The following is a 288358-nucleotide window of genomic DNA, read 5'->3' on the forward strand; positions in this document are numbered from 1 at the left end:
CTTGTTTATTTAAATGATGACTATGGTCCTCAGAAAAACAGCATCTGTTGAGAGGAAAAACTACATTTGTTGAGTCTGATAGCTTGATCTATTATTTATGTTTAGCCCTTGTGCATGAAGCTCAAGACTCTTTGAGCCTTGGAGGTAACCTGTGAGGTTCTGTGGGCAGCCTCCTGATCCTGGCAAGCTCTTCCCTTGCCATATCCAGAGTGCATGGTAATCACGTCTCTGCTTGAACACAGTCAATGGCAGGATTCTTATTATTTTTAAAGCAACCCTGATGCTTATCTAAGTTTAGTTTGATTGCTAGGCACTTCTTCATTACAGTGAACTCCAATCTGTCCTATCCCTGTTTTCGGGAACAAAATAAAATAGAGCTGTTTAACTCTGATATATAAATGGTCCTAAATAGTATGAGAATCTGTTCCTGAGGGCAGAAAAGCTTGTATAAACCTCCCAGCCCTGCTGAGGTAGAAGACACTTGGAATATGGTTTTCCCCACTTCAGTTCCTTTGGTAAGACCATAACAACCATAACACAATTTGGGGGGAATTTCTTATATCCTGTGCACTGTTGGATTCTCTAATACTTTATTTTCTGTCTCTCATTCCAACTCTGTACTGTATGCATTTCCTTCAAGATCTAGACACCAAAACTGAGAATCTGAGGGCTTACTAGCCTCCTGAGATAATAGGGCAATAAGCAATGGAGGTGGAAGATGCTGAAGTTCTGTCTAAATTGGAGCACAGACTTTTTTTTTTTTTTTTTTTTTTACTACATCTTGGTTCCTCTCCAAGGTCTTGCACTACAACTAATATTTGCTTCTAGAAGAATTATATTCCTCATGATACAATTTCTAGAGTTTCATCTTGTTGGTCATCTCTTCTCCCCACACTCATCCAAAACTTATTCCAATTGTCAGTATCTCAAATAAAATGTGAAAGGTAGATTAAAGCATAATCTGTGCATATGTGAGATGACTGGTGCCTCTCACATCCCCCTCAAATTATATTAGAGTCAAATTATTAAAATACTGAAAAGAAATGTGTGAGGGCTGTATATGTAAATGCTTATATTTCTTTGCTGAAATTTTATTAATAAGATCGAGTGATGTGTTCAATAATTATCTTTATTCTGAAGTAGTGAGTCAATATATCATTTTGAGATATATACAAATGCCATAATGTAATAAGGAAATATATGTGATTATTATTTTTGACAAAGGTATGGGTATTGCTAGTACCAATATGGTACTTCATTCACAATGGAAAGAAACTCTAAACTTCTGTCAAAGTTTAGTGAAAGTAGTAATGTATTTCACATCCCCCCACTTCAAGTTTTGCATGTCTACAGACCACTTGGACCATTGTGAATCAACTAGCTCAGATTTAGACTTCAGGTAACTAAATTTACTAGGACTTTATAAAAGTGATATCCTTGTACAATTGATTTATTAGCCTATAAGCAAAATTTAATACTTATCCTTTTAAATTTTGAGTTTTTAAATTAGGATTAGATTTTTGATCTATTAAGATAATTTTGTACCTTTATGTACTGTTAATTCTCTTGACTTTGGAACATTCCTTCTATCTTTAGTCAACTTATCCAATTTAAATACAATAGGACTTGGCTGTGGGATAAGATATTAAAAAACTTGTGGTTGATAAAAACTTATTGATAATCACTTTGGTGATATGTATTGAAGCAGCTATGAGTGTATATAATTATACAAACAATCAAGAATGTCATGAGGCCGTATCAAATATCTTTTGAAGTTTAAGCTGACTATACTGGGAGCATCCCTATGAAATGACAATTTAGTAATTCAATAAAAAAAATAAACTGAAGGTTAATTTATTGTAATTTTTCCTGAGTTGATCCTACAGGCACCTAGTGTTCACTATACTATTTTCTAAATGTAGTAAAGTTTTGTAGAGAATGACTAGGAATCAACTTTCGTGTTATTAGTTCAGGGTTATTTGTTTTATAAATTTCAAATGTATCTTATTAACTTTTCTGAGAATCAGGGCAATTTTCGTTGTTTGACTATAATGTGCTTGATTCACATTAATGTAAATTATTCATTTAAAATAATAAAATATACAATTATGTCTCATTAGTTTCTCCTTGTCCAACCTCTTTTCCTCCCTTCCTTCTTCCCTCCCTCTTACATTTCCTCTCTCCCTTTCATCCTTCTTTCTCTTTTTCAACGTTTATTTAATGTGGGATATTATCAGCTACTGCGGCTATACAGATAAGCAAGACCTGCCCCTTGAATCAAATAGCTCACATCTGCCTTCCATGAAAACATTGACCTCTTTGGACTTGGTGTTTCAACACCTGGTTCATGTTGGCGGGATCAATCTTTTAGGAAGGATCATATTTTTTCCCCATTGGATGCATCCTGCTTAGTTTTTATCTTACCTTTTATTCCTCCCAGCATGAAACTTCTATCACACTTGAAAGCTATGTGTGAGTTCTTTTTGATAGTCACTTATTAACATTAAACTACTTTTTTTTTTCAAGCAATCTATTCTCATTCTTTATGTGTTAGCATTTTTAGGAAACTTCAATTAAATTTAGCCTTTCTTTTTTCAACTTTCCAAACTAAACTTTCCTGGTTGCCTATCATTCATCTTCTATTTCTGGTGCACATTCATTTTATATATGAGTAAATTTCATAGTTTCCAGTATAGTCATTCAGTAATTTTCCACTAGTTTTGCTATTGAAGATGAGTTTGATAATTAATATGCTAAGAATCTTGTAATAAATTCAGTATACTCAACAATTTGTATTATGTAGACATTTGGTCATTATTTTGGAAAAATTTTAATATGTTATCTTTTTATCACTGAAACATAATGCCTGAGAAAACACAACTTAAAGGAGGAAAGATTTATGTTGACTCTCAGTTTCAGAGGTTTCATCCCATGGTCAGCCAATTCCATTGCTTTGGGCCTGAGGTGAGACAGAACATTCTGGCAGAACAACGTGGGAGAGGAAGGCTGCTTTCTTCATGGCAGGCAGGAAGCATAGAGGGGTCCTCAGAGCATGTCTCCAAGAACCAATCGCTTCCACCAGTTCCCACCTTCCACAGCCTCCACCATCTCCCAGTAGACCATTCGGTTACTGATTAATCCACTGATGCCGTCGGAGCCCTGATGAGTATATCACTTCACAAAAGCCCCATGTCTGAACACTGACGCTTTGGGGACAAAGCTCTCAACACATGAGCCTTTGGGTGACAATCCAGATCCAAACCATAACATATATTTTATTTTTAACTGACACATAGCAATTGTAGATACTTAGGGTGTACAGTGTGACATTTAAATACAAAGTGTAATGATCAAATCAGCATAATTGGCATAACCATCACCTCCTACCTATTTCTCTGTGTTGTGAACATTCAAAATCCTCTCTACTAGCTATTTTGAGATATTCTATGAACTGTTGTCAACCATAGTTGTCCTACTGTACTATAAACATTAGGAGTTGTTCCTCCTATCTAACTGCACCTCTGCACCCATTCTCTCTCCATTGCTTTCTTCCTCATAACCTTTGCAGTCTTTGGTAATGCATTAACTCTGCATTATTATAATGAAGGACTAGAGATAGGCTATATGAAGTAAAGAGAGGTTTATTTTGGCTCACGTTTCTGGAATTTCAAAAAGTATTGAGCCTGCATTGGCTCATTTCTGGTGAGGGTGGCAGACAGCAATGGTAAGGAATGTGAGTTGGAGCTATTACTCACATCTTGAACCACAGCAGAGAGAAAAAGGATTGGTCAGGTCCCATAATCCCTTTCAGAAGCATGGCTGCAATGACCTAACAACGTCCTGCAAGACCCCACTTGTTAAAGTTTCTACCACCTTCTATAATAGTCATCTTGGAAACCTACCCTTTAATGTATGGACTTTTAGGGGACATTCAGCATCCAAACTACAGTGAGTAACCACTCTATGCTTCCTTAAGATCATCATTTTCTTCTATATTCAAGTGAAAACACATGGCATTCTTGTTTCTCTGCCTGACTTATTTCACTTAAAACAATGTCCTCCTCTGGTTCTATCCATTTTGCTGCCAATGACAGAATTTCATTTTTTATGGATGAATAATATTCCTCTGTGTGTATGCACACACACACGTGTGTGTGTGACATCTTCTTTATTTATTCATCACATGATGGACACCTACTAGGTTTATATCTTGGCTACTCTGAATAGTGTTACAAAACATACATATGCTATATGTAAGTGCAGTTATCTCTTCAACTTACTGATTTAAATTCCTCTGGATACATACCCAGATGTGGGATTGCTGGATCATATGGCTGTTCTATTTCTGTGTTTTTGAGGAACCTCTGTACTGTTTTCCATAACAGCTGTACTAATTTACACTCCCATTAACACTATATGAGACTTTCCCATTCTTCATGTTCTCACGAACATTTGTTATTTTCTGTCTTTATGATAATAGCCATTCCAACTGGGGTGCGATGATATCTCATTGTAGTTTTGATTTGCTTTTCCTTGGTGATTAGTAATGTTGAACATTTTTTTTTCATATTATTGTTGGTCATTTGTATACTCATTTTTCAGAAATGTCTATTTGGTTCATTTGCCAATTTTTTTTCTATGAGCCTTTGGGCAACAATTATTTGGGTTTTTACTGTTGAGATTTTTGAGTTCTTAAAATTAGTCCTTTATAAATGAACAATTGTAACCCTTTTCCCCCTTTCTGTGGGTTGTATCTTTACTCCATTGGTTGCTTCCTGTGCTGTATAGGTTTTTAGGCTGATGTAATATTATCTGTAAAATTTTGTTTTTATTCTCTGTGCTTTTGGAGACATATCCAAAAAAACTTGTCTAGATTAGCATCCTGAAACATTCCCCCTGTATTCTCTTCAAGTAATATCATAGTTTCACATTTTACATTTAAGTCTTTGTATTATTGTATATGGTGAAAAACAGAGGTCTAGTTTCTTTCTTCTACATCTGAATATCTGGTTTTCCCAGCATCATTTATTGAATATACACTTTTCCCAATGTGTATTCTTCCTGCCTTTGTCAAAAATAAGTTTTCTCTGAATATGTGGATTTATTTCTGCATCCTGTCTTTGGTTCTCTCCTTTCCTTCTCCCTCCCTCTTCTTTTCTTTCTTCTTTCATCTTTTTTGTCCAGGTACGAAAAACCTTTAATAATACATATCAGTTTAAATAAAATACTTAGTAATTGAATAAAACTGGTAATTTCAGCTTTATTATTACTCCTCTTTTTACATTTTGCAAGAATTTTTGGTATAGCAATATGCTCCATCAAGCATGCTTTTGTGTGTGTGTGTGTGTGTGTGTGTGTGTGTGTGTGTTACTGATTGAACCCAGAGCCTCACACATGATAGACAAGGGCTCTACTACTGAGCTACATCTCCATCCCTCAAGCATGACCTACTATTATTTATTTTTCTTGTTTATCTATTTTGAGTTTATAAATATTGATTACTTGGATATATAATCATGGTTTTATAGAATCTATCATAAATGCAGTGTGAGAATATTTCCAAATGTGATGATATAATGGTAAATTGATCCCTTTTTTCCCTCTCCTATTCAGTAAAAAAAGTAATGTAATGACGTAATATCAAGAAAAAGAATTTATTCACAAAGCCAACTTAAAGAAGTGGGTATACTTGCCATTTCCATTTCAGATCTTTTTTTTCTTTATCTTGGGTACTTTAATATCTTTGAAGTTTGAAAATAAAATGCTAGATTTTGTAAACACACAAAACAAAGAAGTACTTCTGTTTGTCTTCCAGCGATCCTACCCTTTGCTGTGTGTGTGTATAAGTTAGTATATCCTATGGCCTAAGAACTCCTCTTTGGCAAAATACAGAATTTCTAATGAGAGGGAGCACTCATTGAGATGGCCACCTTAAACTGACCAATTTTGGGTTCCACAGGAAGCCCAGTGATTTCAGATGTCATAGCCACGTCACTCTCACATTTGTGTGTGTGTGTGTGTGTGTGTGTCACAGGCAAATATTTATGCTCATTCATGTAAATGCACTTGGTTCTCCTCAATGAACTTCAAACATTTTCTTTGTTTTTATATTTTTGTTCTCTTTTGTTATAAGTGGTCCCTAGGGAATTGTCAGGGCAGAACAATTAAAACCTAGATACAGTACATTAAACTTCTCTAAAAGTACTTGTGGTGTTGATACAGCATGACCACCCTGGAGGGAATTTTTACCAACTGTCTCAAATCACAGTCCACTAAGTGTTCCCTTGTTGTGTCCATGAGATTAAATGAAGTGTTAACACTTATAGGATCAATTTAAAAATACTTGATTTTAACTTTCAAGTAATTTGTCTTCTTTTGTTCAAATTGTAGAAACCATTGTAGGTGTAAGAGCTGAATTTTCTAAATCATCATTTCTTTACCTTCTAAAGTTATTTGCGTATCTCACTAGGTTTTGGACCATAATTTAAATTTTCATCAAAACAATTTCTTGGTAAATTATTTGCCTTGGTAGTCAGAAGAACAGGGGATAACATTCTGCCTTCTTTCCTAGGTGAATTTCACATTGTGGGGCTACATAAGCAGTTCTCTATTTACATTCCTGGTAAAGGATTATTAAAGGATGATATTTTTGGTTATCTCCATAAAGTATTTGAGCGTTTCCAAGAAAACTATTCTACACGTTCAACAGCCTTTGGTAATGCCCTAGATCTCATTATTAGTGAGTTTAAACCTTCTGTAAATTCTTGCACAGGATACATTAAGTTATAAATTACCTAATGGGAATTCATTTTATCACACTAGATTATTTTCTCTGAAGCAGAAATGTTAGATCAGAAATTATGTCTTGGGTCTTTGGGTAGTGAAGGCACTCTGGGTGGGAGATTATAATAAAAAAAAAGGCAGGAATGAAAAACAAAGATAATTTTGAACTGTGTAATGATTTCAACATCTGGTGACATTTTACCTAATTCCTGTAAGTCATTGTTAGTGATTCTTCAAAGAAGAAGTAACCCTTGATGGAGATTGTGGAGGTGAAGCCCCAGGGCATATTAGAATAGCCAGTTTTATAAGCGAATGCAATAAGACAAGAATATATATATTCTTGGTCAAGGATGCAAATATATATATTCTTGTCTTATTGCAATATATATATAATTGTATATGGTGAAAAATAGAGGTCTGGTTTCTTTCTTCTACATCTGAATGTCTGGTTTTCCCAGCATCATTTATTGAATATACATTTTTCCAATGTATATTCTTCCTGCCTTTGTCAAGGAATATGTGGGTTTATTTCTGCATTTATAATTCGAACATATCTGCAATTGTATTTTAGAAAAAAATTGTATTCTAGAAAAAAAGATAACATGCCTGTGGTTATTTTACCTTCCAGACGATGCTAGTGGGGCTTGCCAGGAGAATGCTGGAGCAGGCAAATCACATAGTACAATTTTTCTCGAAGTTCACTGGAGTACTTATTTAGCATCCTCTGCATATAAAGTCCAAGTAAAGTTCATTTAGCCTTTGCATTTGCCACTCTGTCATTAAGTCTCTCCTTTGGGTCACATTTTTCTCTCAGATTTACAGTCACTGCTTCTCTTGACCTCCATAAGCAGGAAATATCTGTGGGCTGCTGAATTTTCAGAATCTTTGCTGCCCACAGCAGCCGAATGAGGTGATTGCCTCAGCCTTAAGCGTTGGTCTCAGAAAGAGCAGACTTTGAAATGGAGTGGGGTCGGGGAGCAAAAATCCAGCCATGTGAGGGATCGATTTCTCATGAGACAAATGTAAGAAAGAATTCTGACTTTAAAAGCGTAATCTTCTGGCAAAATGTCTGTACTTTTGAGGAGACCCTGTCCTTTGGTGTACTTGGAATTACGTCCCTAGCAAATTCAAAGTTTTACACACTGGTAGTCAAGGATGCAAATTAAAATTGCACTAAATTTCTTCAAAATAGCTTGCCATTGTTTTGGAGGGTGGTGTTTTAAAAATAATCTTATAATTTTAGGGCACTTTCCAACACCTAAAGGGCAACACAGCACTTGAGTGTTCATTATTTTCTCTGTGCGAAGGCTCTCGGCAAAATTTTAATAGTGCAGATTGGAAATCCTCCTGGCCCTCAGATATTGTGTCTGCTGCTTATAAAGTGTAGTTCAATTTCTTCTTGTCTCGTGGATTGGATTGGGCTTAGTAGCTAACTTGGAAAATGGGCCTTCCCAAGCATGTCTTTACGTGGCTGCTCTGATGAGCTTGTCCATGCATTATCAGTCCTCAGAGGTCACCTGGGCTACATTGACAGATTTCAGGGAAGAATTGTCAACATCATATTGTCCTTGTATGTTTCAGCTAATTCTGAGTTTTTCCAACTAAAACAGGATGTTGAATCTTGTCCTTTTGCTGATTGAAATGGTCAACCTTAAAATGAACAGAGATCTATTGATCTGATTTGGAAGATCTCTGGTCATCCCAGAAGAAGCTGGCTAAGTGTTGGGGACACAGAGCATTCATTCCTTAACCAAGTTTGCTAGATAACTGTTCTTTGCCGTGCTATTTCCTTTCTCCTTTCTGGTAAAATGCAAAAGGTGCTTTTCTTCACACCATTGGATAAGTTACCTCAGGATAAATTGAGCCCTGCTTACAGTCCAGTGGCTTTATGTAATCAAAAATTTTAAGCCTGAGTTTCAAACTGGAGCACTTCAATAATGTAAAAAAAAAAATCTGAGTAGTTCTAAGAGTCCTCCTTCTCCCCAGTTGTATGGATAAAGAGCCCCGTAACTGGAATCCTAAGTTTTGGTCCAACCTCAGGCTCTGCCTTCTCCTACAAAGCAGGCTTGAATAAGTCACTTCTCTCTCAGTGTCAGTGCCCTCGTGGTGTTTTGTTTGTTTAGCGAAAGTCAAGTGACAAAATGTGAAGGCTCTCGGCAAAATTTTAAATGTTAATAAATCGAGTTCTAACTTTGGAGATTCTTATTCTGATCCCCATAAAATGGTCAACAGTCTCACAGTGACCATTCCTCTCTGTAAGCTTTATTGTATCGGCAGTAGCTGAATGATGGGAAAAGGAGGACAAAGAGGGGCTGTCAAATGAGACAAAGGGAACAGTGAGGGCACAGGAAGAAAGACTGACATATGGCGTGAGGGGGATGGGCAAGGCACAGAAGACATTGGTCGGTGGAAGGAAGGCACACACACTGCTTCTTCAGAAGCAGCTCTTGCATGTAAAAAGGTGAACAAACAGTAGGGGTGAGATATCTCTGATCTTTTCTTGCCAAATCTTTCCATATAAAACCAATTATCCATTTCCAATTGACAGTTACCTTCATGACTGTTTAAAGAAATATCACCTCAGTCTCATTCTGGGGGTGAAAAGAAGCCTTTAAATGCTATCTTCTCCATTTGTTCTTAGGCCTTGATGGGAACGATCTGTTAAACAGGTGGGCCCATATGCCTCAAAGGCAAGGTTAAGGTGGTGTTCCCGCATGCTGGGTCTGCCAGCAGTTTTGGAAACGCCCTCCAGGGGGCATTGTCAATAAAATGTTTAAGCCGCTCTAAGAGGGTTCTAGGAATATTTGAGGCTCTGGTAAAAATGCAGATTCCTGGAACTCACTTTCAATGGGCTAGAATAATGTCAGTTTGAGTTGAGCCTGGGAATCTGTGCTGAACAATTTCTAAGCGACCGCTACCCACAGACCACGGTGAGAAGCCCTGATCTGGTCAAGGTGGTCACCAATTTTACAGGGTCCTGCAGGAGCTCCAGGCTGGCTGGGAGACTCAGGGCTCCTGGGCAGTTGGCTGAGGACCTTTCCCTTGAGGGAAAGGGAAAGAGAAAAAGGAAAGGTCCTCAGCCCCTCATTTCCCCACAGGCCCTTCCCAATGAGCAGCTTGGAGGTGCTCCCCAGCAGAGCAGTTTCTTCTCTGTTTCTTGGCCTTTTATTTTTAATCTTCAATGTCACTCAAACCTTTCTGTTTCAGTTTGCTGTTTCGGTTTTGGTTGAGGTTGGTGAGTCACAGAAAACACGAGGCATTTTTTATCTGCAACTTCTGGTGTTCTCTAGGACTATTATCTGTGCACTTGGGCTAAAGGAGTGCCTTTTCATGAGTTGGGGGAAATACTGAAGAGAAAGAAAACTTGATATTTAGGGCAGGGGCTACTGTCATGCATCAATCTACATCAAAGCTCAGAGGCTTCCTGCGGCCCTCCTCCGCTCACTGTCTGAAGCCTTCACAAGCCTCAGACCAAGCCCAGCCAAAGGAAATGTGCGGAAGTGTAATTTTTACAGGAATTAACTCTTATAGCCAAACAAGCACACCAGGTTGCCTCAGAAATGGTCATTTTATGCTTTTTTTTTTTCCTTTCTTTGTTTCTCTTTCGGTCTACACTGGTGTTCTGTTTTATTCTAAGTCTGCAAATTCAATGAATATTTTGCAAGTAAGGCTGGGGGTTGGGGGGCTGGGAACCCATGGAATCTCTATTGCTTTATTAAAAACAATCTGTAAAGGAAGAAAGAATGTGACTGCATTTTTATTTATGGTCAATAAGCCCAGATGAATATGTGGTAAACGTTGCTGAGATTGTCGCAAAGCAAATCACCATGTCACAAGAAATATTATTAAATTCTATAATTTCCTTTTCTGAAAGTAGTTTCTCTGTGTGGAGTTGGAGAAAGAAAATTACATTCAATATTCACCTTAACTGAAAAGCAGCTGAGTGTGGTGGCTGATATCCTATAAATAGCAGATCTGTGACCTCATTCCTGTTCTCTCCCTGCCTAGCTGTTTCCAGTTTCAAGTTGAATAGAAAATTGTCAATCATCTGACGAATCTGGGCATATAGGCCAGCTTATTTGGATAGCTCTGGCCCACTCCTTGTTTTTCTTTAGCGATTCAGGCACTGTACCTCCATTTAAGCAAAACCAGTCTGCGGTCTGTCTGTTGCTGTTTGCCTCCATTGCCCAGGTAATTGCAGTTGTGTGGAATTGGCCTAATGTGACCTTGAAAAACTGCTTAACCTTTCGGAGCCTCAGGTTATCCATCTGTAAAGCGAATATTGTAGCTGCCTCTCCCTCTTTTCAATGGAATGCTTTGAGAATTGATTAGATAGTGTGCGCAAAGCAAGCTGACCTCCTCCAGAAGGAATACAATGTATGATTTGATTTCTGGTCTCAAAGCTCTTCGACCAGGCCTCTTCAGTACAACGTGGTCATTCTCTGTGCTTTTGGACGGCTTGGAGAGGAAATTCACACCATTCAGGGCAAAACAATCCACTCGAGTTTCTAAATGGTAGGGATTGTCTATCTATGGAGAACAGATTCAACAGATGGTTGCCAACCTTCCACTTGATTTTTGTGGCTCTTTAAACTGTGTTCATTAAAACTTCAACTTGCAGACAACTTTGTAGACACTTGGGGCGGTGGGTGGGTGGGGGGATGTGTGAATGACAGTTTGTGATGTAAAGGATTCAGCCCATTAGAAGACGCCAGTGTCTCCTGTCTCTGATTCTTAGAAGCCCTTGTTAGATTAGCAAGTAAAATAACAAGCAGGATTACTCACTGTCATCAGAAGTGCTTAAGTTGTTCCCCATGTGTTTGTGAATATGCTACTACCATCAACAACTTGGAACTTCGCTAGTAAGTAGGTTTTGCAGGATTTGAGTACAACCGTGTTTCATGTTGAATTTTCAAGTTCCCTTTTTTCAGAAGGCGGAACACAAGCCTGAACCAAGGTTTTGGGGAAACGGAGACCGAATCTGTTTCTGTTTTTATTTTACAGTCTTAACAGAGATGTATTATGGCATAGCACTTTTTAAATTTAAGCCTGGCATAACTTGTTTATTGTTTCTTTCCCCCTTTCTTCTGTGGGCAGGCATGCATGTATTCATTATTCAGCTTGTGGAGTTTTCATTTATTTAGCAAATGCCTTGCTTTGCTGAACATTTTGGCTATTTCTTTGGACCATTTTGTTGCAAGAAATAAATGTAGTTCTCTAAATGATTTCTTTCTTTTTCTGTCAACTTGGGAACCAAAATAAAATTGACATTCTCTGAAAACAAAGGTGCTGTAGAACTCAAAATCATTTACTCCAAAATAAAAATTTTTGTTTACTTAGAGCTCAGTTTATGTTGAGAAATAAACATCAGAGACCCTTAGAAAAAGAAGTGAAGCCCCCTGCTGACACATTCTCTCATTGATTGATGATGTTGTCTTGGCGAAGCAGCTTCAGAAATGGGGATCAGGGAGCAAACAACTGGGGGGGGGAGGTGTCTCTTTAAAAAGAGAAAAGAAACCTTAACATTCACAGAATTGCATGTAAAACTGTTGAAGCCTACTCGTGTTCATTCATTATTTGAAAAAAAAATAATAAAGAAAATGGAATTGTACTTTGGTTTTACTCCTGACACCCATCTGATTTGAAGGACACCTAGGCCACACTCTCAGGTGTGACATTGTATATTAAGAGCCACACATAAATGAGAGCATGGCTTCTCTCTTTCCTGCTCCATAGACCTCTCCTAAGTCCCACAAGGTGAGCATCAGCCTGAGCTGAGAACTGTAACACTTAAGTTCCATTGTGCTGGACATGAGAGGAGCATAGATGAAGTGCAGGAAACCTTCCTAGCAGATCAGGCATATGAACTCAGTTTATCTTCACGTTGACCATTCGTCACTGTCTTCATTATATACATGAGGAAGCGGTACAGAGAGGTTAAGTCATGAGCCAAAAATCACACAGCTAGGGAAGAGCAGAGCAGGGATTTAAACCTACATATTCTGAGTTCCAGAGTTCATTTCTTGGCTAATACTGATACTTCCTCTCTTATTAAAACCATAAATAAATAAATAAGGCTTTAGTACTTTGAAAATGTTTGGTGTAAACATAATTGCTAAATTGTAGCCTCATTTCTATACTCCACTTTCTGGCATTCTTTAACTTTCTGTTTCTCACTTCTCCATTTGGTTCAATTATTTCATTATAATATCTTTGAACTTAGATAACATAGAATTTAACTTAGTTCATATTTTTTTCTCTCTTTCTTGCCTTGTTGTTGCTGTAGGAGTCTGTAGAATTACTTTAAGCATGTATAAATCTGTCTTCCATTTAGTGTTAACTTGTTTGCATCATGAATTAAAAAAAAAGTCTTAAATCCTGTTTTCAAAATACAACTTTAATGATACTCTGTGTTTTCCTCCCTTGTGTAGCATTTCTCCTGATTTGGGTGGGGGGAGTATGGTACTCTTGTGCTCTTTAAGGGTGGATGTCTCTTCTTCACTACTTGCTTCCATTTGGGGAGATTATGTTTATTTATTTTTTACTTCTCCATTCATACCTTCCAGGATTGTTTGTGATATTAAGTAACTTAACCTCCTAACATTTGTAAAACATTAGAATTCGAACTTTTATATTTAAAAGAGTCAGTGTTTGAAGATGAAGTTTATGAAGACATTTGCTTTTGGACCTAACAGGATTTTAATGGGAGCATCATGCTCTTGCCCTGTTCTTAGAACAGATTAGGGAATTTGACTCTACTCTCAAAATATTCTTAATATTAAGTGCTGAAAAAAATATCTGGCACAATGATAACTTCGTGGAACAGGTGGCAAAAACTAAAGGTCAATGAGGTCTGAAGTTTCTGTTTCATTGCCAACATTTTCCTATTATCTCACTCCATTAGTCAGCTTGGGCTGTTACAGTAAAATACCATAGACATGGGGTTAAGCAACAGGAATTTATTTCTCAGGGTTCTGGAGGCTAGAAGTCCAAGACCAATGTGTCAGGTAGATCTGGCTCTCCAATGAGAGCAGATGGTTGTCATATTGCTGTATCCTCAGATGGTAGAGTGAAATAGGAAGGAAGCTCTCTAGTGCTAATCCTATCCTGAGTGGCCCAGTCTTGTACTCGTTTCTAAAGCTAATGAACTGCCATAGGTTTCACCCTCAAATATCACGTAGGGGTTAGGACCTCAACATATGAATGTGGAGCATACACAATTCAGTCCATAGCCCTAGCTTATAGTCTTTCTGGTTGTCATGCTGTGAATGTGGAATTTTCTCTTAAATTCTGCTAGAACTATCTAAACAAAGCATTTGATTTGCCCTTGCAAAATTGTGTTGACTTTAGTAGTCTCAGTAGTTTCATAAAGAAGGTCTATTTGAAAAACCAAACAACGAAAAAATCAAAAGCTTTATGGAATATGATAATACAGTTGAGTTGCCTAGGTCCCTTCATTTAAAACCCAGCAAGTTCACCCACTGGGTAGAGAACTTTCCTAATGTGATTAAGGGTCTGTGTGTGTGTGTGTATGAGCGTGCGCATCCCCCCAAACAACTGTGCTATAGATTACTTCCCTTTCCGGGAGTGAAATCTCTTAGCAGTAATGGCACAAAGTAACTGAAAACTGAATTATATTTGAAGTTCTGATAAAGATTCAGAAAGTAAAAGATGTAAAAAGAAGTCATACCATGAACCAAAATGGCTGAACAGGGAGTACTCAAAAGGATTCTCTCCATACAGTGCAGGACATTTAAAAGCCCACCATTAGCAAGAGATACTATTATTGGAACTTGCTAGTAAAGCCAGAATAAAATAAGAAAATATGATAAATATCTCAGTAAGAACTTCTGGCAACTTGACTCTTCTATAGATAGTTTTTAAGTTTTCTAATGACCTTACCTCTTTATGATGGTAATGCTTCATGATAAAATTGTTTAAAAATACTTTTTTAGTGCCTGGTTTTTTAATCTCTCGGTTGATAAGTTTCGATTGTCTTGGGCACTTCTGCTTACAGACAGTAAGTGTAGATTTTTCTTGGAAGATGTTTGGTAGGAGAAGAAGGAAAAGGGGTAGTGGCTGAAAATAACACTATGGTCAAGGGAAGTTCTGAGTTAAAACTAAGTTTAAACCAGCAGATCCCGATTTTCTTCCTTCCTCTATGTTAATACAAAAATTAGTTCCTGTGATCAAATGTGGTTGACTGTCTTCTACTTGTCAAGCACTATGCTTGACCCTTGGGATATAAAATATAATACACACACATGCATACATATAACACATATGTATCATACATGCATATACACATATATAACACATGTGTATTATATTTTGCATTCCTCTATATTTTCTACATACACGCATACATATATGTATATATCATAGAAATGATATTTTTAAAAATTCAGGTTTAAATTTCTAGTCTGTCCAAATTCTCAAAGAACAAAAGCACAAATGATCTAGAATCATTTGCTGAAGATATTTGACATTTGTGTGTGTGTGTGTATGTGTGTGTGTCTGCACACGCACACACACATGCAATTTGCTTCATTGCACAAATGACTGGAGATAAGAGGAATGAAAACTACCTTTAAGCTGCCTTCTAATGGATCGAAGACCACCAGGGGATGGACTCAGCTACAGTGAGGTGACAACACAATATGAGCAAGTACTGTTACAAAGTGGGGAGGGGGAGGGGTGCACAGTGGGTGTAGGAACTATTAATCTATTAATTTAGAGTTACTTCTTTCATTGATTTCTTAAAATTTATATGATTCTAATACTTGAACCAAGAGAATCTTAGGCTCTTGGACTAAGCAGAAATTTGGAGTAAATACTGCACATAGCATAGCTAGAGAGGAGTCCTGATACATTTTCTCAATTCAGGGGCAGTTTCTTGTCTGTGCCGGACAAAAGCACAGATGATCCAGAAATCAGTCTCTGAAGACTATGCACTTATATGTAACTGTTGACGATGCCCAGAATTCCTGGGTGTTTAAGCAGTAGTTCTTCTAAGACCCTGCTATTGGCAGGGGAGTATATTTATTTTGAAACTTTTCAGTTCCAATGGTGATATTTATGTGTTTGCTTTTTTTACAGAAACAGAGAAAAGGGGTGTGGGAGATAGGGGTGTGAGGAGCACAAATATTCCTTTGTAGTTTGTGCTCTGTCTGCACAGGGCTTTATTTTCCCTATTCTGGATTCATTATATATAGTTATATGTGTTTGAGACCAGAAGGTAAGTCCAAGTAGAAACATAGGTAATTATCTGATTTCCTTTCCTAACTCTGTCCCTGGCAAATGAATATGTTTGCTTGAAGATGATTGTGAACAACTTAACACAAATAGAAGTCAAATTTTGTAGTCTCAGGCAAGTATATTTTGTATTGTTCTAGTAACATTAAAAATTATAATTCAGTACATCTCATAGTACAGCTTCTCCTACATCTTTCTTTAAAAGTAAATTCATGCGGAGTCTCAGCAAACTTGGTATCTTTTTTTATTCCTGTAAGAGGAGAAATGATATAAAGATGTACAACAGAGAATCCAGAGGATTTTCCCTCTTCCCTTCTTAAGGGATCCACCAGCAAATCCATGTATTTATTGGAGTAATACAAAGGTCAATATCTCTCAGCCTCCTGCTCTCACTCCTCTTAGAAAGTGTTAATCACAAGTATTTTCTGGATGAAGTGATGACAGATGTTACCAAAATGTCCCTATTTGTTATAAATTAGTTCTTCTCAACACACACACACACACACACACACACACACGAAAGACAACAGAAATGCACTTCTTGTTTAAGAACTCAAGGTGGCTGAAATTCAGCAAGGATCTCAGTGCCAGCTAAGAATTAGGCAGCATTTTTCAAATTCCAGAAGGAATCACGGAGCACAGGAGACTAGAGAACCAGCAAGGGGATGAGAATTGTGTCTTGGGGGAGGGGAAGAGAATGGACAGCTCTTTATACCCTTCTTTTATTGGAAAAAAGAGCAGCCAGCAGAAAGGAGATGAGGATCAACATGGGGTGAGGGTGGAGGGGCCAGCAACTGCTGAGACAGTCAATAGGCAGATTGTTCATCGCACATTGCCAGAAGATTAGCTGAGCAAATGCACAGACAATGCTGATTAGTGACTTGAAATGCATCAGTTCTTACTGGGGAGAACAAAGAGGTCCAGATCACTGCCCTTCAGCCTAAGTGCAATAATGGAACCCAGCTACGCTCAACATAATGTTTAGAGCTGAGAAATGTGGGCACCCAGTCTGTTTTTAATCACCAAATTTCTCTCGTTTCTGGAATGGCCTCAAGAGATACATATCTTATTTCTACCAGGTTCTCCAGGGACAGCAGTCTTATAATCACACCCCACATGTTTCAGCCCCTTGTGAGTTGTGGATTGCTTTCCATTTAATCTGAGAAAGCAGATATCACTGAAATTGTCACAACTTGGCTTCCTTTTTTACACTGACCTTTGCAAATGCTGGCGATCACATTGGGGGGAAAATTTTAAATTCCTTTCAAATTGCATTATTTACTTACATAAAGAGCTGTTACTAACAGTTATAAATATATTTGAATATTTTAAAGTTACGAAATAAAGTGGAAAATAGTTGCCTTTTATCCTTTCTGTGAATATTTTTTCAGGCAAAGCCTGTGTATTATTTGTTTTGTCTTGACCTCCTTTCTTATTATGAGTCCACTCTCCTTTGGAGTTTTGGAGCTTGGGTTTAGGTACCTAATAAATAGAATTTGACCTTGGGTTGGCACTATTTCTAGTAGAGAAGAAATTTTCAAAGAAACTTTTTTTTTTTATGAAATAATACTGTACCCATCAAATGCAGTCTTTCCATTTAATTGATATTATAATTCAACCTAATAATAGTACCACCCTTTACATTTTCTTTACATATGTAAAAGTCATCTTAGTGTTATTTATAGACTTGTGTTCTTTATTAGAATCCTTTTCTCTTCCCTAGATAAAGAGCTTTACTTTAGTCACAGTGCTCTTAACAGGATTCACTCACAGAAAGTACTGTAGGGCTGAAGTGTCTCAGTTCTCATTGACATCTTGTACCTTTTGGGGCTTGAGGTTCACTGTTTTGCCTTGGTTCTTTCTTTTTGTTTGCTATATGCCCACTCCCTTCTTAAATGACTTTATTTATTATTGTCTTTTTTCACTTACCAACACCTGGTAATTTAGGGAACTCTCCCTTAAATTAGGAAAACAATACAAAAAAAATACTTTAGGCTATTTCATAGGAATACAGTTTTCCTTTTATTTCTTGTCATGAATCATTCTATTGTTAAAATATGAAAAAGTTTTGAGGGAATTATTTGCATCATAGTTAAGAGACAACAGATTGTCAACCATACTATATAAACAATTCCCTCAAATAAATCTTTTAAAGAAAGACATGCAAAAAAAAAAAGTTCAATGACAAGAGCAGGCAAAAGCTATCAGTAAACAACTCAGAGGTGAAATGTAATTGCCAAACAAAGCATCAACAGAGCTCGCTCTTACGGGTAAATTATATTAAATGCAGATTGAAAATAAATCCTCATGAAATTGACAAAAACCATAAAAGATGTATGATATCTAGTTTTGGTAAAGATATAGAGAAAAATGTAGTAGTGTGATTTGATAATGCTTTATTTTTTGTCAATTCACAAATAGCCATCAAAATCTAAAATTGTCTACTGTTTCATCTACTAATACTATCTTTAGGAATTCGTTCTATAGCAAATTTAGATGTGAGCACAATACTGTTTCTCCCCTCTTTCAAGAATGTCGACAGAGAAAAAGTTAACTCAAGGAACTATGTTGCATTCATACCATGGAATACTGAATAATAGTGAGAATAATGTACTAACAAAGAATACCTATGCAACATGCTGAATCTCAGAATGAAAAAGGTGAGTCTCGGAAACATGAGCATTGAATATCTCAGATAGAAAGAGAAGGAAAAAAAGTCTATACTTCTGTTGAAAACTACAGCAAATATCTGGAAAGATGATGGTAAAGTGCCACATAGTTAACTCTTGGTAGAGAAAGAGGATTGCAAGAAGGAAAGATGAGGAAGGAGTTTGGGTATTATTCTGAGTTTTTACAGTTATGTTTTATTTTTGTAACATAAACAAATAAGAATGTACTTTCAAGTGCATAGATTAATTCAAATTAAGCTAAAGGGAATGTTAACTTATAGTGGCCTGGAGGAAACAAAAAAAAAAAAAAAAAAACTTGAATGAATGAAAAAATAGCAACATTGTGTTATTTGTGAATAGATCATCACATAAAGTTAGTTCTGCCATAATGTTTATCTTGAAAATGTGTGTTTTCCCCAATTAGATTGATATATTAGGGAATAAGTTAAGCATAATACAAATGTGCTACATGTGATTTCATCAATGAGAAAAATGAGGTAAATGTAGACAATTACATCCAGCTCATTTGAGTCATGAAGAAAATGCAAAATAAACGCACAGACACACACACACACACACACACACACACACACGACAAATATCTACCACATGGACCATGAGTCACACCATTCTACATCTGTTGTTATAACTTTCTGATTTCAGAAAACCCTCCTTTTACCACTTCACAAAAGCTCAAAACTGAAACTCTTGACATTCATTTCCACAAGCCAACTTCAAGGGTTATTTTTCCCCCCTCCAGGAAGAAGTGCCATACTTAATGTAATATCTCTCTATAGTTGATTATTCAATATGTGTAAAATGATGCTACTCTTTATTAGTTTTCTATATTATTTTAAGTTATTATTGACAGATTCTTTGAATATTTTTCCTATAAGTTTTATTACATAACTTGACATCAGATGGTATTTTTGAGGAAAACAGATGTTGCACTATTGTAAAATTGGTTTTACTCAATATTTGTCAGACCAAGAAACCTTGCAGAGTGTGCTCTGTTTTGATAGGAATCAGTGAGTGAGTGGCATTTGTTTGGAGACAGTGATCCAAAAATCTCAAATTTCCGCTCATCTTCTGAGACAAAGCACAAAGTGTGTTTGTTTCAAACTGCTTTTTCAAGGATATTTATATAGAAAATAGCCTTGGAAATTAGAGATGGTTTTCCCCTCTGGATCAAAGGGCAGGTTTGCTTACAGCCTTGTAAGATAGAGAATGTCTTTCTCTTCCAGAGCAATGGACAGCTTTGCTTACTGCTCAGTATAAAAGATTTGGTTTCCTAAACTCAGGTTTTCTTTCCTTCAGTGCAATCTATTCTGTGTTCAGATGTCATGGTGACCATCTTTGTGCTGTCTGGTGGGTAGTAAGGATTGGGGAATTGGTGCCAAAATAATAATTCTTGTGCATTGCTAGTACAGTGAATAATAAACTTTCCTTTGTTTTTGACTTGTGAGTTTCAAGTCTCTTATTAGCATCCATGAAGCTGAGGCAGGGCAATAGGTCCACTTGCAAACAGGGTAGAATCTCCAGCTTTCCACCTTGTCTTTTTTATTTTATTTTTTCCCCATAAGGATGATGTATGTATCTAATAAAAGATAACAAAAAAAAAGTGTGTGGAGGATTTACACTAAGTAACATTTTCAGGGGTCAAATGTAGGATGAAGAATATTGCTAGTTTCCATTTTATTGTATTGAATGAACAACTGTGTAAAATGAGGATTGTTTAGGCTAATTAGTTTCTATATGTAATTGGTCATATTTTAAATTCTTGGCAATAACATTCATAGAAGCTTTAATAATTCTACTATAGTTTCACTGATTTGATCAGATAACATAAAATTTATTCAACATAAAATTTGTATCCTTTACAAAGCACTCTGGGTGGGGGGGTAGAAAAGGAATAAGGACTGTTTATGCTTTCAAAGTATATGCTGCAACAGGGAGATAAAACAGAAGGAAACACAAACACCATGCAGGTGGGAAGTGTTAGCTACAGCTTGATAGGATTATAGATGTGCTGAGAGAAGGTGGACTGATTAGGAAGGAGAGCAGCATTAAGGGTGGGAAGTGTGTGTGGAGGCAGGAAAGTGAATGGGATACAGGAAAAGAGAAAAGCCTAGAAAGAGGGTCTGGGACCCAATTCCCAGACATAGGGGATCATAGAGGATCATGAATGGTTAAGGATATTTGTTTAATTGGCATTTAAAAATGGAAACATCCCTCTAGTGTATTAAATAATCTATGATGTTTTGTAATCCCTGGCATGTTACAACTGCTCTAAGTCAGATGGCAGCCATTACACAGTTGTACAAAAATCTTTTTCTTTTTTTTACACTTTCTGATAAGATCAGGAAAAGTCCAGAAAGAATCTACTTTAGATTAATGTGACTATATTAATATGATTTTAGGGTTGAAACATAAAGCCTGGAGAATGACCTTTAAAATTTTTTAGACAACTCTTGGCTGATATACTTTTTAGAAAGACCATACTATTTGCCAAGTATGAATGACTCCTCTTTGCCAGGCTTGTACTTAGAATTCAACCCCTCACCATATTAGCTCCCCCCAAATTCCTGAGACAGGGATCATCTCCATTTTATGGATAAGGAAAAAAGAGGTCACACAAAGTTTTGTAAGTAGTGCCAGCTTACACTGCTAGTCACTAAAACTTGATTCTAGGTAGTTTTGAGAGTTCAATCCAGTTCTTGACTACTCTCAGAACTATTCTGTAATCCTGTAATTCTTTCTACAGTACATCTTTGCTTAACCACATCCAGTGTGGTTGGCGAGCTCTTTTAGACTATTAGAGCAGTGTATTCCCTTAACATGGGCTGGTAAGGAAAGCTTCCCTGAGAAAATAACTCTTAAATTTAAGATTTATCAACTATTCCTTATTAAGATGATAAATATTTATTATTATTATTATTATTGTTATTATTATTATTATTATTATTATATATTGTGGTGCTGGGAATTGAACCCATAGCTTTGTACATTCTAAAGAAGTACTCTATCATGAACTATATCCTCAGACCAACATTTATCTTTTTAAAAATTGTTATTAATGTTATTATACATTTATTTGAAACTTGCTAAACGATGAAGAGACATGTTGTAAAGGTATCATTCAGTTAGTCTGTTGAAAACTGGACTGTCACATCAAATTTCCAATTTTTTTTTCCACTTTGGTTAATATTAGCTATTTATTTTAAAATCTAGAACAGGTACTTTTATGATTACTTTATTTTCTGGATTATGTTTAGTTAATACATAAAAATGGACAGGACCCAGAGAGGCTGAGGGATTTGCACAAAGTTACACAGGAAGGGAGTGCAGCATACAAGTTTTTAAATACTTGAATATACAATGCCAGCTAATTTGAAGCCCTTCATCACTCACATTGCAAAGGTTGGCCATCCGTTGATAGATTTAATCACTGAATTTTGAGTGAAATTCTAAGAAAGATTTACTTGTCCTTGTTGCAAACCAAAAATGTTCTAGCCCTTGAATTTCTTTTTTCATTCCCTCTAGTGTTTAAAATATGCTGTGAATTTGCTTTTTTATCATAAAATTAATTTGAATGTGAAATGAGACAATTTATCTTAGGTTTATCAAAGGAAAAGGACTTATCAAAAGCCAATGGGATAGGGCTGGGACCATAGCTCAGAGGTAGAACAATTGCCTCCCACATGACAGAACTAATTCTTCATCTTCAGTACCACATAAAAATAAATACATAAAAAGATATTGTGCAATGTTCAACTAAAAAAAAAGCCAATGGGATAAAGATTTTCTCCCATTATTGATTGCTTCCTTTGCTGACAAGAAGATTTTTAGTTTGAACCCATCCCATTTATTGATATGTAATTTTACTTCTTGTGCTTTCAGATCCTTGTTAAGGAAGTCAGATCCTAAGTTGACATGGTGACGATTTGTGCCTACTTTTTCTTTTATTAGACACAGGGTCTCTGATCTAGTGCCTAAGTCTTTGATCTACATTGAGTTGAGTTTATGCAGGATGAGAGATAGGGGTTTAATTTCATTTTGTTGCATGTGGATTTCCAATTTTCCCAACACCATTTATTGGGTAGGCTATTTTTTTTCTCCAGTGAATATTCTTGGCACCTTTGTCTAGCATGAGATAACTGTGTTTATGTGGGTTTGTCTCTGTCTCTTCTATTCTGTACCATTGGGCTATGTGTCTGTTTTGGTGCCAATACCATGCCATTTTTGTTACTATGGCTTTTTAGTATAGTTTAAGGTCTGGTATTGGGATGCCTTCTGCTTCACTTTTCTTGCTAAGGATTGCTTGGGCTATTCTGGGTCTTTAATTTTTACAAATGAATTTCATGATTGCTTTTTCTATTTCTGTGGAGAATGTCGTTGGGATTTTAATTGGGGTTGCATTAAGTCTGTATAACACTTTTGGTAGTATGGCCATTTTGACAATATTAATTCTGCCTATCCAAGAACATGGGAGGTCTTTCCATCTTCTAAGGTCTTTTTCAGTATCTTTCTTTAGTGTCTTGTAGTTTTCATTGTAGAGGTCTCTTACCTCTTTTGTTAGATCAATTCTCAACTACTTTAAACATTTTTTGAGGCTATTGTGGTACAGCCACATCAATGTTTATAGAAGCTCAACTCAATAGCTGAACTATGGACCCAACCTAGGTGCCCTTTAACAGATGAATGGATTTAAAAAATGTGTGTGTGTATACACACATATACACATATACATACGTGTACACATATGTATACATACATATATGTACACATATATGTATATATACACATATATACATATACACATATATACACACATATATATATATACACACACATACATATATGATCAAATATTACTTAGCTTTAAAGAAGAATGAAATTATGGCATTTGCTGGTAAATGGATGGAGCTGGAGAATATCATGCTAAGGGATGATAAGCCAATCCCCCAAAAGCAAATTTCAGATGTTTTCTCTGATATGCAAATGTTAATTCACAATAAAGTGGGGGGGGACTAGGGAAGAATAAAGTTACTTTAGATTAGAGAGAGGAGAGTGAGGGTATGGGAGGAATTATGGGGGTAGGAAGAATAGTAGAATGAAACAGCCTTTATTACCTTATGTACATATATGACTGCATGACCAATGTGATTCTACAGTGTATATAATCTGAAAAATGAGAAATTATACTCCATTTATATATGATATATCAAAGTGCACCAATGTATTCTACTATCATGTTTAACTAAATTAGAACAACAACAATAACAAAACCGATGTGATAAACTCAAATTGGAATCTGAGTCAAGATGTTGGATTAGAATATTTTTGCCTGGGTGAAACAGCTAAAACAAGACAATGGGTTAGAGAGTCTCAAGGTGATAAGTACTTGGAATTTTATTTGTTAAAATATTCTTTTGAGATGAGGGCTCTTTTAATTTTTGTACTCAAATAATAGAACCTTGAGATCGTGATCTTCATATTGAAAAAATCAGATTGTTAAGGCTGCTTTTCTATTTTTTCTTTTCTCTGAATTTGACTTAATTTACTGTGCTGAATTATGAATTGTATAAAAAGGATTGGTTCAAGTGGTTATGGACATTCCACAGTTCACCCTGGGCTTAAATCATGTTATTTTTTAAATAATCTGCAAATTATGTGATAAGTTATGGTGTTCAGTTAGGGCTTTATAACATGAATAAACTAAGCCAATTTTATATTTTGGAGGAATTAAGTTCTGGATTATTTGAATGATAATCATCATTGTTAGAATTAGTCATGATAAAACCCATGATCTGAGGGGGAAAACATACAGTATGACAGCTGACTGATTCATAATAACAGGCCCACGGATTCTCAGTAAAATTGATAAAATGATGAATTTGATATTGACATTGCAGTAGAACTGATATAATATCATAATTATAGCAGTTATATATAACTTTTTCATAGGAACTAAAAATATGGGGAAGTATTTTAGTAAAATCAGGTTGTTCTTGGGAAGTTGAATTGATCTGCATGTTTTAGTTGTGAATCTTTGAGAATTAATAGAGACGATTCCTCATGTTCAGCACAACTTTTTCAGTTTTGTCACCTAATGAATGTAGAAACTAAGTTTTAAATACTATGTGCACATTTAAATAGATACAAACGAAATATAGTACATATGGTGTATTGTATGATACTATTATTTTAAACTAACATCCTTTCACAATAACCTTTTTGCCTCTTGGGGAACCTAATTTTTAGTTCCTGTGGAGTGCTGGCATGCTCAGAATGACTGACACATAAATACTAGGAGAGGATTATAATAATTGTTTGTAGTAAATTTCTAAGCCAGGAACCGGGAGTTCCCAAATCAAAAGAACAGATTCCATTTCTGACCCAAAGACTGCAAAAAACCAGGTAAAGGATGTTAGTCAAATTATCTTATTTCAAAATTTGTTTCTAGTGCTTATTAGTAATAAACCTCATAAATTAATGGGGATCCGAATGCAACATTTTCTTTCTATGTTCTTTCCTTGATAGCCCAGTGTTTAAAGTGACTATATTTTAGACTGAACTTTGTACAATTTTCAGGAGCCTACTGAATTTTGTGGTAGCAAGAATAATGGTACCCAATGATGTTCAGTTCTTTATTTTTGGATCCTATGAATATGCTATGTTACATGGCAATGGGGAATTAAGGTTAGAAATGGAATTAAGGTTGCTAATCTTCTGACTTTGAGGTGAGGTTTTCTTGGTCATCCAGAGGTTCCCCCCCCAGTGTAGTCACAAATGTCCTTCTAAGTGAAATATGGAGGCAGGAGAGTTAGAGCCAGAAGAGTATTATGTTTTGGATATGAAATATCCCATCAAAAATTCACATGTTGGAAACATAATCCCCAGTATAGCAATGTTCAAAGAGGAAAGACTGTGGATTATGAGAGCTGTAACCTCATCAGTGGATTAATTCATTTGATGGATTAATACTTTGAAGAGACTACTGGGTGGTAGCATTAGGCAGGTTGAATGTGGCTAGAGAAAGTAGGTCATGGAGGGTGAGTTCTCAGGATTATATCTTGTCCCCTAGTCTCCCTCTCTATTGGCTTCCTGCTGGCCTTGGGCTTGAGGCAGCATTCCCCCAGTACATCCTCCTGCCTGACCTCAGGCTGGGATCAGTGGGGTCCAGCTGGCCATGGACTGAACCTCTGAAACCATAAGCCCAAATAAATTTCTTCTTGTACCAGAAAGCCACACAATGATGTGTTGTCTATCAAAATGTGGTTTTCAAATACCTTTATCATATTTTTTGGGCCACTCAGTCAAGTATGATTGTACAACAGGTAATGAAAATTGTAGCAGAGATATTACGTAGTGGCAAACCCAAAGGGGCTGGAGCCAGCCTGAGTGGCGTGCCTTCTCTGCAAAGTCTGTGGAAGTGAGATGGCTTCAAATATGCATGGTCTGTTCCAGCTCTCCAGAGACTCTTGCTCCTCTGAAAGTTCTGTAAGGGTTGCCTTTGTGGCACTTTCACATTTTAGGTTTGACATGATACAGAATCTTAGATTTCTGTCTTATCTGGTCAGGCGTATTGTTCTCAATCTAAATAGTTGCTTATTGTATTAGCCCAACAACTAAAGAAATCAATAGGTTTATTAAAAACTACTATAAAAGGAAGCCCAGTGGCTACTGGGAAAGTGAGCACAAACCCAACTTGTCATTTTGATGGCAGTTTTTGCCAAATCATAAGTAAACTGCAGCCAGGCATTGAATTTCCACTAAATGTGACTAAGGATGCCAGAGGCAAAATCACAGAGAGGAACCTTACAAATATCAAAGTTAAGAGATAACAAGTATCAAACATTAAAACAGCCAAGAGGAAAGATAATGACTGAGAAAATAAGACCAGAGTGTGACAGTCCACGGCTCTTGTCTGTAGGTCTTATACATAGTCATCTTTACCCAAAAGTTTTGAGTGGAAGCTCTCTCTTCCCAAAGGTCATCTGTATTTGGAGGGTTTTTAAGAATGTTTCTGATTGGAACATGATTCAAAGATGATGTTTGAGTTTTCAATTAAGAAAGATGGATCTCTAAAGCAACACCTTAGACTTTTACTATTGTGTTAGCTGACGGTATTATATGTCCTTAACAGATAAATATTATTTTCCTACTATGGATATTTTCCACTTACAGTATGCTATTAAAGTTGTCAATTATTTATGAAGCTTAACATCTTTTATGTAGACTATATTTATTATATTTATATAATATTACATATTATGAATAGATCTTCTTATGCAATATATAAATACCTAGGAGATATTTATATAATGTAAATAGATATTCATATACTTTTGTGTATTTTTGTATATACACACACATACATATAAACATATATGCAAAGAGAAGATAAAGTTGATTCTTTTAATCTTATCTATTAAATCTAATTAATCACTTCTACATAATTCATATGTACATATTATTTTGACATTCCTATTTCAAAAAAGTAGAAAATTTTCTTTAAAAATGGGCCAATTATATTTATTATTTTGTATATAGATTTCTGTTTCTCTGTTATCATTTATATTAATTATAATTTATAATTAAAGGAGCCAACTCTTGTTTTTATGGACAATATAAAAACTAGTACACTCTATACCAAGAATTACTTAGATCCTTTTTTCCATGCACACATGTTATGTACAGGTTTAACACATTTTAAGATGATAGGATAAACATGAGCATGATATAAGGTAAAGGGATTTATACAGCTTGTTGAATATTTACCTATCCCATATCTAAAAAAATCAGGAAAAGAGCTATTTAAAACAATGTTAGTGACCTATGTTTTCAGTATATTTTCTTATTTATAACTTGTCTGTCTATCCAAAAGTAATTTGTTAATTCTTTCAATTTAATATTAAGCTAAGTTGAGTACAAATCTGGAACTATGAGTAAAGCTGATGCATTAAAACTTTGTGATTTATAACACTCGCAAGAATATATAGTATAATGAAAATACCTATTCAATTCTACTTAGCCAAACACATTGTAAGGTATAATTGTAATCTAATTTATTTGTGGAAATATGATAATCTAATGGACCCACAAAAATTGTAGGAAAATTTAAAAGTTGAAAACTTGAGAAATTAACATATATCTTGTCTTAAATTAAATTTTGTCCTCTACTTTTTCTAGGAATGATATTAGTAAGATGTTCAAAATTGCTTTTATGTTAAAACTGATCGTTAATGTTTCTAAGTCATCATCTAATTATAGTGCATAAACTTTAAACATATCAAATAACTTTTGTATTTATCTATCAGAAAGATCAACTCAGATTTGTACATTCATGTCAAAGGCTCTACTTGCCTAACTTTTCTGTCAAGACAATCATCCAAACTCAGAAATAAATGTTTCCCTCTTCTTTTTCTTTGTTTTATTAGTTCATTTTAGCGATACATAATATTAGAGTTCATTCTGACATAATTATATAAGTATGGAATATAATTTAATTTTGACAAGAAAAAAAATAGAGTAACTTATTTTGGAATATTTCTGATGATTTATCTGGTTAGATATTCCTAGAGTATGTACACAGTGACAAAACACTTGTTTTTAATTCAGTTAATTTCTTACATTATCCAAGAAACAACAACAGAAAGAGAGTAGGAGAGGAAGTGAGAAGAAGCAGGTTTCAGCCAGATATTGAATTATCACTGCAGATGGAATGTTACCTTGTTAAGTACAGAAAGAAAAGCCTATATTCAGGAAAACTCCCTCCCTCCCCCCCACCCCTCTCTCTCACACACACACAAACACACACACATACACACAATACCCATATACAAACAATAGAGAAAGAGAGAAACTGAGAGTCATGATAGCTGATTTAAATAGTAACTCACATTAGATTGGATAGAGAGAAAGGATGGGAGAGGAGGGGAGGAGTAGGGGGGATAGGAAGGGCAGCAGAATAGAATAGACAATATGATTGATGTATGTACATTCCATGTATGTATTATATGTCAAAATACATTCTACTGTCATGTATGACTAAAAAAAATAAATCGTATGGTAAAAATAAATAAATAGTAACTCAGGTTTATAATCCCATCAAGCTTTTAAGTTGAATATCCATCTTTGAAGTATGTGGATGAGAGAGGGAGGGCTGCCCACACTGAAAAGAGAGATCTCTTTGAGACAGACCAGTGAGGCATTCACACTTTTTTTTTTTAATGTCTCTTTCATGTAAGCATTCTTCTTAATGTCAATAGTTTCCCAAAGTGGTCACTGGAACTTCAGGTTGTCTTGGGAGGAATTATTTTAGAGAGAGATGCACATGAGTTACCATGTGAAAGGAGACCCTGTGTAAAAAGTGCAAATCAAGAAAGAAGTGGTTCTGCTATATGCTTCTAGAACCCGGCCAAAGATGAACCATCAACAGCTAGAGGTCCAAAGGCTGATGGCACCAAGACAAGTCTCAGGAAAGCCCTTGAATGTTTATTTTAATTCAACTGCAGTAAAGTATAGTTTATGACCATGAATGACATCTACTGGAGCATATAGATAAAAGTTTGTATCCAAAAGATGCCAGTCTGACATGATCTTCTGATCTTGTCAATCCTTGGGATGGATTTGCTTGGCCTATGTAGCTCCTTTCCCTATAGATTCTCCCTTGCAGACTCATGACTGAGATGGACAAAAGTGTTAGAAAAGGGCAAATTAAAATTTCAATTTAATGATCAAAGAATTCTTTAACATGTTTATTTATCCTTCACCAAGAAAATAAACTTAACATGTACGAGTTGATAAAATAAAATTGAAACATAGACCCAATTAGGTTATCCCTACTTCTTGGGAGAGAACCCCTCCCCAGGCCCAGCTTAGGAGACCAAGGAGATTTGGAGTATGTATATCTCTAGGTCTTGTACAGAGCATGAAGGTATCTTAATTGGGTTTTGTTCGGACCTGTAGGTTTGTCAGTTGTTGACTCCTTGAAAGTTCACCAAAAATACCTGTTGATCAAGGAGCACTAAGTTTATTGTTCAAGAGAGAAAACCACTGTGACATATCTGAGTAGTGTTTCTGAAGGTGGAAGTCAGGGGATAATATCATATTGGCTTTGGGGACCTAAGGTATTACAAAACCAAACCGAGCAAGATAGAGGTCTGATTGGGATTGGAAAGAATTTATTGCACAAAAGATTTGGATTAATGGACAGAGAGAATCCAAAGTTTTTAAACTATTCCTGACGAACAGTTTATTGGTTTTTGGTAAGTAATCAGTTTAGTTGGTTCAGTTTTACCCTAAGGAACAAATACTTCTGAAGCAAGTAGTGAAGTCAAATTTTCTTTGTTCTCAGTATTATTTCACATAAGGACAGAAACTTACGTTGGTTTCAGTTTTCACTCTCATTTCCTCCCTATCTCCCCAAGGAACTTATTTCAGGTTTCCAGAGAGTAAGGACTGCTAGAACAGGCCAAAATAGTGCTGCTTTTGTAAGGACTTGGATCTCAAAGCTACCATTTTGGGAGGCCAATAACTGGCCTTATCCCAGTGATTTCCAATTAAATTAGCCCTTTTGAATGTGTTTATTGGTTGACACACCTACATAATATGATGGGCTATTCTCCATTTAGTAATGATTTTCATGTACATTTGTGTATTATAAACACATTAACCGCATGCCCAAATAGTAAGTTGTCTTGAATTAATTCTGTAGGTTTCTTCCCACTGACAAGTGTGCTGGCTGGGATCTATTATAGCAGGCTATTCAGAAAAGAAAATCTGCACTGAGGTGGCGATGATGGTGGCAATGATCTTGGCTTCACACACTGCAAAAGGAGCCCACGTCATCAGAAGCCACAGAGAGGCAGTAAGGAGACAGACCCCTGCCAATGCTGAGAATATCTAGAAGCTCCTCAATTCAGAACTTCCTTGCTAAGACCCTAAGGAAATACAATAAACTTCTATGACAGTGGCTCTACAAGAGGAAAAAATTAATGATCACAAATTAAAATCTAAGGTACCCTGAGACCATATTAGCAGAAGTGAAAAACATGGGTTACGTGAGCAAACCAGGAGTTCCAGTAATGACACTTACATTGTCTCAGAACTAGATACTATTATTGTCACCCATATTTCCTTGACTGAGTTCTCTGGTGCCAGGTGGGTAAGATCTAGAGAGACAAGGGTCACATTCTCCAAAGGAGCAAAAAAAAAAAAAAAAAAAAAGAATTGGACTGTTCTGTTCTAACTCTAAGAGCATGTCAAGTACATTATGATCACAATGCATTAAGAATAGACTTGGGTGATCCATGAACAAGAACCATGAGAAAATCTGGGAGCTATTTTAAGAAGACCTTGAGCTCTGGGAATAAGTCAAAATTTGTAAAGAAAATACCATTTCCATGGACTCGTTTAAAAAAATGAATATCTAATTTTAATTTGGGTGTCGGCCTTAAAATTTCTGTCCCAATTTATAAAATCACAAAAGTGATGGCACTTTAAATGACTGACTTCTCATGTCTCTCTGTTATATAATAGAAATCACCAGCCCTTGAGATTTCAAGACTAGGTGTGCCTGGGGCAGGTGGCTCTGTAGTTTCCACAGACCTGTACTTGTGCAAACCTTGAAGGCTAATCAGTGTGGGGCTATTTTGCTTGAATGGAAGAGACCAAGTGGCCTTCTAGGAGGGTGCTTTCTCAGGAGCTGGGAGTGCTTCTGCCCAGGACGCCAAGTCTTGAGTATCCATGTTCTGAGGCACCGAATCTTTAATGCTTCTTTGTTGAAATCCTCTCAGACTTCATTTGTTATGAGGAAATTTGTGGCAGTTCCTCACTGGGGGAGAACAACTTTTGAATATCTTTCTTGAACCTGTTACTTTATTCCCTGGGGCTTCAGTGAATTCTAGGAAAAACACTCCCCTGCAGACATTCAGCCCAGGGCTCTAAAGTTGTCAGATCTCATAAGCTCGGCACAGTGTTTGGGTCTGGCCAGGACTTGGAGAGGAGAACTCAAAAGAAAGAATGAAAAAAAAAAAAGTTGGTGGAACACACATCTGTTGTGCACCAGATGGCAGTTGTTATTTCATCTTCTGGGGAACTTTTCCCCATAATTCTTGTTACATTTCTTCTACTGCAGTACGTCTAGGTTTTCAGGGCAAAAACAGCAAAATATTTTGGGGAAAAAAAATGAGGTGAACGTAACATTAAAACCCAGGCTTTAATTGTTCCCAAACTCAGGATTTGCAGAGTTAAGTTTCCCACAGCAACCCTCCAACTGTGCAGGGTGTATTACAATAGGAACCCTCATTACATAATCACCAAACCCCGGCTAATGTTACATAGTGTTCAGCTGATAAAGGGCACCAAATAATGGAAAGGAACTGCACTTTTTCTCTAATCTTAGATGTACAGAGCATATTATGTTACTGCATAAATATTACATGATCATGTAACAAAATATACTAATGAAATACACAGATGCAAGGCAAGGGTGCAAGGGTTGAAGTTGCATTGGGAACACTGCAATTGATTTTCCTATTCTTTGCTAATTCAAATTCAAACTTAATTTAGCATTTGTGTCATTTTATGAGAATATAATATGTCATGGGAGACCTGACAGTTTTTAATGGGCATATAAAATGGCACTTAGAGTCATCTGCAACAATAATATAGACATCCAACACTCTGGCTGTCTTCTATGTCTTAAGCTTCTATTCCTGACTAAGTCATAAGCATTTGGTTGTTGACCTAGAGGCTAATTTCAACACAATGATTTCTTCCACCTTGCAAGTACAGCACATTTATTCCTTATATTAAGAAAACAGATGTTGCTTGTTGGGTTTGGTGGGTTTCTGCTTATGTTTATCAGTGGCTTAATATTTGTGTGCAAATTTGTCAGTGTATTTCTACAGACACCCTCTGCCAATTGATTAAACACACATTTACATAGCACCTACTATATAAGGACCTCTGTTATAGATTCTGATGTGACAGAGAGAAATCGTCATGGTCTTGCTTTTTAAGAAATTAAGACCTTCAATAATGATGACAGTGCTAATTATATTCACTTTGAGTCAGATTGCGTTGTGCGTCCCAAACAGCTTTGACAGCACTGGCAAAGTACATCTCATTACATTTTTTTTTCCTTCCATTTTACAAAAGCTCTATTATATGCAAACATCCTCTGTATTCCTGCTACTGCTGTCTGGTTTTCACAAAAATTATCATGTTAGTGGTTCTTTGTGTGAGGTTATTCTCAACCTTGTTATTGGCATACTACTAATATCAATACTTTGGCAAGCTAAACAACCCTTATAGGATCACCAAGTATCAGAACTGGAAAAGAAGCTAAAAAGTATCTCGTTGATTTGGAAGATTAGGAAACTGAGGCACAGAGAGGTCAAAAATTTGCTCAGAATTACAGATGTATTTGTGGTGAATCTTCCCTGCACACACCACTATAGAATCGGTAATGCCACTTGTATGATCACAGAATAAATGTGCTTTCCATGACATTGAGCTCTGAAAGAGGCAAAAAACAAAAGGCTTGAATGGGAACCTATAGATGAAAATATAGACACAAGAACAATGTTTATCAAAGCATCAAGTGAAAATTCCATTTATGTTATAACATTGTAATCTAACCATTAAGTTTTTTGTTTGTTTGTTTGAAGAATACAACTTAGATTTAATTTCATTTTTTAAAACTGTAATGGAATTACAGCTTGCTATAGATAATTGCTGTCTTTATTCTATATCCTGTGAGGTTAATTTTGTAATTCAATTGTCAAATAACATACACTTAGTAATAGCTATTTTTTCTAATTACTTCAAGTACCATAAAAACATGTGTTGTATTAATAATGATCTAAATACACAACTCTGATAAACTGAATACTTTTAAAGCAAGAGAAACTGTATCTTAGGAAAAACTTTGCATTTTTTTTTGTGTGTGTGTTTGTGTGACAATCTATCACATTCTTAGCAAGGAAACAGAAATAAATGGAGTAACTGAAGAAAAAGGAAAACAAAAGTTGAAATAAAATTTACTGCCTTTGTTTACAATGGAATCAATTATGAAACAACAAACAGAAACTATTAATATTTATATATTAAATGTGTAATAATAAGGCAGACAGTAACAAAGTAGCATTGTACTTGTGAAGATACATACAAAAATTTGAGTTAATATATCATCATGGAGAACTGGAAAATTGTGAACCAAATAGTGAAAAATAGTTTAAGAACTTGTAATTTTGTTAAATATTCTTATACTGATTTCCTACTTATTATTAATTCATTCTGATATTAACATTCTGTTTATACTCTTACCATTTCAAACCAATATAAATCTGAAAACCTGCTGAGAAAGTTTTATTTAAGTCTACTGTAATAGAAAAGAGACTTAGAATGGATTGGTCCAAGTAAGCAAGACTTTTTTTTTTTTTTTTTTAATCAGAGAAACCTTCATTTCTATTATTTTACTTCCTTCTATATAAGGTACAATGGAACATACCAGAGATGTTGACAGTTTTGCCTGTAATTTTTAGTTGTTAACACATTTACACTGATTTTTTAAAGTTGGTCCCAACCATAGTTTATTTTTATAGCCATAATTACTGTGTCTGCAAAGCTGGGTTCAAACTTGTACCCAGTTTGGCTGATTTTTGCCTTCTGTTAGGATCCATCTCTACTGGTTAAGTCTGATGTATATTGTTGGGGACTTTTTTGAAGCAACCATCTCTATGGAATTTCAAAATGATTTAGTCACTGAGAAGCTTCTAGTTTTTATATATTTCCCAGAAAAATCCATAATAAGACAGGAATAGGCTTGTTTATTCAACTAACTTCAGATTTTAATTTTAAAGACTGTAAACAACACCTTCTATGAATTGATCTATCATTTTGAAAATGTTTCCACAGGATGTTCCCAGAGCAGTGTTCCCACAGTAGGTGTATTAATAACTAAGCAAAACCCTCATTTGGTCTTAAATTTCCATTTGAAAGTTGTTCTCCTTACAGAGTATTTAAGTTTTAGCTAAAACTTTGAATTAGAAAAATTTAATTCTTAGAATAATTTTCTTTATGTTTGACATTTGTATAGAAAAAGCCTCTTAAGTAGTTCCTCAGCCTTGTTACTCTTCAAAGTCATTGCTCAGTTTCCAAACCCTGCTGGACTATTTCATTCTAAACAGCCTCCTCTTCCTCTGCTTCTTTATGTGGACAGATTAAGACAAACTACGATGTGGTTGCAGGAGCTCTGATTCATCAGCTGCCAATCAGAAGGTCGATGAAACATTTGAAGAGAGACAGAAGTATTTGGAAAACAACAGGATTCTACAGAAATATTCTTCAGAATGGCAATGCCACTCATCTGTAAATTCTGATGAGTTCCTTCCCCAAATACCTATTCCTAAGATTCAATGAATTCACCTTATTGTTCTTGTCCAGTGGATTGAACAACTCTACTTATTTACAGGTGATCTTTCATCTTTTGTGAGCCTACGAGCTGGAACAACTCACACAGATATCCCTACATTTTTACTATGTTGTTATGAATTCTTCTAAGATTCCGTCATAAATACTTGCTATTATGTGCTAGATGCATTAGTAGGAAAGACCTTTCTGTAAGTACCACCATTGTTTGCTATCTTCTTTAATATATTCAATGATCTCAGAATGCCACACCTACCAAGGTATTTTTCTAATTGCTGAAGTGATTTAAAATTGAATGAAAACTTTTCCCTATAGACTAATAATCGATAGTACATGGAAAAATAAAAAAAAATATTTATTGGGACAACAGAAATGCTATTATTTACCAAAATGCAGGATTTTTTCTTTGTAATATTTTAATTTTGAATAGTGTGTTTTTGTTTTTTTTCCCGGAAAAAGTAAAAACCCACCATTTTGATTCCTACCTGATATAAACTGGTTGTGGTAGAATTCTCTGTGATTGCTTGTTTTTATTTCATATATTGCACTCTGCACTTTCCTTTTGAAGTTCCTTCTTTTGCCCGGTTTCAGTTGTTTGGGGTTTGTATTACAGTCAGGTCCACAAGTTTGAGCACAACTGAAAAGAGAATCAAAAGTGACCCTCACTCAACAAAACAAAACAAAATCTAAACAATAAGCAAAAACAAGCAACCAGGGCAGGCATTTTTGTAACCTTTTCAAATATGAAAAACTAGGTAGCTGTTTTCCTGGATACAAGATGTTTGTGATCTGGAACACGACCTCATTTATCCAGCAATGATAATCACCAGATAAATGTAGATATTCATTGGTTTCAGATGATTTGGGTCAGTAAATTTCTTTTCATTTTTATTTTAAACCTCCCTTTTTTCAAATGGATATCTAAATATACAAAATTATGGCAGATACGAGTAGAAATAAAATTGTTGAAAATTGTTCCATCTAATGAGTTTCTCCCTTTCTTAAGGGTACTGACATCAACACTTCCCACCCCAAACATTCATGTAGAGAGTTCTCAGTCCAGACTCCCTAACTGCCTTCCCCCACACTCCCTGTCTAGAAACCCAATAATTGCTAGGAACAACTACCTGATTTATTAGAAGATCAAGGGAGGACTTTGTGTCTGGAAAACAGCTATAAACAATAGGAAAGAGATTAGAATTAATCAGACACAACTTTCCTATGTTCATATATGAATACCAACCAGTGTAACTCCACATCATGTCAACCACACGAATGGGAAGTATACTCCATGTATGTATAATATGTGCCAATACACTCTACTGTCACATATATCTAAAAAGAACAAAATTTTAAAAATTAAGTAAACAGAGGGCATGACTATGCTCCAATAAAACTTTGTAATTAAAAAAGCAGGCAGATGACCTGAAGGCCATAGTTTGATGAACACATCACTAGACCATTCCTGTACAAGTCTTCAAAGTTCTGTGACTCTGCTTTCATATCACAAATCAACACTTCATATATTAATATAGAAACTAAACTGGAAGAGGCTTGGGATAATTTTTATCTTTTTTTTTGATTGTACAAAAGATTTTTGCTTTCAGAAAATACATTATCAGTATTGATGCTTTTTCTTAGGGAGAACAATGTTGAAAACACTTCTTTCCTTTTAAAACTTTGATTTAACACTTATTAGAATTAGTAATTCAAAATAGTGATACTTCAATTTATTTGAAGATCAAGAGAGGAAAATCAAGTAAGATGTTTTTCCTTCAAGAGTCTAGAACCTTCTAAGTTTCACTGTTAATTTTAATACTTAGTAAGGGTAATACTGTGTGTATCTATCTCATAGTATTTCCTGGGCTTAGTAGAATAGGTGTACTTAAACCTTTGGCATTAGTAATTTTTTTTCCTCCTTTAAACATTGCACACATGGTGGACATGTGTACCACCATTGTTTGCTATCTTTCCTGTGGAACATAGGTTTTTGACATAAAGAATGAGAACATGATGATTTCCATGTATAAGTTTGTTGCATGAAAAGAATTGGCTTTTCATGAAGTTGTGATGTTGTGAAGCAGTAAATGAAACAATGAAAAAATTGCTCTATTTCAAGAATATGAGTTTTTTTTCCTTGTTCCATTATGTATTTTAATGTATACGATACATTAGTTTAGAAGTTTTTTTTTTTTTTTTTTTGACTTATTTATGTGGTAGGAGAAAACATGCTGAGCCCTTGAAGAGAGCAGATTTGCAGGGGGATTCTGTTTGGGAATCCTGGAGAAGAACTGGGAGATGGGGAGTCAAGGATCTTAGACATTTTGTGGGTTTCTACTCTGTTTGATGTCTTCTGTGGGACCAGAAGCACTGAGGCTGAGGGAGGGGATAAAATAGAATAGTTACAAAGTTGAACAAAATATTGAACCTGTCTTCCAGGATGCTGAATTTTAATGAACAGGTCAGAAACATACGAGTTAAAATACACTTACTTTGCGATTTTACCAAGAGCTTGATCTTTGCTGGGCTTTCGGTGTTTCTTAGAAGAGTGTACCTTGATAAGACTAATTTCTATTATTCTATCATTCTGGAAGCAGGCAGCAGGACAGATACCTGTTGAGAAAATATGCCCCTGATACTGTGCCCACCAGACCTGTGTTCACAGACCTGGATGTGTACCCAGGGCAGTTCCAGGATATTCTCTCTTTATGAAAGAAGCAAAAGGATTCTTTAAAACTGAACTTTAAAAAGTCACCAGAAACATTTACATAATTCTAAATAAAATTCACAAATACATACTCCAAAAGTTGTGAAGTCAAATAGAGAATCATAGGTGAAATAAGTGAGTTGAGCAAAAAGATTAACTTGAAACACAGTAACTTTACTAATTCAAAGAGTTATTTCTAAAAAAAGTGGAAGTGTACATACCTTGCCCCACACGATATTGGTTAGACCTCAAAACTGTTTATGTGTAAAGCTTTAAAAAAGGAGACCATCAAAAGACAAGCCCTAAAACATGGGTAACTAAGCATCTATAAGGAAAAGTAAAACCATTAAATGTTCAATGTGGGGGCCAAAAAGAGTGGAAGAATTGAGGGACTATGAAAGGAACATCCAGAAGAGGACATAGATTAATTACTCTAATAAATAAGGAGTAGCTTTAATTGCAAAGTGAAATATCTTTGCAAGTTATTACTTAAAGCATAATAAACATTAATTAGAAAAATCAAGAAATTTAGTAAGTTGTCAGGATATGACTTTTAGAGGATATGAGAACCTAATTACTCCAACCCTGCTATTGTGTATATGGCTAGAATAGGTGCAGGTGTGGAATGCCTAGTACATCTCCCTGCAAGTTATCTTCTCATCTCATCTGATAGCCTGTTTCATCCAACTTTTTAATTTGGTGTAGAGAGAGAAGAGTCCATTGGAAATAGAGATAGAGCTTATGCTTAACCATCTCCCTTAACTTCATAAATGTTACAGTCTTCAGACATCCTAATGTAAGAGACAAAACAATCAACTGTTTGGTTTTCCTGAATTTTCTCTTTATAGGGTGACCATTTCCAAATGTGTTTAAGACCTATTCTGTATACCCATATTAGAGGTGTTTTTCAATGTCTGCAATTCAGAATTTAATTGTTAGACATGGCGTATGGATGGGAAAAGAGACAAATCATCATATCCAAGACCAAAGAGGGAAAGAAGAAAAGAAAAAGAGAAACCATCTGAGAAACAGTGAGGTATAAAACCTGTTGGCTCGTATCTCTCTCCACAGGCCTTTTATTTATTAGGGCTGAGCCTTATGAACTTTTGCTCAATCAGGAAAACATCCGTCCCAATCATGTCAAACCCCACTCTTCCCTATTTTCTTCCCAGCCCCCAGCTCACACCTCTCATCTCCTGGAAAGACATTTCACGTTCATGGGTGGATGAAGGAGGCATCTCACAATGTTCATCACCATGATGTTTTGATTGTGTGTCTGTAGCACCCAGACTTTGTCTCATCTTTGGTGCACAGACATTGAAATGAAGTGGTATGTTGGGAAATACAGGTTGCCTTTATAACAAAGAGCATGTTGCCTCTTTAGGGAACAATGGAACACAATGAATAGCTATTCAGTTTTTTGTAGTACTTCCAACACTGGAGAAAGCAAAAATCTGGCCCAACATTGAGAGTGGCCATCTCTTTTGTAGCCAGTACCGGAATGGTTAATGACAACAATGAGGGAGCTCCAGCCACTGCATCACAACCTAAAACAAAACTGACAGATCGCACTCCCCAGCTGAAACAGATGGTTGCTTATGGGGCTGACAAAGCGAATGTAAACTGTAGGGGCTTTCATTCTCTGCTGCAGCAAAGAGGTGAAAAGAACACCTTCCTTTTAGAAGGACACACACGCACACACACACATACACACACATCATACCACAAAAGCTACATTCTAGCATGCTGTCGATTCTATAAACTATTGCAAAAATCTTGAGCCATGCAAGACTGCATTCAGAGGGGATTGAAATGTGGCTGGGTGCTTCTCCACAAACATGGAGAATAACAGACGTTTAATATATTGGAGTGGGCAGGGTAGAGGAAAAAAAATGCTTCTTCCAACCTGCTTCTTCAAACTATTCATTTTCAGAAACTAGGAAGGCAGAAAATATATTAATATGCTGGAAAGTCACAAAACAAGGAGAAAGGTATTTTTATAATTTCCAAAAGCAGATTTCTTAATAAGAATTAAAAACCCAGATATGTGCCCTTTGGCTCAGATATGGTTAAACACACACTATGGCAACTGGTAATGTGCCTTTTCAAGACATTAAGAAGGTGGAAGGCAGGGACATATCCAGGAATACTCTCATCTCCAGGAAGACGAGATGGGGAATGAAAGGAAGAAAAGAATATAAACAAAAATAATTTAAACTGAAAGTCATGGAAACTAACTCTACTACAATGGCTATTCTCTTGTGAAAAACTCATCTCTGTGCCTTCAGATACTTTAAACAATAGCAAAGAGAACTTGCTGATAATCACGGAGCACTGACCCCAAGGTCAGAATGGAAAGATGTTTTACTGGCTTTCAGAACCACCTGAAGCTTGAAGTGTGTTCTGGCTCCTCTTGTGACTGGGTTGATCCTGTCCTAGCAGCTCAGGGGTAGAAAAACACAAGAAAAATTCTGGTGGCCTGAAGTGGTAGGCATAAAGGGGAGCAGACTTCAAAATTGGTCTTGGTAACATTTACTAAAATTTTTGGTAGTTTGTGGATGGGGATAATCGAATTGTCTCCAGTTTGCAGTTTTGTGAACTGCATTATGTTCTGTGTTGAATCCCTTCTCATCCATTTCCTATTTTATTTCTCAGGTTTTTTTTTCTTCCTCTTTCTACTAAAATGTAATACTTCCTCTTTCTAAGCCACTGTATAATCCGATTCTTATTTTTATGACTTTAGCATTTCTTTCAGCGCAGGTCCCATCTTTCCCCTTTCTCATTTGGCCTTCATCTGCTATTTTACCTGGGGATCCTATTAACTCAGGGGGCTCAGCCACCACCTGCTGCGCATGTTAATGACCGCTCTTAGCTTCACCCTATTGCAGGGTTCTGTTTTCCTCCGGACACTTCTCTGCTTCTCAGATGAGGCCACCTGCACACCAAATGAGGTCAATATGCTCTGGAGCATGGGAGTGCTCTACGGAACAGTTTGCTCTTGATATTTCTTCCCAAAGCCTCCCTTCCCAGCCACTTCTTTTTCTGTTCAGATGGCCAGTGACTCTGTTTATTCCCACATCTCACTGAGCGTTTGGGAGAGCATTTCACTTCCGCTCCTTGTTTATACAAACCCTTGGCAAATGCTTTTTGCTGTTTTTTTTCCCCTTTTCCATTGACCAACTTCACAATTCATGTCTTCCTCTCGAATGTTCTCTCATGACCCAATATATTTATCACATCCTTTCCATAATATCCTCTTGGACCTTATCTGCATTTCTTCTGGTGTTCAGCCCCACAGAACTGTGTTATCATGGCATTGTTTTTGTGGGGGATACAGCAGACAGACGTTCTCCTCCTTACTGTTAGCTGCTGCAGGGACCAGGCAAAGGGGTGTTAAAGGGCGGCTCTGCCCCTTTCGCCTCATCTCCGTGTGCCCATCCTTTCACTGCTCGCTCAGTTCTCTTGAACTCCAGGTTTTCCCAGAAGCTCTCTGTCATTTTTAGTGAAATGTTCATCATGGAAACATGTTTCCGCCTGTGTAACTGTGCATATCCTTTTTGTCTTTTTCGTGTTCATGCCAGGAAAATCAAGCTCTCTGTGTTTGAAATGTAAACATTGTTTCCTGGTGTTCCAAATCATCAATTATCATGCCTCTAGTTATACATAAAATTTTGATTTCTCCATTTAGACTCTTTAACTTGAATGCTTTAGATTCACTGATGTCTATTTCTGGCAACTGATATAGCTGTCATTCTGTGGGATGCTCTGCCCTGGAGGAACTGACCTGCAGAGTTTTATTTTTCTGGGATGTGCCCACACATCAGCTCTGCTGTGGTTCTTTCCAAACAGCAGGGTGTGTTGAAGGGCAGAGGAGAACTCCGTCCACCGCCAGGCTCCAGGGCATCTACCTTAATGATGGATAAAAGTTCTGAGCAAAGAGCTTCTGATATCCTCGGCTCTCAAAAAAGTCTTTGTAAATATTTACTCCAATTCTCTAGTGGCCATCTTTTACAAAGCCAGGCTCTACATTAGAGAAAAAAACTCTTCTATAAGAAGTGAGACTCTGAAACTGACTCTCCCAATACTTTATAATGTGTCAACATACATAACTGGAAATTTTATCCCTACTTATGGAAGTGCAAGGCTTTCCGCCATGGTGGCTTATCAATAATAAATTGTACTCTGCTTATGTGAGCGTATGTCCATGGCCCACTATTCTTACCATAGTTGTTGGCTCATGTTGGATTTAGCCAGGATGTTCTAGATGCAGTAATACTTCACCCCAAGTCAGGAGCATGAAACTTGGACTATTAGCTTTGAAGGGAAGTTGATGGTGATGCTGACATGGAGATGCGTGGGTGCCCAGAATGTCCACGATTGGCTCTGCTGAAATATCACTCATGGCAGGATCACAATTCAAACTCGGGGATTGTCACTTCTGTTCACTGTTCTGCTTTGAAAACATACCAGATAATTTAGTTACTGCATTGTTTTGGAGGACTGTCGTGTGTGAATGGCTTTGGAGTGCTTGGCTCTTTCCCTGCCACTTAAAGCTCATTTGAAAACTAACAATGAGCAATATTTTTATTTTAAAATTATATGTCCTGCCCTGTGCCTTTTGCCATCTTGATACTCAATAGTATCCCAGTACAATGAGCGGCTATTTTTACCTGTGAAAATTATTGAAGAAAAATGGTTCTGTATTATAAAGACACACACACACACACACACACGCACACTCAAACACAAACTCCTATGATAAGTGTGAAGTAACTATTATACTGACTGGCATAACGGAGGAAAATGGACTTTAAGAGTGACTTGATACAGCCAGTGAAATTTAGATGAAATGGTTCCGTTAATCTTTGTTGTCTAAATGCCTAGGTAATACATTCATTAAGCATTTGGATGTTAGAGTAGATGGAGTTTGTATCCTCCCTCTATGATGGCTAATTGTGTGTTAACTTGACTAAGCCAAGGTACCAACTTTTAATCAAACACCATCCTGCATATTGCTGTGAATACATTTTAGATGAGATTAATATTTAAATCAGTAGACGTTGATTAAAGCAGGTTACCTGTGCAGGGTGGATAGGTCTTATCCAATCAATTGAAGACCTCTACTGGCCTCCTCTGAGAAATAGGGAATTCTGACAGCAGACTTTGGACTTGAACTGCAATATCACTTCTTTCCTGGATCTCCATCTTACTTGATTCTGATTTCAGACTTTTCTGCCCCCACAATCCTGTGAGCCATTTCCTTAAATTGACTTATATGTATGTCCCTTTGGTTCTGTTTCTCTGGAGAAACTGACTAATGCAATTTCTAGCACTTGATAGCTGTGTGACTTTGAGTAAGTTATTTAACTTTCTGTGCCGGAGTACCTTCCTTTCTAAGATATAGGTCATAATAGTAACTACATCACTGGGTGTCATGAGGATTAATGGATTAACATAAATATGATTTTTATTGTGCTACCTGACACATGACCATGTGCTGTTAGTCTTAGGTATTATTAGTGTTTTTATGGTCACATATAATGCATACAAAAATATATTATTATTATGGGGCTGGAGTTGTGGCTTAGTGGTAGAGCACTTGCCTAGCATGTATGAGGCACTGGGTTTGATTCGCAGCACCACATATAAGTAAATGAATAAAATAAAGGTTCATCAATGTCTAAATTTAAAAAAAAATTATTATTAGCATCACATTAGCAATATGCTAATTAACTTACATTTTCTTTTATTTCATTTAAGTATTTTATTTTATTTTTGGTACTAGGGATTGAACCCAGGGGCACACTACTATTAAACTATATCACTGGTCCTTTTAAAAAGTTTTATTTTCATATAGCAACTCACTAAATTTCTGAGGTTGTCCTTGAACTTGTGCTCCTCCTACCTTGGCCTCTGGAGTTGCTAGGATTACAGGCATGCACCACCGTGTCCAGCTTACTTCCTTTATAAAATTTGACTATTTTGGTGTCTAAGTATCAGTCCCTCAATCTAGCCTTATTATGTTTGACCATTTTCTTACTTACTGAAATCTAGGAAAGACTTTGAGGATGGTTGGTGTGTATTAATTCAAACACAAGTTTTTATTGAGCACTTACTCTGTGCCAGGCTCCTGGCTGGGAACTAAGTATAAAAAAAATGGTGAACATACAAATCTTTGCTAAAAGGTATCTTTCCATGTAGTGAGAAAGACTAACATTAACCAACCAATAATAAAATAAATAATTACAAATTTTATTACCTAAGATGCAAGATAACCTGTGAGACTGGAAGATTGATGTGATTTAGCTAGGAGGAAAAGTCAAGGCAAGCCAAATCAATAGAAGAACACTAAGTATAGTCCTGAAGCAGAAATGAGTTTAGAAAATTCAGGGGGAAGAGAGGGAAAAATGTTGGAGGTAGGAAAGAGGTTGCAGTTGGATGAACTTCAATATCAAATTTGTAAAAACCTTAAGCCAATCAAGCATTGGAAAAAGTCTATACCTAATCCCATCCTAAAATCTGTTATTCTGAAATATATTGTTGTTCTAAAAATCTCTTATTGCCATTTTTTTTGTTTTCTTTAATTGTTGTACTACTTACTTTTTTATCTTATCCCTTATTACCAGATTATGTCTTGACACCTATGAGGTTTTTTACCGCTTTACTTTTTTTTAATTTCTCTATAGTTTTGTAAATTTGAATACCTATTTCTTCACTGTGAAGCCTGAGATTTGGCTTCATATTCACAGCTAACTGGGAGTTCAAGTTCCTTTTGATTATCATTCTTTTGGAGGGGAGATCCTTGAACGTTTTCCCAATGAACTTGTCCTTAAATCACTCTTGACTGAATATATCACTAATACCTCCCCCACACAATAGATAACTTGAGCCTGAGAGGAAAATAAAGGTTTTTTTTTGTTGTTGTTGTTCTTATTTGTGTCTTTGATGCAGGACAGTGTTAAATGTCTTTTAAACTAACCACTCTGAATAGGGCTGCTGCTTGGTTGTTTGAACTATGGCACAAACAAATCCAAGGTCACATATTTGATTAACTATGTGGAAAGCTCAGGAAAAAAGGCAGTGGGGCTTTAGAATTTATCTGTCTGGTGTACTCCAGAAAATGACATCTGGAGTATTACATAGCTTTTCCAAAATCGTAACTAATTAATGGTAGGAAAAAAAAATGTATTTTTTTTTTTCTTTTAACTTAAAATGCTCTAACAGACCACACTGAAAAGACCATATCTGGAAGACACAGTTTAAAGGAAAAGTCCAATCCAGAGGTTTCATCCTTATGGTTTAGATGTGATGTTTCCCAAAAACTCACATGCAAGATTATGCAAGAAGATATGAAGGAGAAATGATTGGGTTATAACCTTAACCTAACCAGTCAATTAATCCCTAATGGGATTAACTGGGTGGTAATTGGAGGCAGGTGGGTGTAGCTGGAGGCAGTGGTTCATTGGGGGGCGTGGCTAAGGGGTCTATATTTTGTATCTGGAGCATGGTGTCTCTCTCTCTCTGCTTTCTGATCAACATGTGCGCCACACTTTTCCGCCACGATGTTCTGCCTCACCTTTAGCCCCGAGGAATGAGAAGAATGAAACCAGCCTTCAATGGACTAAGACCTCTGAAATTGTGAGCCCCCAAATAAACCTTTCCTCCTCTACAATTGTTCTGGTTGGGTGTTATAGTCATAGCAGTGAAAAAGCTGACTGAAACACAGCCCATGTGGAGAGGCCCACATGTGGACGACTTACCAATACCAACTTGCCTACCATGTGAGCCGCAATGAGAATGGTTTCTCCATTTCCATTTTTTTTTTTTTTTTTAAGTAACTGCAGCCTAAGCTGACCTGACTCCAACCTCACTTTGATTCAGGGCTGGGGTTGAGATGTGGCTCAGTGTGAGTGCCCCTGAATTCAATCCCGGTACCCAAAATAAAATAAAATAAAATAAAAAGAATCCACTTTGTAATGAGATTTTATTTTGTCACAAAACTAGTATCTAAGGATTTTAAAAGCTGTAGAGTTTGAATGCAAAATGCCTGAGACTTTTGACTATGACAGTGTAGTTTGATTCACTGTGTATTTGGGATTGAATTTTAGCTATTATTTAAAAAGACGTGTTTGGCTGAAATTGACTGAAAACTCGTAAACCTGGTCTTCCCAGGCCACCCGTGAGAACCCTCACCCTTCAATGCTTCCTCGATCTGGATAGGATCAGGCTGCCTTGCCATCTCTGCCTGCCTCAGAAGAGCCAACGCCACCCAGTACTATGGGACCTGTGTAGCTGGGAGATCACTCAGGCTCTGTCTCTTGGATGGTCTGAGGCTGCAGGACACACATTGGGATTGACATGCTGTGCGTTTCTTCCGGGGATTCCTTGAGAGTAGTTATTTCTCTGCCTGTGAGAAAAGTTTCTACGGGTAAGTGGCCATCAAGATACACCTCAGTCCTCCTTTTCCACTGGTGTTTCAGTGCCTGGAGCAGTAAAGACAGGTAACCCTTAATATCCCTCCCTCACTGAAATTCCTCCCTTTCCTTATCTATTCAATGTTGGAGGGAAAAGATGGCATTCAAGCTTGTTTGAACTTCATTCATACTGTGAAATTCTCTATATAGTGGGACATTCATGTAAAAGGAAAAGGAAAAATTCTTTTATTTCCACTAAAATAGAAAGAGTTGACTTTATAAAAGGACATAATGTGCTAATAGGAGACATTAGGTATCTTGGTTTCAAATACAGATAGACACACATGCACAACACACATACTTGAAATTGGCAAAATTACATGATAAAATTGTAAAGTGTTATTGTCTTAGTATTTTCTTGGCTTTCTATGATGTTTCTTTACATTTTTCAATATTCATTTACAGTTTGAAGCTCCACCTGTTAGTGGCAGAAAGAGAGTTAATAGTGTCAAGCAGTCTAGTAAGCACCATCAGCAAATAAATGGATTTCACCCATGGCAGCAGCCCCTGGATCAATTGATTTACCAGGTTTTATTTTAAATAAAAATAACTCCTAATATTTTTTTTTCAAAAATTATCATAAAAAATATAAACAAAGTTTCTTTTCAGGAAATTGCTCTAGATCATCTTCATAAAATTTGCTTATCCAAATCAATCTGGAAAAAAATCTGCTGGTCCTATATAGTTTATGAATAGAATAAAACAAATTATTTATATGGTTCACATATAGGCCAAAGAGAAGTTTGTTTGCAATCTAAGATACTTAATTTCTCCTCTTATTATTATATTATGTTTTACATAATTTTTTCGCATTAAGAGACCACAAATCCTTTGGCAAACAGTGTGTGTAATGAGATGAAATCCCTGATTCTCTGAAAAGAAAGGAGGACTCAATTCTGAAGTTGAAATTGTAATATTCAAATATGTAACAGCTATGGCTTATTGATTGATTGGTTGATTGAATATTGTGTCTGCTGTGTTGCTTTCAGGCCTTCTGTGTATTCCCTATGACCTCTCATCCTTCAGACAGCTTTCAAAGCTAACAAAGATTAAGGCATTCACCTAATGTTTGTCAGAGAATAATCCCGAGTCTAACTACACAGTTCTCACAATGTCCAGTTACATTTATTATAAAGGACACTTTCAAATATCAAGCTAATAGCTTCTTTTTTAACTGATAGGCAATTAACTCACCTCTATAGGCTGCACATCCAACACTTTTCTTTCTTCTAAGCAAATTATAGATGTTTGAAACACAATTCTAATGTTTTAATCTCTCTAACCAGTAAAGCAAGGGTTTAAGCGTCCCCACAAGTTACACACATAGCCTGGTACAATGCTTTATAGAACTGAACTTGCATGTCTCTACCCAGCACTTATTCAGATCACAGAGCTGTTTTTTTTTTTTTTTTTTGAGAAACACAAAACAACACAAAATGAATCCAGTCTAGAGACTACATTATGTGTATGTAATTTGGCTGATATTTCAAATACATAATAATTTAAGTTGCATAATAATATACCATCTTTGTTATCTATGAATCTTACAGCATGACTACAACTTAGTACACTTAAGTGATTTGCCAAAAAACTTTCCCCAGAAGCTCAAAGAGACACCAATATTTGAGCAATATATTATAAGAAAATATTAATTTTTCAATTTTCATTTTTTAAAAACTCAAACTTGTATTAGGCCCTGTTGCTGAAATAAATCTTCCTCTCTGCCCACTTTCCTTTTCTTACCCCAGCTTTACTTCCCACACTGCCTTTATAGGACTTTAATACAACTTCTAACATGCACTTTGCTTCAGTGTCAGAGCAATATAAGGAATAGCCATGTGGAACATATCTATATTGCTTGTAAAATTGCTATGGGGGACATTATGGAGCTCACTGTCCCTTAAATAAAGATTGTTTTGACAAATTCATCTTTGAACTCGGGGATAGGAAAGTTTGTCTCTGGTGATGAACTGGTGTGCTTTCTGTAGAGAATGATAGGTGTGTAATCCATCATGTTGTCTCTGCTTTGGCTGTTAGGAAATGATGAACTTGGCCCAATAACAGCAGTGTTCCTCAAGTAGACTTTTGTGCATACATTCATTCACTGGATTCTCCTTAAGCATTTTAAAAAATTGGTTATTATTTTGTTGTAAAAGTTTTGCACTTGTCATAGTCATGCATTTTTAAAACAATATGTCACCATTTAATCTTTTTTGGGTTGAGGTTAGGATGCACATGAGTTAACAGAATTATGTCTTTGCAGGTGTGTGTGTGTGTGTGTGTGTGTGTGTGTGTGTGTTGTGTATCTCTGTGTGTGTTGAGGGGGGAGATGAAGAGAGGCAGGAGAAGGGAGAGATTTTGCTAAGATTCATAAACTCTATTTGATTGCTTTTCACCATGTAATCATCATAAAATTATTCAGGCTCCAGGGTGAGCATAACCATGTGCTAAATATATACAGAAGAAAATATGACAAAACTATGAATTTGTGATATGGAGGGCCATGAGAATACAATTACTCTTTTTTTTCTTCCTTCCTTCCTTCCTTCCTTCCTTCCTTCCTTCCTTCCTTCCTTCCTTTCTTTCTTAAATCTTTTTAGATCTACATGACAGTAGAGTATATTTTGACATAGCATATATACATGGAGTATAACTTATTCTAATTTGGATCCTATTCTTACTCTCGAAACTGTACAAATTCTGCTTAACAAGTTTCAGGGCCTTTTACTAGTTATATAAGAAAGCAATTGAAGAGGTCTGTCAGAATATTCCTTTAATACACAGATTCCGTTTTTTTCTGGGTGTAGTTTCAATTAAATTTTGGAAAGCAAGGTTTGTTTATTTTTATTCCTCTTTGTTTCAAAAAGGATTTGGGGCAGTTACAGTAATATGAATTAAACATATGTAATTAAATAATAATAAAGCTAATATGGATAGAGCTAAAAAATTCAATGGATCTTTAACCTGTTGGTGTTATAACTTCTAAGGTTAGCATGAACTTTTAAGACAGGAAACCACCTCTGCTGATGGATAATTTAATGCAAACATTTGCTTAAACATGTTTCTTATTATTGCAGTTTAGAACAATTTATTTTGTAAATATAGTGTATGTTTTTTGCTAAGTACCTCCACAATACAATCTCTTAAAGTGTTGCCTAAGAATCTGAAATGGTTTCTAAATGTGTGTGGGGAGTGATGGGGTAATTCAAAAGAGTCAACAGGGTCAGGTAGGGTAAGGCTAGAACTTACAAGGTGTGGTTAGGAGAGCCAGGCTCTTGGTTTATGCTATTTTATGATTAACTGAGGGTCAACTCTGTTTGCTGTGAAGTCAAGTACTGCAAGGGGCTGGCATTTGAAGAATGCATTTTCACATGTGCATAATTTAACAGAACACAGTGAAGTTTCAGCAGCGAAGTCTGCCTTTCCCTTCTTCTTCACCATACACCCCTCTTCTTACCTCTGGTTTAATTGTAGATGGATTGCCTCAGTCTCTCTCACTACCTTTAACTTTGCAGCTGGCTATGAATGGATGGGCACTAACTATAGCAGTGGGTACAGATTTAAAGGATTACTTTTGGGGAATATTCACAATTGAATAGGAAAATCCAGAAGATGGAAACCCTACAAGAGTCAATGGAATGGTCTCTCATGGCCAATATTGAGTCTACATGATAGGCCAAAAGAGGATATTGAAGTGGGCAGTTTCTATGATGGATTTATCAAAATCACATGATAGAAGTATTCAGACCTGTGCTCAGTTTATTATTCTGGAAATAAAAGTGTTATTTTTTAAAATAAATTTTTAGTAACAGGAAATCATTAATGTTGGAGGGCAACATATTTTGAAAAACAAAAGGTGATGAAAATATATAACTTAAGTTTAAACAAAACACTGTGCACTTTTCTTTTTTTAAGAAAGTATTTCTGTAACTAGGGTCAACAAAGCCAAGATTTCCAAAGTTGTATATTGCCTGTCCTGTTTTATTTGGAAATCATATACCATCTTTCTAATTTTCACCAAATTGACAAGTATATTTTTTCCTCCTGGAGTTGAAATAAAGTACTAAAAGCATTTTTAAATTCATCCATCAATTATACCTCTTTTCTTTAGAAAACTATTAGCTTTTTTTTTTTTTTTTCATTGATTTTACTGCCTCACAGTCAAATCAACTTACCTGTACTTGTTTTTCATGGTTCACTGTGCAGGAATGAGCAATGATTTCCTTCATCAACCATCCACCTAAAAATTGTTTTGCTTATTAGTCAGTATAAATTGTTTGCCTACCAAAACATAACATATCGGCATAGAAGGATTTATTGCTCAATTACACTCTACTGGTTTTTCCCTTGTCCAATGCAGGAGCACAAAAATACGGGTGTCTGATATACAGGAGAATAAAAACAGACTGTGTTACTATAGAGTTCCAAATTCTTTCCAGTTTGGCAATGTTCTTCTTTTGTGGCAATATTTCCTATTTGCTCCCAACATGAGTCATTCCCTGTAGCTCATTTGGACCACTTCCTTAAGATGCTCCTTAAGTCTGGATTTCCTTTCATAAACATACTTCTTTAATTAATATCCCCTAAATACTCTCCTCAATATATTTCTGAGGAGTAAAAGTTTTTCTGAGTATTCTCTTACAAACTTTAGTCTGAACCATTTTATAGAACTCCCATTACTTAAAACTTGATGGCTGGTTTTTGCATATTTGTTTACTCATCTTATGTTCCTAAATATACTACTCATCTATTAACCACTGTTATGATTTGGATCTAAAAATCTTCCCCAAAGAGTTCTTGTGTTAGGCAATGCAGGAATGCTCAGAGGTGAAATCATTAGATTGTGAGAGCTGAAACCTCATGAGTGAATTGGTCCATTTGATGGATTAATAATTTGAATGGACTTCTGGGTGGTAACGGTAGGTGGTGCATGACTGGAAGAAGGAGGTCACTGGGGTGTGTGCTTGATGATGCCTGTCTCCACTTACTCCCCACCCCCACTTTCTTGCTGCCATGAGCTGAGAAGTTTTCTTCTGCCCTCCCCTTCTATCATGATGTTCTGCCTCACTTTAGGTCTAGAGTAAAGGAGTCCACCAACCCTGTACTGAAACCTCTGAAACCAGAAACCCAAAATCAACTCTTCTCCTCTAAATGCTCTTGTCAGGTAATTTGGGCCCAGAAAAGAAAAGCTGACTAGCACAACCACAAATACTGAGTATTCACATATGTCCTATACTATATTATAAATGGAATCTATTGAGGAGAGTGAGGCAAAATCCTGCCTTTAATGTTTAAGAGGTAGTAACACATTTAAGTAAATGATTAGTGTACAATGTTATCAAAACAATGAGATATTCTCTCTCTCTCTCCTTTTTTTTTTTTTTTTGGTACCCAGAATTAAACCCAGCAGTATTTAACCACTCAGCCCAGCCCCAACTCTTTTTAATTTTAATTAATTTTTTTTTTAGTTGTGGATGTACAAAATACCTTGGTTTTATTTTTATTCATTTTTATGTGGTGCTGAGAATTGAATCCATTGCCTTATACATGCCAGTCATGCGATCTACCACTGAGGTACAACCCCAGTCTTTAACTTTTATTTCAAAACAGGGTCTCGCTTAGTTCCTTAGGGGCTCACTAAATTGCTGAGACTGGCCTTGAACTTGCAATCCTGTCTTAGCCTCCTGAGTTGCCTGGATTAGAGGCATGTGCCACCAAGCCCAGCTTGAGATTGTCAAAGTATTCGTGAGACCCAGAAAAGTATCATGGTTGTTAGAGATAATCTATCAAAATGATGATATCTGAGCTCCGCCATGAAGGATGAATTGTTTGGAAGGGGCAAGAGTATTAGTAAGAGAGGAATTATTAACAGAGGGTGACACAGACCAACAATCCTTAATTCACAATTCCAAAATGCATAGACTTGTGACAATTAAAAGTTCTTTCTTAACTCCTTCCATATTGATTCTGATCTGACCTCATCACAGTTGTCAAAAAAACTTCACTGGAACTGATAGGAGATGAATAATTTTATTGTAGCTGTATTGATGTGTTTAATATGGTACTACTCAAACTTGTGATAAATACTCTAAAGTTGAGCACCAAATTATCTTTCAAAAGTCTAAAAATTCTGAATTCTGAAATATACGTCTCTACCACTGCTAGACAAGATATTATGGGAATGTGGGAAGAAATTATAATGGGTGTTAAGGTGGAGGTAAAAATATTATTTGGGCTAGAACATGTAGAATATTTTATTTCATGTCTAGTCAGATTGGACTTGAACCTATAAATAGAGGAAAAATACACACGAAAGGCTGGGATTAACATGAGTTTCAAGTCCTGTGTCTTAGATTTGTATCTTAGACTTGAGTAAGAGTATCATCCCTTCTGGGATTTCTGCTGCCTTCCTAGGTAGGACTGATCAGTTGCTATGTCCACATGGCTTTATTCAGAGAGTCATTTTAATGCTGCACATTAATGTCCACAACTTGTATGGTTTGTTTTTCCATTTAATTAGAACTTCATCAAGAGAACATTCATTACAATTCATCCAGCTGCTCTTCTTTCTTTCTTTCTTTATATACCTATATTCATTTATAATATTTTATTTATTAGCTTGGTTATAATTCTCCTTGTTCCAAAAGGATTTATGATAGCTAGAAACATCTCTCAAGAATTTTGTATTGAATTCATTATTTAAAAAGAAATACTTGGGCTGGGGATGTGGCTCAAGCGGTAGCGCACTCGCCTGGCATGTGTGCGGCCCGGGTTCCACCCTTAGCACCACATACAAACAAAGATGTTAAGTCCGCCGAAAACTAAAAAATAAATATTAATAAATTCTCTCTCTCTCTCTAAAAAAAAAAAAAAGAAAAAAAAACCAAAGAAATACTAAATGCCAGGTTCTGTTGTAAATGCTTCACAAAATCATAAAAAATTTAATCCTCATTTAATCCTCACAGGGATTATTTGCAACTGGTAAGTATTATGATGCCCATTTGTAAGTTGAGGAAACTAATGCTCAGAGAGGTCAATTAGGCTTAAAACCATAGGGCTGGTAGCCATTATGGCCATATTATTGCACCTTCACCACTAAGATACATTGCTTCCTGACAAAAAGTCTACATTCCATGCACTGCAGAGCAAAGTGCCCTACGTATAATATGTTATCAAGATATATTTTCTGATAGACTAGAGGAACCCAATTTGTTATTTTAAAATAAAAATTTGCTTGAATTTGCAAAAGTGTCCATCTTCTTTCAGGGACTTCATGATATCCAATTCTACCATTTGAAAATGGTAAGAGCAGGATATGTAAGTATATTTTCTTTTGTATATTATACATATTATATTTATATGTACCTATATTATATATATTATATCAATATGTTACATATATAATATATATTTTTGTATAATAAGTATTATATAATATATACATAAATGAACTCAACTACTTTTAATGTGTAAATAAAACATACAAATAGAGAAAAAAATGCAAGTCTCCCTAATTTTCTACCATGCTTTTATTCCCTAGAGTCATTTGACCACTCTGAGCAGTTGGTACGTCTGCTCTGACATATGGCTTTGACATGTACATTGATTCACATATGCACATTCAAAATGGTTTTACACATTTGCACATAAAGCTGTTGATATAAGTGTCTATAGTCATTTTAGTCCAGTTGATTTAATAAAATTTGGTCAGATATTAAAATTATGTCTGCCATAGGTGTTACACATTTTAGATGGTTTCTAGCAAGAAGCATTCTGGGTTCTTCCCATCGGCAAAAATGAAATATCCATAAAACCCCTGCATTTTTAAAAGCATCATTGTTGATTTTGCTGTTTCTTGAGTTAAAATGCGTAACATGACAAGACATTGTGGACTTTTGGAGGGGTTTGTCATTGTTTAATTTAGAATAGTTTTTTTTTTGTGTGTGTGTGTTGTTGAGCTGAGGGACATATTCAGGGACTGCTTGGCAAGTGCTGTACAACTCAGCTACACCCCCAACCCAGTCCCTGATTTAGATACCTTTAGTCATCCAAAGAAAGGATGAAAAAAGCAGTTAGTTAAATTTACCGATGATGCTAAATTTGGAAGTGTTAAGAACATCCGTGAGGACAGATATTTAAAGAATTTAGAAATATGTGAAAGAAGTAGAGAAACAATAGTTAGATTGCAAAAATTTAATTGAATGTGTTAAAGGCATAATAATCAGTGCGCCAATTATTCACAGGAAGTGGAAAAATGAGTAATGACTTCTGCTTTTATAATGTTGCCTGACTGCAAAACCAAAATCACACCAAAACCAAATAGTCTTTGTTTAGATATATGCTGATGTGCCTTGGGAGTCTCTTGGAATAATTAATTTCATAAGTTATCTACTGCTCTTTTTAGGTCACACTACATTGTTTTATTCTGAAGAGAAAGCTGGAAAAAAACTACTGCTTACTCTAAACCTAGTATCAATTAGCATTTTATTTATGAGGATTATCTCATATAATTCTCATAACTGCAGAAAGAAGCTTTACCGTTTATATTTTTATTTGTTCATTTTTGTTTCAGTTTCTGAGTTTGACAATTCATTTTCCCATATAACATTTCCCCCTAAAATCTGAATTGTGTGTGAATTCATATTAAAAATCTATGTATTTAAATAAATATGAAACTGAACAAATTTTTATTTTAATTAAGCATTAAAAATTAAAATGCAATTTTAATTACCACTCATAAACAAGAGAGTGATTCCTAAATGAGTCCAGTCATGCAGATAGAACCTAGAGAGATGTGCTGATGAAATACAGTAATAATGACATGTGTCCATAGTTTGTTGTTGTGTCCATGGCAGGCATCTGTGAAATATTTATTCATCAAGCAATAGTTAGTGAGAATGTGTATAGTCATTATAACAAGGTATATGCAAATGAGCTTCCCATGAGACTTTGCAAAAAAACATTTAATTAGCTTTATAAAGAAACAGTTAAACATACAAACATTACAGAAAATTGGCTAGTGTGTATTATTAATTTTGTGCACATAATTCCTAAATAGCACCATTTAACAGCATATGTCTTTATCATATGCCTATTAATAGAAATGTGTAATTTTACTTTTGTAATTAATTTTGTTGCACTTTATGTATCTTTCCTTTTTAAATATAAAATCGTCAATATATTGAGTAAAATAATTTGGTTATTTTTAACATTACATTTGTAAATAAGGATAGTAAAATATCAAAACTGAAATAGGCATTTATTCAGTTGCTTTATTTCTGTAGAAAGTAGAAATTCAAACAGTAGTTTATATTAGGGAAATAGGTGGAAAACATCACTTATTTATCATTTGTTACAAAGAATAATACTTATCTTTTTTAAAAAAAATCATGATATTTATTCAACTTGTGTTAAACTTTCTGTTTTTATTTTCCCCTACTATAGACCCACATTTCTTTTCTTAAAATCGAAACTCACTAGTGACAATTATAGGTTGAACTCCTACATGTGAAGAAAATACTTCTGCACATCTGGGTCTTTGAAAAATTCTTACTTTGTATTTTTTGCTTTAAATTATAAAGACATTATTTAGGAACAAATTCAAATTAATGTTGAAATTTTCTTTTGTTTAATCATCACACATTTTTAAATAAAAAGAAAAAATTCATATTTTTTGAATTCTGTTTGTTGTTCCTGAATGGAAGGGTTAACAACATTATTGTGTATCTCTTAATATGATAAGACATAAAAACACATTCAGAAGAGTCTTTTCTTGAGGATTTAGGACTAATCACAAGTTATAAAAAGGACAGTAGCTCACAATTTCAAGCTAGCCTTCTGGTTTTGAGCATTAACTCCTAGCTCAGTGTGATTTAGAAATACCTAAGTTTGTATTTTTTAAAACATTTAAACAAGAGTCATTTTATTTTAGATAATCAGGAGTAGTTTCTAGGTGTAGCAGCTGACCAGCCAGCCTTCCCAGCACCATTTGCATCTCTGAAGCCCCCAAGGACAGAAAAGAGTCTTTTAATTGGTGATTCAACTTTAGTGGAAACATGCATTTAGGAAATGAGGCCTACACTGTTGTCTTCACACCAGGCAAACCCGCTCTTGTTGTCATGGTGATCTTCTATAGCATGCTGGAGCCAGTGATGTGGAAAACAAGATGGCTTCCTCGTTTATTTAGCCTTAAAGAAAGTTGCAGATATTAGCACATGATTGTTGAATTAAAAAATATGTTTTTGATCCCAATACTAATGGATGTAAAAAATATTCTGGGTAAAATTTAAGTGTCTTAAAAACTTCTTAAAATTATGGTTTTCCCAAGGTAAAAATATATATATTATTTCCTTTCTTTTTAATGTAAATATCTTAAAATGCACTGCCTTCCCATTGAGCTATGCTTCAAGGAGCAGGTCAGATTTCAGTTCATGTATGATTTCTATTTATTTTGGATTAGCATGAGGGTTATAGAATGACACATGTTATATGTAGGCTTTATTGTGTAAGAATAAGCTGCTTCAGCAATTTCAATGCTTGTAAAGCAGCTCTACATCTGAAAGAGATCCTGAGTTTTCAGATTGGAGGCCAATAATGTAGAAGAATGCAAAAAGGAGTGATTCTAGCCATCTGAGACGAGAAAAAGAAGCTCCTTGTATTCATAAATGAATTTTCAACCTCCAGTTTAAAAATGGTACAGGGAATAATCTGAGTGGCTTCTCAATAAATATTTGAACACAAAACAATCTTTCCATTTTGGTCCATTCTACTTATCCACTCATCTTTTAATAAAATTGAACCCAGAAAAATCTAAAATATTTTGTAAGCATTAGGAGAGACAGATGGAAGGATTAAGATAGAATTCTGTACAATTAGTTAATTAATTGTTAATACAACATTTTATGAAATCAAGCACATGGAAAGACAGGTAAGATATCCCCCTAAAGGACAATATTTCTAAAATTGATTAGAACTTTAAGAATCTCATATTTAAGTTGGAGAATACAAATGAACAATAAGAACTGGTTGCTTGTTTATTAAACTTTCAGGAAAGCTATGATTAAATTGGGCTTTTATATTTAGTTCTTCCTTATGTCAATTCCCCATTTTGATGAATAGCAATAGTATTCAATAAAGATATTGCTATCCATAACTAGTAAACATCAAACACGGCACTTTCCAAACAATTCTTTGGAACACTTCTGTTTCAAGGAATGTTAGTATGCTTCCTATAATCAAAGAGTTTTACAGTCCAATTAGTTTGGGAAACTTGTGTTTTTATCATCCTTTTGGTGATTCAAAATAGGCTTACATGTTAAAGACACAAAGAAGTACTAGAGTAAAGAGTTCTGTTTCCCCCGAGTGTTTCCAAAACCTTTTGATATGGACTCCTCTCTCTCCCCCCAAAATATTTAATTACATCTTGTGGCACACTAGTAGTTTTTGCAAATACAATTGGGGAGCATGGTTTTAACTGGGATTTTGATGTTGTCCATGCTCTAATTTTCTTTTCCTCATGACTATGGTAATCTTTATTTGTTTAAATTTAGCACATAGCCTTAACATGTACAACCCTGACCACAGTTACTACTAGATACTACCTACACTGTGCATCTGAATTAAGGCTCTGCGCACTGAGGCTGCACCCTGGTCTGGAGACCTGTGCTCTCATTTTCACCTGTTTACCATCTTTTCTTTACAAATTCCTTGGCAGAGATGGTGATAGTACTTTGTTTAAAAAAAAAAAGTTTAAAAAAGCTTAGGAATATTTTGGCCAAACATAATTTTTATTTTAGCATATCTAGCTATAATAATTACTGTATTGCTCCTGGGCAAAGTAAACTAAATGGAGTATATGGTTCTGTTAGGGGGACAAGGCTATGGAAAATTCTATTAAACAGAATTTGAGCAATAATTAGTAATAAATACATATTATGACAATGTTGTAATAATCTAATGACTTACAATATTAAAGTTGTAAATATTTTGTATGAAGATTATTAGCATGTAATATCCTAAAAGGAAATATGAACATTTAGAATTGCAAAGTAATGTTAAATTTTATTGAGAAGAAAATAGCTGTGTTTTGAAATCATCCTATGAAGGTTTTGGTGGTTGTATCCTGTGTGTTATTGATTACAGGATTTATGTGAGATGATGATGTTCTTTTAGACTAAATGATCTAAGGTATCCAACTTTTTTAAAAAGAAAAAGACAAATTGACAGTTAACTTTCTTTTGGCCCGTCCTGATATGTGCATTTTTTGAAGTCGCGCTTTTAACCTTTATTTTTTCGGAATTTATGACAAAGTTGGTATCTTCAGACACAGCTACTTTGAGACACTCTTGCTGATTTGGGAGGCTTGTTAACACTTTGAAGATATCTGATGATGTCAAGGGAGTACAGCCTGGGTCATGTGGGCAGAGAGGATCAGAGATATAAAATTAGATTACTTGGTAAGTCCAAGGCTCTCTTTTTCTTGCATGACTTGTGAACACGAAAACATTTATTGAGCATAAGGGACATAAAGAAGATGGAAAACCTAAGATGGTGAGATACATCCACAGACAAGAAAGAGTCTCAGGGAAGGAAGAGAAATGTCAAAGTGAACTCAGCAATCCTGTGAGTGACAGGGCAGGGAATGAGATAGAGAGATAGGGAGGAATAATGGTTCACAGATTGAAAGATAAGTGTTCACAGACACAAATATGGACTTACATGTGTGTGGGACTTCCATGGTTCTCCTGGGAAGTCTCTCTCTTTCTCTCTCTGACTTTAGCAGAGGCCTGTCACAAAAGTGTCAATTTCTTGTGCGTGGGCCAATGTAACTTTCTGGCTTTGCTCTGGTATGGGACATCTTCTCTGTGAGAGTTGTCAGCATGGGTTCATTTCCTATTTAATATCTTAATTATCATGATTTTTATCTATGGCTCATTTTAAGGTCCTGCAACTACAATGTGGAAACCAGGAAAGAATTTTTCAAAACCTGAGCAGAACCTATGTGCCCAGATGCAAATGTTACCCAAGCAATATCTTATGTACTGTTGGATACTGTTTACAAAAGTTTCTTTTTCTCCAATTGCAACTTCAAGTTCTCCATCTTCTGCAGAATTACTGTCTTGGTCAGATTCTGAATTTTTATAACTCTCCAACATTTTTTTTCTCCCAAATGCCTGAATGAATAAAGCAGTCTTCTGAAGTTATTCTTACTATCACAAGTGACTAAGTATCCCCTTTACTGTGACATGAAAGGAGAGTAAAGGAGAAAGAAAACTGTAAAACTTCCCTCATTTTCCTTTAACATAAGAATGTGCAGCAAGACTGAGTGTTGCGTTTTTTAAAAGGCATTTCCCCCTCCCCCCAAGCAACTCATGTTTCTCCAGCAGTGAGGAAAATGAGTTATGCACACAACTGTTCAAAGTTACCTCATCACATCAGAATCAACTGGGGGTGGGGAGAGGAATCATTTTGTTATGAATACCCAGGAAGAGAGTTTTTGCAGGCAATAGTTCAGAATGAAAACTCTAACTGTGAATTAGTTGGTTTTAGAAAAAAAAAAAAGGAAAAAGAAAATGTTGAGTTACTTGTGGAGTTGGGGTCGTAACAACTATGCTGTGTCTATTTAAATCAAGTTGAATATCTCACTTCTTTTAAATTTGGTCTCCCCCAGATTATATCCATAAGTTATTTCTTGAATCTAGTACATAGAAAATGACTGGCAACTGATTTTTGTGAAGTCTACCACTTAAAATCTTTAATTACGTTGCCTTATCCCCACTCCTCATTTCTGAACAAAAGAACATTTATTTGGCTTTTAGATTCACTTCTGGTTTAACTGTTGCTTCCTGGTCCCTTAACGAACTTAGTATGACTGTTGACTCAGCTTCACCTGAACAGAACATCCAACTATAGATCTAATTAAAAAGGTTGAATGGCATCAATTCAAATTGGGAAAAAATTACTCATTATGGCAGAGGGCAGTGAGAGTCCTCCTAGGAAAAGAGGTAAACTTCAAAAAAGAGTGCCTTAGACTTCAATTCAGCAAAGGGTGTTTTTCAAACCTTTTAATTTAACTTGAATGCCTTGTATGTCAATGAAATGTGATATTCTTTTTAAGAGCATTAGGTTGAATATAAAGAAACTTTTAAAATCTCCAGAGAGACCTTTCATTAGTGGTTCTTTTTACAACATCTGGCTAGTGATTTTTAATAGGCTGAAATTAGTGTCTTTTTCTTTTCAATTTTCTATGCTAAAACTATTAGGAAGATTACCTGTGGTCTAGAAAACTAAACAAAACTCATACTACACATCCTTCTTAATACGTCCTTTGTAATACATGTGGAATATAAAGGCAGTTTTTATGCCTGGAGGCAATTCGAATGCCAAGCTGCAAGCTGCTCTCTCCAGGCTGTCCAGAACACGGGGGTATGGACTAGCAGAATGTCCGGCCAGAAGGGGCACTGTACATTGTGCTGGTAATTATGAAAAACCATCAAAATCTGCTTTCTTAGAAAGTCTCAATCTAAAACATATAAAGAGAGATACGGGTAGTGATATTGATGGAGCATTACAGACGGTTCCATAATCATAGGACAATAGACACCAGGAGTACTCAGTAGCCTGGTGAAGTTAGTAGTAGGGGAAACAGTGGAAACTGACACATGAGGAAAAGATAGACTGCATTAAGTCATTGTATCAGGGAATGACTGGAGTTTGGAGAAAGAGTGCCATCTGGAAAGCACTACAAAATTAGTGGTTACTACCTCTCCAAAGCTCCTTTGTGATTAGGTATGAGCAGGCTAGTGAGTTTTAGCCAGTGGAATCTAAGCAGAAATGTCATTTGACCATTTCTGGGAAGTTTCCTTGTAAGATAGGGTTTGTGAAATATAAGCCTCTTTATGGCTTTTCCTTGCCCAGTTACCTAGATGGTAGATGCTGCAAGCTATTTCAAAGTTTGCAAAGTACTGAGAAGTAAAAAGTATAAGGAAAATACAATGAAAAGATGGGAAGGGAATTGAAACATGGTACTACATTAAAAGTGAAGTGCTATAATAATTAAAGCAAACCACCAGGGCCTTGGTTGCTTGGATGATAAGAAAGAAGGATCTTGAGTTCCTCATACTGAACAATACCACACAGGCTTTGGACCACCTATCCAGATATTTAGTTTTCTTTACACCATCTGCTCCCTCCCTCAACTTCCACTCCAATTCTTTCACTCAACCAAATGTAATTGTAAGAAATAAATGTGGATTAAGGACTGCCTAGGGAAAAAAAAAAAACAACTTACATATTCGAATAAGAGAGGACAATATGAAGGTTTGGGAGTCATTTAATGAAGGCATTTCTTAGGAAGCTGCATTTTATTTTTTAAGCTTTTCTTATCTCGGAAGTACTCAAGTGAAGCTTTTCCATCAACTTATGAGACATGTTGAAGAGAAGATGCTAGCATTTTATCAGGATGTTGAACTAGATAATTGCTCTGTGAATTTTCTGTTATAATATAGATAATTACAGTTGATGGATAAATTGAAGTATCTGCATCACTCACAGTCTATTATAAGAATATTATCCCCAGCTTTTTTAATGAAGAAAGATATCCTTGGTTGTTCCTTTCAAAGAGCTGAACATGCCTCCATCACATGATTGTCTCTCTGGTCATTATTTGGACTGTGATGGTTCCTAGCCAAAATTTTCTTTAAAAAATTAGAAATCATGCCTGGCATGATTTCCTGTTATTCAGGTTTAGGCAGGAGGATCACAAGTTAAAGGCCAGCTTGGTCAATTTGGTGAAACCCCATTTCGATATAAAACAAAAAGGGTTTGTGATGTGGCTTAGTGGTAGAGAAACCAGACAAGGCGGACAACTATTACCAATTTATTCCCATTATAATGAAGAACTTATCCACTATAATAAATCAAGAAGAAAGATAAATAAGGATTGTAAAGACATAGGATTGTCAATTTCACAACTGTGTACACAGAAAGTTGAAAATAATCTACAAATAAAATAATAGTCAAATTGATGAAAACAAAAGAAAAAATTTTAAAATTTGTAAATTTTTTAATATATATTTTTATTTATTCTGATTTGTTATACATGATGGAAGAATGCAATTCACTTCATATTACACATATAGAGCATAATTTTTCAAGACATTGATTGTACGCAGAATATTTTAACACCATTTGTGTTTTATACGCATACTTAGGGTAATAATGTCTAACTCATTCCACCATCATTCCTACCTCCTTACCCCCTCCTTCCCCCACCACCCCGCTTTGCCCTATCTAAAGTTCCTCCATTCCTCGCATCTACCCTCCCTGCAATCGCCATTATGCATCTGCATCCTCATATCAATGAAAATATTAGGCTTTTTATTTTTTGGAATTGGCTTGCTTCACTTAGCATTATATTCTCCAACCTCATCCATTTACCTGCAAATGCCATGATTTTATTCTCTTTTAATGCTGAATAATGTTCCATTTAATGCTGAGTAATGTTCCATTTGGTATATATACCAAAGTTTCCCTATCCATTCATCCACTGAAGGGCATCTAGGTTGGTTCCATAGTTTAGCTATTGTGAATTGTGCTGCTATAATATTGATATGGCTGTGTCCCTGTAGTATGCTGTTTTTAAGTCCTTTGGGTATAGATCAAGAAGAGGGATTGTTAAGTCAAATGGTGATTGCATTCCCAGTTTTCAATGGAATCGCTATTCTGCTTTCCAGATTGGCTACATCAATTTGCCATCCCACCAGCAATGTATGAGTATGCCTTTTTCCCCACATCCTTGCCAACATCTATTGTTTGTATTCTTAATAGTTGCCACTCTGACTGGAGTGAGATAAAATCTTAGAGTATTTTTGATTTGCATTTCTCTAGTTGCTAGAGATATTGAACATTTTTTTTGTTGTTGTTGTTGTTTGTTGATTGATTGTATATCACCATCTGAGAAGTGTCTGTTCAGTTCCTTGGGCCATTTATTAATTGAGTCATTTGTTTTTTTGGTGTTAAGTTTTTTTTTAATATACCTTTATTTTATTTATTTATATGTGGTGCTGAGGATCAAACCCAGGGCCTCACATGTGCTAGGTGAGCGCTCTACCACTGAGCCACAACCCAGCCCCTTGGTGTTACGTTTTTGAGTGTTTTATATACCCTAGAGATTATTGCTCTATCTGATGTGCTTGTGGTAAAGATTTGATCCCATTTTGTGACTCTATTCACCTTACTGATTGTTTATTTTGCTGAGAAGAAGCTTTTTAGTTTGAATCCATCCCATTTATTGATTCTTAGTTTTAATTCTTACGCTAAAGGAGTTTTATTAAGAAAGTTGACATGATGGAGATTTGGTCCTACTTTTTCTTCCATTAAGTTTAATTCCTAGGTCCTTGATTCACTTTGAGTTGAGTTTGTGCATGGTAAGAGATAGAGGCTTAATTTCATTTTGTTACATGTGGATTTCCAGGTTTCCCAGCACCATTTGTTCAAGAGGCTATCTTTTCTCAAATGTTCATTTTTGGTGCATTTGTCTAATATAAGATAACTGAAGTTATGTGGGTTATATTCTGTACCATTGGTCTACAGGTCTATTTTCATGCCAATACTATACTGTTTTAGTTACTATTGCTTTGTAGTATAGTTTTAGGTCTGGAATGTTAATGCCACCAGCTTCATTCTTCTAAGAATTGCTTTGGTTCTTCTGGGTCTCTTATTTTTCCAGATGAATTTCATGATTGCTTTTTCTATTTCTATAAGGAATGCTGTTGGGATTTTGATTGGGATTGCATTGAATCTGTACAGTGCTTGGTAGTATGGTTGTTTTGACAATATTAATTCTGTCTATCCAAGAACAAGATAGATCTTTCCATTTTCAAGGTCTTCTTTAATTTCTTTCTTTAGCATATTGTAGTTTTTATTGGAGAAGTAAATATGGTGGTTTTCCTAGTTCACTTTCAGTGGATTTGTCACCGATGTACAGAAATGCCTTTGATTTATGAGTGTTGATTTTATATCCAGCTACTTTGCTGAATTCATTTATTAGTTCTAGGAGATTTCTGGTGGAATGTTTTGGGTCTTCTAGGTATAGAATCATTTCATTTGCAAATAGTGATAATTTGAGTTCTCTTTTCCTATCTATATCCCTTTAATTTCTTTCATCTGTCTGCTCTGGCTAGAGTTTCAAGAATTATATTAAATAGAAGTGGTGACAGAGGGCATCCCTGTCTTGTTCCAGATTTTAGAGGGAATGCTTTCAAATTTTCTCCATTTAGAATGATGTTGGCCTGGGGCTCAGCATAGATAGCCTTTATAATGTTGAGGTATGTTCCTGTTATCTCTAGTTTTTCAAGTGTTTTGAACATGCAGGGATGCTGCATTTTATCAAATGCTTTCTCAACATCTATTGAGATGATCATATGACTTTTATCTTTGATTCTTTTTTGATGTGATGAATTACATTTATTGATTTCCTTATATTGAACCAACCTTGAATTCCTGGGATGAACCCTACTTGATCACGGTGCACTATCTTTTTGGTATGTTTTTGTATTTGATTTGTCAGAATTTTATTGAGAAATTTTGCATCTATATTCATTAGCTGAAACATGAAACAGACACATTACATGTTGTGGAATGAAGATGAGAATGGCCAAAGATGTTTTATCAAGAACAATGTAACTAAAAGACATAACAAAAGGATGTTTAAAAAAATCACAACTGTCAATCTATAATTTTTTATCAAGAATTTAAAAAGTGATTTTGAAAGTTTAAGAAGACTTAAAAATTGTTACATAAAAGCAAAAAAGAGAATTGCCAAAAAATCTGTACTACAAAAATGTTAATGTTAGCTCTTCAGAAAGAATAAAAATAATAGTAGGGGAAAAGCTGGATTTAGAAAAAAAATTTAAAATGCCATAAATGAAAAAAAAAATGACAGGATTTTCTCTCATACTCTAAAATTTTTTAAATATAATGGATTAAAACAAAAATGAGAGCAAGGTATTTCAAAGTTTGCAAAGCACTATAAATAAAATGGTATAAGGAAAATACAATGAAAAGAGGAGAAGAAGGAATTGAAAGATGGTAATTACATTAAAAGTGAAGTATTATAATAATTAAATGTAAATGGTGGGAAGTAAATGACATATATTAAAATTTAGGTCAATCCTAAAGAAAAAGAATATAAAGATATTACTAAAGGTGACTATGTTAATATCAGAAAACATATAGAGTCTGGACAAGAATATTAGCAGAGATGAAGAGGATATTTCATATTTCATCATAAAAAATACATCAATTCCAAGTGTATATGCCCTTCATAAGAACTTCAAAGGATGTAACTCACTAACACAAAATAGGCAAATTCATTGTTATAGAGATTTCAATTCTCATCTCTTAATATTAATAGAATAAGTAAACAGAAAATTAGTAAGGATAGAGAATATATGAACAATACTATCAAACAACTTGGACCTACCTAAATAACATATTTGGAATAATTAACCAATAGCACAGAATACACATTCTTCTAATTGCATGGCAAACATTTGTGAAATGGTGAATCAAAGAAAAGTCCTTAAAAACTTAGAATTGAAAAAATATAAAAATATTTTCTTCACTTAAAAAAATCAATAACAAAAATTGGGAAAACCTTAAGTATGTAGAAATTAAATGCTACACATCTAAATAACTGTTAGGACAAAGGAAAAAAGTCATATTGAAAAAAGACATTTTTAGCACAATGATAATTAAAATATGATATGTGAAAAATTGTGGGTTATAAATAAAATGAGATTTATAGATTATATTCTTATATTTGAAAAGAAAAAAAGTATTTCAAATAAAAAATTAATCTCCCACATTAAAAAGAAAATTAACAAGTAAATTCAAAGTAAGTAAAAAAGAAATAATAAAAGTAAGTTCATAAATTAATCAAATTGAAAACAAACAATAGAGAAAAATTAATGAAACAAAATAAATGACCTTGATAAATCTTTAGTAGCTAGATTGATAGAATAAGAAAAAAGTCAGAGGGAAGACAAAATTACCAATTTAAGGAATGAAAGGGGCTCATCATGACAATTACATATAAACATACATATAAATATATATTCATGTTTAATATATATTCACGTATAAATTGTATTAGCTTATTCATGTAAATGTATAACATACCATGAGCAAAGTGATCCCAATATATTTGACAAAAGAGAAAGAACAATGAGAGCCAAAAACAGCAAATGTCTTGACAAACACAGACTCTGAACAATGATGCAAGATGAAAAACGAAAAATTCACATTGACCTAAATATATTTAAAAATCATTTTCATGGCTAAAAACCTCTCTAGAAAACAAAACAAAACAAAACAAAAAAACCCTCCAAGCCCAAAGAGCTTCATTGATGAATTCTATTAAACATTTCATGAAAAAAACCCATACCAATTGTACATTAACTTTTTCAGAAAATCAGAGGAGGAAACATGTCCCAACTCATTGTGTGAGACCAGCATTGCTTTGATACTAAACCATAATAGACTATAGGAAGGGAAAGATACAAATCAATGTCTTTCATAAGTATAAGTGCATTTATACTTAATAAAAATCTTAGTACATTGAATTCAGTAATATATAAAAAAGGATAAAATATTATCACCGTGTGTAGTTTGTCGTAGGAATTCAGAGTTGATTAAACATTTGGATTTGATTATGTTGAACAATAAGAAAGAAAATCCTCTTATATCCAGGGAAAATATTTGATGCAATTCAACATACACTTGTTGAGTGGGGGGGACCGTTGGCAAAGTAGGACTAGAAAAGAACTTTCTGAACATAAAAAATAACTTTTACAAGAATTTTACAGTTAAAATCAAAGTTAATATTAACAGTGAACATTTTCTCCTTAGTATCTAGAACAAGGGAAGAATGAAAATAATCACTGCTTTTACTCAGCCATATACTAGAGGTCTTAGCCAGTGCACTAGAAATGACAAACAACAAATTTTTGTCTTAAAAAAAAATTTACACATAGCTTTGTACATATAAAATCTGAACCTATAAAAAGAGGCAAGAGATAAAAAGTGATTTTAGCTAAATATGTTGTGAGTATGTGTGTATGTGTGCGTATTTGTATATATGAACATGCTTATGTATGTGTGTATATATTTCTCAGAGGGCTTGTGTTTATTACATATAAGGAATTCTAATAATTATAAGCAAAAATAATTCATTTTATTAAAAAATGGGCAAAACACTTTGACAGACATTTTCTAACACAGGATGTACAAATAGCCAATAAGCACAGAATGATAAACTAAACATCAATTTTTATCTGGGAAATTAAATCAATACAAATCGAATTATTACCATTACTCATTCACTCTAATGGCCAAAATTGTAAGACTGACAGTAACAAGTGTTTACAAAGACATAGAATTCTATTTTGTTAGAAGTGAGAATGTAAAATGGTACAAGCTTATATTTTGGCTGTTTCTTATAAGTTAAACAGAACTGTTAGCAAAAAAATTGGCAATTGTAGTCTAAGATATATACCCCAAAGAATGAAAATATCTTTGCAAAAACTTGTGCACAAATGTTTACAGATTTAATTCATGTTAACTATTGGTGATTTGTTATCGTCTCTATTTTTTCCCCCCTTAGTTTGTCCAGTTAGAGGTTTATCAATTTTATTAATCTTGTCAAGTAAATAGCTTTTGGTTTTGTTGATTTAATCTATTGTTTTCTTAATTGCAATTTCATTGATTCTTGCTCTAATTATCATATTATCTTCTGCTTTCTTTAGGCCTACTTTGTTTCTCTTTCTCTAGTTTTCTAAGGTGGATGTTTCATTTATTGATCTTAGACTGTTCTTCTTTTCTAATATTTTTACTTATTATGCACATTTTCCTCTGAGCACTGATTTTGCTGCATGTCCACAAATTTTTGGACATTTTCATTTAGTTTAAAATATTTTTTAAATGTCTGTTGAGGTTTCTTCTTTACCCATGAGCTATTTGGTATATTTATGTTTTGTCTCCAGTATTTGAAAATTTCCAGCCCAGCTATACTTCTATTATTGATTTCTACTTTAATTCCATCATTATCTGACAACACAGTTTGTGTTCTTTCTGTACTTTCACACGTGTTAATGTGTCTTTTGTGGCCTTCATATGATCTATCTTGGTGAACATTCTTGTGAACTTGTGAAGATTCTATGTGCATAATTTTGCTCTTTGGGGAATATTCAAGTTGATTGATGATGCTATTCAGGTCATCTTTACTGATTTTCTGCTGGCTTTATTCGCTGATATCTGACAGAAGGCTGTTGAAGTCCCTGAATAATAGTGGCCTTGTCCATCCTCTCAGTTCTATCAGTTTCCTTTAGAGTTCTGTTGTGAAGTTTATATTAATTTACTATTGTTATGTCATCTTGGAGAATTGAATTGTTTGTCCTTATAACACTCCTCTTTAGGCCTGATGATTTTTCTTGTTCTGAGATCTACTTTGTCTAAGAGCTTTATTTTCATTACTGTTAGTATGATATGTCTCTCTATATCCATTTGCTCTTAACTTGTCTTTGCTTACATTTTTTGAAATGGGTTTCTTGCAGACAACATATAGTGACTGACCCTGGAGAGGATTGGAGTAGAACTTTCCTTTCCAAAGCCAGAATAAAGGTCTGAAAATATCTTTTCCCTTGGAGAGTCTGCTTTTGTTTTGAGAAGGCTCTGGTATATTTTATAATGATTACTCTTCCTTTATTCTGTGGGAGTTATCAAGAATATTTTCTTACCTTTACCATGAGTACCTAGTAGAATTCTCAGATGTGAAGACCATGAAACTATTGGGGTCCCCTGAGACTGCCATTCCAAGAGTTTCTCACTCTCATGGTAATCCACACTGAGTCTCTAATAATTAATTTCTCAAAAATTATCATCTCAGTGTGCCTGCCAGTGTACAGCTTTGAAGGTGTCTGTTCCAGGAAAAGGTATCTCAGCTGTGTTGCTCTGAACATACCTGCTCCTCTGGATTTTGGGGTGACTGCTCATCCTATGACTTCAGTTTTTCAATAATCAAAGAAAGAATTTATGTTCATGTTTTCTAGCCTTTCCTTATAAAGAAGGAAATGAAGACATTTAATCAGTTTATATGTCAGAGCTGAAACAGAAGGAGCAATGGGAGATTTTGGGGGGCAATGGACAATCTTGATTATGATGTAGTTTACATAAATATAGGCATTTGTCATAATTTATCAAATAATACCCTTAAGATTGTATACTTTATATTATGTAAATAACACACATAAAGTTGATTATAATTTTTGAAAAATGTATCCTAAATTGGTATTTTACATATTAGCAGTGAAGAACTTGAAAATGATATTTTAAAATGCATTTCTCACATTATCTTCAAAAACACTTAATATACAGGAATATGTAGGAATTTTGTTGAAGGAGTGAAATATTTCTATACTGAAATCTGTAAAACTACTGTACATAAGTAAACAAGGGAAATTCTATAGTCGAGGATTGGGTGGCTCACTGTTGTAAAGAAGAAATCTCTCCAAACTGACCCATAGTTTCACTGAAGTTTCAGTCAAAATATCAGCAGGTAATTTTTTTAGAGAAGAAAAATATATAAATTTTACATTAAAGTGCAAAGGACAAGAGAGGAATAGCCTAGTTCTAAGGCCAAGAGTAAGACCAAAGCTAGAGAGCTTACAGGACCTGATGTCAAGCTTTGTAAAATTAAAATACTCCATGCAGTGTGGTAATGAACACATAAAGATACCCACACCTATATGGTTACCTCATGTATGACAAATTTTCCATGGCAGTGCAATGCAAAAAATGATAGTGTTTTAAATAAGAGGTATAGTTTCACCTAGATATCCACATGGGCAAAAAGTTCATACCCTAAAATAAGTTTCATACCAGCTATAGTCTAAATGTTTATAACAAATCAATACAATTTGTAGAAGAAAGTATAAGAAAAACTTATTTGAGACAGAATTTTAGTAGAGGACAAAAAGACTCCCAAACACCAAAAAAGAATAATTGACAGGACAATTTCATCACAAAACTTCATTAAGACTACAAGAAGGTAAACAACAGAGAGGGAGATCCTGTTTGCGATACATGGATCTGAGAAAGCACTACTGTATAGAACATATTAAGAAATACAAAGAATTGAGATGTCAGGAAATTCAATGAAAAATCAGCAAGAGATTCAGGAAGTATGTTTCATAAAAGGACACCATTTGCCTATCAACCATATTATAAGTTCTTTAACATCATCAGCTATCAGAGATACACAATAATACGTATCTTAAGAATCCAGGATTTGCCCACTGTAATGGCTAAAATTGAAAGAGTGAAAGTCCAGGAAACACCAGACGTAAACACTGATGTAGAGAAACTAGAACTCTAATATATGATGGAGTTAAGATTGGTACAACTACTTTGGAAAAACTCTTTACATTATCTGTTGAGGCTAGTTATACTCATAACCTATCACTTAATATTTTCACTTCTTAATATAGTTCCAATATAAATGTGACCAAATTTATACAAACATGTAAAATGATATTAACATCTATATCATTTCTAATAGCTGAAAACTGGACTCATTACCAATATACATCTAACATTTGAATGGATGAACATCTTTTGGTAAAATTAAGTATACAAAGCAATATGCTCCCTGGATTTATCTCAAATACATAGTATTATCTGAAAGAAGTCAGACACACAAGAATATATTCTGTGTGATTGTGTTCATATAAAGATCAAAGGCAGACCTAAGCCCAGGTGATAGACATCAGAATAAAACGTAAAATGTTGCCAAGGTATCTCCGTGATGCAGGGGGCATGAGGAAGGGTGTTTTTTGTTTGTTTGCTTGTTTGTTTTTGTCCTAGTAATATTCTAACTTGATCTGAGTGGTGTTACAATGTTATGTTCACTTAATAAACATTTTTCAGACTGCACATTGAAAATTTATACACTTATTCTGCAATAAAAAGTTTATAAAAATATTGTTTATAAGATATATATATATACATATATATGTATATATACATATATTTTTTTAAATGTTAAAGGGAATAGAGAATGTGATGGTGGAGTGGGAGAGGAGAGAGGCGCCTAAGAACAGGATTATGAATGCAGGCAGACCAAAGAAATAATTCTAAAGATTTAAGTTAGCATAGATAAGTCACTTAATAATCCTAACACCAAACAGAATGGGAGAAGTCATAAATGACTGATATTTTCAGACAGCTGCCAGCAATGATGTTTTTCTTCATATTCTTAGTCTTCCACGATAGATCAGAACTTGTCCTAATTATATTTGGTATAGTGTTGTTGGGAAATGTCTGAGAGATGCCTACTGAAACATGTATGCTAAATTTCTAACCACTAAAACATCTAACCACATTTCTTAATCTCCATGCCCTTGCCTTTTTTTTTCTATCTTGAAAGAACTAGTGTAGTTCCCAAGTTTAAATTTGAGTATGTGCTTTTCAAATTAAAGATATGAATTTGTCAAAATCTTCTATTTTAAAGCAAAATAGTATAATTAGACCAATGCCAACCTTACCACTTATTTACAACATACTTACCTCCAAAGTCCACCTCAATTTCTTTCTCTTCCACTTTATTGTTTAAAAAAAGATTTAACCCATTTAAAAACACAGTGTGAAAATGTAGGTCTCTATGGAGTATTAGAGCTCATAATGTTTCAGTGTGAACAGATCTTCATCTATTTTAAAATTCTATGGCACTTGTGATTTTCACTTTATGAATTAACATTCAATTATTGTATTTTTCTGGGTACTTAATCATGGCTGTGTTGAAAAGTAGCCAAGGTATCTCAGTGTCTTCACACAATGAGATTGTCATTCTCATTCATATCATAGTCTAATGCAAATCTAGGACTTTCCTTAAAAAGTACATCACATGCTCTTCTCAAAGAACTCTAAATGCACATAGAAAATTTACAAAAAAAGAAAGCTTTATTTTTCCATATGAGCTTGTTTCCACCTTATAAAAAAGTACTTCATTAGAAAAACATTTAAATCCTTTTAAAAAATGGATAATACCTGAATATATCTTCCCTACTTAGTCCTGCTTGTTCCTCCTGTCTTTTTCCCTCACAATGCTTTAAGCTACTCTTAAATTATATTTACTTTCCACAAGTTTCAATGTTTTTTAATTGAGTTTTCCATAATCAATTATTTTTGAAGATCTCTTAGCAGTACAGATAAATGTAAACAAAATTCATTTATTTAAACAACAGACAGGAGATAATTAGCTAATGTGTACAGGTGGTAATGACAGACTTTTGGAAGAATATAGCAAATAGCAGTTTGTGGAAATTAGTTTTCTTTCAGCTAGGATGATTTGCCAGAACATGCAACAATTTTATGATGAAGAGCTAAGCAAAATACTAGCCAATTCTTGAATATTTGCATATCTGACAGCTCCTATTTTCAGATTTTATTGATGAAACTAAATACACTAAATAATAAAGTGCTCTGGAACATTTTGCTAATTTTCATTTGATTTTGTTTTCTTTCAGCATCAGCAAAGAGTAGGAAAGCATGTGTACTAATTCTGAGATAGTGTGAAGATGGGCCCCAACCAGGCTGCTGCTTTATTGCCGTATAAATGCCCAGCATGTCCTGGGACTGTGGAAGATTCGGAGTCATGGAATAAAATGATCAAAGTGGAAACCTTATTTTTCCTCGGTCATTAGGTGGTTTCATTATTCAGGGACTGAGTTTTTGGTTACTTCCTGCAATATATTTATATCAGTGTTCAGGTATAGTTACTGTCAGCATTACAAATGTGAATATGAATTGCTTTGAAGCTGTTATATAGTAGCCTTGCCAATCGATGCTCCACTCCATTAATTGAATTGCTTCATATGGGTATTTGTGAATTTAAAATAAAACTTCAGTTTCAGATTTTTCTGAAGGAATACAACCTGTCAAAAATACTGTTTGTATTATATTCAAAGTCAAGAGCAAGATTTCAAAGGAAGGTATTAGGAACAACTGGGGCAGTCACAGTGACCTCATGTTATTTTTTTAACTTAATAAAAATTGTACAGATTAATAAATATTTATGGCTTTCATATTTTTCATTATACTGAAAAGGAAACTGAGATTTGTAAACACTAAATGTGCTTCACAAGGTCACTCAACTATTAAACTGTAGAACATAAATCTTTGGCTCTTGGCTCCATATTTTTTTCTAAATCAGTATATTAAACAGTAGTTTGAACAAATAGAAGGAGAGTGGGAGGAAAGGACAAAGCAATAAAAGGAAGAGATAAAAAGTAAAAGGAAAATGTGCAATTAATTTCCACTTTGCAGACATTAATTGTTAAGCAGCTACAAAGTATTGGGGTCTAGTTTGAATAGACAACATTCTCTCCCTCCTCATGTCATTTTAGCCTCAGGACAAATCTGGAAATTAAATCATTTATATAAGAAAAGTCAGAGGCCTAGAGCTATGAAATCACTTAGCCAGATTATACGGCTTGTAACTGACAGAGCTGAACTAAAGCTCAGGTCTTTTGATGAAGTCCACTACTGTTATATGCTGACTCATTGGAATAGCAGAACAAACTACATATATGTGGGTATATGCACATAGATCTTTTGCTGTGGTTTGGATGTAGTTTGGGTATCCCCCAAGGGCTCATGGGCTAGGAGGTTTGGTCCCCAGAGTGTTGCTACTTGGAGGTGCTTTGGAAACTTTAAGAGATAGGATCTAATGTGAAGACTCAGGTCATTAAGGGTATACTTTCCAATGGTAATTCTTGGGCGGTATCTTGAGTTCTCACAAGAGGGTTGTTATAAAAGCAGCAATTCTGCTCCTCCCAGCTCTCTTTGTTTCCTGGCTCTGGATATAATCTTCCTATTCTTGCTATACATCATTAAGTGTGGAAGCTCAGGGGCAGCAGTGACCCAGAACCTACACTCTGCCACTTGGACTTCAAATCTCCAGAACCATAAGCTAAATAAGCCTGTTTTCTTCATTTGTTAGCCTATCTCAAGCATTTCATTATAGTGACAAAAAGATGACTAACACATACTCCTAAACATTTGTAGGTAGGAGAATGATAAGGCAATATATGTTTATATGAGCACCCTATAAATGTCAATGTAAATAATTAAAAATATTATACTAAAAATGGACACTGATTATTTTTAGCATATTAATATTTAGCCTTATATATAATTAGACTTTCATTTATTCATTTTTTTTCATCTGATCCTTTAATTCAAACAAATATTTATTCTATAGCTACCATAGCACTTGTTAGAAATGGATGAATCATTATAGATTCTTGCCACAAACTTACAATCTAATAGAGGAGCTGATGTTTATAAAAATTATAAATATAAAACAATTATGGCCTTAAAAGAGGAATAAAGTTCTATGCTTCCGAAGATCAGAAGAGAAGTTTGATTACTGCTTGTTTGTGGGTGATTAGCAAAAATATCATAGCTCCTCCTTGTCTGTGAGAGATAAATTCCAAGACCCCAAGTAGATGCCTGAAATCATGACTAGTAGAAGCCCTGATATATGCTATATACAATATTTTTTCCTGTGTTAGTCAGATTTTCATCACTGTGATCAAAATACCTGACAAGGACAACTTAGAAGAGGCAATTTTTTTTTTTTAAATTTTATGGGTATATTTTAATTATACATGATAGTGGGACTTGCTGTTGCAAATTCATACATGCACAGAACATAACAATATATATTGGTCAATTCCATTCCCGAGTATCTCACCTTCCCCTCCTCTTCTCCCCACCTACCAGCCCCCTTCCTGTACCCTGCTTGTCTCCCTTCTCTTTTTTTTTTAAAGGAGAGAGAGAGAGAGAGAGAGAGAGAGAGAGAGAGAGAGAGAGAATATCTTTTTTTGTAGATGGACATAACACAATGCCTTTATTTTTATGTGGTGCTGAGAATCGAACCCGGGTCCCACTCGTGCTAAGTGAGCACTCTACCACTGAGCCACAATCCCAGCCCTCCCTTCTCTTTTCATGAAATGCCCCACACTGTTTTTTTTTCCTTTTTCCTCTCTAGCTTTCTTTCACATATGAGAGAAAACATACAATCCTTGACTTTCTGAGTTTGACATAATGCTTTCAAGTTCCATCCATTTTCCTGCAAATGACATGAATTCATAAGAGAAGAATAAAACTCCTCATGTGGATAAATATTATATTTTCTTGATCTGTTCATTCACTGATGGACACCTAGGCTGGTTCCATCATTTGGCTATTGTGCACTCTGCAGCTACAAACATGGGTTTGCATGCATTGCTATAGTATGCTGACTTTGATTCTTGGAAATTTTATTTTGGCCCATGGTTTCACAGGTTTGGTCTCTCTTTAGATGGTTCTAAGGCAGAAACATCATGGTAGAAGTGTGCCGCAGATGAAAATTGGTCAGCTCATTGTAGCCAGGAAGTAGGGCAGCAGGGAGCCAGAAACACAAAGGTATGGGGCTTACCTCCTCCAGCCATGCCTGCCTGCCTAAAGTTGCCACCAGATAGTCTATTTACATTGTTAATTGATCAAATGGATTAATCCACTGATGAGGTTATATCTTTCATATCCCAATCATCTCTAAGCACTGATGCATTGCTTAACATAAGAGTATTTTGGAACACATTCCCAGATCAAACCATAAGATTCTCTATACATACATCTATGATAAAGTGTAACTTATAAATTAGGGAAAGTAAGAGATTAATAATCACAAAATGGAACAATTATAACAATATTCTATAATGAAAGTTATCTGGATATTATCTGTATTTTGTCTCAAAATATCTTCTTGTATGTTTATCTTTTTCTTTAAAGGAAGCACTTTATGGCTTGTCTTTGGCTTATTTGAATTGTCTGCATCACTATTCTTGCTTTGGGGGGCTTCTATTAAATAAAATAAGGGTTACTTGAACACAAGCACTGTGATACGCTACAGTATATCCGATAAACAAGGTAACTACTAAGTCATTGATAGATGGGTCACATTATATAGTGTAGATACTGTGGAAAAGGGTAAAGATATGATTCACATCCTGGGTGGGACAAAGTGGGGTGGCAAGAGATTTCACTACAGTACTGATAATGGCATTCAATTGAAAACTTTGTATTATTTCTTTCTGGAATTTTCCATGTAATATTTTCAGACTGCCATTGATTTCAGTAACTAGCAGCGTGGAAAGTAAAACCGTGACTCCAGGTGACCATGTAAGTCATTTTAAAACCACTCAAGAGGTATAGATGATGTATGTTCTATGAAGTGGACAATAAGAATGCAGAAAAGGGAACAAATATCAGACACTGATAAGGTGAAATCTAGAAAGTTCAGATACTGGATATGAATGACAAGGAGAGAGGACTAATCCTATATGACAGTAATGTTCTTCATGTGATTGTCCAGGAGGATGCACAAAAGCTCAAAGGACACAGCTTGAGATGAAAGAGTAGGAGACTGGTTTTTTGAGACTTTGTATTCTATGTACCAAACAGAAAACCAGACAACATTGAAATCAACAAGCATTTATATATATTTTCAATATTAGTTTTTATAAAAATAATTGACACAGCCATCCAACAGGGGCTTGATTTAAGACATTGCTGTCATCTTTGAGGGTTCCCTTTTCCTTGGCACCATTCTCCTGTTGCTTTCTCAGTCTTTTCATTTCCACCTTGACAATATCTCATATCTATTTTTATCTCTCCTTTCTGAACACTCCCAGACATTTTCTAGGCTGTGGGTACCATGATATCTAGATACACATACTGGGCTTTTACTGTCTGGCTATTTCCTATGTTTCATACTGTAATGAAAAAAGAGTCAGGATTCAGGCAACTATCATGATTCCCTCCCTTCTCTGATGCCTTTGGACTATTCTGCTATAGAAGCAGCTCTCACTGGTCTTGCTGTCACTTTGTCACTTTGTTAGGCTGAGCTCTACTATTCCCCTGGCTGCCATGATCATTTGACTATCCACGGCTGAACTCCACTTACTTTTGCTTGGACACCACCTGAGGCGGTGCTGCTATGCCCTGTTTGGGACTGCTTCACATTGCCCTCTGGCAACTTGTAGGGAATTAGTTCTGTCTGCTGAGTTGGGCTCTTTCAGCGGGTCTCCAGGGCAGCACAGCTTGGGTTTAAAAGTGTTATTACTTTTGTTAAGCTTTACTCTACCTAGTCTTACACCCCAGAGGGTTCTATACGATAGGGTTTTTATAATAGCTATTTGTATCCTCCCCTTCTGCCAGCATCCTATTCCAGCATCTAACTCAATGTGCTAGACTTCTTCATTTTTTCATGATGAATTTGTTCCCTAGAGCCTGAGAGAAACTTCCAATCGTTTTTTCCTTCACCTTCTGTATTTGGTACTTGGCTTCTGTTAGGTTCCTTCTGGTGAAATAAACCTGAACCCCAGTTAATAATACAATTGAAGTTCTTTTCTAATTAAGGATGGGGCTTAACTTTCATAAATAGTAGTTTATGGTGGTGATAATTTGGGGCTGGGATTAGGTCATATCTGCTTGTAAACATTCCATATTCAATATTCTTAGGTGGGAGGAGGATAACTTGTATAACATATTAACTAAATCTAGAAAAAATATATCATTCAAAATGCTGCTGCCCTAAACTGACTCTTATCATTTTTTTCTATCTCAAGTTTTATATTTAGAAAAATGGGATCAATTATCTGTTTTCTAAGTTTATTTCCCTCTCTTGGTATTTCTCTTTCTCTCTTACTCTCTAATAATTGAGACATGACTGGATATCTTAGTTATCTTTGCTGCACGTCAAAAGGCCATGTCTTTTCTATTCTAATGAGGTCCCTTTTAAAAGCTGGTAGCAGATACTTGGTGGAAGTCTAAGTGCCTGGGATGAATTAAGAAGCTTCTCTTGAACTTACTCTAAAACATCATTTTCCTTTCAGTGACTGAAATAATTACTCTTCTGTGCTATTCCAAGTGGCTCTAACTAGAAAGGATGAAGGCAAGAGACTGGGGTAAAAGCATAAAGTGGCCCTGTACAAGTTAAATTTAGTGTAAAAAATATGTAATTTTTCTCTTTACAACATTAGTTCATATTTTTTTAAGTAAAAAATTAAAATAATATCAAAACTCTCCATCCTATCTCCAAAATGAAATTTATCACCTAGACAGTTTGGCTTATATTGAGGCCAAGGCATAAGGCATCCTCTGGGGCATGGTAATTTATTTGAAAATACCTGAAAAGGTCCTGGGTTGGAGAAAGGAGTGGGGACTTATCAATGGTGCCACCTTTTTCTATTTTGCTACTTCCCGGTCGAGCTTCTTTTTGGTCTCTTGTGTTTGACGTCTGAATTTTCTATGGCTTTTCTTCTTCTCTTATTGTATGTTCTCCATTCCTGTTTTCAAGCTACTCCTTAGTTTTCAGTTTAGATTGGTCTGTTCCACTCATGAAACCTATGGTAAGCCAAATTTGTGTTTATGAAACTCCTCTCGTTTTTACATTCCAGGACACAGCTAAGAGGATTATGGAAAGCCCAAGACTTCCTTCTCTAGGATTACTTTACTCATTCATGGTGAAAGCAACTTCTACCTGAGTGTTAGAATTGAGAGAGATATTTTTAATTTGAGTCCTTTCCTACCAGTCATATTTGGTGTCAATTCATTTGTTACTTACCTTTTCTTTATGGGCATTTTTCTAATAACGATTTAGACATTCCAACATTCACACTAATAAATTCTTCTTCTGGTTTTATTAGTTAGAGAGAGACACACCTAATTCAGCACTTAACCTATGGGGGGACTTTGATGTAAGGTTTCTAGTACATTTCACCAGAAATAACCAAATTGAACAAAATTTGTTGATTGATAAGACCTAGTAGAAAGCCCGACTCTAGAAGAGCAGCAAATTGATATCTAAAGAACATCACTCTTGCTCAGTTTGCTGTGTTTATAAAAATATTATCAGAGAAGCACATTTTTAATCTAGTGAATATTTGGCAGCACCACTGAAATCCTTTCTAGCAGAGCATTCAGAATGACTTTATTTTTTTTATTTTTTTTTTTTAATTTTTTATTGTGGGTTGTTCAAAACATTACAAATTTCTTGACATATCATATTCCACACTTTGATTCTAGTGGGTTATGAACTCCCACCTTCACCCCATACACAGATTGCAGATTCACATCAGTTACACATCCATTGATTTACAAATTGCCATACTAGTGTCTGTTGTGCTCCGCTGCCTTTCCCATCATCCACCCTCCCCCCTCCCCACCTCTCCCCTCCCCTCCCCTCCTCTCTCTCTACCCCCTCCACTGTATAACCCTGAGGGTCTCCTTCCATTACCGTGCAATTTACCTTCTCTCTCCCTTTCCCTCCCACCTCTCATCCCTGTTAAATGTTAATCTTCTTCTCCTGTTCTTCGTCCCTACTCTGTTCTTAGTTACTTTCCTTATATCAAAGAAGACATTTGGCATTTGTTTTTTAGGGATTGGCTAGCTTCACTTAGCATAATCTGCTCTAATGCCATCCATTTCCCTGTAAATTCTATGATTTTGTCATTTTTTAATGCAGAGTAATACTCCATTGTGTATAAATGCCACATTTTTTTTATCCATTCGTCTATTGAAGGGCATCTAGGTTGGTTCCACAGTCTTGCTATTGTGAACTGTGCTGCTATGAACATCGATGTAGCAGTGTCCCTGTAGCATGCTCTTTTTAGGTCTTTAGGGAATAGACCAAGAAGGGGAATAGCTGGGTCAAATGGTGGCTCCATTCCCAGCTTTCCAAGAAATCTCCATACTGCTTTCCAAATTGGCTGCACCAATCTGCAGTCCCACCAGCAATGTACAAGTGTACCCTTTTCCCCACATCCTCGCCAGCACTTGTTGTTGTTTGACTTCCTAATGGCTGCCAATCTTACTGGAGTGAGATGGTATCTTAGGGTGGTTTTGATTTGCATTTCTCTGACAGCTAGAGATGTTGAGCATTTTTTCATGTACTTGTTGATTGACTGTATGTCCTCCTCTGTGAAGTGTCTGTTCAGGTCCTTGGCCCATTTGTTGATTGGGTTGTTTGTTCTCTTATTGTCTAATTTTTTGAGTTCTTTGTATACTCTGGATATTAGGGCTCTATCTGAAGTGTGAGGAGTAAAGATTTGTTCCCAGGATGTAGGCTCCCTATTTACCTCTCTTATTGTTTCTTTTGCTGAGAAAAAACTTCTTAGTTTGAGTAAGTCCCATTTGTTGATTCTAGTTATTAACTTTTGTGCTATGGGTGTCCTATTGAGGAATTTGGAGCCCGACCCCACAGTATGTAGATCGTAGCCAACTTTTTCTTCTATCAGACGGCGCGTCTCTGATTTGATATCAAGTTCCTTGATCCATTTTGAATTCACTTTTGTGCATGGCGAGAGAAAGGGATTCAGTTTCATTTTGTTGCATATGGATTTCCAGTTTTCCCAGCACCATTTGTTGAAGATGCTATCCTTCCTCCATTGCATGCTTTTAGCCCCTTTATCAAATATAAGATAGTTGTAGTTTTGTGGATTGGTTTCTGTGTCCTCTATTCTGTACCATTGGTCCACACGCCTGTTTTGGTACCAGTACCATGCTGTTTTTGTTACTATTGCTCTGTAGTATAGTTTGAAGTCTGGTATCGCTATACCGCCTGATTCACACTTCTTGCTTAGCATTGTTTTTGCTATTCTGGGTCTTTTATTTTTCCATATGAATTTCATGATTGCTTTCTCTATTTCTACAAGAAATGCCATTGGGATTTTGATTGGCATTGCATTAAACCTATAGAGAACTTTTGGTAATATCGCCATTTTGATGATGTTAGTTCTGCCTATCCATGAACAGGGTATATTTTTCCATCTTCTAAGATCTTCTTCTATTTCTCTCTTTAGGGTTCTGTAGTTTTCATTGTATAAGTCTTTCACCTCTTTTGTTAGGTTGATTCCCAAGTATTTTATTTTTTTTGAAGATATTTTGAATGGAGTGGTTGTCCTCATTTCCATTTCAGAGGATTTGTCGCTGATATACAGGAATGCCTTTGATTTATGCGTGTTGATTTTAAATCCTGCCACTTTGCTGAATTCATTTATTAGCTCTAATAGTTTCTTTGTAGAGCCTTTTGGGTCTGCTAGATATAGAATCATATCATCTGCAAATAGTGATAATTTAATTTCTTCTTTTCCTATTTTTATGCCTTTAATTTCTTTCGTCTGTCTAATTGCTCTGGCCAGTGTTTCGAGAACTATGTTGAAGAGAAGTGGAGAGAGAGGGCATCCCTGTCTTGTTCCAGATTTTCGAGGGAATGCCTTCAGCTTTTCTCCATTCAGAATAATGCTAGCCTGAGGCTTAGCATAGATTGCTTTTACAATATTGAGGTATGTTCCTGTTATCCCTAGTTTTTCTAGAGTTTTGAACATAAAGGGATGCTGTACTTTGTCAAATGCTTTTTCCGCATCTATCGAGATGATCATATGGTTCTTATTTTTAAGTCTATTGATGTGGTGAATAACATTTATTGATTTCCGTATATTGAACCAGCCTTGCATCCCAGGGATGAATCCTACTTGATCATGGTGTACAATTTTTTTGATATGTTTTTGTATCCGATTCGCCAGAATTTTATTGAGGATTTTTGCATCTAGGTTCATTAGAGATATTGGTCTGTAGTTTTCTTTCTTTGAAGTGTCTTTGTCTGGTTTAGGTATCAGGGTGATGTTGGCCTCATAGAATGAATTTGGAAGTTCTCCCTCCTTTTCTATTTCCTGAAGTAGCTTGAAAAGTATTGGTATTAGTTCTTCTTTAAAGGTTTTGTAAAATTCTGCTGTATACCCATCGGGACCTGGGCTTTTCTTAGTTGGTAGTCTTTTGATGGTTTCTTCTATCTCCTCAATTGATATTGGTCTGTTTAGGTTTTCTATATCCTCCTGACTCAATCTGGGCAGATCATATGACTTAAGAAATTTATCTATGCCTTCACTATCTTCTAATTTATTGGAGTATAAGGATTCAAAATAGTTTTTGATTATCTTCTGTATTTCTGAAGTGTCTGTTGTGATATTGCCTTTTTCATCCCGTATGCTAGTAATTTGAGTTCTCTCTCTTCTTCTCTTCACTAGCATCGCTAAGGGTCTGTCGATTTTGTTTATTTTTTCAAAGAACCAACTTTTAGTTTTGTCAATTTTTTCAATTGTTTCTTTTGTTTCGATTTCATTAATTTCAGCTCTGATTTTAATTATTTCTTGCCTTCTACTTCTTTTGCTGTTGTTTTGCTCTTCTTTTTCAAGGATTTTGAGATGAAGTATGAGATCATTTATTTGTTGGTTTTTTCTTTTTTTAAGGAATGAACTCCAAGCAATGAATTTTCCTCTTAGAACTGCTTTCAATGTGTCCCATAGATTCCGATATGTTGTGTCTGTGTTTTCATTTATCTCTAAGAATTTTTTAATTTCCTCCTTGATGTCTTCTATAACCCATTGATCATTCAGTAACCTATTGTTCATTCTCCAATTGATGTATGCTTTTTCCTTCCTTCTTTTATCGTTGATTTTCAGTTTCATTCCATTATGATCAGATAAGATGCATGGTAATATCTCTACTCCTTTATATTGTCTAAGAGTTGCCCTGTGACATAATATATGATCTATTTTTGAGAAGGATCCATGTGCTGCTGAGAAAAAAGTGTAACTGCTTGATGTTGGGTGGTATACTCTATATATGTCAATTAGGTCTAGGTTATTAATAGTGTTATTGAGTTCTATAGTTTCCTTATTCAACTTTTGTTTGGAAGATCTGTCCAGTGGCGAGAGAGGTGTGTTGAAGTCTCCCATGATTATTGTATGGTGGTCTATTAGACTCTTGAACTTGAGAAGAGTTTGTTTGACGAACATAGCTGCACCATTGTTTGGGGCATAAATATTTATGATTGTTATGTCTTGTTGGTGTATGGTTCCCTTAAGCAGTATGTAGTGTCCCTCTTTATCTCTTTTGATTAACTTTGGCTTGAAATCTATTTTATTTGATATGAGTATGGACACGCCTGCTTGTTTCCGAAGTCCATATGAGTGATATGATTTTTCCCAACCTTTCACCTTCAGCCTATGTATGTCTTTTCCTATCAAATGCGTCTCCTGTAGGCAGCATATTGTTGGGTCTTGTTTTGTGATCCATTCTACTAGCCTGTGTCTCTTAATTGGTGAGTTTAAGCCATTAACATTTAGGGTTATTATTGAGATATGGGTTGTTCTTCCAGCCATATTTGTTTCTTTCTGTTACTAAACATTGTTTGTTTTCCTCTTTGATTGTTTCCCCCCCCCTTTACTGTCCTACCTCCCACTGTTGGTTTTCATTGTTATTTTCCATTTCCTCTTCCTGTAATACTTTGGCTAGGATGTTTTGAAGAGATGGTTTTCTAGCTGCGAATTCTTTAAACTTTTGTTTATCGTGGAAGGTTTTAATTTCATTCTCCATCCTGAAGCTTAATTTCGCTGGATACACAATTCTTGGTTGGAACCCATTATCTTTCAGTGTTTGAAATATGTTATTCCAGGATCTTCTAGCTTTCAGAGTCTGTGTTGAAAGATCAGCTGTTATCCTGATTGGCTTGCCCCTAAATGTAATCTGCTTCCTTTCTCTTGTAGCTTTTAAAATTCTCTCCTTATTCTGTATGTTGGGCATCTTCATTATAATGTGTCTAGGTGTGGATCTCTTATGATTTTGCACATTCGGCGTCCTGTAGGCTTCTAGGATTTGGGATTCTGTCTCATTCTTCAAGTCTGGGAAGTTTTCTTGTATTATTTCATTGAATAGACAGCTCATTCCTTTGGTTTGGAGCTCTGTACCTTCCTGTATCCCAATGACTCTTAAGTTTGGTCTCTTAATGTTATCCCATATTTCTTGGATGTTCTGCTCATGGTTTCTTAACAGTCTTGCTGAGCTGTCTATGTTCTTTTCCAGTTGAAATACTTTGTCTTCATTGTCTGATGTTCTATCTTCTAAGTGTTCTACTCTGTTGGTAGTATTCTCCATTGAGTTTTTAAGTTGGTTTATTGCTTCCTGCATTTCTAGGATTTCTGATTGCTTGTTTTTTATAACCTCTATCTCCCTGTATAGTTGATCCTTTGCTTCCTGGATTTGTTTGCGTAATTCGTTGTCGAAGTGATCTTTCATTGTCTGATTTTGCTGTTTAATGTCTTCCTTGATACTCCAGATCATCTGAAGCATGTATATCCTGAATTCTTTATCTGACATTCCATCTGCTGCAGCTGTTACCTCTTCTAAAGTTGCGTTGACCTGCATTGCTTGTGGTCCTTTCTTTCCTTGTCTTTTCATACTGCTTGCGTATCTTTCCTGCAGGTGCGGGCGGCGGCTCTGCTCTCTCCTTATTCCAATTGGGGTGTCGTGGCTACCACGCCGGCAGGTCACTGGGCCTGTTCTGGGAGCTGGTGGCGGCTCTGTTCTGCCCCTACTCCAATTGGGGTGACGTGTCTGTCGTACCAGCAGGCCACTGGGCCTGTCCCGCTGGTCTGTCGCAGATCTGCCCACCTTTCGGGCACGGGTGGAGGCTCTGCTTTGCCCCTACTCCAATTGGGGTGTCGTGAGTACCCCGCCTGCAGGATGCTGGGTCTGTTCCTGGCAAGGGAGGCGACTCTGCTCTGTCACTACTCCAATTAGGGTGGTGTTTGTACCACGCCGGCAGGCTCCTGGGCCTGATCCGCCGGTCTGTTGTAGGTCTGCCTACCTTGAAGGCGCGGGCGGCGGATCTGCCCTGCCCCTCCTACCACGCCTGCGGACCCCTGGGCCTGATCTGCAGGTTGATCACTGGTCTGCTCTCCCTGGGGGCGCGGGTGGCGGTTCCGCTCCCCCCCCACTCCAATTGGGGTCACGTGACCACCACACCGGCAGGGCCTGATCCGGGCGTGGGATAAGGATCTGCTCTGCCCCTACTCGAGTTGGGGTGACGTGTGTACCACACTGGCAGGCCACTGGGCCTGACCCGCCAGGCTGTCACAGGTCTGTTTACCTTGCAAGCGCGAAGGGCGGCTCTGCCCTGCCCCTCCTACCACGCCCATGTACTACTGGGTCGTGGGTCTGCCCACCTGGCGGGTGTGGGTGGCGGCTCCGCTCCGCCCCCTCTCCAATTGGGGTCACGCGGTCACCACGCTGGCGAGCCGCTGGGCCTGCTCCGGGGGCTGGCGGCGGCCCGGCTCCTTCCCTCTGGCTCGAGGACAAATTGAGGAGACTCGGGTGACTGAGCCTCACCCCCCTTACCAGGAGACCAACTGCTTATGTCACCGCTGGTATTGATGAAGATCTCTCCTCCACCGCTTTCTGCTGACATCAGATCTCTGCCATGTTGGTATCCTATGCGAATGGCAGCATTTCGTTCCCCTTGCCTGGCAACCCAAGCAATGGGTGAGTCCTGACCTGCCCTCAGCAGGACCCGGACCGAGACACAGTTTCCGCGGGCTCCTAGCCCCGGTCCAGGGAAGTTCCGGGAGCCGGAACTCGGCCGCTCCGTGCTCGGTGTAAGCTCCTATAAGTGTAAGCTCCAAGAAGCAGTCCCCGCGGGCTCAGTTCTGGGAGCCGGAATTCGGCCGCTTGGTGCTTGGTGTATGCTCTGATAGTAGCAGGGTCCAAGAAGCAGCCTCCGCGGGCTCCGCAGCCCTGAGCCAGGGCGGTTCCGGGACGGTTCCGGGAGCCGAATTCTATGTTCACCAGAACAGTTGCTCCTTGATATGCTGGTCATGTATGCAAGCTAATGCTGATGATATCACTGCTTCCGGTGTTGGGTAACATGACTTCCGCAGACCTGAAGAGGTGGCGGCAGCTCCAGAATGACTTTAAATAAACAGAGCCAGCAGCCAGGAAATGCAAACTTCAGCAGATTTACAGCAGTAAGTGATAGCTACCAAAAGGCTCTTATCCCTGGTTAGAGTTAAATAATTTACTCTTCACTACCATTAAATGTTTTCAAACTATCTCCATGCATTCATGTGTGTGTTTATTCCAGTATAATTATTCCTTCTTGCTATTCTCGATGTTAAATACTGAAAGTGGATCATGGTTCTCCTTAAGTTATTAGAATATAATCTACCTTCCAGTTGACTGCCCATAATTAGTAACCAGACATCACTAAAGAAAAAAGTTAGACAGGAAACTTCAACTTACTTTGATAAGCACATAAAAAACTTTGTTTGAATTTTTAGGTCAACTTTAATAGGAAATTCTAACTTCATAGCCTGATCCACATATTTATTAGTCACCAATTTTTCTATTTTTCACATACTTTTGTTATTAATTCATTTTTAAAAGAAAATCAGAAATATAACACACCCTTTCACATTCATGTTATCTACATAGAGATTTCCTTCTTTTTGTTACTTGTAATTGAAGGAAATTCGGCTATTTTCTCTTACACAGAAATAATGATCAAATCTTACATTTCAAATCATTATTTTTCATTTTATTTAGTTCAGCTTTCATTCAACAGAATGTTTACTATGTACCTGGAAATCTAGGCAATGGGGACAGAGTGTTCACATACATTTTAAGAACCATATAATAATTTATTTGAAACACATGCAACCCTGCCTGGCATATACTTCGTGCCTTACACATGTGTAATGCTATTACTATTGCTCTTGCTATTTCTAAACTGAGACCCCTAAAGATGAAATGATTAGCCTGAAGTAATATGTCCATTAGGAGCATCTGGTTCATATTTGAGTCAGAATTTTTACTCATAATACTATTATCTGATGCTTCTATCTTATTGTGAGATGAAGAGGGGAAATACCATTAAAGTCATTTTATAGATGAAGAAGCTTGGCTTTGAAGAGTTTAGTGACTAGCTGGAGTCCCAGAGCTTCTAAATCAACAAGTTGGACTACAGTTTTGCATTTGAATACCCAACCCAGTATGTTCACTTTGATACCAGAAATAGACACATTCAAAGATGAATTTCAGTCTGTGAAACTGCTGAAATAGGGTCATCTTTAAGGTTTGATGTGTGTATATGGGTTGAATTTACTTTTTTAAATTCACTGTTGAAAATGCAAAGTGAGAAATATAATTAAGTATAACTTAGCATGTGTAAGGCCCTGAGTTTAATCCCCAGCACCACCATCCCCAGTCAGTAATAAATTCTGATGGGTCATTGTTACTTTTTGGCAGTATTGCCTACATTAGCAGTACAGGTTCATTACCCATATTTCTTTAGCCCACAAATGCTGATCTATGTAGATCAGAGCATCATGGTTAATATCTGGTATTGATGGAATGTGATGATACTTGCATTCAAAGTATATCAGCTCAATGTAATAGATTCATACAAAATGATTGTTTCTGTTTCAAGGAAGAAGATGACTTATTTGCCTAATAATTAAACTAATTGCACAACTCATTGTTCCTGTTGTATTGTCTGAAAACTCTTAGGATACAGAATTTACTCAGTTGTACTGCATAAGAAATACCTAAATACATATCACAAGATGTATACTGCTAGGCATTGTAATATTTAATGATGGGAAATTTAAAATATGGTTTTAATTTTCATGGTTTAAACAATTGATTTCCCTCTTCTGCGAACTGAAACTCAGGCTTTTATATATTCTACTCAAATTTATTTTCAGATTTCCCATGCTGGCAGAATGTTGTAAAAATTTATTATGGTCTATCAATATGATAAACATCCAGATTTTTACTACTTGATATGCCCTCCCTAACATGCCCATATTATTCTATTAAAAATAAAGTTCTTATTTTGGCATTAAATTAAGTTGTCATAATTCTTCTTTCAAGTGTGAAATCACATTGGCTTGCTTTATCTTTTTAATTAAGTGTTAATCAATAGACTTTTATTCTATTTGAAGTGTTAAAGAAGTTTCTCTGAAGATACTAACATGACTACTTATTTGCATTCCCCAGAAACACTATTTTTTTAATGGTCAAGTGCGGCCATGTTTTATTGAGCAATGGATTCATGTTGAGGTGAGCAACTTGATATGTTTTATTAGGTCATTTCTAAAGGAAGCAGTGATTTAATCTCTTGAGAAAGTGAAAAAGTGCTCTCTTCATAATGCCAAGCATCTGATGAAGGATTTTTATTTCCCTCTGATAGCAGATTTCTTTCACTGAGTGTGTGAAATTGTTTATCTGCCATCATTTAGCTATAACCTTGTACTTTTAAAACAACAAATTGCTGATGCAAAAAAATATGCCTTTGGGTTATAATTTAGCAACTGTAATGCCAAAAAGCAAGGAGCTTACATAATGTTTTGAGTTTTCAGCACCCGGCATTACCTCCCCCAATGTTTTTTTTTTACTAGGAATGATTGTCTGGTGATACCTATATAAATTGTTAGAAAACCTATGATTCTGTAACTCATATAGCTATCATGTCTCTGCCATAACTTCTCCTTCATTGCTTTGTCCAACTTTTTCTGGAGCAAGTTTAAGACCTTTAAACATCCTTGGATCTTTTCTTTTACATGTACTACAAGCATCATATCAAATATGCTAAAATGTTCTTTGACCTAGATAACATAAAATTGACACATAGCAGCCTACATATACAGAAGATACAGTTGATGGCAAATATCATATTACAATTTGTAAACCCTTGTATATTGAAAAATTTGAGTATATAGGTTTTTTTTATATTTGGGTTCAACACATTTTATGTTAAAACTTCAGCTATTTCTTTAGACCTTTTAAGAAGAGGGCCCTTGCGTTAGGTCAATGATATTATGTAATAATTCTCTTTTTTTCTATGCTCTCCTGCCTTCACTTTATATTTTAGCCTCATTTTTTTCCTAAGACTTCTGAGTTATTTTAAAAAATTATCATGTTTATGATCTACAGCTTCTTGACAGTTTTATTTATGATACCTCTGTGACTTCTCAAATCTCTACTGCTTGTCACTTGTTTTAGGTCATACTTTTTTTTTTTTTCCTGTGTGTCCAGTTGTATCTTCTTGTCTTTTTCAGTGTGAATAAATGCATCCTCTCAGGTGCCAGTTCACATAAGGTGGAATTTCCATGGTGTTTTATTAGAGAAGCACGGTTATGTTCACAGAGTTTTATCCAGTAAATATGTTTTAAACATTTTGTTCATTTGGCTTTGTTGTTAATGTTTGCTAATGTCTATTCTAAGTTTGGCAGATTATTTCTTTCTCATTCAGTAAGTCAGCAAATAGGCTTTGGGATATTATGTACTTGACTTACTTCATACGTTTAAATTAGAACATTTTCAAATGGAGAATGTATTCATATTTTACAGTTGCTATAACAAAATACCACAGAATAGATTTATCTTCTCAAAGTTCTGGGGGCTGGAGATCTGAGATGATGTCTACAGGGCTGATTTCTTCTCAGCTCTCTCCTGTGGGCTTGTAATATTCTTTCATCACTCTGTGTGTCCTAATATCCTCCTCACATGACACTAGTCAAATAGAATTAGAGCCCATCCCAATCACTTCACCTAGCCTTCATTACATATTTAAAGATCCCATCTCTAAATAAAGTGACAATCTGAGGTAATGGGTGTTTCAACATTTGGATTTTAGATGAACCCACTTTAGCCACAGTGGAGGGCATTACCAAACGCCACAATACACACAGTATCCATACCCTCCATGTTGACAACTGTCACAAAGAAGTGACCTTGTGACTTTTATAATGAACCTACTTTCATTAGGTGAGTGATTGGGTTTACCTAGTATATGAGACCAAGAAGCCTCTTTGCTTATTCCACCATAATTATCTGTATCTCATAAAAGCTGTTTCATTTAATTAAGACAAAATTATATGCATTAGCATTCAATTATTAGCTCATATTTCAAAAAGTCTGTCCTGCACTGCTCACTATTAAGTTCCCCAAATTTTGGTATATCACCTATTTTGGTTACAATAGCCAATTACGTGAGCCATTCTCAAGTGTGTACACATTATCAGCTCCAGATGCTCTTTCTCCCTGCTGGTTCTCTTTTTGTAGCTCCAACTCTGAAATATGAACTATACTTATTGGCACCCACAGTCAGTTTTGTCATATGCCTCAGCTCTGGGGGACTGTCCTTCAATTCTAACATGGGAAAGGTGAATATTTCTTTTTATCCCCCCACTCATTTAAGCACTGTATGGATCTGGAATGATAGTGCTCATGCAAATAGTTATTGTTCTCATAGAGATTTATTCTACTAGGAGGAAAAGAAATAGTAAACAAATACATATAAGAGCTATGGGCAGCTATTTTGATTAAAATAGTAGAATGGAAGTCCTCCATTGGAAATTTGAAAAATGGTGCTACTGGGGTTGAAAACAAGACATGAATTTCAAGAGAAGGGTGTTCTAGACAGAGAAGAAAATAAGTAAACAGACCTTAAAGTTAGGTGGCGTGAGGTTGCTTTGCTTGTTTCAAGGATCTGAACAAATATGTAAATATTTTGTAAGCTCCTACCACGTGCTAGGCAGTGTCCAAGCCCTGGTGACTCAAACATGAACAAAAATAGAAAAGCAGAGAGGAGTCCAGGAGGGTAAATGAATGGATGTTAGTCACACAAATGGATGTAAAGTTATGACTGTGGTCAATGCTGTGAATAACAGAACAGGGGCTAGGAGAGCCTCTCAGAGGAGAATCTGAACTGTCTCAGCAAATTAGGATCAATTTTGTGGCAGAACTTTTATCTGAAGAATAAGCAGCAGTTGTCCAGGTGAAAAGGGAAAAGTATATCAGGTGTTAAGGGAATATGGTCAGATTTGAGTTGTGAAGAACTTTTTTATTTTTTTCCCCTGGAGAGTAAATAATATTTGTTGGACTTCTCCCCTGAACATTCTGGAACCCATGTGCTTCCCAGATCATTCTCCAGGTCCATCTACCCTTGGAGCCTGCTGAGTAGATTTACCTCACAATGTCATTCACAAGTTTGCCCTAGATTATAAAATAGCATAGGTTTCTGCAGTTATTTTAAGAATTGTTTGAGTGAGAGCCGCAAAAGTACTGTGTAGTCAGGGCAGGGATTGGGTTGTGGGGAAGAGTGTGTTGTCCTGAGGAGACATGGAGATGCTGCATCAGGGAAAGGTGGCCTCTTCACTCAACTGAGGAAAGAGAGATTTAGAGGAGAGAGACTGATAATAAACCTAATTAGTACAAACCAAACTTACTAGTTAGTTCATTCTGCCCCTCTTAAAAAAATGGTATCTGCTCTGGTTTAGATCTGGAATGTCCTCCCAAACCCATGTGCTCAAAGCATGGTCCCCAATGCAGCGAGGTACAGAGTTGGGGTATCAGGAAATGACAGGATACTCAAGGGCAATGGCTTCCTCAGTGGATTAATAATTTGGAGTATTGAGTGGTAACTGTAGGCAGGTGGGCATGGCTGGAGGAGGTAGGTCAGTGGGGGTGTTCCCTTGTCCCTGTCCCCTTCCTCCCTCCCTTTCTCTCTCTCTCTCTCTCTCTCTCTCTCTCTCTCTCTCTCTCTCTCTCTCTCTCTCTCTCTCCTTCCTATCTGCCAGAAGCAGAGCGGCTTTCCTCTGCCATGCTCTTCTCCCATATGCTTCTGTCTTGGAACCAGCTGACCATGGACTGAACCCCCAAAGCCATGAGCCAAAATAAATCTTTCCTCCTTTAAGTTGTTCTTGTCAGGTATTTCTGTCACAGCAGCAAAAACTGACTGACACACTTTCTTTTTGTTTTCCTTTTGAGTTTTGAACACACAAGATCATCCTGCTTTCAGCTTTCAAAACTTATATCCACCCCCTCAAATCTCCTACATTGTTGCTGTTTTTCTACCTTTTATGTCTCCTCTGGCCCTTCTCACTTCCCAGAGACAAACCTCTCCATCATACTTGGTTATCCGTCATTGTAACTACCATCTTTTAAAGGAAACTGTTCGGTGCTGACTTTTCAGTCATCTCTTCTTTTCAACAGCTACTGCCTTCCTTAGGCTTCGTCCTGATTGTTTTACTATGACTCTATGTCTGACTCCCTCTGATTTCCAATTCAATCAAAAAAATTTTTAGCATTATCTTTGTAAGATCTTATCTTGGAAGTTATCATAGAATTGCTTTATCTACCAAAAAATCTTGTATTTTGAGAAGCAGAATTGTTGAATTTATTTAACTAGTTATGTAGATTTTTAAAAAACCAATTTGATAAATAAGAAAACTACTAGTCTAGTCTGGTTTTCTTTTATAGGTTTATGGGGTTTTCTGAAAGGTAGAATGAGAATAATTAAAGTTGTTAAATTTTTGAAGGCAAGTGGTTAGGTTTATTCAATGTTTATACTCAGAGATCATCCTTGGTATGGGTAGATAAATCTGTTTAATAAAAAAATAAGTACATAGTAAATGGTGAAAGGACAATGGAGCAAAAGTTCCATTTTTAATGATCCCAATAAAGGATTGCTTTAGAATAATAACTTAGCTGATGTTTAATTGGGTTGTATAAAGACTTTTTCTGATGAATATTTTTAAAAATCTGTGTTCTTGAGTTTCTGTGTGCATCAGTACCACCTGGGGGCTTGTTAGAGTATAGGTTGCTGGTTCTACACCTACGAGTTTCAAACCAATATGTTTAGACATCTAACAAGTTCCCAGGTGATGCTACTGGAATAGAGACTTCACTCAAGAACCATAACTTTAAACAAGATACCACAAGAAATCAGGGAGAATAGTCCTATAGGTACCGTCCTTTATATAAATGTTCACCTGCAACTTGGCTCTCAACTCTAGTGTGGCTGCTGCATAATCTTGCTATGATTTGCTGATTTCGGCACTCATTAATGGATGAAGATTTTGAGGGGAGATTAATATTTAAAGCTTTTATTTTTTTTAAATGACAAATGCATAAACATAGAAGATGAAAAACTGCTCAACTTCTTATATAGGCGAAATAATTGCTACTCCTGGGTTCTTTACAGACATGCAAAAGAAGCACTTATAATAATTTTACGGAATACATTAAATAAAGAATAGTGAATATATATAGTGCATAATAATTTTAGAGTCAGCACATCAAATCAGTGAGGACAAGATGGATTATTTAATAGATTACTGAGAAAATTGAATAACAACTTTATCTTGTACTCTGTGTTAATGTAAATTCTAAAACTAATAATGATGCATATATATATATATATATATATATATATATATATAATTTTTTATTTTTTATTAGTTCTTTTTAGTTATATATATGTAACAATAGGATTCATTTTAACAGTTTTAAAATCATGGAATACAATTTGTTCTAATTTAGTCCCCAGTAAATTCTCTTCCCCTTTCTTCCTCCCTCCTTTTGTTCCCTTCCCTCTCCTCTACTGATCTTTCCACTATTACAGCTTTTTTTCTTTTCTTAAATTAGTGTTTTGTGGATGTACATGGTGGTGAGATTTACGTGGTGTTTTCATATATTTGCAGAGGAAAATTAGGTCAGATTCATTCCACTGTCTTTCCCTATCTCATTCCTCCTCCCTTCCCTCATTCCCCTTTGTCTGATCCATTAATCTTTCTTCTATTCTTTTTTTTATGTCTTCTCCCACTTATTTTGGATTATCTTATGCATATCAGATAAAACATTCAACTTTTGGGTTGTTAGAACTGGTTTATTTCACTTAGCATGATAGTCTCCCATTCCATCCATTTACCAGCAAGTATCAAAAGTCCTTCTTCTTTATCACTCTATTGTGTCTTTTATACTACATTTTCTTTATTCATTCATCTGTCGAAGGGCACTTAGATTGGCTCCATAGCTTGTCTATTGTGGCATATATAATATATATATATTAAGATTTATAAGGTCACTGGAAAAAAAATAAATGTTGGGCTGGCAATGTGGCTTAGTGGTAGAGTACTGGTCTAGCATGTGTGAGGCCCTGTCAATCCCCAGCACTGAAGAAAAATATGTTGACCTTTTAGAAATTTTTATTTACATAATTTTTAAAATTTATTTTTATATTTAAATAATGTTGGATGGCAATGCTTTCCTATGGAATCTATGAAAGCAAGCATAAAGCAGAATTGATAGGTTCAACTCAGTAAAAAAGAAACAACTAAAAAGATACTCTGAAAACCATAATAAACACATTTTCTGGTATAAAGGAAAATGATTACTAACATTCTAAAAGACATTTTAACTATATCACAAATACTTGGGGTCTTATTTACCTTTTGACAACTCTTCAAGTGCATTATTCTAGGGAATGATTTATGGGATGCATAAAAGTACAGTGTAAGAGTACACACCACATCACAGAACTGTTAATTGCAAACATTTGGTAATAATAGGGGACTGGATAAGCAAGTGAAGGACTTTGATGCTATAGAGCAATTAAAATGGTACAGAAAAATATTGCTATGAAAAATATTTTTCACACACAATGTGTATAATATAGTGTCTTAAAATTATGACACAAAAATTGCAAAATTAAATGAAAAAGATGATTCTAGTTTTGTTGTTAAAATATCTATTTTCTGAACATATCAAATTGGAAAACATAAACCCAATCTAAAGAGTATTTATTTCTGCATTTATAGGATTGTATGTGTTTTCTTTTTTCTTTTTACTTACTATATTTTCTGAACATTTTACAACAAACATGTATTATTTCTGAAATTAAATCATATGAAACACTTTGAATAATTGTGTTATTTTTCTTATAATTAGTTACATAAAATATTCTCCAGCTCCTCCTGATCCTCAGCTTTGACTTGTTTCATTATGTACAGGAAAAAAGTTGATAATTTATCTCTGGGGTCCTTAGGAATTTTCTCTATGTAATTCAAGACACATTTGATTGGATGTTCAATATAAACTTCACTCCATGTCCCTCCATCCTCTCTGTTCTAGTTTCTCTGTGAAGATATAAAAATGTGGCTTCCAGAATTATTTTACATTTCAACAGAAAGAAATTGTTTCAGTGGAGATATCTAAATAGTGCTCTTCTGTCTTGCTTAATAACCTCCTTTCCCTTAATTGAAAAAGGAAAAAAGGTGGAAAAAAAAAAAGGAATGGTACGAGTTTGGAAAATACTTTTAGAGATCGCTGTCTCCAACTGTGCTTGTTCTCGCTGTCTGTTATGGTCCATTAGATAAACATGGTGTTCAACAGTGAGGCGGTTGTTGATATATTTGGCAACACTGATAATGTGATCTATGTTTAGGAGGAAGTGGCTGCGTCATTCCACAGGGGCATAGGTTTTCTAAAAGTGATTGTTCTTTTCTCAAGAAAAAGTTAGTGAGGTCATTGAACCTTATGTTCTCACAGAGTTTGACGTTTTAAATTTGTCATCTCAATTTTTTTGTTGTTGCTTTTATTGGAGTTTTAGATAAACCATTGGGCTTATTTTCAGAGGCAACCAATACTAACTGAAAAGAATTGCTTCTGTCTTTTGAGGGTATAATTAGTATAATAAAGAAAATGGAGGAGCTTACTTTTTTTAGCAATTTCTTTAATATCCACCAACCATGATTTTTAATGTTTTAATTTGTGACTTGAAAGTTTAAAAACAAACATATAAAACAACCTTAAGTATCAAATTCTTTGTTTCTTTCTCTTCCCCCTCTTTGTCTCTCTTTTTAAAATCTATCTCCATATTGCATACACACATATGTGGACTACAGAGAAACGTGTGTGTGTGTGTGTGAGTGTGTGTGTATGTATGTATGTATATGCATGCAGTATATATATGCATTATATATGTATTATATGCATTATATACAAATATGTATATATTAGATACATATATTATGCTATTATACACACACACATATACATAGTCTCTGTAGAAGACATTTGAACACATTTCATCAAATAAAATTCTGAAACACTTTAGATATAAAAGGTACAAAATATGAAATAATGGAATGTCTTGTAGTATCCAGATGAGTTCTAACTATTCTCAGAGATAGCGTTTCTAGCATTTCTCTTGAGAGGTGATTCCATTATCTAATAGTTTTCATTGGGAAGAAGTTTTTCCCGATAGGCCTCATGTTTCTTTTCTCAACTGATTCCATTAAACCTAATTGCTGCTCTCCCCACCAGCCCCAGAGCAGAGCAAATCCTTTTCAATAGTGGAGGGCAACAGCCAGCTCTTCAGCCATCACCAAGTTAGGGCAATGTCACCTTTCTTGATATTTTTCTTTAAATGGTACACATACATTTGTGTACAGGTATGTATGTCACACACATTAGTTACCGAATTTACTCCATTTGGTGTTTATATAATACCAAAATCATATCACTATTTCAGATGTGCTGTCTCTTAAATTATTTAAGACTTTTTTTGTCTTTTTTTTTTTTATAAATACTTTAGGATCTCAGGTGGTTGCTAACAATATCCTAGCTTTCACTCACATTTGGTAGAATTGGGTTATAGGTGAGGAGCCACAGTTTAACAGTCCTTAAAAGTTTGCTTCTATTATTTTAGGCAGTTTTTTTTTTTTTTTTTTTTTTTTTTTGGTCACCATGACAAAAAGACCTGACTAGAACAACTATAGGGGGAGAAAAATTAATGTGGGAGCTCATGGTTGTTTCATAGGTCTCAGTCCATAGGCAGCCATCTCCTTTCCTCTGGACTCAAGGTGAGGCAGAACATAATGGCAGAAGAGTATGGCAGAGGGAAGCATGATGATCAGGAAGCAGAGAGAGAATCCATTCCCCAGATGCACAATATATATCTTAAAACCACATCCCCAATGCCCACCTCTTCCAGCTACCACCTACTTGCCTTCAGTTACCACTCAATCAATCCCTATCATGGTATCAATTCACTGATTCGGTTAAGACTCTCATGATCCAATCATTTCTCCTCTGAACCTTCTTGCATTGTCTCATATGTGTGAGCTTTTGGGGGACACTTCATATCCAAACCATGACATCTATAGTTTGAGGTGGTGAACATTCAGAGAAGGTAGAATCCACAATGAATGTTCATTCAGTTTCATCAAGAATGGGGATTTTGTTCATGAGGCAGATAGATAGAGAAGAATATTGAAATCATTAGGTAATTGGAATCATAGCCTCCCATATCATGGCAGGAAGTTCAGTGATTTTAAAATTATTTACAAGTAAAACCCTTACCTCTGACAGGTATTACTTTTAGCGTTGAATTTGTGACATTCATGCTGAGAAAACAATACTGTGCTCTCTTCCTTCATCTTCTTCCCTCTCTCCCTTTGACCTTTTCCATCGTTCCCATTCCCTCGTTACCTGCCACGACTCTGTACCCTTCCTAGTGTCTTTTGCTACCTCAAACCCCAGTTCTTCCTTCCATTTCTCTCTACCTGCACCCTCTCTCTCTTGAGTTTTATCACTTTTCTCTTCATGAAACTCATGTGTGACCCTTGGGTATCCTGTTGCTGCTCAGTCCTTGGGTTTCCTCTAAGGAGGATCCTTTCCTGCTACTTTTAGTGGTAAGCTCAAGGTCTGAAAGAATAGTCTTCTCTGTGCCCACCCCCCATCTGTTCTCATCATAGAATAATACGAATAGTACTAGATAAATCTACACCAAATGAAAAAGTTTTCCTAGTTGTGTGTTATATACTGGGTGTGTCCCTCCCAAATTTGTATATTGAAGGTCTACTCTCCAACATGATGGCATATGGTTCTGGGTTCTTTGCGAGGAAACCAGGCTTAGAGAAGGTACTGAGGGTAGGGCCCTTAGGATGAAATTACTGTTCCCCTACAAAAAGGAAAAGACACCAGACTCTTTTCTTTCCATCCTCATGCACCAAAGAAAGGTGCCTGAGCACATAAAGGGTGGCAGCTGTGTACCAGCCAGGATGAGGAACCAAGTGTGCCAGCAGATTTATCTTAGACTTTCCCACCTTTGACACTGAGAAAACAAGTGTCTGTTGTTTAAGCCATCCAATCTGTGTTGTTTTGTTGTAATAACACAAACTAAGACAAAATAACTTAAGCTAAAAAATGAAGTTTTATGTGTTTATATAAATACTTATTAAACTTCATATTAAGCTCTACTTTTTCCATATGAGGAAAAGTTGGAATTCAATACAGTGACCTTAAATGAATTTGATTTATGAGAAACCTCTTTAAAACATATTAATATTTCTTAAATTAGTTGTAATTTAAAATATATAGTGATGTTTTGGTAGCATATTGATATTGAGTGAGAATTCTTTTTTTTTTTTCCTGCTTTTAATCATGAAATATTCAACCTTTGTCTAGCTACCTGAGGCTGCTCTAACAACTGGGATTGTTTCATGACTTATTAGTTATTGATTTCTGGAAATTTCAACTGAAGTCACAAGCAGATATGTTTAAAACAAGTAATTTTCCTCTCTAATCTTTTTTTTGCCCATCCACATATTAGGGATCTATTGTTACATTTAAGGAAAGGGAAGGGGCTATTATTAAAAACTAGCTTCATCCACAACTGTTCAATAACTATTTTACTACTAGTCATTATCAAATCAGCTAAGAAAAATTAGTTTTATTTCTACTATATTGACTGAAAAAATGATTTTCATATTCTCAATTGTGATTGAGGGCCAATATAGCAGAGTGGTTAAGAGACAGATCTTTATTCTCAGACACTCTGTATCTGTGATGGTATTTGCATTTGTGCCAGTCTATGCCCCTTCCCAGCTGAATTTCCAAATTAATAGGGCTGTCTCCAGAGCTAATATTAGTATATACTTTGTATATTACCTGGCACATAATAATGATGATAATGGTAGATCCAGTTGGGAGTTCAGATGTTGGGCACATCTCAAATAACTGTGCTTCACAGAAGAGAGGCTAAGCACCAAAGATTAAGTGTCTTAGTTTAACACTCAAGGAATCGCTAACAAGATAAATAGGGAGGAAAAAAGAAAATCTAAAAACAAACAGTTCCCACAAGGTCCATTAAATCACAACCTTATCTTTTAAATTTCAAGCCCAATTCATTTAAGTTTCCATGACATGAATGTCAGCTGACATATATGCAAGGTGAATCACCTTATTCCCATTAAAAGAGATTGAAATTAAAAACAAACATGCAAACAGCTGGAATGTGACACATGGGTCAGAGTCTTCCAAGTCCAGGGGGTAACACAGCAGAGATCACAATGCTCTTCAAAAACAACACCACGCTGGCACATTTCTCCAGGCGTGCTAGAAGTCACAGGGCCAAATGGTGGAGTGTTGCCCAAAACACTTTTGATGACACAGAAAATAAAACTTCTCTCAAAGTAGTTATGCAACCCAAAAGAACACAGCACATTCACCGTGTGCATTGAGAACTCTCTCTGAACACATTATTTATATATTTTTCTCTTTTGTAAACTACAACATTGAAGACCAACATTATTTCTTAAGTAAATATTCTATTTTTTTTTTAAATAGACATGTCATAGAGAGTGCCACTTATTATTTCCCTATTCATATTTAAGGTTGATGAAGGCATTTCTCTTTTAGTGTTCAATTATATCATATTCTGAATTTACCACAAGTCTCCTATTTACATTTAAACATTCTTGGCATTTTTTAAAAAATCTTAGTTTAAATAGAAAAATAAAGATTAGAAAATGAACAAAACAGTTGTTCACCTCGTGAAACCTCATTAGGAGGTAGTTTTTGTTCATCCTGTGCTGTTGACATTTTTCTCCATTTTAGTAATCATTAATATTTTTAAAAGCTGATACTTAAAATATTCCTTTTAGATACTATTCCCATCAAAGACAGATTTCAATGACCTCTTTCACTTTTAGTGTCATTTCTCTATTGTTTTGAGAGTATTACTAATTCCTCTAAGTTCATTTGTATTCTCCAAGATTCTTCTTGTATCCAAGCAACTCCATCTAAAAAAAATAAATGTTTTTTTTTTTTTGGTAGCTGATATATTCAGAACATAAGCTTGTATATAGTTACAATAATTTTCATAAAACTAACTCCCCAGAAAGGGATTTGAACTTTGAGAACAAACAGTTAGGTCCTTTGAGAACTTCTCAGGTCCATGTCACTACAGTTACCTAAACAATTTAGATGCCTTTTTCTTGATTAAACTTTTAAAAATATTGATTCTTTTCTGTTTTTAGAAACGTTACACATCATCAGATAATTTATAAAACAGAAAATGTAAAAGAGGAAAATAAAAACATTCCCAAGTAACCTTGGAATAACCAGGAAAATAAATTGCCAAATTAATGATATGAACTTGTGGAATATTTCAGAATTAGGCACATACCATGAATCAGTGCTGGGCGAGGTGGCGCATACCTGTGATCCCAGAGACTCAGAGGCTGATGCGGGAGGATAGATGATCAAATTAAGACTAAGCAACTTAGTGAGGCCCTAAGCAACACAGTGAGCCCCGTCCCTAATGAAATATAAAAAAGGGCTGGGGATGTGGCTCAGTGGTTAAGCACCCTTAGTTTAATCCCTGGTGCCTACCCTCCAAAAAATTAGTGAATCAGTGGTGCCGCTTTGGCACTTTCTTATCTGGATGCAACTGAAAACCTCAAATGACTTCTTATTTCACTTCCACTTTTCCTGACAAAGAATATTCTTTGGATTGACACACTCAGAGATATCAATACATAGATACATGTTTATTAATCTCATGTGAAATATGTAATACTTCTATGAAAACAACTAAAGCTAAGGATTTAAAGAACTGTAGTTGGGGTCAAAGGGAGGAATGGGTAAATAGAGACTCAAGTTGGCAGGAGTGAATTGTAGGTAAAGAGAATACTGATGGGTTCATAGGTTGGAGCCTGGTCAGCAATTGTTACTTTTAAGTTGTGACATTCAGGGTCCAGTGACTTATTCTTTCTCTGTTCAAGTCTCCTTGTCAGACAAAAGGAAATAATAACACACATGGTCCCTGGCTTACAATGATTTGACTTACAATTTTTTGATTTTATGATGGTAGAAAAGCTATGCACATTCAGTAGAAACCATACTTTCAGTTCTGATATTTGCTCTTTTTTGCAGGCTTGCAATGTCTAGTGTGATCTTGTTTTGTGATGCATGGCGGTAGCGGCAAATCACATCTCCCAATCCCAGGTGGTCACATGATCATGAAACAACCAAACTGTACACTACACCATGGTGCTAAACTGTGAAGTACATTGGTTGGGGTGGTGAATTCTTTTTTTTTTTCTTTTTTGGTACCGGGGATTGAACTCAGGGGTACTCAACCACTAAGCCACATCCTCATCCCATTTTGTATTTTATTCAGAGACAGAGTCTCAATGAATTGCTTAACACCTTGCCATTGGGAGATCCTCCTACATCAGCCTACAGAGCTGCTGGGATTACAGGGGTGGGGACCTGCAGTAAGTGCATTTTTGAGGTACAATGTTTATAATTTATGATGGAATTCTTGGAATGTAATCACATCGTAAGTCTATATTAATATCTCAATCCTGTTACAGGGATTGCATATATTAATATTCATAAAATATACAAAATTCTTTGAGCAATGCTATGTATTTATATTATATGCAAGTATTTTCTTTTATAGACTGTATTTTATTTATTTATTTTTTCCCCTGAGTTTCAGCTTTTATTATTTATTTATGACAGTGGGATGCATTATAATTCTTATTAAACATATAGAGTATAGACTGTATTTTAGAGCAGTTTCAGGTTCAGAGGAAAATTGAATGGAAATACAGAGTTCTCCTATTGCCCCTGCCATCCCTCACATCTAGCCTATGGCCACAGCCATCCTCTTTCACCAGATGGTACATTTATTCCTGTCCAGGAGTCTACATTGACACATCACTATCCCTCAAGATCCATAGTTTACATTAGGGCTCACTCTTAGTGTTGCATATAATATAAGTTTGGACAAATGTATGACAGCATATGCTTTAATGATACAAATGGTTTGGGTGTTAGGTACTACCTTCTGACCTTTTTTTAACAAACAAAAGGAAAGTTGGGAGATTGTTAATGAAGTGTGTTTCTACATGGAAAATGCAGACAATGGATAATGACTACAAACTGGCAAGTCTCCTTCCAGTCTCTGCACCACCCACTGGAAGTTATGATGAGCAGTCACTTAGTGGTTAAACATGCATGACCTCAGAGGGAAAAAAATGTGGTTTCTATAAGAGGAAATCATTTGACTGAACCATCATGGTTCCTTGTGAGGTCATGAAAAGGGGAAAGAAATAGAGAAAATATTTTAACTTTACAAAGAAAGTCATTATGTGAATGAAGATAAAGTTTTGGCATTATGTAATTTTTGGAGGAGGGAATTAATGACATTTTTCTGAACTGCTTATACTTAATTCTAAGAAAAATAAAAGGCATTATTTTGAAAAGAAGGGGAAAGGTGGCATAGAACTCATCACCTGGAAAGAAAACAGGCTGAAACATAAACTAGTGTTAAGATCAATTACATGAATTCATAAATCACCAATCTATTTTTATACATGGAAGATATGGATCGGGTTACCTACACCCTAGTGAAGATAGATACTTGTTCAAAAGTAACCAATGCCTTTATTTTTCATGTAGATACCTCTCAACAGATGACCACACTAACATGCAAAATATGCCTTGACTCATTTAGCTAGAACAAGCCATATAAAAATAGGCTTGGGTGAGACAGTATTCTAAAAAAAGAAACCACTAACTTCAGGGCCTGAATTCCTTTGGATATAAAAATTTTGATTGTGATCAATAAGGGAAACCTATTCATATAAACAAAAATCTAAAATAAATCTTTAGTAACTATAGAAAATCATAAAAGGATTAAATGGAAATAACTGCATCCATATACAAAATTATTCTAGCTACTCATTAGGCTGTCCTATTCTCTCTGAGTCCCTCCCACTCAATTAATAAATTTTATTGTAATTGCATATGAAAAATGGCAGTGTTCCCTTTAGTTTTTGATATGTTCATTAATTCAGTAAGCAAATGGTAAGTACCTACTACATGCTTGGCAGTCCCAAGTCTGAAAGTGACCAATATAGACAAAGCCCATGCCCTTGTCTGGTTAAGAGAAAACACTGATTGAAAGAATAAAAGGAAATTATGTGCATGTTACAAACCTGACAAACATGATATATTGTAACAGATTTGGAATGTTCTGTAAGAAAGTTTTGGTATGTCCTATCTGGTTTTCTCCATTCTGCATGTGGTGACAACACGTGTTCTATTGGAGCCTACATTTCCTTTCTTATGTTGTCCAACAGGTGTGACATATGATGTTCAGGGACTGTATATATGTGTGTATGTGCATGTGAGAGAGAGACTGAGGGAGCAGGGATACTTTTTTTTTTTTTCCAAAATCATGCTATCATGCTATATTTTTTTCTAGAATTTTTTTGTTTGTTTTTTAGTTATACATCGACACAATATCTTTATTTTGTTTATTTTATGTGGTACTAAGGATCCAACCCAGTGCCTCACATGTGCGAGAATAAAGTTACTTTCTTCTCAAAATGTTTCATGGTACATGAATGGGAGTTGGACAGGAATTAGAGCTTTTTATTATTATTTGCATCACTATCTTAGTCTTAACACATGCAAGTTGTTCAAAGCTTAATATAAGTTGAGTTTTTTTTTAATGTAAAGGAGTTTTGCTTCCTTATAATATATGTGTGACATAAGGCTCATTTGCTTTCCATCCTTCCAGGAAATGCAGGCATCTTTCTTGTGAGCAATTCTGCATCCTGGGTTTCCTGCTGTGCAGCAGCATAAGGGGAGTTGGGCACAATATAAACTTCTTTGAGAATCACTTCCTGACTGGTTGAGTCTGAGAAGAAATACCATTGCTTTGCACAACACCAGGACTCTGCTGTGTGAGTCTACTAAATCCTCTCTTCCCCTCATTCCTCCCACTGGGATTCCAAAGTGGTGTTCCCACTTAACTCTTCCATGACCACTAGCATATACAGTGCACTTCTACTCTGAAGAGAAATAATATGCTCTCCAGGTATTATTCTGGTCAATTATGTCCTTTCTTGTTAAAAATGTATATATAGCTCTTAAAGAGAGAAAGGCATAGAGGAAGGAAACTGAATTTCAGAGACAGTGTGTAGTTGTTTTACTATATATTTTTTTTAACGTAATCATCACAGTTAATGTTTTTTTCTTATAATTCCCATTTTCAAGAAAACAAAACTGAGTCTCAGAGAGGTTAACTGAATTACAGTGCATGGCTAGGAAATGACAGAGGCTGGGCTGGAATCAAGGAATTTCTGTTTTAGAGCAGGGATGTTGCTGCTACCTACAGTAAGTTCTACCAAGAAGAGAATTAAGGTCTTTGATACCAACCAAGAAACAATGCATCATTGTAATGGATTCTTTACGCAGGGAAGTTTTGGGGTCTGGATTGCATTTGTCATTTGTCATATATTTTTCTTCTTCTTTTTACTTTGTGTAGAATCGTTAGGATTTATTAACCACTTTATCCAAGACTGAAAGCCAGATTAGAGAAAAAAAGATGATGTTTAAATTCATGAATGTGTAAATATTTGTCTTAGAACACACTGAGATAGTTGTTGTTTTTGCTTTCACCTACCCTTTCTTTCACATCTTAATTACTTTTTTTTTTTATTGAGGCAACAAATTCCTTCCTTCTTAGTTCTGTGCCCCACAACAACCCAGAGCCCAGAACATAAACAAAGACACATTTGGAAGCTCCTGCAGGGAGACCTATATCCAAGATCAGCAGATCCTGCAATTTGCTATTTCCTCCTCCCCCTTCTCTGAGAAGCTGGCTTATGCAAACCTCCCTGAGGCAGAGCATGTATGGTTTGAGGGGGTGACTGAAGGCTGTGGCTGGTGATGTTAGTATTAGACGGCTGTAAATGAGTAAATGGATAATAACGTTTAGGAAGCTAATTGACAGGATTCCAAATATTAATAAATGGGTGCAATTGACACAGTTTGACACCAACACTTTGGAATTTATGACATGTAACAGGGAGGGAATGAATCTGCCAGAGCATCTTTTCAACTTTTTAATATAATTCAGATGCCTGAATCCATTATATGAACTCTACATTTCCTGTATTTGCCCTGCTTTGCTCTCAGATGTCCCAGAGCATGGGACCTCATTTAAAACTTTAGAAGGGAGTTGAGCTTTTAGCTTTTCTTTTAATGTCTGAAAGTTGTAACACTACACGCTATTTCCAGGCAGTTTAGTGTCATTAAAGCTAACGTCACATAAACCTGACTTCCTGTTTTCACACAGCAGAATTCTATGTTAAGCGCCATTAACAAAGAAACTCACATCAGATGAATACTTTTTCCTTAAAAATGAAAAGCTGTCTTAACCAGGACATTCAGAACATTCCCAAAATGGACTTGTTTGCAGCTGGTTCATCTTTTCCACCTCCCAACTGCTTTTTAAAACTTTCATGTCCATTTTTGGTGACAATTTATTATTTGAAGTCATCTTCCAAGAGTAGAAAATTTCTTTGTAGAAAGGGAGTCTGAAACAAACTTCATGTGCAAAACAAATGTATCACAGACCAGTAGAGACAGTTCCTAAGGAGACTGTGTTCTGAAAGTGTGCCTGAAAGAATTTTGTTTGGAGCCTGGAACATATTTTTCATAGAAACATTATGAATGGCTATTAAGTTCTCAGGTCAACACTGTGAGGCCATGTGACCTCTAGGAAAGCTGGACTGTGAAACTGCATTATTCAGACAATTATTTCAGACATTATTCAGACAATTTAGGGTGCTAATGCTGTAACATCATATATTATGGCCCTGAATATAGGGCTACTGCACAGGATGGTGCAATTGGACTCCTGCCACACTGAACTTCTCGTTACTCCACACACAGACTAAGGACTCTGATACAACCCTACAAGTTAGGGTACCACGTGCTTTTAATGATGACTGTACTTTGTGCGACTATCCATTCATGCCTTTTGGAGTAGCTCTCCTCTAATTTTTTTGTGTTGACATGTTTAAGTAAGAGTCTTGCTGTGCCACCATTTGCTGTTGGGTCTTTGTTGTGATTCATCAGCCATGTGATCTTGTGGCAACAGCTGTCTTGATAGGAAAATATTGATAGTGTGTGTCCCATATATTCCTTTTCCACCTTTACTTGAATTTCATGGTACTTCTTTGGGGCTTCCTGCACCTGCTTTTACTCCCCTCTCTCTTCCCACTCAGTGTTAGGGACTAGGATTGTGCAACACATTGGGCCATGAAACTTGGTTTAAACAGACTTCAAGGTGGTTTTATTGCACACGACAAGAGGGACTCACTCGACTGGAACATGTGCACATAAAGGGTATCCTATTGCTTCACCAACAATCAGCTAATTTGCTGTTGGCCTATCCCTCCTTCTACATTTCCCACTGTCATAAATCCTTTGGCTGCTGTAAAGTGAACATGCTGGGAGATTGACCTTTCTTCCCTTAGACATACTTGTAGAGACATAAACTCAGTTGAGAGACTGTGCTCTGGCCCTGTGCCATGACATATAGATTCCTACAGGGAAATACCTTCCTTTCCTATATTGACATCAAGATGGATTATAGTCAAGTAAGGATTAGAGGCTAAAAGACAGTGAACAAAAATAATGGATCAGGGGTTGAGTAACTAAAAACTATCACAAATATTTAATTAAATTTATAGCTATATTAAAGCAGTAAATCTTTTTTTTTCTGGTAAAGTATTATTTTTTATTTGTCCTAACTAGTCATACGTGACAGTAACATGCATTTTAACACATCATACATTGATAGAGTATAACTTCTCATTCTTCTGGTTGTACATGATGTAGATAGAGTTACACCAGCCCTGTAATCATATATGCACATAGGGTAATAATGTCTGATTCATTCTACTGTCTTTCCTAACCCCGTACCACTTCCCTCCCTTCATTCCCTCTGTCTAATCCAAAGTAACTTTATTCTTCCCTAGTCACCCCCATTTTTGTGAATTAGCATCCACATATCAGAGAAAACATACAACCTTTGATTCTTTGGGACTGGCTTATTTCACTTAGCATGATATTCTCTAGTTCTATTCATTTACCAAAAGCAGTAAATCTTAATTCCCAAAGATTGAATTACCCAGGTGAGAAAATTAGGATGCGAGTTCTTCCCTGGGGTACCATGAATGGAACCTGATCCTATAAACATGAGGATATATGGAGAAAATGGTAAGGGGAAGATAACTTGCTAGTTTCTCATCTGCTTTAAACAAGTTATCTGGAGGTCTCTTTTGGAAATTCAAGACTTCTCCCCCTTGACTATGTCTCAGTCTTCAAAACTTCAGTATCCAGTATGTCATCAAACAAAACAAACAACAACAACAAAAAAACCCCAAAACAAAAAAAACAACGTGTGGCCACTTTATCAGTCATGGAGACAATTGGATAATATATATCTTTTGAATTCCATCAGTGAAATCGTTTTGATGGATCACAGTTTGCATTAAAAATTCAACAGATAGGGACTAGGGTTGTGGCTCAGTGGTAGAGTGCTTGCCTAGCATGTGCGAGGCACTGGGTTCGATGTTCAGCACCACATAAAAATAAATAAATAAAATAAAGGTATTGTATACAACTACAACTAAAAAAACCATTTTAAAAAAATGCAATAGAAAAAATATAACACAATGAGCCACATTTAGTAAGGATTAGATCTTTTTTGTGGATTTTTTTTTTTTTTTTGTCAGTAACATAGGTATGTCTTCTGGGTCATGATGTGTGATTGTTAATTTTATGTGTCAATTTGACTGATACACAAGATGCCCAGATATTAGGTTAAACATTATTTTTGAGTGTGTCTATGAGGGCGTTAGAAAAAGCTAATATTGCTTTGGAAAGACCTTTAAAAGTAGTTCTGATGAGGGCTCAGGAAGAAATGAGGAATGCTGGAGAGGCAGTTCCATATTCTTGGAGAACACATTAGCAATCATGTATGAATGTTAGTTAGCAAAAGGATAAATGTTAAGGATTAGCCTGATGAGGTCTCAAGGAGAATGAGGAGTATGTTGCTGGAAAATGGAGAAAATATACTTCAATCCTTGTTAAATGACAAAGAAGTTGGCTGAATTATATTTCTGTCTAGTGTTTGTGACAGGTAAAATTGTGAGTGATGAAGTTGGATATTTAGCTGGGGATATTTCTAAGCAAAGTATGGAAGGAGCATCTTGGTTTCTCCTGACTATTCATAGTAAAATGGGAAAAGAGAGAAGAGAATTAAAGGAATTTCTAAGCAAAAAGAAAACAGAACTTTAAAGATATGGAAAACTCTCCACCTCTACCTATTCATATTGCAAAAAATGAACAATCCTGCTTGAAAAATTCTCCGAGAGTGAGGCTAAACAAACATTTGAGAACCAGATTAGTATAGGTGTGAGCCACAGACTTAATCAGCCACCCTTGCAGAACAATTACCATCTTTAACTGAAGGGGAAGGAGATGGAACAGAATGAAAACCAGGTGTCAGAATTTTCAGTCTCCCAGCAGAAGCTGTAGGGTGGGCCCCTTTGGCAAAGATTTGCAGCTTGGGTGAGGCTCACTCAGAAGGCCAATTTGGTGAACTGTTGGAATGGCAGTGTGGGCTACTACAACATGGTGGGGAGGATTATCCAACAAGATATATCCTGAGCCTTAAGATTTTATGGTATTTGCCTCCTTAGGATATGGACTTGAATGGGACTGATCACTCCCTTTCCTTCCTATTTCTCCGTTTTGAAATGGGACTCTGTCCTACTCCTTTCCTACCATTGTGTTTTAGAGGCACATAACTTGTTTAGTTTCACACTTGGAGAAGAATTTTACCTCAGGATGGATCGTACCTTGAGTTTCATGCATATCTGATTTAAATGATATTTAGATCAGACTTTAGAGTTTAGAATTGACACTGGAAAAGGCATTTCTGGAGATGTTGAGATAGAATTAATGTATTTTATAGAGGAGAAGGATATGAATTTGGGGGGTAGGATGCAGAATATTAAGGACTTCATTTTTGTGTTCCCCTAAAATTTCATATGTGGAAATCTCTAACTCCCATGAGATAGTATCAGAAAGTAGAGACTTTGGAGGGTAACAAGATTTAAATGAGATTGTGAGGTGAATTCTCCATGGTGTTGTTAGTGTCTTTATAAGAAGTCAAAGAGACTAGGTTCCTATAGGGAAATACCTTCCTTTTCTGTATTGACATCTGTATACCACGTGAGCATATAGCAAGAAGATGCCTATCTAGAAACTAGAGAAAAGACCTTTGGGAGGAATTCACTGGCATCTAGACCTTGAACTCTAGAACTGGGAGAAAAAAATTGTATTGTTTAAACCATACAGCCTATGGTATTTTTGTCATAGCAACTTGAACCAACTAAGACAGTTGCAAAATATAGCTCTTACTGAGGATCTTGATTTAAAAGTTTGGATTTATATTAATGGTTTATGTAAGTTGTATAAAATTAGTTATTTTTTAAACTTGGGTTAGAGAAGTAGGGTTGTATGGGTACAAATTATTCTCAGGTTCTAAAAATCTGTAATAAGGGCTATCCTCTTCAGCAAGACAGTAGCTGGTAGACTTAAGCCTAGTCTAAATGACTAAACTATAAGTATGCCTATATAGGAAGAAACATTCATCCTGTTATGTCATGCTCTCTGTAAAAACAAAATTCTTTATTAAAACAGCAAGCAGAACTATTAACCAATGAAATCATTATAAAATAATGCTCAATTAGAAAATATTTAAGTAAACATACCAGTATAATTAGATATCTTCTCATTAAACTTCAATCATTCTTAGAGTCCTAAATATTTTCATCACAAGTCTGAGTGTAGGATTTCAATGTGAACCATTTTTTTTTCTTCTGTCTACCATTTTCACATTTAGCTTTCTATTTCCTTTTTTTCCCCCTCAAAAGTCTGTTTTTCTCTTCTACATAGCCTTTTGCTACAATCAGAAATAAGAAAGAAATTCGAATCCCTCATGAAGGTCTTTTTCTAATCACAAGTAATTTTCTTCCCTATAACTATTTCTTTTCTCTCAGCCCCTTTTGAAGCCTGAAGCAAGTATAAAAGCTAATTTGAAATTAACATACAATCCGGCTTCTTATTAGCCTCTATAGGCGTTTTTGCAGATGTATAGCTTGACCTGGGTCACAGACCCTTGACAGAAAATTGCTTCTTTTTAAAGGGCCCAAGCTCTTATTTCTTTAGAACATATTAAAATATTGCTCAAAGCAAAATATGGTGTTTAAGCATTTATATAAATTGATATCTTCATAACTAATGCACTTAGCAACCTTCCTTTTTTCCTACATGTCTTTTCAAGGAAATAGTTAATGACTCCAAATACATGCCTTTCAAAATTAATGGTGAAATCCTTTATGGTAAATATGTCCTGATCAAGTACCACGTTCTATTTTGACTATCCATAAGGAAGACATGTCAAAATAAAATTGGTCTATGGGAAATGTCAGAGAATTAGAACAAGCTTTTTCTCTAGAATATTCTTCTTGAATTATCTGCATACATATTTTTAACAGTGACATTTAAATTTAACCGACTCAGTCCCTTGTTTTTATATCAGAAAATGTTACCTTGGGGTTCATTCATCATCTAAACTTTTATGCTAAGTGTGTGAATATTTATCTTGGGAAGTATCTACAATTTTTTAAATGACTTCTTTTATTAATGATGTATAATATGTGATAAAATGCATAGATTGTAAAAGTTGACTTCTAACAATTTTGACAATTATATACATTACTATAGCTATCACTTAAAATAATAAATAAACACTTTCTATCACTCAGTTCTCTTGAGGCTTTTCCCAATCAATTTCGCATCCACCACAAAGTGCAATGACTTACTTATTTTTATCACCATAAATTATGCTTGCTTATTCTTGAACTACATCTTAATGGAATCATCCACTATGTACTTTTTTGTGTGTCTAGTTTCTAATACTTTTGAAATTCATCATGCTACTGCATCTAGCAATACTTAATTCCTCTTTGCTATGAACGATAGTCTTCTATATGTATGCATCACAATTTTACTATCTTTCTCATATTCATGGACCTTTGACTCTTTGTTGATGATGAATAGTGTTCCTGTTTATGCCTTTCTGTGGAAATACCTTTAATTTTGGGGAAAAATACCTGGGACTGTAACTGTTTGGTTATCAGGTAGATATTCTAATTTTATTTGAAACAGATCTGCAGCTTTTAATAAGTTCTCAAAATTTAAAGAAATATTGCTTTTAGGCATCTCCACTCATGCTTTTGTTTCTTTTAGTCCTTTCTCCCTTCTCTTTAAGCTCAATTAGTGCATCTTTAAAATGTGTTCAACTTTGCCTTATGTCTGTGACATTCAACTCTCAATACAAATTGAATTTATTTTAAAATGACTTTAATAGATTCTTAAATAATAGATTATAATAATAGCTAAATTCCTTTAGAATATAAATTTTGTAAGGACAGACATTGCTCATTTCACTGCTGTAACCTAAGCAGGTGGGATACGACACGCACGGAATAGGCATTCAGTAAATGTGTGGTAAATAAATGGATGAATGCACTGTTCGCAACATTTTGGAAAGTATTCTGCCCACTCTACACACAACATGTCAATGTTTAGAGTGGATTTGGAGTTAATTTTTCATATTACTCCTCTATTCAAAGAAAGAAATTTGGTGCAGAGAGTTTAGGCATATCGCCATATCGGCAGTTATCACATAGCAAATAAGTCAGGTTTTGAATCCAAGTAGTGTCATTGCAAAGCCAAGACTCTTAGTGAGGACATTAATAAAGACTATGTTGCTGTGTGCCTCTTGCTTTCTAAGTTTTGTTTGAAGAAACCCAAACACCTTCTTCTGTTTTCTAATTGTATTTTCTATTTTTAAGGAAAAATTCTGGAAGGAAACTTCCATGAATTGGCTTGGGATGACTCTGTTATTTTCTTTCTCACAACAAAATGGATTTTCCAGCAAATTACATTCTGGTTTATTTTCCTAATGAGAGTTGGGGGAGGGGGTCCCACTTCACTTGCATAAAGAAATGGAAGTCTAGACACGTACACAGTGCTTGAAAACTTTTGTTTTACTTTGTTTATTTCATTTTCTCCCATATCAGGTAAGGCTGAGAGTTGTGATGTGTCTTATGTGGCTTAGAAAGAACATTGAATTCAAATGCATGGCTACTGTTAATCATAATAGCTAAATTCCTCTAGAATATATATTTTGTAATGGCAGACATTGTTCAATTCACTGCTGTAACCTAAGCAGCTAGGATACGACATGCACGGAATAAGCATTCAGTAAATGTGTGGTAAATAAATGGATGAATGCATTGTTAGCCACATTTTGGAAAGTATTCTGACCAATCTATACCCAACATGTCAATGTTTAGAGTGGATTTGGAGTTAATTTTTCATATTATTCCTCTTTTCAAAGAAAGAAATTTGGTGCAGAGTTTAGGTGATATGCCCATTGTCACATAGCCAATAAGTCAGGTTTTCATGGTGATATAGAATATTAAGGACATTGTAATAACATGGTGTCATTTTCATAGTTTTTAGCCTTTCCTCTTTTGTAAGTTCTTTGTTTGTTTTGTTTTTTTATCTGTCAATATTTTTGTGATGTGAGCTTCCATCTTCTCAATCTTGCCATGGCCCTTGTGGTCTCTCTAGCTAATAAAGTGAGCATGGACTACTATTTCCCAATAAACTGGCCTCATCAACAGAGCTTGCGTTTATTTGCCATTTAAAACAAATCATCCCTTGTTATTTCTGCAAAACTTCCTCGGAGCTCAATTCTATGTCTTTTTGTCTTGATAGGGAAATAAAAACAAATGATTTCTGATTAATATTTGCCTCTATGGAGACAAACTAGGACTGTATATGTTTCAAAATGGTACTTGGGAATGGAATTGCTCAATTGTTGTGTTTGGAGGGGACCCTCTTTCCAAGACATGGTGACCTCAAGACTCTCCACTGTATCATGTCATGCTTAGCAGCTTTCTGTGAGGACTTTGGTGGCAGTCCTTTTTTTCCTGTAATAAGACAGAAACAAACAAGCTTTTGAGGCTGGAAAACACTGACCACAAATGGGTTCACGAACGTACACACAATAACCGTACATGGTTTTACCACCAATATAGAAAATGATCTGTTGAAATTTTGTGTGGTTTGACATCTTTTCAGAAGCATGCTTTAGCTATAGATAAAATCATCTGGACCAGGGAACAGTTATTAGTCCTTATCTTTCTAGCTCTGCTAATAAAGATAGATATGAGATTCTGTGAAATTACTTTTCCAAAGTTGGGAAAGCAAAATAGTCCCCAAATAATTAATATATTTCCCCAAAATAGCTATTAAACCACATCTTTCTTAAACAGTTTCCAATAAAAGTGCTATCAATCAACACTTGCTGTATTTTTTTTATTCAGCTGCTCCCCACTGCAGCCCCCATTTTATAGAATAATACAGAAAATAAAACCATTCTTGTTCATTGTACTTAATACCCTCAGACTCCAAATAGGACTCTAATTGCTTGCCTAACCTCCCTGGTAATCCTCCCCACCTCTGTGGATGTGCAGAGCTGTTTTGATGTTTTGACATCTCATGTTTCCTGCCTCTTCATCAGGGCCAAGCTCCTTAGCTGCATCTCTTACCCCCATTCACAGCACATGCTTCTTTGAACAACCGAGTTTTCAGTCGTCTTTTCCATAGAAGACTCTATCATCTTGTGATTTTCAGATGCTGTACCAAATTTAGGTTTTGCTGACACTTCCTTGATTTTCTAGGATTTTAAAACCGTTCAAATGAAGTTTCGAAGCAAATGATGACAATGTGTTTTTGTGCTTATGTAATCCATCGCAGGGTTATTTCAGACTCAAGATGGAATCCTAGCCCTGTACTAAATAGGGAATAAAACAGTTAAGTTCAGTAATGGGAGAATATTGTGGTTTTTCTGGTATTTAGCATCCTCCTCCTACTAAATTGGTAAAGCAAAGTACCAGATGTATTAACGTGGCTGTTTTAAGGTAAAGGGATACAGATGCTTGTTTGTGTGTGTGTGTGTGTGTGTGTGTGTGTGTATTTACTTGAATTTTTGAATGGGTGTCTATAATACTCTGAATTTCTTTGCTGTGAAAGGGAGGGGTTTGATGAGAAGTTGTTGTCAGATTGAGCAGGGGATGGAGATGTGACCAAGCACACTTTTCTCAGGTGATTGTCACCTTAGATAGGATACTATGTTGAAGAACTGCATTCTGAAAGTCAGAAGCAGAAGCCTGCACTGGGAGAGTGAAGACCATGGTTGACTCTGATTACATGCAAAACAAAGAGAATAATTTACCAGCTATTTCTCTCCTGAACTATCTTTACTTAATAACAAAAGCAACAAAAATTAACCTTTTCATTTTATAATTTAACTTTGCTTGTGTAAATATAGGCTTTATGTTTTGGTGTGTTTAAATTTGTGTTTACTATGAGCTGACTCTTTGAGTAGGGCTACCTGAAGTTCGAACAAGCTTGAGTAAGGGTTCAGCACAAGTATTTATAAAGCAATTTAAAGGAATCGTAGGTTTTTCAGAATTCTTTATTCTTTGCAGAAGACATTTCAGTAGCTCTAAATTATTATTCCAGATTTATACCCAAGAATTCTGAGGTTCACTTGCCAATAATATAGCCAGTACAGGTGATTCTCTTGGAGAGATTCTATGTTAAGACCATGATTTTCTTGGAGACATTATATACTGTCTCTCTTGTATATCTTTCATTTTCTTTTTTTCTGTGTCTTCTGTCCCTTTTATTTCAGAAAGAATTTTTCTTCCAATTCTCTAAAATTAATTTAAGAGTTTAGACCTTGTTCTTATGGGGTTTGTGTGTGTTCAGGTGTATATGCCACTGGCAGTTGGGGATAGGAGATAAAAGGTCTTTGTTTTCTGTGTTCATAGCATGGGCACTTCAGAGAACGGATTTAGTTTTTTTATGTGCACATTATAAATTAAAACACAAATGCCTATCATAGCTACTTAGCCTCATTCCGTCATAGCTTTAAGAAATCACCACTTACTACATGGTGTTTTCTAGTGTACTAAGTGAATACAGGCTTCCTGAAATCAAACACTGTGCCATTTAACTAAGTGCTACCCTGTATCTTCAGCAAACAATCTAGAATATGGGATTGTAGAAAAGCATTTCATTTATATATCTCTTTCTCTATTTAATCTATATATCAATCAGATGTCCTATATTATTAAGGAATAGTTTGAGATAAACAGCTCTCTCATTAAAAGGTATTAATTATTCCTTCTCTTATTCTTCTGTCCTGCTGAGAATCTGAGGGGGCAGGCTCTGGAGACATTTGCCTTGCTTTGCATTCTATCCTAAATCACTCGTTAGCAGTGTGACCTAGGAGAAGTTATTTATCCTTTTGGGCTCCAGGTTTATTTCTAGTAAACTTCATAGGACTGTTGTAAAGATGAAAGCATGTAATAAGACTTGTGGAATGTATGGAACAGTGCCTATAACAAGGTAATCAATTATCAGAATTTATTATTTTTATTATAATATTTATTTTAAGGGTACATTAATGGGGAAATTAGCAAAATAACCAAGAAGGAGAAATATATGCCTGAAGCAGATAGGCTCCAAGAAGGTTTTGAATACTAGGATCATCTGAAGGATAAGAGAGATATCAAGTTTTGTTTTTTTTTTTTTTCACTGAGCCAACATTAGGCATCAGATGAATTGAAAATATGTTTGACAACTAGGGTGAACCTTGGGTATGCCATTGAATAAACCCAGAAAGCAGGGTAGAAACCTGAGTTGTTATGCCAATCTGGGGACCTGGGCCTGAGAGGATTTATGATGGGCCAGGTTGCATTTGAAAAACATCATAATTTGAACTGGCATAATATCTGCCAGCCTCTATCTCCAGATTAGTCAGAGAACTGAAGCAAGATGAAGTTGGGAAGCCTACCTGTGGAAGTTGAAAAGAAATAGGACTGAGGAGTAGGGCAGAGGATTAGGGTTGAAAATGAGTGTCCAATTTTTTCCCCCACAAATATTAACCCCTGTAAGCATTCACAGGAGGAAGAATAAATCAATAAAAGTTGTGACTATGGTGGGACCAAAGCTGAGTCTTAGATGATGATGAGATTCATGGGATGAATAAGCAGAGAAAGAGGGAAGGAAAAAGTCATCAAAGGCCCTGAGATTGGAGTGAGGATGATGTGTATTCATGCATCAGTGAGGATCTTCCTCCAGACAATATCAAATTGCAAGGTCAAAGTCTATTGGTAGCAAAGACTGGAGGAAGGGTTTTATCAGTCGGGCACAGAAGAGAGGATATGATGGAGAAGGAAAGGAAAGTCATTAATGGTTCTAAGTAGAGGTTCTCCATCATTTTGTGTTTCTATATAAGAATATCACAGATTATCTATAGAGAACAGAAAATCTTCATTTACCAATCCTGCTTCTTGGTGCTGCATCCTTGGAAGTGAAGGAATAGTTTCTTACATGGATTAGGAGCAAAAGAGAGAGCAGACCCTACACCCCCACCTCCTTTAGAGCACATGGTATAGTTACACATGGTATTTGGGTTCATTCCAACAGAATCATACATGCATGGAATTTGATTTTAGTTCATAATTCCCCTTTTTCCCTTCCTGTCCTCCCTCCCCCGCTTCCTCTACTCTGCTAGATTCCTTTCACTCATCTATTTATTTATTTTTGATTAGTTCTTTTTTCTTATACATAAAGGTGAAATTCCCTGTGGTATATTTACATGTGCACACAACATGAGTTTATTAATAATCCACTCTGCTTTGCCTACCCTTTCCCATCTCTCCACTCTGCCTCTTGATCTCCTTCTTCTGCATTACTGATCTTCCCAATATCTTTATGATATTTTGTCCTTTCCTCCTCCTTTTCTTTATTTTACACTAGCTTCCACACATGAGAGAAAACATTTGACCTTTGAGTTTCTATGTCAGGCTTATTTCACTTACCATAATGTTCTCCATTTCCATCTATTTATCAGCAAATGCCACAATTTCATTATATATATGTCACATTTTTAAAATTTGTACTCATCTATTGATGGGCATCTGGGTAGATTCCATAATTTATCTATTGTGAATTGTGCCTACAATCCTTTTTATATAGGGGTGTTAATCCCTTTATGAGATAAAGCCTTAACATCTAAACACCTCCCATCATTAGTCTTACCTTCTCAACACAATTGCATTGGGCATTGTTTCAATATGAGTTTTGGAGGTGACATAAACATTGAAACCATAACAGACCCCATTGTGTACACACACACACACACACACACACACACACACACAAATAGGAATGATACATAACACATAAAACAGCATTCAAGAAAAGTTAATTGGAAAGACAGCAAAAAAATGAAAAAGTCGTTTTTTGAATACCTACCCTGGGCCATCATGACATGTATAATGTAATGTAATTTATTATTATCATCTTATTTTTAGAAGTTAATATGACTATTTTCCTGGGAAGGAAACTGAGGCTTAGAATGGTAAAGTGAGTTATACAAGATCCACCGTGAGAGACTGAGACAGGTTTTAGAGTCAGGTGGGCCCGATTCCAAAACATGCTTGCTTTTCTTTTAACGTGCTATTGCTCCTGGTAGTATAAGGGAGATGGGGAGAAGTGATTATGATCCAGCTATTCAGGAATGCAGGCCCAGATAAAAGGAATAGCATGAAAGAAACACAGGCTTCTTATTTAAAGGGACTTTCTTTCTCTTATTCTTCTGAACATAGTTGGTGCCTTTCTTGTTGCTATCTCCATTCTTTCTGTACTATGGGTGTTCTTACACCTGTCTTATGTTTATTATTTTTGTTTCTGCTGTGTTTCTTATATTTATATTCATGGTGCTCTTTGTACAAAGTGCCTTTAAACAAATCAGCAACAGGATACTTACATAGGATGAATATACCTTCTGTAGACAGCAGGAATATCAATCTTTGGAATTACATAAACTTGGTTTTGTGTCATAGATTTACCACTTATCAATTCTGTGATTTTGACCAAGACACACTATTGTTTTTTTTTAAAAAAAATAATCTAAGTTTCCTTATATACAAGACATACTTTAGCAAGACATTGCTCACTAGGTTGTAGGGAGGAATGACGTTAGGTGTAATATGACAGGTAAAGAGCCTGACTTATATACTGGAATCAAAATTTTAAATATTTTTTCTTTTCCTTTGCACTATTCCTTTGAACTATTAAACATTTCAGAGATGTATCTCATGGAAGATTGAAAGTACATGAAGAAAACAAATGATACAGATGAGCACATTAATAAAAACACTAGTAAATAAGGAGAATAATTTGATAGATGATCATTCTAAAAATCATGGTTAATGATGTTTTGTTCCAAAAGCTATACATTATTAGCTTTTAGATAAAGCCTCAGTTCATAACTTGTGTGTTCATTAAACTTGAAATAGGCAAATGAATTTCCCTAAAACTCAATAGGCTGAATAAAATCACTTAAGAACATTTTTTATTTGTTATTGGTCCATTCAGATTTCAAGGTCCAAATCAACTCATTTATACAATGATAAGACTGATAGACAATATAACGGATGAGAAAAATCAAGATGAAAAATTATTTTGATCATCTCAAATAATAGGCCCAAACTACCAAGATAAAATTTAAACAAACTCAAAGTCAATTCCTGCATTTAGGTTTATGGTATTAAATTTGTATTATAGGAGAGAAAAGCCATATATTGAAAATAATTCATATGAAATACATCAATCAAATCTTGGGATTTCAGGTGACCCAAACTAAAGGAGCTTACAATGTGAAGTTATTGTGAAAAATATTACAGCATGAGATTGGAGGTTAAAAAAGAAACTCGGGGTGGGAGGAGATTATAAAAAGGATTTGTACTATGTTTTCTACCAGTATGCCTCTAATATTATCCATTTAAGTACACATACCAATCAAGTATGCTTAGTTTAATGTTTATAAATAATGTTTCCAAAGTTTTTGAGCAGGTGTGCTCTTTATTTATCCAATGGCCAAAATCTAGTCTCATTCCACTTGCCATGTTTTTGTTTAAGGCTGTTCTTCTGGTGTCTAATAATGGCACAAAAGTATGGGATGTGAAGTGGTCTTTTGTGGCCTGATGTGCAAATTCATATGTGTGTTTATCTGTAAGAGTGAGAGATGGTACTCATGTCCCAGGCATGGAAAAACTGTTTTTCTGCTTGAGATTCTCCAAATGCTCTTGACTGAGACATCTTCCTACTCACTCAAGTCCCTGGGATTCTGTAGTTGTCTCTGGTGACTTTCCTGTATGCAGCACTCTGGACCTGGAGAATGCTGCTGTGAATGCTTGCTGCTCCTATGGCCACTGGTTGTTCTCTTGATGAGGTAAGCAGCGCTCTGCTCTATGTATATGATTGTGATTGTGACAACCATCACTACCTCTCTTGGTGCTCAACAGGAGCCACCTTTTAACAACTAGCTCTGTGCCCTACTTCAGTAACATGCTGCCATCTAGAGTTTTGGTAGTTGACCAAAGACAGTCTATCAGTTGTCTTTAGTCTTCTACTCCCATTGTTCCACTTTATGGACCTTGGCCTTTAAAGTCAATACCCACCCCACCCCCAACATACAAGGCAACTAATGATTTTTTTTTTTCAAAATTCAGAGAATATTGGAACTTGGTGAAGTCCAGTTATTTCTTCCCTTCTCTTAACTGTCTTGTGGGATGCCACATATTATGATAGAGAAAAGACTTTGTCTTCTACCTTGATGAAAAATTATAAATTTAGAACACTGAGAAAAGAGAATATTGGTATAGAAGTAATTTATAATGATGTTTTTCTGTTTAGACCTTGTGTGCACATGTGTGTGGAGAGGGGGTAGCAGTACAGCACACACCCAATTCCACACACAGTACCAGTGTATTCTTGCTCTGTAGATTTGTTTCCAATACCAGAGTTCCTGCCATAATCTTAAGATCATACTTTTTCATGGTAAAACAGATGGTGGTGGTGATGGTGGTGTGTGCATGTATAGATGTGGTCTCTGTTCTTGAATATATGAAATTATCTTCAGCCACTATCTCAAGTCTCCTAGTGATATAAGCAGATTTCCTAGAGAAAATTTGGTTATTTTTATGGATGGTTGTCTGTTATCCATTAGCAATCCTGAAATAGCAAATTAAATAAATATAGAATACATCAGTGGGCATATATATATGTAATTTTTTTTAAATCAAATTCACTCTTGCTAACACACAGGTAGAATTTTTCCTTTAAGAAAATAATGATAAAGGGACCATAGAAATAATGTATGGGTTAAAGGCCAAGCCCTGTGAAGAATACTTATGTGAACTGAGGATATTTTGCTGGTACAAGTGAAGAAGGAAAGAAGACAAAGTAGACATGATGATTGTTTCTATAGACATGAAGAGACAGATAATGTGTGGAGTAGATTTCTGTTAAACTTTACTAGGTAAAACACATTCTCGTAAGTAGAATTTTTAGTGAGGCAGAATAACAAGTTTATCATAGCTAAAGCTCTTAAAAAATGAGTCCAGCTGTTTTTATGAAGCAGCAGAATTCTAGTCATGGAAATGGTATAAACAGAAGCCTATGGCCATCTATCAGAAACTAGATAGTTGTGAGGCTACTAGGTGTTTGATGCAGTTTTTTTTTTTTTTTTTTTTTACTTAAGGCCCTATGATGCTACGTGTCACTTTTGGTCTGGACCAGGGATCATCAATATACTCTCTTCTCACTCCTCTTTAAGAGCTGTGCTCTTTCATCATCTATTTCTGACTTCAATCTCCAACCCTTAAGTGTCTACTTTTAATGATAAGAATAATTAAAATCATTTGTCACTGATATTCAAGAATGCCTTTGATTTATGAGTGTTGATTTTATATCCTGCTACTTTGCTGAATTCATTTACTAGCTCTTGAACTTTTCTGGTGGAATTTTTTTTTTTTGGGGGGGTATTCTAGGTGTAGAATCATATCATGGGCAAATAGTGCTAACTAGAGTTCTTCTTTTCCTATCCATATTCTTTTAATTTCTTTTGTCTGGTGGAACGAGATGGACATCGTTACCCAAAGTACATGTATGAAGACACAATGGTGTGGTTATAATTTGTAAACAACCAGAGATATGAAGAATTGTGCTCTCTATGTATAATATGAATTGCAATGCATTCTGTTGTCATGTATAACAAATTAGAATAAAAAAAGAAAAAAAAAGAATAATTCAAATGAGAAATTAAATGACCGGTATTATACTCCATGGATAGATTTCTCAATCAAGACTGTTTCTTCATATCATGGGAAATGCAGCATTACTTTGAGCCATTACTTTGTGACTTTACCTTCTTCCTGGGCAGGAGGATGCTGAATAAAAGAAACAAGACATTAAAATTTGGAAATGACATTAATGTTTTTATTTGATGATTCATAAATACAGACATATGCAAGTTAGCTATTATAATGTGATAATTAGAACACTCATTATTTGTAAATATTTTATTATTATAGTCACCTTGATTCACAATTACATGGGAACCAAAAGTTGCCAGGGTAAATAAAGCATAGAAGTCTTTCTTAACCACAAGTGTCTGGCAATGGAATTTTAGATATTCTGGTGATGCACTTATCATTTGAATTTGAGTGATACATTTTTCTTGACCAAGAAGCAATGAATAAAAATTGAGCTTTCTGAATCTATAAAGGCTATTCTTTTCAGGCTTAAAATTTTTACTTAAAATTTATCAAGTGATTTTAAAATAGGGGTGATGCTTTAAGCTATTTTCCTCTTTACTTAAATAAAATTTTATTTAGGAGAATAGAAAGGTCATCTTCCTTCTAATATTAAGGTAAAGGTAAATAAGGAAACCTACAGGGGCTGAGGGTGTGGCTCAGTGGCAGAGCCCTTGCCTAGTATGTGTGAGTCCCTGGACTCCATCCTCATTTTCAGCAGAAAGAGGGGCGGGGGAAAGAAATCTACAGAAGATGGAGATGAAAATCGATGAGTTATTGGAAACATAAAAGAGAATATCACATTCATTTATGACATAAAGGTATTTTCCTATCCTGTTGCAGCATTAAGTTTATGCAATTTTTGAAAATCCCCAGATAGTTGGTGGTCATATGATACTTTGTGGATACTCAATAGATTTTGTTGAATGGAATGTTAAATATATAAATCTCCAGCACTATTACAGTTGAATTTCAAATTCCTTAGGCAATTTTCACCATTCCTTAGAATTTTAGGGTGATACTCTTTCAAATGGGAAACTGAAAATAGACATGGTAGATTTTATGATGAAAGCGAATACTCAAGTCATCACAGTAATTAGATTCATTAATTGTAATTAGAGAGTTGGGAGACAATCTTCATGGATTAATCTGCCACAGTTCAGGGAATTACAACTATCCACGTCTCCAGAGTTAGGATTTATATATGTTAATGTAATATTGTAGAATTTGTATTACTGCATAAAATATGAGAATTACAGTCTCTGATGTTTTTTTTAAATTTTTCTTTTTTCTTTTTTTTTTTTTTTTTTGCTCTATATGAACAACCTAAAATGATATTACACACACTGTGGTATTCAATACTCCAATCAAATGCCTATGTATCTATATATGTGTTATTTGAATGGAAATCTGAAGTAAATATGTAGTGTGTTACATCTATACTAAGGTAATTGTTGTTTAGAGGAACTAGAATATTGTTTTTTGTACTCTGAAATTAGAAATCCATTAAGTAATAAATTCCGGTTTATATTCAAACCCAGCTCAGATTTCTGTAATGTTTAAGCAAAGTAGATAAGATAGTAGAGCTCTCAAAATGTGCAGTTGGCGAAGATCCCTGAACAACCTTGGAAAATGCATACAACTCAGAGATATGAACACTCAGAATTCTAGAAAACTGAATGTTACACGGATACATAATCTTGTTTTCAGAAATAATTTAGGCAGAGTGAACTTAGATGTGGGGTTGACTTTAGGCTAATAATTTTTGCTAATGTCAAGGTCTAATTCAAGATACTTAATGATGGAAAACATTTCAAAAAAGGAGATATATATATATATATATATATAGGAAATGTTATTTTACACACAATACACACAAACACAGCGATATATTAAAAATTGGAAAGGTTACAATATTTTTGTTTTCTTATACCTTTACTTTTTTTTTTTTTTTTTTTTTTACTGGTCAGGTATTCAGGGGTCATTCTCAGAAATCCTGATACTATTTAATTTTGATTTATGGGTTAATGGTTTGTGGATTGAAGATAAGGAAACAACTCTTATCTTCAGGATGTACTTTTTGAATTACAGACAAACATATTTCTTTTCATCAAGAATCCATATTCTTTGCTGCTATTCCCTAGAGCTTCACATTTAAAATAGTTTGGAGTGCAATTTAATTTAAAAACATCAATGTCATTGCAACAGAAATGAGACAGAATTTTTCAGGACACACTCAAGGAAGTAGGGGAGGAAAAAAAGCAATAGTAAGGAAGAGAACTGAGCCAGTTTAATTGTTTTTTCTTGTGTATTAACTCAATGGTGAGGGGGAGGGTTGGGGGAAAGAGTACAGTTATACTAACAGTATGGGCTGGAAACTCTGCCACATATCCATTGAGAGAAAAAGGCTTTAGAAATATTTTTCAAATGATTTAGAGTTGGCTAAATCCATTGCATGTTTTTACCATGAATTTTCTATTTAAAAAGTTTTAAAAATCATAGATTTTTCAGAAAGAAAATGCAATCCATATGTTACCAATTCATTCACACTTATCATATTTTGCGTGAGTAAGTTGGTGTCCAAATACCTTCAGTTTTTCAACCAGGAAGTCACATTTTACAGCACCAAAAAGGACCTTGGACCTGGAAAGTTTCAAATTTCATTTTAAACTCAGAACCCAAGGAATTTGAGTGGGTTCTAAAGTTGGCAAAATGCCTTTATCCTAGTTAACATATTGATGGAGTTATATATATTTGTGGACATATGGGTTAAAAGTGGAGCTGTTAATTCTGTTTTGATATTGATGTTAGATATATTCTTTTTTGACTTCCTGGTTTGTATGCCAGGAGGAAACAATTGGCCACTTGTTTTATTATTCAAAAAATTTTATATATTGACCTATATCCTTAAATATACAATAAGTGTTATCAAATATGTAACAAAGCTGGTGTATGGAAAATGCATAATTTTCCCTGAGGGTTATTTGCTAATATGGAACACAGGCCTCTAAAATGTGATGAAAGGAAGGACTGTGGAACAATGGGTCATGATGGCTAATTTTATAGGGAACACATGCATACAATATAATTTAAAACACATGCTACGGCAGTTATAGTAAAAGGCTCAGAGAATTAGAAAGGAATTCCGCTTCATAAAAAAGGAAAACAGTTCCCTCTTTCTCCTACATTTCTCTTCTAGGAGAAAGATCCCATTCACTAATGCTTTAACAATTGCAAGGCCCACCTACAAGCCTCACATAGTTTTTCAAATCTCCTCCCCCAGGTATGGCCCATTTGACTATTCAGAGATGTGATATAGAATTAAAGGCAAATAGTCCAATGTGCATTTCTCATCTTTCTAATGTGATATTTATTAACTGTTTTTTAAAACTAGAATTTTCTGTGTTATTGATTCTTTCTCTTAAACAGAGGGCTACAGTCTATTAACAGAGGAATTTTAAGGGAAAACAGATCATTCTACCATTCCTATGTTTCTAGGCTGAGACTTTAAGTTTGAAGCAAGTTAGACTGTTAAGTTCACTATTTTGAAGAGGGTGGCAAGACAATAAACCTATAAGCAATTAGTTCTGTAATTTTATCACAAGTTCTTTCTTCATTCCTGCCAAAAAGAAAATGAAGCAAAGGAAAACAAAACAAAACATCTTCTTTGTGATGGTTAATTTTATGTGTCAACTTGACTAGGCCATGGGGTGCCCAGATATGTGGTTAAATATTATTTCTGTGTGTGTCTGTGTCTTAAATTGGTAGACCAAATAAAACAGAGTGTTTCCTTTAGTGTGGATGGACCTCATCTAATCAAATGAAGTCTAGATAATCAGTATTTGCTCACAAAGGGAATCATGATATGCAGATTGTTTCCAGTTGAAGCCAATTGCTAGGTCCTCATGAGGCTTAATAAGAAAGTTCCTTCATTTGATGGATTCACCATAATCCAAATTCTACTCCTTAATTAACTAGGTTTGTAGACTTGACTATCTGAGCACACAGAGTGAGTATATTAACTTTTCTGGAACAAACTCACATTAATTAATTTACTTTTTTTTTGAGGAGTGGGATACTGGGTATGGAACCCAAGGCCTCACAGAGGCTAAGAAGGTATTCTATAACTGAGCTACACCTCCAATCTATGGACTCTTTCTGAAACATCCCTGGTTCCTAACAGGACCTGGAACAAAACAGTCAATACATTTCAAGAAACCAGAAGGGCATTTGATTAACTTACAGAACTTATAAATGTCAATAGTCCTTCAAGCTCTTTGAAGGAGGAAAAAAACAACCAAAACCCAAACACATAAAACCAAATAAGACTCAGAAGGGCAGTTTCTAAGCATGCCACTGAGGGCAAAGAATATTGAGTCATTCAAATACTCCTTGCCTTTGTGTCTGATGCACTCTCCATTCATATCAATGGAGAGGCGTGGGATTTCTCTCAGTGCACAGACCTATACAACTTCTCATACTTAGGATGGCCTAGCATGCCCACCTTGCCCTGTTTTTATAATTTAACTTTTGAATGTACCCCTTGCTTCCAATATCTCTTGAGTATTTTGCTATTTGCCCTCCGTCTGATAAAGAAGTTTTAATTTTTTACCCCTGGGGGAAAAATGATGAATGACGTTTACTCATTAGCATCTCAGAGATGAGGCCACTCAGAAAAGGATCTCAGAATGCAGCTGAATGAGAGAGATATTTCAGGACAACCTTGATTTTTTTTCCCTAACTTACAAACAAAAGTAAATCATTTGCAAACTTTGAACTATTCATAGTAGCAAATTACTTGCAACAGATTGTGATGCTCCATTGAACCTTGACCTCTGTGTGGAGTGGAGAACTAAGTGGTTGTTTTGCTCCCTTAAATTTCTCATATTTAAGAGGAAAGTAACACACAGCACGGGGACAATTTTTCATTTGACTTACATGACAGAAAAAGCAAATTTTCCATCATAAGGAAAATTTTTTTCCCTTCAACTTTGGAAGATAGGGAAAGCAGTATCAACTCTTTACCAGTGCAACACACTTTCTATGCCTAGAAAATGATGTGGATTCTCTATATAATGTGATTATATATAACATATATTATTTTAAAACATTGTAAGTCTATCTTAAAAAAAACAAAAAAGACAGAAAAAGAAGAAAGGAAAGGTAAAAAAAAAAAAAAAAAAAAGCTAAACAAACCCTACTTTCTTAAAGCCTAGTTCCTTAGGATTTAAGAAGACTAAATATAAACCCACAGCTCTCCTATTTTCCATGAAGTAAAGAACTTCTAATTCTGGCAGAGGTCTGAGCTATGATGATTTAGCCCTGAGCTGCATTTTGTGCTTTCTCATCCTCTCCATGTATTCGTGGGTCAAAAGAGAAGTCATTAGGGACTTGTATTTCCTGTCTCATCTTCCTCCTTTCTTAAACTTTGTGGGAAGTCAACTTTATTAAACACGTAGGGACCATGTGCATTAACTTCTGAAATGTCCTCTATAATTCTCACTTATCCATTTCCAAGCAGATTTTCTTCCAGACCAGAATGAATCTTAGTGTAAAGGGAAGCGTCACTATATAAAATGTTTATAGTTCTTTTGATTGAGTCAGGGTTACCACTGTTTTATACTTTCCTTACCTATTTATAATGGTTTCTTTGAACACTGGTCTGTTCTCTCTCTAGTACCTACTTCACTGATAATTCCTTGAGGAATAAATGTAGTGAGTTCATTTTCCATACTTCATCATGTTAGATTTCTACATCAGCACCTGGTACAGCTTCCTTTGTTATTTCTGAAATGTAAAATATTTCCTTTTGAATAAGGAATCATATTAAATCAAGAATGCAAACAGGGAAATATCTTTATATCTCAATCATACAATGTGTGGTTGTTGACTATTGAGTTATTCACAGCTCTGGCCTTTTCTTCCTTTTCAAGGTTAAATCCTCCACTGTAGTGTCTGGGCAGCTGTGGCTGAGAGGTGGCATTCCCTTGTGACTATTTCTAGCAGCTAGAAGCATAAAAATATGACTTTATAAGATTTTTTTTTCTAGGACAAACACTAAAGAGCAGCCATAGATGCTTCATTATGTAAGACTGAGGAACTGTTTCTTATAGTGGAAAATAACTCATAGATAACTAAAAACGTCAAGGGTTTTAATGCCATTTTTAATTATCTTCCTCATTTTCTTTTTTAATAGATAAGTGACTCCTTAAATGATAGAAAATCAAGAAAAAAACAGGCAAAATCGTGGAAGGCACATGAAGGAATTTTAACCTGTACCACAGGGTAGGAAGATCTCCATCTTCAAATACTCAGGATAAAGGCTTCTCCACATTGGAAGTGCATCAAGGTTGCAGTGAGGAAAAGGGGAGTCTATTGCTTAAAAAGCAGAGAGAGAGGAAAGAATCTGTGATTGCAACTTTTGAAAATGCAATTCCAGTTTTAGATGAATTTTTCCTCTTCTTTTATAAAGATATTAGAAATATACGGCCTTTGACTTCAAAGCAAACATAAGCATTCTTTAATCAACCAATTTAGCACTTCTCATTAGGGATCCGCTGATGAAGGTCTCACCATGACCCTAGTGGAGCCTTGGGGCAATTCTAATGGACTTGCACAGATGTTAGACACCATCGGTGAAGACAAAACCTAAAACCATACTAAGTCTAACATAACCACAACTAGTTCTAACCACAATAGATCCACAAAATGGCAGACACTTTGAAGCTGACTAGTTCCTTCCATGGTCGTCATTCAAGACAACCTTATTCATCAACCAAAGGGAACATTGGTGACTACCAATCCCTCTTCTTCAGGGATCTTTACCCTGCTCTGTGCATCTTTGTTCTCTGCAACTGCTCCTAAATACTTTCGTCTTTTACCCTCTTAAATCTCTATTTTTTCATGGATAAATTGGTCTTATACCTCAACTTCTTCCCATGGTATTCTCATCTGTTGTTATTGATTTGGCTGTCTTTCAGGACCACTCTTTCTGTTCTAGCTCTTTCAAAAGAAAATCACCCGTTCTCCCATGTTCTATACCCTTGCATTCATGAGTGGCAGAGTAATTATGACACAAATGAAGCCAAGAACCATGGGAAGTAGAGGAGGCGGTGACCTAATAAGCTGCTTTGGAGATAGAGAGGATTCTGTCATTCAGGACTATGATTGAACTTTTGCCACATCTTCCAATTTACATTCTGTATCAAAGTCAGAAATTCAAATTTTATTAGTGAGAACTCTTTTAAATATTGGCAACTAATGAAATATGTGAACACTATGGAATACAGAAAACTTGTTTATAGGCTAGGCATTCATTCCAGCCAGCAAGTTCATAACCTTTCTACTTTTTCTTTATCAACTTCCAATATATTCTCCTTTGTCTGTACACCAAACCCTTCCTCTTCTGAGGATCATGGAATCTCAACTTTAATCTCTATGCATGGAATGGCTTTCAACTGCTTGTGGTTTTTTACTCCATATGACATTCACTGTCATTCCCTTCTATGTATAGCTAGGAACGGCAAACTTTTTCTGTAAAATGTCAGAATGGAAAAACAAAACAAAACAAAAAACCAACCAAACTTGATTCTGTAGGCCACTGTGCTTATCATAGATATTATGCAAATTAATGAGTATACCTGTGTTCCAATAAAACTTTATTTATAAAAACAGGTGGTAGGCTGGATTTTCCTGTGGGTCATACATACTTTGCTTGCCCTTCATCTGAAGGATAAAGAAAGAGTTCCTATGTGTGGAATATGCTTTAATTACTTGGCAAGTAATATAAGACTCTACATGATTTGTCTTCTACTTGCTATCTCCTATACCTTTACAGTGAGTTAATCAGTCATGAAAATAAATCAGTTATAATTTATAGCACTTTCAATATGCCAGGTACTGTTCTAAAATTTCATCTGTGTTAAATTTTCTAAATGGATAAAAAAGAAGGAAGTAGGCACCTTCATTTTATAGATGGGCAAACTGGGACACAGAGTTGAATTAATTTGTCCAATGTCACACAGAAAGCAAGTAAAAAAGCTGGGATTTTAACTCAGACTGTTTTCAAGATTCATCTCTCAAGCATTCTATCTTCCAGCCTCTGAAACTGTCCCCAAATCCCTGTGGTGGAGGAGACTACATCTGCTCTTCTGTGCATAAGGGTCTCGTTATTTTCTTTATTTGGTATTCCCCTTTCCACTTATGCCTGGGAAAACTGGATCCACTGTTTCTTCTTTAGTAAAATTATCTGTTACTTTACTCCTCCACGCTGACTGTGTTTTAAATGCTTCCTCTGTTGTGCTTAATAACTATTCTTGTATATACTAATTACTGCACCTTTAAAAAATGATAATTGTCTACTTTTGAAATTAATGATCTCTTTAGAGATCAGGTTGTGTGTCTTAATCATTTTTGCACATTTCCTGGCATGGTGGATGCTCACTAGTTGCTTACTGAACTGAATGGAAAGGTTTGTTTAGCCTTTAGTTTTCACTATTTCTGATGTAGTCATCAATTTTTTTGTGTGGGGTGATAAACTTTGAGTTTTGGTTTGGTTTGCCTCAGAAACAGATCCTGGGATGTAGATCCATGTACGAATGTTTTATTTGGGAAGAGAAGAAATTACTGATAGGAGAATGCAGAATTGAAACAATGAAAGGAAAATAGTCAACAAAATGTGTATTATCAAGCTAAATCCCACAGGAGAAGCTTGAAAGTCAGTATAGAATATCTCCAGGTATTCAATCCAAGGGATAAGGTTGCTGAAGTACTTACACCAATTCCTTTCATTAATTGGTTGAAGATTATTCTCAGGAGAAGATAATACCCTAATATATCCAGAATGCTGCACAGGTGGGCAAAGCAGACTTTGTTGGCTGGAGACGGCCCTCAGGCATAGAAATGCAGGTGCTGGGAGTTGCCAGTCTAGCCAGAGGGTACTGAAGTGGTGAGAGCTGGTGCACATGGGCAGGGTGCCCACAGCATCTGCTCCATCTCCCTCCACACTTCTGAAACTGACAGTAAGGTGGAGAAACCCTTTCTCTTCTTTCTCCATTTTTGCAGAGAGGAGACTTGTAAAGGTACAAATAGAGGTAGAATATTTCATAATTATTACATTTTGCCTTTGTCATTTTGATATATATATAAGAAAAGTATCATCCATATCATTTTTCAGACCTAGTGACCTATAGTATACTCTGGCAAATATAGTCTCTGTTTATCTTCAGAGACTGTCTTCAATCAAATATTGCCTTCAATTCTGGAACTTAGATTAGTGGCACATGAGAAAGACTGCTTGCCATTTCTTTTACATCTGTTTTCTTTGTATTAGGCAAAATCTTCAGTTTCCATTTACAACAGACTGGTAATAGTGTATACCCTCTTCTAAGTGTTTGATTTGATTCATAGAAGTAAGATTTAATGGTTGTGTTTTTTTTATAATGCACAGAGTAGTGCCCAGGATAAAGTTTTAGAGTAGAATATAATAAATATTGTAATGAAGACAAGAGCAAAGTCAAAGAGTCATGGTAGAAGAATTGACTAATTACTTATAGGCAAAATATAATCTAGGATATCCTTAGATCACCCTCAAATATTAAAGAGGGACAAATTTCTTGATTTTTGAGTATCCCAGAGTCTCTCATTGGCTTTTAAGTTTTTAACTTTTAAAATCATCACTGTTAGGGACAAGAACCATTAACTTGAAATATGCTCCTTACAGGCTAACACTGGACATACCTCTAAGGGATTTCCTTGTTCAGGTCTTGATTGAAGCCAGTAGTGACTGTCACAGAGCAGAGAGAAGGAAAGCAGAAGATTCATAGCAGGTGCAGTAGCCAAGAATAGAGCACTGACTGCATTCAAGGACTGAGGGAGAGGAATGAGTAAATGACGAATCTGAGATTTTGAGCTTGGGGAATCAAAGTTAGTGGAGTCAGCTAAGCAAGACGGTAAAGCCAGGCATGCAGCTGCTGTATGGGGAGATGCTGAGAGTTCAGTTTGAACATGAACTGAGTTTAACATGCTCAGAACTTTTCCAGGTGAATTGTGCAGATGTGAAACTCATACCATTAGATCCCCTTAGGGATTAATGGGTCTGGCAGGGGATTCACAAAACAGTGATAATGATAATAGTGGAGATAATGACAACAATAAAAAGCTCCATTTCTACAGTAGTGGGAATGTAGGTTATTATTTTAGGAATTTCTCACATAGCTTGGCAGGAGCTTGTCTCATGCATTAGAAGATTTCCATTATTTTGGACAGCCTCGTGCTCCATCATTCTCATCCTTTGCAAGCCCTCACAGCACAAGCAAATTTAAACTTTAGTAGCAACAATGAAAGTGTAAAAATGATTATGTCTACAGATGGCATATGAAAGCTGAAAATTGTCTGTAAAATCACCATTTTTGCAATGTATCTCATCTCATTTATTTTGACTGGCATGGTCGGGAATGTTTTCTTTTTGCACATTGAGATAATTAGAGGCATGATTCATTTATTACCTAATATGTGTGAGGCCCTCCACACACACCATTTCCCATTCTCCCAGCCCTGCTGCTGTTCTGCTGATAAGAAACTGAAGCTGAGATGTTAGTAGATGTGCCCGTGGCCTCAGTCAACTCTGTTCTTCGCAAATGTCACTGCCAGGATCAAAAAGCGTTCTCAGCAGCTGTGTAGAAGGCAGAGGCAGAACCTGTCTCGTCCTTCCTGTTGTGGCTCATGGCCTCTGTGTACCTTCTGTGGAAACTTTGGGACTTGAATTCTCACCATCCAATGTCTCTCGGGTTCTTTATTTTATACTCAGTTCCTACTGTGACTTTGCTCACTTATGTTTTAAATTATCAATTTCCTTGACAATTAAGTTCAACCAGAGAATATGAAAGAATTAAAAAAGGAAGAAGAAACACATGGCTTGATTGCCTTTCTCTTGACTTCACCTTCTTTTTCTTTTCCTTCTCTTCTTTTGGAATAAAGGCAGGAAAAAAAAGAAAAACTCTTTGTCTCTGTCTCTCTTATAGTGAAATGCACTCACTGACATCGAAATCTTGCTCATGCCTTGAAATTTGTGCCTATTCCTTTCATCAATGGACTGGATGAATGCTTATATAGTTAGCTCATTTCTTTAAAATCTTTAGAGCTTTTATGTTGTGTTTTGAGCTTCCTTATACATTTGTCATGTTTAATTTTCAAAAGGACCCCTCCTCATTTACATGAATCACATTCAAGGGAGATTTTGTTTTGGTTTTGCTGTCCATTAACAAAAGAATTTGCATCAGGACTCAAAATTTTCATCTACCTTCAAAGCATTTGCAGTTTTCATCACATTATTTTATCTCGAAAAGTTGTTATATATGTGATACTCTCAACAGTACTATAGAAGTACTGAGAGAGAGGATGATAATGGCAATTTGTTGACTATCATTCTGTTAGGAAGTAAGAAAATAATCACATTCAATATTGTCAACTGAAACAATCAGTAACGCTATTTTGATCTGAAGAATCACTAGGCATCATAGGAATTCGTTCAATGTCATAAATTATCAGAATTCAAGGGGGCTGGAGTAAGACTAAACATGTTAATTGTCATGTATCCGAATGTCTAAAATTACATACAATGTGTATGTGCATTATACACCACCATCTATAATAGGGATATATTTTGATATTAATCAAGGTGATTTTTAAATTCTATACTTTGTTGTCTCTGTTACCATTAGTGCAGGATTATTGCTGTTCTAATGGAGAAAAGATCCAGCCAAGCTTAAAAAAAAAGTTTATGCCCTTAGTTTTTACAGAGAAAGATTTGGGAACAAATCTTGTGGTGCCCCAGAATAGGTAAAGAGGAGATGTTGGAGGACAACCAAGGGTTAGAGGTGGAAGTGTGTATATTTAGGATAGAATGTACCTTCCTTCCATATTTCCACTTCTGGGATTTTGGAGATTAAGAATAGAGTGAGTTGGGTGCAGTGGCACATACCTGTAATCCCAGTGGCTCTGGAGGCTGAGACAGGAGGATCGGGAGTTCAAAGCCAGTTTCAGCAAAAAGTGAGACACCAAACAACTCAATGTAGAACCTGTCTCTAAATAAAATACAAAAAAATAGGGCTGGGGATGTGGCTTACTGGTTAAGTACCCTGAGTTCAATCCCTGGTCCCAAAATTAAACAGAATAGAGTCTTTGTTTCATTCCTTGAGTGAAGCTTGGGAAGACAGAAGTGATAGAAAGTTATTCTACACCATTATGTTATGAGAACATAGGGGAGAAATGCAGAGAGAGGCATGTCCAAACTGGTACACTCTGTGAGGAAATTACAGATGCTGCCTCTGCAATAGGAGAATAGGGGCAGTAAACAGGGAATACTGCATGGGATGTCAGGGGTAGAGGTCAGTTTCTCAGGAAATTAGAATTAGGATGCATATGATTTATTGAAGAATGCTTCTCAGAAGAAAATCTGTAAGAGCACTGTAGATGAAAGGATCACTCTCCAAAAATGGCAGTATTAACCAGGTGATTAAAGTCCTGTGGGTTAGCAGGTAATTCAGCTCATGAGAAGAGGAAAGATGGCTGACAATACTCTTAATGGCCTATGGATACATTTTAACGAATACTAGTATAAGGCTGCTAAGTCTGCAATCACAGCTCCTCCAAACTGTTGGTATGTTAATTGAGGAAGAATAATGCACTCTGAGAGAAAATGGGAACTTCAGAAGGAAAATATAAAATTATCCTATCCTTCTTTTTCAAAGATAGCTTTGTTGAAGTATAATTCACATGGCACAAAATACACTCATTATAAGTATACAAGTCAATGATATTTAGTAAATTTATGGAGCTGTGAAATCATCTCCACAATAGTTTTAGACAAGTTTTTTTTTTTTGTTCCCAAGAGATTTTTTCATACTGGTTTACAGTCAATCCTTACTCTAATTCCCAGGTCCAGACAACAAGTAGGCAACTTCTATATTTATAGATTTACTTAAAAACAAACAAACCAAACTTTCATACAAATGGAATGATACACTATGAAGTTTATTGCATCTGCATTTTTTTCAATAGCATAATCGGTTCATTCATATTGTGCATGTGCTAGTTATTCATTCATTTTTATTTCATTTCATATTCTGAAGAGTATGCATTATACAGATAGACTACATTTCATTTACTCATGCACCAGATAATGGACATTTGGACTGTTTCCAGTTTGGAACTATTATGAATAGAGCTGCTAGGAACACTCATGTACAAGGACTTATGTGGACATACATTTTGATACTCTTGGATAGATATCTAGGAGTGGAATTGCTAATTGGAATGGTATGTTTACATTTTTTTTTCAGAAATTGCTATATGGTTTTCCTAATTAGTTGTAATATTTTACATCCCACTGGCAATTTTTGAGGGTTCCAGTTTTTCGATATCCCTGCCAACACTTGATTTTGACAGCTATTTTGATCATAACCATTCTATTAGTCACATGGGATTTCATTTTGGTTTTAATTTGAATTTCCATAAAGAATTGTGATGATGACTATCTTTACATGTGCTTATGAGTCATCATATGTTGTTGGATTCGTTTTGCTAACATTTTCTTTTCTGTATGCTCTCGAAGGATCTGAGTCTGCCGTTGTCTCATGATGTGTTTTTCTAGCTTTGTTATCAGAATGTTGCTGGCTCATGGAATGAGTTGAGAAGTGCTCTTCCTTTTGCATTGTTGGAAAGAATAGAACATATATTATTTCCTTGTAAAATGTTTTATAGAATTCATGCTTGAAACCATCTGGGCCTGGGTTTTTCTTTGTGGAAAAACTTTTAATAAATAAATGGTCCATTTAGCCTATTTTGAATTAATTAATATATTTTAATTAGGTTTATATGACAGCAGAATGCATTTTGATTCATTGTACACAATTGCAGCACAACTTTGTATTTCTATGGTTGTACACATTGTATCGTCATACTTTATGTGCAGTAATACATGTACCTAGGGTAATGATGTCCATCTAATTCTATCATCTTTCCTGTCCCATGCACCCTCTCTATAGCTTAGCTTTTAATGAGTCTTTGGAATTAATGTTTTTCTAGGATGTTGTACATTTCACCTATATTGTTTATCTAAGTTATTCATAATATTCCTTATATTTTAATTTCTGCAGGATAAGCAAGCATGTCACTTTTTTCTTTCCTGATTTTGGTGGTTTGTGTCTTCTGTCTTTCTCTTGGCCAGTATAGTTGAAACTTCTCAATGCTATGTTTTTAAGAACTAGGTTTTTATTAAGATTTATTTTTTCCTGCTTTTTCTCCCCTCCTTCTTTTTCTGCTATCATTCTTATTGTTCTCTCCTGATTATTTTGTTTTTAATTTAATCTTCTTTTTCTATTTTTTTAAGATGAAGCATAAACTTTTAATTTGAAATTTGAAAAATTTCCTCTTTTTTCAAATATGTACTTACCTCTATTTCATTACTTTTGATATTTTGTTTTTGTCTTCATTCAGTTCAAAATATTTTCTGAATTTCCCTTGAAATTTCTTCTTTAAACTCTGTGTTACTGGATTTCCAAGAATTTGGAGCTTTCCCTAAGTACTTTCTGTTGTTGATGTCTGGTTTTATTCCATTTTTACTATAGAACATACTTTGAGTGATTTTTAATCTTGTTAACTTACTGTGACTCATTTTATGCCCCAGAATTTGCTTCATGTTGGAGAATGTTCTATATGTTTTGGAAAAGAAAGAGCATCCTATTGTATTGGGGTGAAGGGTTTCATAAATGTCAGTTGTCAAGTTAATTGATGCTGTTATTCAAGTCTTCTTTATTCATGATGATTTTCCATGTTGCTACGTCAGTTGTTGAAAACAGGATATTGAATTCTCCAATTGCACTTCTTGAAGCATGTATTATTTTGAATTTTGTTGGTTTTGCTACATGTATTACACATTTATAATTATTGTATTTTCCTGGAATATAGACTCTTTTGTTATTATATAATGTTCCTTTTTTATTTTTAATAATAGTTTTTTTTATTTAGAGTACTTATTGTCATTTTGGCTAGTTAATATGTAGTCACTATGTTAATATTTGAACTGTAAAATTTTTGTAACATATCTTTTGTAATTATTGTACTTACAATCAGTCTGTATCTATCTTTCAATCTGAGCAATTTCTCCAGTAAATATCATATGCATACATAGATCCCTTTAAATCGAATCTGACAGTCTCTGACTTTTTTTTTTACTTTTTGTGTTACTGGTTATAGAAACCCCGGTCTTGCAAACACTAGGCAAATGCTCCACTGAGCTACATGCCCCAGCTCAAATCTTTGACTTTTGATTGTAATGTTTAGGCCATTAATATTTAATATAATTATTAAGCTGTATTTATGCTTGTTGTTTGTTTTCTACAACTCTTCTAATTTTGGTCCTCTGTTCAATTTTTTGTGTAGCAAATATTTTTAGTGTCCTATTTAAGCACATTATTGATTTTAAAATCTTTTTGAATTAGCTTTTCATGTTACTCTAGGAATTATAGTTTGCATTCTAACTATTCAGGGTATGCCCAGTTGACTAAATTCCAATAAAACATAGCAACTAATATAGTAAATATAAAAAATTTTCTCTAATACAGATCTATTTTTTCACCATTTTGGTTTTATTATTTTTGTTTCTACCATATGTAAGTACGTTGTAAACACAAAATAGAGTGTTAATTGTTTATGTCTTTTAAGAAATTATAATAAGAAAAAAGAAAAAAATTTCTTGCATTATTTTATATTTACTCTTTTTTTCTTTTTCTTTTCTTTTCTTTCTTTCTTTTTTTCCTTTTTTAAAAATTTTTTATTGTTGGTTGTTCAAAACATTACATAATTCTTGACATATCATATTTCACACTTTGATTCAAGTGGGTTATGAACTCCCATTTTTACCCCGTATACAGATTGCAGAATCACATCGGTTACACATCCATTGATTTACATATTGCCATACTAGTGTCTGTTGTATTCTGCTGCCTTTCCTATCCTCTACTATCCCCCCTCCCCTCCCCTCCCCTCTTCTCTCTCTACCCCCTCTACTGTCATTCATTTCTCCCCCCCTTTTTTTTCCTTTTCCCCTCACTTCCTCTTGTTTGTAATTTTGTATAACCCTGAGGGTCTCCTTCCATTTCCATGCAATTTCCCTTCTCTCTCCCTTTCCCTCCCACCTCTCATCCCTGTTTAATGTTAATCTTCTTCTCATGCTCTTCTTCCCTACTCTGTTCTTAGTTACTCTCCTTATATAAAGAAGACATTTGGCATTTGTTTTTTAGGGATTGGCTAGCTTCACTTAGCATAATCTGCTCTAATGCCATCCATTTCCCTGCAAATTGTATGATTTTGTCATTTTTTAATGCAGAGTAATACTCCATTGTGTATAAATGCCACATTTTTTTTTTTTTTTTGGAGTTCTAGCTACCTTCTGTATTTATCTCTTTTCAACCTGAGAGAGTTTCATAAGAATTTCTGATAGAGACTTTGTAAAATTTCCAGTAGCACTTATTTCCTTCATTAAAAAAAAATGAGAATGATTTTGTATTGTCTTCATTTTTGAAGAAATGATAGTCCTTATTTTTGGTATTGTGGTTTGAGTTGACTAATTTTCTTTCAAGTACTTAGAATTTTTCTTTCTACAACTTTCTGAAATCTATCCTTTCTGTTGAGAATTTGTTAATTATATTATTGTTCTGTACATGATGAGTTATTTTATTTTACATTTCTGCTGATGTCAAGATTTCCTTTTCTTCTCTAACTTTCAACAGTGTATCCATGATGTGTCTAGGTATGGATTTCTGTGGTTATCCCAATTGGGCACTATTGAGATTATTGGGTCTGTGTATTAATATTTAAAAATCAAATTTGGGAAGTTGTTTTCCATAATGTATTCAAATAATTTACTACCTGTTCTCTTTCTCCTCAACTTCTGGGACTCTACAAATATTTTGTTATGTTTGATTTTTTCCTTAGTTTTCTGAGGCTCTGTTAAGTTTTTTAATCTTTTTATTCTCTGTTATACAGGATGGATAATTTCAATTCATATATCAAGTTTACTAATGGTTTCTTCTTTTATTTCAACTCGAAAATTTTCATTTTTTTCTAAAATGAAATTGTACTTCTTCATTCAATTGTATTATCATTATTATTTTCATTATTGAATTCATATGGAATTGAACCTAGGGACACTTAACCACTGAGCCACATCCCCAAAACTTTTTGTTTTTAATTTTGAGACAGTGTCTCACTAAGTTGCTTAGGGCCTCACTAAATTGCTGAGATTGGCTTTGAATTTGGGATGCTTTTGCCTCAGCCTCCCAAGCCACTAAGATTATAGGTGGTACCAGGCTTTGTTAATCTTTGAATATATTTATAATAGTTGCCTTGATATCTCTGTTTGCCAAATGCAACATCTTCTTCACTCAGAATTAATTTTTTGTTGACATTTTTCTCCTGTATATGTGATATGTGTCACATGCTTTTGTTTTTGTTTCATGTCTCAGGTTTTTTTTTGTTGTTGTTGTTTGTTTGAAACTAGACATTTTGGATAATGACTTTAAGCAATTCTGGACTCTGATTTCCCCCTCTGTGATTTATTGTTATTCTAATTGCTTAAACCTAAAAAGCCTTCCACCATTTACTAATGGAAATTTAGTTAGGTTAGTAAGTGCATTAAAAATTCAGGCATTTTTCTAGTTTGTTTAACCTTTTCTTTTCAGTTAGGCACTTCCAGGTCTTTCTTGCATATATTTAGAGCCTTTTTGTGGACCACCGATATGCAGAGAATTGGGGTTTTCTCTGGTCCATTCTATGTGTTCACACAAACACAAAATCAGAAGGAAGTTCATGGTAGGATTGGGCTTTCTTGGGTCTCTTCTGAGTATATCAGCCAAGGATGTGTGATAAAATTGTCAATTCTTTCTATGGTTCTATCATTTTCAGGATCTTTTTGTTAAATTAAAGGATAGCCTCTGGATCTTCTGCCTTCCACAGGTGGAATCATAACTGAGGCTCATCAAGTTTGCAAGTTTTCACTAACAGGCCAACTGGGAATACATTTTTTCCCCTCTGAAGAATAAGTTAAACTCTCACCCCCAATAGGTGAAGTTGTTGGGGTTTTATTTTTTATTGTCAGCTCTGCCCTGGTAACAATATTCTACCACCTGAGCTTTGAGAGAGAAAACCTGGACAGGTATACTAGAGATTCCCATTCTTTATCTGATGGTCTGAGGCTTTTTATAAATAATCACTTAATTTTTTTTCTTTTAGTTATACATGACAGGAGAATGTACTTTGACATATCATATATACATGGAGTACAACTTCTCATTTTTGTGGTTGTACATGATGTGGGGTTACACTGGTCATATATTTATATACAAACATAGGAAAGTTATGTCCAACTTGTTCTACTGTCTTTCCCATTCCCATCTCCCCTCCCTTCCTCCTACTCCCCCTGGAAATAGTCATGTCTTATTTTTTTTTCCATTGGTTGATGTCCAGAACCCTTAGGTTGTTGTTTTTGACAGTTTTGCTCCATATTATAGTTTTATTTTGAGAGAGAGGAGTTGCTGAACTTTTGACACTATCATCTTTTGAAGATCTATCTCCTGGGTTTGCTTTTAAATATAACAAATTTCAACAGGAAACTATATATTAAGTATGATTAACTAAAGATAGACATAGGTGCTTTGTACTTCTCATATCAAATGGCAGAGTTGATATCCCTCAGTCCTCCCCTGCCATAATCACCCTAGAATTTAGGAAGGTCTGTGACATCTTAGATTCACAGAATATAACAGAAGTGACTCTGAGCCATGCTGGGACTTAAGAGATGGGCAGATTTTACTTTCTTTTGCTTCTTTAATTGAAACACAGCTTCTACACTATGAAGAAGAAGCACCACTGTGGAGAGGCCTCAAGGTTAGGCACTAAGGCATTGAAATCTCTGCCAATAGCTTCAGCTGAGCACCAGCTTGCCAGTCATGTAAGCAAGCCATCTTAAAAGTGCATCCTCCAGGTCCAGTTAAACCATCACAGTTAATTCCATCTGTAGCAGAGATGAGTCCTTCCTGCCAGATCCTGCCAAAATTGTAAATTTGTGAGCAAAATAAATGATGATTGTTATTTTAAATCACTAAATGTCTGGGTGGTTTGTTACATCGCCATAAATAACTGGAACATTAATTTTCTGCCTTCTTCAGGAATGGGAGATGGGGATTAAAGCTAAGAACAGTTATTATAAAATCCATTTATCATGTACCTAGCAAGTAAGATTTTCATAGCCACAAAATTGAATTGCAAAAATATAACTAAAAAAAAAACCCTGCATAAGTGAAACTTGTTATCTTTGGTAGAAGATGCTTATGATCTTGAGAAATGGAGATGTTTACCCAGGGAATTGTGGATTAAAGAGGAAGGATATAACCTGAGAAGAAGGAGAAAAAGTGATTTGGACAGTTGACCCATTTGACTTTGCCTGGTTTGGTTAAATGACAGGGGATGTAGCTGTGAGTAGAGGGTTGGGAATTCTTGCCTTTCCCTCAGCTGATACCCCAGGAGTTGCCCAGGAGGAAGATCCTGGGCAAGACAATTTCCCGCTCTCACTTGGGCTTAAAAAGCAAGATTGAGAGGGTAGGTTGGCATAGCAAAGGATACAGACAGGGTCTAATTTGAGCTTATGTTTTGTCGTCTTTGTTGTATGACCTCATCTCACAGCTGACAGTCAGCAGGTTTCCTCTGGAGTCCAGAATGGCCCAAACAAGACAATACCAGGGTAGAAGTAGGAGTGGCTCACCTAGAAAATATGGTGATATTTCAGAGGGGCTTAGATAGCCCACTGAGACCTTGGCATCTCGGAACCTCCAGTGGGCTATGACCAATGAGAAAGAGAGAAAGACAGACACCCCAAGAGTGACACTTGCTGCAGATGCAATAGGAAAAGCTACTGAAAACCAATCACAGGAAAAAGCCAGGGGATTCCAAGTCCTCTCTATTATGAGGTCATATAAGCCTATATAACAGGGTGCCATTTTAGAAAAGAGTCAGAGTAGGAGGAGCTCAGAAATAAGAGAAATTCGGTAATTAACCCAATAGGTTGGGCATGGCTAAGGTGTTTAAACTACTAAATCAAATTAGGTTGACAGCTACATTGAATTCTTACAATTTTGAATTCACATGATCTAGTAAGTTGCATTTCATGTGGCAGTCCAGACCACTTAGGGATGAAAATGCAGAAAATATATGTTCAATGTACATCTTAGTTATAATGGGAATATACTTGAGACCCTGATACACATATATGTCAAAATTATCTGAGAATTGAAAAGTATTTTATATTCTTCTGGAGGAATTTCATGTAAGAATACATATGGCAAGTATTTTCCTTCACACATTTTTTCCTCCAACCTCAGTTACCACTCTGTATAATCAAGTCTCTATGATGGAAGACACAGGTTAGTTATCTTACTTTGTCACATTGAGAGACAGTAAAATGAAGTAACTAAGATCACAGGTAAGATGGATACAATAATAATACATCCTTCTTCCTGTTTTGCTTATGAAACATGTCAATGCATTTGAAGGGCCCCTGTATCTCAAGCACTATAATTGATATGAAAACCTGAATTCATGGAAATTCCAATCTGAATTTTTCCAACAATGAATGATGATGGTGCTCTAATGGAAAGAATTGAATAAGGAGAATTTCACCAATCTGTAAGAGATTGTGTGTCCCTAGGATTGAAGGATGAAGACAGAAGGGAACATATGGATTTTAGCCTATTCATTTCTCCCTAGCACCACCAGTCTGATGTGGGTGAGTGATGACCTGTGGTCAAATACTTTGGAACCTGGGCAATGGTCCTAGGGTCCGGATGGCTTTGGCAGCAGAGTCCTTGAGTAGTGGAACACAGCCCTAGGCCATGATGGCTTACAATGGAGAGACTCACATTGGATCATGTGCTCCTAAATAAGATCAGGATTTTTACTATTCAAGTTGGTAGGGCTCTGAATTAGATGTAATTTGATTACATGTAAATAAAGACATGTGAATTTTATTTTATTTTAATATCTATGAGAAAATTAATAACTGTTTCTTCTAGCAACATTCCAAACCAGAATGCAGTTGACAAAATTTAATGATACTTTTTGAGAGATCATTGGATAGTATTCTATGTATTCTATTTTTAGGCAGATGTTGAATGTTATCAGTGTTTTCTTCGAAATAGTTGAGATTACAGATGAACATATAATGTGACTAAAACTTGTCTTAAAATCAGTTCAGAAGAAAGGAAAATAATGACAAATTTTCCCTTTAGGAATGTAAGTATAACCCCTGTGCTAGGTCTTTAAAAGATAGGTCTAAATCTGAAACCAAAATAACACCTGTGAAGTTGAATAAAGAAATTAAATTCAAGAGCTACAGGGCAAATATCATTATCAGGTCAGGAAAATATTGTAAATTTACAACTTCTTAGAGCTAATAATTCCTACAGCATACTATTGCAAAAGTTAAATCACATGCATATTATATATTGCCCTGTGCATTCATTTTCTGACTCCAGTGAAAATTATTCTCATCCTTCTAAGTCCTGTGGGGAACATGACCTAGGAAATCCAAATCCAGATCCTTATAGTAGCAATTTCTTCCCGATTTGTAAGAAAAACTATAAGATCAGTAGATGACCAGAACATTCTTCCAGAGGAAGCTGGGAGAACTGTAAGTTAATTTTAGCTGTATTAAACTCAGAAAATAGTTTACTTCCTTTGAAAGTTAGAAGAAAAATTACTTTTCAGGTTTTGAATTTTCATAGCAAGTGTATCATTGACATTTTGAATAAATGTTTTCCAATTTTTATCCAGTAAGAAAACACTTTTATAAATAATCACTAATTTCTAAAATAAAAAAGACCATTTTAAAGTTAATGGAAGTATAAACTCAACCATGACATTAATAATATTGGCAAAATACATTTTTAATCACATCATGTGGTAAGTTGTAAGCTCTACGAATTTTACACATGCACACACATCAAACCACACATACACACTCCTTCACATATCACACACGTAAAAGTTTATGGGAGCTTGGTAATAGTCACAACATCAGTGGTCATTTGCTAGGAACACAAAATAATAACACTCACAATGCCTTTGTGAGCCAACTGTGCACAAAGTAATAGTAATATTTTTTTAAAGGTAAAATAGAATCCACGTAAGAACGAGGGTTATGTGAGCACAGTTATTAAAGATTCATATTGAACTGGGATCAAGAGGGTAAATTTTAGTGAGGGGAACACAATGTCACAAAACTCCAGACTTCTATTGAGCCCTGCTCTCATGCACATCAAAAAAGTTTTACTTTTGTTGAAAACTGAGCCTCTAAGTCAGCCCTCACATAAACAAAAACTTTGAAAAGATCACTATTTAATAAAGGTGTGAGCATATGCATTTGGGAGGAATGATCTTTGTATGAGATTATGTTACATTTGGGATGGATTGTTTCATTCTATGTCATCAAAAACTATATGAGAGATAATTATTAATGAGTCAAGTTTGGTGAGAAAGATATCAAATGGTTTTATACATTTAAAATAGTAGACATGCAAATTATTTAGAATGTTTTATACTGTATATATCATTCTTTACATATGCATGCATACTTACAGATCATGTAATTAATAAACTAATATAAAAATATAATTATCAGATATCTTAATAAATAATTTATCATAGAAATATGAAAGTAAATAGAATCCTATCATAGTGGTTTTCTTCTTTGTTTAGTTCAAAAAAGTCTTTGATATATAATTTAGGTGCCTCTAATTGCCTGTTGAAAGTTATAGTTAGTGACTAGAAGAAAATGATTTTCTGATATAAACCTAAATCTTAAAAATGGCAGCAGATAGGCCAGCAATAAACACTATTCCAAAGAAACATTCGGTCTCAAAATGCCTGCTTTTTTGGTCTTAAATGTTGATAGAAAGAACAATGTTTTGTTACCTTGGTTACCACAAATTCTGCACAATATGCCTTATTGGTCTCTGAAGGGAATTTATCTGGATATGTGTTATTGTGGAAAGTAATAGTAGTACAGAGAAGTTGATATATTCTTACAGATTTTTTTTGTTCCATTATTAAGTAGTTTTTGCATAAAGCTTCTTTCATCAATATAGTTAACATACACTTATGCCAACATCACTCCCCCATATAAAACAATTCCTAGGTATACTTCTGGGTACTTGTTGGTTACCCCCAAACATATAGGCCTTCTGCTTTGGGAAAGGAAATAACAAAGAGTTTTGTGGTTAACATTAACTTTGAAAGTGGCTCAACAGGATTTTGTCCCCAGCTGTGCGCTATGAGATTGAAATAGAAAAGGGAAAAACTTGGAGTCATTTCCTCTTTATGTTCTGTCTTGGTGTTGGAAACAGGGAGAAGTGAGTAATTCCTGTGTGACAGTGAGGACATAGAAGTGATGAAATGTAAGAAGAGTCAGTCTAAAATTTCCTTTCTTCTACCACTGCTTCTACCCCAGAAGGGAAACTAACATTCTGGCTTCATTCCACCAAGAGTGGCTCCATGTAGAGGAAGTAGCCCATCAATGTGTCATGAGCATGAGCCACTGTAAGTTTTGGTCTTTCCATCCAGGTGATCCACTGGGTTCTACTGTGAAATGATGCAGGTAAACTGCCCTCTTTCTTGTGAGACTTTCCCAACATCCTTATATGGAGTCCTAGAAGTGCTTACAGGGTACCTGGTACAGGAAAAAGGCTTTAGAAATGGTTAGGTGTTCTATGGTGATTATACTCCCCTTTTTCCTTGAGTTACTGAATTCGGGAATGTTGAGGAAGTATTATTGCACTATTACCTATAGCAGGTCTCCAGTCTCCTTGTGGATAAGAGTTGGCCATAGGACCAAGTTCAGGAGTATGGGATTTGAACAGAAGCAACAAATGTGATTTCTGGGTCATGTTCTTCAAGGAAAGGATTGTGCCTCTGTTGCCCCTTCCTCTCTTCTGCTGGTGAAAACAAAGTCATGATGACCAGAGCTGAGGGAGTTAATCTTGACCATGAAGTGAAAGTCCCATGTTGACAATGGCGGAACAAGTTAGAAAAGTCTTGGGCACCTGCCTGCTGTCAGATCTTCTTATTCTGGACCATAATGCTCAAATTCATCATGGGAAGGAAAGAAACTTCTCAATTAGATCTCAGCCATGGAGCTAAGATATCCCTAAAACTTATAAATCACTTCATCAAACTTTCACATATATAATGGTCACCTAGGGATTGTGTTAAAATGCAGATTCTGATTCAGCAAGGGTGATAAATACATTTTATGCATTTAAGCTATGGTGCCCATGCGTTTTTATCAACACTTGTCTAGATGTTGCTGGGAAGGTATTTTGTAGACATGATTAACATCTATGATCACTTGTCTTTAAGTAAACTTTTTACCATCCATAATGGGGTAGACATCATCAATCCATTGAATACCTTAAGAATAGAAAACAAGATTTCTCAGAGAAAGAGGACTGTAACATAGAAAATCTGTCTCAGTTTCCAGTCTGCTGACTTTTCCTATGGTTTTGAGGCTTGCCAGCCAGTTCTTAAAGTATATCTACACACAAACACACACACACACACACACACACACGCCCTAATATCCACACATATATTTTATTGATTCTATCTGCTTGAAGAACCTCAAGTAATACAGTGGGTCTGGAGCAAGACTTGAAGATTCTGCATTTCTCAACAGTTTTTGAACTCTGTACTTTGGATAGTAAGTTTAGAGAGAACTTTGTATTCAAGAAATATGAGTTCAAGTTTGAGACTTCCACAAACTTTACTGGGCTACCTTCAGAATATCATTTAATGCACAGATTTCATTTCTTAATCTATGGTGGGAGAATATTGGATTAAATTATGTCTGAGACCCAATCCAGCTCTAATACATTGTAACTCTGTGATGTTAACCCTCCTGTCTAGAGTCCAAAGATGAAAGGCAAGATGGAGATGGAGAGAGAGCTGGTGGCAGTGTTGATCTTAGAGTTTTGTAAAAGCGTGTGGCCACCATGCATGGCTTCTTGGACTGGGGATAATTATTTCCTGTGTTTTTCCTCCAGATGGACATTTGAAAATGGTATGGATGGCTATTGAACTGATGATGGCTTACTTGCAGATACTTGGTACTTAAGGGAAACTAATTAGCTCTGAACCTTTAGGTTTAAAAGAAAGCTAAGGACTTAGTCTTTTTTCTCCAGCCAACCTGTTTCCTATTGTGAAGGATGGAATAAGTGCAATGACATGAAACCATTTTCTTATGTCATTATATTACCAATTGCATATATTGTGTGTGTTATAATGACTGTAATCTTACATATTAGAGTAGTATTACATATAAATGAGTTTCATTATTTACTTCTCCAGCCTGGATACTAAGAGAGCATAGATTTTGAACATTTTGATAATAACAAGTTTATTTTATTTATTCTTTAAGAACAATAGCAAAAGCCTTGAAATTATAATTTGCTAGTTATGCTTTTACTATAATGCACTCAAGCCCTGTAAAAACAAAACAAAACAAAAAAACCTGTGTTTTAGAATACAGATGTGCTCCTGACAGTATTCTCTGTACTTATCTGTAAGCTTTGTGTTCTAAAATTATAAAATGAAAAGTTTTTTTTTTTGTTTTTTTAATTCTTTGGAACCACAAATGAAAATGGAGTTGTGATCATTCTATAACTATGGAATCTGTTTCCACCTATAATACAGATTTTAATTTTAAAATTTAAAATTAAAATAAAATTTAAATAAATTTAAATTTAAAATAAAATTAATTTTAAAATTCAAAATTTAATTTTAAAATAGATGCATTTAATGTACCATAAAGTCCAGTAGCTTCACTGATGATTTTTATTTAGGGATCATAATTTCTTCATTTTTTTTTCTTAGTTCACTATATAGTATGGCCTAAAAATGGGCTTACTCCATTGTACAAAATACAAATTGATCGTTTGCTGGTGGTGTTTTGACTAGGCTTCTATCAGCAAAGTAGCCAAGGCATGATGTTCTGGGAATATAGAATTTACTCATTTGAAATAAGGTTATACATCAATCATATATCTGAGATAAATAGATATCTTAAGTTTTACCTGAAACACTGCAGACAGTTTGTGTTCATGCCAGTGCAAATGTGCTTATGTCTGTGTACATTTGCTACGTGTGCATGTGTGCATGGGTGTGCTCATGTGTGAAGTTAAGGGTGGAGGGTGGAAACAAAGGAGTCAGTTTCTCCTTAGCATGTGAATTTTAAGGCAATCAAGAGGTTTAAATCATTTCCTTATTTTCTTGGTGTCAAGCACTTTCTGTCACCTTCCCCATCTCCAAAAAATTGCCTCAGGAGATTCTACTAATAGAAGCTACCCCTGTTTATATCAAAAGACAAGGCTGCTGGAAAACCAAACCAAACTAAGCACCCTCCCCTGTCTAGCAACAAAGGCTCGGAGGGCACAAGATCAAAAATAGAAACCTGTTCTTGCCTCTGGTTTAAGTGCTTTTTCCCCCACACTTGAGGAGTGGGGCAGAGAGACAAGCAGGGGAAATAAAATATTAAAAAAAATATATTGTGAGTGTAAAAAAGCTTGCACTTCATTTGAGCCTGTTTATTTCTATTTTAAATTGTCTCTGGAAAGGAAAACAAGATAGAAACTTTAAAAGAGAGAGAACTTAGTACTTGTGTACTCTACTCTTCACGTGCCATATTAATAGAGGCCTGTTCCCCTAAAGGAGGTTGAGATAACATTTTATAAAGTAACAATGAATTATTAGAAATTCTGACATTTGTCCATTCTCAAAAAACAAATGATGTCTTTCACAGTGTGACAAAAATACTATCTATGGCAGTCTGACTTGCAGTTGTTTGGGTGTTAGGCTTTTAAGATTATTTAAAAATTAATTTTTGCAAGCATCAGGGAGTGAATGGCTGTCAATGAGCACCTCCACGTCCATCTAGCTTCTGTTTGCTGCATCTCTCCTGATGTGGTTTTTATTTATTGAGAAATGGTAGCTGAATCCAGATTTTGAGAACTTTGGCTTGGCTTAGAGATGTAACTTATTGCAAATACGGCAGAGTTAAGTTGTGTTGTTTTAAACTGGTCAGAGCATTGTTAACTGGTTTGCATCAGGAGTTAGTGAATTTATATCCATCTACTCATGCTTGCTTCATCTGCATTGCAATATCAGTCTATGCAGAATGTGGGATCAGCTGCATATATCTGGCCCTCCATCGAATCCTGACAATATAATAGACCTATTCTGTAGTTAATTCACAATGTCTGGTATGTCTCCAGCAGTTTACCAGATGGATCTCTAGTCAGTCTCCTCTCAAACTCTTTATTAAATATTTATAGAGCCAGATTGCAAATAGGCCCGGCTTTGCCCCTGGAGGTATTTGCACAGATCTCTGGACCAAGGAGTATCAGGTTGGTCAATTGAGGGAGGAGAGGCAAAATATTTTCTCCAAGAATTTTCAGGAGCACACTGAGTAATTGCCTCATTCATGGTAGTGAGGTTGTGAGTACTCTAGCAATATTCTCTATATTTTCCTTCCTATTTATATTGAAAATTGGAAGCTGTTGTTATTATGAGAAGAAAAATGTGTCTGCTAAGTTTATGGGTAAATCTGAATATTTAGAGCCAAGTTTATCACTCTGTGAGAAAATGTAGAATGAATAAAGGCAACTTTTGCTTTAGTTATACACACCCACAAACAGACACACACAGGTGTGTGTATGTGTGTGTGTGCATATATATATGTGTATGTATGTGTGTGTGTGTGTGTGTGTATATAGTTGTAAGGAGGAAGTGTTAAAGAGATGAGTTTGTAAAATGAGTTGATTTGAGATGCAGAAACAGTCAAAATGTAATTCGTTTTATATGGACAGGAAGGTGTTAAAATGAAAAGGGCAAAGTTGTTCAAACTTTCTGTAAATTTGGGGGTAGAAAGAAGGGGCACTGAGGAGGCTCGTCAGGAAGCGAAGTTCTGATCCTCTCAAATACCATCCTCTGTAGAGCAAATGGTGTTTGAGTGAAGAGCAAAGGTGATAGTTATTGGGGTGCACATGGTCAGAGGACACTCCTGCATTCAGAGATAGGCCATTCTGTTTCCAGAGTAAGTGCCAGGAGCACGACACTCACACAACTGATGCTGAGTCACATAATTCCCAGGCTACAGTGGACATCAAGCGCCTTTGGTACATCTCCTTGTCTTTGGATAGTTTCCTTTGAAATTGTCCCAAAGACTTAGAGGCTAATCCAGAGAAAAGTCACTGTGCCAGGTCATAACCACATAATTCATTTTAATGCCACATGATCAATTACGAACTCTAGTCTTTAAAGGTATTCATTTCAGTGGCTCCAGAAAATTTTTCATAATCTTCTTATTTAAAATTTTAAATGATAGTGTTAATTTGGCAGCATAAGAAACCATGAAATGTCCTTTTTATTTAGCTAACTCCTTGAATTGAATTATTATATTATAACAATAAATGTACATAGTGGATAATAATCTTCACTATTATAAATATCAAACTTAGTGCTTCTCCTTGAGCCAAGGAAGCTACTGGCTGCTCTGTCATGCTAAAAGAATGTATTTTTGTTTTCAGTTCTATTGGCATAGCTGTTAGTCACCAATATTCTTAATCATCCAGGGTCCTGTATCAAGAACTATAGAAAGATTATAAAAGAAACAGATTCTTGACCTGTCCTTGCATTTGTGGTGTGCATAATTGGGTAGTGGCAGAGGAGAGTAGAAATATAAATGGAAATTCTTAAGGACATTTCTTTAGAAAACTGAGTCTGACATGGCCCAGGGCACACATACTCTATATGAATGATTAGGAGCAGATAGGGTTAATGTTCCTTATTTTCTGAGTGTCAAGCACTTTTTCTTCTCCTTCCCTCCTCCAACAAAATAGCCCTAGGGGATTTTTTCTAATAGACTCTTTCCCTTTTTATGTCTAAAGGGCAAGGCTACTGGGGAAAAAATAAAACAAAAACAAAACAACAACAACAACAAAAAAAACATAGCAGCAGGAGCAAGGAGAGCACAAGACCAGGATGCATTGATGTTCCGAAAGTACTGCAGATGTGGGCTGAGTTCAGCATCTAGCATAGGGTGGAGACAGGTGAAAAGTCCTGAAAACATTCTTTTGGGATCTAATGAGTGCATCTCAACTCTGGGTACTCAGAATCAGAGTAGGTGTTAACTCTGGCTGCAACTATGGAAATGATTTAAGTAGCTGCATGAGCAAGATGAAGAGCCTCACACAAGCACCCCACAGGAAATGGCATGGTTTGGGGAAAGGGCTGGATGAAGCATCAGCAATGCAGCACCATGCCTCTCTTGACCATGCACATTGCAGAAGGCCAGGAACTAAGGTTGCTTTAAAGACCTGTAGCTCTTTGGGCTTCCTTCACTCTACTGATGGGAGGATGGGGGAATGCTGCTTTACGTCTTTCTCTCCCTAGAGTGGAAACTACAGCTGCATCATGTAAAATCAAGAGCACTTGTTTCTTCTAGAACCCAACTTTGAGGCTCCCTAGCCATATTTTTTCATTGGAAGATAAGGCTCTGTGCAAAATGTAGTACTAAGGGTATAGTGGCAGGCTAATGCTGGGCCCTAGGTGACCACAGTCTCTCAAAAGGCATCAAACAGCAAATGAGGCTATATTATATGACTTTTATATAATTTTATGTATATTCTCAAAGGTGGAAAAAATGAAGCTATTTCTATCTGCCTGCACGTGATACATGGGAGACAATGTAAAGATGCACAATATCTGAAGTCTTCAGAAAGAAAAGCAATAGAATGTATGGTCATATTTTAGAATTTGTTCTGGAATTACTTGGGTTTTTATTTGTCTTTTTCCAAACATACCCTCATTGCAGAGCAAGTTTTGGTTCTGATTTTGAAACAGAGATATTTTTCTGTTACATAGTAAGAAGACCACTATGGGAAGTCCACTTTATTGTCCACAAAATCAAAGCAATACAATCCGAAACGTGTTTTCTTTTCTCAAGTTGTTAAAATTCATAACTTCCAAAAAAGCACATTTTTTATTTTTCTTCTTTCAGAGTTCACCAAATAAGACAGACTGAGCAGGGCCATTACCATTATCATCAGTTTAGATTTATATGATGCATACATTGAAATGAACATCTGGACAGTTAGAGAATGCATTTCATTTGAAGGCCCTTGTAGCATTTTTTTTTTCCATATTTAGAAAATCCCTTCAGAAAACAACCTAAGTAGGAAAACTACATGCAGACAAAGACAAATATTTTTAAAAGCCAAAATTATAGATATAGGATTATTAAGAGTTTTTATTGCATACAATAAATGTATAAGTAGCATCATAAAGCACCACACGGAAATAAAATCTATTGACTACTTCAGCTTTATCTTGCATCCAGAAAGTCAGTGAACTTGAACTCATATATGACTTTCAAGGCAACTAGCTGTAACCGGTTCCACTGTCTCTCAGGTCCAAGAGGAAATTTTCAGCCTGGGTAAGTATTTCATAGAGACATTTGAGCCAGGTGCTGTATGTAGTAGGATTGGTGATTCAGTATATGGCATTTAACGGTGTGAGTCAGAATTAAATGAAGTCTCAGTATTATAGTTGGGGAGCTAATGGAAGGGCCACATCTCAGATGAGTCATTGAACACAGATCCTACTCTGGGCCTCTTGCTAAAGATTGTGCAATCATTTTCACAAGCAGCTAAGATGATAACCTTGATGTTCTGCCCTTTCTAAGTTCAGATGATCAAGCTGCTCATCTATGTGTCCCCAAAATAGATTTGAGTTACAAAACCACCTTTCATCTTCATTGATTATTTTTTTCTGCTTGTGTGTTGTGCCCTATTCATTACATGTGAAAAATGCAATTATTATATTTTAACTCTTAAATGCATTATGTTAGAGGTAAACTGTACTTGTTATTTATAACCCTCTTTCCTCCAAAATTATTTGCAGCAGTGTGTAAAAGATACAAAACTATCCAAGCAAGGACAAATGAATGTGATTATGGGCTATGTTAGGTCAAGAATGAATTTATAGGCTAACGATAGCTTTCAAAACTGAGCAGCAAATGTAGCTTTGAGCTTCCTGAAAATTATTTTTAACATGTATCATTTTGCCTTTTTTGTAAATGTCAGTGTCTCTGTTAGTATCTTTTATTATACAGTATAAGCTTAAGATGAGTTGGCACCACCATTTACCATGATTTATCAATCAGCTTGCAAGTTTTATTGATGATCAGTCAGAATGTAATGTGAGAGCAGAGGCAGGGTGAGACTTCAAAGAAAGGAAGAAGCAGTCATTTGTCCCTGTCCTCAACAAGGTTGCTGGTCAGTTATATAAAAACAGATCATACACTGGAGAAGTCTCTCATTATACAACACATAGATAATCGATGTTGATAGAATCCTGATTAGAAATCCAAGGGTAGGAAAATATAGCTCTTAATAATTGTATGGCCTAATATTTTGCCTATCAAAAGAGAGGTGAGTTTTCATTCCTATAGCTGGCTGATGCTTGGCCACCCCAGGACAGAGATCATAGATGTGACCCAGGGTGGCTCTATGTGATCAGGGTGACTGACTGAGGCCTTATCTTGATGTATGTTAAGACTAGGTTTTTCTTAACTATACACCCCTGTGGCATCTTGGAATTAAAGAAAGGTGCTAGATGGGAAGAAAATAGACTGGGCACAGTGGTGCATATCTGTAATTCTAGTGACTCAGGAGGCTGAGGCAGGAGGATTGCAAATTCAAGGTCAGCCTCAGCTACTTAGTGAGGCCGTAAGCAACTTAGACCCTATTTCAAAATAAAAAATAAAAAGGGCTATGGATGGGTCTCAGTGACACATCATCCTTGGTTAAATCTTTAGTATCCCCCACCAAAAAAAAAAAAAAAAAAAAAAAAAAAGGGAAAGAGAAAAGAGGGAAGGGAGGAAAGGAAGAAGAAATAAATGGGAAAAGGCCAACTTCATAGGCCTCTTATGACAATGTGAAAATTATTTAGATAAATCCTTTGTGGCATTTTTTTTTCCTTTTCTTAAATGTAATTATCCTAATAGAGTTAGAGATTGCTAGGGTTTTAGGGAGTGATAGCCATAGATATCTCTCCTGTGTTTCAGGAAGCAATTTTTGAAAGCAGACAAAAGAGTCATCCAGATAGAGATAAATTGCTAACTTTATTACTGTCAAAGCTGAATTGAAGCGTGGCATAAATATATAGCCATGCTAGGCTTTCCATCATCTCCTCCAGCCAGATTGATATGATCTACTGAGAGACTGTTTCCGTCTATGGAGGAGACATACTTATCCAGATTTGGTGCCTTATATTTGGGACCAAGAAAGACAATTGCCTCCAGATCCATCTTTAGAAGCTAAGCCTGACCCAGACCCAACTGTACCGATGTAGAAACAGGAATTCTGAAAGTTACGGTTTCCTAAGAGAAGTCCACAAATAGGAGAAGAGGGGGTGGTGCCACAGTTCTTACAGAGCAATCCCAAATTAATCAAACTTCCCACTATGGTGAAGGGTAAGGATGAAGCTAGAGGACCAGATAATTCCCAAGAAGGGTGGTTGTCATCTGTTGCCCAGTAGAATCACAGGCAGAGCCAAATGTGTTATCCTATACTGTGCTTTACACACGCAGGCCTGGGTTCCATATGTGTAGCTAGGGTTGATAAACAGAACAGGGAAATGGAACTCCCCAAACACAGGCCTTAGTCAAATTGGCTTGGTGTACAGTAGAGCTCATACCAATACTGTTATAGTGAGGTGTGCCCAAAAGCTCACATGTGAGACAACGCAAGAAGTCTCAGAGGAGAAATGATTGGGTTATAGGAGTCTTATCTCAATCAGTGATTTCATCCCCTGATAGGGATTAACTGAGTGGTAACTGAAGTGGTAGGGTGTGGCTGGAAGAGGTGGGAATTGGAGAGTGGCTTTGGGTACATATTTGTATCTGGAGTGTGGTGTCTCTCTCTGTTTCCTGATCACCATGATGTAGCTGCTTCTCTCCACCATACTCTCCTTCTATGATGTTCAGCCTCACCTCAAGTCCTGAGGAATGGAGTTGGCCTTCTATAGGGTATTGATTTAACATCTGAGCAGCCATCTTAAATGTTAACTGCCATATTATAAGTTTCACTTTCTTGTACTTCCTCTTACCTGAGCTCCCACACCCATTAGTGACCTTCCCCATGGTACGTAACCCTAAGCCAATCCTAGAAGGATATGACCCCTTGACTCTGGAAAGCCCCATGGTGCCATCGACCTAAGCCAATCCCATGCTATTCCCCACCTGCCTAGCTCTGACACAAGCACTCCAAGCCCATCCCATAGCACCACAGCTACCACTCCAAACCCCTACCCCATGAAAGCTGAACACCCAAACATCTCAGGGCCTCTCTCCTCTATAGAGGGTTGGCCTTTATTTGTCAGCTTTGATCTCTGCCTGGTCTCCATCCTTCATTTCTTGCTTGCCAGTCTCTCGCTTTCTCACCTACCTTTCACCTTCTATGGACTAAGACCTCTGAAATCATGAGCTCTCAAAATAAACTTTTCCTCCTATAAAGTTGTTCTGGTTGGGTCTTTAAGTCACAGCAGCGAAACAGCAGACTAAAACAGTTACTCATACACAGGTGACATTCTCCACATTTAACTCTTGGCCACATTATAGGAAGAATGTTATTCTCACCCATGACCTAAAATTTGTTCATTGCAAGATCCTGATTTCGAAAGACTCAGCCTTGTTTGACCTCCTCAGGGCTGAGTGGGCTGGTAAGTAGGCTCTAATATTTAATGGCAATTCCTGTACACAATGCAGAGGGGCAAGATTGGGACTGTAAGGAAAAGGGACAAAGAAGTATGGCGAGCCAGCCATGGGCTATGCATGTGAACTAGGGGCATGAGTACATGAGTGGACTGGACTGACATTGCCTCTCTGGGCTGTGCACATATGTGTCCTTTTCCCTCGCTCTGCCTATGATCCCCATACAGCACATGATAAGGGAGTATCCTTCCAAGATGTCAGTCAATCTGCTGACTGCAAGACATCACGAAGCTAGACTCAACCCCAAAAAACCTGACCCCTTGCCTCATTCGGGGTGAAACTTTCTCGAGTGTCTTCCCCTCAATAAATAAGTGGTTTCAGGAATGCACCTCTTCTTTATTCTTCCTCCTTTACCTTCCCTGTAGGAGCCAGAGCAGAGGAGCTGTCACTGAAGAATCCCAAGCAAAAGGTATTTTCTTTGTCTTGGTGTGATTATTTTGAGCCAACCCAAATTCACTTGGAGTTACCCTGAATGATCTAGTCGTGTGATGTGGCAAAGAAGAAAGTGGCAGAGGGCAAACAAGACAAAGGATAGTGTTTGTGTTGGAAGATGTGACTCCCCATCCCAGGACCATCAAAATCTTCACTGAAGTCTATAATGCCCAGCAATAATTGTGTACGGTGAGATTCTCATGGATTTTTAGAGAAAGGGCTGAGTTTTGCATTTTGGGGTCAAGTTGCTAAAATATCTTATTATTTATACAAAGGAAGCTATGACTGAGATTAGGTTGTGTAAGGATTCTGAATACATCAGTCAACATCCCTATTGATATGTAAACACAGAATCTGTAGACACTTCTAAGAGCAAATTTTTCTACAGGGAGTGTTAATATAACTATCTACCTTACACACATGGAAGTAGGCTTATTCCTCAGGGGCCTGGTTAGTATGGTATTCCATCAGAATTACAATAACAAGGCAATAAAGTTACCAGAATTTCCATTTTAAAATATGGCATTTTAATCCTTGAAGCATGAATAGAAATGGAATAATACTCAAACTTTTTATCAATTTTCATAAGTTATAATGGATATTCCAATTATTTTGTGTAAATTACATTACCAATTCTAAAAGTTGCATAAATTTTTAAATTTCTGGAAGGAAAAGTGTTATAATTTGACTTGCAAATATTTCTAGCAAACAAAACAAGCTTTAGAAGTTGACAAAAATGGATATAGAATGTATACAAATATAAAGTGTTATTTAACATACTGGGATAGTTAAATCTTCTGTGAAACTGAGAGATTTGTGCATGCAAGAAAATACCAATTTAGCTACTATTGTTTGCAAACTTTGTAGCTATACACATAAATGTGTCTCTTCCCTTCCATTTGTATTGCCACCAGTTTGGAGTGCCTTCATTTTATCCATCCTTCATTATTATGAGGAGCTTCTCTCTGGTGCTCAAACTCAACCTAATCTCAGTGTCTTAAAGTACTCTCCTATTTAAAATCACACACACACACACACACACACACAGTAGATCACAATGGCCTCTCCTTTGGATGTGAGGTGTCCCCCAAAAGCTCATGTGTGAGACAATGCAAGAACATTTAGAGGTGAAATGATTGGATTATAAGAACCTTAACTTACTCAGTGCATTAAGCCCCTAATAGGGATTAACTGGATGGTAGCTGTAGGATGTGATTGGAGAAGGTGGGTCGCTGGTAGCATGTCTTTGGGGTATGTATTTTGTCCATTTTTTAGCAGAGCTCTCTGCTTCCTGATCATCATGTCCTGAGCTGCTTTCCTCCACCACATACTCCTGCCTCATCTCAGGCCCTGAGGAATGGAGTTGGCCATCTATGGACTGAGACTGCTGAAACTATGAACCCCAAAATAAACTTTCCCTCCTCTAATTGTTCTTGTCAGGCATTATGGTCACAGCTGTGAAAAAAACTGATCCAAACATCATTCTACAGAGTTCTTGTATGGTTCAGAGTGTCTTTTTAAATTCCCATTATACCTGAACTCTAACTGGATACCCAATTCATGTGACATGTTTTCTCTTTCTCCAGAACTTTGTAGACTTTTACCTCTAATCTTTTAATCCTAAATGTTGCTGTGGTAAAATTTCAGGGTATTTTGGTTTTGCCTTCTGATATTAATTTTTGGAAGCAGGATGAGTAGTCATTATCTTTGAATTTCAATAGTAAACTAGGATATGTTTTAGATTTGAGTGTTCTGTATTAATTTTGTCTGAATTAAAATGCATTCTTTTTGATTTTTTTAGTTACTTTTAACATCATTCCAGGGAAATTTTCTTGTTTTATATTCTTTAATAGGTTTTTGGTTTTGTGCTCTGGCATTGTTCTTCAAGGAAGAAACTCATTGCATGTAAGCTAATCTTTATCTGTCATAAACATTTTTCCTCCTTCCCTCCCTCCTTCCTTTCATTCTTCTTTCTCCCTGTTTTCTTCTCTTGATATGCTTTTCTTCATTCTCTATATATTTGTTTTGATTATAAAGAGCTGTTTCTTTAGAGTAGCAATATTATTTTTAGCCTTGTCTGTTCTATTGCTTTTAGTTAAAAGTTGTTGATGTGTCCCATAATTTTCTTGCTTTGGACGCCAACTTTTCTTGATGCTAAACACTCTCTTTTTGTATTGTTTCCTTTTCTTTGCCTTCATTCATAGACATCTTTTTCTTGACTTTTGTGTTTTCTCCCTATGTTTAATTTATGAATTGATTGTTCACTCTGTAATGGCTTTGAATTTTTGGCATGAAGATTTCTTAATGTTAGTTAATACAGAAAGCCTTCAACTTATGAAGATCAAACTTAATTATTTTATTTTTTATTTATTTTGATTTATGATGGTGCAGAAGTGATATGCATTCTGTGGAAATCATGCTTTATATTTTTTATATTTGAGTTTTTACCAGCCTAGTGATATGTGATATGATCCTCTCTGGCAATACTGAGAAGTGGCATAGAGCTGCAGTTTTTAGCCACACAATCAGGAGACTCAATAATTGATTCTCTACTGTGGATTCTGTTGCTAATCTAAGCTTCGTTGGGTAGGTTAGGTGTATTAAGTGCACCTTTCACTTAGGATATTTTCAGCTATGTTGAGTTTATCAGAATGTAACCCTATTGTATGTTGAGGAGCACCTATGCATAATGTGAATTATTTTGTACAATCTGATTTGCACGCTTTTCTGGTAAAAATGAAAAAAAAATTACTTTATCCTTTTACCATTATACTCAACATCTACTTTTGTTATGTCTCCTTTTAGTGACAGTTCAGGAGGAGTAGGAATGGAAAGGAGCTAAGCTGAGATTGTGCTGAACACCTTTAGCCATGTTTTCTCTAACCAGAAGGGTTTATGTGGCATTCCCATTAAATTTATCCCTTTTCCATGAACCCCTGAAAACTTAATTGTCCTGTTTTTTTTCTTTTTTTCATCTTCCATCCAGAAACTATTTCTAATATTTTAAGTTATAAGAATATGCCTTTTCAATTACAAGAGTATGATTCTAATTTGCTTCTCTAAATTTGGCAGTGTTAGTAGAAAACAATCAGTGTATTATTGACTCGGTGTTATTGCTTCTAGAATGTTGATGGAACTTTAGGAGCCAACCAACTGGCCAACACTGAATTGCTTTATTCTAGAATCTTTGGTTGTATAATTTTGGTTTCTCTACATATTAATATTTATTACTTTCAGTTGTGCATTTTCCCTCTTTGGTTACTGCAGATAATGAGTTATTTTGAAAATTTGTTCAAGTTTGTTCATGTGTGACACCAAAATGGAAAATGGGAATGATGTGATATGGCATCACTTTCAAATCTGTCATCTTTACCAACATTTCAGCAATCAACTTTCACTTTGTTATTCACAAACTTCTCTGAAGATGTATCTATTTTTTAACATTTCAGTTGAAACTATCATTAGATAAATCCTATAACTGATTGCCTGTTAAATAATGTGACTTCTATTTTTTTTTATGTGCTCTTGAGTTCTAGTTTTCAACATGAACTGCATTCCTATATCCACAGGTTATTGTAGAGTCTGTGTCCAGACTGTCCACATGGTTTCATTGTTTAGTCAGATTTGATCCTGGACTCTCCAATTTGGGCTTTAAAAGTCCTATTCCTTTTTCTTTGCTGCTTTCATATGCTGATTCATACCAGGCTTCATATTCTCTCATTATGTTGTGAATTTTTTTTCTATTATTCAGTTAAATAATAGAAATTGAAACGCTGTATAGAAACAGGAGATGGAAATTTATTTAATTAAACAAAAATAATGATTTCAATATTTCAATAATGCATTGAAAGGTGTGTGTTGGGATGGCGGCAGGGGGTGCGGGGGAGGGCTATGTGTGTGGATGCTATGAAAAGCCCTAACAGATAAGAGGAATGTTAAGGGTTGAGTCAAGTACAAAATTGTGGTAAGCAAAAGTTAAGGTCAGAAGGTTTATTTTGAATGATGCTAGCAAATGAAGAAAAATAGTAGAATCAATTCTTTTTTCATTTTTCTGGCCCATTAGAAACATGAGATCGCCATGATTTTCACATTTTTCATTTGGCATCAGTTGGATTTCCACACCCTCAATGGCGTTCCCCTTGCAGACAGCTGTAGTCAGGGTCTGAGGCTTTCCATAGTATCTTTAGTCCTGCACAGCCAGGGCTGTGCTCACCACGGAAGGGAGGAATGCGGAGGATCTACATAGGGAGCAAATACATCCGAATTCGGGGATAATAATGACATGATTGCTGCATACATGCAACTTGTGCTTTCTCTTCCTTTTTCTGATTTTAAGATGATTGCACACAAGTTGTTCCTGTGGCATAACTGGTTACATTTTCCACTGAGCCTTGTAGTTCTTGTTTTTGAGGGGGAAAAAAAAAAACAAAAAACATTGGGAAATATGCAAAGTCTCCTTGAGTGGATAATCTGAATTGTAGAAAGGATCCACTGACTTCTTTCTCAGCAGTGATTTTCCATCTGAGTGGCTCCTGGGTAGTTAGTGCATAAAGCTATGTTGGCGCTGGCTGGGTGCAAATTGCCTTCATCTGAAGATTCCTGCTTTGTACCATTACCTGCCGACAGCAAAACAGGCCCCCTCCAGTAGAGAAGCCTCTTTAACCAAATATCAAACAAATTAACCTTTTAGTGTGTTCCTAGGAGCCTCTCAAGAGAAGGAACGCTCCAGTGACATCACTGATGGCAAAGGTTAGCCTAAAAGTAAAATGAAATCATCCGGCCAGGCAGCCCCTGCGGGAGAATCAAGCCTTGTAATTAGATTGAAGGCTCCTAGGAAACGCAGCCCTGTTGCAGGCAGAGCGTTTGCAGAAGCTAATTGGGGTAAGCTTTTGCATCAGTGCCGGTGCACCGCCTCACTTCCAGCCTCGAAAATAGCTGTAATGATGTGTGATGATTGAGTCATTCCCTAATTTTAGCAACCTAGGCTGAACATGAATTACATGACGAACATGCACTTGAGTTTGTCCTATCTGTACTTCGGACTCATGGAAGATTCCATTCCTCCCACTGGCTAATACTTGGGTGTTCACTGAGAGTGGCAAGGCTTGGCGTGGCCCTGGGCAAGCAGATGCTGACAGCGCTGCTACTGCTCTGGTGGCTCTGCAGATTCCCCCGTCCTAACAGGAGCTCTCCCTGACTTGGCCCCTGTGGTTGTCTCCCTGCTTCTCTTCCCCACTTTTCTTTTTCAAATTGTGGAGTCTGTCACTGAGCCTTGTAATTGTTCTAAATGATTTCTGGGGTGAATTAGTGAAAACAAAATCTGGTTATTAGGCAAATAAACTGAGATCACCATCTTCCTTGTTGTAGTGACTTCAACCAGAAACAAACTGAGTGTGAAGGAGTGAAAAGGTGATTAGGGAGCCAACCTTGTCTTTTAGGCTTGTCTGCCTTGAGCACCAAACCATCACCCCACTTTTGACATGCGTAGTTCTCTTCTGGCACTTTCTAGGATACACCAACCTGAAGATTTTAAGTTTCAGGATTCCCTTAGATTTTAAGTAGCTGTCAGACTTTGAGTGACAACAGAATACCAAGGTAATTAAGTAACCAGAGCCCAGTACCTACTACCTGTGACAAAGGCAGAGTACTTAAATTCTCTAAGTCTCCCATTCCTCATCTGTAAAATGAAAGTGGCAGAACAGCACAAAATCAGCACTCAAAAGCCTTAGGTATAATTTTTGGCAAATAGGTAAGAGTGAAGTGTGGGATGAGACACTTTATAATATTATAAAGTGGCCATATTATAATAACATTAACAAAATCGCTAGGAGTTTGTGCACTTAACTGTATATAATCACATAAATACATTATGTGGTGATGCCATTAAAAACTCACCCCAGCTCACTCTATGCTCATTGTATAGGTAGGAAAACTGAGGTATCTGGCTAAATCAGAAAGATCCTAACACAATATACAATCATTCATTAAAGAATCACAAATAAAATTTCTGAAAGGAGGATCGTTTCATGGAAATGTACGTAATGACAATGAGGCATCGGCTTTCAGCACATCACTAGAGCCATCCGAAAACAAAACCCTCCTCTTGAGCTCACATTAAATCTGTTTATTTCTCATATCTGGACTGCTTTTACATTCTGCACTAGCTAATCTCTGGTCCTATTTCAAATCAGAATCTGGATATTATTTACCATCTGCCTCTATGGGATGCACTTGCCAAGTCCCTTAATTTGCTATAATTGGCAGGTTTTCAGTGTACATAATTTATATCAAAAAAAGCTACCCTGAAAAAGAAGATTAATTAAACCACTTCTTCTGGGCCCCTAAAAGTGCAGTGGTTTCCAAGAGGACGACTTTAAGGCCTTAAGGTCTTCGGTGTGTATATGCTGTCACAGCTGAGCACATTAAAAATGTATGTTGGGTTGGTCCCTGGTGCCTCTGAGCTGGTCAGAGAGATGTCATTGGCACCTGGGTAACATCACAAATACTTACTGAATTAAGCAGCTCATATTTGCATTTGGGCCTTTTGTTCCAAGCTTCCCAGACACTAGAAACTACTAGACTGCAGCATAATTTATGGATACCTCTGTGTTGGCAATTCTGTCACTGATATGATAGGAAACACTAGAAAAAAAATACACCCAGATGTACAGAATTCTAAATAGAGTAAGTGAGAGACCACAAACTGATTCAGACAAGCAGCACATGTGGCTACTAAATAGGCGATTTACAGTTTTTTTTTTTTTTTTTCCTTTTTCCCTTTTTAAGCCTTCCGCTAGCTAAACTCATAGTTTCAAAATGGGAGATGTTTGCTTTTTAGAGACATTCTGGTCCTTCCCCAGCTTCTGGATGATGCACCCTGGGATTATTGCTTAATCTATCCCTGTCAAAAGTTGGTAGGTTATTCCTTATTTTCAGGGTACAAAGCTCTGTTTTCTATCTTCTTCTGGGGTGGTCTGTGACTGATCAGCCTACAGGTGGGTCACACAGAGCAGCACAGGGGTGAGCATGAACTGTCACCTAATTCCCCTTTTGCTCTGGAATACTCCTTTTCTATCCTTGCCCAGGGTTTCACTCTTGCATATTGCAACTCAAATATCGCCATGCTTGCTCCTGCCCCATCTCAACCCCAATTTTGATGAAGGTGTCCTTCTCTGTGCTTCAGAAAATATACCTGAAGCTTGAGAAATAGTTACAAATTGTGGGCAATTTCCTTTCATTGTCTTTTTGGAACCAAGGCCACCCAAGGACTAATGAGGGGTATATACTTAGGTTACCTCACTGTCAATGTATAGGTTTTTGCACAGTAGAACTACACATAATTTCTGCCGAGTAGAACATATACCGCACTGATTCGTGGTATTGTTGGATAGGAGTCAGTTTTGTATCTGTCCATCAAACTTATTTTATGATTGTCCCCATCTATCTAGCTCCTGAAATGGTCTCTGATGTGGTCAAAATGTCTTGCTTATTAATTAATGCATTGAATAAAACATTTTTTTAAAAAATATGTGAGTGGGAGTTGCAGTTTTGAACGTCAGTGGAACACAGAGCTCTCCATAATCTTGTAGATTGACTTGGCCTCCTTCATCACTATGAGGTCCTTAAAGGCAGGGACTTTGCTTTGTATGACTTTCAACACTCAACATATGGTATCATGCCTGATTCACTCCATAAGATTGCGCTCTATGAGTACATGGTTTTGTAGTTTAATTTTGACTCCTTTGGTCTCTGTATCATTGTTTAGGGTTAGTGCAATGATTCTGATGTTTGAGGAGCAGCTTCTATTTTTGTAGAAAAGGGAGTCAGAAATGTTAAGAAAGTCTTTTTTTTTTATGACTCAAGGAACTCTATGTAGTGGCCTCGGTATTAATCACTCTTTATTACTTTTTTTTTTTTTTTTTTTTTTTTTTTTTGCTTCTTTGTAGTATCTTTGGATTAAGGATGGGCAAATTTCTTTAACGCCCAGTATCTACCTGAGCTAGGACACACTTTGCAAGGAAAAATAAAAGTTTGAAAGATGATTAAATGATTTTTCTTTTTTTCTTTAATGCAGCCTCATGGTTATGGCTGGTAGAGAGCATGGGGGAAGATTTTTTTTTTCTTTTATAGAATGCTTTGAACCTTGATGAGAAAAACAAATTCTAAATGAAGCAGTGCCATGCCTAAACTGAATTTATCAGTCTCTACTCTGTTAAGCTCTACAAATAAGTATTTACCTGAAAGCATCAATGAACATGTAACTTGAAATGATTTGTTTTGAGTTATATGGAAGATTGAATCAGAACCAGTAAGATTATATGTATTACATATGAGATTGGATGTGTGTGTAGGAGGACCGGTGGACATCCTCAAAAGTCCAGAGGCAATTTACGTGAATTTCTTTTTTGTCCTTTTCTTTTTCTTACACATACTAACACAATAATACATTTCCTGTTAAATTACTGCTTTACATGTCTATTTTCATTTTTTGTGTATTTGGAAATGTGTTCAAAGAGAGTTCTGGGGAGTAAGGACTTGGACAGTAGTTTTCAGAAACCCATCTGTAAATTGTATCATGTAGTAGAGAATTAAGTATGCTTCCAGAAGGTATTCAACAAAAATAAAGATAACTTCTCATGGTTAAGAATATAGAATAACCAGATTACTGAAGCCTAACTCCATCTACTGCCCAGAGATTCCCAACAAATGAGGATGTATTTTCAAAGAATGTAATTTAAAATGTATTTTTAAAGACCACATTGGTCTTTAAACATGGTTAGGATTGTACTCTAAACCAGGGCTGTGGATACACTTTTTCTGGACCAAACTGTAGTAAATATTGTTGACTTTGAGGAGCATAAATGTCTGTATCCCAGCTCTCCGACTCCACCATTTCAGTGTAAAAACAACCACAGACAATATCAAAACAAATGAGGTAGCTGTGTTTCAATAAGTAATGCTTCATTTGCAAAAGCAGGTGGCAAACCAACTTTGGCCCAGGGACCCCACACTTTGTCTATTCCTGCTTTACTGTCTTCGTAGTGGTTTTCCCCAGTTAGTCCACAAAACTAAAAAAACAAAAAACAAAAAAAAAACACCAAAGTCATTATTCTTTTGCTTGTGTTTTTCAGAGTCCTGAGAAAAAAAAATTCACCCAAATTGCTTAAATATGTGGAAGATAAGACACAACTCTCTGTCCAGATCCTTTTGCTCAATGCTCTAAATTTAGAATCTAAATGCTCTTTTAAGAAGAATAGGTATCAAAATGCTTTGGAAACATATTTTTTAAAATAAGCATTGCATGCATGGAAGTGTATTGATTTTGAAAAACAATTAGGATGCTAGGAAAGAAGAAATAAAATGTTTATCTAGATCTTCCAAACCCATGAATTCACAAAAGCTTAGGTTAAGTTTGCTGAGGATTTTAGGACATAAACCTATTCTAGGGCTATGTAATTTTATCTTCTTCAGGGTAGTAGTATCTAAGACATAAAACCTAGTTACTTGTTAGTTCCATGGCAAGGTGATAGCTTCATGGGTGCTTTCTTCATATTACAAGGAGAGTAAAAACGTTCAGTCATTTGCTGTAGGACATACTGAAACTTGCCATTGCTCTCTTGCAGTTGAAACTCAGTACTAAGCTCATTAATGATTGAGTGTATTGGGGATGTCCTTTGTGTCAGGGATATTTAATGCATGAATTTGAGTGTGTATTTCATGCCCAGTTCATAATGGAAAATTAAACAAACAGATGAAAAGAATAAAATATAAACAAACCATTTGTCCAAAGCTTCTGTACCATTCCCAGAAACCGAGATGATGGAAAACGACCAACGAATATGCTCTAAAATGTGGTGGTTTGGATAGAATAAATAATTTTTTCCCTCCACTGAATTTCATTGTTTGTATTAACAGAAAGACATTTGGTTGCCAATTTAAAGTTCTTTTTAATAAAGATGTCCCTGTTTCTGCCTCTACCCCCACTCTAGGCCTTGAAGCGAAGGAATTCAGAACTTCAACCAATGAAACAGTGTTGCTTTTATTCTTATCTCAGCCCTCACCTGTAGTTCTGAAGTTGTAGCTAAGAACTTGGGACAAACCCTACCATCAGGAGTGCAAGGTCTGTATGGCTTCCTGCACTGATAAGAAACTGGGGCCAGTTTTTTTGTTTTTTTTTTAATGGAAATTACATATTTTTGGTATATCTTTTTACTGCCATTTCTTAAGTTCTATGTGTTTGATGTTGCAGGCACTTTTTACATATTATTGTTATCTAAAGAATTCTAAAAAGTCTAAATTATTATCTCCTTTAATAAGTGGAAGGCTCAGCAAAGTCATGTGACTTGACCTATGCCCCACTAGGTAGCAAGTGGCAGATCTAGATTTTAAGTTGAGGTCATTCCAGTAGGAAGGCCCATGACAAAGGTACTCACTGTCGTTCTTTACCACCATGTAAACCAGAGATGGGCACAAAATGCCACTTAGGGACATGGCAAAATCCTGATAAGGATCTGCATGAAACTGTCACTATTAGTGTCTCTGTCCCAGGTTATTACTTCTTCAAGTCAGAGTGGCCACAGCCCCCAGAAGACCTTTGTGAAGATGTATTTATTGAGTTGCAGGAATTCCTCCTAGAACTCTCCCATTATCCTGAGACCAGTCCACCAGATTACGTGACATATAGAGAGGAAAAGGCATAGAAGGTGGGTTGGGACCCAGTATCTACACTCTAACACAATCTAACCATGAGCCAGATATCCAGGACAGTAGTATTCTCCCTGAGGCTTTTAGATCTTCTGTATTGGGGTCACCCCGGAGTGCTTTTTTTTTTTTTTAAAGCAAATTCCATGGCGTAACCCTATCAGAATCTGACTTCAGTAATTTTATTGGGATCCAGGAATCTTTTTAACTACCACTAAAATTTGAGAATCCCTGATCTGGAGTCATTTAGACCAAACAAGGAGCTTCTAAAGAAGGAGATAATTCCCAGAAGGAGTGACTTAAAAGGAGTTTTAAAGGCTGATGTTCCAAAGAATAAGTGTAGCAGCTGTCTCCTTGGCTGAGCACTGATGTGGACATGCAACCCCTGAGAGCTACTTCTCCTGGAATCCATAGTGGGGTCACTGCAGCATCTTCAAATGTGTGTCCAGTGTTCTCTTTTATCTAGTTCCTGTGTTCTTTTTCCTTGTGTGCCTAATTATCATTCTTGGGCAGCAGTATTAATTTGATCAGACTAAGGTCCTTCTTTCATTATTTAATGATCACAACATAAAATCCTACGAATTGAGAGGAGATATAAATCAATCTGAATTAGGTAAAATTTTGTAGCTTAACTAGGTAACATTTCCGTGGATGTAAACAAATATATTATGGATAATGAGTTGAAGGAATTGGTATGAAATTGAATTTAAAGCCTTAATTTAAACAAAGTGTGTTCTCTAGTTTATACCCAATCAATACATATGGCATAAAAAATTTCATAAAATATGAAATAGAACATTTCTTTCTCTATACATCAGTCACTAGTTTTGTAAGTGTGGAAATTACTGAATGATAATTATAATCAAATAGAGTAAGACTATATGAATTAAAGCCATGAAGTTTTTTTTTTTTCCTGATGAAATTACAGGCTTGCTACAGAGCTTGTAGGCATTACTGCTATGCTATCAGTGAAATGTATTAGCCCCCAAGGGATAGATTCTTATTATCAGTATGGATTTTGTGGGCTTTAAATTAGAAAGAGAAATGCTATATATGTCTTGGAAATCAGGGAAGAAAACTATCTAAAATTTTAATAAAACAATTAATGTTAACTTCAAATATAAGGGTATTTAAGTATGTACACAGTTTGTTCCCCATTTAAAGCCAAGATCTACATTGCGTGCACAATTGCATGCAAATTGGACTTAATTTACTGCATGCTTTGCCTCTTCAATTAAATAAAATGAGGAGATGATTTTTACTTGAGAAGAGAGAAAATTCAATGTGTTAAAATGTTTTACCTCTAAATTTCCATAAATAGTCTATGCGCCCAAATGTGTATTTGAAATAATTCATTTAACCTGGATGTTTTGAGTCTTGCCTGACAGAGAATGCATGTATACTTCCTTCAAGGAGCTTATGACTCACTGGGAGCAGAAAATACATTAACAAGGAAAACACTCTAGATTTATTTTCGTAAAATACCCTTTACATACTTTCTTTGTTTCAACTCATACCTTCTATCTCACCACTCCTCAAAGTCTGCATCATTTTTTGAAATATGCAATTCAAATCATCTTATGAGTTGTGTTAGTTTCTTAGGGTTTTGATAAAATAGTATCATAAAGTGAGTGGCTTAAAACATGAGAAACTTGTTGTCTCTCAATATTTGAGGCTTGACGTTTGAAATTGAGGTGTCAAAAGAACCATGCTACTTCTGAAATCTTCCTTACCCCTTGCTGGTTCCTGATGGTTTCTCAAGAATCTTTGGCACTTGTTAGCTTGCAGCTGCAGAGTCTCAGTGTGTTTCCCATGATCACAGGATGTTCTCCCTTCCTATATCTGTGTCCAGATCTGCCTCTTCTTAAAGGGATTCCAGCCATAATGAATTGAGTGCCCATCTCATTGTGCTATGAACTTATCTTAGCATAACTAATTATCTCCACATTATCCCTATATCCAAATAAGTTCACATTGTGAGTACAGAAAGACGGGGATTTCTACATGCATTTTGAGGAGATTCAGTTTATCACATGACAGGAAGTATTTCAGTCTTTTCACAATCCTGCCTGTTCAACCTGCCTTCATTCCTCATTCATTATTGCAAAGTGGATTTCTTTTTTGTGGCACAAACTTTACATAGGTTCACTAATTAATTCTTGCATTGATCCTAAGGAGAGGCCATATTATTCTCATAATATTGGTGAAGGATTTGAAGCTTAGAGAATTTATTATTTATTTATTTATTTTAAAGTAAAATACCATTTCTTATGCATACCAGATTGACAAGTACTTTCAAAAGCCAGCCAGGGTACAGTGAAAAGGGCATATATATATTTTCTGGTGAGAGTAGAAGTTGATACACTCTGGGGGGAAAACAGTTTATAGTTTGCATCATTACTTTTTAAAATATAAATATATCAATTATACTTAGATTTTTGCTCTTTAACTTTTTTGTTCTTTTTAATTACATATGACAGTAGAATGTACTTTGACATTTTATATATATATATATATATATATATATATATATATATATATATATATAACTTTCCATTTTGGTGCTTGTACATGATATGGAGTTTCATTGGTCACATATTCCTACATGAACATAGGAAAGTTATGTCTTTTTCATTCTACTGTTTTTCCCATTCCTATCCCCTGACTCTGCACTGTCTAATCTGGTGTATTCTCCCACCCTGCCTATAGTGATTCAGCATTCACATATCAGAGAGAATATTTGGCCTTTGGTTTCATTTATTTATTTATTTATTTGAATTGGCTTATTTCACTTAGCATGATAGTCTCCAGTTCCATTCATTTACCAGCAAATGCTATAATTTCATTCTTCTTTATGGCTGAATAATATTCCATTGTGTATGTTTACCACATTTTCTTTATCCATTCATTTGTCAAAGGGCACCTGGATTGGTTCCATAGTTATTGTGAATTGAGCTGTGTAACTATACTGATTTCGTGTTTTGGGTACATGCCAAGGAGTGTGATAACTGGTCAAATGGTGGTTCCATTCTAAGATTTCTGAGGAATTTCCATACTACTTTCCTTAGTGGTTGCACCAATTTGCAGTCCCACCAGCAATGTATAAGTATACATTTTCCCACAGATAACCTGACAACATTTGTTGTTATTTGTATTTTTGATAATTGCCATTCTGACTAGAGTGAGATGAAGTCTCAGTGTAGTTTTAATTTTCATTTCTCTAATTGCTAGTGATGTTGAACATTTTTCATATATTTGTAGAACTGTCTTCAGTTTCTTAGACTATTTATTGATTGGGTTATTTGATTTTTTGGTGTTAAGTTTTTTTTTTTTTTTTTTTTTTTAGTTCTTTATGTATCCTGGAGATGAATGCTCTATCTGAGGTGCAAGTGTCAAAGATTTTCTCCCATTCTATAGACTTTCTCTTCACATTCTTGACTGTTTTCTTTGCTGTAAAGAAGCTTTTTGTTTTGATACCATTCTCATTTATTTATTCTTGATTTTTCTTTTTTGCACCTGAGGAGTCTTGTTGAGGAATTTGGTTCACTAAGGTGACATGATAGAGAGTTGGACCTACTGTTTCTTCTAGTAGGCATGGAGTCTCTAATGCCTAGGTCCTTGATCCACCCTGAGTTGAGTTTTGTGCAGGGTGAGAGATAGGGGTTCTAATTTCATTTTGTTATGTATGGATTTCTAGTTTTCACAGCATCATTTGTTGAAGAGACTATCTTTTCTCTAATGTATGTTTATGGCCTTTGTATAGTACGAGATAATTGTATTAATGTGGGTTTTTGTCTGTATCTTCTATTCTGTACCATTGATCTTCATGTCTGTTTTGGTGCCAATACCATGCTGTATTTGTTATTATAGCTCTATAGTAAAATTTAAAGTCTGGTATTGTAATGCCACCTGCTTCACTTTTCTCATGAAGCTTAGAGAATTTAAATTCTCAAGATTTTCTTGTCCTGGGTTGGGAGTATAGCTCAGTTGTAAGTGCTTGCCTAATATGAGCATGAGCAAGAACCTGGGTTCTATCCCCAGCACTGAAATAAACAAATAAACAAAAAGATTCACTTATCCTTCAGGTTTTAGCAAAGAAAAATACAACAAAATTGGCTTTCTCTGCTACCTACTCTCATGGTACCATATATTTCACTTCATAAAATTAATATAATTTTGTAATTATTTTTGGTTAAATTATTAGATTAGCATTTGCTTCTCCAGGTAAATCACCAACACTATGAGATGGGTTTCATGCATTTCCCTCACTGGCACAATTTTACTCAGTGATGTTTGTGGAACACATTATTTTGTAACTGCTGTCATTCTTAAGTGGTAGATGTGAAATTTTCACTTCAAAACACAGAGTTGCTTCACTCACAATCATTAACAAATATCCACTAATCATCTCTAGTTTAATAGACACTCTGCAGCAAACATGCCAAGATGAAGAAGACCCAGTTCTTGTCTTCAGGGAGTTCAGAGGTGGTAGAGAAGACACAGAAAGGAGGAAGAACTTACTCCCAGAAGAGGGGGCTGGGTGACTGGTGAAGGCTTGTCACAGGGGGTCATATGAGCATCATCATGGCTTAGAGGGGATTGGTTGGGCTTATTCAGTGGTGACATTAAGGGAGGCCAGCAACGCAGTCACAGCCACAAGGCAGAGAAGCAGTGTTAAGGGAAACAAGTCCTTAGCAGAGGACAGTTCTTCCTGATGTGGTGAATAATTTGCTAGTGGAAGAGGAGTTCTACTGGGTTAAATGAACCTCTCCTAACAGAGCCTTCGCCTGAGCCAGACTGTCTACTCATGTTCCCACCAGTGCATCCCACATAAGACTGACTCAGTTCATGGAAGAATAGAGTTTTTCAGTTGCTAGAAGGTAATGAGTTCCCCATCCTTTCAGGGTGCTGAGACATCATGTGGATGACTATTTTAATCCTATGCTGTAGTAGAGTTTCTTATCTTTTATCATGCTATGGTACACATAAAAAATGTTAATGTTTCTCTGGCACATTTAGGTGACAACCAGATGGGCTAGGACTGAAGGGGTCAATAGCCCTTCTTCTCTCTCACTCATTATACAACGTGTAGAATGTTCTTTCAGGAGGTTTAGCTATAGGACAAATTAAGACATCCTATAATCTTAAGTTCTTTAAATAGAAATACTCCTTTTTCACATTCTTTGTACAGAATCCAAGAGCAGTATATTGATTGTGTAAATCAGATGATATTGCTTCCCTCCATAGAATCCTTCACTTGATTCTTAAAACATTTAAAAAACAAGCTAGAGTCTTTACCCTGAACAAATAGGCTCTGCACAATTTGGTCCCTGCTTACTTCTCCCAATAAATTTTTTTTCTCCTTAGTTCTCTATAATCTAGATCCAGGAATTTCTGACAAATTTTCTCATAAACCAAACTTATTCCTGCCTCAGGGCCTTTCACAGGTGGGTACCTCCAAAGGCAAGGATACAGGGATGATGTCCTTATACTTCAATATTCAGCTTAAATATCAGGCCTCAGCAAGGTTCCCTGACTGCTCTATCCAAAGAGTTTCTACTTATTGTAGTTTAATACACTATTGATTATATTATAAAATGGTGTATTAAAAAATGTATTCACTTATTGTTGCCCCTTACACACACACACACACACACACACACACCACTTATCCACTTACTACCCCTCTCTTTCCTGCCCTGTGACTTTGACCAAGGGGGTGAGTTTGTTCTGCTTAGTGCTCCAATTCCCATGCATATGACAGTGCCTGGCCCACTGGAGGAGCTATGTACTCCTAAGATAAACATTCCAGGGACAATTTGGCAAATAAATAAATGTGAGTAATATAAGCTCAAAGGGGATGGATGATTAATGAATGAAATGGACACAAAAGATGGATTTAAAGGAGTGATCAAATTGGGATGCAGGGATTGAAAAAGGTTCCATGGAAGAAACTCCAGATGTGCTGTGAAATATTAATATGTGAAACTAAGGTGTGTTTGTGCAGGAGGGAAGGAGGTTTGGAGATATTTTAAGACAAATTATTGTCATTAAAATTACAACTTAAGGGGCTGGGCTGTCGTTCAGTGGCAGAATGCTTGCCTAGCACACGAGAGAGGCACTGGGTTAGATCCTCAGTAGCACATTAAAAAATAAATAAATAAAATAAAGGAATGTTTTCCATCTACAACTATAAAAAAAAGAATTTTAAAATAAACTTAAGATAAAGATAATATTTAGGAATAATACATAATGACATTTGATTTTATTGTAGCACTGGTTCTCAACCAGTTGTGTTTTTTTTGCCCCCTAGCGACATTTTGTAATATCTGGGAGGCAGTTTTGATTGATACAGCTTTGGGGTACTTCTGGTATCTATTGGGTAGAGTCCAGGAATGCTGCTAAACATTCTTCAATGAACAGAACATTCTTTCTCAACAAATAATTATCTTCCCCAAAGGTCCACAGTCATGAGACTTGAAAAAAATACTGGATTATAAAAATACCTGGAAACAATTTAGAAAATCAGGATAAAAATGGTAAGGCAAAGCAAAGCTATAAAATATTTAAACATTAACTGTAGACATTTGCTAAGTAGTAGAGGGAAGCTATTGGCTATTGTTAGTTTTTTTGCAGAGATGTGTTGGGATCAGAGTAGGACTCTTGGGGGCTTTATCTGGTGTCTGAATAAGGGCCACCTGGAGCTGGCTTGGACAAGTCCTGATTTTTAGACTTTAACCGTCCAGATGAAAGAAATGCCATGGGACCTGGGCAGGACTGACAGATTTAAATAACTGTGTAGTTACCATGCTCAGGGATTGCCAGTGACAATGCATTCATTTTGTTTTGGAAGTTTTTGAGTACAAATTCTTATGTCTCTTTGATTCAGTACACATGCATTCTGAAGGAAAATACCACAAGTCTTGACTTTTTGTCCACAAATGCTTGGAATGCCCCTGAGGTTCCATCAGCATTTCATATCACATGTTTTCATCAGTGAATAGAGAATTTAAAAACATGTATTGTAATAACTAACAACTCTGCAGCTTTGGTGAAGGAATTTGTTATTGCACCATATTTGGGGGTGGGATGAGTGGAAAAGAAGAGAGAGAGAGAGAGAGAGAGAGAGAGAGAGAGAGAGAGAGAGAGAAATCACAGACCACAACAGTTTTAGAATGTCTCTTGGAGAACATTTGTTTATTGAATATTTGAAAAATAGAGTCATGGAATCTTTAAATTGGAAGGTTATCTAGTCCACCCCTTTAAAAATTCAAGCACAAAATCAAAACATGAAATGGAATGGCTGACTATTCTTGTCTTAAAGATCTCCAGTGCTTGGCCAGCTGCCAGGTTATTCAAAGTCTGCTCACATTTGCAATGGGTTTCTAAGATTTCAAGATACTGGCAATCTGACAAAAGCCTATTTAAAAAGCAACTGGCATCTTTATTAAGATATAACAAATGAGATATGAATAAAAACTGCGTGAAAGAGCAAAGGTAAAAATACAAGGTAGTTTTAATTTGAATTTCTCTCTACACTGTTGACCTCAGCAAAAAATGAAGCCTCCTGTCTATATGGTAACACTGCCTTCTCCAAGTCTAGGGACAGTCTATGACTGGAGTGAACAGAATTCATCTCTGCATCAGCAGTCTTCCCATCCCTGTCCTGACGCAGCCTTGGGAACTCAGACTTTTACATAGGGTGCTCTGCCTCTCGGTGGTCCATAGACTAAGGCGGACTTGGTTGTTCCAACTCACAGACATGGGGGAGAAAAGCAAGGCTCTCTAGCCAACTGGCTTGGCTCAGGGCTTCAAGGCACATTTAGTTCTGTTATGCTATTGAGCGTTCTTAATAATGTGTATTTTAAATTACCCATGCACTTTCATCACGGAAGTCAAGAGCATGTAAGATCCTCGCCTTTTCTGGAAGGAACATTAGACATGGAAGCTTTAACACTCCTAAGAGAGCAGATGTCTGGTCAAACTGATGTAATTCACAATAAATGGAGCCCAGGAGAAGGAATCGCTAATGAGGACTGGGAATGAACGAGGAGGGGAAAATATTCTGTTAGTTGTTAGGAAAGGGAGTTAATTTAGAAAAAGGGTGATTAGTAATGTAAGTTTAACTTCTTTTCTAGATATGGGCAATGATTGTACAGAAGGTACCAACTACTAGGGAGAGTGAAGAACACCTTTACATCACACCGTTCTAACAAATGTGGTCTGAGAATTGCTGGGTTAAGTCACTGGTCTATGTGCTCTGATTCTTGGGGCTACTTCCACTGACATTTCCCCCAATATTTCCACAATATATTGTGGAAGAGACAGTTGCCTCACCATATTCTGCCCTTTTTGCTAAAATGATTTATGTAATTTTTCTAAACAGCATTTCATGGAGACCCTTGTAGATAAAGCTAAAAATTCTTTTTGACATATCCAATAAAACCAACAGAATGCAAAATGAAGAAAGTAATCTGACCAAAGATATTTCACTGAAGAGTATAGGCAAAACATTTCTCTACAATAAAAGATCTCCTAATGTATCAAAGTCCTCCGAGGGGGATAAACAGACTTGTTACAGTCTTTAGGTTTGAGATTTTGCTTTTTAACAATCACTGATGACAGTACAGTCTTTTGTCAAAAGTTCACTGGAGATGCTATCAAAATCATAGATCGAAACGTACAAGACTCTATAAACATTTTTAAACATTCTATTTCCCATCTTTGAACTCTAACTACAAGCTGCTTAATATAAATGCAGAAAGTTGCTTTTTGAACAGTTTTCTAAATATAGAATAGTTACTGTTTTCATGATTTTTATATTATTTGTATATCTCCAATCTATTACTTACTTAGCATTTAAAAAATTGTTATTTTCCCAGTCAAAGTTACCTGGACGGGAAAGCAACATTAGGTTAAAAATCATGGATGTGATAGATGTGTGAATTTGTGTGTGTGTTTGTGTTTTGTAGTGTATCACCTAAGACCATGGTCCAGATAACCATACTTTTAGAAACTATGCTTTACCCTAATTAATATGATGAAAATTGCATTTACCTTTCCTAAGTGAAAAAGGATATGCTGGCTAATTCTTATCCGTGTGTGTGTGTGTGTCTGTGTGTGTGAAGTTCTGATCATTGTGACTTCTTGTTGTTAGTACCTATGACAACAGCAGCAACTGTAAAGCTGATTACAGGGAAGCAGCGAGGGATGTGTTCTCACAATAGAACACGGGAGATCTTGGTCCCCTGTTAAAAAATACTGCCTCTCACTCCATCAGAGTGACTAAGAGAACCAGAGGCCACCAGGCAGTTCTGAAAAGAGAAACAAGCAATGGCCTTGCCTCTCTGCCGATCAGATTGTGCTTGTCTTTTCAAAACGGAAGAAATTCATCCTTTTAATAATCCCCTGAGGTAGCGCAGTGAAGGCAAGAGGGCTGCCCAGCTGGCTCTTGGTGGAGTGGAGTTCTGTGGTAATGAGCTGGTGACGATGTGAGGAACACAGTCTACAGAACAATTCTAAATATGATCAAAGATCCAGAGGAAGAAGGAGGGAAGGAGATATGGAAGGAAGGGAGAAAGAGGCGGGTAGGGGGAAGGTAAAGGAAAGAAGAGAGAGAAGGAAAGAAGGAAGGAAGGAACTTTTAGTGACCACTTTAACAGAATCAAGAGCACAATGCATATGCAGTAATCCCAATCAGGGTGGTGGGGTCAAGGCATAAAGTCAATTGTGATTTCTATTCATTTATGTCTTCAGAAGCAGCAGGGTGTAATTGTGCGTTCTACTGGCTCTTCCTTGCTATGAAATGTTCTGTTCTCGGTCAATGAATGCATCTTCACGGGTTTCACAAGGTTTCAATGTATTGGAGTCCTTTGGCTAAACTTAGTGTCTTCTAAATACTGGATAGATCTCTTTTCAAGTATACATAATGCCCAAGAGTATGCCATTTTCATTTTTAAGGTCCACAAAAGTCAGCCACAGGGAAGCAATTATGGGGAAAACGTAGGCACTGCTGGGGAGGAGCTCTGACTCAGGGTTGGTTGCTAAATGTTTCTCACAAGAAAAGATTTTTGGTTGTAGAAAGCAGACCTGGGATTTTGTTTTTTTAGGAGAGGAAGGGGGATGTGTGATCCAGATGTGTAATCACAGGACACAAAAGCAACATACGTGGTCAGATAAGTAGGGAAGAAGGCAAGGCTTCATGTTTGTGGTGTTGGTGCTCAACAAGAAAAGGAGCAAAAAGTTGATCTTCACTGTAGGGTGAATTTTGTTTTGCATCTGATGACATGTACTATTCTTATTCATTTTTATGTCAGGCAACGTGAATTTTCTTTTCTCAGTTTTTCCTGAAATGAAGTAGGCCAAACAATTCCCAACCATGCCAAATTGGGGAAGAGATTTCAGGATATTAGATTTTTGCATTAAAGACAATAAACTTGCAGCTGCTGACTTTTCCCATGAGTTCCCTTTAATTTGTTAGTGGACCTGTCAAAATTTAAATATGAATACTTGTAATTCTATCTGGGCCTAGTTAGTGAGTAGGTTCAAGGAAAAGTATTAAGTTCTTTCCTCTTCATCCTCCAATAGCATGTTTCTTTTCTTCAAACTCTTCTATTTTAAGGCATTGGGTAGGAGAAGCACCAAAGTTTCAGCACAAGGCTTTTATTGGGGATCTCAGAGGATGATGGTTTTGTGAGAAAAGCTTTTAAGACAGAAGTGCCATTTTTTGTTTATCAATTCACTACAAAACTCAGATATATGCTCACATGAGATGACAAATTATTTGTTTAAATGTGCAGCTAGCTCTTTGGTGTCTTTCACTGTTTGGAAGTTATAAGCCACCTGCTCTGGTGCATATCACTGATGACATTTTTCTTGGAAACAGTGATTTACATCCTGTATTTAAAAATTCAAATAATCCACGTTTCAATTGCTTCCTCTTGTCAAAGGTTGACCTGTAACTTTTGGACAGCTACCTGGAAAGAATGTTGCTGAGGCCACATCAAGCACTGTTTATATCCATCTTTGCTTTCCCTGAGCAAGCTCAAAAGACTAACTGGAAGCTTGTTTTGCAAATGAATGGCACCAACAATTAACTATCTAAATCTCATGCCTTGAAAAATTTCACAGCTTTTTTTCTAAGTTCGAAGTTATAATTATACCCATAATATTAGTCAACTTATATGTGATCTTTAATTTTTTTCTGTTGTTGTGAACTATGTATATACTACACAACTGAAACATAACTCCAGAACTTAGCGATCAACAGAATTCTCCCAATTTTCAATATGTAACCTTTTTTCTACAGCAAAGTCAGTCTAAATGTTTTAAACATGAAGTTGATTCTGTGTCTTCATTTATGGTCTTTTATTTTAGCTTGGACATGACAGAAAGTTTTATACACATGGTAGATTAGAAACTAAAGACCAGGCCACTTAGAAACTATGGCATTATATAATGATGCACAACAATATCTGAAATAGTCTATTCTGTTTCAAAATCTATTGCTTGGAAATTGTTTTCAAAACCATTAGTAAGAATGCTTTGGAAGTACAAATACCAATATATCTGTTTTTGCTCTTGGGTCCTTTTAGAAAATCTCAAATCACTTCACAGTTGGAGCAACGGAACAATAGAAAAGGAGCTTTGTGAAATTCCATAGTAAGCCAGAATAGATCTCTAATGAAGTACAACCTTTCCATCTATGGCATGTCAGACTGCCCGAGTCCCCAGAGTATAGATGTAAGTGACTGAGACTTAAATCTAGCCATTCAGGCTTTCTAAGGTCATAAGCAAACAAGGGAGGAAGGCAAAAATGGAACTGTGATGATCAAACTCTCAGGAGCTCACAGTGTGGGGTTAGTTACAGGCATTTAGTGAGCATATGCCATATTTCTGATAATGTGCTAAGAGATTCATGAATATTAACTAAATTAACTTCCTAATAATGCTATTAGAGAGATGTAATTTTTACCCTCTTAAACAGATGAAGAAATTGAAATGAAGAGACTTTATGTGATTTGCCAAGATTCTTACAAATAGTGTGTGGATTTCAATGACTTGATGAGAATCCCAAACCAATATTAATTTTAACCAGCAGGCTAATCTAACTCTCTAAAGTCAAAGATAATGCTATCAAATGTACAGGGTCAAGCCAAGAAGCCTGGACATTAAGTAGAGGCTAAAAGAACAGGTTTTCCTAAAGCATCAGTGTGTGTGTGTGTGTGTGTGTGTGTGTGTGTGTGTGTGTGAGAGAGAGAGAGAGAGAGAGAGAGAGAGAGAGAGAACAACAGTTACTGTGATCATACCTGAGACTTTCTGCTATTTTTGTAGACTGAAGTAGTTAATTGGGCCTCGCCATGTCTATTTGGAGGTCCTGGTAATATTTGGAGCATTTTATGTAGAGAGACTACACTAATGCACTTATTATTAATGTCAAGAACAGAGCGTGTTTTTGAAGGTTTCACCATCCGAAACTTTGGCAGTTTTGGATAAAATAGCACACTCACAGAGGTGAGTTCTCCTTACCCTTTCTCTCTCTGGGGCTTGGGCAAAGGTCTTGGCTGAAGCAACTTCAGCAACAATGAGTGTATTGTCTAATTGCTTTTTCTTAACCTCAGATGCTGGAGTATTTGAGCAGTCAACAAGATAAAGTAGACTGGTAGCACTAAGGTAGTTTGATTCACTGAAAAAGAGTCATTAGACATTTTTTTGTAGCACATCCCACTTTGGAATCCAGCAATATCTTAAAGTGTCACTGCAAAGTGAATCTGTAGGCATTTTATCCTATTTTTGCATTTCTTCTATTATAAAATGGAAATGGTGTTCACAGGTACAGAAAGTTCAATAAATGTAGCAATCAGCTCTGCTTTTGTGGAAAGGGACTGAATAAGTGAGGTTATAGCATTCAGGACATTGGTTTTTGCAAACTATGCTTGCTAGACATTACAGTCTCTGATAGAAGTTGAATTTACTTTAGAAGATATTTTAGCACTATTTTTCTTACTTCTACTCAACTCTGATTTCATTCCTTGGAATTTCGCCATATTTGAGCATTCCTTATGGCTACACATAGCTCATGGAATGTTAGGTCTTTTTTTCCTTCCACTCCCTTAACTACTGACGTATTCCAAAGATTTGCAGTTTCTTCCAATACCAAATCTGATTCTACTGTATTTACAAACTGGTTAATACAACTGAGTGGAAACAGCGCCCTGTTTAGCTGACATTGCATCATATAGCAGTGAACATGTAGAAATTCTATAAATTTAGGGTATTAAATATGAGCAATTTCTATCTCAGGTTTATAATACAAGGATAGTATGAACTGACAATAGAATTCATCAAATAATAAATATAAATTCAGAATTTTGATTTCAAAATCAATTATATCAATATAATTTTTGGATATTTCCTTTTATAAAGAAAAATTAGTATCTCTATGATGCTGAATATTTGAACATAGAATTTGGTAACTAAGACAACTGGAAACAATAAAATATGACATTAAAATTGTTAAGTAAATTTTTACCCTGTTTTATCTGAATGTTGCTACTTTTAGACTCATTAATCTAAGGTCAATAATATTATTCTCGCTTTTATTCTTTGTTTTTGGTTTGGTTTTCTATCTTGCTTTTTTTTTTCTACCCACATGCCTTAAAACTAAAAATATTGTAAGAAAATGTCATACAAGCTACACTATAATGTGAAGACTCACAAAACAAAACTTTATAATCTTTCAAAACTATAAAAATTTTCCCTTAATTTGCCCCTTTCCTTGAATGGAATTATTGAAAATAGGGTGACTATCTGATTCTCATTTTTCTTGCCTTATCATGGCATAAACCTTCATATAATAGACTAAATTAATCAATAAACCTTTATATATATATATATATATATATATATATATATATATATATATTAGTTTTAGGTGTATACAATATCTTTATTTCATTTTTATGTGGTGCTGAGGATCGAACCCTGTGCCTCCTGCATGCTTGGTGAGCACTCTACCACTGAGCCACAACCCCAGCCCCTCAATAAACCTTTTTAAACGCTGTTTCTTGGATATGATATCTGACATATAAAAGCAGAGGAATGTGTAAGTGCTGGAATAGCAGAATTTGATGGATGATAGAAGACAATGGTGGCTTGATGCAGATTGTCAAATTCTGCAATTGCTACATGTCTTAATAGATCTTCTTTTACCTCTAACTGAGCAACTGTACATAGCCCAATGTCCACCCTGACCCTCTTTCTATTCCCTACTCCAACCTTTATTCTGTCTCTGTTGCCTTAGTCTTTTTAAGCAGGTAAAGGGAGGCAGGGTTAAGATATAGATATGATCCAGAACCGTAACAAATGTGAAAGTTAACTGTTTATATATTCCTAACTGAAGGCTATTTCTTATCTCTTAGCAAACAACAAGATCACATAGCTGGTAAATAGACTCTCAAAATGCACACTGTATTTTTCGGAGCCAAATCGTGTGTGTGTGTGTGTGTATGTGTGTGTGTACATGCATATGTGTACAACCCAGCACCACATATAGTATTCTGGAACATTTATAGAATCTTCCTGTGTGTATTCATGTTCTTCTTTCCAGACAATTTATCATATAAAACCCCTTTCCTGCCACTGTCTACTTAAATTCCAATGGTTCAGCTATGTGTTTTTCTCTTACTCAAAACATTGCTTTAAATTCTTGATCTTTAGTGTTTTACAGCTTAACCCAGCTGACTTGGCCATTGCAAGCTCTCCATTGATCCGCCAGAATGCTCCAATGCACATTTCTTCTGTTTTTTTCTTTTGATATTAATGTCTGCTTAGTTTAGATTATTTTACATTTCTATTACTGAAGGGCAGACAGTATATCTTCTGTGTGCTGCATGCTAACCAGATGTCCATGACCAAACAAAAATTCCTGCCAGGGGAAGAAAATGTGTAAGAATCTTGAGCCAAATGGACAGTGCAATTTTCTATACTGGCCACAGTAACCATGGGAATTCATTCTGATGACCACAGAACTCCTGCTAGGGATCAACTAGCTGTCCTGGTGAAGTCTCTGGAGATTTTCTTTTCAGTTAAAGTTGCTTCTGAGATAGAACCAAATTTGGCATTAGAATTGCAGATACACACAAGAGCTTGTATGTGTAGAACAAACAATTTCTTGCTGCCTATTGCTTGTGGGACGTTTGCCAAGAAAAAAACAATTTGCTTTGCTGCAAGAGCCCAGTTAGCCATTACTGGAGAATGTTTTTCCAAGATTGCTTATCGGTGATTTTAATAGGGCTCAGAGGTTTTGTGTGGCTTGCACAAAATGTTAGTTACTTTTTAAAACCTAAATTTCTCCCCATGCTCCCTGATGAATCTGAACTCTTTTCTAATTGTAATGCAGACAGGAAGATTAGCCCCTCCCTAAATGAATAGATAGGAATAGATAATTAAATACTTAGTGATGAAATGGATTTAACTGTTATATTGCTATTCCAGACATAAGGCCCTTCCATTCAAAAAGGTTCCTTGGAATTATACAGGAGTTCAAGTTGTTAGCTACTAATTTGGTTTTGTAATTGTGCACTCTTGTCACGAGAGGATTTCTGTCAGGATGATGTGTCTTCAGTGCCTCTTCATTGATTGATTGATAGAGTCATTCATTTAACAAGCATTTGTTGGCAGTACTTATTCATTTAACACGCAGTGTTGGGCCATACTGAACCATGGAGAGAAATGTATAAGGTGCTGTTCTTGTCTTCAGTGAAGTTAAAGTCCATGCAAAAGTGATTGATTGCAGAGAGCAGGCTACTATGCAGCTTAATAAATAACGTAAAAGAGGCTTAATGTTTCTACTTGAATCAAAACCCCATATAAACATTTTGGTGTGACCACTGAACTTGGCATAATGTAAATATATATATATATATATATATATATATATTAGAACTTGACATGAGAGAACATAGAGATCTGGGCTGTTTAATTCAGTTGTTAAATCATGATGTTATAAGACCAATATCATGACTTGAATTCTAAAACCAGAAAATCTGCTTAGACTAGTGAAAAATTCCACTGGGCTTTTAGACTGATCCTATAATTCTATTCAATGGTCAAGAATGATATGGATTGAAATTGTGTGAGTACTTCTCAGGATAAGTGTCAGTCCAGTAGTGGGAAAAAAATGCTTTACTAGGGCAATTTGAACAACAGTTATTCCCTCTCATCTTAAAGATGCATGGTATATAGAAATTTTCTTGAAAGTAATTAAAATTGATGCATACCAATAAAGTGTCAGTTATTTGATATCAGATGTTACCCAGTGAACCCATTTCTGATCCAGGGCTTATTCCAACACAAAGACATTTGCAGTGATAAATGAGGTTAGTGGAAGAAATTGTAAATCTTTAGTTTAAGGAAGTTTTCAAGGGAGAGTTTTAGGAAAGGCAGTTTTTCTTATAGGTATTTTAGAATCATCTCTATTTCTCATAATAAATTATATTGGACAAGCCCCCCCTTGGGTTACAGGCTGCCCCAACTCGGTTCAGGGTGGCTGTTTTCAGCCTTGAATGGTGCAGTTGCAATGCATGTCGACTGTCCCCTCCCCCAACTGGGGATGAGGACTGGCAGCAAGTGTAAATATGTTTTTCCTTTTATTAATCTGTTTCCTAAGTAAAGACCCACTAGGTTAGAGGAAAACACTCTGCTCTTACTTTCACCTTTCGTGTAGGAAATTAGTCATTAATTAGACTAAAATGCAGGCTTTACTTGTAAATTCATCTGTGTTTTCTGGTCTCATTAGTGCTATTCTGGACTACATGATAATGAGCATAACATAATTAAAGAGTAAACATGAAGTAACTACAATCAGAGTCAGTGTTTCGAATATGGGATGGTAACAATCAGAGAATGAGTGATTTCTGCTCAAGGAGGGTGGTCTTTCTCCAGTCTGAATTCCACTTGTTGGCTTTTCCCTCCTGGCCAGATGCTTATGTAAAAGACCCTTCTTACAGTATAGTTTAGAGTGTGTTAGAGAAATTGTAGTACTGGGGGAAGAAGTGCAGAGATGTGGATGAGAAAATGTTCATAGTATCTGGAGAAAGCTGAAATGCCATGTAGACAGAGAAACCCTGCTAGCAAAGGATTGGCAGCTGCCATTTTCAGTGAAGGGAAACAGCTTAGAAATGCAAAAGGTGATGACTTTGTATTTAAAATATCAGTTGGAGATTGAGAGAATAAGAAACTGAAAATTATCCTTCAAGAAGATTTGACACTATAGAAAAAGCAATACCTATATTCATGGAAAATGGGGAAGGCGAAGATTATACAGAACTTGCTCTTTTTATTAGTTTTAAATTGTGTAGTGCCAGAAAGCCCAGGGATAGCCTTCCAATTGCTTTCCTCAGCACCCATTGTGTCTGAATATTGGTGCCATGGAAGGCAATATGCAGCTACCCACTCTTTGAATTTCTATCTTCAAGGTGACTGATGATGAAAGGAAGAAATCCAGAATTCATTATTTTAAATCATTTGTTACCTAAGTGGATTTTAAGGCCATGTTGTAGAAGTATTATGATTCACCATCACAAGAAAAGGGCAATTTATTTTGACCTGCGAAGATGCAGTAGATATGATATATGTTAAAAATGACTTTTTTAAAAAAGAAATTATTTCTACATTAAACATCCTTGAATCACAGCCTAACCTTTTTTGGAAATCCTTTCCATTTATGCCTTGCTGACCATGTATTGAGTTTTCACATTTTGCATTTCTGTCATTTTAACTAATAATATTTGATGGTACTCCCTGTTGTCATATTTCTACTAATTATTCTCTAGCTGCTGCCTGTATTTGCCCCCTGGCAGGCAGAGAAGCAAATGTTTGTAATTCCAAGTCTGTAGAATATTTGAATTTGATCAGTAGCAAAAATATGTTTCTCGTTCATAAACATTATGCCTCTCGAACTAATCACGGTGCAGTAATATGTGTGACTTTGATTGCCACCTGTCTTTTTCAGAACTGCTTCTATGTTTTTTTTTTATTCTTCATATATTATTTGTTTGCTTATTTTGAGACTGTTTCAAAGGAGAGGATGGCACACATATTCATAAGCAGTATTCTTAAAAAATCACATAGCAGAACAATATGGATTTCTTCAAAACATAAAGACTAAGCTTGAAAATATTTTTAAAAGCATACACATGCCCTCAATGAAAGTTGTAAAACAGCAGACAGAAATACCCAGTTGAATTTATCCAATTCTGACAGACATTCAGACTTGTCCTTTTGGGCCTATTTTAGGTGAGCTAAAGCCAAAGTTTATTTTTAGGAGAAAAGTTAGATAAATTTAACCAAAATATGCATAGTATATTTTGAAAAATGAAAAAAAAATCAGTAAAAATTTGAAATTTTGAATGAACAAATAGAGGTTAACTTTTATTAAAACATGAGTATTTGAAAATATTTCCTTTAAGTTTTTTTTTGTTGTTGTTGTTGATGTTGTTGCTGAGGCTAGAACAAGGAGAAATGCCTAGAATTTTCTACTGTTTCTGATAAACTTTTCATGTTGGAGAATGTCTCAATTAAAAAGCACACAAAATCTGTGTGATCTATGAAATGAGGAGCATCCTGTTTTTTGATGGGTCTGATGGCAATTACCTTTTCTTTATAAAAACGATATGTAAAGAAACCACTTGTAAAGGGTTTTTCTTAATAGAATACATGTGCCTTAGCTGGGAGAGATGATCTTTTCATAAGTATGTATTTGGTAACTGTCTATATTATAGGGCTTTGCATATTTTATGACCTCCCTTTATTGCTTTGAACTTATTATAACATCTCTAAAATGTACTTTGTAGTGTTTGACACTCACATATTTAAAGATCTGCATATCTAATCTGAGTATTTAGTCATGAAAGTTTCATTATAGGAAAAGTCTTATCGTTGTTGATTTTTCCTCTACTGTTTTTTTAAAAATATGCTAAATTCACAAAGCTGTTAAGTGGTAAAAAAAATATTTGTAGAACTTATTTGTAAGGAATTATGCATAAATGAGAAGTTAATCTTTTGGAAAATTTTCTCAGAATTTCAATATAAAGAGCCAGTTTATGAAAATAACACATTTTTGTTTACATAGCACTGTTTGATGCATGCTTTCGCTGACACAAAAATCCAGTGATATTGCTTCTTTCATCATCCTTGTTTAAAAATGAAATAGAGATACTCAGACACATACAACTCAGCCTTCTTTTCTTTGTTTTGTGTTGCATAATTTCCTTACTATACAATATCTCTACCCTCTGTCTTATTCCTCATTTCTAAGACAACCATGGATCTGGACCTCTTCATAGTAATATGCCAGTACCAGTTTCTTGCTTTTGAAAAGTTTATTTTATTCAGTCTTTTAAAGAAGTCGATTATGCTAACTTATATAGTTTCTTCAGACACTATTTATGACAAGGTCTGGCACATAGAAACTCAGATATTTCTTGAATTAGTGGATATAGTTTTTAACATAAAAGGAGAAATTTTTAACGGGAAGATTTCATGGTTGATTATACAAAGAGAAGGAAGTCATTTGGAGACCGGATCAAACCATAATGGAAGCTGAAGTTATGTGATGCCTTGCTTCTCAAGGTGCGATTTTTGGACCAGTAGTATTAGCATCACTTGGAGAACTGCTAGGAATGCAGAATCCTGTGCACCATCCCAGAACTACTGTATAAAAAGGTGTTGTAATAGGAGAATAACTGCAATGGTTCTCAATTCTGATTACATATTAGTTTGCTTTGGAACATAAAATTGAAAAATATTTCCAGTCCTTACTACAGAGCAATTAAATATAGTCTCTGGATATGGGAACTTAGTATAGATTTTTGTTAACACTCCATTGATGACTTTAGAGTATAGCCAGAAATGGGAATTGCTGCTGTAAAGTTCTCAATGAGCATCATATCAAGCAAGTAAGTCATTGGATTTAGTGTAAGATGTTTAGTCATCTTTCATCTTATCACATCCTTTATCTGATTTATAATAAGTTGGGAGGTAATTTGAAGGTGTCTAAAGCTTATTGCATTTCTAACAATCAGACTGTGGACCTCCACCTATAGTCTTTCTCAGCCATGTTTATGTTTCTTCATCTATTCAGCTTCATGGTGATACTAGTACCAAATGACTGTCCACCATTCAATGAACACCCTTCAGATGGTGAGAAACTGCCTGGGTTCATGTTTCTTCACTACATATTCATGAAATTTCTTCTGCCAGGTGGTCACATCCAAACACTTCATACGATAAATTTTGACTCTAGATAGGAAGAGCCTAAGGAATATCTACTCTGCAAAGACTTGGACTCCACCCCTGTTCCGCTCATGATGCTAGAGATAGAATCTCACCTAGATATGTGCCCCATTATGTTTTAGTGGATTTTCTTGAAATCTTACCATTGACTTTTCATCTGGAGGAAATCTTAATGTAGAGAAATACTGGGAGTTTGAGGATATTGTCAGGCCCATTAACAGTATGTGAAGATTTCTGGCTTATTTAGAAAGCAGTGGGGAACCAGTGAATCTTTTAAAATGAACCCATTTTCTGACACACTGAAATAATTGTTGGCTAAATGAATGAATGCATAATAAGTAATCCAAAGAAATGTTTAACTAGATCAATTGGTTAAAGAAGGATAAGATGGCTACTTGCTTATATCCAAAAAGAGGAAATAATAATGAGTTAGATGTGGGAAATGGTGTAGGAAAAGAAAGAAAGGAATGGTGAGAGACAATTGGTACCTAATGCTTTGCACATGTACCTAATGTACAAATTGGTACCTAATGCTTTGCACATGTAAATGTATGTAAAAATAACCTGGAGAAGTTATAAACACACCATTCCTTGGCCTCACCTCTAGATATTCTGATTCAGTGATCTGAAGCAAGATCCAGAAATTTGCATTTTTGAGTAAGTTCCCAGGTAATGCTACTGCTGCTCCTGGTCTGAGGACCACATTAATAGCATATTTGGGCATTCCTGAACAATGATTAAAAACTATGAAATACCATTTACCCAGGGATCTTGTTACAATGCAGATTCTGATTCAGTTAGTTGGGGATGGGGAAGAACTTCTGCATTCTAACAAGCTCCCAGGGGATATTCATGTTGCTGGTCTGTGAACTAGATTACGGTTAGAAAGTTCCGAGGCCAGCATGTGCCTATACTTTACATGCTTCTTACATTGAATATGAATGTGTAATTTATAAATTGTAGAGTGAAATGCAAATGCAATGTGTTGGTAGGAGGAGGATAGAGAAAGCAAATGGAAAAGTCACTTCTGCATTTCAATCTGACCTGGAGAATTTTGGCACATTTATACAAATGTAAAGTCAGGAAAAAGTCCTGGCTTAAGGAAAATGTTGATTTTGAGGGTAGGTAGCAGACAGTTGAAAACATAAGATACCAGGCCTGCTGGCACAGGCCTGTAACCCCAGCAACTAGGGGGAAAAAAAAAGTTCAAAGATACCTTGTGAAACTTAGTAAGACCCTGCTTCAAACTAACAAAAGAAAAGGGCTGGGGATATAGGTCAGTGGTAGAGGGATCTGGGTTCAATCCTCAGTATCAAAACAAACAAACAAAAAGATACTTGGAAAATAATTCAGGCTGGAAATTTAGGTATTGAACACATATAATTGAATGATTTTCTAAGTTTGTGGTTATAGAGTAAAAAAAAAAAAGGATTGATTATAGAATCTGGGAAAAGCCAACACTGGAAGATGTGAGCAAGAAGAGGTGTCATTGAAGGGTCACATTCTATCATCCTGTTACAGAGACATTATTTGTCCAAATCCTGAGCTGTATCAACAGATTGTATATTCTAATGACTTAGGACAACAGTCTGTTGAGCTTCCTAGGTGCTCTCCTAATTGGAAATTATGGAAGCATCCCATTTGTGTGTGAGGTTTATGAGCAGCCATTTCATGGATTGTAGGAGGTATCTGGGATTTATTAGTGTCTTGGACCATGTCACAGGCAGTTAGAATACAGAGCAATTGAAGGAGATCATAATGTTTATAAGAGGAAGGACTGAAATATTTTGCAACTGGGTATTCTAATACAGATACTGACGCCTTGCTTTATCAATCAATTTGGATACCTGGAGATCTATGCAGGTCAAGAAATGGCGTGGTTCTGTAGCTAAGGCAAGCAATATTTTCACAGTGATAATTGATCCCTTGGGTAGAATAATAAGTGGATTTTTCTGCAGTTAATAATTGCATAATATTTAGAGAAAAGCACAAATAGTTTATGATATTTGTTTATTTGATTATGTCATGATGATGTTGGTGATATTCTTAAGAAGGCTTCAAAATAATGGCTTCCAATACTAAAAAAAAAAAAAAATCAATAAAAAATTTTCCTTCTTTTTTTTTCTTTCCTATAAATCACTTATGCTTTTCAGATAGTTTTATTTTCCCTCTTAAATTTTAAAGTACTCCCTGTTAAAATCTGCACATTTTAAAGTTTGATTTGCAGTCATCTAAGCTCCAAATCAACAGGGATATCTTTCTAACATTGATTTACTCTCAGAGGGTCATTCATAAACATATTCATTACAGACACACTCCCGAATATTCAATAATACATCAATCACTGAGCTGTTTATGTTAAGAGACACAATTGAAATTGAACAATATAATTCAATAAAATTGCTGGTCTTTTATTTATTCATCTAAACCCTAGTTGCTCAGTCACTGTAAACAGATTCATTGAAAACAATTCACTTTTCTGTTGTTTCAGGATTGATCTTTTCAAACACATGATTACTCTTAATTCAGAAAAAAATATTTCATTTCTTTAAGTACATGGAAAGGAATTAGAGCCAGCTGAATGCAATAAGGGATGAGGAAGGAAGACGCTCAATAAAAGGAAATCAAACCTGTTTACAAGTCTGGGATCTAAACACTTGTGAGGTTTGTGGTTTTGGAAACTATATTCATATGTTAGAAGAGAAAATGATGAATGCTGGATAAACATGAGTTTAAAATGGCCTGGGTCAGATTCTCACTCCTCATTGCACCCTAAATACCTCTTTTAAACAAAAAGGTCCCCTTGATTTCAAAGAGATCCCACTGAAGCAAAAGAAGTCAGCAGTGGAGGGAGAGAGCAATTCAGTCTTTCTAAAAGCATCAAGATATATCCATAGTTCATCAGACAGAGGTGAAATATGGAAACAGTCATAAAAACACTTAATGTATATAGTCATCAAAAGATACCCCAAATTATCATTTCATGCAAATGGTAAATCTTGGTTTCCTAAATCTGTTTTTTGTTTCCAGTTCTTCCACTTTGAATATATGATACTGAAAATATGCTAAACATGGCCCTCAGGCAAATTAGAAACAGAGGTTGGTAAAACATTAGGAAATTTTTTTTTCTTATTTCAATTTAAAAGGTTGTGTTTAGTTTAAAAAAGGGGGAGGTAGTAATTTAAAGGCATTTTGGAATCACAAGGATGACCATCAACTAGTTGGAGTTTCAGGGCCCTATGCACAATTGCATTTACTTATTTATTTACATGTGCCACTTGATAATTATTTTAAAGCAATGGGAACATCCAGGTTGGAACTACTGAATGTGCAGTGATTTGGGATCAATGCAACTTCAAGCAATGGCTTACCAAAAAAGATACTTGACTGATGGAGCTTTTTAATTTGTTGGCTTTGGAATTCTGATGACTGGAAACAAGAAAGCTGAAGGGAATTGGCATTTTAATTCCATGTGGCTGAGCTTTTTAGCTACATTCAGACACTTCTATTTTTATTTCTTGAAGCTGGGCCCATTTCCAAGTAGGAAGCCATGGAATTATTGCTCTCACTCCCACATTTAGTTCAATCTCCTATAATACTAAGATTAGGTCAGTCTTTCCCCTGTCCCCTGCATTAAACCTACAAATAGATCAGATTTCACGATAAGCAACAAGCAAAAAAGGACAAAAGAATCTTAAGTGAAACATGGAACCAGCTTGACTTGAATTAAAATTGAATCAACTGCATAATCTAATGTTCACATAGTGCTGGGGCCTGAGAACCTGCTTGGTTTCATCCCTTAGCCTTTAATATATTCTTTATTTTCTTTGTCTTCTTCCCTTTCTTCATTGCCTTGCTGTGTTCTGATACATTTAAAGGATAACGCTTTGTGTTTTATGCAATGGAAAAATTGTTGTTGAAGACTTAGCCTTGAAAGGCACTGACTGTATCTAAAAACAGAAAAAAAAAAATGTGCTCCTTTGCCCCACCTCCCATTGGTTGTTTGGAAACAGCTGTTGATGCCAAGTTTGTACTTCACTCTTATCAGCCCATTTGGTGAGATCAGAATGTGCCTGAATAACTCTGAAGGTTAAAATATGTTGACTTAGTTTTCCGCTCCTACCATTCCAGAAGGCCAGCTAATACCATCACTGGCTGTCAGCAACAGCCGGCTCTGCCTTTCTCATGATCATGACACACAGTGGAAATTTGCCTGGCTTCTGTGTATCATCACCCCTTCGAGGTGTGTGTCATACTGAGGATAAGAACAGTAGGACCTGTCAATGGGCCTGATGGATCTGGCCCACTAACATATGGGATCACCTCTCCAAAACAAAACACAGTATCTGCATTCACTAGTCATGATTCAGGGACCAAGATTTTCATTTTGATCTTTTTATCATTCATAGGTGTCTTGTTTATGGCACCTACAATCTTTTTTTTTTAAGAGAACTGGGTATTATGATTTTCATATCCAATATGATAATCATTTTATGACTTCCAAAAATTAAGCCTGACACAGTGGCACACGTCTGTAATCCCAGTGGCTTGGGAGGCTGAGGCAGGAGGATGGTGGGTTCAAAGCTAGCCTCAGCAACCTCGAAGTGCTAAGTAACCCAGTGAGACCCTGTCTCTAATTAAAAAAATATAAAATATGGTTGGAGATGTGGATCAGTGGTTGAGTCCTCCTGAGTTCAATCCCTGGTACCAAAAAAAAAAAAAAAAAAAAAAAAAGACTTCCAAAAAAATTATGTTCCTTTGGTCTTTGTTGCAACTTGAAATGTATGTGTTCTTATTTACAAGGCAACTCAAATCCTTCATAATGCAAACAGAAGACTCTTTGATTTTGATGATTATTTAATCATTACATTTTCTTACAGAACTGAATCATGCTATGTTATTTTTGTTGCTTGACAATTAGAAAATAGTCACAGACCAACAGGAACTTTTAAATATTATAAAATTTTGTTTCAAATTCTGATTTTAATAATGCAGTCTTCTTAGTTTAGGAGCATTTTCTAAAAGATGCCAACCAAGTGTTAATCTCTCAATTTGTGATGTGCTTACATTTATCTCCAAATTATGTACTGTGTTTTGTCAGTTATTTATCTAGTTATTTATATGTTTATCTGATGACTATCATTGAAATACTTAAGGGTTTTGACAAGTGTGCTGTGTGAGAGAAAATACTGTCCAAGGGATATCTTTCACTTGACTACTTCAATACAGCAACAATAGTAGTTACCATATGATGTATTGAACAACCATTAGGGTGAAAGAGGAAGAAATAGATTAGCCAATCACCCAAGTCATAGATACTGAATATCTTGTGTATTTCTGTCCAAGGCTCCATGAGAGTTCCAAAAAAAAAGTATAACCATTATTCAAAAGGCAAAAAATGGAATTTAAGAAAACATACAGTTTAAAAAGGCTTGTGATGGTTTTTATTTTTTTGCATCGTCAAGTTCTTCCTCTTACTTAGGGCTTTCCTTGAATTCATAAGAGAGCCATTTAGGGGAAAAAAAAACAATGAGCTATGTGGCAAGTTATTATTGAACAAACTCCTTATCAGACTTAGATAGCTTGATATGTAGTTATTATGAGAACCAATTAAAAATGATGCCCAATAGTTGTAAAATAAACCAAATTATATTCTTATATGAGTGTTACACTCCAGATTCTCATATCCAATGTCTTTTTCCAATTTATTTTCTTTGCATAATGAATATTAAAATGTGCTAAGTTAGTGATCTAAAATCAGAATGTCAAATAATTGCATTTCAGCCATCAATGTCTCAGTTGGGCACTGGGATAGCTACCAGTGCCCAACATAGACAAAATATTTCAACGTTTCTATTATTTTGCCCTAAGGAACATACCACAAACATCTTGTTCAATGACAAGCAGTGCCAATATTTCTTTTTCACTATAGTTAGTTATTTGCATGCCGTTATGTTTTAGATACGAGTTGTCTTCCAAAAGCTCATGTGTCAGACAATGCAAGAAAGTCTGAGGTTAAATTATTGGGTTTTGAAAGCATTATCCTAATCAGTTCATGAATTCACTGATATGGATTAACTGGGTGGTTAACTGCAGGCAGGTAGGTGAAGGAGTCAGGTCACTGGAGGTATCCCTTTGGGGTACATATTTTGTCCCTGGTAAGTGGAGCTCTCTCTGCTTCCTTATTGCTGCTTTCCTCTATCACCTTCTGCCATGATGTTCTGCCTCACACTGGGCTCAGAGAGGGATTCGGCCATCTATAGACTAGAACCTCTGAAACCCATAAGCCCCAAATAAAATTTTCTTCCTTTTCCATTGTTCTTTTCAGGTCGTTTGGTCACAGTGACACAAAGCTGACCAAAACACAGGTACCGGTGTTGTCAACTCTCCATCAATCTTATCAGGAAATGGCTGCAAGAAGCAATCCTCTAACAGTTACTTTAATCCCTGTGGGAAGAGAGGGTTTCCTTTTGGGGAAGTTGGGAGAGACATACTTAGGAGAAAGGACAGAGAATTTCCTTTTTTCCTTAACTCCTGCCTGAATTCAGATTACTAATTACAGATGCTATTTTCATCTTCCTAAACACCTTCCCACTTTTCAAAAAAGACTGGGTTTAATTTTGAGATATTTTCTCATCTACAAGTCTTGCTTCAATTCAAAGCTTATTTAAAGAGTTTAAATACTATACTCATTGATCTTTCCCCAATATTGTTGTGATGAGTTCTTTCTAAAGTTTTACAGATTGAGTCTAGTTAGGGTGCAGGTGTGTTCTAGGGTCTGCACTTGGACCAATCATTCAAAAATGCCAGAGAGCTAAACTGTGTGTGTGTGTGTGTGTTTTGCACAGACACAAAAGTTCGGCATCATTGAGAAATGGTTGTGGAGATAAAATGTCCTCATGTGCATGTGCACCCTTCATACGTAAAATTAATCACCTTCAACTGTGTGAATTATACCTGAAAATAGATGATTTTACATTCAATATTTTTTTTGCCTTAACATAACACGAAAGTAAAATTTAAAAAAATATACAACTATTTGGAATACACATGACTGTATAAAAAGAAATACCACAATCTGTGCTCTTAATGAGTCAATTATTTTCTCTGATTGTAATTTCCTCTTCTACAAATGAAGGAATTAGATGAGATATCTCTTAGGTTTCTCCAGGTTCCAGTACTGAAGGGTTCCATGGCTCATTTTATGTAACTTATCAGATCTTAATTTGTGAACTTAAAGTTATGTATTTGCATGTAGGTGTTTCTTAAAATGGTTTCATGTCATTGGTTTTGTTAGTAATTGCTTAGCATTTAGAGAGGAATTAAAAATATAAGAGAATGGACAAGGGGCAGAAAAAAATATTTTTTGAAGCCCAAACAGTTAAAAAAAATTGTAAGTAATATAATTTGGACAGGATTTAAGGAAAAAGGAATGTCACTGTGAATTTTACTGTGAGTTTTATGTGATGAATGTTATGGATGCTAGATATTTGATGTGCACAACAGCTTTCAAGTAGATATTAATATCCAGTTTATACTGATTGGTAAACCATGGCCCAGAGAAACCCGAGATCTATAGTGTTAGGAAGCAACACAGCTGGAGTCTCTGGGTTTGAGTGATTGCTCACATGCTCACCCCAGATCACAGTGCAGTCTTTGTTTATCAGGGTGGAAGAGCCAAGGGTTAAGTAGCACATATGGTGCTAAAACAGACTTAAGTCTGCTGCTTCTATACTATTCAATGATATAACAATGCTAATCATAACAATAAAATACTGACTAAATAAATAAAGACCCAAGTCTTGAGAAAAGGCCATCATTGTCTTTTTTTCATAACCCAAACTACTTTCATAAAAATGATATGCACAAAAAATTTACCCTGCACAAAAGATTATCTAAAGAATTACTGTTATTTTGTAAATGGTTTGTATTGCACTACAGATTCATTAATGAATATTGAGTGCATTGTGCTCAGATCTATGAAATGAAAGATGATTTATGCTTATTCATGTTAATAACTAAGAAGCCATCAAATTTTTATTACTGGATTAAAGCAATGGAAATGGCAAGAAGAAGGGAGAATGAGTCTATATTTTAAAGAAGAAAAATGCAATTAAGTCTTTTTGGTGGATAAAAATTTTCAGAACTATTATAAATAGAAGGGCCCATCTCAGCTTGATTACTTCAAAACAGCTTCCTGCAACCTCCCACCAAGTAGATGAGCAATTAGTATAATCACAGCAATAAGTCAAAGACACTTGCTGTTCAAACTTGTGTTGCGACTTCTCCTTTTGGCATGGCTCCTAGGCTGTTCCAATTGCACACACAGAGGCATGCATGCACATATTTAATAAAATGTTGTTTGGTCAAAGGCAATATGCCTAGAATCGGCTTATTTTTTGTATCAAGGTTAAGTAAAGGGCACAGAACAAGTAAATCTGTGCAGAAAAGAACAGTAGCCAAGGCAAGGATATTCTTATACCCTGAACAGTCGTGCAGATGGAAGTCTGGCCAACAAAACCATAAAGCATCAAGTCTGACTGTGAGTCAATCTGTCAGCACAAGTACAAGGTGACTCAGGGAAGAAGTGCATTTTGTTTTCTGATAAATATTCAAAGTTCTAGTACATTCATGTTTGTTGGATGTAGTTGGCAGTAAAGATAAAAAAAAATTATTCATAAATGGAAAGAGTGAACTTAACAATTGATTCCCTGCTAAAACCCCCAAAGTAAATGTAACCAGGTGAATAGATTTTTTTAAAAAAATTTCAATAGGTGAATCTTACAATTAACTGCCTGTGTCTATGTTTCAACTTGAAGTATCTCTATAATGTTTGTACATCCTCTGTTACTGAGTTGATTTAGGACACAAGGACTTGTTTCTAAAAAGAACAGCACAATAAAATATGCCTTGCAATGCCAGACATGTAGTATTTTTTTTTCAGTTTCTAATTTTAAGGTTTACTTTAAATCTTATCTATGTTATCAATTAATTGTTTCTTAAAGTTGCCAGGGTATGGGCTTGTTTGGATCTTCCATTGTAACAGAAGAATTTATAAAAATGAGCATTCAGGAGAAGAAAGAGCATTAAATGTTTTATTTTTCAGTCTTTTTTTTATATTGCTATGGATTTGTAATACCCAGCATTGTGTCCATCCTGTTGTTCTGGTAATGACAGCCTTGATTTTTCACTAATTTGGAAATTCTTCCATGGATGTTTCTAAATGATTCTTTCCTTTTTTTTTCTCCAATTAATAAAATCTACCAATTTGTGGGCCAAATGTCAACTTTAACTTTTCATGAAACTTTGCTAAGAGGTCATAGAATGAATGTAGCTAATATACATTTAGTAAATTCAAACAATTAAGGGCAACTGATAGGCTCTTGCCATTTTTTTTTCATTGTGAATACACATTCTTTTGTTGTCAAAAGAAATATGATTTTTCTATTTAAATAATGTATAGGAACACCTGAAAACACGTGGGTACTGAGGCTCTGTTCTCAGGAAAGAGTATTTTATATCCCTAAGAGATTTTGCTTGCTGAACAATGATTTTCAAGAAAGTAAAATGATTAGGAATAGGGTTGGATCAGTATCAAGACATGAGATGAAAAGGGAGAGAGGACAGAAGATTAGTTTGTAATAGTGTAAATTATCCTGAAACTGGATATGTGGAAAGCTGAGAACAGCAGGAAGAGAGAAGAAACGTTAGAGGCAGACATTTCAAGGTCAGAGGTCATTCCAACAAAGAAATCCGAATCAGCTAGCAAAGACAATTGCAAACCTTGACATCATCTTTAAATGTCACAACAGAAAAAGAATGTTATAAATATTTTAATATAAAATTTATCATAGATGCCACGCTATGATGGCGCAGCTGACTGAAAGAATTCAGTTGAACTTCCTCAGTATAAACACATTATCATTTGAAATAAAAGGCAAATGCTGATAATCGTGAAACTTGGCTTATGATTGAAGAATGGATTTCAAGTACTGAATTTCAAAGAACATGTCACTTACTGAGCTGTGTTCTTCATATTTTACATATTGAAGCTCTCACTTTCAGTATCTCAGAACGTGACTGTACTTTTGGACTTCTGGAGACCAGGTCTAAAATGAGGTCATCGGAGTGGTTTCTAAATAAATGTGGCTGCTCTCCTTATCAGAAAAGGAAGTCTGGACACAGAAATGCATAGGGAAGACCATGTGGAGAAACAGAAAGAGAATGAGTATGCCCAAGCCAAGAGATCGTAGGAAAAACCAACCTCACCCACATCTTAATTTTGGTCTTACAGCCTCTAGAACTGTGAGGAAATAAATTTCTGTTGTTTAATAATCTACTCTGTGGTATTTTCTTAAGGAAGCCCTAGAAAACTCTTGCAGTGGGAGAGAAGGAAGAAATTTCTACAGAACATGAAACCCTGATGCTTACTTTGAAGGATATAAGGAATCTCATAGTTTTTACAATCCCTAGTACCCTTTTGGTGAAGGAGTTTAATGAGGGCCACATTGGTTTTCCCTTGCAAACCACTTCTGGAGATAAAATGATGATTACCTAGAATGATGTTTTGAGAAAAATAAAAAAGATTAAAAGTACTTTGGGTAAGGGCAGTGATGGGACAACCAGGATAAAATTGCAATAAAGCATGTCCTGTGATTGATCAATGTTGTTATCCTGGGTGAAGGGATAGTAAGTGGCATATGCTTGCATTGGCACCCCCCCCCACCCTGGCATTAAATCCAACTTTTCTGATTCTAAATGTTTTTTGGGTAGAATCACTTGAACATGGTTCATTGATCTGGAATTCTTGTTATCAGGGTTATTTCGTTTACTTCTCTTGTTATTGTGTAAAAGAAAGAATAGTTTAGAAATAAAAGAAAATTATTTGGCATATTAAAATTAATGTGTTAGTATGTACACTGGTTTCATTGAGTGAAGCTAGGAGAGGCATCCTGTAGTTATTACTTTCTAGCAGATGAGCTCTTTCAACAAAATGATAAAACAAGATTACTACTTGAAACTATAGCTACTTAAAAGAGTTGATGTCCATATTTTTCAGTATTTATATCTTACAGAGTCTTTTGATATTTAGTGAAGAGCAAAATATCATGGTTATTACAGTAATCATCTTTTCTGGAGCCTGAGGGAGGGAAGACAGTAATATATCTACCTGCCGGTTCTCTCATATTATCTGCATTCATAGAGAGTACGGGGTCCATCCTCCCTGGCTTTTGGAAATAGAACACAAAGGCATACTATTCTCATATTTCATTTTTTTTCCATGTGCTTTAATGTCTGGAGTTAACTATGCTGAAATTGAGCCCCCAAATCTTCAACTCTGTCACTGAAGGGAAGAATCTCTGAATCTGAAAAGAATTTTCCCATTCTGATCTGCACAAGAGCTACTTTTGCAGACAGGCAGGGAACCCAGTGAATCTGAAGCAGGTCTTCATGCTCTGGGGTCATGCTGTCAGCTTTGATGCTGACCAGCAAGGGCTACTCAGCTACAGTTTGGACAGTATTTTGAGAGGAGGAAGGAAGTTGCATAACCTGATTATGTATCAAGACGTAATTTTTGAAGAGATACTCTGTTTGATTCACAACCACATTCCTTTCTAGGAACATGACCATTTTTGGCTGATCAATATTCTCAGCACCACCCTGCACATCTCTATAATAATCAGCCTATTTTTAACATTGGACCTACAACAGGAGGCCTATTATTCTGCTTAATGTTCTGAAATCAGAGACATTAAGATGACATGAAAAGCAACTCAAATATGGATCAGGAAATATTATCAAATATCAGTAAGACTATTTTTAGATATTCTCTAATGCATATTATTTTTGGTTTTTCAAATTTAGTTCCTTTGTTTTTGAATATCAAGCAAAATATGGTTAGAAATATTTAAGCATGCATTTTTCTTTATACCCTAAGGTTGGTAGTCACAAATTAAATCTGTTACATTAATTTATTAGTATGTCTTTTCTTCTATGAATGTCAGGTCAGTTTGCAGTGGCTCTTTGAAAATTATTCTTGTCCTCATTTTACAGATGGTGATACTAAGGCAGAAAATGGTAAGGTAATTTACTCACAATTTCTCAGAAATCTATACTCTGTCAACTTCAAATTGCAAATCATAGTGCATGCTGGGGCGTATGTTGGTTTTCCTTTTGATTAATAGAGAAGAGGCTGGTCTTGATGACCTCTCCAGGAAGCTTCCAGCTCTACAATACCAGGATCTTAATTCTGATGAATGGTCCTCATGGTAACTAGAACCAATCTATTTCCCTTCACTTTGGTTCAGGGCTTAAGACAAAACACATACCCACACAAAATGATAATTTTTTCTCATACCAGTTTGTAAGGAAGGAAATCCATTTTTTTCTCAACATTGTTATATTCTGACTTATTTGTGAATGTAGGTTAGTAGAAGGACCTTTTTTGATTTACATAGTTGTTTGAAAATCCTACAGAGATTCAACCTAGAGAGGGAGACAGTGGTGAGTTTGGGTCTAGCTCAGTCAATGACTGTACTGGATAAAGAAGCACAGGTTCTTCTAAACTTCCAGCCTCAGCATCAACTGACTACTCTACCAAAATAAGTTGATAATATTTAGATTTTTACCAAGAATAATTAAACAAGTTGCATATTTCCCACTAGAACTCTGTGACTAAGTGTGAATTTGAATTTTTTAAAAAATTAACAGTCCTTTTTGTTAATTATTTTAGATTCAGTATTTTGATTCTTGGTACATATTAAGAACAAAAATCTCATTGGATTGTAATTAGATAAGGAGAGCAAATACTTTACTTTTTCCTCACATTGAATCTGAACTCTAAAGGAAGGAAATAGCCTGTAGCTCTTTTGTTGCAGCGGGTTACCTAAGCAGACACTGTTTTCCTATAACCAGGGGGAAAAGTACAGGATCCTATTTTTAAACAGAGGTTTACAATCAGAAAAGCCTGGAAAAGCCATAAATAACATGTTGATATTTTTCAAACTTAAAATATGTTTTAAAGTTTCTGGAACCTTATGGTAAAATATGACTGAAACTAATAAAATATAAAATGAAAATTTTCCTAATGACAGCTCATTCTCCACAAATTTATTCTTCAGTGATAACTGAAAGGAGACAAAGTCTTTAAGATCACAGGTCATCTTAACTGATGTGTATGAGGAAGGAAACATTGCTTTTCTCTCTTAAAAATTATCCTCATATTTTAGTAATAATGTTTATTTGTGATATTTAATGACCTTTTTAGGTCTGTTTTATAGATTTCAATATTTAAAAACATTTTCTCTGAAACTCAAAGCACAAGTCTATGTGAAATGATAAAAATAATTAGTGGATTTCTATCTGGACCCTTAAAGGCATTGTTGTAAGTTAGACAAATACATACATACAGATATACTGAACTGATTTTGTAGAAATATAGGCATTATACATGTGAATGCAAACCTTCTTGTATAGCATCATTGGTAGAACCTTTAAACATTAGTTTGAAAAGTAAAACTTTGTGGAAATATGAAGCTACTACTTTAATAACACATCATAATTATTTTAATAAACAAATAGCTTTTTTCTTGGCATAGTAAGTACTAGAAATTAAGAATTTGGGTCACATGGTACTGAATGGGTTTAGGCTTAGGATATGTGGCATTCAAAATTTTCAATATAATTCAATGTTTGACTTGAAAACTATAATTAATTTATCTAATGTTATTCAGGGTATAGGTTTTAAAGAACTTAGTTTTCATATTCTGTAGAAGCCTACATTTTGGGGTTGCCTTCAAGTAGTAAGTATATGTGTCAGAGAAATGATCAAATCCTTTGATTCAGATGGCAATAAGTAAATTTTTTAAAAAACCCTAAATGTCATTAAAATAAATATGAGCAGACTGGGAATGGTGATGCATGCCTGTATTCCCATCAACTCATGAGGAGGAGGCAGGAGAATAAATAGCAAGCTTAAGGCCATTTTCAGCAATTTAGCAAGATCCTTTCTCAAAATAATAAATAAATAAATAAATAAAGGAAGGAAGGAAGCTGGGAATGTGGCTCAGTGGCTGAGCTTCCTTGAGTTCTATTCCCAGTACCAAGAAAACACACACACACACACACACACACACACACACACACACACACACATATATATATATATATATATATATATATATAAATTTTTATTTCATTTCAAACACATGTAAATAATATTTATGTATAACAATCACATATAGATTATATTCAAATGTTATCTAAATCCTTGTCTTCCTCATTTATAAAATATAGACAATTCAGGCTTTATCTTTTTCTTTTTTTGCAGATCATTGCACTGTAGGTTTCAGTTTGTTAATATTGAAGAGTGATTCAGGGAAGGACACTTTATAAATCATACAAGAGGCCAGAAAATGTTTACAAACTGGGATAGATGTCCAAGGGGAAGAATAATGAAAATGAAAATTGATGAAATTCTTTCATGGTTGTGGAAGAGATGAACAATGGAAACAATGTGATTCCATATTAAAAATATATCATCTACAACTGGATAAATAAGGCCTCTTAAATGCAGAAATTTGCTTTTAAAATGCTATGAACACTACTTCTTTAATGTAATTCTAATATTAAATTTACCTAATATCTGTGACGCATATACATGTGTATCATTGGTGAAATTCATTCCTGGGAGTTTGAAGTATGTTTGTAAATTGATGTATTAATCTTTTAGGCTTAATTTTCCACATTTTCTTGTGCTTGATTTTTCTATTTACATGTTTGCTCCAGGAGAACTAAAAATTATCAGGAAGACAAAAAGCAAGTATTGATCATACATTGGTTGGTTTTCTTTAGTTTTTAAACTTGATGCAGGTATCAGCAATGCTTGGAGGTGGAGGAGACCAATGTTTTCGTTGTTAGTCTGTGGAGCAAGCCATCACTGCTAGAAGCAGAGGATGATGGAATCCCACCACTGATTGCCCTTCAGGTGAGCACCACATCACAGCACCGCTGTCTGTCTGTACTGGCTTTTGTCATTGCTAGAAGGAGCTGCCCAACGAGAGCTTGTTGGCTACTGCTCCTGGTCATCCTGTGTATTGATGGTTGTCTTGCCCCAGGTTTTGACAACTGTGACAAAATCGTCTCCCTTTCTCTTTCCCTTGTATGTCTTTGGGTACCTAAGTGGGGTCTGAGACAGACAAGATGAACACTTACATTTCAAGGGTTTGGAAAGCATTGATAGCTCAGCTGCTTTAAAGGATAATACACTGAGGATGCATTTAGTGCTCCATGGAAAGGAAATAGAAAGATGTTGGTTAGTACAATTACAATTTTTAAGTCTTCGGTATTAAACACAGTCTTCAAATTTTAGTAACTGTCACCAACAAGCTTATAACCTGTCTTTTTAAGGAGTGAAATATTTAGAGGTCTTTTACTCAGAAAGATGATAAGTTACAAATTCAAAATCAGGTAACAAATTGACTATTTTTTTTAGAATGGGAAATTGCCAAAAAAAATTACAAAATTTAAAAAGCTCAAACATATATAAAATTAGAAAATCTAGAAGAGATAATAGAGCACTTTATAAAGAATCAATTACTCCAGGGCTGGGGCTGCAGCTGAGTGCTTGCTTAGCATGTGTGAGGCATTGGAGTGGATCTTTAGCACTGCATAAAAATAAACAAATAAAGTAGGCACCATTAACCAATGGTAGTACATTTTGTTTTGGGAAACATAAAGCATAAAGCATACTACAAAAACAAAAATTTTTAAAGAATTGCTCCAAACATTTCTGTATATTTTTTGCTACATAATTTTGATCCTTTTTTATATTTTCCAGTTAGACAAGAAAAAGATAATTTCTTCTTACCTCTAGCATGGTTAATTATTTCTTAAACATATAAAATTAAATATAAATATTTAACTAAAAACACATTAAAATGAATTTTAATTCTTTAAGTCATGAATTTTTTAAAAAATAATGGTCACCTTTAGAAACTATAGTCACATTTTCTCTATATGATATTTTTCAAATATGAAAAATATCATATAGAGAAAACTTCTATATGATATTTTTCAAATATGATCCTTCTCAAAAATACTTATCCTTTTATGTTTCTGATACAGGTTTGTGTTATACAAGAGAATATTTCCTGAAAATTGCATTGTGTTGAAATTCTCATAAAAAATAAAATATTCGTGGTAAATTTTAATTTATATACTATGTTTTTAATAATTTTCATCTTGATCAGGCATCTATAAGAATCTAATACTTCACTTGGTGTTTTACACAACTAATCCTTGGAAGAATTTTCCCTATGCTTTTTCTAGTTCTGTACATTTTAGCATTGTTTTTCTTCCAATGCTCACATACTTTGGGTGCCAGACATCACAGGACACATTCATATTTCAGTAGCATCTCTGGCCCTGCATGTTGATGTCATGGTGCCAGGAGTGTCAGTACAATGGGAGACAGAAGTATTCCTGGAACCAAATCCTGTGCTTGGAAAGAAAGCAATAATCTAACCATATATTAAAGTGATTGCACTCCACATAAATGTGTTCCACTGGGAGGGAAAATACACAGTTATCCTCATCCCAATTATCTACTACTATGTACAAAGAAATCCCATAACATGGTGGCTTAAAACACTAACCTGTTTTCTTCCTTCCTGTTCTTTTGGTTGAGCATTTGGGACTCCCTGAGGATGGCTTGTCTCTGCTGCATGTGGTGTCAGCTGAGGTAGCTTGACTGAAGCTTGAAAACCAAAGGTGGTCTCACACTCAGTATCTAGGGCATTGCTGTTACTGTCAATCTGGAGAGTCTTGGATCTTTTTCAGGTGACTCCTCTTTCCATATGGTAGTTCATTCACTAATAACATTGTGTCTTCACATATTCTGACTCTTCAAACTAGCCTGGACTTCTTTATACAGGAGCTGCATTCCAAGATTGAAAGTGGAAACTACATGTTGTCTTCAAGTGGGCTTAAAAATCTCACTTCTGCAACTTTCTATTGGTAAAAATGAAGTCACAAAATAATCTCTGTTCAAGAGATAGAGAAATAGACTCTATTTATTGATGAGAAGACCTGTTGAGGGGTCTCAACCAAAGGGTCTAGACAAAGGAAGTGATTGATTAATTGGAGGAGGCATATTTAAAAATTCACCACAATCCCTTACTCAATTTTCTTTGAGCTGGATCCAGAAATACCTACAACCACTGTAATGCCAACTGTTCTTAGGAGTGGTGTCACACAGAGTAAAGAGACAGAGGTATTAATCAGTGGTAGTACATTTTATTTTTGGAAGCATAAGCATATATGAACGTAAGAACATATTTTAAGATCAGGCAAGAACCTTAGAAAGGTCCTGTGACAGTGGGATCCTTGAAACTTAAGCTTCATGAGCATCAGTGTTTACCAGTGTGAAGGCACTAGTGTCCCTGCTCTTAATCAGGCCAAGATTGATGGATTCTTATCTCTCCTACCAACTCCATTTGTAATCAATGTGCCAGCACGGTTGACTGAATCTTTTAAAATATGCCCTAAATTCAACAATGTGTGAAGCATTTTAGCACTAACATATCAGTCTAAGATGTGAGCATCTCTTGCTGGGACTATTACAATTGACTCCTTTGTGATTCCCCCTAATTCAATTGTTGCCTCTTATTTTTTTGCTCAGTAGTCAGAGTAAATCTTTTTAAAGGTAAATTGAATCATATGACTTTTCTGCTTCTGTCAGCTTCAATTAACTCTCAACACATTAGAACACATTCCAAAGTTATTCTATACTGATCTGTCATTGGCTACCTCTAGGATGTAATTTTGTACCAATTTCTCTCTAATTTTTCCTTTCTCTCACTCTGCTCTAACTTTGTTTTCTTAACCAACTCTGAAGTATAAGAAGTAAGAGATTTTTGTTTAATTCTTTATTTCCTGAGCCTTGTCTGGCACAAGGGATAAAATAATTGTGTATTAACAAGTAGATATTATATCATTAAATAATAAGGACAAATTCTGTAATATATTCATTAGCATTCCATTTGAGAGAAAAGGTCCAAAGAGATGAAATCACCAAAATCACTTCATGCATATGGAAGAGCTAGGGCCCAGACATTGTCCCAGTGCTCTTTCTACTAAGCACACACTAATACAATTTTAGGACTCATTTCAGTGAGAGATGAACTTAACCCATACTTTTACATAATAGAGGACTACCAGGAAGATATGCAAGTTGACTTTATATCTGAGTCTATATTTGATAATTCTTTTGTAATAAAATAATGAAATATTTATAAAGAAGTAGTCACAGGCACTTAGACTTGGGATACTATGATGGACTGCGTTGTGGTCTTTACCTATTGGTTGAGGGCATTTAGGCATCAATTCTACACCAAACCCATTCCTCCATCTCCAGAGTTGAAACTTATAAGACAATTTGAAAATAATGCGTTAGTCACTTTTGTTTTCTCAGACTGATTTTTCTCAGAAAGGAGTGAAGAGTGACTTTTTAATTCAGTTATAGAAAAGAAATCAAAGACTATCTTTTATGTAGTCAGCATTTCTATTTTTATTTGCTGTCTAAAGTCCAGGATTTGGAAATATAAGCTAAGCGTCCAATATCAACAGATTTTCTTTTTGTGTTGGGCACTGCTTTGGTTTGAATGTACTCCACAAAGTTCATGTGGAAACTTAATCTGCAATGCAAAAACTTCTATTTTTTTAATGCATTACTCAGTTTGTTGTATTCTGCTATAGCAACACGAATGACTAAAATAGGTACCACATGGTTAAATTGTGTTATTCTTTTAATTCGGTTTTGCAGAGGCCAATTAGAAATGCAGTCAATGGGGAGATATGTAGAAGAAAGGAGACAAGAGTGGAAACAGAAGAGAGAGAGCTTAAAGCCTACCATTCCATAAGCATCCTGGCCATAGGCAGTGTGGATTGTGCTCAATGTCAGTTTTTCTCCCTGTAGGATATAGACAGCAAAGCTTCTCAGCTATCCTAGGGAGTCAAAGCATAAATTGAAACAAGCTGCCTCAGGCTCCCAGGCAGAGGGAAGAAAAATAAGAACTAATTTCTTTGCCTTGAAAAAGGTACAATAAGCAAAAAAGTAGTAGGTTTAATAAAGTATTAGTGAAAGCATTAAAATATTTTTATGAAGATTTCTAACCATACATCAGTCCTGTCCTCAAGATAAACTTGTATCATGAGTCCGATTTTCTCTAGAGATCTATGAGGTACGCCAACTCATTTCTTAATAAGCTTTGGAAATTAGCTTATGCCTTAATAAGTGTTTAGAAAATGAGCAACAAACATATTTATCAGGTAAGCAGTGCATGCTGGGTAAAAACTATATATATATATATTATTTGCTTAGGGCATTGCTCTGATCTTTTATGAATACTATCTGATGGTTGGGAAAGAAATACATATTTCTCTTCTTTATATTTCTTAGGCCAAAGGCAGGATTTCTACTTCCATTAAAGATTTATTAAATTCAAAAATAAGGAAATTGCATATAACAAAAAAGAAAAAAAAAGGTTAGCCTTCTCTTTAGGCCTTCCACATTAAAATAACATTAAGAAGGATTAAAACAAAGCAAATTTAATTTCTGTCCCTCATTTCTCACTTCTTTATTCCTACTTTTCTGTCTTCTATTAATTTTCACCAGAGCTGGATCGGGTTTTCTCTTAACTCTCAAATTCCCTCACTTTTGTTGGTTTAAGCAATACCCACAGGGGACATTTTTCAAAGTGGTATGCTAGGATTTAGCTGTGGGAGGCCCATTAATACACCACATAGAATTTTACTCCCCATAATGACATTTAAAGAGAGCTATTTGTTTTGACTGTGTTCTTTGTGTAGGCCTGAAGGTTACCATAGTAAAAACCCCTTTGGCAAATGTGCAGTCAGAATTTTCTGGGTTAAAGTGGTAGGGGGTAAGAAGAAGGACAATTCCAAAATATTTCATGAGCAAAATCCTGATGAAAGGAGGGTCTTTGGGGTCTGCTTTGCTCCCATTTCCTTCCCTGAGAAAGGAGAACAAATGACTTCCATTCCTGTTCCTCCTCCCTCAAAGCCCCATACCTCAGAAGCTTCCAAATTGTACCCTTTCCGATTCTTGTTACAAATTCTATTTTATGATATTATGTGGTCAGTGTTTATTTACAAATATCCAGTTTCTTGGCTGTGGTAACAAAGGATCCTGAAACTCAAAGCTTTAGAGGGAGTAAACAAGAATGGAATTTAAAGTCAGGTAGTTTTGCATTCTAATTCTTATTTTGCCATCACCAATCAGCTGTATAAACTTGGGTACATCACCTAACTTTTCTGAGCTTTATTGCTTTATTTTTTTTCTCATTTGTAAAAATGAAATAATGCATATCCTAGTGGAGTTGTTATGAAAATTGCTTGAGATGAGGAAAACTTCCTAGCATAATCCCTGCTCCGTGGTTAAGCACAGAAATTTGTTGGCTTCCCATCTGTTTATAAATTTGCTACCATTTTGGATTAAACAACTGAAGAGAGATGTGCTTTCTCCTTTATTAAAAGAAATTTTTTATAAAGTCCTGTAAAAATAAGAAAACAATGGCCATGATGGTTGCTGCAGATACCCAGCTAAGTGAGTTTCATTTGACCCCTGCTCAATCTGTTCTGTCTGAATTCTATCGGGCACATCCAAATAGTGTAACATCCGCTTCCATTGTGGCTGAATGCTCACATTATGTCTTGATGATTCATGCATTTGAGGGGAAATTGAATTAACCAAAGAGGGAAATAAAAAATTTAAGAATAAGTTTAACAAGATCAATTCTTTTATAATTGGAACGCTTGCTCTTGGCCTTGAAAAATAGCATTTAAAAAGGTGTTCATGGTCTGTGACTATCATTTGTAAAGTGAAAACTAAGTTTCCTGCCTGAAGGCTCAGCTGAAAATGGTGTCTTTGAAGGGACTTTTTCATTTTAAAGAATCTCACAGCACCATTATAGCATGTTTTCCCCTAGGATACTATTCTTGTTACTGCCCTGCTTTAAACTAAGAGTATGAAAAGTCATCATGCACTCAAGTCCTGGCTTTTACCTTATCTTTATCAGAATCGATTTTTTTTTATTTCTAAAAATTAGCATAATGTGCGATGGCTTTTTGGAGTTCCATAAGCCCTATATCACTGCTTGTTAGTTGTGTCGTGGCCAGACTAAGTGAGACTAATATTTCTGAACCTCAGTTTCTCCATCTGTCAAATATAATAGTAATTCAGTCCTAATATGTTTTTATGAAGTATTAATGTGCTAATATTTGCTAAAATGTCTTACGTGCTGATGTGGCAATTAGACCACATAACTGGCCAACATGAACAATGCTTCCATGAAATTGACACCCCTGAGTCGTTCCATCCTATTGTGAATATGAAGTCCCTGTGATGAACTTTGACACAATATTAATATTAACATTAATATTTTCAGAGCAGATAAAATTTAAAAGAACATTTTAGGAAAAGTACAGATGTCAACAAAAGCCATAGGGTGATTGTGCACATAATTATGGGATAATAAGAAGAACAAGTAGCAGGAAAGCATGCTGGACGATGAGAGAAATTAGATTTGATATGCAAATCTGGCAGAAGGAACACCATACCAAGTCTTGACCTAATTTTTAAAGGCCCAGACTGTCAGGTTAGTAGTCTGACAACGTGGTTGGAGAGATCACCTGTAGAGATGATAATGAGAGAGGTGAAGCCATCCTGATACCAATGTTCCAACAGATGTGGCCTTCCTGCCATTTCCGGGAAGGTTGCAGATAGGTGAACCTCATCTCCTCAATCTGAATGTAGTTTCCTTACACATCCAAGCGAGACCAGCAGGGAGACCTCAGATCTGAACACCAGTTAACCAATAATGCTGTGAGAGGGGGAAAAAAAATAGAACAGCTTTTGTAAACAATTAAGTGTTTTTGACTTTGTTATTAAGCAGTGTAGGTAAACAGCACAGCTGGGTCCTCTGCATGCATGACTTCCCTTTTGTCCATTCTTTTTCTTTCTTTCCATTAGTTTTTATATTCCCTGCAGTTTAGTCCTCTCCCATTATACTCTATGCAGTTTGCTTATCTCCCAATGTCAAGGTCTCTCTCTCTTCATGACTCCATGGTCTATTTCTCTGTTCATGTCCTTTCATGCTATGCTAACACATCTCCATCATCTTAGTGAATGCTTTTTTCCCTAAAACTCTGTGTCATTGTCACAATATTATTCTATTTAAGGATTTTAATAACTATGTCTTTAAATTTCAAGGTCCTCTGCTTTCTGGTGACACATACTTATTAAAATTTTACTTCTGTCACTTTCTGGATTGCTTTCTGTTCTTCTGTCTGTTGGTCTTCTTACCATCCCACAAGCAACAATGACTTTTGTGCATTTGCCAATGGTATTGCTTCTCCTGGAAGTGGCGTAATCAACTTCCCTCAATTTCCTTATGCCTTTCAAATATTTATCACCCTTGCAGTTTTAACTGGGGTCCCCCCCATCTTCTGTGAATTTTTCTCTAAGACTCCTTCATTGATTTTCTTCATCTATGTTCCTGGAGGACTGATGGCATAATTTATGCCTCTTCATATATTATTTTATATGTAGGCTAATGGGTGTATATTATTGGCTATAAATCATGATAGGTATAGATTGATTTAATATTGAAAATACTCTTACTTGACATCTTATTATAAACTCCAATTCATGAAAAGAATATCAAAGTCCAGGAAAACATTTGGAAATTTAAAATAGTAGTTTCAAGTTTCATCTCACTAAAGTGAAAGAAGCCAGGGTGGGAAGAAGCCCTTATCTTAGTGGGAAGGTAAAGATCATGAAGTCTTATGTTGTACAAAACGCTTTGTAGTGGAACTGCAGATGCTGGAGGATTTTAGCAGGATAGTAAAAACTACTTTTACTCTGATTTATATTTTTGTAAAATGAAATTACTACTATCAAGAGAATCAAATGAAGGGGTGTGTTTTGTTGGTAGCAGGGAGTGTGGGATGCAAAAGTGGTCTCAGTGAAGGCTCAAGAAACTAGAGAAATCATTAGGTCAGGCAAAAGATGAGGAAATCCTCAGTAAGAGAATAAAGACGACAGAAGATGCTGGTGAGATATCTTTAGGAAAAAACATTTTCAAGATTAATTGGCTAAAGGAGAGAGAATCAGTATAACTCTCAGATTTCTGACTTTGGGAGTCCTGTATCTGTCTCAAGATAGGGAATACAGGGCATGAAGCAGGAAAATGGAAAGGATGATGGATTACTTTTTAGATGTCTTGAACTTGAATTCTCCTGTTGAATATATAAGTGGGGATATCCAAAGGGTTTTGGAAATGCAGGTTTGAAGTTCAAGCAAGAGACGTATGGGGGCATAGACTTGTTTATCATTGCAATATATCTGGTAATAGAAAACTTGAGAATTAATGAAAACTATCATGGAGCATTTTGACTGATCATAGATCACTGAAGACTATTAAAAGTTGAAGATGAGTGAAAAAGAGAAATGTTTGGACAAAATTGTTTAGATATAGGTAGGAGTGAGAGTGATGTCGTATAAGACAGGAAAAGAGATCACCAAGAAGTTGGTAATGGTCAAGGGTTCAATGCCCATGGAAAATAGAAGCGAAATAAGACTTAAAATGCACAATGGGTTTCACTTGACTTTACCTTCAGCTTGTTTTGTTTTTTTTTTTTATCGAAGTGCAATGTTATCCTCTGGATGAAGATGAGAGGTACAGTGGATTCAGAGTGAATGGGGAGTGGAAAATAAAGTATGGCTGGGAAAGAAATAAAAGAGATATGTTAGTGATAGAGACAAAGGTAATCCAGCAGGAATTTTGCTTATTCATTACTTGTTTTAAGATTGGAGTGATTTGAGTAAGAGCATTTAAAGAAAAAACTTGTGTGAGGATAAAGAAAGAGAGGGACAGAAAGAGACAGAGGTCTATAGAAAAATTTATAACTTCTAAAATCGCATCCAGATTTCTTTCTTGCACAACCTGAATTCTTATTCATTGCATTAGATTATAATTAACATTGATAATTGACTTTTATATTAGCTACATTAAGAAAAGTTGTTCTATTATATAAATTTTGTATTTTAGCTAAATAAGTTTGCTTTTGAACATATTTCTTTCATTTTTCATTAGATCAAGGAACACAAATCCTACAGAATCTACTCAATCATAAAATGTTTAAGGAAACAGAGAAAAACCTTATTTTACTAAGCCAATTTGTTTTTACAACTACCTGAAGCTGAAACTAGATTGGTATAGTTTATTGGCCATGGGTATAGTATACAATTATGGTAGAATATGAAGCAATCATATAAACTTATTTTTTAGAATGTTTATCTGTCCCACTAAAACCACCAAAATGATATATTTTGACTTTTCATATTGAAATATAAATTGATAGGAAACATAGAAATGAATAAAAAATATATTTCATAAGAAAATATTTCTTTTTTTGAGTTAGAGAGAGAATTTTTTAAATATGTATTTTTCAGTTTTCGGTGGAAACGACATCTTTATTTTATTTTTATGTGTGCTGAGGATCGAACCCAGTGCCCCGCGCATGTCAGGCGAGTGCACTACCGCTTGAGCCACATCCCCAGCCCAATAAAATATTTCTACTATTTAATATTTTAAATTGTTCAGGAAAAACAATTTTACTACCCAAAATGCCTTCATGAAGAGACAATGCAAAAGCTGGAGCAACAAATATTTTTCTTTTATAGTACATTCTGTGAAAAATATAATAAAATAGGTGCTGTGGTTTGGATAAGTATCCCCTAAAAGTCCATTTGTTAAAGGCTTGGTCCCTAGTCTATAATGCCTTGGGAGGTGATAAAACCTTTTAGAGGTGGCACCTAGTTAGGAGTATTCTGCTTATGTGGGAGTGTTGAAGTAAACACTAGTCAGGGCTTAGGAAAGATTGCACTGAGATAAGGACTGTAAAGAATGTGATAATGACTGGGTGTGGTGGTGCACAACTGTAATCCCAGCAGTTTAGGTGTCTAAAGCAGGGGGATCATGAGTTCAAAGCCAGCCTCAGCAAAAATGAGGTGCTAAGCAATTCAGTGAGACCCTGTCTCTAAATAAAATACAAAATAGGGCTGGGGATGAGGCTCAGTGGTCAAGTGCCCCTGAGTTCAAATCCTGGTACCACTCCCCCTCCAACCCTCCAAAATGTGATAATGAAATAAATGGAAAGAGAGAAGCTGGCCACTTCCTTTATTGCCAATCTTTAGGTTAGGATTAAAATAGAGTGACTTCGGTTGAAAAGGAAAATATGTACTCAAAAAACATCTGAAGAGAGCCACTAGCACTTATCCCATATTTTGCCTACTTTTGATGCAGCACCAACCTCTACTGTGTGCTGGCTTGCTGCATCTGAGGAGCACAAAAGTAATACAATGTCCCAAACTTCTCTATTGAGTCTCCAACTTCTTCCTTTAGGATTGGTAAACAGAATGCTTGGGGTAATTGCAGCCCTGGAGTTGAACAGGGAGCATCCCCTTGGAGGGAATACAGGGACCCAGTCCTCCTTTTTTTTTCTCACTCTCACACTTTCAGAAGCCCTGAAATAAGCAGCTTCCTCCATCCACCATGTGTTCTCTACCATGATGTACTGCCTCACCATAGACCTAAAAGCAATGGGTCCACCTGGCCATGAGCTGAAATCTCAAAAATGGGAGCCAAAATAAACCTTTCCTTCTTATAAATTGATTATCTCAGGTGTTTTGTTATAATAATGCAAAACTGACAAATACAATAAGTTTTTGTTGTAAATAGAGTAAATCAATGACCATGTCATCCTTATAATCGTTCTTCAGACTATATTAACTAGGGCTTACTGAGTATTGGCTATACACCAGACCTAGCTATGAGACACTTCAACCTATGAAGCAGGAGAAACCGGATTACAATCCCTAAGTGACATATGCTGAGGAGAAAAATTGCTCTTCCAGTACCCCACAAAACAAAATTAAAGTCTTTATAGCTTAGGCCTGATTTTTGATCAGGTAAGGAAGCTGCCATTGTTAGCTTGAGTATTGCTGGCATCCTATTCCTGTTAGTTGATCTGAGGGGACAGAATTTGAAATGTATGCTATGAAGGTGATATACTTACTCTATTGTTAAATAGTAGCCATGCAATTATAAGACACATATGAATTTATCTTCTTATAAGTTGGGTTATATTGTTTTCATACTGAGAGTTGTGCCTGTCTTTGGAAGTGAGGGGTGTGTGTGTGTGTGTGTGTGTGTGTGTGTGTGTGTTTGCATGTGAGTATATGTGAGTGTGTGTTCTTTGACAACTATAATTAAGCAGGTGGGTAACACTCAAATTGTCCCTAGTTTGAATGTTCCCATTCATCCCAGACTATTTTGAGAGACCCCAGTATTTTGTGAGTGTGACTTTAGACTGAGGTTTAGTTCTCATTTGGGCATCTCAATCTCAAAGCAATATTTTGCTTAACATTCAGTGGCAAGGTCAGCTCCTACAGGCAAGGAGTAGAGTTTCTCAATTGGTAAGTAGAGAGTCATGTGTTTGAAGTTAAAGGGTAAAAGTGCTCACTGAGGAAATTTCGGGCATAGCAGGAACCGAGAAAATACCAAAGTAAGGTTGAAACTCCTTTGTGTATCTTTTTCTTTGAATAATGTGATAGAGTAATATTTTCCTTACCTCATACCTTGTATTTCCACCTAGATTATTAGAACTCTTTTGATACAAGTTTAGAGGTTTGTGCAAAAGAGCTACACGAAAAAGAAATAAAAAAATAAATAAACTTTATGAGGAAGAACTTTGGAATGAAGCTATATAATGGATAGTTTCAAGTAGGATTGTAGGAAATGGAAGAGAAGAGTCAAGACATAGAAAGAACTTCTAGAGCTGGAATGACCAATATGGCAGCCACTGGGCACATGTGGTCTCTAAAAATGTGGATTATGGCTATTCTAACTTAAAATATGCTGTAAGTGTCACATATACACCAGTTTCCATGGCTTGGTCTGAAAAATAGCAATACATCTCATTACTTTTTAAACTGATTACAGGCTAAGTTGCTAATATTTTGAATATATATTAGATTAAATAAATGTATATTATTAAAATTAACTTTTTTATTCAATGTGGCTACTCAAAATACAAAATTACATATATGACTCACATTATATTCTCTTAGAATATACCAGTCTAGACTGAAATTGGCAAGAAGCAAACAGTGGTCTACAGAGGAACAGAAAAGCACAAAAATTTGAACAAATGGCAACTATGGAAAAGATACATCATAGATTACCTAACAAACTTACTCCTTTTCCATATATGCTAGAGGAAGATCAGCCATAAGAGATGGTGGGGTTGATCTCTGAGTTGTATTTGTGTGTGTGTGTGTATATATATATATATATATATATATATATATATATATATATATATATATATTTCTATATCATAAATATATGATTATTTATTTTTATACATCACTAAATTAAAGTACAGAGAAATATAAAATATAGCAACTTATTCACGATCATATGAATAATTTCTCTCTCAGATATTCCCAATATTTTATTGTATTTTTCTTGGGAATGTTTTAATCAATATTCACCCAATTATGCAATTAGTCTCTTCTAATTATGCAGAAAATAAAAATGGTAGTATTCTAGCCTACACTGGAAGAAAATAAATACTTTTTCTACTTTATAAAAGAAAATAATTTATTTTCTTAATCTCCAAAAAACCTAGGGAAGGACTTCATTGAAAATATTGCTATGATCCAATTCAAATAAAGGTCACCAAGCAGGTAATGATTGTAATTCAAGCTACTCCCTTCCACACTCCAAATCCCCAGATCTAGTTTATGGTTGTGCAATCAGGCTCTTTCTGAGGGATTTATGAATTTTTCTCTTACTAAAATGTAGTATAGCCTCCTTCAACATATTGGAAAAAGAAAATGTTTTAAAAAACTATTCTATCATGTATCAAAGGAATATTTTAAACCATTTTTACACAAATAGGAACACATTCAAATTGAGTACATTGTTTTACAATCTGTTTAATTTTTACTTAACATTTAATCTAAACACCTTTATTTTCCCACTAAATATTGTTCCAAAGCAGCTATTTTCAAACATGGGAACCTCACACAGACCACAGATTGAGGGCTGGAGGAGCTGAGGGACTGGGATCTGCTTTACCAGTACTGTATCTTGCTCTTCCAAAATTATTGAAGTATAATTTTAAAGATTGCTTGATGTTTAACTGCATTGATAACTTATCCTTTATTTAACCAATCTGCTTTTAAAGGGGATTAAAATATGTTTCTGCATGATATTATAAATAATAACATAATAAATATTTTAAGCATGTCTTTTTACATATTTCAGATGATTTTGATAGAATCCTTCTGAAAGTATAATTGTTTGGTAATGATATTATCTCTCATTACTTACTAAACATCTTTACTAACTTTCTTATCAGTGCTCACTCACCAGCAGTGTATACAATTTTCATTTCACTGAAACATTCAGATAGGTACACATTCAAATTATGGACATTGTTTTACTTAACATTCAAATTATGAACATTGTTTTACTTAGCATTGAATCTATATACCTTTATTTCCCAACAAATACTGTTGCAAAGCAGCAATTTTTAAACATGGGAGCCTCACAGACAACTGTGAAAATTGGTACTGTATTTATAGTAACTTATATAATTTTTAACTTAAGGCTGTAGTTTGCAGCATTTTTACTCTGTATTCTTTACTTTATTCATGAAATTGAATATGACTTCACATGATGACTAGTTTTTTTCCCTTATATGGAATTTCTGTTCCTATCCTCATTTCATTTTTTTGAGTCATATCAATTAGATTTTTTTTTATAGAGCAATATTAAGGTCTATAAAGGCTCCTATATTTTTTCCATGTTTTCTTTAGCCTTTAAATTTAAACTTTAAGTATTTTTGTAATGTTTTGACATATAGAAGGGTTAAACTTTTGTGCCTATAAAGATCTCTAAGATTTCCTCAAAGTATTCTTCTTCCACGTTTATGCTTAGGTCATCAAGCTCAGGTAAATTTCTTCTAGTTCCTTCATGGTATAAAGTCTTATATGAATACATTAAATCCATCTCTACATTGAGGTGGGGGCATGCACATATAAAATGTGAATGGAAGATTTTTAAAACTTTATACAGAGTGAATTAAATGTGCAATCATCTAGTTATTATCTCTAAATTCTACATCGATTATAATCTAAAACTTTTCATTATACTTGAGTCCCTTTGATGGAATTTTTAGGATTTCTTTTGATTTTTCTATTTTTTTTCACTTAGTCATTCAAAAATTTGTGAAATTTTAGGGAACAATTTAAAAGATAGAAGAGTAGGGACCCTATAACAACAAATCATCAGTTAGAAAATATGAAATTGGAAAATTATTTGTTAAAATCTTTTTAACTTTATTTTTTGGGTGTTTAATAGTAAACCATATGAAATCAACAATATTTTTATCTCCTTTGCAGTGTTTATACTCTATATTTATTTTTTTATTTTCTGTTTACTTCATTGCAAAATTCCAGAGGACTATTAAACAGTAGTACTTATGCTAATGGTTACTGTTTCTGAATTTAATATATGCTTCAAAGTATTTTCCATTTATGAATAATATTAACCAAAGCATTGAGGAAAACTTTCTTCTTTCTCCTTAGCTGTACTCTTTCATTGCTTTTAAAAAGTTTTTCTATGAAGTAAGAATGAAGAAGGGTGTTGAATGACTTCTCAGCTTCTATCAAGTTGATCACTGGAGTTCATTCTTCCTTGGCTTATAGGCATTAACAAATAAATGAGTAGAGTCTTTAGCATTAAAACAAACATTCTATATTCAAACAAGTAAATCATGATATATTTTTGGTATATTACTGAACTTGCCTATATTTTATTTAGGTTTTTTATATCTATCTTCATTAATGTGTGGTCTTTTAAAAATTTCATTTCTCCCTCCTTTCCTTTGCCCTCCCTTCCTTCCTCCTTGTCCTTCCTCCTCCTTTCTTTCTTCTTTCCTTCCTTCCTTTCTCTTTGCCTTGTCTTTTTCATGATTCTAGTGTGGGTAAAACTAGCTTCATAAAATTAAGTCAAGAATGTTCTATTTCCTGTGTTCAGGAATATTTACTTGGCATTAGAAACATTTCTTAATTGAAAATCCATGTGTCTGACTTTTTTTTTTTTTACTTTATTTTTTAGAATAGTATTAGATTCACACACACACACACACACACACACATTAAAAAAAAGAAGAAGGTGGGGATTTAGATAGTTCCCTGCCTCAACATTTGCATAGCTCACCCTATTATCTTTTTAAAGTTTCAAAGCACATTTGTTGCTATTAATAAACCTATATTGACAAATGATAATAATCCCAAGTATATACTTTAAGGTTTGTGTTTGGTATTTGTACATTCTATAGGTTTGGACAGATGTATAATGACATGTATCCATCATTACAGTATCATATAGAGAATTTTCTCTTCCCTAAAAATCCTCTGTGCTTTGCCTATCCATTCTTCTCCAGATCCCAACTCCTGACAACCATTAATATTTTTATTGTCTCCATAATTTTGCCTTTTCCAGAATGTCATTGAAGTTGGACTGTAGATTATTCAAATTGACTCCTTAAACTTATTAATATGCATTTAAGATCCCTCCATGTGTTTCCATGGTTTGATAGCTCATTTCTTTTTAATAGTATTCTATTGTCCGGAGGGAGCAATCTATTTATCCATTTATCTACTGAAAAATTTTTGTTGTTTCCAAGCTCTGGCAATTATAAAGTCACTGCAAACGTCTGTGTAGGTTTTATGTGGATATAAGTTTTCAACTCTTTTGAGTACACAATAAGGAATGTGATTGATGGATCATGTAGCAAGAGGATGTTTTGTAAGCAACCTCCAAACTATCTTCTAAACTATCACTTTAGTTTACAAAAATAGAGATCAAAAGCATTGCTGAGATAGCAGTGAGACAAGAATGAATCAGAGTTTTTGTGGCTCTACATCCTCACCAGCATTTGGAGGTGTCAGTGTTCCAATTTCAGTCATTCAAAAGCATGTGCAGTGGTTCCTCACTGTTGTTACGATGTTTTAATTTGCTTTTCCCTGATGACATGTGATGTGGGGCATTTTTTTTCTTGTGCTTATTGGCCATCTGTATATCTTCTTTAGTGAGATGCTGTTAAGATCTTTTTTTTTTTTTTTTTTTTTCCGACTGGGTTGTTTGTTTTCTTACTGGTGAGGTTTTAGAGTTCTTTGTATACTTTGGATAATAGCCCTTTATTGGAGGTCTTTTGCAAATATTTTCTTTTAGACTCTGGCTTGCCTCCTCATTCACCTGACTTCATCTTTCACAGACCAGAAGTTTTTATTTTTAATGAAGTCCACCTTACCAATGATTTCTTTCATAAATTGTGCCTTGGTGTTCTCTCCTTTCTCACATCTCAGTTATATTTTGTTTTTTTTAAACACATTTTTAGTGGTTGCCCTAGAATTTGAGATGTGCCCTTACGATTGACCCAGTCCATTTTCAAATAATACTGTAACATTTTACAGTTAGTGTGAGTACCTTGTAATAAAAATACTCATTCTTTAATCCTGTCCCTATATCATTACTGTGAATCTTTTCCTTTATATATAAAATTATACATAACTGTGCGTATGTTTTATATGATATTTAAATTAGTGTTGACAATTCAATATTTTTTGGATGTTATTATTTTTGAACAGTGTTTCTTGAATGAAATGAGTGTATGAAAAATTAAAGTTTTAAATTGGTCAGGTTTTTCTTTAGGCTCCTCTTTTCTTTATGTATTTCTAAGGTTTTATCCTATATTATTTGCCTTCTCTCTATATAATTTTTTTAGCATTTATTAAAAGAATGCTTGGCTGGCAACAATTTTCCTTAATATTTGTTTGAGGAAATCTTGTTTTCTCCTTAATTTCCTTTTTTATGAGTTCAAGTTTATTACTTTTTTTCAATTCTTGAAGGATCATTTTAGAGTACAGAATTCTAGGTTCATTTTTTTTTCTTTTGAAACTTTAAAAATAATATTTGACTTTCTTTTGCTTCATGTAGATTCTGAGGAGTAAGATTTATTTGAGAAGTAAGATTTACTTCTAATCCTTGTTTCCTTCATAAGTTTTATTTCATCTGCCTTCTTTCAGAATTTTTTCTTTGTAATTATTTTTCTGTAAAATTATTTTCATTATTTTTTCATAATAATTCAAGAATGGTATCCATAGGTATAATCCCCCCCCCACCCAATCATTTGTATTTCCATTTATATTTAGTGTTCTCTGAGATTTCTACACTGTGGTTTGGTGTTTGATATCTACCACTATCACACCTAGCTTATTCTGGGGAAATCATTATTATAAATATTCTGTCTTTCAATTCTATAATTTCTTCTTCTATTTCCAGTATACACATTTCTTTTTGTGTTTGTTGTACAATTCTCCATTATTATTTATTTCTTTACATATATATGTATATATATATATATATATATATATACACACACACATACATATATATGTATTTACATATATATAATATATATAAAAAATTTTTATATAAATTTTAATTTTTTTTCACTTTTTTTGGGTCTATGTTATTTTTGTTAGAAGGTCCCACCTAAGTATCACATTTCTGTGCATTGCGTGGTGATGCATAACTGTAATCCCAGCAGGGAGGCTGAGGTAGGGAGATTGTAAATTTTTGGCCAGCCAAGGCAATTTAGCAATACCCTGTCTCAAAGAAATAACAAATTGGAAAAGGGTACGGATGTAGATCAATGTGTTTTCCACTGAAATGTCTTCAATCTCAGAGATTCTTTCCTTGGGTGTGTCTAGTATACTAATAGCCATTCTTTAAATCTCTATTTCTTTACTTACGTTTCCTATTTGTTTTTCATGTTATTTAGTTTATCCATTAGAGACTGTAGCATTTTAATCCTAATTGTTTTGAATTACCAGTCTCATCATTCCAATCTTCCAGCCACATATGGTTTCATCTCTTCGAATTGTGCTTTGTATCTTCAGAATGACTTATAATTTTTCCTTGATGGCGAGATAAGTTGTGATTAAACCTTGATCGGAGTGGTGGTGAGCTGTGCTGGGAAGGGAAGTATGCTATAGTTCTCTGATTAGAACTTATTTAAAGAACAGCAGGCTTCTGAACTGTGAATTTCATCAGAATTTTGCATTCTTCTTCCCCTTGGGTGGGAGAGGAAGGCTAGAGAGGGTTGTGATGACAGAGATAAGATGATACCTGACTTTAAAAATAACACTCCACTTCTGCTTCGATTGTGCTGTGTTGGTGGCTTTTGTGCTCTTGCATGAGATAATTTGAAGCAAGACTTGAGACTTGAAGGGGGAAAAGACACTCTGAAGGAAAAGAGTGGGTCCCCTCAGAGAAGAGAGTGACACTCACTCCTTTGTGTCCCTGCCTTTATTGGTATAGAATGGAGATGGTTAGAAGGTCCCACCCAAGTATCACCCCCAGTCCTGAAATGACATTCTATGTTAGGTAACCACCTAAGGGCAACTCTTGGTCATCTTAGAGTGGCTGACAGGTTCTATTTGGAACTTGTTTTGCAGAATTTATGGTTGATGGAATCCATTTTTAATCAACCTGCTCTCCTAGGTATGGAAATTTCTGGTCTGTGTTGCTTGTGTTGAGTCCTGTTTTAAATGTTGTAGCAGTTAGATCCCGTTTGAACAGACACATCCCTGCCTTTGGTTCTTACCCCTGATTTTGTCAATGTTCTTCCTCTCATAAGAGGAACAGTTTCTGGGTCTGTGATCAGCCAAGGGGCATGAAAGAGCTCTTTTCCGACCTTGTTGTGCCACCGAGGCAGGAATGTTGATTAACAGATTCCTTCTAAACTCTTTTCTTTTAACTCCTCACCCACTGCTCATTCTAACTGCTACCTAACAGGTTGGAGTTGGGCATCTGTCTTTCACTTCATGAAAGGCTATTGCTGACCAGAGTGGGACATCTTCCTCACCCCAGGTATGCAGGGCTCTGATAACAGCCCAGCCAGTCAGTGCTGGTTAAATGGTTTCTCCTGAGGACAGGCCTTTTCAAACAGAACAGAGTGCTCTACTATGTTAGAAATGGCTCCTTTTATACTCCCAGTGCCAGAACTACAGGGGAGTTTTTCTCTGATATTTACTGTGAGAACCTGTTCACACTCCTAAAGTAAAACTCACAAAAGTGTGGTTGCTGCCCTATGACTGTGTCCCCCTGGAGGTTTTAAACTCAGCGCTGCCGGTTCTGAGTCTCCAGCAATTCTTCAGTTGTAGTTCAGGTTTTCCTAGTGAGGCACTGGTTCTCATATTTTCTGCTCCTGAGCCTCTGCTCCAGTAAACGTTGACTCACGCTATTTTCCTGTTTATCTTTCAAATCTCGAGGTCAGAAGTTTGCTCTGTGTCCTCATACTTCTTACCCAGAAAGGTGGCTGATTTTTCAGTCTGTTTAGCTTTTTTCTTGTTAGGATGGGGTGTTCACCTTTAAGTTTCTTATATGTGGAAGTAGAAACTGAAATTCACCATTTGACTGACTTTTTGTGAAGCATTATTTAATTTTTTTTATTCTTTTCACATGATCATTCACCTATTCATATACTATTTTTTTGAGACAGAATTTGGTCACTTTATTTGCCTTGCAATTATCTATTACATTAGGATTTTCTAATTTATCAGTTTCATATTGGGAAATATATTTTGGTTATTTACATTGTTTTTTTTTTTCTTTTTGCCTTTTTTTTGTTGTTGTTTGTTGTTGTTGTTGCTTATAGCCTGGTTCTTTCCTTTAACAGAATATATGTAGATTTTTCTCTATTTGTAGTAACTAATTCAACTTATCGATTTTATTACTAATTCAAAGAATTTATTCATATCCTTATTATTTAAAAGTAACTTTTAATTCATTGCTAATGTCTTAATCCTTGTTTTCTTTTGTTTATCCTTCTTGAATTTATTGAATCAAATTTATTCTAGAGTAAGAAATGATTTTATTGTAACTTTCCTTGGTTTATAAGGTATTTTGAGTTATAAAAATATGATTTCATAATACTCTTTTTATTTTAAATACTTAGTTTTGATCTTTTATTTTACCCTAGGGTTTTTTTATGAAACAATTTTTTAATCTGCCGTGTCATTTTTTTTGTTTATTTGTTTTGTTGGTGCTTTTGTTGTGTTTGTTGCTATTTTATGGCATTTGGAACAAGATTGTTTGCTTACTATGTATGCTTTCTGTGTATTTATTTTGCCCTGTAGATTTCTTTGTGTCTCACTATGAGGTTAGTTTTTATAAATATTCAAAAGTTGGCTTTAATAGAAGACGATTTCTTAGAGCATAAGGCTTAATAAAAAGATCTATTAAATCAGACTCATTAACTCTTCGGATTTTTTTCAGATTTTTTTTTTTTAATTTTTAAGCTTTTCTTATGTCTGTTTCCCTTATGAATTCCTATTGCTCATTCAGACATCTCATTTTTAATCCCATTTCATATTTTATTTCATCATTCGTGTCTTGTACATGGATTCTATATTTGATTGAATTTTAAGTCTAAAAATAATTAATGTTTTTAGAAGATTATTTGGTATATTATACCCTTCTCTGCCTGTTGAGCACTGTATCTCCTTCTGGCTCACCTAACTGGTTTTTCTGTCTTCTCATAGTAGAATGCTAATACTTCCACTCTGTACCTGAAATGCTCTGCAAATGTGTTGTGCAGTTTCTCCTTGAATTGTCACTCTGCTCATCTGGATTATGTTGGAATCATCCTCTTAGATTTCATGTCAGAAAGCTGATTTGTAACCCCACATCAAGATTCTTTGTCCTGAAAGAAATGATAAGACATTTAGAACAATGAACATATCTCGCAAGTTTGAGTCTTTGCTGTGAATTTTTTTTCTTTCTTTTTTAATGTATAGATTTCTTTCTATTTTACTGCAGATAACTTGCTATTCTAGTTGGTATAGATACTTGGAGCTAGATACATGTGGCTTTAAGGACAGATTTCCACTGAGCCCTTTTAAAAGCAAATCCTTCCTGTGGTCTGATCCTGTGAGATCCTTTTCTACTTGGCTTGATGGTCCCAATGATCTGACTTTTTTAATCCCTCTAAATCTTTTGTATATGTATGTAAATGTGACAATATTTGTTAATTTGATAAAAATAAAATTGACAATGTTGTAAAAGTTTAATAAAGACAAGTTGAACTCAATGGGATTAATCTATGGGGAAGGGAATTCTCTCAAAAATTAAAAAATTCTAGACATTTTTATATTTTAACAAAAGATTTTTTTTTCCAATCAGTAGCTCCAGACTCAAAGAAAAAAAATATTTTATTATCAAAATGATAATAAAAAGTAGATTTACATATTTAAAATTCTCAATTCTAAATATTTAAAAATTTATTAAATAATTTTTGTCCAATTCTATATTTGCCACAGTTTTTATAAACGTTGCTAACCTTTAATGGGGTTCCACTCGATTTCTTGTTTTTTTTTTTTTTCTCATTTTCTATATTCTTTTTCCCTATTATATCTCTCTTGTTCTTTTAAATTTTTAAAATCTAGAAGTTGACAATTATTTTAATTATAAATATTACTAACTGCCACAAACCCACACCAAGATTTTTTTGTTGTTGTTCTTTAACTTAATGAGATTAAATGGAAAGAAACTTACACCTTAGGAGAGGCAGTGTAGACATTTTAGGTGAGTGAGATACAGTGAATAAGGAAATATGTTGAGAATCAGGCTATCTGTATTCATATTCTGAGCAGGCCACGTTCTTGGTCAATATATCATTGGTTTCTTGGCCTCAGTTTCCCTCTGTATAAAATGAGAAAAGCTGTATTGTCTACTTCGAATGGCTATTGAGAATTTTAAATGCATGGATACTGGAAAAGCCTTTTATAATACGGTCTCATTATCATTAGCTAACTTTCATCTGTAAGTGTCCCAGGATACTTATTTCTCAAGTTTTCAGATTTTGAGAACTAAGCCTAAACCTAAATGATGACTAAAATGTTTCTTCTTTCATATATATAATTAATAATCTCTCTGTTTTTGATGTTTTGTTAATTTCTTGAAAGTCACAAATTTGCCTGTGTTAAATATAGTAGAAAATTAATTAGAAATGAGTACTTTTATATGAAGAAAGCTGTCTGTTAGGCTGAAAAAACATCTTGGGGGGGGAGCCTCAATGGCTGGATTATCAAATGTAGCAGTTCAGTGGTTCAATTCATACCTGACAGGCTTCAAAGACTCTCTATGCAAATTGATCTCCCAGCCGCAAGGTTAATTAACAAGAGTTTGTTGCAAGGATCTGTTCTATCTATTCTTCTTCATGATTATTTTAGTAGCTTAACAATTGTCTGTAACTACTTAATCCATTCTTAGAGCAGATATAAAATTGCCTTACTCTTGGCATAAAATAAGACTTCCACCCTCTTCAAAATGTACTCTGCTTATTTGATATGCTAAGGTTGGCACACCAGGTGGAGATACTGGAAAAGGAGATGCAAGCAAAATTGTACTTTTTCATTCAGATACTTGCATGAACTGATCATTTTTGATGTTCTTTGTTTTGCATACTTGTTCATGTATTTACCACTAAAGTTTCTTTGTGATTCATTGCAATGGAAAGAAAGCAAGGTGGGGGGCAGGGAGAATGTGTGTGTGCCTGCTTGTATGCCCTGGTGTAAGCTGAAAGGAGAACATTCATTCATCATCTAGGCCATCTAGTGTTATATATGGTTCGTGAGAAAAAAAATCTCACGTTCAGTGTTACTCATAGACTTATCAAAATTCCTTATGAGGTCACAGGATCTGATTCAAAGGGCATGTTCACACAATGTTGCCCATTCAACACTTGAATAGGGTGTTTCTTTGAAAAGGATTTGTAGTAGCTCAGTGCTTCAACAACAACAAAAGATAGCTCTGCTATATTTTACAGACAATATTGTCAGATTTAATATCTAGTAAATTGAAAAATAAATTATACTGAGTTGACTTCAATATTGTATATATTTATAAACTGAGTATTCAACATTAGGTAACACTGAGACTGTGTTAGATTGCTTAAATATCCTACGGTTTCTCTCTCTCTCTCTCTCTTACTATTAATAGAGATTTATGTTATTTCCATCATTTTCCTTATTTCATATGATGCTTCTGTCTCTTTGTGTATATATTTGAAAACTTTCTCTATGATTAATTTGCGAGATTGGATGGATACGTTCCATCAACTATACCAGACATTGTTACAGTGCTCTCAAACTGCTTAAAACATATACACATAAAATGAACTTAATTCTGGGCCCCACAAATTCCCCAGATGAAGCTAATGATGGGTTAATACACTTATGAGAAGGGACATTAGAACTCTTTTTCAATTGCTATTGAAGTATGCACTGAAAAGCAACTGGCATCTTGATCTTACACTCATCAGAGTGGAGAAATAAATGGGAGAAATAAATGGCTATGTTTGAATCCATTCAGGACATGGTATTTTGTCATGGCACCCTGAGATGATGACTATAGGACACTATCACTTGCTGTATGAATCCTAATATGTACTCACCATCTTATGGTATTGACTGATGTTTTAACTGCTATGATTGTGCATGGAGTAGTATCTTAGAATTTTATCTTTGGTAACTGATGAATTTCTTCAAGTTTTTCTTGTCTTGGAAAGTGATTCTTTTTCATTTCTAAAGGATAACTTTGCTAGCATAGTATTCTTGCAAGGTTTTAGTTGTCTGTTTTTTTTTAGTGGTATGTGTGTGTTGGGGGGAGGTGTTCTTTGAAAGAAGAAAGTTATTTGAAAGTTTAGAATATGTCATTCCATTTTCTGCTGGTCTGTAAGCTTTCTTTTGAGAAATATGCTGTTATTCTAATGGGAGTTCCCCTAAATGTGAGTTTTCACTTTTCTTTTGTGTTTTTTACAGTCTTCTCTTTGTCTTGTACTTCTGACAATTGGACTATAATATTCTGTGATGAGGATCTTTCCTGTATATGTCTATTTGTGTCTGGATTTCCATATATTTTCCAAGCTTGTGAAATTTTCAGCTATTATTGAACTGAATAGTTTGCCCAAATTTTTTCCTTGTCTTCACTTTTTAAAAAAAATTTATTTTTTAATTCTAATTTGTTATATATGACAGCAGAATGCATTACAATTCATATTAAACATACAGAGTATATTTTTTCATATTTCTGATTGTATACAAAATATTTCACACAATTCATGTCTTCATACATGCACTTAGGGTAATGATGTCCATCTCATTCCACCATCTTTTTTACACCCCTTGCCCCCTCCTTACCCTTCCCTCCTCTTTGCCCAATCTAGAGTTCATCTAATCTTCCCATGCTTACCCTCCCAACCCAACTATGAATCAGCCTCCTTATATCACACAAAACATTCAGCATTTGGGTTTTTGGGATTGGCTAACTTCACTTAGCATTATATTCTCCAACTCTATCCATTTACCTGCAAATGTCATGATTTTATTCTCTTTTATTGCTGAGTAATATTCTATTGTATGTATATGTATTTGTGTGTGTGTGTGTGTGTGTATATATATATATATATATATATATATATATATATACACACACACACACACACACACACACACACAATTTGAGATATATATCTCACATTTTCTTTATCCATTTGTTTACTGATGGGCATCTAGGTTGGTTCCACCGTTTAGCTATTGTGAATTGTGCTGCTATAAACATTGATGTGGCTGTGTCTCTGTAGTATTCTGTTTTTAAGTCCCTTTGGTATAGACTGGTGAGTGGGATAGTTGGGTCAAATGGTGGTTACATTCCAAGTTTTCCAAGGAATCTCCACACTGCTTTCCAGATTGTCTATACTAATTTGCAGTCCCACCAGCAAAGTATGAGTGTGCTGTTTTTCCCATGTCCTTGCCAACACTTACTTTTGTTTGTATTCTTATTAGCTGCCATTCTGACTGGAGTGAGATGAAATCTTAGTTTTAATTTGCTTTTCTTTAATAACTAAAGATGTTGAACATTTTTTCATATATTTGTTGATTGATTGTATATCACCTTCTGAGAAGTGTCTGTTCAGTTCCTTGGCCCATTTATTGATTGGGTTGTTATTTTGGGGCTTAGCTCTTCGAGTTCTTTATATATCCTAGAGATTAGTGCTATATCTGATGTGCAAGTGGTAAAAATTTGCTCCCAAGATGTAGGCTCTCTATTCACCTCACTGATTGTTTCTTCTACTGAGAAGAAACACTACAGAAATACATAAGATATTTAGAATTATTTTGAAAACTTGTACTCTAATAAAATAGAAAATATTAAAGCATTGACAAATTTCTAGAGTCATATGATTTGCCCAAATTGAATCAGGATGATATACACAATTTAAACAGATCAATTTTAAGGATGAAATAGAAGACACCATTAGAAGACTACCAACCAAGTAAAGCCCAGAAACAGATGTATACACAGATGAGTTCTACAAGACCTTTAAAGAAAAACTAATACCAATACTCTTCAATTTATTTCAGGAAATAGAAAAAGAGGAAATACTTCCAAACTCATTCTATGAGACCAGTGTCATCCTGATTCCAAAACCAGGCAAAGGCACATAAAAGAAAGAAAACTTCAGACCAATATCTCTAATGAACAGAGATGCAAAAATTCTCAATAAAATGCTGGCAAATTGAATACAAAAACAAAGATAGTGCACCACGATCAAGTGAGGTTCATCCCAGGAATGCAAGGTTGGTTCAACATATGGAAATCCATAAATGTAATTCATCTCATCAATAGTCTTAAAGATAAGAACCATATGATCATCTCAATAAATGCAGAAAAAGCATTTGACAAAATATAGCACCCCTTCATGTTCAAAACACTAGAAAAAGTAGGGATAACAGGGACATATCTCAACATTGTAAAAACTATCTATGCTAAGCCCCAGGCCACTATCATTCTAAATGGAGAAAAATTGAAAGCATTCACTTTTATGTTTCATATGTATGGGAGATTGTCTTCATTTTTTGTCTGTTTTGTTTTATTTAAAAAAACTTGGATATTTTAAAAGAAATATTCAGGTTTAAATATTCTTTCTTTTGCTCAGTCTAGTCTGTTGTTGAGATTTTTAGCTATATTTTCATTTGACTTACTGATTTTTTTTCATTTACAAGATTTTTGTTTGATTATTTTTCAAGATCACTGTTTAGTGAATTTCTCATGTATGTCATGAACTTCTTTTTTCTAATTTCATTTACCTTTCTTTATTCTCTTGAATTTAATTGAGTTTCCTTATAATTATTCTTTGAATTCTTTATCAAGCATCTCATCAATATTCTTTTATTTGGAATCTGTTGCTACATCTTTGGAGACACAATGTTCCCCTGAGTTCTTTTGGAGACATAGTTTTGCCTTGTTTTTTTTAATGTATCTAGAACCTCTATTTGAGATTTATGAATCAGTGGATCTATTTTTTCTACTACTTATATAAGCTATTTTTTCAAGTAAATGCCTTTTACTAAAAATGTTCCTTTGGGTGTCAATTTTGTGACCTGCAATGCTTTTGATTTCATTTGGGTGACACAATGTAGTCTCTTTATAGCTTCTTCAGGTAAAATCAATGGATTTGATTATATATAGTGTGTGGTAAAGGATCAGGAATCCCTTCTGTCTCTGGGGGCTCCATGGGAGATGAGGAGGTGAGTGTGGTATGTATAGTAGTGAAGGTGGGGTGCCCATGTGTGGTCATTCCTGCAATGAAAGTGGTGGCATCAGAAACATGGATCATATTGGATGTTTAATCAGCAGATGAACTGGTAGGGAACATGGTATGTGCATGCTCATACCATGGCATGAGAAGTGTGTGCAATGATAGCATCAACAATGTAGAGAGTAGTGGTGAGAACATTAAATGTACATTTTCTGGTTCTGGATACTGGAGCCAACTGTGTTCTAGCAGTTTGGTTTTTCCCCTAATAAGTTGTCTTGCTCCAGCAACCTAGTCTCTGGGGGCAGGAAAGGAAGTAATGAAATTTCTTCTCTGAAGCAAAGCTATAGTATAGACCAGTTAGTTCCCCTATCTGGGGTTCAAGCCTGTGAAATCTGTGGAACTTTCCTGTTAGTAGGGTTGCTGATCTCTGCTGTGATAGGGACTATGGGATTTTTCCATTCACCCTTTCTTGTTCAACGGGGCATTTCTCTAGCGAGGTGATCAGGGTTGCCATTGCTGATCACTTCTTTTCACTCCCTATGCCACTGTCAATGTCTCCGTGTCCTAAAGGATTTCCATGTCTCCCTTGCTAGGTTTCAGTGTCACCTACCTTAGAAATGTGTCCATTTATTTGTTCTGGGTCTGCTGTGAAAGAGGAAGCAAAAATTGGCCACTTCTATTCAACCGTCTTTCCAGAAATTCACTTTGCTATTTCAATTTGTATTTTCCTGATTACCAAAGTAGTTAGGCATCTGTTCAACATTTATTTGCTTTGCAGCATTCCTCTTTGAATTGCTCTCTATATCATTTAACATATTTTCAGTGGGTTGCTTTTACACTCATATTAGTTTCTATATAGGATACCAATCCATTTGAGCCTCTAGATTATATTTTTATTTTTGAGGCGACTCTTAATTTTTTCTGTAGTAACTTTCATTTTTACTGCAGAAAATTTTATCTACCTTTTCCTTTATAATATTTGTTTGGGAAGACTTGATTGAAAAAACCCATCCATTATGCACTGCTGTAAATGTATTTTCATTATTATCATATCATGCCCAGAATTGGTTTTTGTACATGCTATGGGATGGGAACTCATGTTTTCTAATATGAATAGCCATTTGTCACATTATCATTTATTAAAAATTAATAATAATCTGCAACACCACCTCTATCATAAAGTTAGCTTTTGTTTGAGTGGATTTCTCGTTCAGAATAGTCTTTTGTTTATTCCTACACCCTCTTTTCACTCTTAATAAGTACTCTAACTTTAAAATAAGTCTTGAAAATACCTCATTGGTTTTAAAATTTTAAATTATTCACATAATTTTTAAAATTTACCTATTAATTTCTAGAAAAAACATTTTTAAATATTTATTAGAATTGCATGGAATGTTTTAGGACTCAGATAATGGTACTCTAAAGTATGGTGGTTTGGCATGCAGAGTTCTATGAACTGAAGGATATTAAAGGACCCTCAGAAAAAGAGTTTCTTTCTGACCTTCTTCTGTCTGTCTTTTTTTTTTCCCTCCCCTTTTGTCCTCAAGGCAAGCCATAGAAATAAGAATTCTCTTCCTCTAGGCAGATTATAGAAATTAGAACTCCAATACCAGTGAGCCAATGATAAAATCTAGAAATAATGCTCTAATATTTCCCTGCATTTATGTGTAACAGCTGGCCAAAAGGAATTCTCTGACATCTTTGTCTAACAATTATAATAAAACCATCATTTTAAAAGGGATCTTATCTTGTACCTAGGAGGAAGAAACGCCAAGAAAAAGCCAAGTAATCAGGACTTGCTGGGTTTCTCCTCTCATCAATTATTTTTAGGTCAAACTCTTTTTTCCAGTCATGTATCTATGTGCCAGTCCAGTTTTCATCCAATCTAAGCATAAAATTCAGTTTTCTCCAGATCTTTGAGTCTTCATTTCCAAATGCTTCCATGTCATGTTTGATTAAAATCTGTTATGACTTTTCTCTTGTTAATCTGTCTTTAAAATAGGAGTGTCAGACATGACTTACAATGGCAAGCGATGGTATCACACTTTTTAATCTCTACAAATGTACAGATTTATTTGGGGAAAGCTAACATTACATTTCTTTCTTTTTTAAAACATTGTCTTTATCCATGGGTATAGTTTCCTTTCCTACCTGTAGATTTTCATGTGTTTTAGCAAATTTTATGATTTTCTTCTATATTTTGGTTAGATTTATTCAACACATCCTATATTTTTGTGCTATTATAAATTATTTTTTAAATACCCTGGCTAACATATATTGCTTTGGAGTAGAAATTTATAAATTAAACCTATACCCAACAATGTTCTTCAACTCTTAATAGTTCCTGTTATTTTTCTAGTCCCATTTAGGTAATGGTAATTTAGTTATTTTTTTCCCTAATTTCTCATGACTTTAATTATGGCCTTATTTAATATAGTTCAGTGTCATGATTCTCAGACAAAACTGGATAGGTAATGATGTCTGTCTTCCTCCCATTTTAAAAGCAATGTTCTTGAGAGCCCTTCTTTATAAGTGTTTTAGCCACTAATTATTGATAGATAAACTTAATCAGACTCAGTTTGCTTCTATTTATAGTTTCCTAAGACTGTTAATTATGGATAGGTATCTACTTTTTAAACATTTGATTTTAATATTTCTGTTGAGATGATAAATTTACTCCCTTCATCTGCAAATATGGTGAATTATATTGACTTTTTTAATATTTAAAGCAGCTTCTTGTGTTCATTGGATAAATCCATTGTTAGCATTTTTAAAATAAGTTGATAGCTTTCCAAAATTGCCTTAAAATGTATTATTTTGTTTTCATGGGTATAGAAGTACATTACAATTTTATTGGTCTATTATTCTCCATGATTAACTTTTATATCATGTTTATCACTGCTCCATAAAATTATTTCAGAATTAGTTTTTATTTTATTAATTCTAAAAAAGTTTATGTAGGCATATAATTATATGTTCTCAAAATTTTTAACAAAATATTTCCAGTATATTCTCCTCTCCTAGTACTGTTAATCCTATTTCTTAACCCTTTGGTCTTACTGATATAGTGTAAGTAGTGTGGTTCTGAAACTAATATTTGCTTTGAAAGATTTTCCCACTTTCTTATTATTAGTTCCCTCATTATATAAATCTTTATTATAACATATATTATGGTAATTTAAAATCTATTGTTGTCTCCATTCTGCCCTCTCATTTTATCTCTAAATTCTAGTGATTAATTAATGTTTCATTTATTAATTTATGGGATATTTAAGACATTTCTTAAGCTTTTCACTTCTATTAAATTTATCCTCAATTCAGGTGGTATAAGAATGGCTATTAGATTTAGAGGTTTAGGCCAGGAGGAATTTGAAATTCCCCAGTGGATTAATAGGGCATATTTGTGCACTTTACATCAATTTGACTTATTTTTCATTTACAAGTCATCCTAATATACTTAGTAGCTTCCAGGTAACCTGCTACAAGTGACCACCGATTCACCGACCTACTGGTCATTGTGATTCATTTTAAAATGAATATATTCTTTGGAAACTGGCACTGGGGGCATGTTGGCAGTGAGAAAAAGTCATGTTTAAAAGCACAGAACAAGAAGCTGATCAGTTGGAAATTCATTTTGTCATGAAATATGGAAAACTGTAAGTGTATTAGATTCTCATAAACACCTAGAGAAACATGAAGTGTTTTGTTAGTACAGAGGTATACTTAATAAAGTAATTATAAATATATAATACTTTTTTCTTTTGGATTTACAAATAATAGAATTAATAATCTTTTTGTTTTGCAAAATTAAGTATTAAGACTGCAAAGAATAATATATTTGTGTGAGAATAATATGGGTGTTTAATGTACTCTAATGTATTAGCATGCACTTTTTTATGTATGACCAATTTTTTCTTGTCAAAGTCTGGTGGTCCTGAATAAAATGGAATGTAAATTTGTCACACATATAATCAACTGGTTTGAAGATAAATGATTTCTAGTGACCAAAATCTCATGTATATCTATTAGTAAATCAGTGTAGTAAAAGATTAATTTGCTTATACAATCTGTAGGTGAATATAAGGTAATGTTACTTCACAAAGCATTTAAATTACCCTTGTGTATGTTTAATTTCAGATAAAATTGTTTTTTTTTCTCAAAATTATTACTCACACCAAAATTCAAATGTTAGAGAAAAGCAAATATTTTCCTCCCGCCCCTGAGAGCTTATTGTTCATTTAAAAATAAATAAATAAGACGGAGAACGGCCCCTTAGCCATGCTAACGAAGAGAAGAAGAGAGAAAACTCAAATTACTAACATACGGGATGAAAAAGGCAATATCACAACAGACACTACAGAAATACAGAAGATAATTAGAAAGTATTTTGAAACCCTATATTCTAATAAAATAGAAGACAGTGAATATATCCATAAATTTCTTAAGTCATATGATCTGCCCAGATTGAGTCAGGAAGACACACACAATTTAAACAGACCAAATAACAAAGGAAGAAATAGAAGAAGCCATCAAAAGACTACCAACCAAGAAAAGCCCTGGACCGGATGGGTATACAGCAGAGTTTTATAAAACCTTCAAAGAAGAATTAATACCAATACTTTTCAAGCTATTTCAAGAAATAGAAAAAGAAGGAGCTCTTCGAAATTCATTCTATGAGGCCAATATCACCCTGATCCCGAAACCAGACAAAGACACTTCAAAGAAAGAAAACTACAGACCAATATCTCTAATGAACATAGATGCAAAAATTCTCAATAAAATCCTGGCGAATCGAATACAAAAGCATATCAAAAAAATTGTGCACCACGATCAAGTAGGATTCATCCCTGGGATGCAAGGTTGGTTCAATATACGGAAATCAATAAATGTTATTCACCACATCAATAGACTTAAAGATAAAAACCATATGATTATCTAAATAGATGCAGAAAAAGCATTCGACAAAGTACAGCATCCCTTTATGTTCAAAACACTAGAAAAACTAGGGATAACAGGAACTTACCTCAACATTGTAAAAGCTATATATGCTAAGCCTCAGGCTAGCATCATTCTAAATGGAGAAAAGCTGAAGGCATTCCCTCTAAAGTCTGGAACAAGACAGGGATGCCCTCTCTCACCACTTCTATTTAATTTAGTCCTTGAAATACTAGCCAGAGTAATTAGACAGACAAAAGAAATTAAAGGCATAAAAATAGGAAAAGAAGAACTTAAAATATCACTATTTGTGGAAGACATGATCCTATACCTAGAAGACCCAAAAGGGTCTACAAAGAAACTACTAGAACTAATAAATGAATTCAGCAAAGGGGCAGGATATAAAATCAACACGCATAAATCAAAGGCATTCCTGTATATCAGCAACAAAACTTCTGAAATGGAAATGAGGAAAACCACCCCATTCACAATATCCTCAAAAAAAATAAAATACTTGGGAATCAACCTAACAAAAGAGGTGAAAGATTTATACAATGAAAACTACAGAACCCTAAAGAGAGAGATAGAAGAAGATCTTAGAAGATGGAAAAATGTACCCTGTTCATGGATAGGTAGAACTAACATCATCAAAATGGGGATATTACCCAAAGTTCTCTACAGGTTTAATGCAATGCCATTCAAAATCCCAATGGCATTTCTTGTAGAAATAGAGAAAGCTATCATGAAATTCATATGGAAAAACAAAAGACCCAGGATAGCAAAAGCAATTCTAAGCAGGAAGTGTGAATCTGGAGGTATAGCGATACCAGATTTCAAATTGTACTACAGAGCAATAGTAACAAAAACAGCATGGTACTGGTACCAAAACAGGCGGGTGGACCAATGGTACAGAATAGAGGACACAGAGACTAATCCACAAAACTACAACTATCTTATATTTGATAAAGGGGCTAAAAGCATGCAATGGAGGAAGGATAGCATCTTCAACAAATGGTGCTGGGAAAACTGGAAATCCATATGCAACAAAATGAAACTGAATCCCTTTCTCTTGCCATGCACAAAATTTAATTCAAAATGGATCAAAGTGCTTGATATCAAACCAGAGACTCTGCGCCTGATAGAATAAAAAGTTGGCTCCGATCTACATATTGTGGGGTCGGGCTCCAAATTCCTTAATAGGACGCCCATAGCCCAAGAGTTAAATACAAGAATAAACAAATGGGACTTACTTAAACTAAAAAGTTTTTTCTCAGCAAGAGAAACAATAAGAGAAGTAAATAGGGAGCCTACATCTTGGGTACAAATCTTTACTCCTCACACTTCAGATAGAGCCCTAATATCCAGAATATACAAAGAACTCAAAAAATTAAACAATAAGATAACAAATAACCCTATCAACAAATGGGCCAAGGACCTGAACAGACACTTCTCAGAGGAGGACATACAATCAATCAACAAGTACATGAAAAAATGCTCACCATCTCTACCAGTCAAAGAAATGCAAATCAAAACCACCCTAAGATACCATCTCACTCCAGTAAGATTGGCAGCCATTATGAAGTCAAACAACAACAAGTGCTGGAGAGGATGTGGGGAAAAGGGTACTCTTGTACATTGCTGGTGGGACTGCAAATTGGTGCGGCCAATATGGAAAGCAGTATGGAGATTCCTGGGAAAGCTGGGAATGGAACTACCATTTGACCCAGCTATTGCCCTTCTCGGTCTATTCCCTGAGGACCTTAAAAGAGCATACTATAGGGATACTGCCACATCAATGATCATAGCAGCACAATTCACAATAGCTAGACTCTGGAATCAACCTAGATGCCCTTCAATAGATGAATGGATAAAAAAAATGTGGCATTTATACACAATGGAGTATTACGCAGCACTAAAAAACGACAAAATCATGGAATTTGCCGGGAAATGGATGGCATTAGAGCAGATTATGCTAAGTGACGCTATTCAATCCTTAAAAAACAAATGCCAAATGTCTTCTTTGATATAAAGAGAGCAACTAAGAACAGAACAGGGAGGAAGAGCATGAGGAAAAGATTAACATTAAACAGAGACGAGTGGGGGGAGAGAAAGGGAGAGAGAAGGGAAACTGTATGGAAATGGAAGGAGATCCTCATTGCTACACAAAATTACATATAAGAGTTTGTAAGGGGAAAGGGGAAAAAAACAAGGGAGAGAATTGAATAACAGCAGATGGGGTAGAGAGTGAAGATGAGAGGGAAGGGGAGGGAAGATAGTAGGGGATAGGAAAGGTAGCAGAATACAACAGTCACTAATATGGCATTATGTAAAAATGTGGATGTGTAACCGATGTGATTCTGCAACTTGTATTTGGGGTAAAAATGGGAGTTCATAACCCACTTGAATCAAATGCATGAAAGATGATATGTCATGAGCTTTGTAATGTTTTGAACAACCAATAAAATAAATAAACAAACAAACAAACAAACAGACAAATAAATCAATAAGGCAAGAGAGAAGAAAGATGGTGGAGAGAAGAAAGAAGTTCTTTAGCACCTGCTCCTCAGTGAGGTAACAAAATAACCTCACTGAAGCAACACTGATCTTCAAAAAGAAAAAAAATGGAGTTTTTGAAAGTGGATAACTTGAGCATAAGAAATTATACCTTAGAGACACACCAGTTCCTGCTGCTGTTAGAGCAGAGCAGGGTGCAGAGAAGAGACGGATAAAGAAATTTTAAAACATAAGAAAGACTTAGGGAAGCCTTTGGTTTACAGAGGAAGGCTGATTTTAGTGGATAAATCGTTGGGAGGATAAGCTTCTCAGTGCAAATAAGTCCATGGTGGTGCATGGGGTAAGCATTCTTCCAGGGTGGACAACTGTCCTGATCCTTGCTGCAAAGCCCTCTGAGCTCAGAACATGTGGGCAGGTGAGGAAAATGACTTCCTGTGGTGAAAGCCACACCCCTCCCACAGCTTGCAAAGTCCTAAACAGCGATGGGGCAAACTGTGACCTAATAAAGGAAGTTACCAGCAGGTGACAAAAATATTTCCCAGTGAGTGCCTGAGCCAGAGAGACTGAAACAGGCACAGAGAACACTTTAACCTAAAGCATTCAGCTTCTGAATCCCAAGGGATAAAAAATCCCATAATAGCTGGTGCACCATAAGAGCTATTGCAAAGAGGCTTACTGAGGCCTCAAAACCACATCTGTACTCCAGGGCAGATATCTGGTAATATACATCCATAGTGATGAAGGTGAAACCCGTGCCATGAAAGTGGATTAGTTCTTAAGCCCCAGAGATCCAGAAGCCCAGCAGAGATAGGAAGCTCCATACCAATAGGGGCAGTGGACCAAATCTCAAATACTCACCAACAGAATTCCAAAACCTATGGAAGTCCAAACCTCAACAACCAGAAACTCTAATCTAGAACTTTGTATCATCCCCACTACAGGATTACACAATTCCTCAACCACTCCCCAGGTTTACCCACCCAATATAGGGAGATTGGAGGCCAAGAAATACTATATCTAGCTTGCAGCTAGGCATGAACATTAAGATTTTTAAAATTTTTCTTTCATTTCTTTTTCCCCTCCATATTCTTATTTTTTAACTTTTAAAATTAAACTTTTTTTAGGGTTATTCAAACAACATTTTTTTACAGTATTATTATTCACTTTTTAAAATGATTTTTGCTATGATTTTGTGTTTATGTGTGTGTGTGGTTGTACATGCTCTCACTGCAAAGATATGTTTGAATGTACACACACATGCACGCCCGCGCGCGCGCGCGCACACACACACACACACACACACACACACACATATATATATATACATTTTTTGTTTTTTCCTATAACTTATACATTAAAAGCTCTCTCCTTCAATTATTTTGCTTAGGTTCGATTTAGGTGGGAAACAACTACACAAGGGTTAGAGTTGCTTTGATCTTACATTTGCTGGTTCATTTACACTAGATTATGGGCCCTCCTATCTCCCCTTCTTCTCCTTTTTTCCCCCAGTAGCAACCAAAATGTTTCTTCTTCCTTTTTTTTTCTTTTTTCCCCCATTATTTCAATTAACATATTAAAGCTAAAACCTGCTCCCTAGCTACTGTCTCTCTTCTGATCACTTTTCAAATACTTCAAATATTTTCTTGACTTCCTACCTTATTTTCTCTTAAGAAATGTAATCACACCAAATAATATAAATTATATGGATTATGTAATTCCTATCTCAAATTGTTGTGATTATTAATACAGTGGACAGTGGAGGAAACACCTACTGTCAAATGCCTGATCTAGTTCAAGTGTTTAAAATTTTGATACTGTTGTTGAATACTGACCTCACCATTTCTGTATAGATGGCAATTAGTCAAAGTATATACTAAATGTCAAAGTATACACTAAATATTTATCTTAATGCTGTACATGTGTTGCTGACATTAGTGCAATTCCTGGTTCTCCCTTCCCTCTAAGGGAGCTGAAAAGAAATTTGGACATTTCAAGATCACAATGTGAAGATCCTCACTGCTGAGAAATACATCTCATCCAAGCAACGGTGAATCTTACCCCACCCACATCTAGCAACACTTGAGCCCTTAACATTACAACTCAACAAATCAAGGAGACAAAACCCCCAAACCACCAACCAGGACCCAAGGAGGAACAATCAGAGAAGGATCTCAGTTCCCACCCTTTGGCATGTATGCATATATCAAAAACGGAGAGAAGTTCCTGAACAAATAAGATATAATTACACACAAAAGGGAACATGTTAAAAAAAAAGAAGAAGGGAACACATCTCCTTTGATGCCCAAGTCCAAGATCTCTGAAAACATGAAGAAACAGGCAAAGAAATCTTCCCCCAAAATTCATAATCTTCCAACAAAGGATACTACTGATATTGAAGTTGATGAAATTCCAGAGAAATATAAAAAAACTGAATATTAAAATGTTAAATGAACTAGGAAAAGACATAAGGAATGAATTAAGAGAGCAAATACAGCACATTCAAGATCACTTCAAGAAAGAAGTAGAAACCTTGAAAAGAAATCAATTAGAACTCCTAGATACAAAAGACACAATCAATCAAATTAAAAATTCACTTGAAAGTGTTACTAATTATATTATGTAGAAATTAGAACTTTAGCCCTTCAAGACAGGACTTCAGGCCTTGAAGACCAGGCATGTTAACTTGGATACACAGAATGCCATAAAAGGAAGTGACAGGACACGATCAGAATATACAAGGTCCCTTAGACAATATCAAAATACTTATCCTGAGTGTCACTGGGATAGAAGGAAACATGGATATACATACTAAATGTGTAAGAATATTTTCATTCAAATAGTTACAAAAAACACTTGCCCTATTAGAAATGAGATAAACATCCACATACAGGAGATATACATAACTCCAAATAGACCTAATCAAATGAGAAATTCTTTAAGATTTATTATTATTATTATTATTAACTATTTGGTGCCAGGGATTGAACTCAGGGACACTCTACCACGGAGCCACATCCCCAGCCCTTTTTTGTATTTTTTATTAGAGCCAGGGTCTCACTGAATTGCTTAGTGCCTCACTTTTGCTGGGGCTGGCTTTGAAATTGCAATTCTCCTGTGTCAGCCTCCCAAACTGCTGGGATTACAGGTGTGCACCACCATGCCAGGCTTTAAGACACATTGTAATCAACATGCCTAGCATAGAAAAATAAAAAAGGATATTCAAAGCTGCAAGAGGGAAATATCAGGTTACATTTAGAAGCAAACCAATAAGACTCACATTTGATTTCTCAATTCAGACCCTAAAATCAAGGAAGGCCTGCAATGATATTGCAGATATTCCAGCTCTAAAAGAACACAACTGCCATCCAAGTTTACTATAACCAACAAATTTCAGTTTCAAGTTTAATTTTTGGTTTTTAACTTGACTTGGTTTCTCCTTTGATTGGCTTTTCCTTTAGTGTAGTTCCTCCCTTTGCTGATTATCATTGTATTTTTAAATTTCCTCCCTATGGAATATTTTGCTGAGAATGTATTGTAGTGCAGGCTTTCTAGTTGTATATTCTTTTGTTTATCATGTAATATTTTTATTTCATCGTCAAATCTGAAGCTTAATTTTGTTGGATATAAGATTCTTGGTTGGCATTCATTTTTTTTTTTTTAGAGGTTGGTGTATGTTGTTCCAGGATTTTCTAGCTTTGAGGGTTTGGGTTGAGAAATCTGCTGAAATTCAAATTGGTTAACCCATATATGTAATCCGATACTTTTCCCTCTTGACCTTTACAATTGATTCTATCCTTATTCTGTATGGTAGGCATTTTCATTATAAGGTGTCTTGGTGTGGGTCTTTTGTAATTTTGTACATTTGGTGTCCTGTAAGCCTCTTGTATTTTATTTTTCATTTCATTCTTTAGTTTTTGGAAATTTTCTGATATTATTTTAATGAATAGTCTGCCTCCAGGCGCTGCCTGGTGCCCAATGGTGATGGCTACCATGTGGAGGTTGCTATGGTGGCAACTGTGGTGTCCCAAGATTGAGGTGGATGCATTGGGAGATCTGGCAGTTGTGGCAAGTGGCTCATTAATGGTAGGCAGCCACACTGGTAGATGGGGAACCTGCAGCGTTTAGCTTCGTAAGCTCTGTGCAATGAAGGAAACTTCACGGAGCATGGTAAGCTCTTCAGTTTTGAGTTTGAGGGGGAGGTAAACCTTTACACAGCAAGAATTCATGACCACTAAGCCAATACTAAAAACAATACTCAAAGATATACTGTGCACAGAGGAACTTATAAACAAACCCCAAATCTTCCAAATTGAGAAGATCAATAGAAGAGTAATTTACTAAATGCTAATCAAGACAATATTAAATATAGCAAAAAATTAAAATGGCAGGAAACCAGACATATCCATACTAATACTTAATATTAATTTTCTCAACTCCCCAATTAAAAGGCATGATTAGCACAATGGATCAAAAACTAAGATCCAACCATATGCTCTTTACAAGAGACTCATAGGGAAAGACACCCACAAGCTGAAGGTAAAAGGATGGGTGTGTCTGGAAATTCCACACAAATGGGCCCCCAAACCAGCAGGGACAGATATCTTCATATCGAAAGAGCAGCTTTCAAGCAGAAATCAATTGTAAGAGACAAAGAAGGCCACTAAATCTCATAAAGGAAACAATTCAACAAGAAGATATAATGATAGTATGTACTATATTCCAAATGTCAGCACACCTGATTACGAAAACCAAACCAAAACAAAAACCTCCATGAAATTAAATCTTAGATAGATGCCAACACAATAACACTGGGTGAGATCAATGTCTACTTATCACAACAGACAAGTCATCAAAAGATAAAATAAATGAAGATATTTTCCAACTAAATAAAACAATAACTCAAATGGACCTAACAGACATCCATAGCATATATTACCACTAAATAGCTGAGTTTACCTTCTTCTTAGCAGCTCCTGAAACTTTTTACAAAATAGATCATATTCTAGGTCACAAAGTAAATCTTAGCTAATACAAATGATGGTGTAATCCCCTTCATCCTATTACATAATAATGGAATAAAACTCAAAATCAACAGCAAGAAAAAGAATAGAATTGCATGTGATAAACCATGTCTGTAATACCAGCAGATTGTGAGCCTGAGGCAGGAGGATTGCAAGTTCAAAAGGCAGCCTCAGCAACTTTGCAAGGCAGTAGAAATCTTGGTAAGACCCCATTAAAAAAAAAAAAAAAATATATATATATATATATATATATATATATATATATGTATATATATATATCTGGAGATGTGATTCAGTGGTTAAGTGCTCCAGGGTTCAATCCCTGGTACAAAAAATAAAATAAGAAAGAAAGAAACCACATGAGCACATGGAGATTATTGTCTTTTAAATGAAGAATGCATCTAAGATGAAATAAGCATAGAAATAAAGAAATTGTTTTAAATGAATGAGAAGAGAAGAAGAATATATCAAAATCTCTGAACAGTATGAAATCAGTTTTAAGAGAAAATTTTATAGCACTGAGTGTCTATGTTAAAAAAATGGAGATAAAAAATAAATATGCTTGTGTTACACTTCAAGGTCTTATAAAAGAAAGAACAAACTAATTCCATAGTAAGAAGACAGTAAATAATTAAATCAGACCCAAAATTAATGAAATTGAGAATAAGGAAACAATAGAGAGGATCAATGAAATTAAGAGTTGGTTTTTGGAAAAGGGATAATTGATTGATAGACTAGTAGCCAAACTGACAAAAAAAAAAAAAGACCAAAATCAATAAAATGACAAATGAAAAAGAAGAAGCACCACACCCTTATCAAATCCAGAGAATCACCAGAAACCATTTTAAAAATTTATACTCTAATAAGCTGGAAAATCTGGATGATATTAACCAATTTCTAAACACATATAACCTTCCTAAATTGTACAAGGAAGACAGAGAAAACCTAGACAGACCAATATCAAGTAATAAAATTGAAGCAGAAATTAAAAACCTTCCAAAGAGAAAAACCCAGGATCAGATAGATTCTCAGCTGAGTTCCACCAGACCTTTGCAAAAGAACTGAAACCAATCTTTCTCATATAATTCCATGACATTGAAAGGGAGGAAACACACCCAAATATATTCTATGAAGCCACGATAACCCTGAAACCAAAACCAGGCAAAAATACATCAAGGAAAGAAAAATACAGACCTATATTCCTAATGAACATAGATGCAAAAATCCTTAGTTAAATATTAACAAGCTACATTCAAAAGCACATCAAGAAGATAATAAACTATGATCAAATGGGTTTCATTTTAGGGACTGAAGGTTGATTCAACATATGCAAATCAATGTAAGTGTAATTCACCACTTAACATTAAGGACAAGAATCATATGATGCAGAGAAGTCCTTTGATAAAATCTAGCACTCATTCATAGTAAAAATACTGGAGACATTGGAGATGGAGAAACTTACCTGAACATCATAAAGTCTATTTACCACAAACCCAAAGCCAACATTATACTTAATATAGAAAAACTAAAAGCATTTCCTGTAAAAGCAGAAACAAGACAAGACTGTTCACTCTCACCAGTCCTATTTGATATAGTCCTCAAAACATTAGCCAGAATGATCAGGGAAGAGAAAGAAATCAATATGATTCAGACTGGAAAATAAGTCAAACTATCTGTTTGCTGATGGAATGATCCTATATGAAGAAAATCCAAAAAAAATTCCATTGGAAGACTTTAAGAGCTTATAAATGAGGTCAGCAAACTAGTAGGATACACGATTAACACCCATAAATCAGTACCTTTCCTTTACTCCAAGAGTGATTCAGCCAAGGAAGAAATTAGGAAAACCATCCTATTCTCAACAACCTCAAACAAACAAACAAACAAATAAATAAACAAATAAAAATAAAAAGAAGAAGAACAAGAGGAGGTAAAAGAGCTCTACAATGAAAGTTATCAGAACAGGGAGGAAGAGCATGAGGAAAAGATTAACATTAAACAGAGACGAGTGGGGGGAGAGAAAGGAAGAGAGAAAGGAAACTGTATGGAAATGGAAGGAGACCCTCATTGTTACACAAAATTACATATAAGACTTTGTGAGGGGAAAGGGGAAAAAAAACAAGGGAGAGAATTGAATAACAGCAGATGGGGTAGAGAGGGAAGATGGGAGGGAAGGGGAGGGGGGATAGTAGGGGATAGGAAAGGTAGCAGAATACAACAGTCACTAATATGGCATTATGTAAAAATGTGGATGTGTAACCGATGTGATTCTGCAACTTGTATTTGGGGTAAAAATGGGAGTTCATAACCCACTTGAATCAAATGCATGAAAGATGATATGTCATGAGCTTTGTAATGTTTTGAACAACCAATAAAAAAAAAGAAAGTTATAGAATGCTGAAGGAAGAAATTGAAGAAGATGGAAGAACTTCCATGTTCTTGGATAGGCAGAATTAATATTGTCAAAATACAATACTACCAAAAGCAATATATAGATTACAATGCAATCTTTATCAAAATACCAATGACATTCTTCACGGAATTAGAAAACAGTTCTTAAATATATTTGGAAGAATTAGAGACCCAGAATATCCAAAGCAATACTGAGCAAAAAAGTGATGCAGGTTTCATAATACCTAATCTGAAATTACCCTACAGAGCTATTGTAACAAAAATAGCATGGTATTGACATTAATGTAGACATGAAGACCACTGAAAGAGATTAGAAGATGCAGAGAAAAACCCACATACTCACAGCCATCTGATACTTGGCAATGATGCAAAAAATATATTTTGGAGAAAAGACAGCCTTTTAATAAAAGTATTGGGAAAACTGAAGAGCTATCTGTAGAAAAATTAAACAAGAACCTTATCTCCCACCTTGCATACAAGTCACATCAAAATGTATAAAAGATGTAGGAAATAGACCAGAAACATTACAACTGGTACTAGAAAGCATGAAGTCAACACTCCATCATATTGGTCTGTCACCAACTTATTTAATAAGATCCTGAAAATGCAAGAAATAAACTGAAAATCAATAAGTGGATGTGATTAAATTAACAAGCTTCTGCAAGGCAAAGGAAATGATTAAGAGCATGAAGAGAAAGCCTACAGAATGGGAGAACATCTTTGCTAGCTACTCCTCTGATAGGGGATTTAGATCCAGAATGAATATATATTATTAACAATAAAAATAAATAAATAATCCAACCAATAAGTTGGTAAATGAATTAAACAGAAACTTCTCAAAAGAGGAAACAAAAATGGCCAAGAATATATTAAAAAAAGTTCAACAGCTATAGCATTTGAGTAAATGCAAATCAAAACTACACTAAGATTTCATCTTAGAATGGTAATTATCAATAATAATTGCTGGCAAGGATGTTAGGGGAATGGTATACTTGTACATTTTTGGTGGGACTGCAGACTAGTACAACCACTCTGGAAAGCAGTATGGAGAGTCCTCAAAAAACTAGGAATGGGAATTTCTTTGTAGGCCCCTTCAATAATGGTTTTATTTTAGCAAGAAGTCATATGACATCACTGTGCATTTTGGAAATTGATAACTATTTTAGTCAGATTTTTTTTGAGTCATGACTGAAAAATCTGACAAGAACAATTTTTAGAGGAGGAGGAATAGTTTACTTTGGAGCTCATGGTTTCAGAGATTTCACTCCATAGATGGCCAGTTCCATTCCATGGGGCTCACGGTGAGGCAAAACATCATGGTGGAAGAGGGGTGGAGGAAGGCAGCCCAGCACATGGAACCAGGAAGCAGAGAGAGAGCTCTGCTCAACACAGACAAAATATATCCCCCAAAGGCCTGGTTCCCCGGGGATCCACCTCCTCCAGCCACACTCTACCAGCCTGCAGTTACCATCTAGTTAATCCCTATGAGTGGATTAACACAAAGATTAGGTTAAGACTCTCATAACTCAATCATTTCACCTCTAAGCTTTCTTGCATTGTCTCACACATGAGCTTTTGTGGGACACTTCATATTTAAATTGTCGCATCACACAACTAAACTGGTTAGGGTCACTTCAAGTGAATTTTGGCGAACTAAAGACAGACACAGACACAGAAAATACCTTTTCTTTGGGTTCAGTGACCACTCCTCAGCCACAATTCCCACAAGGTGGGCAAGACAGGCAAGAAAGAGGAGGAACATGTCTCAGGCCCAGGTTTTATTGGGGAGAAGCCATTCAAATGAGATAAGGGGGGTTACAATAAACAAGTGGGTGTAATCAAACCCCATGGGGTGACACCCACTCATGGAGCTGCATCTCTCTTATCCGATCCAAGGTAAATTCCAATTGCATTGTGATGGTCAGTACCTCTTTACTCAAGACTTAAAGGTGTGTACATAGCTTCTGTCCAGAGAGACTCCTGACATTAAACCATAACAATTATGTTAGTTTTTATCCTGTAAGGAAATGAACTTGAATATCAATCAGTAAATAGGGTTGTTAGGAGTATGGAGGAAATTGACATCTTCCTACATAACTTGTGGGAATGTAGACTACTATAGCTATTAAAGAGAAACATGTATAAAGTGACCCATTTTCAAAATAAAGGCATCTATCAGTAAGAATTTTAAAAAGATATTAAAATACGTTAAAACAAAACAAAAACCTGAAGATGGATATCTACCATATGACCTAACTATACCACTTCTTGGTATTTTTCTAAAAGAAATAAAGTCAGCATTCGATAGCAATAGAGTCACTTAAATGTTTATAGAGACACAATTCAAAATAGCTAAATTATGGAACCAACCCAGGTGCCTGTCACTAGATTAATGGATAACGAAATTGTGGAATATATAAACAATGGAGTTCTACTTAGGCATAAAGAACAATAAAATTATGGCATTTGCTGGTAAATGGATGGAAATGAAGACCATCATGCTGAGTGAAATAAGCCAGACCCAGAAACTACAAGATCAAAGATTTCATATGTGGAAGGTACATTAAAAAAAAGGAGGAGGAAATGATAGGATAATATAAAGATATAGGGACAATCAGGAGTATAGAAGAAGGAGATTGAGAGGCAGAATGCAGGGATGGGAAAGGGAGGCAATGCAAAATGAATTATCAAGAAATGCATGTTATGTGCACATATAAATATGCTACGTGGAATTTAACCTTTATGTGTAAGTCAAAGGAATCAATAAAAAATGAATAAATGGATGAGCAAAAGGAGATCTAGCAGAGTAGAGGAAGAAGAATGGGGAAGTAGAGGTAGAATGGAAAAGGTAATGGGAAGGGGAAAGTGGGGATCATGAACTAAAACCAACTTCCAGCCATGTGTGATATTGTCAGGATGAACCCAACTATTATGTATGACTATAAAGTTCTTGTAAAAAAGAAAACAACAACAACAAAACTAAACATAACAAAAAACGTATCTAATATTTTACAATGGGTGCTGATTATCCATAGCAAATTTGAAACTGTAAGAAACTTTTTTCTAATATTTTAAAAATATGATCAATGTTATGAGAAGAAAGATTCATTTATGTTTATGTTTTCTTGTAGAAACTTACATAAAATTTCAATGAGGCAAAGAATATGAAAGTAAAGCATTAAGAAAAAGCATTACAGAGAAAGGGTAGATGGTTAGCTGTAAAACTTATAATATTTTATTGATAATATTTGATTAATTTCACTTTCTAAATTCTCACATTCATAATTTTGTATTTTTTAATTATGTAAAAGATCCTAAACATATAGAAAGTTCCACATTGAGCAAAAAAAAAAAATTTTCCTGAATCATTTGAATTTCTGACATAATGGTACATTATTCGCAAGTACTTTAGTATGTATTATTTCCTTAGATGACATTCTTTCACATAGTCAGTATGTGATAGCCTGTCTAGGAAATGAACACCAATGCACTGTTATTTGCCTAATCTTTAAACTTAACTCAATTTTCCCCATATGATGGGTTTATTTGTTATGTGTCCTTCATTCTCTAATATGTTACAGTTGCTCACTATTTTCCTATAAATTAAATATTATTATTATTATTATTATTATTATTATTATTATTATTATTTATCTTTAGGATCTTTACACTTTTGAAGATTGTAAGCCATTCATTTTGCAGAATGACCTTAGTCTTAGTTTTGTGTAATGTTTGTTTATAATTAAATTATGATCAAGAGTTCTTAGCAGAAATATAACAATAGTGATATTATTTTCACCAGATCTTATAATATGGATAAAATTGTGTTTTGTCTCATTGATGATATTGTTGTTGGTTATTTAAGTTTGAGCCTACCAGCATCCTTCATTGGAAAGTTGTTTCTCTTTGTAATTATTAGATATTTATCAGAAGATAATTGAATACTCATTCTTTTTTTGGGTGGGGATTACCAGGGATTGAACTCAGGGGCACTCAAACACTGAGCCATATTCCCAGCCCTACTTTGTATTTTATGTAGAGACAGGAGTCTCACTGTAGTTTAGGGCCTCACTCCTGTCTCAGCCTCTGGAGCCACTGGGATTACCCATTCTTCACCAATATTTCAATTTATTAATTTGTTTGTTTAAACTATATGGACTCATAGTTTCCTATATTTTTGTATAATTGGTTATATTCTTACATTGTTAGAACTTATTTTTGTGCTTAAACTCTTCAATATTTGGCCAGTGAGAGCCACTTTTCACTGGCTTATTTATATCTTTTCTGAGTCTTTATTATTCTTTGAGCACTTATTTAATTTCTTGTACAATGAAGTATTTCAGGATAATTTTTTTAAAAAGTTCCTGCCTTAGTCTTGCATTAGTCAATTTTTTAAAGAGCCCTTATTCCTTATAATGGAAACCACTACAAATGCTCAGTGCTTTTGGGTGTTAATCTCACTGTTCTCCTACATTCTTCTCCTGTGCTTGATCACTTGCCTTGCTCAGTACTACCTAATAGTTTCAACAAATTAGTCAAGAAAGGCAGTAAGAGGATAAGAATCAGAAGAGGAGGGACCATCAGTTTGATTCTTTCCCTTGATTAGTTTTTCCAAAGTTTTATAATATTGAGGTTTTCCCAAATCAAATCTTGTTCTTTTACCATACCAATTATTTTGTTTAATCTTTCTTATCTACTTCTCCTCAATAGCATATCACTTCTAAGAGGTCAAGGATTATGATTTTCTTGTAGTTGTTCACTGATTTATTCCAAGGACACTTAGAAAGAAGGAATGCATTTGCTTCTTTCTGAGGATAAAGAAGGACATCTGAAACCCCTAGTCAGAGAGAATGTGTAAAAGAAAGTAATATATAAGTTTTCTTGGGTGGAGAATGATTCATTCAAAAACTAGAAAAGAAAATATCTTGCTTGACTTAGTGTTTTCATATCTTTTCCTCTGGATGACCTTTGCTATCTTATTTTTTTCCCAATAGTTTCATGAAATTTCAGGAAAAAAAATGTATCACTTAGGTGGGAAAGGATTTAAATTTTATTTTGAAATTATTTTTAATATATACTCAAATAAAAAAAACTGGATTTATCTATCCACTGATTTATTCCTGGTTTTACATGCCTAATTATCTTATACCAGGAGAATAAGAACACAGGATGAGTTGGCTGTTTAAGAAGAAAGTCCTGCAAAAATGGAAGATGAAAGGTAATTGATCATAAATATTGTATTGCTGATTAGAGTTAAATAAAAGATGAATTAGTTACAATATTCTTATAAAGTAAGTGTAATGGGAGGAATTATTAGAATTATAATATATAGTGATTAAGGGGGATTATTCTAGAACTGGAGCTACATCATCAGGTAAGATATGGACTCTTCATGAGGAAGTTCTAATTCAGAAGAGAAATCAGTTCATTTATGGATAATTACTTTGTGATCTAATGAATGCTCACAGAAATGTGTTAGAATACTAGGGAACTCAGGACTAACTCATCCTCTCTGGGTACTGAGGTTACTAAGTTTGGAGGAAAGATGAACAGGTGCTCTAGTGCTTTTTGTTGTCATCACTGCTATTGAATAGTAGGAAGGATTTCTTTTATGATGCCTCCAACAATTTAATTTAATATCATGAAGATTCTTAAAGAAATAGCTTCTTCACTTTCATATAATTTTTATGGATTCACTTTCCTATAATTTTATTCTAGAAATAAATTAGTTTTGCATCTGGGTTCACTGGGTAGAAATAGCAAAAGGAAGTAGCTAACTTTCACCACAATAATTTGTCAAATAATAGCACCTTTTATCCTACAAGTTTGTAGAATTACCTCAAAGAAAGAAAAGGCCTATGTCAAACATTTTCCTACAATCTGGACCAAATACCTAAGATAAATTGACCTGTGAGTGGTTGGAAATAGGGGCAGAATAGTAAATTCTTGGGTATATTTATGCATGCTTGTCTTTGAGATCATGTATCATATGAAGAAAAACACAAGCACCCACTTTTATAAAACCAAGTTCAATTTAGCTTAAAAGCAATACATGTTTGGGGCCAACTATTCAGCTTTGCTATGAGTTAAAAATTGTTTCAATTAATTAATTAATTAATTAATATTTTGAATTAAGCCATTCTTACTGTGTTTTAACTAGAAATATAGTTAGGAACTTGAAGATGACTGGTTTATCATGAGTTTTTAAATGTAGCACATCAGACAAAACAATATACATGACACTGAAATGAGTACTTTGATGTGAAATAACTAGGCATCATGTGTGGGAACACATGGCAGGAACATCAGATCTGATTTGTGAGTGTGTGTGCATGTGTGTGTACATGCAGCTGCATATCCACAAGTGTGAGTGAGGATGTTACCCAGGAAAAATGATGCTTAGGATGAAATCTTAAGACTCAATAGAAATAGAATAAATACAATATAGACTCCATCATCTATGATACTAGGAGGTATGGAATAATAAATGAAACAATGGTGTTGAAAGGAATCATTACTTGTGTGCCCTCAGTTAATGAATACTTAGTGAATAATTTAGCATCTAGATTATATGTAATTTCAGTATGTGTTTATCTTAAAATTCAGTTACTTTATTAAATTAATCTTCAGTGGTTAATTTTTTTTCTACTTTGCAAATTTTATGACTTCAGATTGTCCTGACACTTCACAGCTACAACTTATTCATTTTGAAATTGAAGCCTGACCATTAAAAATAATACAATCTACCTGGGAGCAAATTGAATTCTGACTGCACATAAAGCTAGAAATTCAAAAAAAAATGAGAGCTTTGAGTTTTGAAAGATGTGTTGGCTAAAATATATACTTCTGCAGTTTAGATTTCTCTTGTGTAGTAGAATAAATAGAGGGCATGAATTCTAAGGTGATAGATAAAACACAGTTTCTTTCAAGGTCTGAGGTGGTAAAGAGTTCAGTAAGAGAGCAAGCGATGGTGATATTCTAGTGAATTCCAGTCTTTGAAGTAAACCAACTGGCAGGGAATTTATTTCTGTTATATCATGAAAAAAATATATCTGGGGAGAGAACAGGAAAAAATTAAAATCTATACTTTCATTCAATATTTGCTTCACAAATATTTACTAAGTGTTTTCTGCTGGACAAATACCATGCAAATAAAAAGTTCAAAGTCCAACAGAATTTACAAATATGAAAAATCAATTATTTCCTCAGTAATAATGTTGATAGCTAATGCTAAACTAGTGCTTACTGGGTACAGGATATTGTGGTAAGTTCTTTACATGGATGCTCTGATTTATATCTCAGAATATGTATCAGAGGTGAGTGCTATAATTAACCAAATTTTATTAAAAAAAAGAGGCTAGAGAGATAAGAATTGTATCACAGGTCACTCAATTACTATTATAACTGCTATGTGAGAAGTAAGTGCAAATTTTTTTCTTTGAATATGTTACATAAATATTTTAGCTGGAAATACACTTATGTAATACAAAGATAGTATGAAGAGTTCTCATCTAGGTGTGAGACTCCCTATGTTACATTTCTGTGATACATTTGTCAAAACTACAAAAGGCACATTGGTACATTGCTATTAACAAAACTCTAGAATTTATTTGAATTTTACAAGTTTTTTTTTTCATTCTGTTTCAATATCTAATCCAAGCCATGTTGGAAGTCTTGAGGCGCACAGAGAAGGCTTACTAAATATGGGAATGACTGCACAGGGAAGAAATAGAGGTTGATTTCTGAAGAGGTGATACTTGCACTTGATCTTAAATACTCAGGTAGAAATTATCCAAGCCAACAACAACAACAACAACAACAACAAAAACCAAAACAACAACAACAACAAAAAAACAGAGGCAGAACATTAATGACAAATAGAAAAACATATTAAAATATAGTGTAATTCAGTGAATTCTCAATGATTCAGAATGTTTGGAGTAAACCACATATTTAGAAAAATGACAGGAGGTAAGTAAGACTGGAGAATTAGACCAGAATGATTTGATAAAGGAAGGCTTTGATTACCATGCTTAATGACTTTCACTTTATGTTACTGTTTCCAAAGTCTAGTGTGTTTGAGCAGAGGAATACCATCCAGGTTATCATATAATCTGAATGTTTTTTGGCACAGTGTAAGTATAGAAGCTGAATTGACCAAGAGAGATTATTTAGAATAAATGATTATTTAGGATGATTATTTATAATAAGTTTATTATCATGGTATGGATAAGAAATAATAAAAATGATGAAGGACTGAAGAAAGTATATGCCAAGAGATAGTGGAGAGATGCATATGAGTTATATGAACATCACTTGAGAGAGGTTAAGTCATCAGGTTTGCCCATTTGGTTGTTTTTTGAATGGTTGTAGTCCCTGTCAAAATAGGAAATGAAGGAAGGCAAACAAGAATGAGAATAATATTATGAGTTATTATTTTTATTAGTTTTTGATGTCTTATTCTGAAGGGTCTTTGGTATGGCTACTAGCAGGAGTCCAAATCGACAATTGAAAATGATATGAAAATGATATGTGGTTGTATTTGAAATGTTGATAGAGGTTAGGAATTCTGTGCATGTTTACAGTGCTAAAGAAACTAAGGCAAAGTGGGATTCCATCACCAAAAATCAGACTAAGGCGAAAAACAATACTGAGAATGAGCTGGCAGAAAAAGAAGAAAATCTTAATGAATGATGGCAGGGAAGACAGGAGAGAAGAGAATTTCCAGAAGGATATGTGGTCAGATTTGCCAAATGCCCTTCAGTTACTGAATAAAACAAGGAATGAAAAATACTCTTGGTTTCAGTTTCAATATGGAAAGATCTTGAAGTCTTCATATTTACAACAAGAAAAAGACTTAACAAACGAAAATCATCAAGTTTTCTTGGATCTATTGTAGGGCTGGGGTTTCAGGGCAAATATCCATCTCTGAGTCTGGAGAGTGAAGTGAATGTAGAAAGTAAAAGCTAACATCTGTTACTCAGAGTAGACACACTGGAGCCATAAACGTGGTAGGGAGACTTAAATGGTAATTTTGACAAGTTGAATAGGCTACATGTGAATTAGACTGAGAGTAGGAAGCTCTTGGGATATCGCATAGGTGTTATCTCTAAAACATCACCAGGTTCTTAAAGAGCCAAGAAAGATCCCTTCGTGACCCTGGCAAAAGAGGGAAAAAGTAAGTGTTCCAAAAGAGGCCTAGAGCCTCTGGGAATTTGAAATTCTAGCACCTACAGGTACAGCAAATATTAAGCACTACACAACTCCTAGCTACTTTAACATAAAGCTTTACACTAAAGGTCAATTTATCTGAGTTTTAATATTCAGTGCATTGTCTGAATTTTAAAAAAAACTACAAGACAACTTGTCTTGTGCTATAAGGTATAAAATGCAGTAGACAAACTACCACCAACAATAAAGCAATAATATCCACAATCTAAGAGACAGGAAGCATCAGAACTAAAGTAAGATAAGACACAGTTTTTAGAATTATCAGACAGGGATTTATAATATTGATGATTAACTAATAGGGTAAGGAATCTCATAGAAGAAGGATACGCTGAAAGAATAGTTAAGTACTATAAATAGACGAAAATTCTAAGAAAGAATGAAAAGGGAAGTGTTAAAAAATCAAGAACAGAATAACAGAAATGAAGAAAGCCTTTGATTGACTCATAAGTAGATAGGACATGGCCCATTAAAGAATCAGAGAACTTAAAGATATAAACTTCCTCAAATGAAATTCAAATAGAAAGAAAGAATGAAACAGAAAAGTAGAACAAAACAGTCAAGAATTGTGGGATAACTTCAAAAGTTATAACATAGTATTTTTTTTTAAATTTTTTATTGTTGGCTGTTCAAAACTTTACATAGTTCTTGATATATCATATTTCACACTTTGATTCAAGTGGGTTATGAGCTCCCATTTTTACCCCATATACAGATTGCAGAATCACATCAGTTACACATCCATTGATTTACATATTGCCATACTAGTGTCTGTTGTGTTCTGCTGCCTTTCCTATCCTCTACTATCCCCCCTCCCCTCCCCTCCCCTCTTCTCTCTCTGCCCCCTCTACTGACATTAATTTGTCCCCCTTGTATTATTTTTCCCTTTCCCCTCACTTCCTCTTGTATGTACTTTTGTATAACTCTGAGGGTCTCCTTCCATTTCCATGCAATTTCCCTTCTCTCTCCCTTTCCCTCCCACCTCTCATCCCTGTTTAATGTTAATCTTCTTCTCATGCTCTTCGACCCTACTGTGTTCTTAGTTACTCTCCTTATATCAAAGAAGACATTTGGCATTTGTTTTTTAGGGATTGGCTAGCTTCACTTAGCATAATCTGCTCTAATGCCATCCATTTCCCTGTAAATTCTATGATTTTGTCATTTTTTAATGCAGAGTAATACTCCATTGTGTATAAATGCCACATTTTTTTTATCCATTCATCTATTGAAGGGCATCTAGGTTGGTTCCATAGTCTTGCTATTGTGAATTGTGCTGCTATGAACATCGATGTAGCAGTGTCCCTGTAGCATGCTCTTTTTAGGTCTTTAGGGAATAGACCGAGAAGGGGAATAGCTGGGTCAAATGGTGGCTCCATTCCCAGCTTTCCAAGAAATCTCCATACTGCTTTCCAAATTGGCTGCACCAATTTGCAGTCCCACCAGCAATGTACAAGTGTACCCTTTTCCCCACATCCTCGCCAGCACTTGTTGTTGTTTGACTTCATAATGGCTGCCAATCTAACTGGAGTGAGATGGTATCTTAGGGTGGTTTTGATTTGCATTTCTCTGACTGCTAGAGATGGTGAGCATTTTTTCATATACTTGTTGATTGATTGTATGTCCTCCTCTGAGAAGTGTCTGTTCAGGTCCTTGGCCCATTTGTTGATTGGGTTATTTGTTCTCTTATTGTCTAATTTTTTGAGTTCTTTGTATACTCTGGATATTAGGGCTCTATCTGAAGTGTGAGGAGTAAAGATTTGTTCCCAGGATGTAGGCTCTCTATTTACCTCTCTTATTGTTTCTTTTGCTGAGAAAAAACTTTTTAGTTTAAGTAAGTCCCATTTGTTGATTCTAGTTATTAACTTTTGTGCTATGGGTGTCCTATTGAGGAATTTGGAGCCCGACCCCACCGACTGTAGATCGTAGCCAACTTTTTCTTCTATCAGACGGCGTGTCTCTGATTTGATATCAAGCTCCTTGATCCATTTTGAATTCACTTTTGTGCATGGCGAGAGAAAGGGATTCAGTTTCATTTTGTTGCATATGGATTTCCAGTTTTCCCAGCACCATTTGTTGAAGATGCTATCCTTCCTCCATTGCATGCTTTTAGCCCCTTTATCAAATATAAGGTAGTTGTAGTTTTGTGGATTGGTTTCTGTGTCCTCTATTCTGTACCATTGGTCCACCCGCCTGTTTTGGTACCAAAAAGTTATAACATAGTATTATTGGAAGGCCAGTAAGAGAGAAAGAGAAAGGAGAAAGAAATATTTGACATAATAGCGACCAAAAGTTTTCAAAATTAATTATACACATCAAGCCATGGACCTGGAAAGCTCAGGGATCAACATAGAGTATAAATATCAAAAAGTCTGCATCTAATTACATCATAATTAAATTACAAAATCAAAACACACAGAAAAAATCTTGAAAGAATCCAGAGGTGGGACAAAATAAAAACACCTTACAGATGGTGAAACAAAAGCAAGAATTACAGTGGTTCTTCTCATCAGATACCATGCAAGCAAGAAGAGGCTGACACAAATCATCTGAACTGTGGAATTCTAATCTAGAATTCTATATTCAGAGACATTAGCCTTCAGAATGGAGAAGGAATAGATTTTTTCAGGCAAAATCTGAGGGATTTGACTACAGCCAACCTTCCCTGCAAGATATACTAGAAGTTGGTTAGGGAAAAGGAAAAAAAAAAAAACTAAATGATCAGAATTTTTGTGTATGTAAAGAAAGGGAGAGAATCAGAGAAAGAATAAGTAGTGTTAAAATCAATTTTTTAATTTTTCTTAATGAATCAGATCATCATTAAAAGTAATAAAAGTAACAATGTATTAGGTGATGGTGATAAGTAAAATTAAGGACAGAAATGTCATGAAGGCAGGAGAAAGATGAGGACTACTCTATTAGAGGATCTTTGCACTATATGTGAAATGGAATAGTGTTCTTTGACCTTGGGTGTACATTAATCACAACTGTACATTACAAAAACTTGGGCAAACATTAAAATATTTAAGAACATGTGTAAGTGATTTGTGATAGACAAGATAAGATAGAATCATATAAAATGCTCAAAACCAGAGGGAGGCAGAAAAAGAGTGGAAGGAAAAAAATAATTATAAGAATAGAAAACAGTTAAAAATTTAGTGGATATTAGTCCCATTATAACAATAATTATATTAAATGTGAATAGTCTAAATATACTAACTCAACTCTATGTTGTCTGCAAGAAATTTTCTTTAAATATAAACACTCCAGTAGATTAAAAAGTAAATGGTCTGGGCATGGTGGCACACACCTATAATTCCAGTGACAAAAGAGGCTGAGACAGGCCAATCTCAAGTTCAAGACCAACCTCAGCAACTTAGCAAGGCCCTAAGGACATAGTAAGACCTTCCATGTCTTACTAAAAAAGGACAAAAAATAAAACATAAAAAAGGATCTGGATATGTTGCTCAGTGGTTAAGCAACCTTCAGTCCAATCCCTTGTATTCCCTGCAAAAAAAGTAAATCAATGGAGGAAATATATGTCATATTAAAATATATATTAAAATGTATATCATATTGAATCAAAGGAAAGCTAGGGTTTCTATATTAATTTTAGACCAAGCTGTCTTTGCTACAAGAAATACATCAGTAATAAAGAGGGATATTGCATAACAATAGAAGGGTCAATTCATTAAGAAGATATAACCATCCTCAAAATGTAGGCACCTAACAACAAAGTATTAGAATACATAAGAGAAAAACTGATAGAGGTACAAGAGAACTAAATCTATTATTGTAGTTGAGATTATACCACTGTATTAGTCAGTTTTATGTCACTGTAGGAAAATACTTGAGATAAACAAAAGATAGGATTTTTTTTACTTCAATCCAAATTGGTATTGTTTTGGGTCCTATGGCAAGGCAATCTGTCATGGCAGAAGTCTTCGGTGGAAGAGGCTTGTTAACCTCATGATGGCCAGGAATTGAAGAGACAGGGAGAGGGGTCAGGGTCCCAGTGTCTCCCTCAAGGGCATGCCTGCAATGACTTAACTCTTTCTACTATGCCCCACCTCTTAGAGTTTTGCCATCTCCCAATGGCACCAAAAACTGGTGCCAAGCCATTAACACCCAGGTATTTGGTGAACACGTACCCAAACATTAGAAATCACCCTTTTTCAGTAACTAATAGAACCAGCAGGCACAAAATAGGTTAAAAATACAGTTGTTCTGATGATCATCACTATCAATCAACCAGATCTAATTGATATTTATGGATTTCTCAATCTAATAACAGCATAATATACATTCTTCTCTAGCTCAAATGATATAGTCAGGAAGATAAACCACTTTCTGGGCAATAAAACACACCTTAACAAATTTAAGAGCGTAGAAACCATACAAAGTATACATGCATATCACAGTGAAATTGAACTAGAAATCAGTCACAGAAAGATGGAAACTCTTTAAGTAATCACAGATTAAATAATATATTATCAGTTACACATGGGTTAAGTAAGAAGTCTTAAGAGAAGTTTTAAAAAATGTTTTGAACTAAATGAGAATGCAATCTGCTAAAATTTGTAGGCTGCAGTGGAAGCATTTCTGAGAGAGAAATGTGTAGCCTTGTCTGCATGTTCAAAAAGAAATGGTAGGAAAACATAGGTAACTTTAGGTAGGAATCTTTGGTAAAAAATGTGGCCTGGCAACTGACTGCTGTACACTAAGGAGAAAGCAGATGGAAGAGAATTTACCCATGAGTATACACTAATGTTTTAAGAAATATGTCTGTAAATTATTTTTTATGGTTTTCAATGTCTATAGTACTATCTCATGCTTCCAAATGCATTAATGGTCTAAAATACCTATATTTCAGCTCCTTAGAATTCCTTTGTTTTTTCTTCAGTTGAACTCTTAGGAAACTACTTCTAAAATTGAAGGTAAATACTCAGAAAATCACTGTTTTAATGTCAATGCAGTTAACCAATTGCTTGAATATCTCAGTAGATTACTGGAAGAAGGAGGCAGTACTTGTAATTGCTTAAATAGGCACAGCAGTTGGAGAAAGGAATAAAATAATGAAATATGTGAGAAATATGGGGAAATATGGAGACTGGGCCACTGTTTAGGAAGAAAGTGCCCAAGCTGATGGCACACAGAGAGGGGACCCTGCTTCAGCCTTGATTCTGAGTGCCTTCCCCAAAAGGTGCCATACTTCAGCAGCTTCTGCCAGATTTGCCCCAAAAATGCACCTGATAGGCTTATACACCTGACACGTCCTAGTCAATGCCACCCTTCAGATTATAACAGTGACCTCTCCCAGGTTCTAGCCACTTCTTCTCCTTCTCATACTAAGGAATTCTCTACTCAGCAGCCAGGCCCATGATTTGAAAAGTTCCAACTCAAAATCTATCTGTAATTGACATATTCTCATTTGTTACCATTGCAAAAAGGGTAAATTCAGTAATAATTGGTTTCATATAAACTCATATATGAGTTACCTGGAAATGTTTATAACCTTGTATCATTTTCATCCACTCTCCTTATTACTCAGTCTGGGTTCAACCTTCTCTTTATGCACATTTCTCACATTTTATTTCCAAACAATTCTTAATATTTGTAATTGTATTTTAAGTGCTCTTTCACTTTCTTAATATCTCTCTCTTCACTAGTCAGGATTATATCTATAGCCAAAACTGTGCTCAATCATTATTTATGGAGTAAATGTATGAAAACTTGAGGTCAGTGGGCTTGGGGAGTAGGGAAGAAAAGACTGAATTTGTCATTAGAGTGGTCACTGATGTCATTCTGAAAACAGAAGGTCTTTTAACACTTTCGATAACCAGACAAACAAAATCCAGTCTAAATAAAAAGAAATTTGATTCTTCTTTTCTCTGTCTTTCCAAATTAATGTTGCAAAATTATATAGTAAAACAATTATATAGCAAAACATTCTGTTTTTCACTGATCATTCCTATATAATATACAACATTTATCCTCTTTGGTAATCTATTTAGTAAATAAATATTAATTAATGCTTAATTATAGTTCTATTCATCAATATGATTCATTAAATGTCTTCTTTATATAAAGCATTATTTTATATATAAAGCATCCAAGTACTATCTCACTTGACCCTCATAAGACCACCTAGTTTTTCACATTCTTATGATGCCAAATGAGAAATCTGAAGGTCACAGAGTCTTTGTAATTTGCTTAAATTCACATAATCTGTAGGTGACAAAGTCAAGCCATATACACACACAAATATATATATATATATATATATATATATATATATATATATATATATATGCATTTTATTTGAACTGTAATAATTATACATATTTATGGATTACAATGTGATTTTATATATATGTACATATACATGCATGTATATATATATATATGTATATATATATGTACGTATGCACAAGGTGTAATGATAAAATCAGGACAATTAACATATCCTTTGCTTCAAACATTTGTCATTTCTTTGTGTTCAGAAATTCAAAACCTATTTTAAAATATATACTTCATGGTTTTTAACCAATTATCCTTCTGTAAGAATGTAATGTAAAAAGTTATTTCTCATATCCAACTGTACTCCTATAACCAGTAACCATCCTCTCATTCCCTCTTCCATTCTACCCTTTTCAGCCTCCTGTAATCACTATTCTACTCTCTGCTTCTGTGAGATCAACAATGTGATCTTTAGCCCAGGGCTGTTCAGCTTCATGGTTTGTGCTCTTTACTCTGCAGGGCCCAGCCATTGTTTGGGGGCAGAGCTGATTATGACACATTCTTAGAGGGACTACATTTTCAGCAATTGAGCTGATTTTGACTTCTGATATGTAAGAAATATTTTAACATGAATATTACATGTCACTAGCAAACATTCTAATTCTATATACATTTTAAGTTTTAACTTGAACGTTTTGTTGAGAAAGTTGAACATATCTTCATGTTTTTCTAAAACTTAAACACTTAACTGATTCAGTCACATCACTCCCAGTGAAAATGAAAAGGAGCCACTAAAGTGAAAGCAATGACTCCACTGGAATATCATCTCTTTGTTTTGGTTAATGCCATGGCCAGAGATTTTGGTTATTAAAAGATCTCATTCCTTTCATGCCTCCAGTTTTTAGCTCCTCCTTTAGTTGATTGTCCAGCTTAGGCTCTTGCTGAATATACTTGTCCTTGCCATTACTTACTCACTGTCTGTCTACCCCATTGCCAGCCCCATGGAAGCTGCGGACCACATGTCTTTCTTTCAAGCTCACATCTCATTGTGGAACACTATACTTGGCTCTCTGGCTCAGAGGCTGCTAACAACAAAACCTACATTCAGACACCCATACCGAGAGTGGCCTTTGTATCTTCACACACTGCCGCACTCACTCCAGGACATTTAGCTGTTCTGTTATCCATTTGTGTGAAGTGACCTGAAATACCTCTGGGAATGCGAAGGGCAAGGTCAGAGCACAATGGGCACTGATCAGTCAGGCTTTCCTTGGAAACACGACTGTCTCTCTTATTGTCTCATCCTCATTCACTTCACTGGTCATCAGCAGGCTCTTTAATTCCTACTCCAAAGAGAATTGTTTTATCTCAGTCCTTAATAAAAGTTTAATAGCAGATAGAGCACTTTAGAGAGAACTTGTGCTAGAGAGATTTTATTTCTCCTAATATACCAGCATATTATGCACTTGAGTAATCTATGGGCTGTTGTAAATAAAGTAAACAACATATATTTACAGAAATAAGCAAACTGCATTTTATGAGGCTATCCTGAAACTTTCACACTCTGATCAGTAATAGCTCTCCTCTCATTAGCCTGCATCAGTGAGATGTTCCTCTAATTAGCTATAAACTTACTGCTGAATAGCAGTCATTTCATGTACTGTTTGTTATTAAAACAAATACCTGGAAATTGCACTATTAGTACAAAAATCAATCCAATTTTAAGCCCAACATTTAAAGCAGACTTAACACCCTCACTCCCACATGCAGCATGCTATTAGCAAGTTTTCTTTGATTTGAGGATCTCAGAAAAGTCTGGATTCACCAGGAACATACATCCACAAACTGAATAAAGGCATTTTCTCAATTTTTATAGTCTCTCTGACTAAGAAGCAGATTGACCACAATATGAGAGAAGGTAGGAATGCTAGTCTCACTGTCCATGCTTGGATTCAGTTTTATGCAATCAGTGAATATTTGGGACACTTAACAGGTATTGAAGCCACAGAGATGGTGGAGATAACTTTGTTGGTCCCCAAGAAACTCAGCCCATTATGGAAGTGGGTTGAGGAAAGTGGGTAGATGTGTATGAATAAGTATAGCACTTCATGGTGGAGACAACAAAATGGGTGTTTAGAGCCCACAAGAGCACTGATGGATTTAGCAGGAAAATACAAGGCAGGAGAAAGAGGATTTTTAGGCTTATTTGGATTTAATAAAATACTTGGCATTTGGTAGTAGAGGAAGTGGTGTCGGCCTTCAGCTTTTGTCTAGTCTTTGCCATTTGTTGGTGGTGCAACCATTTCTGCCATTTAGTAGCTGGAGGGCCCTGTGTCTTGGTCTCTGAGTAGGTTCTTGTTGACTTCCTCTTCTTTCCTCCCCTCTTCCTCCCTCTGCTTCTCTGCTGTCTCCTTCTGCACTCCCAGACACCTCTGTGTAGAATCCCAGGCATTTCCAGTGCTCTCCAATTTGCCCTTCTTCCATGTTCCGGTCACTCCTCCCTTTCCTTGCTTTTCATGGCATGTCCAAATTCTGTCCTTCCTCTAAGGGGACCACAGACACTGCTCCTCCACCAGCCTCAATCGGCTCTCTCCCCCTGAACTTGTTACTGTTGAATGTCCATTACATTTTGCATGTTGTCCTCAGGTCCTGTCAGAATACATTGTAGTTACCCATATGCATATCTTACACCTTTTAACACGTTAAGGGGTGGGGTTGAAATATATGATAAATCTATAACTCTAGCAACCAGAGCAGTAGTTAAACATAGACATGTTAAATTTATAATCATAGTTTAGTTAGAATAGATTCTTCCATTAGTTAAATAAAACTTTAAATTCTGTGGATTTGAATTATTTTTACTTAAACTTACTGAGCAGAATACTACCAATATCAGAAGATAGCAAGACTGTGTATTGAATCCCTAAGGGACAATAAGTTCACTCCATATGATCTTTACTAAACAAATGATAAAAAGACCTTTGTTCAGGATCATTTTCTTATTAGACAAAGAATTCATTATATCTTCCCCTGTAGCTTGAGTTGGGTTCAGGATAGTTTCCATAAACAAGAAAGAAAGAAAGAAAGAAAGAAAGAAAGAAAGAAAGAAAGAAAGAAAGAAAGAAAGAAAGAAAGAAGGAAGGAAGGAAGGAAGGAAGGAAGGAAGGAAGGAAGGAAGGAAGGAAGGAAGGAAGGAAGGAAGGAAAGAAAGAAAGAAAGAAAGAAACTTGTCATGGAATTGGACACTAGAGGCCATTCAAATTCACATTTTAGAGGAATATTTAATAATGTGTAGAATTGATAATTTAGAATTTTGAAAGAAAATTTGAAGATGTTTGATTTTAATTTTATCATACTATTTAAATTTAATACCAGACAAATGAAAAATGTACTGAAATGTACTGAGATATTTGAAGTCAATATATGTGGATAAGATAAAATGCTGATAATTCTAATTTTTCTTTATTTTATTTTTTGGTATTATGAATGTTTTTCAATAAGTTCTTATTATTTTTATAGCTAGAAAGACAATGAAAATGTACTTTTAATAGAGCAGTGATTCCTCAACCAGTGCTGATTTTATACTTAGGGGACATTTGGCAATTGCCAGAGAGACTTTTGTCATGGCAAGAGTGGGGATGTGTTACTGGCATCTAGTGGGTAGAGGCCAGGGATGTTGCTAAACTTCTTGTAATGAGAAAAACATTCTTCCATAACAAAGGGTTACCTAGCTCCAAATGTCAATGGTACTAAAATTCAGAAACTTCACACAATGGAAAAGTTGCTTTCCTATTGGAGATGGAAACCAACCAAAATAGCATCAATGAGGAATTGGCTTACCAAATCATGGTACATCAGTCAATATGATGGACAATTGTGCAAGTCTTAAAATTACATTGCCAAAATGTTTATTGAGATGGCAATAGTGCTTCTTATGCTGAGCAGTCCAGAGTCCTCACATAAAAATTCTGTAGTATATTCTAAAATATATTATCCTTTCTTACATGTTCTTATGTTTCTAAGAAGGAGGTTCTTTGGGAGTAAAGTAGCATGTATTTCCAGATTTCCCCAGCATATTTTATATAATGCAAGGAAAAAACTCTAGTAGTTATGGATAATCAAACAATGTTTTTTAAACATTATTTCAAATAAGTATATATATGATCTATCTATCTATCTATCTATCTTTTATCTATAGTTTATAGAACTAGCCTAACCACTCTAGTTAAACTCAGTGTATGTACTACATTGATTATGAGCAGTGAGTACTGAAATTTCGGTCATATTCCAGGTCTTAGAGGAAATATTTTCAGTATTTCTCCATTTAGTATGATATTGGTAGTCAAGTTTGTCATGTAGATATGATTATTATATGTATATAGACTATTATATGATAATCTTAATAGATACACAATAATTGTCTTGAGGTAGGATATTTGATTTATTCAGAGTTCTATCAGGAAGGATTGTTGAATTTTATTGAATGATATTCTGTATCTATCAAGATTATCATATAATTTTTGTGATTCATTATGTTGATATGTTGTTTTAAGTTTATTGATTTGTGTATCCTGAACCAGTCTTCCATCCCCGGAATAATTCCAACTTGATTATGGTGAATGATTTTTTTGATGTGCAGTTGCATTTAATTTGTCTGAATTTTGTTGTAAATATTTGTATCTGTGTTCATCAGGAACATTGGTCTATAGTTTTCTTTGTGTGTATATATGTGTCCATGTCTTGTTTTGGCATCAGGATAAGGTTGACCTCAAAGAATGAGTTTGAAATGGTTCTCTCTCATTGAATTCTTTGGAGAAGTTTGAAAAGAACTGGTATTTGTTTTTCTTCAAACTTTTGATAAAACTAGCAGGATGTGGTGGCACACGCCTGTAATACCAGCTGCTCAAGAGGCTGAGGCAAGAGGATTGTGAGTTCAAAGCCAGCCCCAGGAAAAGTGAGGTGCTAAGCAAGTCATGATGTCCATCTCATTCCACCATCTTTCCTGTACCCAAACCCTCCCCCTACACGTCCCTCTCCTTTGCCCAATCAAAGTTCCTCTATTTTTCCCATGCCTGTCTGCCCCCCCCACCACCACCACCACTTTATGGATCATCATCCACTTCTCAGAGAGAACATTTGGGCTTTGTTTTTTTTTTTGGGGGGGGGATTGGCTTACTTCACTTAGTATAATATTCTCCAAATCCATCCATTTACCTGCAAATGCCATAATTTTATTCTCTTTTAATGCTGAGTGATAGTCCATTGTATATTTATACCACATTTTCTATATTCGTTCGTCTATTGAAGGGCATCTAGGTTGGTTCCATAGTTTAGCTGTTGTGATTTGAGCGGCTGAAAACATTGATGTGGCTGCATTACTATAGTATGCTGGTTTTAAGACCTTTGTTTTAAGACCTGTAGTTCCATTCCAAGTTTCTAAAGAATCTCCGTACAGTTACAAGATTGAGTGCACCAATTTGCAGTCCCAGGCTGCCTTACTATATTGATGAGGTTTGATTCTTTTCTATTTCTTGTGTGTATCTGCTCTTCTAGTATTTTTTATACTTTGACTCTTATTGATGTTGATTATCTTTCTTTTACTTCTGGATGTAAGACATTCTTAAGCATCTTTTAAAACTGAGCTGGTGGTGACAGATTCCTTGCATTTTAGTTTGTCTTGGAAGGCCTTCATCTCTTCTTTATTTCTGAAGGACAGCCTTGGTGGAAATAGTATTTTTAGTTGGATGCTCTTTTTTTTTTTTTTTCAGGATGTGGAATATATCTTTCCATTCTGTCATGGCCTGAAAGGCTTCTTTTAAGAAATGTGTCATTATTTTAATGGAAATTCTCTTAAATGTGACCTGGCAATTTTCTTTTGTAGTTTTTAAAATTATTTCTTTGTTTTGTACTTTTGACTATTGGATTATAATGTGCTATGGTGAAGATTTTTTCTGGTCATGTCTATTAGGTGTGCAGTGGGTCTCTGTACCTGGATGTCCATTCTTTCTCATGATTAGAGAAGTTTTCAGCTCTTATTTCATTGAATATGTTTTCTATGCCTTTCCCTTTTTGTTCCACTTCAGGTCACTTTAAAATGAGAATATTTATTAATTAAATGGTGTCCCAAATGTCTCAGAGATTTTCTTCATTCTTTCTTTTTTTAAAAAAAAATCTTTTGCCTGACTGGTATATTTCAAAAGACATGTATTCAAGTTTAGACATTCTTACTTCTGCTTGATCTAGTCTGCTGTTGAAGCTTTCAATTGTATTTTGTATTTGACTTGTCAAATTCTGCATTTCCAAGATTTCTGACTGATTCTTTTTCAGATCACCATCTCTTTGGTGACTATCTCAAAAATATCAATTGTTTTCTGAATTTCATTGAATTATATGTCTGTCTATTCTTGAATTTCATTCAGTGTCCCTATAATTATTCTTGTGAATTGTTTTTCAGGAATGTAATCAGTATCCTTTTCTTTGAGGTCTGTTGCTGAAGGCTTATTAAGTTTCTTTGAAGGCATCACACTACCTTGTTTTTATCAACTGCTTGTATCCTTGCACTGAAATTTGAAAATCTTGTAGATCAATTGTCTCTACCATGTTTATAAGATAGCTTTTGTAATAATCAGTTCTCTCTTGAAGATGTATATTGGGGGTTTCAGTTTCATAGCTATGTTGACTTTGGTTCCCTTTGGGTAACATAGTATTGTCTCCCTATATCTTCTTCATGTTAATCTTGGTATGGTATGTGTATTCAATGAATTTAGTCACAATACATATGGTGATAGGGTGGGAGAGCCCTTCATAAGCAGGGGCCAAATGATGTAAGGCTTAGTATAGTAGCCTAGGTGGGTGATATAGATAGCAGTGTGTTTATGGAGGAAGGACTCACTATGTGGCCACTCAAACAATGGAGCTTGTAGCCTCAGAATTGTGGAGCACATTGGTGTATCTTCAGCAGTGATGGCTTGACCTTGTGCCTGGCACTGGCTTGAGTGTCTAGTGGCCATGAAATACAGACCAGGCCCAGTAGTAACTCAGGACAACTAAGAAGTTTAAGCCAATTATTGCTTTAGGGCTTATCTCAGGCTGGCTGTGCAGGTTGGGTTAATTAGGATAGTAGCTCAGTTGACTAGATATATTGTATGGAATGTGGTAGTGCCTGTGACCAATATGGGGGAAGCTCAGGTTGTTTCAGATATTTGACTTTTTTGAGAGAGCCTTTTAGCTTTCATTTTATCTATTAATATGTGGGAAATTTAAACTTTGCCTTCTTATTTTATTGGCTGTCAATGGGACATCAATAAGATACTGAACTTACCCTGGGCTGCGGCAGAATAGCCGGGGTGGTGACGAACAACTTGTGTAGATTGATACAGCAGGAGAGGGAGCCGTTTATTGCAAGACAGGAGCAGTATTTATACATTCCACACAGCTTATCTAATTAGCATAAACTAGATATATCAGTCAACCAATAAGGAATCTCCACACTTAATGGCTCGCTTTTGTTACTTTTCAAACCACTCCCTCTGGCATTTTGCCAGGCACCATCCAGACTTGTTTACGAACTCTAACATTCCCCTGGCAAAATGCCAGGTGTTATTTTTGACTTGTTTACAGACTCTAACATTACCCTTTCAATATTCTTTATTCATTATACATTAAATAGAAGTATTAGTATAAAATAAATATAAATGGAGATACTTAGTTTTACTGTCCCAATATGCATGGAAGTATTTTAAAACAATTTCAGAAAGCATACCTGGTCTGTGATAATTCAGAAGATTATTTAAATGTGGTGGATATCCCCAAGCCAATTCAAGGATCTCAAATTGAACAAGAGGATTTTATCTTTGACAAAACTATACCATACCAAGATTAACTAAAATTTCCTGAGATATTTTCTTAGCATCATTTTAAGTAATGCTTAGAAGAGAATGCCAACTAGAATAATCAAGAAAGGAGCTTTCAAATAATACTGTAGCATTGAATCAATACTTCAAGCAGCGCGTTTCTGATTGATAGAGCTCAAAGATAGTAATGATGACAGGAAACACAAACAGCCACTGTGCTAATAGGAAGAGGACTAAATTTAATGTGAAGTGTAATCCTGTTATCTTGGAGGAAGAAATGCTTAGAAAAATGGACATGAATCAGGCTAAATTCAGAGGAATCTAGAAGTATGGCCAAAATGAGGAAAGAAAGATTGTTCTTGAGGAAGAGCATCACATTGCATGTCTACTCTGTCAAACCAATTTTTAGTCCTGCACACGTGCAGCTGAGGAGGCTGGAGCTACCTGAACTGCATCTCAGAGGCACCTGACTTCTGTCAGTTCTTCCATCTACCTAATTGGTATTATAATTCTTTTGCATTCTTATTTTAAAAATTATTTTAGCAGCTTTATTAATATATAATTCATGTATCATACCACTCACATTTTAAAAATATATGCATCAATAATTTTAAGTATATTCAGAACTTTGTAGCCACCACCATAATTGAATTTCAGAATATTTTCATTATTTTACAAAGAAAACCCATAGATGTTAGAATTTTCTCCCATTCCTACTCATACCCTCAGCCTTAGGCATCCACAGATGTACTTACTGCATCTATAGTTGGCCTATTCTGGATATTTGTTGTGAATGGAATAATGTGACATAGTCTTTGTAACTAACTTCTTGTACTCTGTAATGCCTTGAAGATTCAACCATGTTGTAGTATGTCTCAGTACTTGGTTCTTTTTTATTGACGAATATTATTCCATCATATTTATGTGATATATTTTATATATCCATCCACCAGTCATTGGATATTTAGTTTGATTCTATTTTGAATACTACAAATAAGACTTTTATGAATATTCATATACAAGTTTTTGGGTGAATGTGTGTTTTCATTCTCTTGAGAATATGCCTAGGGGTGGAATTGTTAGGCATTTTGCTGTTTCTAAAATTTTGCAGAAATTCTAGACTATTTTCCAAATTGGCTTCACCACTTTATATTCTCAACAGTAATGTATGAGGATTCTAATTTGGGTTTTCAGATTTTCTAAATCTTCACCAGATCTTTCATTGTCTGTTTTATTTTAGTCATATAGTGGGTGTGATTTTATCTTATTGTGCCTTCAATTTTATCTCTGTAATGAATAATGATATTTAGTTCACTCCATGTGGTTACTGAATAGATGAGTGTCTCTTTTGGAGAAAAAAATTTCTATATATTAATTGGATTGGTTATTTTTTATAATTGAATTGCAACAAATACTTATAAAAATTTGAATACAAATCGCTTTTTGGATATGCTTGTTTGCAACATTTCCTCTTACTCTGTGGGTTGACTTTTCTTTTCTTGAAATTAGTCTACTAGGAAATAAATCTTGGTAGATTAATGATTTTCATGAAATTAATAGTTTTAAGTCACAATTTTCTCAAATATTTTTTCTGCTTCTTTCTCTTTATTCTCTCATTCGGGTATTCCCATAGTTTGTGTTTTGATTCACTTAATGGTGTCCCTCATTTTTCTAAAGCTCTGTTAATTTTAAAATTGTTTTTCTATTTTCTGATTGCATTATCTTTATTGATCTATCTTTATCTGCAAGATAGACAGTTCTTTTTTCGTGTCCACTCAAATTTTCTGTGGAGTCTGTGTGGTAAATTTTTCATTTCCATCATAATTTTATATTCTAGGGTTATTTTAAAAAGTAATCTCATTTGTATTTCTATTCTGTATTTGATGAAACATTATTCTCTTCATTCTTCAAACATAGTTTTTCTTATGTTTCTCAACATAGTTACAATGGCTGCTTAGAGGTCTTTGCTAAATTCACTCCCTTAAAAGCAGTTTATGATGTCTATTTTTTTTTCTTCATTTATAGATCACATTTTTTTTTTTTTTGCTTCTTTGAAGTCTTGTAAATATTTGTTGAAAACTGGACATTTGAGATTGTATTTGGTAGTAACTCTGGACAACTCAGAGACTGCTAATTTTACCTGCTTAAAAATTGTACCTGGAAGAAAAAATGTCTCAATCTATCAATTACTGAAAGAGGGTTTTTGACGTCTCCGACTTCATTATGCATTTAACTGTTTCTCTTTGCAATTCTATTAGTTTTTGCTTCACATATTTTGATGTTCTGTTGTTAGTGTATACATGTTAAAGATTATTTTTTCTTCTGTAAATATCCACATTATCATTATGCATATTTGTCTTTATCACTAATTTTTTCTGGTTCTTTCCTTAAGTATCATTAATATTGCTATTCCAATTTTCTTTCTATTACTATTAGCATGGTATATCTTTCTCCTTTTCTTTAACATTTTTATGTTCATACTTAAAATGGGTTCTTTATTCCTTTCAGTGGATAAACAACACATTGTTGGGTCTTTTATATTTTGCCCATTTTGATGATCTCTTTTTAAAACTTGGTGTATTTATACTATTTTATTTGAAACAACTATTGATATGGTTGAATTAACAGTTACATGGTTTGTAGTCATGTTCTATACTACACTAATGCTCTGATTTGTTTTCCTTCTGCTCTTTTTTTTTTTCTTTTTGCCCGCTTTGGTGTTACTTGATTATTTTATATAATTCTATCTTTTCTCTTCTCTGTGCATATCAATTATGCTTCTTACTAAAATTTTCTAGTGGTTTCCCCAGAATTAAAAAAATACACTTACAAGTAATCAGAGTCTATTTTCAATTGCTCTGCCTTACACATAGTTATTTTATAACAATTATCGTTTCTTGGGTTGTAGAGCATTTCTCTTATTTCACTTATCTACATCGTATAATCATTGAATATGTTCTAATCTTTGCAAAGTGTTTTTATTCCTTCTGACTTTCAAGATTTTCTCTTTGTCCTTATTTGTAGCAATTTGAATATGTTGTACCTAGGTTTAGATTTTTTGTTGTTGTTGTTTATCCCTCATGATATTACCTGAACTTTCTGGGTCAGTAGTTTTTTGTGTCATGAATTTTGGAATATTCTCAAATCATGGTCCATGGGGTGATAAGAATTAGGGTCACTAGGGTTTTAATGTGATGTTTTATATTAATATGGCTAGGAGTCTGACTCTGTTTAATGTTCTCTATAGCTCTATATCCTTATTTCTTAAAAAAAATTGTTATTATTTGTTTTGCTTTGTGGTGCTGGAAATTGAACCCAGGATCTTATGCTATGTGAGCACTCTCCCACTGAGCTATACCCACACTGTCTGTTGTTCCTATTTTTGTTTTTGTTCTTGATTTTTGAAGCTTCCCTTTATTCTCCTCTTCAGAAAGTGTGTCTTTTGTTTCCATTTCACTTGTAATCCACAATGATTTCTTGGAGACCTATTGATGTAAGGCATAGTGTGGGGGAGAGGAAGAAATTCCTATTATATAATTAAAATTAAAATTGTATTCAATCTTAATCTTTCAATAGGTCTGTGTCTGTGGTTTATGACATTCACAAGTGCTTCTTGTTTTTGCCCCTATTTTCTATAAGGTGAGCTCAGAATGTCCATCCTGTAGGTGTGATGGGATTCTGATAATGTGTGTTCCCCTTGAATATAGGCTTGGATATGCTATAGAAAGGACTAAGCTTATGCTAAATTGGTTACTTTATCTCCCTATTAGGAAAACAAGGAAAGATTTTCTATGCTTATCACTGTGCAAACCTGTTAGGGTTCTTTGAAACCTATGAGATTATGGAATTGCAACCCCAAGAATTTCCTCATTCTCACACTATTACCTACTCACCCTCTAGTAATTTGTCAAAAGTACCAGTTAAATATTATCAGTTTATAGCTCCATCTGTTTTTGTTCTATGTAAACTGAGCTGTACTGTGATTCACTCTATTTACATGAGGCTCCACATTTTGGGGTGTTAGTTTCCCTTGGCATCTTTCTTTCCAATGAGCCTGAGTGAATTGAAAGATTTTACTTTGTTTAACTTGATTCTCACAAGGATGGGAGTGACAACTTATAAGCCTTTCACATGTCAGGATTGAAAGCAGAGGTCCTAAATAATATTTAAAGGCATTTCTGTGATTATTAGGTTCCGCTGTAAAATATGTTAGAATGTATATCAAATATTGTACCCATGGTAATTCTTATTCTGTTCTCAAAAATTCTTAAACATTCAACAAAATGTTGCTTAATAACAATGTTTATTTCCCTGTATGCAATCTCCAGAGAGCTATCATACTCTTTCTGTGAATATTGTACCCATGGTAACTCTTATTCTGTTCTCAAGAATCTTTTTGCATTCAAGAAAATGTTACTTAATGGTAACTTTTATTCCTCAATATGCAATCTCCAGGGAGCTGTAAGTCTCCTCTTTTCAATAAAATCTTGATCTCTGTTTATAAGGAAAAGGAAATTAATAAACAAAAATTTTCCCATTAGTTGAGATTTTGAGATTTGAATCTTTCCAATGTTGAAAAATAACTCTAAATAATTAAGTTATCTAATACAATTTGTTTCTGTCCTCACCAGGGCATGTGCTGACCCACTTTATTTTGCAAATTATTATTCTATTATTAATTTTAATTTCTTTTCATTTAAAAAGATACCATTTAAACTAGTCAACTGTAACTAGAAAAGAGAGGAGGAAAGAATAAAGATAATAATAATTCTGAGACATATTGAGATTTATCATTGAAACAAAATATCTTTGAAGTTTACCATGCCAATTGTATTCTTTTTGTATTTTTATAATAAATCTAAGCAAACAGACTATAGATTCTTGTTTTATTTTACAAACATTATGCAATATAATGTCATTATCTGAAGATTAATCATGATTTCAACTATATACACATATCTTATTATACAATTTAGCAGAGAGAAAATTATTATAACATTGTTTATGCTAACATTACATGAATGACTATAATTGTTTCTACATTCATATTTTAAACAAATATTAAAAATGATCATTAAGCGGTATATACTGTGTTAAGTGTTTTCATAAGTTATTTTATCTTGTATTATTAATTACTTAAAATGTCTTTTTTGATAAAGCTATTGTGGATTATATATGAAATAAGATAAATTTAAGTTATTGTATATCTTTTTGTCTGATTTGATTTTTAATATATATTTCATGTATATTAATTCTATGCTCATAGATCTTGAGAATTACGTTTTATATAACAGTTTTATCTATGGAATTTCATCTTTGTGTTTACATAATCTTACACATGCTTTATAAATGAATAGCATTTATCAAAATAGATATATGTTGGATTATAAAATGAGTGTCATAAATTTAAAAGAAATTTAATCATACAAAACATGTACCTTGGTCATAGATAATTAAATTATGAATCAATAACCCCAAATCATTTCTGGAAACCCAGAAATATTTGAAAACTAAATAAAAAAACTTTAACCTTATAGGTAATCAAAGAAGAAAGAAAATTGTTTTCAAGTGAATGAAAATGTATACACATTGAAGTTTATGGCATGGCACTAATGTAATAATCAGAAGGAAGTTATAACCACTAAAAGCTTATATTAGAAAAGAAAATGTTCTCAAATTGTGGTGAGCCGTGTTTGTAGACCGTTGCCGCCATTAGAAGATGGCGCCGGTCTCCGTTGTAGATCTTGGTAAACAATTCCTTATTAGGAAAAGTTGGCGCGCTGTCCCTCAACACCCTATGAGAAAACCCCGCGTGGCAGCTTTGGATTGGACTTGAGTAAGCTTTATTAGGCTGTGTGTGGGTGCGTGGATAAGGCGCGCGCTTGAGAGAAGACTAGAGTTAAGGCCTGAATAAACTGCTGAAAGAAGAATCCTGTGTCGTGTCTTCCTTGCTGGCGAGGGGGTCGCGACAATTGGTGGCCTGCACCGGGAACCGAATACCTCTCAATCCCAGGATCCAGAACTTTCAGCGGTCAGGGTGGTGCACCGGTAAGTTCCCAGGTAAGTGGGAATCCGCGGAAAAATTAGCGGGTGGCTCCTCTGTAAAAAGAGAGAGCAGGGATTTTTTTGGACTTTCGCTTTATTTCTTTGCTTTCGCTTTCTGCATTAACGCCATGGGCGCCTCTGCTTCTAGCCCTATTCTGTTAGCCCTGGATGGACTGCTACGATCTAAAGGTTTAAAAGTTAAACAGAGTACTTTGCAGATGTTTTTAAAACAAGTAGATCTAGCGGCCCTGTGGTTTGCTTACTCGGGCAGTCTCACGACCCCCAGCTGGGAAAAACTAGGCAGGGATTTAGATTTTGCATACGAACAAGGGACCCTCAAAGGTGGGGTGATTCCTTTATGGAAGTTAGTAAGGGGTTGTTTATCTGACAGTAGATGTCAGGATGCCCTAACCAAAGGACAGGAGGTTCTTGAACAATTGCATGAGGAGAGGTCTGAGGGAGCTGAAAGTATTAAGAGTGGGGGAAGTGATAGAGATAATAAACGTTCAAGCCAGCCAAAGACTAGACTTTATCCAGATTTGACTGAATTGAAAGCCGTTGAGGAAGACAGTAGTTCAGACAATGAGGAAGTATTGGAATTGCTGTCACGGCAAGCTAGAGAGAAAAGGGGAAAAGGTGAAACTAAAGGGCGAAGTGATCCCCGTAAGGCTGTCTACACAGAACATAAGTACCCAGAGACAGATGTGGGATATGAGGAAGAGGGGGAAGATGCTTTGGAGGTTCCTCCTGACCCTCCACCCTATCCTAACCCAGGACTCAATAGGACATTTCATGCACAAACATGGAGAAAGGTTCATTCGGACATGGGTCTAGCATTCCCTGTGTTTCAAGATGCCAATTGGGGGCGATATCATGAACCCCTTGACTTTAAAATTGTCAAGACATTGGCTGAATCAGTCCGAACCTATGGTGTGGATGCTGCATTTACACTTACCCAGGTGGAGGGCCTTTCTCGCTTTTGTATGACTCCGTCTGATTGGGCGAGCCTAGTGCGTGCCTGTGTTTCTCCAGGAAAGTATCTGGATTGGAGAGCATTTATGTTAGAGGGGGCAGTAGAGCAGGCGGCCCAAAACCATGCGGCGGGACGCCCTGCCTGGGATAAGGACATGCTTTTGGGACAGGGCAGATTTGCCAATCAACAAACAGGGTACCCACTGGAAGTATATGAGCAAATCAACAACATCTGCATCCGAGCCTGGAAGTCCTTGCCTAACAGAGGGGAAGTATCTGGTAATCTAACTAAGATCATCCAAGGCCCCACAGAGCCTTTTTCTGACTTTGTGGCTCGGATGGTGGATGCAGCAGGGAAGATATTTGGGGACCCTGATAGAGCTATGCCCTTGATCAAACAACTTGTTTTTGAACAATGTACTAAGGAATGCAAAGCAGCTATAACCCCATATAAAAATAAAGGAATAGAGGCATGGATGAAAGACTGTAGGGAAATAGGTGGGCCACTTACTAATGCAGGGTTGGCTGCTGCCGTTCTCCAGCTAACCCGAAAGCCACCCCCTCATACAGGAAAGTGCTTTAGATGTGGCCAGGAGGGACATTTTAAGCGTGATTGTCCCCGAACATGTCAGTTACAGGACAAAAAAGGGTCATCCTCAATTGTTCGACAGCCGGGACTATGTCCTCGTTGCAAAAAGGGTAAATGTTGGGCTGATGAATGCAGATCAGTCAAGGATATCCATGGACAGCTAATATCAGATAGACAGGTGCCAAAAAACGGCCGGAAGGGCCCTCGACCTCAGGGCCTGCAAATATATGGGGCAATGGAGAATGGGACCATGGAGAGCGAAACATGGCCATCTCTACGACATCCCAAAGACCGCGGAGAACCACTACAGGTGCTGCGGGACTGGACCTCTGTTCCGCCTCCAGACTCGTATTAACACCTAAAATGGGAGTCCAATTGGTGGAAACTGACTTTAAAGGACCTTTGCCACCTGATACTGTAGGGTTGTTAGTGGGGCGTGCTTCTTCCGCTTTACAAGGCCTTTACATCTTCCCTGGAATTATTAATCCGGATACAATAGGAACAGTAAAGGTTATGGTAGAAGCTCCAAAAGGTATTGTGTCCATCTCCCCAGGAGACCGGATTGCTCAATTGTTAATTTTACCCAGTCTACATACCCGTTTTCCTGCTGGCTCCCATTTGAGATTAAACGATAAGATTGGAACTACGGGGGGAAATTGTGTATTTTTGTCCTTAGAAATGGATGACCGTCCCACATTGAAATTAACTATAGAAGGCAAATCAATTTTAGGATTACTGGATACTGGAGCAGATCGTAGCATAATAGCAATAAAGGACTGGTCAAAGGGGTGGCCGGAGCAACTCTCGGGTCAATCGCTGAGGGGTTTAGGATATGCTCAAGCTCCACAAGTCAGCTGTAGACATCTATCATGGAAAGATTCTGAAGGACATTCTGGCATTTTTCAACCATATGTACTTGATCTTCCAATCTCCCTATGGGGACGTGATCTTATGAAGGACATGGGGTTTCAACTTAGTAATGAATACTCAACAGTTGCCCAAAAGATAATGCAAGACATGGGATATAGACCAGGTCTTGGATTAGGTAAAAATTTACAGGGACGTAGACGTCCCATACAATCAATACCAAAACTTAACAGACATGGGTTGGGTTTTTCTTAGGGGCCGCTGAGGATCAGGTGCCCATTACCTGGAAATCAGGGGAGCCAGTATGGGTGCCTCAGTGGCCACTCTCCTCTGAGAAACTGACTGCAGCACATGTTTTAATTCAAGAACAGTTAAAGTTAGGACATATAAGGCCATCCACTTCTCCCTGGAATACACCCATATTTGTCATTAAAAAAAAGACTGGAAAATGGCGGTTGCTGCACGATTTACGGGCTACTAATGCTCAAATGCAACTCATGGGATCTATTCAGAGAGGATTGCCTTTGCTTTCTACTATCCCTAAAAATTGGCCAGTGATATGTATAGATATTAAAGATTGTTTCTTTTCCATCCCATTGCATCCTCTAGATTCAGAACGTTTTGCTTTCACCTTGCCTTCGTGTAATCACGAGGAGCCTGATCAGAGGTTTGAGTGGGTGGTTCTGCCGCAGGGCATGGCAAATAGTCCTACTATGTGTCAAATGTTTGTCGGTGCGACTATTGCTCCAATCAGACAAAAATATCCAACATTAAGGTGTGTACATTATATGGATGATATTTTGTTAGCAGCAAAGACCCAATGTATGTTGGAGGCTGCTTATACTGACTTAGTACATTTGCTACAGTTAAAAGGCTTGCTTATTTCACCTGATAAGGTACAGATAGGGGACTCCATTAATTATCTTGGTGCTACTATCTCTTGTAAAACTATCACACCCCAGAAGATAACTCTGAGGACTGATACATTACAGATGCTAAATGATTTTCAAAAATTATTGGGTGATATAAATTGGATTAGAAGCTACCTGCATATTCCCAATGTTGAATTAAAACCTTTGTATGAAATTCTTAAAGGCGATTCAGATCTTACTTCCCCTCGACATCTTACTGAGGAAGCCAGGTCAGTGTTGGTTAAAGTGGAAGAGGCTATACAACATGCTAGCCTTTGTAGGTTTCAAGAGGATAAACCTCTCCAACTATGTGTGCTCGCCACTGTGCGACAACCTACTGGAGTTTTATGGCAAGATGGTCCTTTACTGTGGATACATCCACGTATGTACCCTGGAAAATCCCTTGAGTATTATCCTGATGCAGTTGCTTCCTTAGCTATGTTAGGGATACAACAAAGTGTACAATTTTTTGGTTTCTCTCCAACGTCTGTGATTGTTCCTTATACATGTCAACAAATTCTGGTCTTATGTGCTAACTTGGATAATTGGGCTATATTACGATGCTCTTTTCCAGGAGAGATAGATAATCACTATCCATCACATCCTCTTATTACATTTATTAAGGAACATCGTGTCATTTTCCCTAAAATCACTTCTTCCACGCCTATTCCAGGAGCTGCAAATATCTTTACAGATGGATCTAAGACTGGTATTGGAGCTTATGTGATAAATGATCAACCTCCTATCCAACATCAGTTTGCTCCTGGTAATCCACAATGGGTGGAGCTGCAAATTGTCATAAAAGTTTTTGAACAATGTCCATTTCCTTTTAATTTGATCTCGGATTCTGTCTATGTAGTTCAAGCTTTAAAGGTGTTGGAAGCAGTGGGTCCCATACACACATCAGGAGTAATGTCTTCCCTTTTTCTCCATCTTCAAACATTGATTTGGAATCGTTCCGCCTGTTTTTATCCCTTGCATATTCGAGCCCACACAGGTTTACCAGGTGCTCTTTCTGCGGGCAATGCCCAGGCAGATCTTGCTACTCGTCCTTCTTGGGTGTTCCCTATTTCCTCCTTAGATCAAGCTGCAGACTTTCATAGTAAGTTTCATATTAATGCACGAGCACTTCAGAAACGTTTTACCATCTCCCGTGCTGATGCTCAACAGATTGTGTTGGATTGTCCTAATTGTGTGATTTTACATCATCCTCCCTCTATAGGCGTAAATCCTCATGGTTTACGGCCTTTAACTATATGGCAAATGGATGTTACTCATGTTCCTGACTTTGGTAAACTTAAATATGTCCATGTATCTGTAGATACTTGTTCTGGTATTATCTATGCTTCCGCTTTGTCTGGGGAAAAAGCTGGAAATGTTATCACACACTGCTTGGAAGCTTGGGCAGCCTGGGGCTTACCACAGTCCATTAAGACGGACAATGGTCCAGCATATACTGGGCGACAATTTTCTTCCTTTTGCAGCAAGATGGGTATCCAACTTGTCCATGGTTTACCTTACAATCCACAAGGCCAGGGCATTGTAGAGCACGCTCATAAGACTCTAAAAGAGATGTTACTAAAACAAAAAGGGGGAATTGGCTTAGGCCACTCCCCGAAAGAGCGCCTCTCCCTGGCTCTATTTACTATCAATTTTTTAAATCTGGACATCCAAGGGCGCTCTGCTGCAGATAGGCATTGTTCTCCCTCTGCCCCGAATTTTGGGTATGTTAAGTGGAAAGATGTCCTTTCCGGACAATGGTATGGGCCTGATCCCGTGCTGGCATGGGCATGAGGTTCTGTCTGTGTTTTCCCACAGGACCGAACGGAGCCGGTGTGGATCCCTGAACGGCTAACGAGAAAAGTCTCGAAGACAACTGACCAACAACGGGGGACCCTACGAGAGTCCAATGATGAGACCCTTCATTCTGCTGAGTATCCTGGCCCTGTCACAGACGATGATGGTCCAGATGTTACCGATGCAGTGGTGGGCGGTAGCTCGGACATGGCCGATGCCAATGCCGATCCATAAAAATTCTAGTGTCCTCCCCACTCTTTTTTCTACTTCATGTGAGATGTCTGCCCCTTGTGTCTCCCCTAGAGGAGACGGGGAACAGGTTTTCAACCTTTCTCGTGTTAATCTCACGGGAACTTTCTGCTTCAGTTTCTTGAGAACCCGTTGTATTCGCTTACAGCGCAACAATTTGACCAATTGGGAGGACCCCTTCCAGAACAGTAGAGTCTCACTGGGAACCTTGGCTGCGGTGCTTAGCCTAGTGAGTAGTGGGAAAAGTGAGGGCTCAGGAGAGACTACAAATTTGACCGAAATGAATATCACCACTTTGGCTATAACTTCCCAGGTGTCACTCCCGGTGGCTTTTTCTAACGCTAGTAATGCCACTTATTTTAAGGCCTCTCCTTATTGTACCCCGTACTATTCTTTCCCCCCAACATTCACGCCTTGTCAAGATCATTCTTGGGAGAAGCGCCAAGTTGCTGTGGGTTTCTCTCTTTCCCCTTCTCTTAAAAGGTATTTGTATAACTCTTCCAAGGCTAATTCCACTACAGGAACAGGCTGGTCTTGGTTTCAATGGTTGATTTCCAATGAAAAGGGGGCCACAGCCAATGTCTCTGCTCTGGCTCAATTGAGAGGAGTCCAGAGTTGGCTGTTTAATGTGTCTGGCTCTGTACAGGACACTGTTAATGGTAGGAGGCTTAAAAACATTTCATACAATTCTCAGGTGTCCAATGCTACACTGCCCTCTGCAGCAGTCTGTCTTCATTCTCCGTTTCTGTTCCTTTTGATCAATGATACCAATACTACAGAATCGGATATGATTGACTGTTCTAATTGTACATGTGTCTTGTCTGAGTGTTGGAATGGATCCTGGAGCACGGCAGTTGTTATGAAGGTCCCGACTTTTGTCCCGATTCCGGTTACTGCGGATCCGGACTCCTTCCCTATTATTGAGGTGCTCAGGAGCCGTAGGGATTTTGGAATCACGGCAGCTATTGTGACAGCGGTTGCCCTGTCTGCTGCTGCAGCGGTCACTGCCGGAGTGGCCATGGCTAGTCAAGTGCAGACTGCGGCCACGGTTAATCAGGTCATCCAACAAACTTCCAGCATTTTAGAGTCTCAAAGTAAAATCAATCAACATATTTTATCAGGAATTTTGGCCGTTAATCAAAGGGTGGATCTCCTCCAAGCTCAGATTGAGGAATTGTCAGACCTAGTACATTTGGGTTGTGTTGATCATCGTGCACATCTATGTATAACATCTCTCAGATTTAATGATTCCAGAAATACCTCTCAAATCATTGGACAGTACCTGGCCAGAAACTGGTCCATGGAAGCAGAGAAGTTGATCCAGACCCAACTGACACAAATTGCCATGTTGAACAACACTCGTGTGGACCCTGTGACATTGGGCCAATTTACGAATTGGCTGTCTTCTGCCTTTTCTTTCTTTAAGGAATGGGTGGGAGTAGGCATTTTTGGAGCGATATGTTGTTTTGGGGTTGTCCTTTGTCTGTGGCTTTTCTGTCGCCTAAGAGCTCGCCATAGCCAAGAAAAGGCTATGATCGTCCAGGCTTTTGCAGCCCTAGAGAATGGTATCTCTCCACAAGTTTGGCTTGCGCAACTTAAGCAATGATTTCCTGGGTTTTGGCCATTGCACCCCAAGTCATCTTTGACATTGCACTGGGTTTGGCATGCCCTCCTCTTCCTGCCTTCCCAGTTATGGAAGGCCCATGCACTCTGCAGGCCTTGTTGCCATTGCACGCAGGTGGGCTTCCATGCTGGTGCTGCACTTTATGCTTTGGATCCTTCGTTTTCTCAGGGGCTGAGGGATGGTGTTGCCACTTCCAACCTCATAGTCACTGACCGGCTACTTGTAAAATCCCCTTTCTTTTTCACCGTCATCACGATGCAGGATGCGAGGCAAGGCACTGCACTTGAGTGATCCGGTCGCCGGACCTCAAGGGAAGCATGTCCTATTGCATACGGGTTTGGCGTCCACGCCCCGTCCCACGAAAAAAGGCGTCGGCTGATATGGTGTCAGATCTAGGGAAGGCGCCTCCTTGGGACTGAGCCATACATTGCAGCCGTGTTTGCACAGTGGGATAGGACCTCTACTTTCGCCTGCATTGTTTTTTAAGAGATAAGGGGGAACTGTGGTGAGCCGTGTTTGTAGACCGTTGCCGCCATTAGAAGATGGCGCCGGTCTCCGTTGTAGATCTTGGTAAACAACTCCTTATTAGGAAAAGTTGGCGCGCTGTCCCTCAACACCCTATGAGAAAACCCCGCGTGGCAGCTTTGGATTGGACTTGAGTAAGCTTTATTAGGCTGTGTGTGGGTGCGTGGATAAGGCGCGCGCTTGAGAGAAGACTAGAGTTAAGGCCTGAATAAACCGCTGAAAGAAGAATCCTGTGTCGTGTCTTCCTTGCTGTCGAGGGGGTCACGACATCAAATGAGTGCTCATGCTCAAATATTAAAAATGATAATTGAGGAGTTAGGGTTGGAGCTCAGTGGTAGAGTGCTTGGTTAGTATATGTGAGGCAATGGGTTCAATCCTCAGCATCACATAAAATAAAGGTAAAAAAATGCTTTGGAAAAATGATAATTAACTGGTATATAATATGTTAAGTATTTTCTTAGAATATTTCGTCTGGTATTATTAATTCTTTTTCATGTTTTTTTCTAACTACAAGAATGAAGTGATCTCTATCAGGGAAACAAATTCAGAATAAGGGTAGAAATCAATAGACTAAGAAAGAACAAAAACAATACAGAAAAATCAATGTAACCAAAAATAGTTCTATGAAACAATTGATAAACTTCTAGCCAGACCACACAGGGAGATAAAAAACAAATTGCCAATATCACAAGGAGAGAAGTGACATCAATACAAATTCCATGAGGTATTAAAAAGATAGTAAAAGAACATATTTGAACAATTTTATGGCAATAAACTTTAAAACTTAGATGAAGTGGATAAATTTCCTAAAAGGCACAAGTTCCCAATGCTCATTCAATGTATCAGATTTTCTCTAAATTAATAAATAGATTGAAGAGTGCTATCATCTTTGAAATTGAATTTGTAGTTGTAAACCCTTCCACAAAGGAAACTCCAAGCCCCAGATCCCTTTCCAGTTCAGTTCTTCTAACCAGTTGAGGAAGAAATAATACCTAAACAAATTCTTCCAGAAAATTTATGATAAATCGATTTTTATCAACACATTCTACGGAGTCAGAATTACCTCACTTAAAAATCAGAGAGAGATTATAATAACTGGAAAGTATAAACTAATATCTTTCAAGAGTATAGATTCAATAATTCTTAACAAAAAATTAGCAATTAGGTACAGTAGTATATCAAAGCATAAGCCAACATAAACATACAGGTTTGTCCCAAGAATTGAAAATTAGGATTTTTTTCTTTTCTGTATTGGGCATTGAACCCAGAGAAGATTCATCACTGCACTATCCCCAGTCTTTTCAATTTTTTTTAATTTGAAAAAGGGTCTTGCTGAGTTGCTTAGGATCTTGTTAAGTTGTTGAGGTTGGACCCTAATTGTGATCCTTCTGCCTCGCCTCCCCAGTTGTTGTTTTTACAAATGTGCACTGTCATACCCAGTGAAAATTAGTTTTATATTAAAAATCAATCAATATAACTAACTCAATAAACCAAAAACAGAAGGCACATTATCACCAAAATAGGCATAGAAAAAAGCATTTAATGCAACCCCAAATTTATAGCTGATAAAACTCTTAGCAAACTACGAAAATAATTTCTTCATCCTGATGAAGAATATCTATGAAAGATCAACAGATAAATCACAATTGATGTTAAAGGACATAGATTCAATTTAATCTCAATCAAAATCACAATAACATATTTTGCAGAAAATGACAGATTCTAAAATTTATATAAAAATGGAAAGGACATAGACAAAACAGACTTTTTAAAAAATAAACATGGTAATTAATACTACTGAATTTTAAAACTTAATACACAATTATATTATTAAATATAGGTGTTGGCTAGAGATAGACAAATTGGTTAGTGGAATCAACAGGATTTAAAGTTGAAATATACAATCACAGGTGGATGACCAATTTTTGTCAGTTTCAGAGACAATTCATTGGAGAAATAATACTTTTCTCAGTAAATACTGTTGGAAGAATCGTATGTTCATATACAAATAAACAACAACAAAAAAGCAAATAAAACCCACTTTTATTACCTATCTAAACACCCTAAACTGAAATTAAATTAAAATGGATGATAAATCTAAATAAAAACCCTAAAACTATAAAACTTACAAAAGGAAACAGGAGAAAATTTTTGTGTACATGGGTCTGGCAAAAAATTGGGTCTTTGAATTTTTTTTTCTTTTTGTGGTGTTGAAAATCAAACCCAAGGCCTTACACATGCTAGGTAAGTGCTCTACCATTGAGCTACCTACCTAACTCCAAAACTTCTTTAATGAGACATCAAAAGCATGATGCATTGAAGAAAATAAGTATAGGAACTAGACTTCATCCATTGTAAAAAAAAAATGCTCTTTGAGAGATGCTGTGAAGAGAATGGAAAGATAAGAGAAAAATATTACAAAAATGTATTTCCAAAACATTTACAGTTAAGGCTATTATCTAACATATATAAATAATTCTATTTTAAACAATAAAAATGAGAAAAATATTTAATCAGACAATTAACTATAGAAGATAGAAAACATGTACCATGAAAAAATCTTTAAGCATCATAGTCATTAGAGAAATGCAATCAATGGAGATCTCATTAACTACAATGAGATAGAACTACACTACTGTTAGAATGGCCAAGATTAAGAAAAATTGCCCCTACCAAATATTGTCAAGAACTTGGAGAAAGTGGAATTCTCTCATGCTGTGGGAATGTAAAATGCTATATTCACTTTGATAGTTTCTTAAAAAGTTATACTTAGCATATAATCTAAACATTCTACTCTTTAAAAAATATTATTTAGTTGCCAATTTATTTTTATTTCACTTGAAATATGTGGTGCTGAGAATTGAACCCAGTACCTCACATGTGCTAGGGAAATGTTCTTTCACTGAGCCATAACCCCAGCCCCACCATTCTACTCTGAATCATTTATCCAATAGAAATGAAAGTATGTGTCCACATCAAGGCTTCTACATGAATGTTAACAGCAGCCTTATTTGTAATAGACAAAACCTGGAAACAATCCTTGTGTTCATCAGCAAGATAAAATATAAACAAAATGTTGTGTATCTGTAAAATGGGATACTATTATGCATTGAAAGAATGAACTATTGATACACATAACAGTGATGGATTTAAAAATGACTATGTGAAGTGAGTGAAGACAAACAAAATGAATTTATATTGTGTGATTTGTGTTTGTGTGAGCAGGTAGAAAATACAAACTAATCTTTAGTGTTTAAAAGAAGACAAAATTAGTGGTTGTTAGGATGGAAAAGTTTAAGGAAGTATAGAAAAGTAAGCAACGACATTGAGGAACTTTTGTCTGTAAAGTATATGTTGATTAATTGTGTTTATGGGTTAAAAATACTTGCATATATCAAAATTATTACATTTTTATACTCAATATATGCTGTTTATTTGGTTAATTTTACATAAGTATATAAATATTTATAAAACCTAACAATTCAAAAATTCTTGCTTTGAGTGAGAAATGTGGTAATATGAAGAGTCTAATCAAATGTATGGTTGTCAGCGATGTGTTTGTGTTTTTTCCCTCCCTAAATTTATTATGCTTACTTAATTTCATCTACATCATTGAATTTATTGTGTTTAGTGGCTTATTTTCCTTTCCTTGAAATTATTATAATTTATTTGTTATCTCTGGCATGGTTTTGATTTGTCTTCAGTTTTTTTTTATCTCAAAGAAAGGTCTATTTTCTTTCCATTTTTAATTCTCTGATTAAAAAAAATATAGATATATATTTTTGTTAAGTTTTTCCCTAGTGAGATGTTCTTTTGGGATATTTGTTTTTATTCCCTGGGATTTTTATTTTTATTTTTGCTTTGCATGCTTTATTTTCCCTTCAGACTCTTTTTCTCTTTTGACTTTTATTTTCTGTTTCCCAGAGTCATTCTCATGGGGCTATGGTTAGTAGTAGTTTATCTACATTCTTGGTATTACACGGAGTAAATTATGTTGAATTCTATTCCTTTGTTCTTGACATCTGTCTTATCTGAGTTAGGATGTGAGATTTTGGGTGTATCTTTATATTCATAAAGGTGTGGAACAGGTGAGAGGGATCATGTCCTGCATATTTTTGGAGGTTGATTTTCTATATCATGGCTCTGTTTACAGGTTGGAGATAGGGCTCAGGGTGGGTTATCAGACAGTGCTTAGTGATGTAACGATTGAAATCATTCCTTTAATTCAACTTCGTACTTTGTATCATATTCTTCTGTGAAAGACCATCCTCTCCATTAGTCACCTGATTAAAAACTATATTTACTTCCTGTTAATCAGGAAAGATAATTTGTGGACATTCATGTGAATCATGAGGCTCATTCAGATTCAGTATTATGACTTGGGTTCAAAGAGAGAGAGTTCAGTAATGCTATACATAATCTCTTGTTACTTTTGGGCTTCTTTGTATTACTTAATGCAAGAAATTATATATACCTTTAGTAGAATTTTTTGTGGTTATATAGTATTTTTATCAGGAATATATTTTACCAGCTATACTTCATGATTGTTACCCATAAAATTCAAAGATAAATTCTAGAGACAATTTTTAAAAAATTATTTAGTTATCTAAGGGAATTTGTCAATATATCTATTATTTTTCAAAAAATGTTAACATAGAAAATGATTTGATCTTTAATCAAAAGGAAAAACTTTTTGCCCTCGTGCTGGGCAAAGAGATTTATTGAATAGAATCATAGTTTCTAAATATTTGTCTTAGAAGCTCTAAATTCTGGACAGTTGGCATAAAGTTAATTTTAAAAGAATATTATCCTCTCCAAGCTGTCTTTATTTAAATTTTTAATGTTTGGGTGGTTTTTCTAACTGAAGAGGTGCATCTCAAACTTAGTTCTCTCAGAAAGCCAGTACTAAAGTGACATATATAAAAAATAATGAAAATGGTGTGTAGAGGTACTGTTCAAAGATTAAGAAGCTCAAAGGAAGGTAACTAACACTAATCACTTTATTTGATAAATTCATCCTCAAGTAGCACATTCTTTATATTGAAATTGCAACACATTTTTCCTTTTACCATCTTGAGAATTATAAAGATAAATAGAATTGATTCTTACCCACTGGAAGATCCAATTGGAGTGAAAAATTGACACTACTTAATACTTAAAATTATGAAAGATTTTAAAGGAATATCATTACTTTGCTTTTTATACTTAATGGTAATCAGTATGTTTCTACAAATGTCAAATCTGGTAAATATAATCAATCTGATAATTATATAATGACTCTAATAAAACTTGCTACATTCTTAAAAATTGTTCCTATTAATTAACTAGTGTAGTATCATATATTGTATAATAAAACACTGAATAATGATTTTTAAACACTCTTTTTCATTTTATTTGATAAGTGAGGATACTACTTGTCTCAGCACTGAGGACTTCATCCCTTTCTTTCCTATGGGAAATTTGGTGCTGGCAGCCCTTGATCTTTTGAGTATTCTTGCAGTGCAATGTGATTCCAAGTCAGGATTAAGAACATTTATTTTGAAAGCAGGCTCTGAAGGTTCTTTGAGGATTTCTTTACACAGTTGTGGAGGCCAGGAAGTCTATAGTTGAGTTGCATGCAGACCAAATGTCCAGTGAAGGCTTACCATTTTTTTCTCTCCTTCTCCTCCTTCTTCTTCTTCTTCTTCTTCTTCTTCTTCTTCTTCTTCTTCTTCTTCTTCTTCTTCTTCTCCTTCTCCTTCTCCTTCTCCTTCTCCTTCTCCTTCTCCTTCTCCTTCTTTTTTTTTTCTTTTTTTGATACCAGAGATTGAACTCAGGGGCACTCAACCACTGAGCCAAATCCACAGCCCTATTTTGCATTTTTTTTGGGGGGGGGGATGTAGAGACAGGGTCTCACTGAGTTGCTAAATACCTCACCATTGAGGCTGCTTTGAACTTATGATCTTCCTGTGTCAACCTCCCTAGCCATTGGCAATACAGGCCTGTGCCCTTGCACACAGCAAAGGCTTACATTTTAACTTGCAGATGGTGTCTCTCATTGTATCTTCACATGACAGAGAGCATGTGAAGATACATGTTCTTCCTGTATGGTCCCATTCAAGAGGCCTCCCACCCTCATGACCTAGTTATGTACCATAGGCTCCACCTCCCCAAACTGTGATTTCAGAGATTTAGCTTCAACACTAAAATATTTCCAGGAAACAAATATTCAGTTCCTAGAAGTCTGAGAGGACCACATCTGTGCTACTGCTGTTTGTGTGATACTCTCATAACTTGTAGCAACTTAAGGTCATTCCCAGAGGAAGAGAAGGTATTGCTCATGTAAGGCAAATTAGGATTTTATTAATTAGTTACTTGATGCTGGCCACAATATTAAAGCCTTTAATCATGATTTATCATTGTTTACAACTATCCTATGAGGTTCATCTAGGGAGCTTGCTTTTTAGATGTGAATTTTCAGATGAAGTTTTTCACACCCAAATGCAGGCTTCCTGAAAATAATTTTGTGTATTTCATTATCTACCTAGTTCTACATATTTATAAAATTTCCTGGTTCATATATGCAGTTGATAAATAATTATCAAAAGAATAATGTTGAAACTAAGGATCATTAAAATTCAATAATTTGTCCCAAATTTCCCAGTTAATAAGTAGCAGAATTGTAATTTCAGCCAGTGCTACCATTTAGACCCTGCATATTTGGAGCTAGATTAACACTGATTTTAAAAGTTTAAATAAAGATTAAGAAGCAACAAAATTATGTAAGTAAATAATATTTTACAGATGAATATTTGTCAGAAATTAATTGTGTGAAGGATGTATTGAAAGGACAGTAATAATATTTATGGCAATCCAGATGATGGAGCTTGAATTCTGTGAGTCTAAAAGAAAAGGAAAGGAGAAACAGATTTAAAACTATGCAGTATGAATTGGAAAACAGATGTTGCTAAGTATGAGTATGTGCTTGTGTACACTGAGAGGTGAGCCATGAAAGAAGCCAGGCAGGAGGATGTATGGCAGATAATTCTAAGACTGTAAGTTTGGGTCTGAGGACTTGAAGAACACTAGCCTCTATGTATCAGTTTCTGCCTATTGTAGAAAAACAAGATTCAAATATGGCCTCATATTTTATTGGTGAATCACTTCAGAATCCATATGTTCTATCTACAGAAGATCCATGGTCTCTCATTTTAGGGCACTTTCCCTTGCTCTTATGAGTTATAAAATAATTCCAGGGCATATTCAATCCTAGAAGCTTGCACTGCTCACAAGAGAACAACGAATCTTTATTCTACACTACTGTGCCCGGTGTCGAAAATTATCAATGTTATCCATTCTTTTCCTGGGGTTATTAAGTTTTAGGGAAGCCTTGTTCTTTCCTACCACTGTGTCATCAGTGTTACTTGGGAGTGAGACAGGATTTTGGTCTCTTACTATGCAGAGAACCTGACACCTAGTCATTAAGAGGAAAGTATGAAAAACTAGGAGTGATTTCCCCTACCGTGTAGGGTTTTTCTTACCATGATTTGCTTGAGAAGGAACCCATGGGAGAGTCATTCTAAGTTGTACTGTCTTTTATTGTTAGACATCAGATGGTATAATTTCCAAGGACTCCTTTCAAAGAATTACTTAATCTTGTTGACTGTTGGCTGAAATAAAACACCCCAACAATGTCATCAGTGGGAGAAGCACACACAAACAAACATCCAGAACTGGCTGTAATATTTCATATTTGTTTGCTAGGGCTGCTGTAACAAACCACTCTGATGAGGTGTTTCACACAACAGA

The sequence above is a fragment of the Marmota monax genome, unplaced genomic scaffold (assembly GCF_021218885.2).
Source record: "Marmota monax isolate L192 unplaced genomic scaffold, Marmota_monax_Labrador192_F-V1.1 WCK01_AAM20220418_F8-fsc00030, whole genome shotgun sequence".
NCBI lineage: Eukaryota > Metazoa > Chordata > Mammalia > Rodentia > Sciuridae > Marmota > Marmota monax.